The sequence below is a fragment of the Aotus nancymaae genome, unplaced genomic scaffold, assembly GCF_030222135.1.
Source record: "Aotus nancymaae isolate 86718 unplaced genomic scaffold, 86718_ANA_hifiasm-v0.15.2.pri h1tg000040l, whole genome shotgun sequence".
NCBI classification, from domain to species: domain Eukaryota; kingdom Metazoa; phylum Chordata; class Mammalia; order Primates; family Aotidae; genus Aotus; species Aotus nancymaae.
In genome coordinates, this window is record NW_026988454.1 from 91,129,636 (window position 1) to 91,417,993 (window position 288,358).

The 288,358-nt window shown below is 37.2% G+C and overlaps 2 protein-coding genes across 3 annotated transcripts; both read left to right on the plus strand.

Moving 5' to 3' along the window:
* Nucleotides 1-11,113: 11,113 nt before the first annotated feature.
* On the plus strand, nucleotides 11,114-15,843 carry LOC105730541 (cytochrome c oxidase subunit 7A2, mitochondrial). The gene is given in 5 exon segments (XM_012471818.3): nucleotides 11,114-11,218; nucleotides 11,221-11,244; nucleotides 12,687-12,776; nucleotides 13,566-13,650; nucleotides 15,642-15,843. Coding segments are annotated over 5 exon segments (348 nt in total). The 5' UTR covers nucleotides 11,114-11,128; the 3' UTR covers nucleotides 15,701-15,843.
* Nucleotides 15,844-45,409: 29,566 nt separating this feature from the next.
* COL12A1 (collagen type XII alpha 1 chain) lies at nucleotides 45,410-167,374 on the plus strand. Of its 2 annotated transcripts, none has more exons than XM_064360915.1 (66): nucleotides 45,410-45,686; nucleotides 48,595-48,702; nucleotides 56,755-56,871; nucleotides 58,575-58,718; nucleotides 59,171-59,230; nucleotides 61,109-61,372; nucleotides 61,544-61,708; nucleotides 62,387-62,560; nucleotides 66,995-67,285; nucleotides 67,495-68,097; nucleotides 69,623-69,895; nucleotides 72,840-73,112; nucleotides 75,318-75,590; nucleotides 85,123-85,395; nucleotides 92,058-92,324; nucleotides 93,036-93,228; nucleotides 94,349-94,470; nucleotides 96,413-96,562; nucleotides 96,645-96,764; nucleotides 96,864-97,028; nucleotides 97,599-97,745; nucleotides 100,343-100,482; nucleotides 101,099-101,228; nucleotides 103,133-103,275; nucleotides 103,908-104,037; nucleotides 106,427-106,563; nucleotides 108,372-108,501; nucleotides 111,599-111,738; nucleotides 111,981-112,113; nucleotides 112,221-112,241; nucleotides 112,967-113,109; nucleotides 115,672-115,801; nucleotides 116,508-116,647; nucleotides 117,083-117,212; nucleotides 118,943-119,085; nucleotides 120,048-120,177; nucleotides 120,785-120,927; nucleotides 122,586-122,715; nucleotides 124,541-124,660; nucleotides 125,752-125,898; nucleotides 126,654-126,770; nucleotides 126,931-127,077; nucleotides 127,614-127,688; nucleotides 129,310-129,449; nucleotides 131,925-132,048; nucleotides 132,212-132,355; nucleotides 133,848-134,012; nucleotides 135,591-135,629; nucleotides 135,726-135,864; nucleotides 137,870-138,012; nucleotides 138,608-138,717; nucleotides 142,799-142,948; nucleotides 145,609-145,686; nucleotides 146,816-146,902; nucleotides 148,303-148,356; nucleotides 149,413-149,508; nucleotides 150,053-150,106; nucleotides 150,454-150,507; nucleotides 154,681-154,734; nucleotides 156,474-156,545; nucleotides 160,444-160,479; nucleotides 160,580-160,646; nucleotides 161,665-161,853; nucleotides 162,792-162,860; nucleotides 163,959-164,129; nucleotides 165,147-167,374. In XM_064360915.1, exons 2-66 carry the CDS (start codon nucleotides 48,630-48,632, stop codon nucleotides 165,155-165,157), a joined length of 9,192 nt encoding a protein of 3,063 aa, XP_064216985.1. In that variant the 5' UTR covers nucleotides 45,410-45,686; nucleotides 48,595-48,629; the 3' UTR covers nucleotides 165,158-167,374. The 2 variants fall into 2 exon arrangements, with proteins under 2 accessions (XP_064216985.1, XP_064216983.1); XM_064360913.1 differs by having other exon boundaries at nucleotides 166,339-167,374.
* The last annotated feature ends 120,984 nt before the right edge of the window (nucleotides 167,375-288,358 follow it).

Here is a 288,358-nt window from a genome sequence, read left to right on the forward strand (position 1 = left end):
AATTGCCTCATTTTAAACATTTATGAAACTTTCTACAAATGTACCTTAAAAATTTTCCAACTTCTCTGTCAGGTCTGCCATGTTCCCATCACTAGTTCGAAGGGTTTTTGTACCCCAGTCAGATAGTGTCCCTGTTTTTACTAGAGATGTCTCTGCTGCAGTTGTCCTTCTATGCCCTGTATGGTTGCTCTCTTGGCCTATTATACAGTGATGATTCCATGACCTCCCTTTGTCATCCTCCTGTGTTGGACTTCCCATTTCCTAGTTTACTTGGTTTACTAGAGCACTTCCTAAAACACTTAGAGCTTCATAAAAAGTTAAATTTTCCGAGTTCTTAAATGTCTGAAACACCCTTTTCAAACCTCACATTTCATTGATAGTTTGACTACACATAAAATTTTAAGTTAAAAATAAGCTTCTCTCAGCATCTTGAAGGCATTGCTCCACTCTTGTCTAGCTTCCATTGTTAATTTTGAGAAATTTGAACTTAGTCAGATGTTGAACTTCTAGATTGGTGCTTAATTTTCTTCTCTTTTTCTCCAGTTGTTTTGATGGTGTTATCTCCTTTCTAGAAAAATTACTTAATTTGATCTTGCAACATTTATCTTCCTTATATTGAATTTGTAGCATATTTCTAAAAATATTTTAATATCCAGAACTTCTTTTATTTCTATTGTGTTTCCAAAATATCCTTAGTTCACAGATAACATACCATATTTTTCTGAGGACATATATATATATATGAATATGTATTATTACTTTTGTTTACTGCTCTATTAACACCATGGTTTTTTTGTTGCTATTTGTAATTTATTTTTTCTCTTGTTTATATAGGTGAATTTCCTCTTAATTCTGGCTAGTCTTGGCAACATATGAGTAGATCCCAAAGCACTATTCGAAAACTCCTTGTTTGTGGGCAATGCTTGACAAATGATGGGCTTCACTAGCAAAGTGCAATTCAGTGAATTATGTGTTACTCTATTCATGATTTTTTAAAAAATTAGAAAAATAAAGTTTTAGGTCAGCATCCATAAGTAGACCATTTTTTTTTTTTTGAGATGGGGTTTCGCTTTGTTGCTAGGCTGGAGTGCAGTGGTCTGATGCTCACTGCAACCTCCGCCTCCCAGGTTCAAGCAATTCACCTGCCTTGGCCTCCCAAGTAGCTGGGGCTACAGGTGTGCATCACCATGCCCAGCTAATTTTTGCACTTTTAATAGAGACAGCGTTTTGCCATATTGGCCAGGCTGGTCTCACTCTCTTAACCTCGTGATCCACCCTCCACGGCCTTCCAAAGTGCTGGGATTACAGGCGTGAGCCACCGCACCTGGCCAAGTAGACCATATTTTGAGAGGCAGTGTTACAGAGTCACTGGTAGGGAGCCAGTCTTTTCCTTTGGCTAGAGGTCTTTTCTCTGGATATAGTCATTCTCTCTAGGGAAGAATTTTTTAGTCTTCTGCAGAAGGAAGGGGACTTCCTTGTCCTCCATCTCATCTTCTGATTTCCACTTCACACATATTTTCTTTTATCTGTTCCTCCCTGTATTTCTTCCGTGTAATTCTCTCCCATTTATTCCTACAGATAAAAATTCTGTGGTCTTCTACTTGTGGGAGACAGTGATGGAAGTGAGAGATCATATTTTTGTGGCTAAGAGGTGTAAGGCAGAGGACTTTGGGGATCAGGCCATTCTATGGTATATGATTTCAACTAGTCATTTTTAGGCCTAGATTCTCTGCTGTAACTTTTACCTCCAAATCTGAGCTCAGGGGTTGTGGAATCAGTCCGAATGCTTCTCACTGGTATCCACCTTGTATTCCCTCTAAATTGCAGCTTTCTCTGTTCAGCTCAGTCATATTTCATCTGCCTTCAGTTTTCCAGAAATTTGTTGAAATCATTTGTCTGTTGCTGCCTCCTCTCTATTCAAATTTTGGGCTCATATCTTTTAAAATTGTTTTTCAGATTATCATATGGTAAATTTTACTTTTATTTTAGTAGCATAGAGTTGAGTTTTTACACCAGAGTTAAACAGAAGTACCATCACTCCCCAAAAAACTCCTTATACTACCCGTTTATAGTCATTCACCCTTTCCCCACTCATAACCCCCAATTTGTTTTCTATCCCTGTGATTTTATCTTCTAGAAAGTTGTAAATAGAATCATTACTTATGTAACCTTTGAAACAGGCTTCTTTTCTTCAGTGTAATGCCTCTGAGATTCATCCAGTATGATGTGTCTTATTGAGAATTTTTCTCATACCTTTTTAATTTCTTTAGTTTTACTGTAGTGGGAAGGAGGAGAGAGAAACTTGTGGGGCCAATCTACTATCTTAAATCAGAAACACCTTGAAGCAAATATACCCTTCATCTTTTGGTGGTTTTATAATGTTTTAAAAAGTCTTAAAAGATAAACTTGTTATGTACTTTAAATGGTATTAATAGGAACTTGTCTGTTTGTATATCACAGGCTTTTCTACCTAGGGCAGGGTAGAAAAAGATTGAACTCCCCTTATATGCTTTTCAAGCTTGTTATGTCACTTTATTTCAAGCTCAGAATTGCAGACGATAGTTTTACAAATATTTATCAAATTGCACTTAACTCCCCCTCCCCACACCCCAGTATCAGTGGTGTAAAATAACCCCAGGGTGTGTTGTCTTTCCTTTTCACAACAAAGCTTGTGAAACAGTATGTGGTTTTTATTTTCTTGTCATCTTCAACTTCAGTCAGGGTCAGACTTTCACCTCAAGATTACACTATTGTACTCTGTTGACTGTCACGTGTGTCTGAAAGATTCAGTAGAAAAAGTATGGGTTTCAGAAGTAGGCTGATACAGCTCCTCTACTTATACAATCTACCTTGCAATTGTTTAATCTTCTAAGCCATTTACTATTTCCTTGTCTGTAAAATAGAGACTTCAGTACCCATATGACAGATTTTGTTTTGAGCAGCAAAGAAAGTGACAGATAAAAAGCATTTAGCACAAAGCATAGAAAAATAGACATTTAGCGAATAGTTCTCATTCTTTTCTGTCACATCAAGTGAACTCTTAAATTGATCTTTTTGCTCCATTTGATAGATATTTTCCTTCCCTCTCTATCTTTAAGCATGCAGCTTCTGTGAATGACTCTCCTGATTTTTTCCCCCTTATCTGTTCCTTAGTCTCCTTTGTATGTTCCTTAATTATGCTAACCATATAAAATGTTGGGTGTCCTTTGAGATTGTGTTCTGTGCCTTTAAGTTACAGTTCTCCCCAAACAATCTTAAGTGCTTTATTGTTAGACATAGTTAACTTCAAGTTGCTTTTCAAAGAATTAGTATGTCAGTATGTTCAGCTCTCTTATTTTTTAATTCTTCATTTTAAAGTTTAACTTCCTGGTTCTCTGTGCCCCCTTGCCTCTAGTTTTGGTAAACAACATTCCCACCAGTTCTAATCAGTAGTTACATCTGTTTCCCCGGTGACCTGCTTTGACCTGTGTCACTCCTGGTCACCTGCTCTGACCGTCCTTGCCAAACTACCCACTCACCACTCAGGCTCGTACCCCTGCTCTCTTTAAAATAGGCAGTTGGAATTAGCTTAGACTCTGCAGTCTAACCCTAGTCAATAGGGGAACGACACAGCAGTAGGGGCTACCTGCATCAGGAATAAGAACCCCTTCCCCTCCCTTGTCCAGGTGTGCGCTCACCATTGCTCCATTTGTGAGATGTACCCTTCTATAGAAGTAAATTGCCTTGCTGAGGAAATTTATATTTGAGTGCTACTTCTTTTGGAGAGAGAAAGACTAACAGGGAACAGAGGAAGTTGGAAAGAGCGAGACAGAGTCAGAGAAAGAGAAAGGGAGAGATAAAAAGCTATAAAAATTCAAGATAGCAGTGGGGGCATGCCTCTTCACAAGAGAGAACCAGAGACCACCCCCGCAAGAGGAATGGGTCCCCATACAAGCCACCAATTGTTATATGTAAATTTTCAATGCCACAAAAGAAGTTGGCCATCCCTTTTACCCTAGCTTTCCATCAACACAATAAAAAAGAAAAAGAAAAATTGAAAAAAAAGAAGTGCCTCACATGGGTCCTTTAACCCCCATGTTTATATAAACACTATTGTAGTTACCAAATAAATTTAAAGCCTGAGATCAAATAGCTGCAGAATTTAAGTCAATATTTTCATAGGTGACAATTAATAAAAATGTAAATTAAATAAATTTCATCTATTATGATCAGCAGTGGTTTTTTAATTACACCAGGAATGTTGTCAGAGGGAGAGTAGAACAACTAAGTCAAGACATATTAAGGAAGTTTGAAGATAAAAAAAACTATAAAAATTAAAGATGGGGGATTGTTAGATATAGTGAACTCCAAGTTTCTCTTTAAAGAATCAGCATGTCAGTATGTTCAGCTCTCTTACTCTTTAATTCTCCATTTTAAAGTTTAACATCCTGGTACTCTGTGCCCCCTTGCTTCTAGTTTCGGTAAACAACTTTCTCACCAGTTCTAATCAGTAGTTCACATCTGTTTCCCTGGTCATCTGCCTTCACCTGAGTCACCCCTGGTCACCTGTTCTGACCTGTCTCGTAACTGTCCTTGCTGCCAAACTACCCACCCCACCACTCCAGCTCATCTTCTGCTCTCTTTAAAATAGTCAATCAGAATTAGCTTAGACTATGTGGTCTAACCCGAGCCAATAGGGGAACGACACAGCAGTAGGGGCTACCTGCATCAGGAATAAGAAACCCTTCCCCTCCCTTGTCCAGGTATGTGCTCACCATTGCTCCATCTGTGAGATGCACCCTTCTGTAGAAGTAAATTGCCTTGCTGGGGAAACTTATATTCAAATGCTACTTCTTTTGCTGCACCAAAAATTTACATATAGCCTTATTATTTCTATTGCCTTTACACTGACTTCTCTATCTTTTCTTGTGCCTTGACATCTCTCTTGAGCTCTAGATTTTTCATTATTAATCTCTTGAGAAATGGAGGTTAACAATGAATTAACCTAAGTTTACAAGGCCCAAACAGCAATCATTCCACACAAACCTGGGTTAAATAAGACCAAAACAAGAACAATCTCACGCCAACCTGAGATTTCCCTTACATTCCTTGTTATTGTAAATAGTATGGCCAACTACCTTGAGGTAAGCCAGAAGCCCTAGCTCTCTTCTCCAGCTGTCCAATTCAATAAATGACTGTATTCTGTTGATTTTTTGAATGTTCTTCCTTTTAGTTGGGTATCTCATCCCTCCCCTTATCTAAATCTCTCTTGATGATTTAGTTTAGGTTTTCCTTCCTCCTTTGATTACTGTGAGAGCTTTCTGACAGACTCTCTGACCTTAATAACTCATGTTCAGTACCACCTTTTCATTACTAGAATGATCTTGAAATAGAGCTCTAATTTTAACAGTTTGCTACTTGAAACTCTAAGTACCCCTTCAAGATATTTAAATTCATCACTGAAATCAGCCTTCCACTATTACCTCAATTCTTCGTTTGTTCTGCAAAACCAAACCATTTGCAATTCCCCAAGACATTTATGTTATAGCTTCTGTGCAGATTTTTCTTCTTACCCAAACTTTCCTCCCGTAATAGTAAACATTTATTGAGTTATTTCATTTTAACAGCCACCCGATGATGATGAATACTATTATCTCCGTTTTAAAGATAAGAGAAACTGAGGTATAAATAGATTATGTACCTTGCCTTCAGTCATGTCACTACCACTAAGTGGCAGATTCAGTATCTGTCTGACTTCCAAATTCTTAACAACAACAGTATTTTTTTCTCTTTTCACTCCATCTAGGCCTCTGTTTTTACAATTCCTGCAGCACATCAATGTTTGATTCCAAATTCTGATTGTTAATCATATTCTTGTCCTAAGTCTGGAATGACTTTTAATTTCTGCTTCATTTATTCTACCAGACTCTGCCAAAATTCTATCTTTTTACAAATTTGGCCCACTACTTTCTTTGAATTCCCCATACAACTTTTGTTGTACAGTTACCTGGAGAGTTATTTATGTCTGCATCAAGTTTACTGTTATGTATGTATCATATTCTTAATTAGATTATATTCTCCAGAAGATCACAGACTTTAAAACAATATTCCCGGCCGGGTGTGGTGGGTCACGCCTGTAATCCCAGCACTTTGGAAGGCTGAGGTGGGCGGATCATGAGGTCAGGACATTGAGACTATCCTGGCCAATATGGTGAACCTCGTTTCTACTAAAATACAAAAAATTAGCCGGGTGTGGAGGTGTGCACCTCTAGTCCCAGCTATACAGGAGGCTGAGGCAGGGGAATCACTTGAACCAGGGAGGTGGAGGTTGCACTGAGCTGAGATCACACCACTGCACTCCAGCCTGGGCTACAGAGTAAGACTCCATCTCAACAACAACAACAACAAAAAATTCCCCTAAGTATATTACAAAGTGTTAAATTTATTGTGGGTAGCGAGTAAATTACTGTTCAACAGAAAGTGACTCATGCTCATGTTGATGACAAGAATCAAACTCTGAAATATTTTAGGAGATTTATTCTGAGCCAAATATGAGTGACCATGGCCCGTGACACAGCCCTCAGGAGATCCTGAGAACATGTGCCCAAGGTGGTCAAGGTTCACCTTAGTTTTATATATTTTTGGGAGGCATGAGACATCAAATACATTGGTTTGGTTTAGAAAGGTGGGACAACTCAAAGCAGGGGCTTCTGGGCTACAGGTAAATTTAAACATTTTCTGATTGACAATTGGTTGAGTTTATCTGAAGATCTGGGATCAATAGAAAAGAAATGTTTAGGTTAAGATAAAGGATTGTGGAGAGTTAAGTTTTATTGTGCAGAGGAAGTTCAGCAGACTGCAGAGAGAGCAGGTTGTAAAATGTTTCTTACTGGAATTAAAAGGGTTCCTGGCTCTTAGTTGATTATCTCCTGGATCTGGAAAAGAAGGAAGGAAAACAAAGTGGGAAAAGGGATTCTCTGTAGAATGCAGACTTTTTCCCACAAGAGACTTTGCAGGGTAATTTCAAGATATGGCAGAGAAACATGTTTTGGGGTAAAACGTTTTGACTTTCTTCTTATGTCAGACTCAGATTTGAAAGTAAGTCCTGATATACAGGGTTAAATAAAACCCATCTGATGAGAATTTGTGGTTTGTAGGGCATGACTCCCAAGACGTCTCAGATAGGAATTTGGGCAAGATAAAAAGGAAATCAGAGCTTAGTCCTCATTCATATGAAATTGCTTATCATAAGGACTTTAGAGTCAGAGTTAAAGATCATTGGGAGTTAGTCCAACTCTTTAACTTTAATGATGAAAAGTCTGAGGCTTGCAATTAAAGTATTTAATAATAAACCAATACAACAACTAAGACAGGAACTGTTTCCTGATTATCAAAGATGACTCAGAATGTGATAAAATATGAAATTATATTGAAATGTTATATTTTACCTAACCAGTAGTTTGAAACATTAAAGTTCACATGAAATTGTTCTATATTTTTATAAAATTGAAAGTGGATCAAGCATGGTTCTAGAATTAACAGATGTGTGTGTGCACACACACACATCCAAATCTCACAAAACTATTCTGACTTCCCTCTGTTTTTGTTATTTATAGATTCTACAGGCAGGATAAAGTCAGGGTTATCTTGTTTGCTTTTTATTTATTTATTTTTTTTATTGCATTTTAGGTTTTGGGGTACAAGTGAAGAACATGCAAGATCGTTGCATAAGTACAGTCTTGTTTGCTTTTTAAAGGAGAAAAAGATTGGGTAACTGTGCTTTGTTAACTTTGCATCAGTAATTGTGAAATATTTTTACTTAGTGCTTTCACATCTGATGTCCATCTTACTGACAAGACTTAAATTAACCATGACCTACCTTAGGTTTCTCACATATTTCCCACATATTCCCCCTGCCAATTCTGTTATACTGTTACAAAACCCTCTGGAGTAAGTATTTTCCAAAAAACCATTTTCTAATTTTCTAACATTAGAAAAGGGCAAGGATAAGAGAACCCCAAATTGATGTTTTGGAAAGGAATCTATTTTGAAAGTAACTTCTGATTTAGAGGATGAATTTTAAAATATGGCATGTTTCTAGTGCGCCTAGGAAGATCCAATCAAGTTAAGTATGCAGGGAAACTTCAGTCATTTGTATGTAAGAATAATCACCAACTTACAGAAAAGGAGCAAGGAGATAATGAATGAGGAACCCTGGGATTGAAAACATTTGGAGGCAGTACAAATATTAAGACAGGTGTTTTGAATTTTTATACTCAATAATCCATTCTTTTGTGCAGTATACAGTTCATTTATTTAACTGATGTATATTGAGCATTTTCTATGTGCCAATTACTATTCTAGATGTCAGGGATACATGAGTAAACAACGGAGTTTAGAGAAGATTCATATGATCCAACCTAAGTTCTTAAAAGAATCATTGCTGCCGGTCACAGTGGCTCATGCCTGTAATCCCAGCACTTTGGGAGGCCGAGGTGGGTGGATCACCTGAGGTCAGAAGTTCGAGACCAGCCTGGCCAACATGGTGAAACCCTGTCTCTACTAAAAATACAAAAAATTAGCCTGGCGTGGTGGCAGGTGCCTGCAATCCCAGCTACTTGGGAGGCTGAGGCAGGGGAATCACTTGAACCTGGGAAGTGGAGGTTGCAGTGAGCTGAGATCTCACCATTGCACTCCAGCCTGGGCAACAAGAGGGAAACTCTCTCTCAGGGGAGAAAAAAAAAAAAAAAGGAATCATTGCTGTGTGGAAGATAGTGGAAGAGTGGAAACAGGGAAATCTGTTAAAAAGGCTTTTGACATAATCTGAGCAACAGATGATGATGGCTTGGCCCATCGTAATAGTAGTGTTGGAGATAATAAGAAGTGGTCCAATTCAGATTATACTGTGAAGGTGCCACTAATAGAAATTTTTAATAAATTGGTTATAGAGTATGATAGAAAATAGTCAAAGTTTAGTGCTTGAAATAAGGAAAATTGTAGAAGAGGAAGTTTGGGAATAGAAGTGGAAAGTAGAATTCAGTTTTGTGCGTAAGTTTGAGATGCTCATTACTTTTCAGTTTTGTGTGTAAGTTTGAGATGCTTGTCACATATTGTCAGCATGTGAATAGTATTTTTTTAAAAAATTCTTTTTCTTCATGCAATCTACAAAAGTGGGAGTAGTAATTCACTGCTAGATGAAATCACAAAAGGGATGAATGTATAAAAAGGGTGAGAAACTGAAATTTTAGAGGTTAAGACGATAAGGATCCAGTAAGGACTACAAGGGAGCAGTTGCTAAAATAGGAGAACCACTGAAAAAGTACTATGGAAGCCACTTCAAAGCCATGCTTCAAAGTACCATAGTCTTTCTTACATGTATGGGCTTACCTCCAAATTAAAAAGTTAAAGTATATGGTGAGGGACTGATCAACTATGTTAAATGCTGCTAATAAATAAATGGAGAAGGTGGAGATGGAGAAGGTGAAAATTGAGTTTGACAGTTTATTTAGCAACCTGGAAGTTACTGGTGATTCTAAACAAGAGCAGTAAAAGCCTGCTCAAAATGGGATCAAAAAAGATTCGGAGGAGAGGAAGGAGAGAGAAATATAAAGAAGTCTATAGGATGGTAACTGAAATCAAAGGAGGGTTTCTTTGTTTTTATTAAATTTGGGCATGTGTTAGTAGATGGAATGATCTAGTAAAGGGGGAAATTGTACTGAATAACATGCATATAAGAATCTATGTCTACATTAATTTTGATTTAATGTGAATCCATGGCTCTTTTTGAACAGGGTCGTAAGCTTCCTAGATCTGTCACCCAGTATACCTAATTCATGTATTGGTTAGTGAATACCCCCTTTAGCAATGCTAGGGCATTGGTAAGAAATTCACATAATCTCTGCGCTTGAGAAATTTACAATCTAGAGTAGGCTAAGTGGCGAAAACATAAGAGAGCACATTCAACTAACAAATTGAGATTATGGACACTCTACTTAAAAAAAAAAAACCCATGCCCTACCTATTGGCACGCGGTAATTTTGCCCAAAATTTTGGTTACGTGCATAATTTAGAGGGGGGTAGAAAACCAAGTCCTTTCGGTCCCAATACAGGGAAGACATGAACTGCGGTGTTTATAAACTTTGGTGAGGAAGAGAATTTTAACTAGGACTGGTAACTTTTGTGGGCCCATTGACATACAGTAGATTGTGAAGAAGAAAACTCCAGGGATTACAAGGAATAGTTTTAATATTACTTTTATCCTTTGCTGAACCTGGGTTTCTTATTTGGAATGGCAATCAAATAATTTGTAAGAGTTTGTAGAAAGATGGAAAGATGGTTGTAATACAGGGGAGATATTTGCATTTGTACACACTTGAGGGTACGCACAAGAAATAAAGACACTTGTAATGGGGATTACTTAAGCAAAATGGATGACAGCAACAGCCTTTCAGTACAATAAATAATTGCTGTTTTTCTCAACTCTAGTCATGGAGTGTAGTGCCCTGCTGGATTTGGGACAGCAAGACTTTTGAGTTCAGATTCGCCATCCCATTTCTTGTCTTCCAACTTTTCCTCAGCCTCAGAAGCGAGAGAGCCCCTTCCACAATTTGGGGACACTGTGAAAGAGCTTCTTGCGTGGGGAGTTCTGCAGCGGCCGAAGGTACAAGATAAAAATTGGTATCTCGACACAGCTCTTACAGCATATTCTCGACACAAAGAATACTAATGCGCCGCAGCAATTTCTTAGGTGGAAAAAACTGATTGTATCCGGAGTAATTCTTTTTGTTCTCTATGTTATGAGGCTTCACAGCTGCATTTCGGCCAACTCAGTCTTTGTTCAGTTTCTAGCGGCTTAAAGGTTGCCCAGTTTTACGCCTTCTCGCTCAAAACAGACAGTAATTTTCTCTGATAGCCTGGGTTTCACATTGACTTCATCTAAGCTTATTACATTCGCCTCACAAATCGTTTGCCTTTTCCCCAGCCTTAGCTCCGGGAGCATCCCACTAAATCTCAAAAAAGGTCTGGAAAGACACGGGACAGAGACGGCGAGTCGGCTAGAGCGTCTAGACCGTACTGTCACTCTAGTTTTTCTTTTGCTCTCGATGGTTAGAAGTGCAAGCCTCTCTTCCGCCCGGATTTAGGTTCCTGAATGCTTACGCAAGACTGGGAGGTAGTTCCGGTTCCGGCCGGGGCGATTTCGTTCCTGGTGTTCGGTTGTCGCGGTTGGTGGTCAGTAACTGAACCAAGATGCTGCGGAATTTGCTGGTGAGCAGCTTCTCGACTTGCATTCGTGATGGGGGCGAGGGAGTGGTGAGGAGGTTAAGGCACCACGGCAGAAAACGCTCACCTGGGAGGGATGCAAAAGGCGGCTAATGAAGTCACCTTGGATTCGTGTCCTTTTCCCCTGACCTTACTTTCCCTTCTGTCTATTCTTCTCGCCCCAGGCCGTTGATGGGTAGATGTAAACAGTGGAGAGACTGGGGAAGTGTCCAGAGACTCGTGGGTTAGATCCGTCTTGGGTTCTTAGTCACCTCCTCTGACGCTGTGGGCCATTGATGAGATTAGCTCTGATCTGAGTAAAACCTAGGACCAGGTGGGGAGTGTCTGATACCCGGAAGCATCAAGCAGAAAGGTGTTCTGGTACTGAAAGGTTTTAAGTTTCAATAGTTTTGAGTTTTGCGAACTTCAGAAGGCAGTTTAAAAACCAAGCCATTCAATTTTGGGTGGAACTTTAGGACTAGTCATGGCTGAAGTGCAGCGTTGCTTCCGTCAGGTGATTCTGCATTGCCCTTCACCCCTCCACGGACTTTGAGCATGTGAAATATTTCCCCAAATTTGGAAAAAGAAAAGGAAAATGCAACAATTATTATTTTATCTTTTAAATTGTTTAATGAAGTTTTGCTTCATTAAAATTCTCAATGTAATTTATTTTAGAAAATCGAGAGCACATTTGTTTCATTATTTAATTCAACTGATGTGTAATGCAAGTCTTTTTTTTTTTTTTGAGATGTAGTCTCGCTCTGTCTCCCAGGCTGGAGTGCAGTGGCACCATCTTGACTCACTGCAGCCTCTGCCTTTACCTCCCGGGTTCAAGCGATTCTCCTGCCTCAGCCTCTCAAGTAGCTGGGATTACAGGCGCCCGCCACCACACTCGGCTAATATTTGTATTTTCAGTAGAGATGGGTTTCGCCATGTTGGCCAGTCTGGTCTGGAACTCCTGACTTCAGGTGATCTGCCCGCCTCAGCGTCCCAAATTGCTGGGATTATAGGCGTGAGCCATGGCGCCCGGCCAAGTAGTAGATTTTTAATAATATGGATAATATTATGAAGATAATATGAAAATATTTGAGCTTAGTGTACTTTGGTTAGCCACTATTTTTGTAATATGTGTATGTCAATATGTTTTGATCAAGGATTACAAAATGCTACTGGTTCTGTTGAGGTAAATATCATAGTTTTATTTTTTAGTTAGAATCTGTATGAACTGCTTCTTGAATATGGTATTTGGAGACTACAAAATGTAATTGGAAGAGCAGAGGATGGATGACAAAATGAAAAACCTGGCTGCTCTTTGGTGACTTTGCTTCTGACAAATCAGATATGTTTAAAGTCTCAATTTACCTTTTCTATAATATGAAGGACTGAAGATAGTTAGATTTGAAGGTTTCTTTAGGTTCTAAATCTGTTGAATAATATTTTCATTTTAGGCTCTTCGTCAGATTGGGCAGAGGACCATAAGCACTACTTCCCGCACGCATTTTAAAAATAGAGTTGCAGAGAAACAAAAGCTGTTCCAGGTACTGGAGTATTTTATAGGAGATTGTTACTTGTAATAATTAGATTACCAAAAGGTAGAGTTAGGGTAAACAAGTATGTGTATAAATTAGATCATATGACAATATAAACATTAAAAAATCGTCAAGGACATGTACCATACTGTTAATAGTGGTTGACTCTTGGGGAAAGACTTGGTGGAGCAGAGAAATTTACCTTTATAAGTAGTTCGATTATGAGTGATTTTTTTTTTTATTACAGTTTCTAACTTTTCCCATATAAAGCTTCAAGTGATTAAAAAAAGTTGTATCATATATACATAAAAATAAAATACTTTATTGGACAGATAATACTAAATAGCTACTGTATGTGGACTAGATGCTAGGGATATAATTTAGGGTTATTAACCAGAATCCCTTCCCCACTTTTTTAAGGGAAAAAAAATTTCCTGTGATTAAATCTAGTGTGTGGCAATTATTGATTATTTCATATTTAAGTTATATTAAAGTTGTTGAGATAAATGTGTATATCTTGTAGCTTTAATGTTTATATATTCCTTGGAAAGATCATCAGTAATGGATTTCAAATTAACATTGAAAGAAGACTGCTGACTTTTAGGAATTCGTATTTTAAAAGTAGTAGGAGTAGAGAAAGAATCAAGAAAATTGCAGGTCTTTTAAATTTTTAAAATATTTTAATTCTAGGGTTTAAGGAGCTATATCATGTTATGTGACTGTTCTTCTGAAACTTAGTTGGAAATGAGTGAGACATCTATTGTCTTATTATTTTTATTTTTATTTTTTTTTATCTAGGAGGAAGATGGAATTCCAGTGTATCTAAAGGGTGGGATAGTTGATGTCATCCTGTATAGAGCCACTATGATTCTTACAGTTGGTGGTAAGGCGTTTGGAATGTTTGAAGGTTTATAGAAAAGTAATAGTAATGATAACTAATAACTGTATTGCTTTTGCTATGCCAGTATTTTAATGCAGGCAGTCTGTTTCCAGAATTTGATATCATTTAAGGATTCAAGAGGATGATTGATACATGCTGCATAAGAGCATTTTGATGTCTTCTTTTTTTGAGACGGAGTTTCGCTTTTGTTGCCCAGGCTGGAGTGCAATGATCTCAGCTCACCACAACCTCCACCTCCCAGGTTCAAGTGATTCTCCTGCCTCAGCCTCCTGAATAGCTGGGATTACAGGCATGCACCACCATGCCTGGCTGATTTTGTAGTTTTAGTAGAGACGGAGTTTCTCCATGTTGGTCAGGCTGGTCTCAAACTCCTGACCTCAGGTGATCTGCCCACCCCGGCCTCCCAAAGTGCTGGGATTATAGGCATGAGCCGCTGTGCCTGGCCTTGATGTCTTAGTAAAACAGTAACACTAATAAGATTTGATGATTATTTTGTGATAGAGGTGGCTTTCTGAGTACCATTGGTGGCCTTGAAGGCTATATTTCAGTCAAAAACATCCATTATATCCCACGTCTTCAATCAAGGGCTTTAAAACATTTTGACTGTGATGCAAAATAAAAGCACACTTTACATCTAAACTCTGTACAGACATATTTATAACCGAAACGAAATTTGTATGTAACAATGCTTTTACTGGAAGAGAAAGAGGAGGGAAGCTATATTTGAGTGACTATTTTGTGCCCATCATATTCAGAGGAATGCTACATACTTGGATTTCTGTAAATCTTGCATTGTCCTAATTTTAAAGATGAGGATATTTTTAATTATGTCCTAATTTTAAAGATGAGGATATTATGTTAATTACCTGTTAGGAAACACTCTGCTCTCACCACAGCAATCAACATGGGATACTTCTGTGGCCAAATGTGTTAGGGCTTTTCCCCACACACCAAGCAGTGGATACCAGCTTCCTCCAATTCAGTTTCCACACCATCTACTGGGAGATAGCATCAGATTCCACAGGTTGAGGGCAAGAAGATTGTCCCCTCCTTCCCACCAGTTGCGAGTTTGGATCTCTGGAACTTCTGACTGACTGGCTTTAAGTTCGGGGTCCCACAATCCCCTCATTGGGAAAACACATTTGCTTGCCAGTTAAGGTAGTATAGGCTGGGCGAGGTGGCTCACACCTGTGAGTAATCGCAGCACTTTGTGAGGCTGAGGCTGGCAGAACTCCTGAGGTCAGGAGTTCAAGACTAGCCTGGCCAACATGGTGAAACCCTGTCTCTACTAAAAACACAAAAAGGAGCTGGGCGTGGTGGCATACATTTGTAATCCCAGCTACTGCAGGTGAGGCAAGAAGATTGCTTGAACTGGTAGGCGGAGGTTACAGTGAGATGAGATCTGGCCACTACACCCCAGCATGGGTGACAGAGGGAAATTCTGTCTCAAAAAAAAAAAAAAAGATAAAGTTCTAAATAAGTTCTAAATTCCTTTTGATCAATGTGACCATTTCTTAGCCATTCTGGTAAATAGTTTTTAAAATGAAATTCCAGTTATCAGCTATTTTTTACATTAAATTTGATTAAAATTATCACTGTTCCTTTTTTCACATTCACTGTAGGGAAGGCTTACATATTTTGAATTCTTTTTTTCTTTGGCATTTGAATCATCCTTAGCATTTCTCAGGCAATCTTGGTTAATATGGAAATAACCTTTGTACATGTTCTTAATCTTATTTTTAAAACTTTTTGCATATTATGTTGACATATATTATTGTGCCACAGTATATTAAAAGTAGATTAAATATATTTTACATTTATTTAAAATTTAACCAGCACCTATCAAAATACTTTTTGGTGTTCCAATTAAGGTAGTCTTAATGCAAACTTACGACTTTTGAACTGGAATATTAAATTTATACACTTAGATCTCAGAATTTCTGGTTAAGTTCTTTTTTGTTTTTTATTTTTAGGAGCAGCATATGCCATATATCACCTGGCTGTGGCTTCATTTCCCAAGAAGCAGGATTGACTTCAGTCATCACAGCAATCATTTGGTTCAGTTTCATTCCGCTCTTTATGGACCAGTAATCTGATAAATAACTGAGCTGTTCTTTGGGGATCAATATTTATTGACTTGTACTAACTGCTGCCAATAAAGCAGTCTTTACCATGCTTTGTCTGATTTTATCACTTTTATGCCAATAATTTCAACTTTTGGTCAGCCCTGTAAATATTAGATAAGGATCAAAGAAATGATTCTTTTGCCACTAAACTTGTATCAAGCATCATTATTGTGATAATACTTCAGTTAAATTTTACTTTTACCAGCTCAGAATTATAGTCTCAACTTTAGTTGAACTTGACACTTGAATGCATATTGTTTTCTCCCCCTACCTATTCCAGTATATCTTGGAATATGCTAGAACCCGGGGTATATTGGAAGCAGGTCATCTTGGCTCCTGGGGTCTACGTTTCTTTTTTTTTTTCAGCTATGTGAGAGTATGCTTAAATACTGGATATATCTCACAGCTTAGAATTAGGCTTTAATTGACTTTGTAAATATATATTTTTTGAGACAGAGTCTCACTCTGTCACCAGGCTGGAGTGCAGTGGTGTGATCTTGGCTTACTGCAACCTCCACCTCCCGGGTTCAGGTGATTCTCCTACCTCAGCCTCCTCAGTAGCTGGGATTACAGGCACATACCACCACGCCCAGCTAATTTTTGTGTTTTTAGTATAGATGGGGTTTTACCATGTTGGCCAGGATGGCCTCTATCTCTTGACCTCGTGATCTACCTACCTTGGCCTTCCAAAGTGCTCAGATTATAGGCGTGAGCCACTGAGCCCGGCCTGTAAAATATTTCAGTATTTGTTTTTTCCACACTTACAGTGGGTTCGGGTAGGTTTCTCTTATCAGGAACTGACCAAGGCAGGATAGTTCTGGGTTACCCAGCTATCATACTATCTAATGGACTCACAACTCTCATCATTTACCCTAAACAGTAGTTAGGTGCTTAATAAATGGTAGCTATTACTGGCTTCTTATAAAGGAATGTTTCAAAAAGGTCTACTTAGGGAACACAAAATGCAGGTAGATGCAGAGAATATAAGAATCACAAAAACAGGAATTACGATGCTGATACAGGCAGTTTGCTTCAGGGTTCGCAGAACCCTTCCTGCTTTGAGAGAACTACGCATGAAGCTGGAAATTGCATAGGCTTCAAGTTTGGGATTCCCTTTTGCCGGGTCCTGGTGTGCATTCACATGGAGAGCTGATCTTGTGAACCACCTCAGGACTTTACTTCTATATATATTGAGAGTGATGAGTGCTACTGTGTACCATTTACAGTTTTAGGTGCCTGGGAATCATTGGTGAACAAAAGCAGATTCCTCCCCTTGTGGAGTTTATGTTGTAGAAAGGGGTGGTAGGAAAGATAGCATAAAAATAAGTTGTACAATAGGTTAAAAGAAGTTTTATGGAAAAAGACCGAAGGGGAGAGCTGGCATGGCTGTGGGTGGTTGGTTGCAGTATTAAAGTTGTCAGGGTAGGTTTCGACAGGGAGGTCAGATTATTTCGAGACATCTGAAAGTAAACTGGTCAGATACAGTCATCCCTCTGTGTTAGAAATTGGTTCTGGGACCTCCCACGGATACCAAAATCTGACTGCCCAAGCCTTTCATATAAAATGGTGTAGTATTTGCATATAACCTATGTATATCCTTCTGTATACTTTAAATCATCTCTAGGTTTGTTATAATACCTAATGTGAACACACTGTATTGTTTTGGGGATAAGGACCAATGAGAAAATCTGTACATGTTCAGAACAGATGCAGCCATTTATTTTTTCCCAACTATTTCCAAGCTGTTGGTTGAATCCACAGATTCCTTAGGAACCCACGGATATGGAGATCCAAGTGTATATGGGCAAAAGGCACTAGGTAAAGGAAACAGCCTAGAGCAAATGTCCTAAGGTACCTAGCATGTTCAAAGGACAGAAAGGCAAGAGGAGATACCGTTCAATGTGTGACAGAAAGGAAGTTAGTAGGGGGTAAGCCACATCAAGTAGGGCCTTGTGGGTTATTTTAAGGACTTGGGCTTTTGAGTGACATGGGGAGCCATCATAGGATTTATCAATGAAGAGTGACTTAAATGTTTTAGAGAGGATTAGCCTGGCTGTTGTGTTAAGATAGACCATAGCGGGACAATGGTAGAAACAGGTAGATCCCTTAAGATGCTTACTGTAGCAACCTAGATAAGAAGAGGTGATGAAGGCTAAGAGCAGCTGTTAGCCATAAAAGTGATGGAAAGTGTTCAGATTATGAACAGAGGAGGATCGTTATCATTCATTTAAACCTTACCCTTCCTCATCCATCCATCCCACAATTTCTTATTGAGTATGAGAGTCTACTTTGTATGAGGCACTGTTGTAGGCTCAGAGAATACAGCTGTGAAATAGATGAGCAAGCTCCTTCATGGGGCTTACATTCTAGTCTGTGGAGACAGACAACAAATAATTCATACGCCTGATACAGTCCTGTAGTGGGAACTGCAGATCAACAGGGTGATCTATTAGGAAGAATAGGGCATTGGAAGCTAGAAAAGGGCTGAGTAAAATGACATTTGAACTGAGACCAGAAAAAAAGAAGGAACCAGCTAAGACTGAGAAAACAAGCATTCCAAGGAATGGGAAAGGGAAATTGCTTTGCATGGATGAATTACAGAAAGGACAAGTGTTGTGGAACAGGGGGAGCTAGAGAAGGCAGCAATGGTTCTTTCTTCCACAGTGACTAACAAGACAAATAGTCATGCCACTACACACAGGGTCTAGATAGATTTTTGGTCTGGTTTCATAATATGCAACACAATCTGATAATCATATTGATTTAGCAAGAATCCCAAATACAAACTAATGTGGACAATCTATCTCAGGCAGTTATTGTTACTATTATTAGGAAGAACTAGAAGCTGAGAATGTACGGAGATCAAATATATAACAATCACATTTGAACTAGAACTCAGACCTAGATATGTCTTACTCTGAAGCCCGTTGTTTATGTTATGTACCATGTTAATTCCTAAATGCAGAAAACATAAAAGTACTCAGGAAAATTTTACTGATTGTTCTCCCTACAAACTTTATTCTTTTGAATATTGTTATATTCGTGGTTATGTTTGATGAATTAGCATCATAAGAATTGGCAATTTTTTATTTTGCTGTTCACCAAATGAAGGGTAACACTGTTGGCACAGTTTGTTTTAGGGCTCACTCCTTGCCAATCGATGGCTTCTATTTAAGGAATTAGTGCTCCCAAGATTTTCTTACCAATTAAACCTCCTTTTATTTTTTATTTATTTTTTATTTTCTTGAGACAGAGTCTTGCTCTGTTGTCCAGGCTGGAATGCAGTGGCACAATCTTGGCTTATAGCAACCTCGCCTTCCAAGTTCAAGTAATTCTCCTGCCTCAGCCTCCCAAGTAGCTGAGACTACAGGAACGTGCTGCCATACCCAGCTAATTTTTGTATTTTTAGTAGAGATGGCAGTTTCACCATTTTGGCCAGGCTGGACTCAAACTCCTGACCTCAAGCAATCCACCTCCCTCGGCCTCCCAAAGTGCCGAAATTACAGGCATGTGCCACTGTGCCTGGTCTATTTCTTGATTTTTTTTAATGGGGCACTATTGGGGGTAGGAGAAAATATGATTGTAGAAATTCAGAAAATTTAGGCAGTAATATGTAAGATGGACCAGAGTGGAGATAAAATGGCTAATGAGGAGGCTATTATAATAAACTAAGCAAGATTTCAGACTACTGAGCAAAGTGAGTTGTCAGCTCCGATGAAAGTAAGGGTGGCAGGAGATGCTAGTGTGTTAACAGTAACATAACGTCTTCTAAGTTATGTTTTATGTGAGAAGCAAATAACTGTCACAAAGAAAGCAAAATAAATAGAAAGTTAATAGGAAAATGGGTAAATTTGTAAAGAGGGAAAGTTACATTTTTCTTAGATTTCTACCTTCTATAATCAGAGGAAAACAGGAAAGATGGCAGTGGGGATGATCTAGGCACTGCAGTTATAATTTTACAGTTGCAGCATCTTCCTTACAAAGGAACACAACCTGCAAGACACTTGAATGTAAGAATATGAGAATGATAGCACTCAGCAAGCACTGCTCAGGAGACGTGCGGTGGTTAATGCTGTGTTATGCTGGAGCCACGCCAGCTTGGGAGTCAGTTGAGGTTACATCTACACTAGTTCCCAAATAGCAATTATTCTGAGCCCCCACCTGTCCATACAGGAACGTGGCTACCTTTCAAGTTAATTTTTGTGAGTCATTGACATATCACATGCCAGGAACATGATTTTCCATATCCCTGCCCACCCCTTCTTGTCAACTGCTTTACTAATGCCAGGAGAAGTCAACCCATCCAGGTGCTGCTCTGCCCAAAGCTCTGTCTTCACACATTCCCAAACCTACCCTTCCTTGTGTCCTGGGGCAGAACTGGTTTGTATGGAGAAATGTGCACTTTTCCTTCATGTATTCATTCAACAAATACTGAAAAGTCTACTCTGAACCTGGCAAGGTTCTAGGCCTGGAATGTACACCCATGAATAAGACAGAAAAAGTCCCTGCTCTTAGGGAGTTACATACTGAGCCATGCTTCTTCAGTGAGGCCCTGAAGCAGAAATTCTGCAGGCCAGAGTACAGCCAGTTCTCCATATCTGCAGGTTCAGCATCCAGGGATTCAAACAATCCCTGTTTAAAAATGCAGTATTTAAGGAATGAGGAACCCAAGGATATGAGGGCCTGCTTTTTGTAGCCATGTGTTCCACAGGGCCAACTGCGGGACTTGAGCATCTGCAGATTTTGGTATCCCTGAGGGTGCTGGAACCGATCCCCTGCAGATACAGAAAGAAAGACAACTGTATTGCAAAGTTTCCGGTAAAGATGACTGTTTCAGCTTTGGGCTTTTATCAGCACCTCTCTAATAAAACTCTCATGTGCCACAGAAAGAAGAAAGCATTTTTAGGCACACAGTGCCTCAACCCATACTTAGAGAACAATCCACATTTTTCTTTTGTTGATGGAACAAAAGTATTCAAAGATGTAATTGCCTGTTGCATTGACAACCTTTCACAGGATTCTAGAGGCTGAGCTTTTATCTGGGAACAGGGAAATTGGCTTTTTCATGAAAGTAATGGAAGATCTATTTTTTCTTTTGATATCTTGTTTTTCAGGGGTTACTGCTTTTTCCCAGTGCATCTTATGGTGAAAGCCTGGGCCATTGTAACACGATAATTTTATGGTAGAACACTTTTTCTGGCTGAGGACAACAGTTCTCTCTAAGAGGAACAAGGACTTCATTTGAAATAGCTCAACTCGAAACTACTGTTCAGAAATCAATTCAGATTTGTTAGTGATTTGTTGATTTAATGAAATTTCCCACCCCCTCCTTTCTGTTATCCGCTAGGGAGTGGGGCTGTGTTGTAAAGGAGCCATGGCGCCACTAGGGGGAAGTATTGGATAGGGAGGAAAAGAAAACTTCACGTTCCTTCTGTTACCGTGGAATTACATAATATTTCAGGAAATCTAAATTTAAAATATCAAGATCTTGCCAGTCAGAAGTCATTTGCTTCTCTGAACTCCGATAACACTGCTTATACATACCAGTAATAGTAGGCATGCTTTGCATTCATTATTTCGCCCATTCAATTTTAAGTTCCTTGAAGTGAAAAGGAATGTTAGAATTCCTTAGTCTACTACATAATAGCTGTTGAAGAACTGAATATTTTATGAGTATCCTCTGCAAACATGCTGATTCTTAATATTTGAAAATATTTTTATGAAAATGCAATTTTCAATATTTTAAAAAATTTTTAATTGACAAAACTATATATATGGTGTACATGTTTGATATACATATATGTGTGTGTATATATACATATATATACAATCTGCTCTCTTAGTATTTTTCAAGTATACAACATACTATTATTAACTATAATCACTATGATGTACAATAGATATCCTGAGTTATTTACTGTCTAACTGAAATTTTGTGCGTCCTTTGACCAACATCGACCTGCTCTCTCAAACCCCAGCTTTTGTTAATCACCATTTTACTCTCTGTTCCTATGAGTTTGACTTTTTAACACTCCACATAAAAGTGAGATTGTGTGGTATTTTTCTTTCTGTGCCTGTCTTATTTCACTTAATATAATATCCTCCAGTTTCACTCATGTTGTCGCAAATGACAGAATTTCCTTATTTTGAAAGGCTGACTAGTATTCCATTATGTGTACATACTTTATTTTCTTCGTTCATTCATCTGTTGATAGACACTTAGGCCGATTCCATATCTTGGCAATTGTGAATAATGCTGCAATGCACATGAAAGTGTAGATATCTCTTTGGCTGACTGACTTTATTTCCTCTGGATATATACCCACTAGTGGGATTGCTGGATCATATAGTAGTTCTATTTTTAGTTTTTTGAGGAACCTTCCTATTGTTTTCCATAAAATGGCTGTACTAATTTACATTCCCATTAACAATGTGTGGGAGTTTTCTTTTCCCCATATTCTCACCTACACTAGTTATTTTTCATCTTTTTGATAATAGTCATTCTAGCTGATAAGAGATGATATCTCATTGTGGTCTTAATTTGCATTTCCCTAAGGATTAGTGATTTGAACGTTTTTTTTGAGACAGGCTCTCACTCTGTTTCCCAGGCTGGAGTGCAATAGTGTGATCTTGGCGCACTGCAACCTTTGCCTCCTGGCTCAAGCCATCCTCCCATCTCAGCTTCTCGAGTAGCTGGGAATATAGGCACATGCCACCATGCCTGACTAATTTTGGTATATTTTGTAGAGATAGAGTTTCATCATGTTATCCAGGCTGGTCTTCAACTCCTGGGTTCAAGTGATCCACCTGCCTCGGCCTCCCCAGAATGCTGAGATTACAGGTGTGAGCTACTGCGCCTGGCCAAGTCTTCTTTTGAGAAATGTTTATTCAGGTCCTTTGCCCCCCTTTTTTTTTCAGTGTTACATAACTTTATTAGAAAGTTTGACAAGTTAATCAGATAAACAAACTGATAGCATTCATGGCACATAAACAGAGCATATACATTATTTTCAAATACCAGAGAAAAGTATTTAAAAGGACAAGTTTTAGGACAAAAAATTACATTAGCTTCATGAAAGCAGAAATCCAATATGTCACATTTTAAAAACACTGAAATATCAATGAAAGTGAAATCAACAAGTAATATTTAGCCACATACAAATTTTATTTAAGATCATTATAAATATTGGATCAATTAACAAGTTCAAACTAAGAATATTTTACAAAATCAAGGAAGTACTTAAGGGGAAGTCTTGTGACTGGAGTCAAAGGACTTGAATTCATCTAACTACTTCTATCAATACTAGTAAGTTTAAGATGTTACAGAAAAACATAAATTCTGGCCTTGTCTACTGCTATTCACCAAAGTAGAAGTTAGTATTTCAGAAATGTGTTCAAAACATAAAAATGCTTTCCGGTATTAATAGAATGATTATATTCTGAAAATAATTGTACCATATATTGTACTGGAGAAGGTGGTAGAGTCTGAAATTAAGAAAAAATTCCAGGATTTCTCATAGATGCTGTTGTATGATAGAAATTAAGTAAACTATTTCACTCATGTGTCCTTGGCCCATTTTTAAATTGAGTTATTTTTCTTCAATTGAGTTGTTTGAATTCTTTATTATATTTTGGATATTAACTTGTCAGAGGTATGGCTTCCAAATATATTCTCCCATTTCATGGGTTGTCTCTTCACTCTATCGATTGTTTGTTTCCATTGCTGGGCAGATGCTTCTTAGTTTGATGTAATCCCATTTGTCTGGTTTTGTTTTTGTTGCCTGTGCCTTTGGAGTCATATTAAAAAAATCTTTGCCCAGACCAATGTCATGGAAATTTCCGCTCTGTTTTCTTCTAGTAGTTTTATAGTTTCAGGTCTGAATATTTAAGTTTTTGATTCATTTCGAGTTGATTTTTTAATGTGGTATGAGATAAGGGTTTAATTTTATTCTCGTGCAGATGGATATCCAGTGTTCTCTTACCCATAGTGTGTGTTCATGGCATCTTTGTTGAAGATCAACTTATTGAAAATGTGTGGATTTACTTCTGGGCTCTCTATTCTGTTCTGTTGGTCTATGTGACTGTTTTTATGCTAGTACCATGCTATTTTGATTACATTAGCTTTGTAGGAGATTTAAAAATCAGGTAATGTTGATGCCTCCAGCTTTGTTCTTCTTGTTTAAGATTGTTTTGGCTATTCACGATCTTTTGTGGTTCCACATGAATTTTAGGATTATTTTTCTATCTCTGTGGAAAATGTCATTGGAATTCTGATAGGGATTACATTGAATCTATAGATTGCTTTGGGTAGTATAAACATGTTTACAATACTAATTCTTCTAACCCATGAAAATGAGCTATCTTTCCATTTCTTTGTGTCTTCCTCAACTTCTTTCATCAATGTTTTATAGTCTTCAGTGTACAGATTTTTCACCTGCTTGGTTTACTCTGAATTATTTTATTCCTATTATTTTTAGCTATTCTAATTGGGTTTGTTTGACTGATTTCTTTTTTGCATAGTTCATTGTGAGTGTATAGAAATGCGATTGAGTTTTGTATGTTGATTTAGTTTCCTGCAACTTCCCTGAATTAGTTTACTAGTTCCACTTGTCTTTTTTTGTGTGAAATCTTTAGGGTTTTCTAAGTATAAGATCATGTGTGGTCGGGCATGGTGGCTCACGCCTGTAATCCCAGCACTGTAGGAGGCTGAGGCAGGTGGATCACCTGAGGTCAGGAGTTCGAGACCAGCCTGGCTAACATGGCGAAACCCTAGTTCTACTAAAAATACAAAAGTTAGGCAGATGTAGTGGTGGGTGCTTATAATCCCAGCTACTTGGGCAGCTGAAGCATGAGAATTGCTTCAACCTAGCAGGCGGAGGTTGCAGTGAGTCAAGATCGTGCCACTTCACTCCAGCCTGGATGAAAGAGCAAAACTCTGTCTCAAAAAAAAAGAAAGAAACCAATTTTAACTTTTCACCATTGAGTATTTTAGCTATGAGGTTTCCAAAACAAATATTTATAATATCAAGATTAAAAATAGAAATCCTTAAAGCTAGTAAGACAGACTTCTGAAGTTTAGACGAAAACTCTAAACTTAGTCACAGAATTAGACAGAAACTCAATTTTGTGATGACAAAATGCAGAATAAGTATAGATTTCATTTATATTTTGTAGCTAGCATGTATAAATTCTCAGGTCTATTGTATTGAAACAAAGTAGCTGTAAATTTTCTGCTTTGCATTCTCAAAAGAACAACTTCCTGTTTCTCTCAACATTCCTGCTTAAAACAAAACAAACCAAATGAACAAACAAAGGAATGTTAACATAACTTAAGGCTGAATCAAAGATACTCAGGGTTCGAATGATTTGTTTACACATAGTGCATTATATGTCTTTGATTAAACTACGTTGAGGGCCTTTTCTTTCCTCCTCCTAATATGTGTACTTTTCATCTTTCTAAATGGTTAAGCCATCCCTAAGAATTTTTCTTTAATTTTTCTCTGTGAAATTGTCTTGAGGAATACTCGTATCTCCAGGCTCTCACTCCAATCTTTCATTCAAGAAAAGATCAGTCTGCTTGACTGATACTAAGCAGAAAAACATTGAGGAATAAATGAGATAAGATTGCAGATACTCACTGGGTTTTGTTTGTTTTATGTTTTGTTTTGTTTTGAGACAGGTTCTTGTTCTGTCACCCAGGCTGGAGTGTAGTGGCACAATCATGGCTCACTGTAGCCCCAACCTCCTAGGCTCAAGTGATCCTTCCACTTCAGCCTCCCAAGTAGCTGGAACTATTATTTATATTTAATTAGTATTTATATTTAAATAATTTTAAAATTTATTTTATGTAGAGATGGGGTCTTTCTATGTTGCCCAGGCTGGTCATTGTTTTTAATAGATAGACAAAGCAGCATAAAACCAATCCTTCACCTTCAGAGGGGCAGGAGCATAGGTGGGCTCAGAATGGCCTACCACAGAAAAATTTCTCCACATTGGCCTTCCTGCTTTTTGCTTTTCTGCTCATGTCCATTCAAGGGATGGACAAACCCGTAGCCAGGTAGTCTTGGGCCTTGTTGGTGTAGGACAACCTTCCACATTGCTATTTGGATATTTTTGGGCTTTACTTCTCCTTTGGAGACCAACAGGTATGAGAGAAAATAAGACCTATAACTTTACTAGTTGGAAACACTGATTTTGAAAGTCTTTGTCTTAGTAGGGTTGATTCTGGCTTTATTGAAATGACTAGGGATTAACTAGAAGTCCTGCTCTCTTTTCACAAAGACCATGATCTCTGCCTTCAAACAGTCCATCATTGTAGATCTGTGAACTGAATGTGAAGATTATCCACAGGGAGAACACTGAGAGATGAGGGACTAGAGGTCCAGGTGGCCATGGAAAGCAGGTTCAGTGGAGTCACAAGTGAATTAAGGGGTGGTCCAATGAAATAGTTGACAGTGGGGGCAATCTTTAAGGAGTATGTGGTGGTATTAAAATGTCCACTAATTCTTTGAAACTTCTCTTATCAAGAGGTGGAGTTGATGTTCCATTCTCTTGAACCTGAGTGGTCTTGTAGCTGTCTTGACACTTAAGTGTAGCAAAAGTGTAAGTGTAGCAAAAGTGATGCTGTGTGACTTCCAAGGCTAGGTTAGACAAGGGCAGGCAGCTTCTGACAGTTTTTCATGGGACACCTGCTAAGGCAGCCTCAGTCACCATGTGAAAAGTCCATCTACCCTGAAGTCAGCATGAGGAAAGTTCTCTTAGAAAGAAAATGTCCAAGGACCCCCAGCTGTTCTAGCCTGAAGCTATTGGACTCTTTCCAGCCTGGGTGAGGTGTCAGACATGTGAGGGAAGAAGCCTTCAAGATGACCCCAGCCCCAGCCACTGCCTGATTGCAACTGGGTAGAGACCCCACACGGGAACTGCCTAGCAGAGTCCATTCGGCCAAGATCAATGAGAAAAATAAATGATTAACTGCCTTAAGCTATGTTTGGGACCAACATTTTATGGAGCAACAGATCACTGGAACAAGGCGTGGAAACACTGCAGAATACACTGGAAAGACGATGCTGATAATCTCAGTTTCTCTCATGAAAATTCTGGTGAAATGTAAATTGAGTGCATTCCAGCTGAAGAGGATGGTGCCTTTGTGAGGAAGTTAGTTAAAAAGCACTTCTCTATAGCATGTGTCAAGCTTGTCTGTCTATGTGTGTGAAAAGCAATGAAATAAATTTCTCTTGACCAGAAATGGCCTAGGAGAGAACAGGGCTGTGAAGGGGTGGTCTTTGGGAAGTTTTCCTCCTTGATATTAAAAAAAAAAAAAGACTTGAGAGGACAGAGGCTTCCTTTCCAGCCCCTGGGGGCACTTGTGTGAGAGCAGAATACCTGATTTCCACCTTTTAACCATAAGGTGATAGAAACCAATGCCTGACATGACAGAAGGGAGAAATGGGAAATCACTAGATCCATTTCATCGTCCTTCAGCGTTAACCAACTTGCATCTGCCGCCACTGGGCTTCTTGTTATCTAATAAATGTCCTTATTGTTTAAATCCCTGTTAGTAAAATCTCCTATTATTTGTAGCCCAAAATACAATGGATACCCTTGATGCAATGTTGTTTCCAAGGAACGAGTGATTTTTTAAAAATTAATTTTCTCAATTTAAAATCATTCAGTGCATTTTCCATGAGTTTGTCTGGTTCACAAAAGAAAACTCAAGAGAGAACTAGCAATTAAAGGCAGGGACTAATTTGCTGGGTGTTTTGTTTGTTTTGGCCTCTTGGGCCACTGACTCTACCTTAGCAAGGAGATGTTAATTAGTAAATGAATTGGCTTTTGTTTCTTCTGTTGTTGCAAATTTTCTTGTGCAGAAAATGATTCAGAGTCCAAAAATGAAGTATGAAACGCCACGGTGGACAGTATGTCTGATAGCTTTTGTAATCAAAAGCTGTCAGAGGTTCAAACAAGGTCCTCCCTTGTCTAATTTTAATATTCTATGTGGCCAGCTGTTAGTGGGTGAATTGTGTCCCTCCAAAATTCCTATGTGGAAAATCCTAACCCCTAGTACCTCAGGATTTGACTATTTGGAGATAGGACCTAAAAGAAGCAATTATGTTAAAATGGAATTGTTAGGTCATTAGACCCTAATCCAGTATGACTGGTGTTTTATTAACAAGAGAAAATTAGGACACAGAGAAAGACACCAGACATGTGCACTCTCAGAGGGATGGCCACTGAGGGCGACTGAGAAAGAACCATCTACAAGCCAAGGAGAGAGGCCCCAGAAGAAACCAAACCTACTGACACTTCGCCCTTGGACTTCAAGTCTCCGGAATTATGAGAAAGTAAATTTTTGTTGTTTCTGGCAGTTTTGTTAGGCAGCGCTTGAAAACTAACACAGGAGGTATATGACATTTTAAGTTACATCCCACAACGGGATGAGCAAACTGTACTTGAGAGATGTCCAGATAAGTTAAAATGCTATGTTATATCCAGTGCCACTTTTTGTTTTTTGAAAGAGTATACCTTTTAAAACATTTATTCAGCATACGATGCTGGTGAATAATTAATTTCATTCCATCAGCATTATGTGCTGAACAAATGTTTGAAGATCATAGTGGCATTACATTATTGTCCTGCCAAACTTGCCCACAATTCTCAATGTAATCTTGGAAAGAATAAGGGTCTTGGAAAAGTAGAGATTGTGTTGAGAGAAGGTTATATCGTGGAAGGAGATCTTGGAGCCCTTCTTGTGTGATAATGGGATCTGTGTGAAGGAGAGGGAACACAATTTGAGAGTCATTGATTTTTGAATGTTCATAACTGTGAGACAAAGATGTTGGAAACATTGCTAACACTTGAACCTTCTTAGTGGGTAAGGTAACACTTGAAAGATTTCAGTTTTGCTCAGAGTCCCCTAAACAGTAAATGGTTTCCTAAACAATGTGATTCACAATCTGTTGGATTAACTATTTCTTTTTTTTTTGAGACGGAGTCTTGGTCTGTTGCCCAGGCTGGAGTGCAGTGGCTCACTCTTGGCTCACCACAACCTCTGCCTCCTGGGTTCAAGTGATTCTCCTACCTCAGCCTCTCAAGTAGCTGGGACTACAGGTGCGCACCACCGTGCCTGACTAATTTTTTTATTTTTAGTAGCGATGGGTTTCACTGTGTTGGCCAGGCTGGGCTCAAACTCCTGACTTCATGGATCAACTATTTTTAAGGTTGTTTGGAGGCAAATTTGTTCCCTTTGTGTAATAATTCATGACATGATTAGTCTTTTGGCCTAATTCTAAATTCATTTCTCAAAACAGTTTGTCCCTAAGTAAACTGTAATGCTGTTTTCTGTTTAGTTTCCTAAAACAAGAAAATCCACTGGGCTGTTTTCTATTTAATTTCCTAAAAGAAAACCCACTGGAAATGTCCCTGCTAGTGTTTATTTATTATTACATTTTAGTTAATGGAAATATGTAGTTATTCATCTTTTACCAGGGATCATTCTGATACTATGGAAATTACCCAGGATACTGTCTAATAAAATAAAAATAATAGATCAACAATTTTATCTAAGTTTTCTCAGGTCTGCCTTTCAATATTAGCCATCAGGAAATATCTACCAAAATAGAACACTAGTATCTACAACGAAATGGCATTTCTTAAACTGTAGTTCACACTAAAAGATATAGAGAAAGCAGACTGTTTTTAGTGTTTTCTTGCTCAGGTTTCAGTGACATTCTTGGAAATAAGATTGATGTTATAAAAGAAAGCCGATTGCCTTTGACATAATGATATGCGAACTTGAGAAAAGTAGTCAATGGCTGCTGTTGAAAACTGGAAAAGGCAAGTGTAGTTTTGTTTTGTTACCAAGAATACAGGCAATTTGTTAGAAAACTTGCCCGATTATAATGAATTGATTGAAGATTTGAAAAATCAGCATTTAAACATGGAAGTTCCTCTTTGGAAAGTTTGGGAACCATCATTTATATGAACACCAATTTTTATCTTGGCAAATGAGAAAAAATTTACATAAAATGTTGCGGTATTTAGAGACAGAACTAACTAAGCAAATTAAGAAGCTATTTGCCACAGAAACTTTAAGCCTAAAAAGATAGAATTTGGTGGAATAAAAAATATTTTTAAAAGAAAACAAAAACCCATGAAAATATTTTCTTATTTTTAATCATTTTATGAAATGCTATTTGCTTTCGTATGTCACTATTCTATAAAATTCACTTTTTTTTCCCACTAGGTTACCAGTACTGTAAATGAATGTGTGAGGGAGGTGGAAGATGGGGGAGAAGATTAGATTAAATTATATCCTTTGCAGATAAAAGATTCAATGGATTCATTTCAAATAGATCATAACCTTAACAGCTAATTTTTACCTAACATTTAGTATCAGGCACTGTCCTTAGTGCTTTGTAATCTGTGTGGCTCCAGAGTTGTACTGAATGATACAAGAGTTAGGGGCAGGGGCACAGACTTGTAATCCCAGCAATTTGGGAGGCCCAAGTGGGAGGATTGCTTGAGGCCAGGAGTTCAGGACCAGCCTTGGTAACATAGCGAGACCTTGTCTTTAAAAAACTTAAATAAATTAACTAGGTATGGTGGCTTATGCCTGTAGTTCCAGCTACTCTTCAGGCTGAGGTGGGAAGAACCTTTGAGCTGAGGAGCTGAAGGCTGCAGTTGGCTATGAGCCTGCCACTGCACTCTAGCCTGGGCAACAGAGTCAGAACCTGTCTCTAAAAAAACAAAAATAAATTAAAAAAAAAAAAAAAGAAAAAGCTTCAAATCAGGGGAAATTTTGACAATTAAATTCTCGGTTTACATTTTACTAGAAAATGCGTTATCTCTATGACCCCAGTATTCTGAGAAATAAGAGACATCTCATCTTTAACTCGGGGACTCTTGGTTATCCTACATACCCATTCTTTCCTTTTCTGACAGCTGGGCACAGGATGGCTTGGAATAAAGGCTACGTTTCCCATCCTCCCTTGCAGCTAGGTATAACCATGTAACTAAGTTCTGGTCAGTAGAATAGAAGCAGGAGTGTTGTGGGATAACTTAAAAGAATTTTCCCTCTCAGACTCTGTGTATGCTTCAGCTAGATAATCAGATTCTGCTGTTTTTGTTACCTCTTTGGGAATGGACTTTTGTACCAGGAAGTAACATATTCTGCTCAGTGATTCTGTATGTGCCGGGATGATACATACAACATGGCAGACAACCAAGTTTTTAGGTTTTTGTGTGCTGTTTTTTTTAAACATTGAAAACAATGGAAAGAAGACAGTTTGAATTAAGCCATGTAATCAACAACTTGAAGTAAACAGGACATGAAGTAGCAAAGTAGTAGATATTAGAAATGGAACAGATTAGTGAAGTCTGTGTTCATCCTTGAGTCATTGAAGAATAGGTCATCATGCTAAAGCAAGAAATGCTTACTCTTAATCTGTAATGGTCCTGTTCATTTATAAACTTGGTTTTCAGGATTCTCAAGCTCCTCAGCCACTTCTGTGGAAAGAGAAGCTCACATTTTAATATGCCTCACTGCCATAAAATGTAATTTCTGTCATGTTGTGTATATTTTCTCATTTAAATTCATTACATTATTCATTTTGGCAATTTTCAAAACTAGAGCTGATCCATGAATTCTATCTTTATCTCTGTTGTAATTTTTATTTCCTTAGCTAAGGATGTCTTTCTCTTATCTGGATGTGATTCCTACAGAACCATGGCTCAGCTGAAGCTCCTTCATTTCGGGAGTCTGTCAGTTTCAGAAATCTGACTTAGATACCCCACTGTGTGCCCACAGCCTGCTGTGTACAGCTCTACATGCACTTATTACTCAAGATTGTAGCTTTGGTGGCTCCTCTCTCTTCTCCCCTGGATTATAAACTCCTTAAAGCCATGAATTATGTCTCTCATTTCTGTATTCCTAGGTTCCAAAAAAGTGTCTGTTTTACAGCAAATATGCAATAAATTCTTTTTCTTTTTTAAACATATTTTTTCTCAGAACTGAGATTAAAAATTCCCAAACATTTTTTTCTTAATATACTTTTAAAGTTACAGTTTGAGGGACAATTCATATACAATAAAATCAGCCCTTTCAAATTGTACAACTCAAAGACTTGGCAAATGTATATAGTTCTGTAACTACACCACATTTATCATATGGAACATTTTCATCACTGCCAACAGTTGCATTTACTCCTTTGCAGTCAATCTCCTACCCCATCTCCAGCCCCTAAAACTCACTGCTCTGATTTCTGTCTCTATAGTTTTGCCAATACTATGCTGTCATAAATGAAATCATATGTAGCATGCATTCTTTCGTGTCTGACTTTTTCACATGGCATAATGTGTTTGAAATCTATCCATATTCCTTTTCATATTCTTGTTCATGTCTGGGTGGTATCCATCGTTTTCACTGTCTAAATGTATTCGTACATTGGTGGACATTATAGTTGCTTTTAGTTTGTGGCTATTATGGATAATGCTGCTATAAACATTCACATACAGGTCTTTATTATTTATTTAGAGACAGGATCTTGCTCTGTTCCCCAGGCTGGAGTGCAGTGGCATGACCATAGCTCACTGCAGCCTCTAACTCCTGGGCTCAAGAGAGCCTCCCACCTCAGCCTCCTGAATAGCTAGGATTACAGGCACATAATACCACTATGTCCATCTAATCATTTTTTTTTTTTGACAGGGTTTTGCTACATTGCCCAGGAGTTTCTAACTCCTGGCCTCAAGTGATTTTCCTGCCTTGGCTTCCCAAAGTGCTGGGATTATAGGCGTGGCCACCATACATGGCTCCACATATAGGTCTTTATATATGCATATATTTTCATTTCTCTTGGGTAAATATATAAGATTGGAATTTCTGAGTTATATAGTATGTGTTTAACTTTATAGTAAGATGCTAAACTTTTCCAAAGGGATCGTACTAATTTACAGATCTATACACAGTGTCTGTGGTTTCCAGTTCATAAGCATTTTAAAAATGAATATAAATATAATCATACTTGATTTTTGGTTTTATATTTGTCAGATATAATTGTTTTTTAAATATATAAAAATAAATGGATAGATATGCTGAGGCCTAGCTTTTTCTGGTTGTTGGAGTAGAAAGATGTTGAATAGGATTTATTCCTTTCCAAACAACTCCTCTGCTTTTTAGTTAGTGATACTTCAGATTCCTTCATGACAGTGTCTTTCTTTTTTCAGAAAATGTTTTCTTAAAATACTCGTTAGAATTCGAAGTCCCCACGAAGCTGCTCTGGTAGGAGTACTTCATCAGAGTTTATCGGGACCTTTTTCAAAGGCCTTGGTAAGAGTCATGTGAAAAGAGCCATTCAGAGTATGGGGAGTCTGAGTCCAGGCTGGAGGGGTCCCTGAGTGGGAGCCAAAGATGGGAAGAGCAGAGTGACACAGTGAGGGAGGAATATGGCAAAGGACCAACACCAGTCTAGGAAGACACCAGAACCAGAAGCATGCCTTGCTCTTCTGCCAGCTGTGGCAGTAGATTTGGGCTTGAGAGCTAGCTGTGCCACTTTCTAGTTATGTAGCTTTAAGCAAATCCTGTAACCTCCACTTGAAACATTAGATTTAAAAAATTCAGAATGCTTAGGAAAAAACATTAGTTCCATCTGCATTAAAGGACTATTGTGGGCATTGCCTTAAGAATTACTTAAGTGAAATATATATTATTTCATGAGTGTCTTCTTCTATTTGGTCAATGAAAAAAATGCTTTCCCTCCCTTGAATTCTCTTCTGTTTAACCCCCTTCTGACTGTATATATCTAACACATCAATGGCCTTCCTCTCTCAGATTCTAATCTCCTTTTCTGCCCTCTGAAAGCATCCTATACACTTTGGAGTAGGTAATCCGTGGCACCTTCATAAATTCCTTTCTATGGCCTTTCATCTCAGACCCAGAGAACAAAACTGTGAAGCTTTAAATGTGACTAGGATGTGTCCTTCAGTTTCAGATTCTGTGATATGTCAAAGAATACTGACATTTCAATGAACTTGAAGTGCTAGAAGGAGCCTTCTAAATTTTTGAGATGATATGGGAGTCCTTCTGTGATTTATTCATTGTCTACAAGATAAGCACAAGTATCTTTTCATGAGAGCAGTTTAATCATAGTCATTTATAAGATGGCTGCATTTTCCTGGAAGCCTATATTCCCTTTCTATTTATAGCTGTATTTGTTTTGCCTTCTTTGCCTTCCAGGATAATGCTTGTTTATAAAAAAGATACCGTGTAATCTATTCAACACCCTGTATGATAGGAAAGATGAAATGAAGTTTGTTATGAATTTTTTAATGGAGTAAATGACTCACTAGGGAAAACACACGTCTGTGCAGTGATGTCATCAAAGACGATTCCATCACCCCATTGTCCTCTGGGACCTGCTCTTTTCATAGGCCATCCAGGATGGTTTTTCTTTTAAATAAAGTTAATCTCCAAATTATGCTAAGTGCGAGGACCAGGAGTTAAAGAATTTCTGAAGATAATAGTGTAAAGGAGATTCCCCTGTGCTTGGCAGCGGGTTCTTCAGACTCAGTGGAACGAGTCTAAATTCCAATTAAAGTCTTATTAAATCTGATGTCAGTCAGCAGGAGTATTCAGTACCTTGAATAGGGCATGGGTTGGCTTGCTTTTTAGCCACCAGTTGCCCAGTACAGCAGTCCACAAAAGGTGACCAATCACTATTTGCTGAAGAAAGGGATCCGTGAAAAAAAAGTCCCAATCAATCAAACTGGTAGTATAAACACAACACATTTACTTTCTTAAAGGGAGCACGTTCCTGCTCTGTGTTGAATGTTTGTGTCCCCAACCTCCCAAATTCATATGTTGAATTCCCCAATGTGATATTTCGAGATGGGTCTTTGGGAGATAATTAGGTTATGAGAGTGGGGCCCTCATGAATGGGATTAGTGCATTTAAGAGATTGATGGCTGTTGTGCACTACGATCATGGCTCTGAACAGCCACCACACTTCAGCCTGGGCAACACAGCAAGATTCCATCTCTAGCAACTAAAAAGATGAAAAAAATAAAAGTAAAAAATATGACAGAACTTGCTTCCTTTCTCTCTCTCTGTCTCTGCCATGTGAGGATATAAGAAGACAACCATCTGCAAATAAGGAAGAATCCCCTCACCTAAACCTGCCAGCACCGTGACCTTGGATGCCACCAGTCTATGGTGTTTTTGTTACAGCAGTCTGAACTGACTAGACAGTTTCTAGGTGCTTTATAATGTATCAGTAATGTAAGCTGAGCTAGTATTCTCTATATGCATCGGGAGTAATTCTTTACGTCGGTGCCTCTACTACACAACGTTTGTTAGGATCATTTTGAATTCTGGTTTGCGTTTAAAATGAATAAAGTGGCACTCCTTTCATTATATTGCATAATTCACATTTAATCTGTCAGAATATCTTTTCGCCAATCACTCTGAATTAGTATCATTTTATCTGTCCCCTGCCCTGGCACTTTGAACATTTTGCTTTGTGCAGGACACTACAGTTGTTTGCCATTGGATTTCTATCTATTAGTAGTAGAGTCATTATTCTTTTCTCCTTCTTCCATAGTAACAGTACCTCAGAGTTTTAGATGGACACATGGGTGGCCAGAAATTTCCAAACCTCTCCCTAGCAGACTGTGAGAACCTTCCTCAAATGACAGCAAAGACCACCATTTGTAACTCTCCCCTTACCTTTTTTTGTCCTTTGCTTCTTCTGGCTGAAATTCACACATCACGTCTGAAGCAGGTGCAGCCATTTTGGACCACGTGGTACCTTGAAATAGAGGCCTCGTGTGGAATAATAGGATAGAAGGAACCTGGGTGTCTGAGGACTTCATAAACCTAGATCAGCTTTGAACTGCCTACCTGTTGATTCTCATGAGTATTTTAGTCCCTGTTATTTCTGTTTTGTGTTACTAGTAGCAGAAACCTCTGATGAAGGAGAGTGCCAACTGTGGGCAATCTTAGGAGAGGGGCAATTAAAAGTGAGTGAGGGACTCTGTTCTCTTATCTGCAAAGGTGGGCTTGGGAAGTGAGCAGATATTGCCTGTGACAGGACACCAGTCCACTGCGCTGGGTCTGCCCTTTCACCTGCACTCACTGCCCTGTGGACACAGGTCTGATGCTGCCAAGTAATAGGCACAGTTGCAGCCTCCCCCTCTTCCTCCCGCTGAAGCAGGAACTAATGATGTTGAGGCATCTGGTCTTCTTAGCAGCTCTGTCAGCTGTACTGGGAGTGCTGGGTGGGCCAGACACATGTAGTGGCATATGTCATCACATATTGTGGCAAGTTTTGTTTTGCTTTAACTTTGAAAGACTGCAGATGCAGATATGTTGTGATAGGTGGCAGACTTCCATGGCTCATTCTAAGCTCAGTCTTGAGACAGGGAGGTAATGAGTTCTAACATGTTTTACACAATTCATGACATGCCCAGGAACAGGGTGTCTGGAATAGTGGAAGGAAGAGCAGCCAGGCAGCTGGCATCTAGATTGTACTCCTGTCACTACTCAGGTTTTGCAAATGTGAAACGAGGGAGTGGGTTGCAGGATGTCTAAGATCCTTTTCAGTTCTGTCACTGTGGTTTCTATCATCATTAGATCAGGTGTATCACAGTTTCATTGCTTTCTTATAAGTATACAACTGATCTGTTGGGTATAAATACAGTAAGAAAAAATTACCTATATTTTCTGAGAAGAAATAAAGCAAAATGTTCTCATCTTTGGATATATATTTTAGCATCAATTTTGGTAAGAACAAGAAAGTAATAGCATCTTGAGTGTCCTTTGGCAAGTGAAACTGTACCATGTTTCTATCTGATTTAAACTTTAAAGTCAGGCCAGTTGTGGTGGCTCACAGCCTGTAATCCCAGCACTTTTGGAGGCCAAGGAGGGCGGCTCAGTTGAGGTTAGGAATTCAAGACCAGCCTGGTTAACATGGCAAAATCCCGTCTCTACTAAAAATACAAAAATTAGCTGGGCTTGGTGATGCACACCTGTAATCCAAGCTACTTGGGAAGCTGAGGCAAGAGAATCATTTAAACTGGGGAGGCGGAGGTTTCAGTGAGCTAAGATGGCGCTACTGCACTCCAGCCTGGGTGACAGAGCCAGAGTCCATCTCAAGTAAATAAATAAACTTTAAAGTCAATGACAACAATGACTAGATTCCTCCCAGGTGTGACATGGCAGTGTGGAGGGTGGAGGTTTGGGAGGGAGACGGGCCTTGGTTTCACACTGGCTCTATGACCCTGGCCTGTCAACTTTTTCTCTCAGTTTGCAGGTTTCCTTAGAATAATTTTCCTAACTACTGTTGGCTAGCCTAAACCCATAAACACTCACTTGAACCATTGATCTGGGGACCTGTATGTCCTACAAGTGACTGATTAGTCCTTCTTCTCTGCCAGTTCTGTTAATAGAGGAATCCTCTGGCTCTTCTGGGTGACAAGGCTTAGACTAATGTGTGTCCGAGCGCTGCCCTCACACGTTAGTTCAGATGTTCTGTCTCCTCTAGTGATTTTTGTTTGTGCAGTCTGGCTTGAGACCTGTCAGTGCCACCCCAAGCCACACAGTGGCCTCACAGTGGGTGCGGCAGAGGTGGAAGGAATATTACGGAGGCACTGCAGGGCCCACACAACAGCCATGTGGGGAAAACCCATTATTTGTCTGTCAAGACCCTCACTTTAGCTCCAGGGTGAAAATCAGAATGAGTATTAGCCACTGCTAGAAAGTACAAGATGAGTCATTTCAACTTCACTTTGATAAGTGGTAATAAAGGCAGCAGAGTTCATTTCAAAAAAGTGTTAATGAAAACAAACTCGATCCTCAATACTTGGTTTTCTCAATATATTTCTTTTTATTTATTTTTTTTAAGATGGGGTTTCACCATGATGGCCAGGCTGGTCTTGAACTCCTGACCTCATTTGATCCACCCACCTTGGCCTCCCAAAGTGCTAGGATTACAGGCGTGAGCCACCGCGCCCGGCTTTTTTTTTTTTTTTCAATATATTTCTTTTAATACTTGGTTTTCGAACTCAACTTCCCTGATGTGAACATGGCCTTTTATGTTCCTAAATCAGAGATCAGGAACTTGTATTTTGGGGGCAGTTAGTGGTTTTGTTTTAAAGCTCTTGCTATCAAGAAAAAAAACAAAAATAGAAGAAAAGAAGCTATTCAATAAGTAAAACTACCAACTACTTTTTTATTTAAAGTAGACCTTGTATAAGAGTTTGAAACAATTTTCTCAGTTTAAACAATGAGTGGCGACTTTATGCCTCATAGTCTTGATGAGTCTAACATTTGAGCAGCAGATAGAGGGAGGCTGGAGAAAATTGTTTAAGCATTTCCCAGATGCTTTTTATATCACATGCAGTGTTATGCATTCAGCCACCCATGACAAGCTTGCTGGAGAGCCAAGAAATAACATACCATGGTTTTCCCTTTGAATAACTCTGCCCGTTGCACAGAGTGCAAATATGTCTTTTTAGTAGTGTTTCACTGTTTGCAATTTCCTAAAAAAAGAGTATATCCCTCAAAAAAAATCTGTATTAGAAACAGAGGTACTATTCAAATTGTATTAATATAGCAGAGAGCCACCAATAAACTTTACTAGGAAAAAAATTCAAGGATTTTGATCATATATAAGGCACATCTAAAGCCATTTTGTCATGTCCCCCTACAACTGGCTCATCTGCCTCAGTTCTCTAATTTTCCCCACGGCACCATCATCATTCATTCAGTCACTTGGCTTTGCTCCATCATCTTAAAATATTGTCTCATCTTTACTTCCTAACGCCAGCCAGCTTTCTCTTTGCATGCTGCTGCTGTGAGCACATACAGAGACTCTCAGTGTCTCTTCCTTGGATTCTGGTACTCCCTGTCCCAGTCTCCTTGCTTGCCTGTTCTTCCCAGCAACTTACCCTGAGCCCTGTTGCCAGATTGGACTCACCTCATGAGATTCTTTATCTGTAGTACAGAGATAAAAATTAAATTTCATGGACTGACATATATAAAATGCTTTGTGTAGTATCTGAAATACAGTGGGTGGTCTGTAAATTATAGTTATTTCTATACTGAGAGGAATAAATTCCAGGTTCTCAGCCACTTTTAAGCCCCATTACTATTCTAGTTTTATTCAAAAACGTTCTGCTAAAACTTCTCTACTTTATTTATTGCCCAACACATTTCCTGCTCTTTGCTAATTTTTCAAGTTCTCATTTTGAACTTTGTGCTTAGAATGCTCACTCCTAGCCCCTGAAAGTCTTCCTTCTCCAGCAATTCTTCAGGGGTCACTTCAACATACAGTGCTTTCTCCCTCTCACGAACTTTTAACAATTCTTATTGTTGGGAGAGATTTCTCCACGAGTCTCTCATGTTATTGCATGTCTGCTGGGCAGAGGCGCCAGCTGCCAGTACTCTAGATGGTCTCTTCAAGGGTGTTTGTGTACTAAATGGCTTTGGAAGACAGTGATCATTTCGGTCTCCAGAGCAAAGGGCAAGTTTGTTTACCGTCCAGAGTAACAAAAATAATGCGTCCCTCTCGGGCAAAGGCCCCGCAGCCTTATTACCCTCATAAAAGATCCCAAGCTCAGATTCCATTCCTATAATGCAACCCACTGCATGTGCAAGGGTCGCCTGGCTCTTCTGTAGGAACTGGGGCTTGAGGAACTGCTGTGAATGATGACACTGGCTACCGGCTGTTATTATTGTGAGCAATACAGTCCTTCGTTTTTGACTCCTTGTGTGTTCTGTCAGCACCATGACACTACAACAGCTTAACTTATTAGCTTGCAATTTGGATAAAATCTCTGATCCTTCATACTTATTGACAACTATTATTATTATTACTTGGTTGTTTTAGCTCCTAATTGTTTTCATTACAATCTAATTTTTTCTCCTCATTTTTCTTGTCATTGATTTGTAGAGGAATTGGTTCAGGATAAATCTTGTAGATTATCACTCGGAATTTTGCACATTCTGCGTTGAACTGATTGCTTCCTGTGATGTCATTTATCTTGTTCCTCTGTCTATTTCTCCCAAAATCATTTTTCACACTAATCTTTCAGCTTTCAGTTACACACTGTCCCCAAACTTCTCTTGAGTCATATTTGGCTTTCACATATGTTTATTTCTGGTCTTCATTACTATATTTAAGTTTTGTATGGGCGGGACTTCCTTTGGTTTGCCTTTACAAAAAAAAAAAAAAAAAAAATGATTCAATGAGTCTGATCAGGTAACATTCATCCTTTTGCTCTTCTCCACCAGAGGGCGCATCCACACTAGCTTTACGAGCATTCCAAAATCTTGGTTCTTGTCTGCTTTAAAAATCTGGATGTCAGTAATCTATACATGTAGCTGAATGAATTACTAAATATATAAAAATGAGTTATCAGGCTGGGTGTGGCGGCTCATGCCTGTAATCCCAGCACTTTGAAAGGCCGAGGTGGACGGATCACTTGAGATTGGGAGTTCAACACCAGCCTGGCAAACATGGTGAAACCCCCTCTCTACTAAAAATACAAAAATTAGCCAGCCATGGTAGCGTGCACCTGTAATCCCAGATACTCAGGAGGCTGAGGCACAAGAATCTCTTGAACCCGGGAGGCAGAGGTTGCAGTGAGCCGAGATCAAGCCACTGCACTCCAGCCTGAGCAACAGAATAAGACTCCGTCTCACAAAACAAAACAAAACAAAGCAAAAGAAAAATGAGTTCTCAAATTGCGACCTGGTCAGGTTACACGTCACCCTACACAGGAGCTCCTACTGACAGCAATGAAACATCTTTTGACTATGATTTCATTATTATTGCATTTCAGTGTATTAGATACTTAGCTTGAAAACGAGACCAAATCTTGAAAAATGAATTCCTGTGATTCTTCACATTTTCCATCAACCTGAAAGTGTATTTAAGTATACACATACTGACTGCTGACACACAGAACAGTGGCCTGACTAGAAATTCTGCACCTTATGCTACTTTGATAGTTCCAAAGCAAATAGATTCCAAGATGCCTGTGGTGGTGTGATTTAAGCAGTATTGGATTTTACAGAAACAAAGGAAAAAGTGGTAGTGGTTTGTTTTCTTAGCTCTTAAGTGAATTTATTTCCTTTTATCTTCTACTTTTTGCTCAAGGAGGTCAGAACTAACTGAAAAATCAACTCCCAGTAGTACTTGACTCTTAGTAAATTTAAATGATTTATCCCGACAAGTTATTTTTTGTGGATATGGTGTTTTTTGAAATGTCATAGTTTCCTGTGCAACCACAACTTTTTTTTTTTTTTCAATTAGCTTTTTTTAGGTTGAAGCAATTATAATTTTTTGAGGTCATATGAGGTTTGAGCTACCAATTTGCATAGTAGGAGAAATTCGATGCAGTTTCTGCTTTCTGCTCCAAAGTTGCTTGTTCACTGGTAGGGGAGGTTATTTTGGTACAGGTGAGGTGGTGTGGGTGAATTAACGTGCAAAGTCCTTTGTAAAGAAGCCGAACCTGTCAAGGCAAGAATGCAGCATGTCCCCTTCCTTCCTTTCAGGTTGGTTTGGTCTCAGGATTCCTAAGCTTTGCTAGTGCAGAGAGGGTGGTTGTCTGTGGTTTTTCATTTTTAATGTTAAAACATTCTGAGGGCACAATCTTGGGAGATTTAAATAAGCCACACATGTGAAGTTGCTTCAGGTGTCCCAGGTGTTACTTGATAGAGTTTTGAGAGCAAGGCCTTGTCTTACTTATCTTTATATCAGCTACTCTGAGCTTGGCATTGTACATAGACGGTCCTCATTAAATGTATGTTGACTTGAATTGCAACAGGGATGGAAAGAAGAGGATTCAGACACACTATTTTTGACTCTTGCTGATCAGGCTGTCTCTCTATCTTTGAGAATCAGAGCAGCTGGTGCACTGTCTCCTCTCCTCACCCTTTTATCCCAAGCGGCTTGTGAGAGCTTTCTTCACCCAAGACCCTCACAGCTCACACTGGGGCCAGCCTTAAGAGACAGGGAAATAGTACACGTTCAGATGAAGTTTTCCCCTCCCTCTGCACAAATCAGCCAGAACCTACAATGGAAATGTTCTAGAAACTGTCTCACCTGTTGCCAGGAATGCCAGCTAAGTTGACCTCAAACAAATCAGTGAAGAGGTCCCTACTGCCTTTGAAGAAGTTAAGATTACAGATGTTAGGGGGGTTGTAATCTTCTTCCTGAAATCATATCTCTTCCCTTGTAAACTCACCCTTTCTTTGAAGAAACTTGAGCAGAACCTGGAAGCCTTGGGGCAAGAATTTCTGTAGGCAGCTAATTAAACGGCATGAAGAAAGTTGATGCCCCTCTCCCTACTCGTTCTCCCATCCTGCCGCCTCTCAGTTCTGAGAATCAAATACATGAATGAAACTTTTTTTTTAAAACTCACCCCAAGACTTGTAAACCTGTCAACAACTTCCCGGCTCTACGTTTTATGTTTGTAACTTTGACCTCCGACGCCAGGGTTAGCGCTGACCACTAGATCGCGCTGTCGGACAAGAAATCTGAAGGCTCGGAACCGCCGGGAGCCCAGGACTCAGAGGGTGAAGAGGTGGGAGCCCAACAGAGGAAGAGCGTAGGAAGCAGATCCCGTGATATCGCCCGAGGAATAAAAACCACAGGGAGCAACCAAACGGAATGAATCCAGCCGGCTCTTCCTCAGTCAATGAATATCACCAACTTATTGCAAATGTTAACGGATTCCAAAGGGTGTTAGGAACTGGATGCACCATTGAAAGGGGCAGGATGGAAGAGGGTTACGCGTTCGTTACCGTTTACCACACTAGGAGTCTAGAGTAAAGGCTCCAGGGGCAAAATGCCAACGTCATGCTAGGAGGCCTCCGGAGCGCCTCTCTGTACGCATTTGAATTGCACTCGCGTCCCCGGGGAGTAAGTGTACTTGAATTAGCTTCTGGAGGAATCTGCGTAGTCTCCAACCCGGGAGTCCTCTCTTTCCTCTTCCTCTCAGCCTACTCTGGAAGTTTTGCCTAAGGATCCTTTTTGTTGAGCTAGAGAGGACGTTTGCAGGTGGTGGTTTGTGTTAACTACATTCCTTTGCAGCAGCTGTTTTCAGATACATTAAATCTGTGAGCGAGAATGCCTCAAGCAAGAGAAGATGCCCAGGCGGGTCCCCAGCACGCTGCTCCTGGCTGGAGAGTGCTGTGTGCGTGCCCTCGGGGACAGATGCCTCTTCCACTCAGTCTGCGGCCTCCAGCAGCAGGAAAAGGAAGTCCGTGACTGTCATTGGATCCCCGGAGGGTATCTGCTTAATTCTGGGGTTGATAGATGTATTTGCAGCTGGGAGCCATATCAACAAGAGTTCTCTTTTTTAAACAAATAAACAAACAAAAATCAACATTCAGAGTTACATGCTCCTCAGTCAACAATACCGCCATCACACACACACACAAATTCAAGTACAGAAAGAAAAGTGCGCGCATATGCGTGTGTACGCGCGCGCACACACACACGCACACACACACACACGAGAGAGAGAGAGAGAGAGAGAGAGAGAGAGAACATCTGGGCCGAAATGCAAACACCAGCCAGCTTGGACTGGCGTGCAGAGTAGCAGTTTTTCTTTGCTTTTCCCTTTCTGGACGGGGTGTGGTTGTCCCGGGGGCTTCCCTGGCGTTTCAGGCCAAGGACGCAGCCCTACTGGGTACCTGCACTGCGGCCTGAGGTACTTCTCTGCTCTCAGGCTCTATCTTTGCGGCTGCCACCAGTCCACGCGCGGTCTGTAAGCCTGGTTGGACTGGGCTCCCTGCGCTTTGCGTGTTGGCGGGGTTGGGGGGTGCGGTGGTGGGGGGAAGGCGAGTGAAGGGTTGGCTTGGGTGCAGGCATCTGCTGTAGATAGCTTCGGGGCTCATTGGTATCAGGGCAATGTGGCTGCAAGCCTGATTGGGTGCAGCGTTGAGAAGGTCGGCTGTTCCATCCCCGGGACGCGCTCACGCACTAGGGGTTTGTCAGACACCCGGGTTGTGAGGATTTGGAGGGGGGAAAGCTTGTGCATTGTGTAGGCTCTTTGTGCGAGCTGCCCAGCTGGACTTCGAGTGGGCTGTGTGCTTAGGGAATGTGCAGAGGCGGTGATTCCCACTTGCCTTCATTCTCTCCCTCTTCTCTTCTCTCTGGCTTCCGCCGGCTCCTGCTGGAGACAGCGTGTCTGTGGGGAGAGGTGCAGAAAGGGAAGCGCCCCACAAGTTCTTGTCATTCTAAAGGCAAGTTTGGAGGCTATCACGCCTAGTGGAGAGGGAAGGCCAAATTCGCAGACGTCAGAGCCAATAGGGAAGAGAAGTTTACACTGGGGCCATGCCCTCCGATTCTACTGTGGCGGGCGTCAGATCCAGAGATCGTTGGCCCTGCGCCCCACCCCGATCCTTTGTTGTTCAACGCTCCTCCCCACTCCCCACAGGAGTAACCCCTGGGCTTCAAGAGGCCAAAACAGTGCAAGGCCTATACTGACTGAGGACAGACATTATAATCAGAACCTCTCCAGTAGCATTTTTCTGATTTCTTGGTGTGAGTGCTCGTAGCTTCCTCTCGTGCGCCTTGTACAATTAGGCAACCCTGAGTACCAGAGTCCCAGCCGAGGAACAAGGGGTAGGATGCCAGGATGGAGGGGACTGTCAGAAGAGGCGACAGTGCTGGCCGAATATCAGCCCCCAATTTGGCTTCTCCAGTAGTGTGTGTAGAGGGGTGCTTTGGGGTTTCAAACTTACTCCTCCTCGCCCCTTTGACCCGCAAGGTTTTAAGGGCAGAGCTTTCAGTCCGAAGCCTCCGCCCGGTGCCAGGTTTTGCTCCGATCCGGGTGAGAAGTTTCTACCGTGGATAGAACTTGTTCCTGAGCGACTGCCTATTCTGAGGACTTCTGAGTCTCATAGCTTTCCTCTCCCTCTCTCTTGGCTCAAATTAAGCTTCCCAGTTCCGTCCAGAAGCACCAGGGGAGCGAGAGAGGACTGGGAAAGCCATCCCATCACTGAGCCCCGCGCGGGCGGCTGTCCGGGTTTCCAATCGCTGCTCGGAGATTGAAAAAGACAGAAGGCGCGCCGCGTGCACAGACAGTTAGTTAATGGAAATCCTGTAAATCGGTTTTAAGTGCACCCAGGACAGAGGGGGAGGAAGGTGGAGGTGGTGATGATGAAGGCCGGAGAGTGGCAGGACTGGGGGTGAATGGGTTACGTATCCTTGTATTTCTGAAAGTGGGAATCGCTCCCCTCCCCATTGTTCTTAATTTAGAAAAATTCATTAAAGAAATCGTACGGATAGAGAAACCTGAGCTTCCCGGCCCGCCCCAAGTGGCGGAGTACGCGGCTTCCCTTGGCAGCGAACGCGGCTGCGGCGGTCCCCCTCTCCGCTCCCTCCCTCCTCCCCGCCCCCCGGCGGGGCGCTGCTACTACGGCGATCGCCACCTCACGCCGAAGGAATGCTCGAAGTATGCACACGTTCCCAAAAGTGGACCTCCTTCACCGCCGGAGGAGCATACATCACCCCGTGGCAGCCGTCCACCTTCTCAGGCGTTTCGTAACCGAGTAAACTGAGAGCTGGGAACAGCCCTCTATTAAGTAGCCCGCGGCGCGGAGTCTCTTCCCACTTGGCGAGGGCGAACCGCCCCAGACGCGTCCGCGCGCCGGCAGCTGCAGGCTCAGGCGGTCTCCACTCGTCCTGCCGCGCCCGCCGCTCTTCCCGCGATCCTCCGCCTCCGCCCGGACTTCCCCGCCGCTGCCCACGCCCCGGCGGCCGCCAGGTACTCCCGGAGCGCAGCGCCTATCGCCGGGGCGTGCGGGGGCCACGCGGAGCGCCAGCTGCTCCGAAGCCGGGAAGCCGCTGTCGCCGCCGCTACCTCTCCCTGTCGCCGCCGCCTCAGGTCAGTCTGGTTTCTGTCCCCTTTCCCCCAACCCATCCTTAAAACAGCATCATAAGGAAACGGAGTCCAGCTTGCACCTTGCTGGGAGCGGTGAAGAATCCTGGGCAAGGACGCTTTGGACTTGTAATAGTATAGATGGGCTTGAGCTTTGCCTTGTATGCTGGGATTTTGTGATTCTTTGGGTTTTCGAGAGAGAGGAGAATGCTGCTTTTCTTAAGAGGTGAGCAAGGTTGTGTGCGCGGAAAGCATCCTGTTCAGTATTTTCTTTCCTAGAGGAGTTTCATCCATAGATACCGTCGATTTCAATGGAGGGCGCGCCGGGTTCTGGGGCTGCGGGGTCCTGGTGATCTCGCGGCGGTGGATTTGTCAGGGAGGGCAGGCGTGCGGCGGGGGCGCTCGGAAGGTATTCTGGTGACGCACGGTGCGGAATTCTTTGGAGAGCCTGCTGAGTGCTCTGCAGCTCGTCGAGGCTGCGAGGGTGTGTGTGGCATCTCGAGGCAGATTCCTGGTCGAGTGTTCTGGCTCCTTCCTCCCCTGCCTTTCAGAGCATCCGAGATGGTGGGTTAGGCCAGCACTAGGGGACTCGTTCTTGGCGGACTTTCCCCAGCTTTTGGCGAAAGCCCCCTCTCCGACTCCCTCCCGGGTGCTTTGGTGGAGGCCCTATTCGGGGTCTGAGAGATCTCCGCGGAGGTTTTCCACTCAAGTCCTAGACTTGTGGGGATCAGAAAGCGTGAGGCGCCCGACTGTTCACTGAGCGGAGCAGGTACCCCCAAGCGGGCGTCCTCGGGAGCCCTCCAGTGATCAGTTCAGGGCTCTCCGGGACTCTGGGCCGGGGAGACTCTGGACCCGGACTCCGTAGGCTTCTAATGAATGCTGGGGAGGGATGGGGCAGGAAAGGAAATAAACGTTAAGCTCTCCTTCGGCTAATGCCAAGGTCGTGGTGGGTAGGAGAAGTAGGCGACGAGCACGCGGGGTGTATGTGTGTGATTTTCTTTTTAACTTGACGCGGGAGTTAAGGAATTGGCTTCTTCCAGCGGGGGATTGGGAGGGGGCGAGTTGGCAGAAGGGGACGAGTCCCCTTTTTATTCATGGAGGTGAAGTGAGGGAATCCTCGCTGCCACGTGGGGGCGGCCGCTTTCAGATATTTATGTCTGAGAATGCTCAATGAAGTGTTGCTAAGCATTCAAATGAATGTTCTGGCTAAAAAGAAGAGAAAGCGTTTTCTTTTTTTAAACATATGGGGACGGGATGCTTGGCTGGCTAGCTGAGCTAACTGCGTTCCGATATCCTGGTGCGAGATGATTCATTTTTTGCCGCTGAGCCGGGGAAACCGATAGGTGGCGATCGAGACCCAGCAAAAGTGTTTCCACTCAGGTTTTTGTTGAGTTCAGCTGTTAAAAGAAAAAAAAAATCTGCACACAGCTTTTCGGTGGGTCGATTGTCCGCCTTTAACTTTTTGCGAGCACGACTGCCAACTGAGTTGGAAATTATAGCAAAGTTAAGGCCAGATGACTGAAACAATGGGCCAGTGTCACCTCTTGCTTTTCACGGATGTAGAAGAGGCTTAGAAATATCAAACAATTGTTAATTAGGAAGAAAGAAATTGCTAGACCCCTTAGATACCCAGAGCAGTGCCAAAATTTTAATCTTGGCTTCATAAAAAGGAGCTCCAGGCAATTTGGCACGCCTGCTCATCAGACATTTAAAATGCAATTTACACTCAGGCTGAGGAAAGCTGCCCTCATGCTTTGTGCCAATAATTTGGAAAGTCATCGTTGGAGATTGTCCGTTTCTTTTCTCAAAGAGCCCTCAACCTTTGGCTCAGTTTTGTATTCCCAAGCAGGACAGTCTCCTACCCCCTCCATTTTTACTGAGGCCTAGGCTGTTGCCTTACAATAATTTATGTACCCCAGGGTCAACTCTTTTTATGTTTTGCCACTGGCAGCTTCCCAGTTCAGTTCCTTGCTAGTAGCTTTTGTCTTTGGGTTGAACCTTAGACTATTTTAGGAGATTCCATTCTGTAGACATGGCTTAAGCACCTACTGCGTGCTGGGAAACCAGAAAGATGAATAAGATTCTTTGTCTTTAAGGAATTTAATTACAGAATCAGGAAAAATCAGAACAGAACATATTCTCCTCTGGGGCATATATACTTAAAATCTCCCAGCTTAAATAGTTAAATATAAAGATTATTATTGATAACTTTTATTTTAAAACACCTGGGAAAAACAGACAAGGGTGCCTTGCTTCTTCCATTTTGCTTTTTTTTTGTTATTATGTATTTTGGAGATGCTTTCCCCTCATCTCAGGTAAAGGATTTATCAGATGTGAAAAGAACACAGCAGGAGGGTCAGGTTTCAGCTGGTCCTTACATATTTCTGTGTAATCCATTTCAGATCTTAAAGAGCTGCATATTTGAAAGCAGAACAAAATGAAGAAAAAAGAGAATTAAAAAGGTTTATTATACTTTTCCAAACTACCCTGAGACCACTGAAGTACAGTTACCTAAAGAGTTCAGCAGCTAGGAAAAAGCAGCCAAATAAAATCCCCAGCTGGAAGAGATATTTAGTTGAGTCAGGGATAAAGTGACCTCTGAATTAGCCATTACCCAGGCAGGATGAAGTCATGTGGGGGCTGGTAAGGCCTTCACCCGGGATGCTAAGCAGGACCAGTCTCTAGGAGAACAGGACCCTTTTTAAACGTGCACTTCCTCCTAGGGCTATGATGAAACTTCTGTAGACAACTTGACTTCCACTGCTCCACAATAGGCCCATTATGTACTGGGGTAGGCCCTGTGGTTATTAAGGCAGATCTGGTCGGGTTCTGGACTAGGTCCAGGCTCCAGTTCTAACCTGGTTCAAGGCCTGCCCAGACCCAGTTCTGATGCGATCACTGCTTCCTCCTGCAGATCTCTTCATGCCACTGTGAGCTCGGAGGCTGAGGATGCGGACCAGGCTTCCCCCAGTGCTTGCCGCTCTGGGCGCGGCCCTGCTCCTGTCTTGCATTGAGGCAGAAGGTAAAAGGCTCCCTTTCCCCTCACCGAGTGACAATGCAAAATTCGAGAAAGGAAAAAACACATCTTTCTTGCTTCTGTTGCTTGCACTGTTTTCCCTGCGCTTCGTGCGTTCTCTGGTGGTTTCTCTCCTCCAGAGAAACGCCCCTTTCTCCTGTGGTCTGTCCATTTCCCAGCTCTCAGGTCCAGCTCTTTCATATTCTGCTTAATGCATTCCGTGCAGTGCTGTGTGGTCTCCTTGAGCTTGTCTCTGCGGTGTGCTGTCCACACTGCCACCTTCACTGCCGCCTTCTGAGAAGACCAGCCGCTCAGGAGGGGGTGACGGCTCTACCCAGCTCTACCCACAGGACACCTCCGGGTGGCACCCAGGAGCCCCGGAGAAGCGGGCGCGCTCGCACGCTTGGCTGGTAACCAACCACCTGGCTCGGGGCTGCGACCTCGGTGACAGAACACAATAAAAGACTCCAACAGCGCTGGCTCTGCGCCTCTGTGTGCTTTGTTTGGGCGCTCAGTCGGCGGGGCGGACGGTGCGGGCAGATGAGCCAGCAGCCAAGCCGCTCGGGATGATGGCAGGCAAGCGGAGATCCGGTACCCCGGGTGTTCTCGTGACCTAGGGTCGAGGCTGTCCCTGTTTGATTCTCAGGGCTCCAAGGCGCGTGGCCTGGACTGGCCCAGCTCAGACGGATTGAGCCTGGGCCAAGGTTTCCAGCCCGGGAAGCGAGCGCGCCAGAGTTGCTGGGCACCATCTCCAGCATCCTGCCCAGGCTCCCCCTCCTGCCTCCCTCCGGGAGAGCCTGGTGCGTCTGACCTTCCCGTGGCAGCGGGTGGGGGCCTCTGAGATGGGTCTCCAAAACGGCGTCGTGTGGTCCCTCCTACATAAAATGGAGAGCTTTTGTTAGATGTCCCATCCAATTTTATTTGTTGTGTGCACTTGATGTTTTAATTTCTCAGTGTTCATTAAACAAGCCATTTCCGGATGTCAACCCCATGGCGGCTTCTGTGGTCCCTCAGTTGTCATTGGAGACCTGACAAATTAGTTTTCTGAGTCTGCAAGGTAAATGGGGTACTGTCATAAAAGATATCTTTTTTTTTTTTCAATAAAGAACCCCTGATGAAGTTAAGGGAGGGGAAAAGAACACTTCTGCGAGTGACAGCTATGGAAGTTCTAGGTTGAGTTGTGCTTTTTTAGGTGCTATGAGAAAGCATGGTTGTTTGCATGATGATACTGATGTTTTCAAGGTTTCCATAGTGTTTGATTTTCTGCTTCAATACTACAGGTTAAAAAAAAAAAAAAAAAAAAAAAAAATAGGGAAAGCAGAATGTTTCCAAAATGTATGGCATGTTTAGAAAAGTGACAGAAACTTGCTGACTCTTCTGAGATGATTAATATTTTATGAAGGTAGAGGCTTTTCAGAGTGGCCTCTGTGAAGTAATATTCAGATGAGTTTGCTTTTAATGTTCCTTTCTATGTCGTTGTTAGGAAGGAATTTTATTCGAGGAACTACTGGAGGGCCTACTACAGATATTTTTAGATAATTCACTGAAGTGGCCCATTTATTGCTCATTAAGAAATAGTTATTTGAAAATCAGAAAGAGTTGAGAATTCTTAGAGAAAGAATTAGGCTGGAAATGATGTAAGTGGAAAAAATTGATTCTGAATTAGATATTGGCTGGTTAGCAAAGTGCAGTTAAAAAGAACAGTTTACCGGCCAGGCAGGGTGGCTCATGCCTGTAATCCCAGCACTCTGGGAGTCCAAGGCATGTGGATCACCTGAGATCGGGAGTTCAAGACCGACCTGACCAACATAGCCCTGTCTCTACTAAAAATACAAAAAATTAGCTGGGTGTGGTGGCGCATGCCTGTGATCCCAGCTACTCAGGAGGCTGAGGCAGGAGAATTGCTTCAACTTGGGAGGCGGAGGTTGTGGTGCGATCTCCATTGCACTCCAGCCTGGGCAACAAGAGAGAAACTGTAAAAAAAAAAAAAAAAAAAAAAGAACAGTTTACTCTCTACATTTCTGATTATTTCCATGTTATATTTATCTTTTAAATTTGTATTTATTTCCATATGGTACAGCTCTTTCTTTTTTTTGCTTTCTTTTTTTTTTTCTTTTTTTTTTGAGACGGAGTTTCGCTCTTGTTACCCAGGCTGGAGTGCAATGGCGCGATCTCGGCTCACCGCAAGCTCCGCCTCCTGGGTTCAGGCAATTCTCCTGCCTCAGCCTCCTGAGTAGCTGGGATTACAGGCATGCGCCACCATGCCCAGCTAATTTTTTGTATTTTTAGGTAGAGACGGGGTTTCACCAGGTTGACCAGGATGGTCTCGATCTCTTGACCTCGTGATCCCCCCCTTTTTTTTGCTTTCTTAAACTGTGTCTTTTTTTGAACCCAATCTCCTTAAGTTAGTATTTAATAATTATATTTTAATAGGATGTTTTTTGGCCTTATTCTCTAGTTTGGCATTGTCAAATAGAAATAATGGTATGAGCCACAAATGTAAGCCACATATACAACCTAAATTTTTTTTTTTCTGGTAGCCACATTCAAAATGGAAAAAGAAGCAGGAGGAATTAACTTTTGTAATGTATTTTATTTAACCTAATATTATTTCATCATGGAGCCAATATAAAAATTATTAGTGAGCTATTTGGCATTTTTTTGTACTAAGTCTTTGACATTGGGTGTATATTTTGTACTTGCATCACAGTTCATTTTAAAAATTATTTTTATTTTTTCTGAGACAGAGTCTTGATCTGTTGCCCTGGCTGGAGTGTAGTGGCTCCTTCTTGGCTCACTGCAGCCTCTGCTTCCTGGATTCAAGTGATTCCCACGCCTTAGCCTCCTAAGTAGCTGGTACTACAGGGGTTTGCCTCCATACCCGGCTAATGTTTGTGTTTTTAGTAGAGATGGGGTTTCACCATGCTAATTAGCCAGGCTTGTCTCGAACCCCTGGTCTCAAGTGATCCACCTGCCTCGGCCTCCCAAAGTGCTGGGATTACAGGCAGCATAGTTTAGTTTAGACTGGCCACATTTCAAATGCTTGATAGCCACACATGTCTGGTTGCTCCTGTTTTGGACCGCTCAGCTCTGGTGTTGACTACTAAGTCGAGCCAGGAGCCTTCAAAGGGCTAACCAAATTTGTGACCAAAGCCTTTCTGGGGACAGTGGGTTGGAAACAGAATTTCTTTGAAATATTTCTGTTGGGGGGATTTCAAAATGTCAACTTGGGACTCTATTTGGTGCCATGCTATTTTAATCTCTGTCCTAAAGTAGCCACAGTTACATTTCTTTTCCTTTTGTGACTCATACTTGTACTCTTACATCTGTACTATTTTATCACTATTTTCTGTGAACTTAATGTTTTGTATATTAAAAACTCAATACCTTTTTGAAAATATTAATTGAAAGATTTTGGTATTCACTTTTTGCATTTCTTCTTTTTTATAGTGGTAATATTTTTGTCTTGATTTTCTTCTGCCTATTTGTATGAGGAGCTATATTTTTCATGCTATGTTATCTTATCCTATAGAAATGAGTGGAAATGATTGTTTTTTTCACTTTAGTATTTATAATTTTTAGCCACTGCATAGACTTTATCAACCATATCACTTGGCCAGTGCTCCGAGTGACCTAGAATGTATGAATTATTTTTGTTTCATGTATCATACAGTATATTAATTATTCTGTAGAAAATTTAACACTTTGCATTTGAAGGTTAATGGCCAGTATTCCATGAGAATTGGTCACTTTCCTAATAATCTAGAATTTGAGATGAACACAAGTTTTGTGAAAAACAGAGTTTTCATTTTGGTTAGTCTGATTTACAGTTTGTAATATATAATGAAAATTGAATATTATCAATTCCTCAGTGGGTTGAGGCCATAGCTTTTTCTTGTGTCTGGGTTAAGAGGCTAATTTATATATATATCTATAATCCTATGTCTAACTTGTGTTATAACAGAAATTTCAAACTAGAGGCTAACATAGAGATAATCTATTCTACTTCTCTCATTTTCCAAATGAGAAAATGAGGCCCAGAGAGGCTCAATCACTTGGTCAACTAATGTAGTTACTTAGATATAAAAAAAAGACAGGACCCCAGTCTTCTAGTCCTGGTTTAATGCTGGTTTGGTCACACTGTGCTTTCTTTGTGCTTGACCACTGGTTGAGCCAGGAAGTTTAATGAGAGGACACATTTTGTAATGTGTACAAAATGATCTGTAGCTTATTCTAAAATATTATCTTTTAAACTGGTTATTTATGATACCTTGAAAACACAAATGAAATGAATTTCTATGTCATGGCCTAGGTCATTAAATTTATGCTAATTTTGCATGGCAAACATAAATTAATGTCTATAGAATATAGTTAACTCATCATGTTGCATACTTGTAAAGTTTTCTATTATTAAGACAGTATCCTTTCCAGTGTTGTTATCACAGATATCAAACTCAAGATTTTACTAGTTCATCAAGATATTTTAGTTGTGTATTCTTAGCTTTGATTTATCTATAGTACATTATATATACTTATAAAAACTTATTGACTCCTTTGCTCCCTCTCATCCATTTTCCCACCTGTCTATCCATCCTTCCGTTCATTCATCTCTGCAGTGAGTGGCAATTTCTTGGACATAGCCCCTTTTTGGGTGCCCTATTAAAAAATGTTTTAAAAAGTTATATATCAAATCAGACACTTTAGTTTTAAATTGCTTGAACAAGTGTATAAAGTTAATATATGAAATTTCATCTATATCTGAATTGGAGATGCCGGAATATCACATATTTATGTATATATGTATAATAATATGTAATATGTAATAATAACATTACATATATATTACACATGTAATATGTATAATACACACATAATTATACATGTATACATATATACAAATAAACTATATATAAATGTTTATTTTTACAAACATATGGGTATATTAAAATATATATATATTATACCTATTTATGCCTAGTGTTCCATTATTGGAATGCTAAGCCTGTGGAAGTTCTTTATGTTTTAATGTTCAAGGTCATTGTCAAGGTCTGATTGCAAAAATTCAAAAAATTGCAGCCTCAGGCTTAAATGGTTTAAAAGCTACTACATATAAATATTGTTTTCTAAAGTTAATTTTTGATGGAAATATTTCTTCTACTTTGCATTTAATCTAGTACAGTAGAAAACTGTGTGTTTTATAGTCAGACCATGGAATCCAAGTGTTGTTGCCTATTGCCTGTGTTAATCTCTCTGAATTTCACTTGTTTATCCATAAAGCAGCGATCATACGGTCCATCATTGGGTTCTTATAAGGAAAAAAAGCGACAACACAGTGACCAGCTCTCTGCCTGTTATAGAGGACACTCAGCAAATGTCAGCTATTATTATCATTCCTAAAATATCCCAAATCCTGCCAGTTTATGTAACAAAAATCTCATCAGAATGAGCCTTTCATAGCATAGTGTTTTGATAACAAAAAACATTATTCATACATATGAACTTAAACTATGAGAGTAAAAATCCTTAAAATTTTAATCTCTTCGCTGTCAGCATTCAGGTTTTGTGAATATATGTAAGATTGCTATTAATTTATAATTTTCATTCTGTTTCTCTTGGTTCAGATTCTCATCCTATGCAACTATGGCTCTTTGCAATTATAATCAATATGCAGCTAGTGCATAACTGAAACTTTCTAGCATCTGCATTGTTTTAGGGAACACCTAGACTCCGTTTGTGATTATGTGATGGTGTTTATGAATTATTTTTATTTTTAAAGAAAATATTTTCAAAATTAATAAAGTATATTTTTTAGCATTGAGTTATGTTGACACGGGTCATACACTCACATCTGCTTTATTATTATTTTTTCATGAAACAAACGAACAAATGTATAAATAGAATGGCAAGCCTGAAAAGCTGTACATGTGATAAAATTGGCAGGAAGAAAAGTGAAGTGGGCTCTCTGGTGTACCCCGGCGGGTTGGCCACTCATTCCTACTTTGATTCCCACATACCACAGTTTCTATGAACACCTCAAGATCCTCTGAAATGTTAAAGACTTTTTCCCACAGTCAATTTTTCAGTTTATCTGGAATCCTGGTCATTTGGATATCAACAAGGGGGGCCGCTGCTGTCCTTCAGCAGTTTTAACCTAATGTCCGCTGCTTCAGGTCATTTTCCTTCTAAGGTTGGTGGTACTGTTTTTCCATGTACTGATTTTTTTTTTAAAGCATGCTCAGGCCGGTTGTGTCTGCCTTTGCATTAAATTTGTCCTGAGCCATTGCTATTGGAACAATATTTTATAATGATATTCTTAATACCCATTGTCCCATTAACATCTGTTGCATGCATGTTATACTAAGTGATGAGTACAGCTAAACCTCAAAATATGATTCCAGACAGAAGAATGTTGAGTAATTAAATTATGCATGTAGATTAATAGTCTAATCTCACTGCCTGTGTATGGATAGTAAGAATATAACATTTATTCCAATACTAGTGTATCCAATAAAAATAAAAAACCGTCTCCTATAGTTGGAGGCAGCGGTCCATTAAAGCAAATGTTTGCTTAATTATTTCCATTAAAATGTGTTATTAATATTATATAAATCTTTAACCCCAGTTAAATTCTGTGACTCATGTCTCAAAGCTACTGCTGTATTTTAATTGAGCTTCGTAAAAACCTAAAAGGAGATTATAATCTCTCAAAACAGATGCAAAAATTCTGACTCACAAGGAATACTTTTGGACTAAAACATTTTAAGAAGAATGTGGCTGAAAGTCATCTTAATTTGTTGACCTGTTTCAAGAGTAATAATTTTTAATTCATCGACCATGCACTGACAGTGAGTCAGTACAATGCTGCATGAGGAGGCATGAACATTGTAGAGAGAATATCATTATAAAATATTTAGGAAATGTCTTTGTGTAATGACTACTGTACATGGAGGCTTTTGTTCATTGTGGGAAACTAAAAACAAGTCAACATTTCATTGACACATGCATGATGCTGTACAGTTTTGTATGTAAACTCTTTCTGTACTTTTCAGTTATTCCTGTCATTGACTTTTCCAAATTTTTATGCGCAGTCATGTCTTCAGATCACTGATCCTTCTTCGCTGTTTTCTTTAAGTTCTGTAAATAAATGTCCATAAATATACATTGATGTTGTCTTTTCATAATTAACCATTGTTTTGTAAAGGACCATACTGGCATTTTAATCTAAAATGCCCTTTCTAGTATGGACTATACCTGCTGCAAAGGAAATAATACTGTTGGTTTACACCCTGGAACATTCAGCAAGTTGGTGTAAACAGGCAGAATATTAGTTTTATAAACTTCTGAATATCACTATTTATATACTTATAAATTATTAGCATCACTTATTATTTTTGAATACTTTCCTATGAATGTGAATATACATTTAAATGTATATTTCCTTGTCATATATAACTGTTTCCCATGATTCCTCAATTTCATTAAAACATATTTTTCATCTCTGCCACATATTTAGATTTATCAAATAACAATGAATAATTACAAGACAAAAAATGCAGAGAATGAACCAAAACCACTGCTGATTCTTGTCCATATTATGGGAAAAATGTATTATGTCAATGTTTTGAATTAACTTCTCTGGTTGTTAGCAGGTTGTGATTTGGCATGCTTGTTCAAAATGCACTCAGCATGTATTGAAATTCCTTTAATTGTTATGTGAATTGTTTGCATATGTGGTTATTATCTGTGATTTCATTGTACTTGTATGTACTTGTATCCAAATATGTTTCTATTATGCTTGATTTTGCTGGCCATTCTTGAATGACCTAGCAACTCAAGAATCAAAAGTGTTTTGTGCTGTCTTCTGTAATATGTATATTCTCTGATGTTTTGTCAGCTTTTAGTTTTATTCTTATCCAACAACATATCTTTTATATTTGTTGGAAACAAATTTATGCAAAGACAATTTTAGAAAGCTTTGCTCAACACAATTCTATATTAATTAAATTGACCATTTTGTGACATTGAAACTTTAGCTAATATAAACTCTCTCTTTTGCAGTTGACCCACCTTCAGACTTGAATTTTAAAATTATAGATGAAAATACTGTTCATATGTCATGGGCAAAACCAGTTGATCCAATTGTGGGTTACAGAATAACGGTGGACCCTACGACAGGTAAGTTTTGAGACTGTGGGGTTTTAAGACAGAAGCATCAAGATGCTATGATTCAATCTCCATCCCTTCTCCCATTTCATCATGAAGAAGCTGAGCTTTAGGAAGCCTGAGGGATTTGATCCATGTCACCAGACATTTGCTGAACTCAGGTTTCAGATTTCCAGCCTAGTATCCACAATTATATTTCAATGTTATTGAGTTTAACATGGTTTGCCTTGCTAAGCTGTTATAATTAAAAGTGTACTCTATCTTTACCTGATCAGAATATTGTTAGCAATCTTTGATCTTATAAAATCGAATTCTCATTCCTTGGCATTCTTCTTGAATCACTTAATCTTTTCAACATTTAAAGTGTCAGGTGATGAAGTAAGTTGTTACATCTTATCCAGTGTCCTACACATTTCAGTATCCAGAAAACATCATTCTGTGATAATGGTAAACAACCATGATGAAAGATAAGAATTTACTTTGGCTAGATGGATTCTATAGATAATAGGCTGGATCCTTGGAAAGCAAAACAAGACAAAACTCATTTGGGCTGTTCTCAAACATTGTCTTTAATGTTAATAATGTTGCCAAAATGTGGAGAACCAATCTCTGTTGATTAATTTTTAGTTCCAAAATAAAATGGGAAAATAACCATTTCCACGAACATTGGCTAAATGGTAAGAAGTCTTGACTGGCTGACAATAGAGATGGATGATGTCAACATAACTTAGCACTAGAATTGTGCTTATTTTTCTTTCCGCCTTTAAAAATACCAAGGATTTTACATATTGATTTACCAAGAAACGTAACTTTTTTTAAAAGATGATTTAAAAACTTAAAAGAGGGTGAAAAATTTACTTTTCCCTCTTTGAATCTTTTCTCCCCAAATATATTTGCAGTTAACTCATTCATTCCAAAGCAGAAAATCAGTTCAAACAGGGTCCATCTAGTTTCCAGATGTTGGGCATTACTGACTCCCAGCACTTCCAAAACTGGCACTGAGGCTACTCAACCTGGCAGAGTCCAAGTGTCTTGATGTCCTCTAGAGGTCCTGGTTGGTTTTGATGTTCCACCTGTAAACCAAGAGCATTTTTTCAGCAGTCTGTTGCACCTGTCTATCTTTCCTAATTATTTATATTTTGATGAAAACAATTTAATTAAAAATATCATCAGGCATGTTATTCCCAGGAATCACCATGTTTCCTGATTGAATAGAGAATTAACAGAATCTAGAAGGGAGTACATAATTGCCAAAATATGAGTAAACACCTACTATACTGGACCTTGAAATATTTGATACCTACTTAAGGCAATGCAGGGGTCAAAGTTACCCATTAAGGCATGTACCCATTTGAGTATGGAAGATGCACTGCTTCCACAAAGATTGTTTCCCGCTAGGGGCTGGTCTTAATCTACGGGGTTTGTTTTCCTTGAGTTTATTTTCATCTCTTATTTCTCTCTCTCTGTTCTCCTCCAATGCATAATTTAAAAGATTCTTTTTTTTCTGCTTTGTGTCTCATTTATAACACTGTTATCTACTATTAGTCTCCAAAAACAATGAAACATTTTTTGTTTGATATTCTGCTATACCTTTAATCTAGAAAAATCTTGAATTTTCAAACAAGTATTAAATATAATTGTAACAAGTAAAGGCAGTATCAGTCCATTTATTAAATATTTTGTTCCATTCATATTTTTCCTTTTTGTATTTCCAGATGGGCCTACTAAAGAATTTACCCTTGCAGCTAGTACCACTGAGACTTTATTGTCAGAGCTTGTACCTGAAACAGAGTATGTGGTGACAATAACTTCATATGATGAAGTAGAAGAAAGTGTGCCAGTTATAGGACAACTAACAAGTAAGCACACATATAAATTAAAATACTTGTATGCTTTTTATTTTACAGAAGCTTTTTCCAACTTCAAATTTAATCTCTTATGATACAGAGTTAATTTATATCAGTATTAACAGTTTTTTTTTCTGTTATCCTAGTTATTAGTGGATATGAATAATTCATTCCTGTTTATAACTCTGGTCTCTGGAAACAGCAGGAATGTTACGAATGAAGGCCATTGAAAACGTTAAACTTTGCTGGACAACAATGTGAATGTCTTTTTGAAATATCTCAAAAATCTTACTAAAATAACTTATCTGCAAGAGAGTGATTATTTGGCAGTATTCTCTGACCAGCTGGGCAGAGCCATACATTTAAGAGACAACAGCAGAAACTAATATGATATATTTATTCTGTTTTAAAGAGAATATTTGCTTGTGTTCGTTTCCTTTTATAATAATAAAATTTTAACTTAGTTCAAACAGGTAGTTCGACAAAGCCAGGGGAGAAGAAACCTGGAAAAACAGAGATACAAAGTGAGCATTTCTCTTACTATTTTTGCTTGGATTCATAGAAGTTGTAAATGTAGGATAGAGCAGATGTTACAATTATATACATAGATTGATCTTATTCCTGTACTAATTTCTATAAGCTTTATCTAGAGGGAGCACAGACAATCTAAGAAAAATGTATAACTAAGCCATTATAATACCTAAGTTCTGACATTCTAAGCCAGTTTTTTCTTCTATTTACTAGATATTCTTTTGAAATTGTGTATATCCAAACTTTCCTGCAGGATTTTGGCAATAGGTGAAAACAAAGCACATCTCAGGACTCAACTCATTTCTCAACAACAAACTGATAGCAGTAGGTGGTACTTAGGAACATATGAGAAATACAAGGCTGGAACATGAGAGAGATGCCCTCAGCTAGTGTTCCAAGCAATACAATTGCCATGAAAATACTTTTCTAAGTCTATGTGTACGTTATATTCCTCTCTAGGTTATTTACATGGCCTTAGTTGATGGCATGTGTAACCTTTTTCAGAGTCTATGTAACACACGTCTGATAAATTGGTGCATTTGTAATCAGATGAAAGCAATTTTATTTAGTATAGATCTTGCAGTTATTAGCCTCCTTTTGTCTTATATTTCTTTGTCTGACTTATGGAGATGGATGATTACAGGGTTTCTTGGACTTCTAATTTTGTCACCTTGTAAAAGTTGGATTTATGACCCAGAATGACAATAAAAATATTATAAACACAAAAGTCTCTTTATCTGGAAATATTCCCTCCAGATCACTGTTTATAATTATTTCCAATGTCTAATAATCTGAAATGATGTTTATAGTATGCATTTATAATGCTAATGTTTTCAATAATTAGTATTTATTTTAAATCGGACTATCATACCAAGTATTGATTTTTAATAGGCTTAAATTGACCTATCGAATAATGTGCAAAACTTATTTAAGCATACAACTTGTATTTGGCTTGCAAAATTTTCCAGGACCCTCTCCTTCTCTTCCTAGCCAAATACTTCTTTTATTACCTACCAGCTGACTGCAAGGACAAAATCATCTTCAGAAAATTCACTTGGAATTGCATTACAAATACAGATTTTCATAAACCAACTTGACCTCTACCATAGAGAGAAGGAAAGATAACATATTCAGTTATGAAAACTGATCACTGGATTCTGATAATTTCAGGATACCATATGGACTTTTAACTTTTGAATAAAAATAATTGTCTACCTTGTTAGTTCACTAGAAGTAGGTTTTAACTGTCAAGTTCAAATACATTGATAATTAGGACTATTTTAGCTATTTTGCATAATTTTATAGTTGTTTTTGCTTCTGTTAGGCTCCCTTAGTCCTCTAGACTAACCCTAATGCAAATTTTAGACAATTATATTGAAAAGTGCAAGAGAATATTAACAAATTAGGTCTTCAAATCAACTGCACTTCCTCGAATGGTACAGCAATTATTTTGTATTTATTTGTTGATAAATACCAAGGAATAAAAACCCTTTGCTTATATTTCTTTTACATGACTTCTAAATTTTTATGAAATTTGTACTTGTAAAGGAAAGTGAGGGTATACTTTATAAAAATAGATAGGTTGATAGCATGAGTACTTGGAGTCTATGCCCCTGGAGAGCAGGTTGTAAACCTATTTATCCCTTTTTGTATAATGTCTTATACAGCAGTTTAAAGAGATCTAGTTTCATGAATTCATCTTGATGAAGGCATTGAAAATGCTTCTATGTCTTATTAGTAAAATTGTACATTCGTTTGTGCATGTGGGTGAAGAATAATCAGTGAATATGTTCTAATTTTTGCAATGTTAGCTTGTATTGATGAACTGATTTAGTAAAGCATCATTTAAAAATATATCAAATGTATTTCAGAATGCTCTGTCAGTGCCTGGACTGATTTGGTTTTCCTTGTGGATGGCTCTTGGAGTGTGGGAAGAAATAATTTCAAGTACATTTTAGACTTTATTGCTGCTCTTGTGTCTGCTTTTGACATTGGGGAAGAGAAGACAAGAGTTGGAGTTGTTCAGTACAGCTCTGACACCAGGACTGAATTTAACTTAAATCAGTACTACCAAAGGGAGGAGCTTCTTGCTGCAATTAAAAAAATTCCATATAAAGGTGGCAACACAATGACAGGTATGTTCTACAGATTTTTTTTAAAGTTAAAAATGAATGAAATGTCTGTTTCAGAAAGAAATTACACATTGCCTATTACGTATGAAATATTTTTGACATTATTCATGTAGTTTTTGACTTTGGAAAAATTGTGTAGTACAGGGTAAATGAACACGTTTCTTTTCCCTTTAGGGGATGCCATTGATTATTTAGTTAAAAATACTTTCACGGAATCTGCTGGGGCAAGAGTTGGCTTTCCTAAAGTGGCAATTATTATTACGGATGGAAAATCCCAGGATGAAGTGGAAATTCCAGCAAGAGAGCTTCGTAATGTTGGAGTTGAAGTTTTCTCCTTGGGTAGGTTAAGTTCAGTTAATTATTTCCATTTTACAACTCCTTTCAGTATACTAAATGTTTAGGAAGATGAAAGATTGATTCCTCAAGGAAGGATGCTATTAGAAGTGTTGACTGCATTTTTGTAGTATAATAGTAAAGACTTAAATTGTCTTTAAGTAAGAATTCTACTTATCCGTTTCCCTCATATAACTCCCTTAGCATATGTATTTAGGAAGGTGGTGTTCACATTCTTTGCCAGCTCTCTACTTTTCAAAGAATTCTGGGCCAATGATTCTAATAAAGATCCTCCTTGTATTATCATTAAGTGTTTTTTATGTGTTTCCTATATTATGTAATACTTGAAGAATTCAGAGGGCTCCAGCTTATTCAGGACTCTGGAAGAAAAAAGTATTATCTTTACAGATGGCAAAGACATATGATGGTATGGTTGGGATGAAAGCCCACTCTGTTTAACTAACCATTTGCTTTCCTCTGTGGCTGGCCACTATATGTCAAATTATAAAATGTTTTTGGCATCTGTACAGTTGCACATTTGTTATGAAGCAAAGCAATTCTGGCTTAAGACTTAATAACGATTTGAAAATATCTTCAGTTGTGAAAGATGGAAAAAATGAAGAACTTTTCCAAGTCAATGGCACATTTCCCGTTTCAATATGTCCCTATCCTTTTGTTTTGAAGGCATTAAAGCTGCAGATGCAAAAGAACTCAAACAAATTGCCTCCACACCTTCCCTGAACCATGTTTTCAATGTGGCCAACTTTGATGCAATTGTGGATATTCAGAATGAGATCATCTCCCAGGTGTGCTCAGGTGTTGATGAACAACTTGGTGAATTGGTTAGTGGAGAAGAAGGTGAGTAGGCTGCATAGCATTCCCCATGTGTTAGTCCTTTCCATTGTTTGACTATTTATAGTTTTACAGTTATCTTAGAAGTAGACATATTTATTTAAATATTTCTTCTAGTGATTCTCTAATTGTATACTCCATTTGCAACTCATCTTGTTGATACCATTTGTATTGTTTTTCTTTCCAGTGGAACGTTCAGTAGAATATATTATTGCAAAGTTCTTAAAATTTTTGGGGGAGACAAATTGATTTACTCTTTAAGACTTTTCTATACATTGAACGTCTATCTAATTATGCTATTCTGGTACTTGCTTTAATTATCTTACACTCTGATTTAAACATTTAGGCTGGATAGATATTTGCAATGTAAAATAATAGCAATGTTTCTATTAACTGGCTAAGCACAAAGATTTTCCCTGATTATACTCTGCATAACGTTTTGAAAGCTTTTAAGAATATTTCAAAGATCAGTCAATGTAATCCTTCCATTAGAAAAATTTCCCATTTCTATTGGTTATTACTTCTAAATACATGGAAGAAAGAAAAGACACTTCAAAAGCATCCTTTCGAACATTAAAAGTGTTAATCCAAAGCCTTTATCTTTTTCCATGATCTCCTCTCAGCCTGAGAATAGATAAGTGATTAAACATAAATTCTAAATAGTGACATCTTCCATTATACAAACTCTTTAATCTTCAATCCCTGAGCATTTTGTCAATGTTCATTTGTCCTAATTATGTCTCAGAACTTCTCATTACTTCGTGGGCAGTAAATCTTTTCCGTTGTTTTACTGTCTAATGTCTAACCTTTTTGCTCTGTATTATTATAGAATCCATCTCATTTACCTCCACTTTTCCCTGATTAGTGATTAACAAGAATCTTTTAAACACTTTAATCTTTTAAAAAGTTTAGTTCTCCCTGGGGTGCAATGGCATATATGCAAGGGTAGGCCCAACTCTTTTTCTGCTGCTGTTGGAACTTTCCCTGTGTAGGAGGCTGGGGCTGCATCACAGGTGTTCACATTTCTCTGTACTGTCTTCTCTCTTCTGCTGGACTAGCCTGTACTACCTCTGTATCCCTCAGGTTTGGTCAGATTTCCATGTGGCATATCTGTGCTTTCCCTTCTACTACTTCCTACTTAAACAGCATTTTAAATATATATATTTTTTATACTTTTAAGTTCAGGGGTACATGTGCAGGTTTGTTACATAGATAAACTTGTTTCATGGGGGTTTGTTGTACAGATTATTTCATCACCCAGGTATTAAGCCTAGTGCCCATTAGTTATTTTTCCTGATCCTCTCCTTCCTCTTGCCTTCAACCCTCCAATAGGCCCCTTATATCCATGTGTTCTCATTGTTTAGCTCCCATTTATAAGCAAGAACATGTGGTATTTGGTTTTCTGTTCCTGTGTTAGTTTGCTAAGGATAATGGCCTCTAGCTCCATCCATGTCCCTGCAAACGACATGATCTTGTTCTTTTTCATGGCTGTATAGTATTCCATGGTGTATATGTACCATATTTTCCTTATCCAATCTATCATTGATGGGGTTTTAGGTTGATTCCAAGTCTTTGCTATTGTGAATAGTGCTGCAGTGAATATATGTGTGCATATATCTTTATAATAGGATGACTTACATTTCTTTGGGTGTATACCCAGTAATGGGATTGTTGGGTCAAATGGTATTTCTGTTTTGGGGTCTTTGAGGAATTGCTGCACTGTCTTCCACAATGACTGTACTGATTTCCACTCCCACCAACAGTGTATAAGCTTTCCTCTTTCTCTACTACCTCACCAGCTTTTGTTATTTTTGACTTTTTAATAATAGACATTCTGACTGGTGTGAGATAGAATCTCATTGTCATTTTCATTTGCAGTTTCCTAATGATCAGTGCTGTTTAGCTTTTTTCTTTTTTGTATAATTGTTGACCACTTGGATGTCTTTTTTTTGAAAAGTGTCTGTTTATGCTCATTGCCCACTTTTTAATGGGGTTGTTTGTTGTTTTCTTGTAAATTTGTTTACATTCCTTATAGATGCTGGATATTAGACCTTTGTTGGATGCATAGTTTGCAAAAATTTTCTCCCATTTTGTATGTTGTCTGTTTACTCTGTTAGTAATTTCTTTTGCTGTGCAGAAACTCTTTAGTTTAATTAGATCCCATTTGTCAAGTTTTGCTTTTGTTGCATTTGCTTTTGGCATCTTTGTCATGAAATCTTTGCCAGGGCTTGTGTCCTGAATGGTATTGCCTAGGTTGTCTTCCAGGATTTTTACAGTTTTGGGTCTTACATTTAATCCATCTTGAGTTAATTTTTGTATATGATCTAAGGAAGAGGTCCAGATTCAATCTTCTGCATATGGCTCGCCAGTTATCCGAGCACCATTTATTGAATAGGGAGTACTTTCCCCATTGCTTGTTCTTGTCAGGTTTGTTGAAGATCAGATGGTTGTAGGTGTTCAGTCCTATTTCTGGATTCTTTATTCTGTACCATTGGTCTATGTGTCTGTTTTTGTACCAGTACTATGCTGTTTGGGTTACTGCAGTCCTGGAGGATAGTTTGAAGTCAGATAGCGTGACGTCTCCAGCTTTGTTCCTTTTGCTTAGGAGTGCCTTGGATATTCAGACTTTTTTTTGTTCCATATGAAATTTAAAATAGTCATTTCTAGTTCTGTGAAAAATCTCAATGGTAGTTTAATAGGAATAGTGGTCAGTCTATAAATTGCTTTTGGCACTATGACCATTCTAATGATATTTATTCTTTCTATCCATGAGCATAGAATGTTTTTCAATTGTCATCTCTGATTTCTTTGAGCAGTGGTTTGTAGTTCTCTTTGTAGAGCTATTTCGCCTATCTATTTAGCTGTATTCCTAGGTATTTTATTCTTTCATTCACAACTCCCATTCTGAATGGGAATTCATTCCTGATTTGGCTCTCACCTTGACTGTTGTGTATAGGAATGCTAGCAATTTTTGCACATTGATTTTGTATCCTGAGACTTTGCTAAAGTTGTTTATTAACTTAAGAAACTTTGGGCTGAGACTATGCAGTTTTCTAGATATAGGATTATGTCATCTGCAAACAGGGATAGTTTGACTTTCTTTCTTCATATTTGGTGGCTTTTATTTCTTTTTCTTGCTTGATTGCTCTGGCCAGAACTTCCAATACTATGTTGAATAGGAGTGGTGAGAAAGGGCAACCTTGTCTTATGCTGGTTTTCAAGAGAAATGCTCCCAGCTTTTGCCCATTCAGTATAAACACCATTTTCATGTGCTACATCTGATTGCCTCTTTGAAGAGGTGATGTGTAAATTTGTGCCTGTTTTTACACACACTTCTTGAAGGTTGACTTGTAATTAGAAACGTATCTTCTAGGAAGTTGATTCCATTGACAAATCCAGAATTTTGATATTGTCTGAAATATCTTAAAATACTTTATGTTAACTGTCAAATGCATAACTATGTTCTACACTGAGTAAGGATCACAATTTTTTAGAGGATTGATATGTATGTGTCAATATACATGTTAGAAGCCATCGTTTCTCCTCTGGTGGCCCTGTGAACATAGTTGAACTTTTCTTCTTACCCTGAAACTTGTTTAAAATTATAAGAACCTGTCATTTGGCCAGGTGCAGTGGCTCACACCTGTAATCCCAGCACTTTGGGAAGCCAAGGCAGGTGGATCATGAGGTCGGGAGATTGAAACCATCCTGGCCAACATGGTGAAATCCCGTTTCTACTAAAAAAAAAAAAAAAAATACAAAAACTAGCTGGGCATGGTAGTGCACGCCTGTAGTCCCAGCTACTTGGGAGGCTGAGACAGGAGAATCGCTTGAACCCGGGTGGTGGAGGTTGCAGTGAGCTGAGATCGCGCCACTGTACTCCAGCCTGGTGACAGAGCGAGACTCCATCTCAAAAACAAAACAAAAACAAAAGAACCCTGTCATTTAAAAACTGCTAAATGCTTTCTCTTTCTTAGCATATTATAAAGTATTTTTAAAGATTACACTTTTACTCTTATGATGTTATTAAGAGAGAAAAACTTCCTAAAGAATTGAATGAAGCACTGATTTAACAAATATTAATCAAGTGCCTACTTTGGTACTTGAGAAAGAAGATAATGAGTGAATGCCAAAACCAGAATGGAAATCTTGGTTTCAGAGAAGAAGGCATGAGGTGTCCCAACATTAATTTCTTCCAAATACATTTTTATTCCATTAACCCATTAACTTGTCAGCAGTTTGACTAAAAGCCAAGTAAGTGTTGACTCTCTTTTGGTTTGATAGGGACACATAAAATTGGGGACTGAGGAGGGTATTGGGCAACTCTTCTCTGCATTCAGGATTAATTTGAATAAGGAGATTTGAAGGTCCAAACCTAAAGACCAAATTAATAAGGTTACATCTCACTGTTATTAATCACTATCTGTTGTAACTTTTTAGTTGTTGAGCCTCCTTCAAATTTGATTGCCATGGAAGTCTCTTCAAAATACGTTAAGCTAAGTTGGAATCCATCTCCTAGTCCAGTGACTGGCTACAAAGTCATCCTCACGCCAATGACTGCAGGAAGTCGACAGCATGCTCTGAGTGTGGGTCCTCAGACAACCACGCTCAGTGTTCGTGACCTCTCAGCAGACACAGAATACCAGATCAGCGTTTCCGCCATGAAGGGAATGACATCCAGTGAACCCATTTCAATAATGGAGAAGACTCAGCCTATGAAAGTTCAAGTGGGTAAGTTAATGTGTGCATCATTGTGTTTGGATTATGTGAAGATCTGTTTGACAGAATGCTTTACTTGTTTGGACTTCGTTTTGAATGAAATATTTGCAATAGTTTTTTTTTTTTTTTAAGAAGTATGTTTTCTACGAAAGCTAGATATGTATATTTTAATGGTTAACTAATATGTTTTGAAGTTTAACGTACTTTTTTTCTCTTTACAGAATGCTCACGTGGCGTGGATATAAAAGCCGATATTGTATTTTTGGTTGATGGTTCCTATAGCATTGGGATTGCAAACTTTGTTAAAGTTAGAGCCTTTTTGGAAGTTCTCGTAAAAAGTTTTGAAATTTCGCCCAATAGGGTCCAGATTAGTCTTGTTCAGTACAGCCGGGATCCTCACACTGAGTTCACTTTGAAAAAATTCACCAAAGTTGAAGATATAATTGATGCAATAAACAACTTCCCTTACAGAGGAGGATCTACAAATACTGGCAAAGCAATGACTTATGTCAGAGAGAAAATATTTGTGCCTAGTAAGGGATCAAGAAGCAATGTACCAAAGGTCATGATTCTTATCACAGATGGGAAATCATCAGATGCTTTCAGAGATCCTGCGATAAAACTAAGGAATTCAGATGTTGAAATCTTTGCTGTTGGTGTGAAGGATGCTGTTCGCTCAGAATTGGAAGCTATAGCCTCTCCTCCTGCAGAGACCCATGTGTTCACAGTGGAAGATTTTGATGCTTTTCAGAGGATATCTTTTGAACTCACACAGTCTATCTGCCTTAGAATTGAGCAAGAATTGGCAGCTATAAAGAAGAAAGGTTAGTAGACTTTGAGAGTAAAAGTTATTTCCTCATGAACAAAGCATTTTTTGTTCTAAAATTGCGGATAATATGCTTCTTCAATTCTTTTTATAGACAAAAAAAGTAACTTTCCTATGTTATTGAAAACTATTAAACTTAGTTTACTTAGCTCTGAGATATGACTTTCTCCTGGGGATGGATCATATTTTAGTTGGTGAAAAAGCTGTTTACTCTTAAGAGTCATGAGATATTTCTGTCCCTAGATCCTCAAGCAGGTTTAGGAACAAGTTTTATCATACGTATGTGTCGTTTACAATCCACATCTCATGTATGGGGTGTTCACTGTGTGCTGGATACTGAGCTGGGTCCTTTTACTCAAAGGTGACAAGAATGCAGTCCTGCACCTTTGGATTCTTTTTATGCATTTCCTTTCCTGGATCATTTTGGGCATCATTTCTCACATCTGGAATTCCCTATCTTCTTTTCTTTATTTGTCTGAAATCTACTCTTCGATGTTTAGTTAAAAGTCCCATCCTTTTCATTAAGGCTTCCTAAACTGTAACTATCCTGGTTACTAACACACTATCATTTTCACTCAGTAGGCTTTCCTCCTATGTACTCCTTTTTGTTTTTAATTTACTGTTGAGACAGAGTCTCAGTCTCTCACTTAGGCTGCAGTGCAGTGTGCAATCTCAGCTTGCTGCAACGTCTTGCCTCCCCAGTTCAAGCAATTCTCTCACCTCAGCCTCCCTGGTAACTGGAACTACAGGTGTGTGCCACCAGGCCCAGCTAATTTTTGTATTTTTAATTTTTTTTTTTTTTTTGGTTAAAGACGGGGTTTCACCATGTTGGCCAGTCTGGTCTCGAACTCCTGACCTCAGATGATCCACCCGCCTCAGTCTCCCAAAGTGCTGAGATTATAGGTGTGAGCCCCCATGTCCTTCCTTTTGTTGTTGTTGTTGTTGTTGTTAATAATGTTACATCCTCTTGTCTCTCCAGTTTGATGTGTGTCCCCTAAGGATATACTGTATGTGTTAAATGTTGCCTCTTTCTATGATTTAGTTTAATAACTGCATAGTTTAAGAAATATTTTGTTGTTGGGAAAAATTCCTTAATTTTTACTTTGAAGTATTTGTCTACAAACCACCAAAGGTTAATATCCAAGTACCAGGGATGAATGGAAAAATGTGGATGGTGCATTTGAGGTCTGCTATGGTTTAAATATTCCTGCTGTGAACTAGGCCATTCTATTACTACCGCTTTAAGAATCCTAAAATTCACATTCAAATTTAATCACCTCTTTAAATAACAGAAGTTAGTATTATGGATAGTCAAGGTGAATAATCAAGATCTCTTGTTGGGTTGTAACTTGGGGGGCTTTCTCTCAATGGTCAAGTATAGATGAGCTACTCAGTACAGTGGGCTCAATGAATACCATTCTCCCAAATGAATATAAGCCATTTTATAAACATTAATTATTGGGTACATTTTTGTTTTATAGATTCAAAAAATTTTAACTGTCCTTTTTTTTTTTTTTAAATAGCTTACATCCCTCCAAAGGATCTTAGTTTTTCAGAAGTGACTTCTTACAGTTTCAAAACCAACTGGTCTCCAGCTGGAGAAAATGTTTTTTCATATCACATCACCTACAAGGAAGCGACTGGGGATGAGGAGGTCACTGTGGTGGAGCCAGCATCGAGTACTAGTGTTGTTCTCAGCAACCTGAAGCCAGAGACCCTGTATTTGGTCAATGTGACTGCGGAGTATGAGGATGGCTTCAGCGTTCCCTTAGCTGGAGAGGAGACCACCGCAGAAGGTGTGAGGGGGTTTCTGTCATTGTTTTTCAAAAACAAATAATTTATTGCAGTACAGAGTTACGGTTTGTAATAATCATCTGCTTTACAGTTCAGAATTGCCAATGCCTTTGTAAGATTGGCATCTTTAAAAGACAGCTTTTCATAAATGCTTTTAAAAAAAGAAAAAACTTTTAAGTAAAAAACCTTAGACTTTGTTTTTGATGAGTTTGAAGTTAAGAAACCTAGAGAGCTAGGTTTATTATTATTAATCCATAATAATCATGGATTAACTTTTGAAATACTGCTTGTCCATTTTTTGTGGTCCCACTTTTCAGGAATGCCATGTCTTAAATCTTTCTGAAATTGCTTACTGTACTTACGGAGTTACAGCAAATATATATATAGAGAGATAATAAGTATATTATCAATTACTTATTTTCTTTTTAAAAAGTTGTGGTAAAATATACATATTTACCATTTTAACCATTTTTGAGTGCACATTTTAGTAGCATTAAATACATTCATCTTGTTGTGCTACCATCACCACCATCCATCTTGAGAACTTGCAAAACTGAAATTTTGTACCCATTAAGCATTAACTCCCCATTCCCTCCTTACCCCTACTCCTGGAAACCACCATTCTATTTTCTGTCTCTAGGAATTTGATCATTCTAACTACCTCACTTGAGAGGAATCTTTCAGTACTTGTATTCTTGTGCCTGGATTATTTCACTTAGTAAATGTCCTCAAGGTCGATCCATGTTGTAACGTGTGTCAGAATGCCCTCTCTACTTATGGTTGAATAATATTCCACTGTATGTATACACCACAATCTTTTAAGATGGGGTTCTTAGTATGTTAACCAGGTTGGCCTCAAAATCCTAGGCTCAAATGATCCTCTTGCCTCAGCCTCCTGAGTAGCTGGGACTACAGGCATGTGTCATGGCGCCCTGCTTCACGTTTTGTTTACCTCCGTTCATCAGTGGACATTTGGGCTGCATCCACCTTTTGCAAATATTACTGCTGTGAACATGGTGTGCAAAATTTTGCCAAATGTTTTAAGCAGTATTTGTTTACATATGTACTCCTTACTGGATAGAGTTAAATATATTTGAACATACTTCGTGACATTTGACATTTAAGGTCACCAATTTAAGTTGCTTAGCGAAAAACTAAGGCAAGGCAATTATTCTTGAACTTAAGCATAGCAAAGTATCGCAATAGATGTCAATTGTTATTTCTTCTTTTCACTGGGAATAGGAGGTAAAGACCCTAAAAGAATAGTATGAGGAATTTAAGATAATTACAAATAAGTATTTGCTGACCGGGATGGTGCACATTGGAGTACTATACTGATAATAGCTAGAGAATCTTTTTTCTCTGAAACATTTTTCAGATAAGATTGCTATTTTTTTGGTATGGTTTAGGTATATTTCTTCCTGAAGGTCATCACATAAACTAAATGACCTAATATATCCTTTTATCTTATGACTTTTGTGGTCATATAAAGGAGAAGGCCATACTCAGATATTTCTGATTTTCTGATGCTTTTTCTGTAATGCCCACACTTCTGCTTGATGACCCTGACCCTTTCTCTTCAGCATTTTGGGAGGGGGATGGGAAATCTGTTTCAAGAGAGGACTTGTCTCAGGGTTTTTGAGTAGAAGCCACTCCATTCATACACGCTCTAGTTTTTGGTCATTGGGCTACTACAATAGAGTTTGGTCATGGTTCAGTTATATTGTCTGTAATGGAATCTGGGATTTAAATTTTCTTCAGTTGATAAGAAAGTTTCCAATTTAATGCTTTCATTAAACTAACAATTATAGAGCTCCTGCTATGTGTCAGGTGCTCTGCTAAACATTTTCCATAGATTATCTCATTTAACTACTTAAATAATCCTACAAATAGTCATGTTTTGCTGCTGGGTAATCTATTAAGCTTCAGAGCTAGGATTCCAACCCATCAGTCTATCTGCTGATTTATTCTGACTTGTTTAATCTTTTCCTTCCAATACAAAATGAATCATGGGTGTAAGTGGGCCAACTACTATTTCTTTCTTTCCTGGAGAGATATACTTCCTTCCTTTCTCTTCTAGAGAGATATACTTCCATTCTTTCTCCCTGGAGTGATCTATTGATGTGTTGAATTTTTAGGTAAACTTCTAAATGTCTGTGAGATACATGCCAGGCATGTTGTACTAGGCTTTCACCCCAGTGGACCGAGAAGACAACCTGTAGTTCATCTTTCCTGAATATGTTGTCCATATAGACAGTTGGCCCCATTGAACAAGAAGGTCATTTAAACATGTTTACTAAACACAAAACCAAATGATGTTCTCATCTAGGCTTAATGAAAAATGCATTTAAAATTATGAGTCTGTGAGTGTTACCCATAGTGCACCTTAGCTTCAAGCATTCAATAAGTACCTATTCTCTGCTTGTTCCATCCCATGTGTGGTCCAGTTATTCTCCAAGTCAAGTGACTATATAGATAAAAAGCTAGTGTGGGACTGACTGGATAAGACAGTTTGGTTGGGTGGGTAGATATGGTAGAGCTGGGTGTTAGGTGTCATTTTCCTAGTTTTGTGAGATAATGTAGTAAAAGTGAAAGTCTCAGCTGCTTATGTTCAAAGAAATGAATTATTTTTATTCTTGAAGTTTATAGCAGTATAAATTTAGCATTTGATAGAATATTATTTTAAAAGTTTACTATTATATACATCTTTATTTAATTAAAAAATTAACAGTACATAGTTTCTGGATATTGTAGAATACATATTTACTGCTTCAGAATTTAATCTCTGGCTAAATGAATACAGAAACCAGGATGTTTGCAAATCAATTGCTCATGGATTTCTTTAGAGAAATGGGATAATCAATAATAAAAAACTAGTTTTTGTATTTTTCCTATAAAGTCAGTCAATTTATGTTTTAACATCTGTTTTTTTTTTTTTTATTTCAGTAAAAGGAGCACCTCGAAACCTAAAGGTGACAGATGAGACTACAGATAGTTTTAAAATTACTTGGACTCAAGCTCCAGGGAGAGTTTTAAGATATCGAATTCTATATAGACCAGTTGCTGGTGGAGAAAGCAGAGAAGTTACTACCCCACCCAATCAGAGGAGAAGAACGCTGGAGAACTTGATTCCAGACACAAAATATGAAGTATCTGTAATTCCTGAATATTTCTCAGGACCTGGTTCTCCATTAACTGGAAATGCAGCCACTGAAGAAGGTAGAGGAAATATGCTTGTCATATTGTGACAACCAAACTCTTAGATTAGAGGAGAAAATTGGGACAACTATCCAGATAAAAAACTCATGAGGCACTTTGTTTCAATTATTTGAGTATGTTAGACCATAGTCCTTTTAGACTTAATTTTTTTTTACTTAATCATGATATTATATACTTGTGTCAAAAAATTTAATTAATTAATTAATTAATTATTTTTGAGTTGGAGTCTCCCTCTGTCACCCAGGCTGGAGTGCAGTGGATTGATCTCGGCTCACTGCAACCTCCGCCTCCCGGGTTCAAGAGATTCTCCTGCCTCAGCCTCCAAAGTAGCTGAGACTACAGGCACACGAAACCACATCCAGCTAATTTTTGTATTTTTAGTAGAGACAGTGTTTTGCCATGTTGGCCAGGCTGGTCTCAAACTCCTGACTTCAGGTGATCAACCCACCTTGGCCTCCCAAAGTGCTGGGATTACAGGTGTGAGCTACTGCACCCAACTTTGTGTCATCAGAGTTTAAATGCTATGATATAGACTCAATATTCTTTTAAAAATAATATTAAATGTTTTAGTGTAAATTGAAGGATGACTAGGAATTAAAAATCAAATTGCTATGTACCATTGAAATAGAAGATTTACTTCTTTAGAAAAAATTTTAAACATTAACTTGTTTTCCTTTAAATACATTGATTAGGATCCCAGGATACATTCTGATATTTGTTGAAATTATTAATGTTTAATATGTGATTTCATTGGTGAAAAATAAGGCATTCATAATTTTCCATTTTATTTCCTAGCTGTAATGTTTTAAAAATAGCAGTAATGATGCTAAGAACACTTTAGCAATAATGAAAAGTTACTGAGTACCTGTCTGGTGTCAGGTTATGTATAAAGGACTTTTCATATATATTATTTAATCCCTGCATAGACTTTATGTTATTATTATTATCATCTCAGCTTTATAAGAGAATTGAGGCTAAGGAAATTAAATAGTAACTCAAGACCACATAGCTAATAAATGAGTTTTTGGATTTTACTGCCCTACTGCAGACATTTACAAGGAGTATCCATTATAGCTTGGTCTGCATCACCCTTCTCCGTCCCACCAACCTCCCTCCCTCTGCATCACTCTCCCCACTCCCACTGCCTTCCTCTCCCTCCTTCCACTACATCTCTCTCCCTCCTCCCACTGCATGACTGTCCCTCCTCCCACTGTATCACTGTCCCTCCTCCCACTGCATCACTCTCCCTCCCTCCCACTGCATCAATGTCCCTCCCTCACTGCATCACTCTTCCTGCTCCCACTGCTTCACTCTCCTCTCTTCCCCCTGCAACCTAGCTCGTTAGCCTCTTCTGCTATAGAGGCTTTCTCTTTTCACCTGCTTTCTTCCTCCTCTCTTCCATTGGTGACGTGTGATTACTTCGTTGTCTTTCTCTCTTGCTGAGAGGCGAGGGCTGTTTGTTCTGGGCACCATGATGTAATCCAATAACTCTTTATCTTTCTATTTTCTGGAGTAAAACTGGCTGGCTTTTATGTGCTCGGTGGAGAGTAACATAGGGCTGGGTTCCTTAGGACCCTTCAAAGAGGACATGACCAATCTACAAGGAAAGTCATGAAATGGCATCACAACTGCAAAAGGACGGGTGGTCCCTGGGGATTTGTACCAAGGGCTGGGTCTCACTTAGGCTGTTTTTTCTCTTACTTTTTTTTTTTTTACCCCAGCGATAGCATTATGTTTATAATTATCATTTTTATTATATCAGAACTAGTTCCTGGGTGTTATCTTTAGATGTTCATAGCATCGTACTGATTAACTATTTTACTGAAGGTTTCTTAGAGGAATGAAAATCTACATTGTAATACTAATCAATGTCTATACATTTTGCAGTGCTTTCTTCCACGATTAGGGAAATACAAGAAACTATTTTATAGGAAATATTCTAACATGAAAGATTTTACATGGAAGATTTTAATCTTTGTAAACACAGAAAAGGGATTGGATGTCCTTCCCCTTGTTTCTATTAACACATAGGGTCTGATTTAGAGATGTCTAAGCTTTGTTGGCTAGCCAACAGTTAAAATTTCATTGTCTCACCCAGAATATAAATTTGATGTCATACACATGCATATATAAGGTAACAAAGTGTTTTTCAAGTCATTTTTATTAAATAATGGATTTTGATGATGTTGTCATTTTTTAATGAAGTTAGAGGGAATCCAAGAGACTTAAGAGTTTCTGACCCAACGACGTCTACTATGAAATTATCCTGGAGTGGGGCACCCGGAAAAGTGAAACAGTATCTCGTCACATATACCCCGGTGGCAGGGGGTGAAACTCAAGAAGTCACTGTGAGGGGAGATAAAACCAGTATGGTGCTGCAGGGATTGAAGGAGGGGACACAGTATGCCTTATCTGTGACAGCCTTGTATGCGTCTGGGGCTGGAGATGCCCTCTTTGGTGAAGGAACAACACTTGAAGGTAATTACTATCATATTTTCTGAAAATCTGGGAACTTGTTTGTGGCTCTGCCTCTAAGAAGCTTAAAATGTTTTCAGAGAATGAATCTAGAAGTGTGCAATCCTTTCTCTTAAAAAGAATGTATATTGAAAAATAACCATAAAGCTGTCTGTTATTCAGAGACGTAGAATGTAAGCAACTGAAGAATTAAATTTGATTAGGAAGAAGTGCCTTGGGGAGCTGAATCCACAATAGGCCAAAGAAATGTGTTTACAGTTCCGTGAATTGGTTAAAAGGAGAATAGGTGTATGACATTCAGAGTGGGAAGAGACCTTGGGAAACATCTATGAAGGAAGAAGGTTTGGATTGGCCAAGTTTATGCAGCTAGTTCTATCTTTCAGGTCCAGATAAGAGCCATTTTCTGACTTCCATTCAAGTGCTCTTTTCATTTGCTATGTGTAAAAGCTCAAGAAATGTCAGAACCCAAGTTTCTATTTGTTTTATAAGAGGTTTCTGAAATTCAGTTCTGTATTAGATGCTCAAAGTGACTGCGATAAAGTACTTGGTAAGAAACATCAACAAGACTGGAGCAGTTTCGTTGGTTCTCTAGAGTTAATGGTCAGAGGACTTTATATTTTTTAGGATCTTTTGAGATGTAACTGCAGCTTAGGTTTAACTCACCACAGCTGGTAAGTAAATAATGTAAGGAAGAGAAAATACACATTTATTTGAACTGCAGTGAGAATGGATTGTAATGCTAAAAATCCTGTGATGTGACTCAGTCTTATAGTTAGGGGCCTACATGGACGATCAGCAATAGCTTCCCTTCTCTTTATCATCATATTTTATATGACTTATTTTAAATGATTATAGGAAGAAAATGAATCTGAAGTATCTTGTAATATGAAATCACAGTGACTAAGCAAAGTATCCATCAAAGTTGATGGATCCAGGAGCTTGGAAGGTTGTAGATATTGTAATTAGCAAGACAAGGCATACAATAGGTAGTTCTTAGAAACTTTAAGACTTAAGAATGAAAAACAAATAAATTAAAAACCTGTAATCAAAATAATAGTGATTGCTGGCACGGTAGCTCATGCCTGTAATCCCAACACTTTGGGAGACTGAGGCGGGTGGATCACCTGAAGTCAGGAGTTTGAGACCAGTCTGGCCAACATGGTGAAATCCCATCTCTACTAAATACAAAAAATTAGCTGAGTGCGGTGGTGCATGCCTGTAATCCTAGATACTTGGGAAACTGAGGCAGGAGAATCACTTGAACTTGGGAGGCAGAGGTTGCAGTTAGCCGAGATTGTGCCATTGCACTGCAGCCTTGGCATCAGGAGTGAAAGTCTGTCTCAAAAAAAAAAAAAAAGTGATCAAGAGTTAAATTCCCATAGTCCATGAAATCTGTTTCTAGAAAAAGATTTAAATAAAAGATTAAATACCCGTATATAAAGTACCTACAATCAGAAGAGTCCTGGTTGTACTACTTAGCTGTGTGACCTGGAGTAAACCTTTAACCCCTCTGAGCCTTAGTTTATTCATCTATAAAGAGGGGATGATTATCCTCCCTCTTTCCTCTCAGAGTTATTGTTGAGATCAAATGGGAGAATGTAAGTGAAACTCATTGGAAACTGTAAAATACTACTATATATATAAAATTCATCAAGAGGAAATAGCTTATTAACTTTAAATCTGGTATCTAAAAGCACAATTATCTCTTGATATACTCAGGGTTGTGGTGGGATTGGTTCCAAGACTCCTGCATATACCAAAATCTCCTGAATATACCAAAGTCCTCTCAAACTCAAGTCCCACAGTTGGCCAGAGGAAACCCATGTATGTGAAAAGCTGGCCCCACTATGTAGGTGGGTTTCACATCCTGGGAATACTATATTTTTCATCTGCATTTGGTTGAAATAAATCTGCATATAAGTGGACCCTCACAGTGCAAACCCGTGTTGTCAACTGTATAGCTTTAGTATTTCAAATATAATTGGTGACATAAAAGTTTTGAAAGAAATAAGTAGAAACAGAAATTGCCTTAAGTACACAGACATAATCCAAACAACAAAAACATGTGATCTTTACAATCTGGGGCAACATCCAGAATTTTGGAGATATTTGTCCTTTTCTTTGGACATTTTGAAGTTCTGTTTCTCATATGCTTTCCACAAATTTTTAGCATCAGTTGATCATTTGATTTTTTTAGAGGACAAACTTTCACTCTTTATTTTTTAGAGGATAGATATAGAATGTATTTGTGAAATTTTCTTCTCTTTTTTTTTTCTTTTTTTGAGACAGAGTCTTGCACTGTTGCCCATGCTGGAGTGCACTCGCGCAATCTCAGCTCACTGCAACCTCCGTCTCCCAGGTTCAAGCGATTCTCCTGTCTCAGCTTCTCGAGTAGCTGGGACCTCAGGCACCCACCACCATGCCCGGATAATTTTTTAGTAGAGACAGGTTTTCACTATGTTGGCCAGGCTGGTCTCAAATGCCTGACCTCGTGATCCACCAAAAATTTCTTCTTTATAAGGAGTATCTTGGAAATAATTTAATAGTTTTTCTTCTGGTTGTGTCTTTTAACCTTCTGGTATTCATTTGTGCTTTCTTGCTTTTAAAAATATATTTATGCTCCATAAAAATCTTCTCAATTCTAAAAATTAAGGCATTTTTGCCAAGAATAATATATTAAAAACTTTATTTAACAAAATGTACTTTTTAATTTTACAGGAAGCACATTCTACTAGGCTGTGATTTTTGTAAGCCAGATGTGTTGCTATATTGTTTATAATATTATAGATCGGCACAAGTGGTATCGAAAATCTACCAACTTGTGTGCATGTGTGAGTATACACACACGTACGTGTCTTTGATCAGAAACAATTTCTAAGGAAAATACATAGTAAAATAAATTTTAAAAACTATTGTTTCCTATTTCCTGAGAAGAAGGAAAGCTAGATAATTTACAAGGTTGCTTAAAAAATACAGCTAATTTCTAACTAAATTCTAATAATTTACAATGGACATTTTGTTCATTTACACTAAAATGCTTTACTGCAATGAAGGATTACCAGAAGAGCTGCCAGACTGATTAACATATTTATCCCATTACATTATGTGTGGTAAACTTGACAAATATGTGAAAGCATAGTTGTGACTAAATGAAAATAATACAAGATTTTGCTCCTGGTTATTCCATTTCATTTTATTGTATTAACTTAGCCAAATCCACATACCATATACAGGAATAGGATATGATGGTAAATGCAGGGAGTGGAAAGCCCAGAAACAGAGCCAGGCAACTGCTTTTGAGGGCTGCTGTTTTTCTAATCTGTTTTTCTCTTGGGAGAGGAGGTGGTAAGAGCAGAACTTGAAGGAATGTTTCTTTTGTCCAGAGGCATGGTGTCAGCCGGCAAGAGCATTCTGTAGGTTGGACATCTTATAGATTACCTCATGTTCATTATGGCTTTCAATTCAATAGGAAAGAAAGTTGTTGTTTTTTTGTATTTTTAAAAAATATGTAGTGTGATCTACAGTCATCCCTAACTTGAATCTGTTTCCTAGTACTTTTTTTGAAATGCAGCCAATGATCAGAAAATTCCCCTGTTGCTGGAAGAGAGATTTATTAGCATTGGCGTTGGGGAAGTTCATGGTTGGCTGTAGTACTGTATGCAATAGAGTCACAAAGGCAGTGCTTATTCCTATTTCAGATCCAAACTTCAGAGGAATGTGAGCACAAGTCATTAGGTTTGATTTACATTGTTTCTTCCCCCTGTTGTTGTTGTTAGAGTAGTTAGACAATGTAATTACGAAAACACTACTGTATATGTCATTGCACTTTAAGTTCTGAAAAAAACTTTTAATTGTCACTGTTAGTACTTGGAGGAAAATCTGTTTTTGTACACCTCTCAGTAAATAATACCCATTTTAATTCAGAGATTTATCACAAATGAATGAGAATTTCAGTTTGAGAATAATGTGTTTTTTGTTAAATTTTTGAATGTTGTTTTTTGGCTATGGAAAATATGACTTTTTAGAATTTCTTTGTTTCAGTTGCTGTAGCAACCTGCCAGTGTCCTAGATATCAATGGCTTCCTACAGATCAAACTAAGTGTATTCAGTTGACATTTTGTTACAATGAGGTTTTTAGCACATCTCAGGAATTCTGCATGATGTTGAGTAACATGGGCCCTTTAAAGATGGACTAAACAAGGCCTCTGTGTTTTCCCTTATTTACTGCTGTCTCATAATTTGAAAAATCATACATTCTGGGTATAACAACTCAGATGTTGCCAGGGAACTTTAGCACAGTCACCAAACAGTAATTTGTATTTCCTTTTTCTGTGAATTAATTGCTTGTCAGATAAAAATTGAAGGCAATGTGGAAAGGCAATAATTATGGAAGAAATAGTTTTTTGCTCAAGCAGGCTTTGAAGTTGAATGGTAATTTAATTATTAAGATGTTTTAAAAAACTGTGTATAGCTTAAGGTAGCTGAGTTAACTTATCAATAGTGAACTTTGTCCTTTGGAATAGTGGCTCTAGTTCATTGGTTGTAAATCAAATGTATTTCCACATGAGCATTATCCAGAAGCAGGTCTTCTGTATTGCTGTGGAAAGTTGGATGACTTTTGAGTTGAGCTCTAACGGAAAAGACAAATTGATTTAGAAGAGAGTTTACATTACATTCTCAATTTAACTTCTATTTTTGAAAGTGGTATATGAAAGTCAATGAAAGCTGGCTGGAACAATCTGTAAGATGACATACAGTTTTATTTAATGATGATTAATTTTTCGTTTATCATCATTGGCTAATTTGTGTTATAATTATGTTTGAATTGGATGATAATTTGCTTTTCGGAAAGCAAATGGAAAAGGGGTAAGGAAACAGGAAAGATACTTAAATGAGGCATTAGTTTTTTGGCGTGGTATGTGGAAAAAAGCAGTGTAGGAATCAACCCCTTCAAGATGTTCAGATCATGAGAAGGAGACCTGTTTGAATTACTTCCCACAAAAGCAGCACAGAAACATAGGTGAGCACACACCAGAAAAATGGCTTTTGTATAGATGTAAATATGTTTTATAATAAGGACAAAAATGCTGAGTAGCCAAATTTCAAAACCTGATAGAGTTTTATACCTTTAAACTTATGACATTTATACCTATACTGATACTATACTAGGAATAATAAGGTGTAAGGGAAAACTCGAGATAGAATCAAAGAAATAAAAATAAAGAAATATCATCATTATAGATGATGACTTGTTTGAAATGATTTCCAGAATTTCTATTACCAGAGATAAAATTAATAAAGAGAGCACAGGCATATATCCAGAACAGAAGAAAGCAAGTGCTAAGATTAAATATTATTCAAAATGATGCCACATAGGTAAAGAACCTGAACAGACCCCAGAACCATAAGATACATATTTGTAAATCTTGGGACACAGAAGGAAGAGGAGGACCTCAGAAGGGAGGGAGCTGCTGCTAGAGCAGAAGTGGATCCAGGTTCAGGGAAAGGTAGTGACTACATGGCAAAAAGTCTACTCGAGTTGCTTTCTGTTCACTGCCACTGTTTCTATGCCTTCCCCTTTCGAAGAGCAGTAATCTCTCCTGGAGATGGCCTCTAGACTGGTCTTCTGACATCTTTACTCCTTCTCCCTCTCTCTTTCCTATTACCTCTTAGGTACTCTAAAAAGGGACTCTTGCCTAAACCCAATATAACCAAACTAAACCAAAACAAGTCAGATAATTTCTTCCTGTAGTTACTGATGTCTGGAGCGCCTTAGAGTCAGGACAAAAACAACAATGTATTGAACCCAGCAAATGCCTTGCCAGGTAACACTTAGAACTTCATTCATGTGAAAATGCGCTCAGCTCTTCAATAAGAAGCATATGTATGTTCAGAGCCATTTCCTGTTGAGACAAGATGCGGGGGAGAAGAGACTAGTGACTATCCCACATGTGTCCATGGATAGAAGATGTGATGCAAAGCTTAAATCATCTTCTCTGTTCTCTGAGGGTCAGCCTTGAGTTTATTTTGCGACCTAAAGGAGTGATTTTCTGTACATGGCAATATAACCACACACAATACAAACCATCCAGCTGTCCTACAGAGCATCATGTGTGTAATGATTCTGACTAGTTTACTTTTACCACACCTGTCTTTATTTTGAAGGAACACCATTTCTTTGTGAAAGCAGATACGAGGTTCCCTCCCATACTCACCCAGCACACCTCCCAAATAAATGCTTCTGTAGACCTCAGAGAGGAGAAGTAGAAAGAAAAGCAAAAAGGGGGAAGGAATAAAGAATTGTAGAGGTTTTAGAATCACAGGGCAGATTTGTTTAGAAAGCACCAGTACTTAGGTGCATCCCTAAATATTCCAATTTAATTGATTTGGGTAGGGTCCAGTCCTTGGCTTTTCAGGTCATTCTGTGTATTGGTTCGGGTCCAGTCAAGTTATTTTGCTGCTGAGGGCCCCAGGGTCCCAGGAGGTGGCACAGCACATTGGTGACCTGCTCAGATGGTTGCACACCTGGCCCCAAGACCAGCTCGGCCACTTGCCAGTTTCCATCCTGCCAACTGTACCACGGGGTGCAATCCACTTGCTTCATTTTTTGATAATCTGATGTTTAGCCAAACCAAGATCTTATGTTTTAAAAATTCAAGGGCTTTTACTTGCCATGAGTACATCTTATTCTCAAAATTCCTGGCTGTAATGTAACCGATAGAATACTCAGTCCTCCTCCCTAAAAAAATAAAAAAATTATCAATGTGTTTGAGAACAGTATAGATTTAATACTTAGGAATAGTCTTATCAAACTGATTGATAAACATGTAAGAAACTCATTTGAAGCAGTTTATCTTCTCTACTGTGGCATCTGGATTGAACTAGCTTTCTTATTTCTTTGGAGCCTATATTGCTTTGTCACTAACACTGAATATTGTAATGACAGTGCCTGCAAATAGTGCCTTTAAATACCACAGGCAGAAACTATAGTTTTTACTGGAATTTTCTCTGAGATTGAGAAGATTGAGAACTTACTCACTGTTCACTCAAAATAGTGCTGTCATGCCATTAGTTAGAACTTAAAAATATTTTTTAGTTGATTTTTAATTTGCATCTTAAAAAGTGCTTTTGTAGATTATTTTCAGAATATTGATAAACCTTGGCAAAGGTCTTTATTGCATTTTACTAGTATTTTGTTTTAGCTTTACAGGTCTTGAGAGTGTTAAAATAGTTTATTAAAATCCATGGGGAGACATGTCTTGTGATCTTAGATCCTTTTGTTTTAAGCCCAGAAATATCTTTGTGAATGTATTTTTGCTTCAACCACAATTATCTTCCTATTATTTTTCTCACAGTGAAATAATTAGCTTGTGTTTATGAGATTGATGTCTGTTGTCATGGAAATAAACACTGTCACAAATTTAGTGCTGTAGAAAGAAAAAGAGGTTGAGAAGCAAAACCTTTGGGAAAAATAAAGCTGAAATTGTTTTAAAATTACCCCAGCGTTAATTTAGAAGAAAATTCCCACATTCTAGTTAACCTTGTTGGTCTTAATACGTTTTTGAAACGTCATTAATACAGCTCATTTAAATTCAAAATTGCTTTCAAGCGCAAGTTATTTCACAACAGCTGTTCCTGACTACAATTTAGAAAATTTAGAGGAAAAGGCATATATTGAAAATGGTGTTTATCAAGCAAAGGAAAAATGTGCTGTACATTTAAAACTTAGAGACTAGTTGTTGGGATATAGATTATCAAAACAAATAAAAAACAAAACAGAAACCCAGAACCAAACTGAATAAAACAAACAGTTTTAAATTGTACTTTTATATTCTATGTAGAGAAAATATAAATGTGTATGACCATTTACCTAGCAAAGACAGCTAAAGAAGACTTTTAGATGGGAATTAGCCTTAAGAGCTGAGGGAAAACATTCAATGTGCTCTTAAAAATAAGTATTCTTGGTTGCAGTGAAATATGTAACTAATTTCCTTCCAGAGATGAGATGTGCTGTCAGCAGTTAAAGTTATTTATAGAATTTTCCATTTGGTCTTGGGGTCTGGTAGGCTGCGGAGCTTCTGTTTCATTTATTTTTTTTCTCTAAATCCAATCATATATGATTAGGTTTTTGTCCACTTAGATTTCTTTTTCATTCATTGTTACCTTTACTTTTTGTGCTGAAATATAAGTGCTAAATTATGAGTAGTTTTAAGATACTCATTTTTACTCTTCGAGTTAAGTGAAATAATAGTTTTCGAAATTCTTGTAAGAGCATTGTATATCATTTGCATGAATATACAACAATTACTTGTAAAATGTATGCTGGGAAGCAGATAGTTTTGTATTTATGTCATACTGTGGCATAAACCCTAGTAAAGGTAGCCAATATTAAGTGACCTGTATTTTTACCTTACATGCAAAACATGGAAAGTGAGGATTTTATTGAAAGACATCTGTGCCTCCTATTAAGTTGAGGTTTCCATGTTTTTCCACTTGGGTTGTATTTTTTGTTGTTGTTGTTTGAATGAAAGAACCAAAATTTAGTAGCAGACGTTTTTGGTCAACTAGAACAAGTGGGATGTTTTATTTTGGTGACTAATCACTTTTAAGTTTTCCAAAGGAATTGGTGGTTTTTAGTTTTGTTAGGGTTAAGCTATATTGAAAGTTTGCACTGCTCCTTTTTTTTTTTTTTTTTTTGAGACCGAGTTTTGCTCTGTTGCTGAGGCTGGAGTGTAGAAGCCGGATCTCGGCTTATCACAGCCTCCGCCTACCGGGTTCAAGCGATTCTCTTGCCTCAGCCTCCCAAGTAGCTGAGATTACAGGTGTGCACCACCACGCCCAACTAATTTTTGTATTTTTAGTAGAGACAGCGTTTCACCATCTTGGTCAGGCTGGTCTCTAACTCCTGACCTCGTGATCTGCCCGCCTAGGCCTCCCAAAGTGCTAGGATTACAGGCATGAGCCACCATGCCCAGCTGCACTGCTACTGTTTAAACTGCATGAGCAAATAAAAGTTTCACCAGGAAACAGTTGTTGGAATTAAGTGTTGTAAGTAATATAAGATTGTTGCAGTTGTTGTAGATCATGCATTGAAACTGAGTTTATTTAAAGTAGATCAGAGAGGAAAAGATCATGGTAGGGACGATCTTTGAGAACAATGGGCCATGTCACAAGGCAGACTGAAATGTGATAAAATTTTTGGGCTTAGATACATTTTTCCTTTGAAAATTTTTTTAAAAGACAAGTACTCCTTCAAATTTGTATGCCATTCTTGTCCTGAAGGACCTTCTAATCTTACTAGGCATATGGGGGCAAGGCTAAGAGGTAGGAGTCAAATATAATTCTAAAATTGTATTGCATCAATCTTTTCCACTAGTAGAATGGGATGGACAACTCAGAAAGAAGAAATTGGCAATTTTAGACAAATCGTGTTTGAGTCCAGCAAGTAAGAATCTCTACCAGGATCAATGAATATTAATATTTAAATACCTACCAGACATTTTAAAAACATATTCTCTTTTAATTTCTATTCTAGAACGTGGTTCTCCTCAAGATTTAGTTACTAAAGACATCACTGACACATCAATTGGGGCTTATTGGACATCTGCTCCAGGAATGGTTCGTGGTTACAGGGTCTCATGGAAATCACTTTATGATGATGTTGACACTGGAGAGAAAAATCTGCCTGAAGATGCCATTCATACTATGATAGAAAATCTGCAGCCAGAGACCAAATACAGAATTTCGGTATTTGCCACTTACAGCAGTGGAGAAGGAGAACCTTTGACTGGAGATGCCACAACTGAATGTAGGTAACATCATGGGTGTGTTTGGGTGTGTGCTGGTGCTACCCAATAGTTATCAGCTCAAGTGACATGCAGTTCAATCACTTAAATTTTTTTCTTTACATGATGAATGAAGACTGAGGAATTAGGACTTGTAAAGAATTTGGTTTAAATTCAGAGTAGGTTAGTATCTAAAAATATATCAAATTTTGAAATATTGAGTCTCTTTCAATTACCTATATTTGTCTTTTATTCTTTTTCTGGTGCGATGATCGACTAGATAGGATACTCAACTAGTAACAAGACCAGAAGCTATGAAGCAAAGAGAATTCAGGCACATTTGTATAGCTACACGATCTTTGTCAAGTTACTTAACCTTCTTTGAATCTGTTTCCTAATCTGTAGAATGCAGATAATAAATCTTGTCTCTTAGAGTTGTAAGGATTGTATAAAATAACAATATACGAAGCGTCAAGCATAGTGCCTAGCCACTTAGAGATGATTAATAAATGATGGGTGGCTATTGATACTATGATTATCATACAACCAAGACTTAGTTTCTATTTTTGTTACTTTATTTCTATTATATTTGGTAAGGTCAAATCAAAAGCCCACTCAATTTTCTGGTCGCTCAGATTTACCTCAATCTCACTAATATTCTTTTTTTTTGTAAATTATGAATGACCTATCATAATCACCTGGCTAGTGAAGGATGTGTCAGGATATCTTAATTCACTTTCCTACAGGGTTATTTGTTTGAGTGATGATGTGTCAGTGTAGGTTCAGCAGTTGTAACAACTGTACCACTTTGGTGAAGGACATTGATAATGGGGGAGGCTGTGCATGTGTGGAGGTGGGAAAGGGTACATGATAAATCTCTGTACCTTCTGCTCAATCTCTGTGCCAAAACTGCTCTAAAATAATATAAAATCTGTTAAAAACAAACAATTGAAACCAAGCCAGACCAAAACGTCATTTGTTAAGCATGGGCATTTCTAAGTATTTGTAGGAGAAAACTTTAATCTTTTTGTTTTGGGAAGGTTTTAGGAAAAGGAGAAAGAATGGGCATTCATGAATTTCCTTCTATAAGAAAGAAGTAGAGGAATTTGGTGATTTTTCTGGCAAAGGAAGAGAGAGGGAGAAGTACCATGAGCAATTTCAGTTAAGTCCTATATCCTGATTTTAAGTTGTCCTTGAACTAAAATTTTTGTGTCTAAGTTCATTTTCTTTTTTTATTATTTGCAAGCTCAGTTATATGTTCAAGTTTAAATTTCTATCTTAATTTACCAGATTTTAAAAAATTAATTTCTTTATAGGAAACTTAAATACGTGAGAAGGCATATTTCTCAGATAGCCACATGATTGATTTCTATGGTATTAAATAAAATCTTGTGTCTGGTATATATTGGCTGATGTAGTTTAAGAACCTGGTAGAAATTCGTTCTCCTTTTTTAAGGAAATTCACTTGTTATAAAGAAAAGCTGTATTGTAAACTTAGGCCATACATGACACATAGAACTAAAGTTATTTGTAGGAGTAAAGATACAATTCATGTGGCTGAGAAATTATAAAAGTATATATATTTAGAGGGAATATTTTTCTCTAAAAATTATTCTCCATTTTGTATTTTTCCAAAAAGTTGGAGACTTCAGATAATTATTTGGAATTTAAAATGTCTACATGAGCTTTGTTGTCGCTGAAAGCAAATATGGTGGCAGAAATGAAATAGACTTGTGTATCTCAGAAGATGAGCACCTAAGAAATTTACACTGTATTTCTTGGCTAATTGATTGATTTAAAGGTTAATGAACAGAAAACCTCTTTCGAACAAAGAGCAGACTTGGCAGGAATAAAACGTTCATTTTTAGGCCACAGTTGGTCCTCCATATTCTCAGGTTCCACATGCACAAAAGTAACCAACTGCTGATAGACAATGTTTTTAAAAAAGCAATAACAAATAACAATACTACAATAAATAGTAATACCAGTAAAATACAATATAATAATAATTTATATGACATTTACATTGTATTATAAGTAAATTAGAGATGATTTAAAGTTCAACAAGTTCTTGAATAATATAACATTGATGAGAAAACAGAATTGATTCCTGGTGGAGGTCACCATCTGTGTGGAGTTTGCAAATTCTCTCCATCTCTGTGTGGATTTCCTCCAGGTACTCTAGTTACTGCCCACATCTCAAAGATGTGCACGTTAGGTGAATTGGCACGTCCACATGGTCCCAGCCTCAATGAGTGTGGGTGCCCAGGATAGGGTCCTCCCTTTCACCCTGAGCTACTTAGACAGGCTCTGGCCACTGTGACCCTGAACTGGAATAAATGGGTGAATGATTATGTTACTTGTTTTTATTAATCTTTCTTAAATGTATATATAGTTCACATATATATCAGTGTTTCATATGAGAAGCATTTTATTTATTGAGAAGTTTGGTGATGTTTTCATGATCAGAAATATGGCATAGGAACTTAACTCTTCTTTATATCAGTTAACCTCTGGAAAATTGGTTTCCTTATGTCGGTCATTTAAAGTTGCAGTTTCCAAGAAATTATTTAACAATGTTAGTTCAGGACTTACTGTATTAGGGAGGATATGCATAAGTTATATGCAAATACTATGCCATTTTACATCAGAAACTTGAACATGAGAGAATTTTGGTATCTATGGAAGATCCTGAAACCAACCTCCCACGGATAGCAAAGGACAACTGTATATGAAAACTGCTCAAGTGTCTAAGTAAATAAGAAAGAAGTCATGGATGTTTCTTTGTTCTATCATCATTTTGTTGTTGTATAGAAAGTATTTTCAGAAATCTGAGTGAGATCTGCTATTTAGGTGGTAGATGAATCCTAAGGTGTGGATAACTCAGCAGGATCCCTAGGCCATGCTCCTAAAGTTTCACAACTGCTTCCAAGAGGGCATTTTGGAAATGTCTTTAGGATTGCTTTCACCTGAAACTCAGAGACATGGTATGCAGACAGTTGAAACAATGAAAACCATGAATTGGGTTTAGAAAACCAGCAGGAGGGACATTTTCTATTGATCTTCCAATTTATGGCAACTGGCTTAGCAGTGGTACAGTGGATGTTTAAAAGTGTCTTGTGATAGTTACTAAAGCATGAAAATAACTCACAATGTGAGAGGGTGTAACAGCATTTAATGGCATGTGGTAGTCTATCGATGGTGTAAAAATTCTTGCTCTTTGGTTATGGGAAACCAACAAGGATTTTTTTTTCTCCCTAAAATCCAGTTTCCCATTAAAACTAGGATGAGATATGCTGTACTGTATTTAAATTCAGTTTCTTTATTTTAAAGAGTTAATTAAAAGGCAAGAATATAAGCGAGATCATTACAGCATATCAAGGTATGAGGTATTAATTTGGCTGTTATTAACATGTTTAAATTTTGAAACATTTTAAAGCTTGGTATCCCTTTTTTTGAAACTTGCATTTCTTTTTAGATTAACATTCGTAAGATTTAAGTTTTTATTTTTCTAAATTCTGAGTCGTGTGAAATTGGTTAAAAAATTTTGTAAGAGAGAGGATGTCTTGTTCCACTGAGTAAACCTTTGAGAGATGAAACAAAAGATGAGAAAAACACATTATAGCACAACCCCTTCTAGAAGACTGTTAGCCACCCATCAACTTACTTGATATTCGTGACAATTGGTAATGCTAATAATCCAAATAGATTATTTTTTATATATTATTATTTCTTTAGATTTTTTTGTTTGGAAGTACATATATGTGTGTTTATATAATATATATTTTTATGTAATAATATATGTTATATATAAAGTTTTTTTCCTTTTAATAGTTCACTTACCTGGAGAATAATAATAGAGAATTGATGATTAATCTAAATATACTTTAATATTCCCAGAAAGTGATGGACTTTTCTGAGAGTTCTCTTAGTTTCTTTAAACCCAAAAATAAAAATTGCAGCCAATATAATCTTGGTTGAAATTATATTTTTTAATCTCACAGAAGTGAAATTCATAACCATCATAACCATATATTGAATTTACCTACTTTATCATTTTTTTCTTTGTCCTCTATACATATTATGTCTTTTAAAAAATATATGACTGCTTTAAAGATTTTGTTTTTATTACTGATTTTAAGCAATTTAATTATGATGTGTCTTGGTATAGTTTTCTTCATGTTTCTTGGGTTTCGGGTTCACTGAATTTCTTGGATCTGTGAGTTTATAATTTTTATAAAATTTGAACAAATGCATCCCATCATTTTTTCAAATATTTTATTTATTGCACCCTCACTTTATTCAGGTACTCCAATTAATTACACATACATTAGTCTGCTTGAAGTTATCACACAGCTCACTGATACACCGTTCATTAAACATTTTTTTTCTTTCCTTGTGTTTCATGTCCTATTATGCCATCAAGTTCACTAATCTTTTTCTTTACATTTTCTAATCTACTGTAAATACTATCCTGTGTAATTTTCATTTTAGATATTATTTTTATCTCTAGAAGTTTGATTTGAGTATTTTTTATACATTCCATATCTTTACATAAAATGCTTAATCTTTCTTCTACCAGTGTTACATATAAAATATAGTGTAATAACTGTTTTAACATCTTTTTTGTCTAATTCTGTAATATATGTCATTACTAGTTCTGTTTCTATTGATTGATTTCTCTTCTTCTTATGTGTTGTCTTACTCTGGACTGTGATAACAAAAGGTAATACTATTGGCTGAGTGGCTTTAACAACAGAAAGTTATTTTCTCACAGTTTAGGAGGATAGAAAATTCAAGATTAAGGTCTGGTAGGGTTTGATTTCTGATGAGGGCTCTCTTCCTGGCGTGTGGTCACCTTTCTTTATGTCCTCATATGGCCTTTCTTCAGGCTATGAATGTGGAAAGAGAGAGAGAGCTCTTTGGTGTCTACTATTTTTCTTATAAAGACACCAATACAGTCAGGGTAAGACCTTACTCTTATGACCTTATTAAACCCAAATTGCCTCCGCAAAGGCCTCATGTTTAAATATCACCACATTGAAGGTTAAGACTTCAACATCTGAATTTAGTGGTGGGAGACCTTCAATCCATGATTCAAATTATGATTTTTTTCTTTTTGGCATGGCTTGTAACTTTTATTAGATGTCAGATTTTGTGAATTTTATTTGCTTGGGTGCTAGATATTTTTATGTTATAAATATTCTCAAGTTTTATTCTGGAATACAATTAAGTTACTTGGAAATAGTTTGATCTGACATTTGCTTTTAAACTGTTTCAGTTTAGGACTAATTTTGCCTCATTCTTGAGACCTTCACCTACTAAATGTCCTATATGATGTCCCTAGAGTTGTGAGGTTTTCTCTTCTGGGTAGCAGGAACATTTGTAAGCCTATGTGAGCTCAGGAAATTGTTCCCTGGGCTCCTTTGGGCTGGTTCTTTCTCTGGCTTTGGATGGTTTTCTCACACATATGCATTGATTATCCTAGGTTGAAGACTCAAGTATTTTCTCTGTGGCACTCTCTCCTTCACGGTACTCTGTTCTTCAAGTTCTGGTTGCTCTGAGCTCTCCAGACTTGGAACAGCATCTTGTCAATTAAGGGAGGCCACCAGGCTCCAGCTGGATTCCCCTTTCTTTCCTGGAAATTCCAAGCAATAGCTGGGCAATGACAGAACCTATTTCCCTTTGTTCCTCATCCTTCATAGGGATCAGTGTCCTGAGCCAACTGATACCCAGTGTCTGAAAATTATTGTGTTTTATTTTTCTTAGTATCTTTCTTTTCAGGTTTCTTAGTTGTTTCAAATGGTTCTTGATCACTTGAACATGAAAAATTCTCTTAAAATCAGGAAAGATTCTTGGCTGATTTTGAATTTCATTTAGCTTAATCTTTTTCTATAGAACATGTTTATGGCCTTTTGAACACTGATTATTGAACTAAACAAAATGATCCTACTTATGAACTCTAATTATGTATAAAAATAGGATATCGTAGGTTATTTGTGGATGTTGATTACTTATTTCATATAGTTATTAATAATTGTGAAATATTAGTAAAAGGCAATTTAATAATTACATATTATTTATTACATATTAAGCAAACACGGTTTACAGATAGTGCTTTCTGAAATATTCAGCGTATACCAGTTTATCTTGAGAGCCCCTGAGATATTTTGAAGTGTTAGACATTCCTATTCTTTTGTGCTCATCATCTGAGACGTGCATGACAATCATAAGCCAGTCACTCTGGCTAGTCATTTATAGATTGCAACTTTTTCTGAAAAAGTCCAAGTAGAATGTGCAGCCCTGCATTCATAATTTTTTGTATTCTCCACAGCTTTATTACTGGATAAATTCTTTACAGATGGAAATATAATAAAAATTCTAAAACCTTATCTCTGGAAACGGATGTTTTCTTTACTCAAGTCTCTAGAAGGCAAATAGGAAATCTCTGTAATATGAACTTCCATTTTTTAGTATTAGCTAGATAAAACAAAAACATCTTACTGAGATCTCGATGAGACTAGGCTCACACGCCATCATGAATTTATGAGAGATTACAATACTAGGAAATAGAACAGCGTACATATTTAAGAAGCCACAAGGAGTTTCTTTTCACATTAATGAGGGGGTGGACATATATTTTTTTCAACAGGGTATACAGTTTAATCTTCCCTTTATCTCACAGTATCTCAAGATTCCAAAACCCTGAAAGTGGATGAAGAAACAGAAAACACAATGAGAGTTACGTGGAAACCAGCACCAGGGAAAGTCGTCAACTACCGTGTTGTCTATCGCCCCCGTGGGGGAGGGAGGCAAATGGTTGCTAAGGTGCCCCCCACAGTCACTTCAACAGTGTTAAAGCGACTTCAGCCCCAGACCACATATGACATCACAGTTCTTCCGATTTATAAGACAGGAGAAGGAAAGCTTAGGCAAGGATCAGGAACAACAGGTACAAAATAATAATTATGTTTTGTGACACAGGAACAGAAAACCAGACACCTCATGTTCTCACTCATAAGTGGGTGTTGAACAATGAAAACACATGGACACAAGGAGGGGAACATCACATACCGGGGCCTGCTGCGGGGTTGGGGGCTAGGGGAGGGATAGCAGGGGGCAGGGGTTTGGGGAGGGCTAACATTAGGAGAAATACCTAAAGTAGATAACGGGATGATGGATGCAGCAAACCACCATGGCACGTGTATACCTATGTAACAAACCTGCATGTTTTGCACATGTAACCCAGAACTTAAAGTATAATAATAAAAAAAAAATTATGTTTTGAGGGGGAGAGTAGGTAATGTTTTAAAAGATGACTTCAGTATGTCTACTTCATTTGTAAATGTTTAAAACTGATTCTGTAGTAAGTTAAATTATAATTATTAGACAATGTCTAATTAACATGTTATTTTTACCAATCTAGTTTCTGGTAAAATGATTCTACATATTAATATTCTTAGGCAAATAGAATCTGAATTGTGGGAGTTATTTATATGTCTGTTTAGGTAACACTGGGTTATCAGGACTTCTGTGGAACATGATATCGTCTGCTACCAGACTTAAACCCTTTTTATGGATATGCATTTTTGTGGGGCTAATAAAAAAAACCTCAAAGCCTAGTCTTATAGATAATATTTTAAAAATCTTTTTGTCTTTACAGCTTCCCGATTTAAGTCTCCCAGAAACCTGAAAACATCTGACCCAACCATGTCAAGCTTCCGAGTGACTTGGGAGCCTGCCCCTGGGGAAGTGAAGGGTTATAAAGTCACATTCCACCCTACAGGAGATGACAGAAGACTGGGGGAGTTAGTGGTTGGACCCTATGACAACACAGTTGTTTTGGAGGAACTTAGGTAGGAATTAACTATGTTTATATCAAAAGATGGAATTAATTTGTTTAAAAGATGGAATAACTTATGTAAATTAGTAGGCTTTACACAAACGTCACTTATATGTCTGTTTGCCAGCAGAGTATTTAAAATCAGCTAAAGCTGCTTTCTTATGCTTGGTGCTGCTAGAGTTGAAGTTAGGATTCAGGGGTCAGCAAGAGAATTTAGGCCTGAGCAGGATTTTTTGTAATGTTTTAATAATTTTTGTTTGTTATTAAATAATCAGAATTGGTGTTTTCAATATCACCCTGCTTTTAAAAAATTAACATTATTATTACATGATTTCACCAAAAATGTAGCCATGTGGAAGTGTGGGGGTTCCTGTACCTTGTGGAAAGTTTGAGGGACTCATGCTGAGATACTGAGTGTGAATCCCCCTCCAGTGTGCCATACGGGAGAAAGAAGGCAGGACCTCGTGGGTGCCAGCTGGCAGGAGAGGGCAAGGCTGGGCTCGTGAAAGGTCCAGTTTCTGGCTATGCAGTGAAAAACAAGGAAGTTTCAGTTTGAACAGCACCCTACATTCATTACAGTGAAAAGAATGAACCTCTGTGTGTAGCCTTTTGGAAAGTCTGTTTTTTCAGTCATTCATTCAAGACTATTGAAATCTGTAGAAATACTTGTGATTTACTTTTACCAGAGTAGGGATGATAAAATTTGTTGAGCTTATTATGTGTCAGGCATTGTGTGAGGCATTGCCTCTGTTACCTTGCAAGGTACAGCACTTCAATTATTTCTTAAAGCCCATTGCTTGAAAACAGTAAGAATAAAGAGCCTGACCCTTCCCTGACGTGTAGAAAGGCAGGGTAGAGACTCTGCATCTGCTAGAAAATCAAGATAGAAACCAGTGCTGTGAATTCCTAGTGTTCTCTGGAATGCTTGCTGTCTAATGTCTCTTGACACCTCCCAGGGTAAGCATAACTGACAAAGTGATGGAAATTATTTTTCTTCTCTTATAATGTTGTACACTATAAACTCTTCATAGTGAAAGCTTGTAAATCAAGATGAATGTCTTTAGCAAAGCAAAACGAAAGTGCTACCACTTGAGCCTATGGTTCTCACAGGCTATAATACTTCAACATTTCAGGGCTGGTACCACCTATAAAGTAAATGTTTTTGGAATGTTTGATGGAGGAGAAAGCTCACCACTTGTTGGACAAGAAATGACAACCCTTTCCGACACAACTGTAATGCCAATTTTATCTTCTGGTAAGAAATTGAGTTACATTCCGTGAGGAAAACAACATTAGGAAACTTTCAAATGTGAACTGTTGGGGTAGCATACAATGAAAAATGATGAAACAAATTATACACTAAAATTTATTTCAATAATTTACATACTTAGCAAAAAAACTTCTTCAAACATCCAGTCAAGCATGCTTTTTGGCAGTATTTTTTTATACTTCTTTTATCAGCATTGCATTATTTTATACTTAAATTATTATATAATCTATTATTTAAAGAGTAATGTAATATGTAATTACTAATGTATTAATGATATTAGTAATGAAATTACTAATATAATAATTTTAAATTATGTAATAATGCATAATTTAAAATTATGCATTAAATTGATTCATGCATTTGAATATTAAATTTTTAATTATGCATTATTGCATAATTAAGCTCTATTATTTAAATATTAGTTTTTATTAAACGTAGATATTGTACCTTTTTCTATTTTTAGTGACTAAGATGCAGTTCTTCTTTGTTAAAGTCATTGCAGAAATGATTTATTTGGGCTGGGTAAGCAGAGTTAGGTTACATAAATAGGTGAGCAACTATGACTTGAGAAGCAAAATGGTAACATAAGCCCCTTATATTTTTCTGTCCCTGCCACAACTACAGCCTTTGTGAACATAAAGCTAGTTTTTAACATTCTTAGAGATGGAACTGGTTGACGGAGTTTACTTCTGATATTTTTCATTATTGCTAAAAAAAGAGTAGATCTGGGCAAAACAGGAGCAAGCTTGCAAGGGCTTACATGCTTGGGATAGTATTTGGGAATCCTTAGTCCTGATATAATATATAATATATGAGTGACACATTTGTATTTTGTAGTGTGATGAGCATTTTTTCTTCCAATGATTTTTTTGAAATATAAAGATCAAATGCTAACCTTGTAATAAATTGGAAAATTTATAGCCGGTAATAGAAGCTCTTGGAAAAGAGAACATTAAAAAAAATGAATCTGGACAAAATCAAGTGTCAAGTCTTGCTGTTTTGCATTAATGTTCTATTGTTTCTCTTATGATGATATTAACTGACTTATATTTTTATTTTGTAGCTTGTACACTGAGGATGTTGGGATTATTTTCTCTTTCCAAAGCTTTTTCTTTGTATCAATGTTTGTGCTTGTCTCTACAGCTCTCAATTTGTATATTTGTTTGCATACTTTTCTAAAATGTCTTCTTTCTTTCTTGATTCTTTAAATGTGCAAACTTAACCATCTATTTTTACCTGATTTTTATTCATAGTAGATCATAAAGTTAAAAGATTAATAACTAAATAATAATATGTCAGGGTTTAAAAGTGTATCTTTACTTCAAAAAGGCATAATTTTAAAAGTGATGTGTCTGATCCTTCATATATTGCAGTAGTTACCTAACAGCTTAGCTATTTGAGAAGATAACTTTTAGCTCACAGAAACCTTTCTTCAGATTACATGTTTTATCAGTCCATCTCATTCTTGTCTGCTATGACCATTAAATATTGCAGAAGAATGTAACACCCAATAGGTTGATCACATTAAAATTTTATTAAAGTTGTTAGTACTTTATAGTTAAACAGCTATACATTCTCATTTATTTGCTTATTTCAGCCTTTGAGTTTGTGAACCCATCAAATTTTCAACAATGGCTTAATTCAAGCCTCCAAGTTCTATGAAAGAGGGTAGGAAATAGGGTCAAAGATAAAGGAAAGATTGGCCACTGAAATAATCTTTGGAGGAATTGATGATTCTTATGACTGTTAATTGAGGTTAATAAATCAGATGGACATATTTTCAGAGTCTCATTTTCCACATCACTAGCTAGACTATAGTATTGAGACAGGCAACACTAAGCATCCAGGGAGTGGAAGAGGTATGACAAGGAAGTACCCCTGCCAACAATTTGCTTCTTACTGTCTTGTCTCATGATTGCCGTGTCAGGGATGGAGTGTCTCACCAGAGCTGAGGCAGACATTGTGTTGCTGGTGGATGGATCGTGGAGCATTGGCCGGGCAAATTTCAGAACTGTGAGGAGTTTCATTTCTCGTATTGTGGAAGTCTTTGACATTGGCCCTAAAAGAGTACAAATTGGTAGGTTCTGATGACATTGAAGCCATTTAGACATTTTCATTTTGCTCTTTCACATGCACTAATGCCAGTGGTGTCATTTTAGCCCTTGCTCAGTATAGTGGGGATCCCAGAACAGAGTGGCAGTTAAATACTCACAGAGACAAGAAGAGCTTGTTGCAAGCTGTGGCAAACTTGCCATACAAAGGAGGCAATACTCTCACAGGTGAGTAAGGACTGCCTGATACTCTTTCAGCTCTTGCTTCTGGTCAAGGTTTGTGGCTGAATGGTGATGTGACTGATTCTCTTTTAAAAATCCCACTAGGCATGGCTTTGAATTTCATTCGCCAACAGAGCTTCAGGACCCAAGCTGGCATGAGACCTCGAGCTCGAAAAATTGGTGTGCTCATTACTGATGGAAAATCACAAGATGATGTTGAGGCACCTTCAAAGAAACTTAAGGATGAGGGAGTGGAGCTGTTTGCTATTGGTATGCGCTGAAAAGGACAGTGACACCCCTGGGGTTACAAATGTGCTGAGGATATTTTTCATAGTTAGAAGTTTTATCTGAAGCATGAAAAAATCATTTCCCCGATTAAATAATTTATCAAAATGATGTTCCAAGAAGTTGATTCATTTTATCTTTTCCCTTATAATGGGACAAAACTACATGGTTTCTTAAAAGAAAATTAATGGATCCAGAAGAAAAATGTACTATTAATAGGATTCAGAAAAACTCCTACTTGGTTTTCCACAGAACCATGTTTATTTTTGATATCCATTATTTTACATTCCAGAAAAAACACTGAAGAGACACTTTTTGTGGGAAATTGATGCTAGATATATTTAGAAGAAGCTAATTTAAAAGAGCCTTCAGTTTTTATTATCCTTTATTTGTTTCTGTTGAGAAAAATAATATGTTTGCTTTAGTTAATAAATTATTAAACCTTCATAGTTGGCCAAAAGCAGCCATGAATTAAGACAGCCATAAATCATTTGCTTCGCTCCATTAGTTTTTTTCTGAGAAGTACTTTAAATTTGTATATATCCATTTCTGAAGGTATTAAAAATGCTGATGAAGTTGAGTTAAAGATGATTGCAACTGATCCTGATGATACCCACGCATACAATGTGGCAGATTTTGAGTCACTCTCCAGGATAGTGGATGATTTCACCATTAATTTGTGTAACAGTGTCAAAGGTCCAGGTAAGGTTAGCCCAGAGTTTCTCACCCTCAGCACTGTTGATATTTTGGGCCAAATAACTATTTTTTAGGTGAGGGGGGGAATTATTTTGTGCATTGTAAGATGTTTAGCAGTGTAAAGGGCCTCTGCTGGTTGCATGTCAGTAGCATCCCCTAAATTGTAGCAACTTTAAAGATCTTCAGTTGTTGACAAATGTCTGCTGTGGAAAAAATCTCTCCCCAGTTGAGAATCAACTTTAGTCCTTGATTTTTTTTCTGAGTTGTTTCTTGTGATGGCACCTCTCCAGAAAATGACTTCTAGCTTATTTGAGGATACATTTAGTTTATATCCTGCATTCCTCCGCCCTCTCTCACACAACATACATATAAATGGGAAGGGGGTAGGAAGAGAGGGAAAGAGAGATGCTTTCTTTTCTGGCATATACCTTTTCTCTTGTAAAGCATCTTCAATCTATTTAGTTACTACACTGCTATTAGATGGTTGTTCCCAGACTCTTGTTTTCCTCAGTTTTGGTAGCTTTTTTTTTTTTTTATTTCTTAATGTGAGCAGGAATAAAAGAGGGGTCTTTATATCTGATCTGCCTCAACTGTAGATGATCTGATTTGGTACTTTACACTTATAATCCGTAAATATAAAGAGAAGCTACAGTTTTACAGTTTAGACACTTAGAAATTATATAATCTCTGTTTACCAGTGAAGAACTGAGATCTAGAGAACAATGACTTAGTCTGGGTCAAATGCTAATTATGTTTTCAGGGATGTTTAGAAAAGGTAGATATAGCTAAGGAATGAGGATGCTGAAATAAAATTATAGAACTGGATTTATACTAACCAGGGGTGGTGCATAATGACTACTCTCTGTGTAAATCATGGGATGAAACATGGTAATCACCAAATTTGAAGGTTTTGGAAAATTAATGATAAAAATTATGGTTCTTATTATGTGAGTACATGTAGCTTATGGTAAAATTGTCCTTCATTAATTTAATTTGGTTTTGGAAAACCTGGAATAAGTTTAATAAAGAATGTGGTAGAAATGGTTCACTTGCTCAGAGTACTAGGGATATGTTTATTTGAATGTTCCTTCTTGGGTTTCTTTCTCCTAACTTTTGCAGATTTTCTTTTTTGAATTTTGAACAACAGATTGACCTTTTCCCTGGAGAAATAGACCAGCCTGGCAGCCAGAATTTGTAGGCTTCTGGCTCTTGATTAACTGAGAGAGTAGTAGTTTTATTCCATTGCAGAGAACTTTGGGTGGGGATGAAAACATCTTTTATCTGTTTTGCTTTTTTTTCTTTTTAAATGGACTATGTAATAGTTGCATTCATTCTAGTTTCCAGACAGTAAAATTGCTTGATAATTTTGTAGGTTTGACTCTTACCCAAGTACAATAAAAGTTAAGATACTAAAAATGGAAAGGCTTTCCCCAGTTTTTGCTTGCACAAAAAGTAGAGTTTATATGAGAATGATTTGCCATGCTCATAGAGTTATTGGATTAATACCTTTCTCTTTAAATTATGATTTGGGCCATTTTCCCCTTAGGTATATTGAGCTTAATATTTCATTTTCATCAGCATTTATTCCAGATACTGTTATGTGTTAGTCATTTCACCTGCGTTCACCCACAGGGAGCAGTCACAGGCAGTGGGATGTTCCCAGATTGAAAACACTTGTTTGTTTGCACTCTCTCCAGTGATACAGTTGTCAGCTTTGTTTATTATACACCGATCCTGTTAGAAAATAGAATGAATGAAAAATCAATTCTATCCTCAGGAGCATAACCTTTAGTTAAGGAGATAAGACATGAGTATATAGAAACAAAATGATAATGAGGGTAGGGAGGTTGTGTGGTGCCAATAGTGATAGGGACAATGGAGAAGCTGAATTGTCAGTACATAAATTCTTATTTATTGATTATATGTACAAGGATAGAGAGAGGAGAAAGTATCAAAAGATGATTCAGAGGTCTTGTATTAATCTGTTCTCATGCTGCTAATAAAGACATACCCAAGACCGGGTAATTTATAAAGGAAAGAGGTTTAATTGACTCGCCGTTCCAAATGGCTGGGGAGGCCTCACAATCATGGCAGAAGAGCAAGGGAGGTCTTACATGGTGGCAGGCAAGAGAGAGAATGAGAGTCGAGTGAAAGAGGTAACCCCGTATAAAAGCATTAGATGTACCGTAGAACAGTATGGGGGAAACCACGCCCATGATTCCATTATCTCCCATGGGTTCCTTCCACAATAGTTGGGACTTGACAATTCAAGATGATATTCAGGTGGGGACACAGCCAAACCATATGGGATCTTGAGTCTCATGACTTGTAAATTGGTAAAGTTTTTAAGGAAGAGGAGGATCAGGTTTTAAGGAAAGATGAGCTGAAGTTTGAAACTTCTGAGGCTAAAAACCCTTTTGGTTACCTATTCATAGACATCTTAGGTGAGTCGCTAATACAAATTTATTGTAGCTACTTAGTATGTGAAAAGAAGTGCATAAAAGATTAGAATATGAAGCATGATATTGTTTCAATCTAATTTCAAATATTGTCACCTTTATACAATAATGAGAAAAGTGTATACACTTTATTTCCATGTGTAGGTGATTTGGAAGCACCTTCTAATTTAGTTATTTCTGAGCGAACTCATCGTTCTTTTAGAGTGAGCTGGACACCACCTTCTGACAGTGTGGATCGATATAAGGTGGAATACTATCCAGTTTCTGGAGGGAAACGTCAAGAAGTGAGTAGTAACAGCTACAACTTAACTTCTTCCTGATGTTGAGATTAGGTCCTCCTCATTAGTGCTTTGAGAGTAATGGTAGGTGAGGGGCAAGAGGAATGAAGAGGGGACAGAAGTGAGTCAAGAATAGTGCTTTCTATTCTTGACTTTCCTAGGGAGGCACTTCCATCTGGCTTTAAAGAAAGGGAAAGAGCTTTGCTTAAATTCTTGTTTTCTAAGAATTGCAGAATATCCCCAGAACCTAAAGTACAATTAAAAAATAATAATAATTAAAAAAAAGAATTGCAGAGTATCACTATGATTTTTTTCTTTAAAATTTAATTAGAAGATGCTTGATTTATTTGTGAATTTACAGTAGAATCAGAGAGTTGGCAAGGACCATTAAAGATGATCTATTTTTTACCCACTCGTTTTACAAACAAAGAACAGCTGGGAGAATAAATGACATGGATTATCCAAGATCTCATTGTATTCTGATAGTTTCCAAATACAAAAGACAATGGCCTAATTGAAATATAGTTTCTAAGCTCATTGCAGTTAACTACTTTGTAAGTACAGTAGGAAAAAGGGAACTGATTGTTCATATGTTGTTGTTATGTTTAATTTTTCTCCCTAGTTTTATGTGAGTCGAATGGAAACTAGCACAGTGCTGAAAGATCTGAAGCCTGAAACTGAGTATGTTGTCAACGTGTACTCTGTGGTCGAAGATGAATATAGTGAGCCTCTGAAGGGCACAGAAAAAACCTGTAAGTCAGAGTAAAAAATTTTTATCATTGCTTTCTTTTCCAAGATAAAGGGTGATGACCCATTTTTGCCTACCTTCCAAATAATTTCTTTATTCAACATTCATTCTATAAATATTTACTGAGTGCCTTCTTTCTGCAGGTGCCTAGAAAAAACTCAGTGATTTTCTACTCCTATGGGCTGCTCCTATCATGGAGCCCCACTGTGGAATAGGGGGTCACTGCCATAATAATCTAGAGGGAAAACAACGTTTAATGGAGTTATTCACTTCTTAGGGTCTTCAAACTTTCGCTTTTAAGAAAGTCTCTTAAAATGCAATATACCTTTCAGGGGGATAATTTTACATTTTACTCAGTTGTTAAATGATGACATTTTATTGAGAAATAAAGCACATCAGGAGTAAGATATGAGGAAGGGAACCATGTGGGGAGTGGGGCTAAGATCAGGAAGAAGAGTTGTACAGAGATACTGATTTCACTTTTGCTAATGGCCAGAACTCCCTGCTGCCAAGGAGATCTTCTCTTTTCTTTTTTCTTTTTTTTTTTTTTTTTCTTTTTTTTTTTTTTTTATTGCATTTTAGGTTTTGGGGTACATGTGAAAAACATGCAAGGTTGTTGCTTAGGTGCATACGTGGCAGTGTGATTTGCTGCCTTCCTCCCCTTCACCCATATCTGGCATTTCTCCCCATGCTATCCCTCCCCAATTCCCCACCCCCCCGCTGTCCCCCCCACTCCCCCACAACAGACCCCCATGTATAGTGCTCCCCTCCCTGTGTCCATGTGTTCTCCTTGTTCAACACCCGCCTATGAGTGAGAACATGTGGTGTTTGATTTTGTGTTCTTGTGTCAGTTTGCTGAGAATGATGGTTTCCAGGTTCATCCATGTCCCTACAAAGGACGCGAACTCCTCGTTTTTAATGGCTGCATAATATTCCATGGTGTATATGTGCCACATTTTTCCTGTCCAGTCTATCATCGATGGGCATTTGGGTTGGATCTTCTCTTTTCTTTCTGGCATCTGGTCTTTGCTAGAGAAGCTCTAAGGGCTTTGGTTTTAAGTAGCACTTTTTTAGGGGAGATGTTCCTTGTTCCTGTTCTGGTAATGTTTCCAGGGTCATATGAAAATTCTCTTTTCTTCTTCTTGCTTGTTGGTTGGGCTCCAGGGGGAAGAAGGAAAGCCACTTGTAAGAAGAAGGAGTGAGTATCATTCTCTAGAGCAAGAACCGACTTCATGTACTGCTCATGTTTTAGGTCTTTATCTCTTCTCTAATATCCCCTTTAGACTATAGGAGGTGGGAAATAATGTATTTTATAATTGGCAGGATTCATATGATAATTTCTTAAAACTTTGAACTCAGTCTTTGAATAAAAAATAATTGGAAGCAATATGAATGTTATAGGGAGATTGTAAACTTTTTCCTCCGCTGCATGGGCCTGTCTTCAAGAAGCCCCTAAATCTCCTGTGTTCCTGTTATTAATATAGAGTGTTCTTATTTTAAATTGATTTTTTGAAGAAAATATAAAATATAATGTCGATTACATATATATGAAGTTCTATGATTGAAGAATAGAAATAGTCAACTTAGTGATGTTCCAGAAAAAGAGAGTAACATCTCAGGAAGTTGGTATCTGTTGTAGACTCACTGGAATGTCATTTGAAACCTGAATTTTAACATTTTTACTTCTATAAAATAGTGGTAACATGCAGTGTTGAATATGAAGTGCAATGAGTAATGAAAATTGGATTTTTTTGGGTTATGGGAAGGATTATATTAACTCTTACTGATTTCTTACAGTAACTCACTATTTAGTATATACAAATATCAATAATTGAATAGGAAACAATGGTGACAAAATGAGTGGAATGAAAGGAATGAGACTGATGGTCTGCTTTTCTGTTTTGGAAGTGCCAGTCCCTGTAGTCAGCCTGAATATTTATGACGTTGGCCCTACCACCATGCATGTGCAGTGGCAGCCTGTGGGAGGAGCTACTGGCTACATCTTGTCATATGAACCTGTTAAGGACACAGAGACAACAAGACCCAAAGAGGTGAAAGATGTTTGTTTCTTTATTATTGGGTCTTCCCAAGACTTTGTAGCTTTACAGTGACTATTATACTGTAGTTACTTATAAGGTCATTTATAACTTTACATATGAAATGGAAAAATAGAAAAGTAGGTTTGTGGTCTGCAACACATTTTAGAAAACATTGGCATGGACTGACCACGGTGGCTCACACCTTTAATTTTCAGCACTTTGGGAGGCTGAGGTGAGTGGAACACCTGAAGTCTGGAGTTCGAGACCAGCCTGTCCAATATGAGGAAACCCCGTCTCTACTAAAAATACAAAAATTAGTTAGATGTGGTGGCATGCATGTGTAGTCCCAGCTACTCAGGAGGCTGAGACAGGAGAATTGCTTGAACTCGGAAGGTAGAAGTTGCAGTGAGCGGAGATCATGTCACTGAACTCCAGCCTGGGCAACAGAGTGAAACTCCATCTAAAAAAAAAAAAAAAAGGGAAAAGAAAAAAACATTGACATGGAAAAGGAAATGTAATCTTATAAATGAAAAATACAAGCTGTATTATAATCTAGTGCAAATAGATTTCAATTGACTATACCAAAGGTAAGTGGAGATGTTTGATTTGAGCATCTTATTTCTGCTTTGCATATCCATGTGTAGATGCGTTTGGGGCCAACAGTGAATGATGTGGAGCTGACTGACCTCGTTCCCAACACGGAGTATGCAGTCACAGTTCAGGCCGTCCTGCATGACCTCACTAGTGAACCTGTCACTGTTCGGGAAGTCACTTGTAAGCCACTGCTAGTTTTATTTCCCTTCTTATTGTTGTGAACATAATTAGAATTATTGCTGTGAACATAATTAGAATTCGTTAGAATTTCTTTCATGTGATGCCAAAAATAATCTGATAATTTATAAAGTTCCAAAGTTATTACTTTTGACAATCAAATTTGGAATAAGTATCTCAATTCTAGATTTTTGGAAGCATCTCAAATTGACTCTAGGATGGTCATTCATTTTTTCACATTTAACATGCCTGAAATTGAGGTGTCTTACAATCGATGGTGTCTTACTATTATTACTCTTGGCTAGGTGCCAATCAGGATGTATACCATCAGACAATGCTGCATCTTATGACTGATGTTGTCCTAGATCCATGAAATATGACATATAGCATTGATGAGAATGGGAATGTGGACTGAGTGTAATTTTGGAGGAAAACATTGGGTTTAAGATGAAGATGTTCCAAGTTCTTGTTGATGTAGAAACTCTATGGCACATATGAATAGGTCTGTTTCAGTTAAGTGAATTGATCAATTTACCCAATGCAAAAACATATTGATCCCCCATTATATGCCAGTCACTGGGCTGGATATTGGGAATACACTACGAAATAATACAAAGCAGTGTAGGCTATGTGGACTCTGTCATGGTTTGCTTTTCTCTTGTTTGTGTTGGTCAGCTTTTTGTGTACTTCTGACTTGTTTCACTAAACATTTAAGTGCTTTTTCTTGAAGAGTGACAATAATTGCACTTGGGCCTCTTGCCTTACCCAGCTGGTATTTTATTACATGCTTGGGGAGATTGACATGCTGGGATAGATGAGTTGGCTAAAATCTAATGAGTCTTGGCCCACACTTCTGAGAAAATGAAGAATTTTGAAGCAACTTCAAGGAGGAAAAGGGGACTAAGGAAACAGAGCATGATGGGGCAGAGAAGAGAAATATCCCCTATAGGATGGGTCAGTGTAAGTTAATTGACCACAAATAAATATTTATTAATCCTCTTTTGAATGTTAGACCCTGTCTTGGGCTGGTGGTTTTGTGAAAATGGGATAGTGGTAGATGAAAGGAGTGGGAAGTCAGCCAGGGATAGAGACTCATGTTCTGAGAGTGCTGAGAGAGGAGACCCAAAGTCACAGTGAGATAAGAAACAAATATGGCCAAAAACTTGGGTATGGTGCTGGACTGGAACAGTAGAGGAAGGGAGGGCAGAGAGAGATTCACAGAGACAGAAATGTTGAAGAGATGGAGGTGCAGAAATGTGGAAGTGGAGCTAGAGAGTCAGCAAGAGAAACGAACAGAGTCAGAATGAGAGACAAAGGAAAATAGTCAAACGGGTAGCTGGAAAGTGTGACACACATCTCATGTTATGTAGAGAGCCAGAGTAGCCCACCCGCTCTGGGGAAATCAGCAACAGGGCTACTGTGAACTTTAGGTAAACTTCAAAAAAGCAAAACCATAATAAGAAAATTATGTCTCAAAAAAAGAGCAAAGATGCCTAAAGAAAGATAACCAGTTCTCACTGACCTTGCTGCATGATAGTTGTTAATTGAAGCATGTTAACTAAAGTGTAAAAATTATAACCACAGACTGTTCTAAGTAACTACACACTCCCTCTCCTATGTACTTTGTAAACATATAAAATAAAGTACTTTAAAACAGGTTGGGGCCAAAGAGACTGACACCATCAGCTTTTCAGACCTCCTGGCCCAGCTTTATATACGTCTGTCTGTATGTCTGTCTTTATCCCCCGCTGTTCCCTCTTAGGTCTTTAAACCCTTGTACAGCGCGGGACGCAGCACACGCCAGAATATTACAGGAGAAAATCTCTTCATTTGTTGTCCTCCTTCCCCCCTTTTTAATGGAAAGTTATGTTAGACCTCATAAACATTTATCATTTGGATTTTCTTCTAATGATTTAGGTATCTGGGTTTTCTTATAAGCTTATTGGATTCTTAATGTGAGCTCATCTTCATTCTTCACTTTCATAACTTTTTGTTCTGTCACGTTCTTAAGGGCCATAATTCTATTGATTTTGTTTCCTGTTTTAATTGATTTAAATATCTGATAAAGACACATGAGCTGTACATTTATGATGAATTATGATTTATTATGGGGTTGAGCAGCAAGAGATTATTTAAATAGAGTGGAGTAATATATAAATGAGAAGTTAGCCTTGTGATAAAAAATTAAATATATTTTTGAAAAACATTCTTAAGAAAAATTCAGTTCTATCTGGTAGAATCATGGTACTTTTACCATCATAACCATTTTTTTCAGTTATTTTGTCATACATCTTTAAATTTCCTCCCAACAACTTCTTGAAAGCTTCTGTGGATGCTTTAGAGATTTGTGGTTGAGAAGCACATCTGGATCTAATATCTCATGCTTCTCCAGTGCCTCTACCCAGACCTCAAGATCTGAAACTCAGAGATGTGACTCACAGCACTATGAATGTCTTTTGGGAACCCGTGCCTGGAAAAGTGCGTAAATATATTGTTCGATACAAAACACCAGAAGAGGATGTCAAAGAGGTAAGTTAAAGATGATAGTAGATAGGAAAATACTTGTTTTCCTAGTAGGTTTAAAAAAAGAACCTTATCAAGTATGGATGATACCATGTTTGGAATACTTGTCACTTTGTTAACACAGTGTTGAAAACTTGTGATATTAATAAAGCAGTTTTTGAAAATCAATAATATATTGGACTATCTCATCAAAACAGAAATGTTTTGCTGTATGATATTAATCTCAAAAACATCATTCCTTGGTAGATAAAAAGTTATCAAATCTAAATGGTATTTCCTTCTCACCCAGTTGCCTTATATGGCTTTCCATTCTATGAGTTACTAGAAAATGTCATAATGTTTCTAAAAATAAAAGGTAGCAAGAGGATGTAGAAATGAAGAGGGGGCGTTTGTCAAATAACAGGAAGATAGGACACTAGAGAAGGACAGACACAGAGAAAGGAGGAGTATGTTGTTAGAGTGATGTCCTTTTGGGAGTGTTCTTTTGGGAGTTCCATGATGACCTGATTTAAAGTTAGAGCAAATTAGAAGGGCTTCACCAGCAAAACTTGTGTGTATTTGAGGGAGAATTAATGTCAAAATCTCAGAGGCATTTTTAGAACATCAGAGTCATTTCTCTAAGCACTCAGTTACTGATTCTGCTGGTTATTGGTGGATTATACAAAAGCTACTTTATACATGTACACACATTCATTTCATTCTGCATTTCCATTTAAAAGGGGTACAATGGCCAGTGGATCTCACAAGGTTCATCTCACACCAGTTAGAATGGCGATCGTTAAAAAATCTGGAGACAGATGCTGGAGAGGATGTGGAGAAATAGGAACACTTTTACACTGTTGGTGGTAGTGTAAATTAGTTCAACCACTGTGAAAGACAGTGTGGTGATTCCGCAAGGATCTAGAAATAGAACTACCATTTGACTCAGCAATCCCATTACTAGATATATTCCCAAAGGATTATAAATTGATCTGTTATAAAGACACATGCACACATATGTTCGTTGCAGCACTGTTTACAATAGCAAAGACATGGAACCAACCCAAATGCCCATCAATGATGGACTGGTTAAAGAAAATGTGGCACATATATACCATGGAATACTATGCATCCATAAAAAAGGATGAGTTCATGTCCTTTGCAGGGACGTGGATGAATCTGGAAACCACCATTCTCAGCAAACTGACACAAGAACAGAAAACCAAATACCGCATGTTCTCACTCATAAGTGAGTGTTGAACAATGAGAATACATGGACATAAGAAGGGGAACATCACACACTGGGGTCTGTTGGGGGGTGGGGGTCTAGGGGAGGGATAGCAGGGGGTGGGGAGATTGGGGAGGGATAACATCAGGAAAAATACCTAGTGTAGGTGACAGGGGAATGGAGGCAGCAAACCACCATGGCATGTGTATACCTATGTAACAATCCTGCAAGATCTGCACATGTACCCCAGAACTTATAGTAAAACAAAAAAAAAAAAAAAAAAAAAAGAGAGAGACCATTTCTGAAAGAAATACTGTGATAATATAAAGGGAAACAGCTGGAAAAATGGTTAGGTTGTTTAAATACATAGATAGTCATTATTTTCTAGACAATCATGGGTGAAGTGGTCTAGCATATACATTTTTTTTCCACTTTGGAAATATTTAAACTGTATCCAGTTTCTGGATTCTCATGTAAAATTGGAAAACACTCATCTTTTCTGATCATAGATTTTATATTCTTACTCTGAGAGGTACGGTAAACAACAGAGAGATGTCAAAAGTAAACCCTTTGTAAAAGTATTTCCACTGCTCTGTTACTGTTATAGGTAGAGGTGGACAGATCAGAGACCAGCACTTCCCTCAAAGACCTCTTCTCACAGACCCTATACACAGTCAGCGTTTCTGCAGTGCATGATGAGGGAGAGTCTCCTCCAGTGACTGCTCAAGAAACTACCCGTGAGTTGTGCTCCTGCTCCATTGATAATGGGAAACAACACTTTATATGCATATGTAACTCAGCTTACTGGATCGTTCATTTTCTTTTCTTTCTTTCTTCTTTTTTTTTTTTTTTTTTGAGACAGAATCTCTCTCTATTGCCAGGCTGAGTGCAGTGGTCTGATCTCAGCTCACTGCAACCTCCGCCTCCCGGGTTAAAGCAATTCCCCTGCCTCAGCCTCCTGAGTAGCTGGGACTACAAGTGCTCACCACCATGCCCAGCTAATTTTTTGTATTTTAGTAGAGACTAGGTTTCACCACATCGCCCAGGACGGTCTCCATCTCCTGAACTTGTGATCTGCCTGCCTCAGCCTCCCAAAGTGCTGGGATTACAGGAGTGAGACACCATGCTGGCTGCCATTTCATTTCTTAACACTATCTTTGCCAGTATTTAATAATGCTTGGATTCATAGATTGTTTTTCACTTATTTTCTTTGTAACAAGGTGTTCCATCTTCTATCTTCACATCCATTCCTTTTATGATACTTTCTATCAGCCACTGTTATTAATTTACATTCCAATTACAACTACTTGGTGTGCACCTGTGTGTGTGTGCCTGTATATGTAGTGGGGTAGGGAAGTTTTCTTGATGTATGTTGGACATTTGCTTTGGAAAAGATGCATTATGTATCAAATTTTGGGGGGCACTTTGCTATATGTGAAATGATGTCAAGGGTAACAAAATATAAGCACTTTACCCTCACCATTTCATGATTTAGTTGTGGAGTTAAGAAAAAATTAATTGAGAATACATAGGATCATATAAGGAAGGCATGTGGCACTGAGATTGTGTGCTGTCAGATTTCAGAGGAAGGGGAGAGCGCACTGTGAGTGGAGTGCTGGGGAAGACAGGGTCGCCTGTCTGGACCCTGCTTCCTGCTCCATCTGTTGCAGCTTCTGGAGATGTCAGTTCCTCTTTCTCTCATAGTGCTTCCATAGTATTTAACCCAATTATGATTGCTTGTTGGTCTTTTGGCATCTATGATACTTTTTCCTTGCTCCCTCCTGATGAAGGCAGAGACATTTTGCTCAACTTTGTATCTCCAGTGCCTGGCACATAATAATTTAATCCAGTGCTCAGCCCATTACATAATGCAAATAGTAGTAAAAATCCATTGAGGCCGAGAGCCAGCAGTGTTCCAGACAAAAATAATGGGAGTTACATTGTAGTTTAAAATTTTCTGGTGTCCACCTTAAGAAAAGCAAAAATGAACAGATAAAATTAATTTTGATAATGTTTTATTTAACCCAGTATCAAATATATCCATTATAATTCCAACAGCTATCAGTACAATAATTATTAACAAGATATTTTACCTTTCTTCTGTAACAATTCTTTAAAATCCAGTGTGTATTTCACACTTAGAGCACATCTCAATTTAGACTAGCCACACTTGAAGTGCTCAATAGGCAACCACATGTGGCTAGTGGTTCCCATAGTGGACAGTACAGGTCTAGAGAATTTAAGCAACTTGCCCAGCCACATCCAGTAATCTACTGCTGGGACTGATACTATAGTCTGGAACCTTTTCCTCCTTTCCAGAAAATTCCTCACTGAAGGCTCAATAGCATCTTCTTTAGTGCCCAGCTGCCCATACCTAACTAGGTACAGGCATCTTGTTAAATATTATAACCTACTTCTTAACTTCAGACATATCTACTCTCCCTTTTTGACTCTGCTATTTTCTTACCATATGAGATCTCTTAGCAATTTCATTTGTCTTCTTGGCATCAGTTCTTACCTGGTAAGGGTCATGGCTGGAGCTGAGAATTGATGCATATGCATCACTAGACTGACAGCTTTGCATAAAAATAACATAACAGATGTAGTGAACAGAAAAGGAAGGAAAGAAAAAAAGCTAATGAGACAGGTAATTTAGTATAGTAGATTAACATTTTTAATATATATTTTTATGTATTTTTCATACCTTAAGATTTCCAAATAATTTTCAGATACATTTAAAGTATTCTTAGTGGCTGATTTGTTTTGTAGTTGTGCTGATGGAAATAGTACCACTCCTCTTTATCACAATGGCCTTTTCATTATAATTATTAGAACAAATTTTTTATGGTTCTGGGTTTTGTGTAATTAGCTTTGGTAACCAGAAAATAGAGAAATAAGTGACAATGAAAGCTCAGGAATGGTGGCAGACATTAAAAAAATGCTTCTGCTGCAAAACAGCCAGAGGACATGGTCAATGGAGGGGCTGTGAAAGGGGATTTTTCAGCAGTTATCTGGGTCTCCAGGTGTTCAGTTCTCTGAACAGGGTCAGCGTGTTCTGCTTCATATCATGCTTAAGATTAGTGATCTGTAGGAAGAAGCTTATGTATTGGTTACCTGGATCATAACATGCTCGGAGTTCCTTTCCTGTGGTAATACGCCTAGGTTGGAATTCAGTGTATGTGTAGCAGTATGTATGTATGTTCTAATCAATTGTCAAAGTGCAATAGAGTTGTTTATGGCTAGGCAGACACTCTCATTTTTAAGCTGCAGTAGTATGTGTGTTTTTAAAAAAATAAAAATGAAACTATTTCCTTTGGGTATCAGAACAACAAATTATGAACAATAAATGAATAACTATTTCCTTGAGCATCATCTTTAATGCATAATATATTAGCATACTTGGTTTATGACTTTCTTGGTTAGGAAGGACTTCTTATTCTTAACCCGGAGTCTATGTATGTCTCTGGGGTTATTGATAGACTGGAGAAGGTCCATTAACTCTCTGATATGTGGCTGAGTTTGTGCTTTGTGTATTTCGTGTTGCTGTGTGAAAGAGTCCATGGTGTTCATTTGATTCTTAAAAAGTTGGAGAAAGGTACTAAATAGTGTCTTTAAAAAATCATCATTTAAATAGAATATCCATAAAAACCTATTATATCCACAGAATGCTTGCAGTTTCCAGAGCTCTTGAATTGGTGAAATATTTGGTTCGAAGCAATGTATTCAACCAGTTTTCAGATGTCCATTAACATGAAGCAAGGCAGTTTAAATATACTAAATTACATTTGTAGCTCACATTCAAAAACTTAGTCTGCTTGCCTTTTCTCATGATAGGACCTGTGCCAGCTCCAACAAACCTAAGAATTACTGAAGTAACACAAGAAAGTTTCAGAGGGACTTGGGATCATGGAGCTTCAGATGTGTCTCTCTATAGAATAACTTGGGCACCTCCTGGAAGCTCAGATAAGATGGAGGTAGTTAACTCTCTTTATCTTTCTGTCTGTCTTTCATGTCCCATTTAATTTGTAGAGAAACTTACTTTAAAGAAGTATTACTGTTGTCAATAAACATTCTTTCCTACTAATGACATTTGAGCTCATGACATGCATCAGAGCAAGAGGAACATCTGGCTAAATAATGTGAACAAACTGCCATTGAGTTGATATAAGTGGAGACTTACTTTTGTATGGGTATGTTTTTGTCCTCTTTCTCCAAGACCATCTTAAATGGAGATGAAAATACTTTGGTGTTTGAAAACCTGAACCCCAACACCGTCTATGAAGTTTCCATTACTGCCATCTATCCTGATGAGTCGGAAAGTGATGACCTGATTGGCAGTGAGCGCACATGTAGGTGTTTAGCTTTCATATAGGACATTGATATTTTAAGGTTAATTTTTTAAAAATAGGGCTACAGCCATATTAGTAACGTGTCCCCAAATTCTGTTTTCTTTTAGTGCGTATCTCAACAACACAAGGTAAGAATTTAATTTGCTGAATTGTTTGAATGAACAAATAATGAAGGTGTGAATGAAAAGTACCATAAGATATATTATAAATGTGTCATCTGCTTTTAAATCATATTTGTTGAGAACGCTTTTAAATAGACTTTTTTGGAAAAACTTTGCTTTGCTACTACTTGTTGAGGAGTGTATTGATCAGCTTGGGCTGCCATAACAAAAGATTAGACTGGTTGGCTTAAATAACAGAAATTTATATTCTCACAATTCTGGAGGCTGGGAAGTCCAAGACCAAAGTGTTATTCAGTTCATTTCCGGGTGAGGGCTTTCCTCCTGGCTTGTAGACAGCCAGCTCCTTTCTCAGTCTCTCTCACTTTCTCAGTCTCTCACATGGTAGAGAGAAAGAGAATAAGCTCTCTCATGTCTCCTCTTACAAAGGCTAATCCCATTATGGCAGCTCCACCCTCATGACCTTATCTAACCCTAACTACCATCCAAAGGCCCAATTTCTAAATACCATCATATTGGAAGTTGGGACTTCAGTACACCACTTTTGCGAGGACAAAACAAAATGAAAATCCATACTAAGAAGTCATTTAAGAATCAAAAACCATTTTTATTAAGGGGTCAAATTTAATTATAAACCCAGAGGCATAGAATTCTCTGATTGCCCTGGGAACTGTGTATATTTTAGGGGGAGACATTGTTCTGTCTGCTTACTCTGTTTTTCAACAATCTTTCAGCTCCCAAAAGTGGCCCACGAAACCTTCAAGTGTACAATGCAACATCTAACAGCTTGACTGTTAAGTGGGATCCTGCTACTGGTCGTGTGCAGAAATACAGGATCACTTATCAGCCTTCCACAGGGGAAGGCAATGAGCAAACGGTAATTTTTTAAAATAAAAATTATAACTTGGATGCATTCTATCCATTTCTCTTCAAACTCTTTTCCCCCTCAGCGTTTAGTTAGTCACACTTAATTTTTAAGGGATGCTAAGATTTACTGCATTGGATGGAATGATCTGACACTTTAGCTGGCACTTCACATGGAGTTCCATCATGGAGGCTCAATGGATGTTCTCATGAGAGATGATAGTTACTCTTCATCATAGCCCCAAAGCATGAGGCTTGTGCCTCAGTGCCTCCATAGTTCCTTTAAGAACTATTAGTGCTGGATTATCCATGAAGATGTCCAGATAGTTTTTGAGCTATATAGATCTTCCATTCCTCTCTCTAACTTAATAAAGTGCTGAAAGTTTGCTAACTTTACCTATAATGTTTATTTTCTATTTATTTCATTTTTTGCCTGTTTTATGCATGTCATAGGGTGCCTTCTAGATCTGGTGTTTCTAGATGTGGGAGCCTGTTATCCTAATTACACTGTTTTTTATTTTTCTATTATCCAAATGAGGTCCCCAAGAAAGATGGTAGGAGTGTAAACTCTGTCTTCATCCTCTTTCTTTTCCTAGATTTTTTTCCCTTATTTAATAGAGCCTTTGTTCATTTACCTCCCTTGTTTTAGTTGTGGGCTTTCTACAAGTTTGCCTTTTGTGAACTATGTAATTAGAACTGCATGTATTATCCTAGGTCAGGAAGCCCCATGACTTTTATATAGGTATGATTATGTTTTCTGATTCATTTCAAAATAAGTCCCCAATTTTGGTGAGGTACAGAATTTTATTGGCTTTTTTGACTACACTATTTTTTTTGTATAGCCTTAGAGACACATGTGTTATTAACCTTTAATCATCTGACTTGCCAAGCTTAAGCAAATGGGTCATATCTCTTATCAGTTTAGGGGTATTAGCCAGCGTAGAGGGTGGCATTAATCAAAGATGTGTGGTTAAAGATCTCTGATACTATCCAGTATGTAAGCTTGGTTGAAAAAGAAACTTTCCCATCTCTAATGTGACTTTGAGTTGGTCTTTTGAGGCTTTTATAGCCCTAGTCTTAGGTAGGATGATGCATTTGGACTGATAATTTGTCTGTTTTAGGTAAATAGATTATCATTAATAAACTTAATATCAACTGTAATCAACAGACTTTTATATGAAAATAAGATAAGACAAATTAGATAGACCGATATATGAATCTCAGAAATGGTCCTTTTTTTCTGCAGCAGGCCAGATTTTGGTAAAACTACAAATCAGGAGAAGCTTGTCCTTAGCATTTCCCGTCTTAAGGACATTGGTGTTCCAGCTGCTTCTCTTGAGTCTCTTTTACTGTCTTTCAGCTGTTTGTTATCATAAAGAGTCTCATAAACTCATCCTCAGGAAAGTATGAAATCCTTAAGCTTTGTTAGTCTTTGGGGTACTTGCATTTTAAGGCTAGTCTGTGAAATCATGAAAGTGATCAATCATTGATGCTAGAATTATTTTGGGGAACTAGATGAAAGAAGTAGGTAGATGCCCTTCTGCTTACTCACAAGGGCAATTGTCCTAAGTAGGCTTTCAGATTTGTTATGCATCAGGTTTTTATAAAAATGGCTTATACTGTTATTGAAACTTTTCTCTCATAACCTCAAATATGAAATTTATGAAAATTGGCCGTGTTAGTTCAATTTGCCCATGTTGAGGATGATGACAGTGATTCACTGGGTTTTTCTCTGGAATTCAGACTACTTGAGTGGATGGGTGCTAAGTTGGAAACATCTGTTTTTTTCTAGCACATTCAACCATCTACATGTGCACTCATTTTGGGCAGTGTGCCATTTTCATGCGATTTTAATTAGTATGACATAAACATCTGAATTCAGTAGACTGTTAACAAATTGTACAAATTTTCTTTCAACGAGATAGCTAGATGGCCTTAAGTAATGGATAAAAACTTTAAGCTCCATAATTGAAAAGCTGCATGCCACAGGGCTGGTATCGTGGAGACAACTGGAAACCCTTGCTTGAGTGTGGCCTGGCAAAAGCTCTGGTCATGTCGTTAACACAGCTAAGGCTGTTAGAGTGACAGTGTTCTTGGGGAAAATACCAAGAGCTTTATATCGTATGCTGAATCATTTTAATGTGCTTCTAAAGCAAATAAAAAACATCTGTTAAAAAGATAAGAGTAATGTTAAGTGGTGTGGAGCTGCTAAAATTATATACTTCTTTGGTATCTTTGTAGTCCCTTTGTAGCTCATTTATGATTAATGCCTTTATTTTTTTGAAGAGTTCTGTGAGATGTGTTTTGGATGAAATTTTGCGGTGCTGGTGGCTAGCAAGTTGAAATATCTTTTTGGGGTCACCAGTTTAAAGCTTGGAATCCTTTTTATGATTCGAGATGCATATTTTACATTTAAAGTTATTCCATAAGACGTATTTTAAACCTTTACTGTGGTACATAATTCCAGAACTTGACAAGGGTCTCAAACAGCTTCCCTGTAGAAAGAGCTTTTTCTAACAGATTAGTGAGATGGAGAGAGCAAGGCTAACACTTACCAAGACCCGTTTTACTCAAGACCACAATAGGAGGACGGCAGAACAGTGTGGTCCTGCAGAAACTGAAGCCAGACACTCCTTACACGATCACTGTATCCTCTCTGTATCCTGATGGCGAAGGAGGTCGGATGACAGGAAGAGGCAAGACCAGTAAGTGAAACCAGAGTTCCTATAGCTTCTTTAATACTATTAGAATGGAATCACCTCTTTATCTGGAAACACTGGGGTGACACAAAGGTTTACTAATATTTAAAAATTCATTTAAAAATAATATTAATAGTTTTTTTTTTTGAGTTGGAGTCTTGCTCTGTTGTCCAGGCTACAGCTTGTGATCTTGACACTGCAAGCTCTGCCTCCTGGGTTCAAGTGATTCTCCTGCCTCAGGCTCCCGAGTAGCTGGGATTACAGGTGCTCACCACCACACTCAGCTAATTTTTTATATTTTTGGTAGAGACTGGGTTTCACCATGTTGGCCAAACTGGTCTCGAACTCCTCACCTCAAGTGATCTGTCCACCTCAGCCTCCCAAAGTGCTGGGGTTACAGGCGTGAGCCACCACGCCTAACCATTTAAATAGTTTTTAACATCCTTGCTTAGAATTACTTGTCTCTATTTGTGGAGAAAGATATTACTTTCTAGGATAGAAAGGTACTTTCAGACCAAAATGTCTTGTGGATAGATGAGACATATGTATCAGACTGATGCAGACACAGTGTGTGTCGTTTATTCCCTACTTCAACAAATGTTTGCGTGGTGCCTGCTATGTTCCAGAGTGCCTGGGAGATATTAGTGAATCTGTGTTTCATGTGTGCTTGATTGTTAGTACTATACTGTGATGGGATTTCTGTGCATTTCAGAACCTCTAAACACTGTGAGGAACCTAAGAGTGTATGACCCTTCTACCAGCACCTTGAATGTCCGCTGGGACCATGCAGAGGGAAATCCTCGTCAGTACAAGCTCTTCTATGCGCCAGCAGCAGGTGGTCCAGAGGAACTGGTAATTATATCTTGTAGTAAAAAATGTTAGTTTGTTTAAACGGTAGCTGAGTGATTTAAAAGTGGAACTGAAGGAGTTAACCAGTTTGCTTTAAAGCTGAAGAATTCCATATTCATTTGATAAGACTTGATAGAGGGTAAATAGTTGATGCCTCAGAGCCTGGGTAACAGAGGGATTGTAGCCAGGATTCTTCCCCCTTGCCTGGGGAAGAAGCAGCCATTCCAGGAAGTTCTAAAGGGGGAGTATTGGGTGGGTGGAGGGGTATAGGGAAATATGTAACCTGTTGTAACGGGTTACATGGGGCATATTATTGCATCCTAATGTTACGGAACTTACTTCTTGACTTGGTCTTGAGTTGGTATTGTGTTATTTGAATTATTATTTTTTTTTACAAATTTTTCAAGTCAATGATTTACGTTTTATTAATATCTTTAGGTACCAATCCCTGGGAATACCAATTATGCCATTCTAAGGAATCTGCAGCCAGACACCCCGTACACTGTGACAGTAGTTCCTGTTTATACTGAAGGTGATGGGGGACGCACATCAGATACTGGAAGGACATGTAAGTAATAAAGCCAAAAAATTAATTTTTCATCATAAATGTTGCTTTTCATTCTAAAGGCCATAAAGGCCCATTTAAAGAGAATTAGGAAAGTTTGGTATGACAGAATTAAAAACATAAAAATTAGCCATAGTTTACCTTCCTAACACCAAATTTAACATTTTGTGAAATAACAAATTTATAATGGCATATTCTTTTGAAATGGTAATTTCAGTGTTTGTAAAGGTACATATATAATCATCAATATACTACTTTGGTTAATCTTTCTCACTGACAAAAGTTCACTGAGCTTTGCTTTGTGCTTTATAAATTGTTGTGACACACTGTTTATAATTGGCTTTCATAGTGTGAATTGTTGAAATCTGTTCAGCACATTACTTAATTGCACATGTCTTTGGTTTGTTGAAGTGCTTTTTTGATCCTAAAATCTGTATGCTTTTATTTAGAAAGCAGTTTGTAGTGGTCTTTTTTTTTTGTAGTATTGCTTAAAGGCTTTTGTGCAGATTTAGAAATATTTCTTTGGCTTTAAAAATATACTTGCTGATGGTTAAAAGGAATCGAGACTGGATGTCTTCTTTTGGCAAAAGATTAGTGGTCTAGGAAGATGATGTTATTGACTAAATTAGAGTTTGGGATTAGCACACGAATTTAATTGGTAGATTTTTCTAAGTTTCTACTGGGGCATTTAATTGAGAACTGGGTATATCTTATTCTTCTCTCCTTTTGCCTTTTCTATTAATCACAAACATATTAGTAGCAATTTGTTAAATGAAGAAGTAATGAATTGTTGAAACTGGCTGACTGAATTAGATGGGCACAATAGCTGTTGTCAGATTTTACTTAAGGATTATAAATTGTTCTGTTATAAAGACACATGCACACATATGTTCATTGCAGCACTGTTTACAATATCAAAGACCTGGAATCAACCCAAATGCCCATCGATGATAGACTGGACAAGGAAAATGTGGCACATATACACCATAGAATACTATGCAGCCATAAAAATGATGACTTCATGTCCTTTGTAGGGACATGGATGAATCTGGAAACCATCATTCTCAGCAAACTGAAACAAGAACAGAAAATCAAACACCGCATGTTCTCACTCATACATGGGTGCTGAACAGTGAGAACACATGGACACAGGGAGGGGAGCATCACACACTGGGGTTCTGTTGGGGGACTAGGGGAGGGACAATGGGGGGTGGGCAGACTGGGGAGGGATAACATGGGGAGAAATGCCAGATATAGGTGATGGGGTGATGGAGGCAGCAAACCACATTGTCATGTATGTACCTATGCAACAATCCTGCATGATCTGCACATGTATCCCAGAACCTGTAAGTACAATTAAAAAAATAATAATAATAAAAAAGAAGGCAGACTCTTAGAAATATCTCTTCTTCCTCTCTCCATTACCTATGTTAGAAAACTGAAACTAGTTTTTCTATTTCTTTTCCCTGTCCCATGACCCTTTATAGACAATACAGTTCCACCACTTTTACTAGCTTGTTTTTAATTGAATACAATGTTGCTTCCATATAGACAAAGGACATACTTGCTAACTTTAACTAAATTTGGATTTGGAGAGTTTTAATCTGCCTTTGTATGTGGGTAATTAGAAGCATAAAGAAGATAGTATTTTATCCTATTATAGAATGTAGGTTCTGGAAAAGTGATATATATAAACAGACTTAATAAATAGATGTTGGCCTTCATTTCCTTAGTGATGAGAGGAGTGGCAAGAAACGTCCAAGTATACAATCCTACACCCAACAGCCTCGATGTTCGCTGGGACCCTGCACCAGGACCTGTGCTGCAGTATCGCGTTGTGTATTCCCCTGCAGATGGCACAAGACCCTCAGAATCTGTGAGTAATTTTGTCATGGAAACTGCATTTCTTGATGAATGTAGTCCATGTTTGTGTCATGTTTGATAGCCTGGGAGACCAGAAACCACAAACATGCCAACGTATAGTACTTAAATTATTGTTTTTGATGACTTGAGGCAGGTTTATTAATTATAGGGCTAGTAAGAATAAAAGGAATTTTAGGGGAAATGTAAATTAGCTAGATGAGTTAAAACCCCTAGTAATAAATGTGAATTATTGCTAGAACTTGTTAATATGTCTTTGTTATGAAAATATTTTAAAGCTTGGCTTTACTGGTTTTTACAAATTGCTCAATCTATCTTTAATTCATAACATTATTCAGTTTTGTAAGTAGACTAACAATTTAGAAATCAAAAATTGCTAATTTGAATAAGCATAGTATCAGAATACCTAAGGGAAAGTAAATTTATAAACTAATTTAGTTTATAAATCTTTGCAAAACTAAACAATGTTAACAAAGATAAACAAATGATAAACAATACGTGCATTTACTAAGAATATTGATTTTCATGTCCTTGTGTGGTAGGACATATTAAGACGACTTTACCTGTATGCTTTGCATGGAGTCTCTATTTCAATAGAAAATTTTCCCCATCACAAATGAGAGTCTCTTTTCTTGTATGTATTTAACATGCAGGATGTTTCTTTGGTAAATATCATGAGCCTTGCATGTTATATTTGAGAATCTTTATAACAAACATAAATGGAAATAACTGAAGCTACTAAGGGTCAAGGATGAGATCACCTCTTTGGAAAGGGAATTTCTGAGGACAAATTTCGTCTAATGATATGGACTGGGTAGATCTCATGGAGAAGCACAGTTGACTTCTGATGTGTCTGGACCCAACGTTTTATTATAAACACGATTGTGATGACTAACTGAAGACTTGGTAAGCATTTAAGTTGTTGTAAGGCAGAATTTGGCATTTCCTTCCCTGCAGATAGTGGTGCCAGGAAACACACGCACTGTGCATCTGGAGCGGCTGATTCCGGACACACTCTATTCCGTGAACCTTGTGGCTCTCTACTCAGATGGAGAGGGAAATCCCAGCCCTGCCCAGGGCCGAACGCGTGAGGCAGAAATCCTTTCTCCATTCCATTCCCTTGTAGCTACCTTGGCAGGGCTTCTCTGATTGAGTGAGTGGGGGGATGGGCGTGGTGCGAGATGAGTGCTTTCTGCCTGGGATCCCCTGCATTCACATTCCGGGCGAAAACATCGGTCCGTGACTGTTGTTTGTGTGAAGTGAACTTCATCTGTTCATTTTCTCATTTGGGACATTAATTAAGGAGGGGTTCCTCCCCTTTTTCCCTTCTTCTGCCATATGTCTTTTTTCCCTCTTTCTATCCTGCAGTGAGTCTTCTTACCAAATGGGGACTTTGGAAATGTGAGGGTTTAGTCGCTATGTTTTACTGAATAGGCATAGTGGTTAAAATAATTTCCTTTTGTCCTAGTCTACCTTTCAAACCTAGCTCTAGGTTGCTGAAAGTTCAGCATGTAGCCATAGCTCTGGAATATACTGTTTACCATTTCACATTAAAACCATAAATGTGTATTTTATTATAAGGGAGTAAATATCTTAGCCAATGGTGAATGAAACACCTGCAAGCAACCCCCTTAATCTGACCTAGGTAATGCTCACAGGCAGGCAACAAACTCTATTGTATTTTATTTATTTAGTGCCACGGAGTGGACCAAGGAATCTGAGAGTTTTTGGTGAAACAACCAATAGCCTCTCGGTAGCCTGGGATCATGCTGATGGGCCAGTTCAGCAGTACAGAATCATCTATTCTCCCACTGTTGGTGATCCAATTGATGAATATGTAAGTCTGATACTGATTTATTGGCACATTTTATCATCTTAGCTGAATGGAGAGTGAAGTTAAACGTCTTTAGAAGTATGCTGTGATTATAGTTGAGTCCTTGATAGTCACACTTTATGATTTTCTCTGACATGACTTTGGGACCACCCAAATGTGCTTAGTATTTCTGACCTCCCACACCACAGAAAAGAAATGTCTTTGGGCTCATTTTTATTCAAAAGATAGATAGAAAAACGATCTTATCGCATGATTAACTGAACATTTTTAACCACCCGATTATACCACAGGAACCAAGTCTAGTGAAATATGATACCTATCATTCTGGAATGTCTAAGTTAATATTCAAATTATGTATTTATCCAGCTCTTAGCCTTTCCTCAAATCTAATTCCTCTGCAATGTCTTCCTTAAATATTCCAGTGTTAATAGATCTCTCTTTTCTTTAAACTTAACATTTTGCCGTACACTTTAGTTTTGGAATATACATACTCTCCTATTAGCTTCAAATTTTGTGAGTGTCACAGTTTGTCTTTCCAGAACCAGATTCAAGTTTCTGGCAGCTTCCTCATAGCCCTCACTATGCCCATCCATTTGTTATGAGTGAAAAAATGGAAAAACTAACTACTTTGTTTGACATTTAGTGATGAATTGCTGTGATATGCTTGGAGAATATTGCACAAGATGTTGATTGTAAATTAGGTCTGTGTTTTGCCATCTTTTTACCACATAGATCATCTTAGATAATCTTCCCTCCATGAGCCCATGTGTTGAAATACTTCATCTACTTGAACTTGATATAGTAACCTTTAATTCAAGTCCCTATTTTTATTAATAAGAAACACATGTAACTACTATTTATAGTTTCTGATCAAAATGAGATAAACGGTACTACTACAGTTAGTTTGCCAAAGCAGAGAAACTCACAGTTAGTGTTTGTTCAGCCTTGCCATGGACAAATATGCAATTTACCTTTACTTTCTGAAAACATTAAAAATGTAATCTATCATTTGTAGTTATAGGACTCCAGGCCAGGATTCACTGGGGTACCTTATCCGTGTTGTTTGTAGAAGCAAAGCATAGGTTTAGAAGAGAGATTGAGATGTCTGGTTTATTTCCTCTTCAAAGAGGTAGTTGAATATATTCCCATCCTTTTCAGCTAACTAGTATCAGTCAAACTGATATTTTTGAGGGCAGAAACTGAGTCAATTTTTGCTTACCAGTGGATTCCCAGTAGCTAATACCTGTCCCACTGTGCCTGGTCCACAGTGGGTACTGGGTACATATTGGTTCATGAAAATGGAACATGTAATGATGAGATCTGAAGAAGCAAACTTACTACCGAGGGCTGCAGTACTCAATAAGGTGTTCTAAAGTGTTGTACATGGCAATGTTTTAAATACAGTTTTCTTAAGAGATGTTAAGTCACATGACTGTTAAGTGGCAGATCTGGGATTTGAACCCAGATCTGTCTGACTCTAAAACCACTCTCCTGTGCTGGAGAGAAGCAGTGAAGATAGTTTGTTTTGTCATGAGCATTGTGCAACAAAAATAAAATATGAAAAAAACTATTACTGTTTATGGGAGTACGTAATACAATATTGTCTTTTGATCTGGAAGTCTTCCAGATGGTAATACATTTATAATTTAACTTCCATGTAGACTACAGTCCCAGGCAGAAGAAATAATGTAATGCTACAGCCCCTGCAATCTGATATGCCATATAAAATTACTGTTATTGCTGTTTATGAAGATGGAGATGGTGGCCATCTAACAGGAAATGGAAGAACTGGTAAGTGTTTTATGCCCCTCCCTGCTTTTTTTTGCTTTGAAATTGTTAAGATCTTAATGTTACTTTTATACCTTTTAAAACCTTACAATTTTATCTTCACCAATACATCTTAAATGCCACACTATTAAATTTTGTCAAAATGATGATATGTGAAAAGAATTTGTTTTTAACTTTTTAAAGGTTCACTAAGAGAAAAAAAAGAAAACAATCTACATAGTTTTATTTGCTTGAGATAGTTTTATTTCTTCTTTGGAAAACCATTGCATATTCTTTGAATAATATTTCAATTTTTTTGGTGTCAGTTAAGGCTATAACTGTTAAGTCAATGTAGTATCAGTAAGAAATATTCCATTGTGATTGAATCTTAAGTCATAAATAAAGAAGTGAGATGATCAGCAATCATTTTCTGTCTACAAATTTAGCTTTTTCTAAAAAAGAAAAATATATGTTTTTATTGTACTAAGCAATTTACAAAGAATTATCAATGTTCAGACCCCTTTTTATGCTATATTGGTGGTAATTTTTTAGGGTTTAAAAATTCTCTAATGTGGTTGCTTGCTACAGTCACCTGAGGAGCTTTAAAAATACTTATTCCTGGGTTCCACTCCCAGAGATACTGATGTAGCTGTGTGAGGCGTGGGCTGGACCTGCTGATGTCCTAATTAATGTGCAGCCATGGCTGAGAGCCATTAGTTTAGCATAAAGGTAGGATGAACTCTAGATCTGAGTTTTGTTACTGGTAAATATTGACATTGCTCTTTTATAGTTCATTCACCACAAGTCTACTTAAGTAACATGACTTCAAGGATTCTTCCTGCAGTTACTTGCCAAAAATCTCTTGGTGCTTAAATGATCTCGACACCATTACAAAATTCGAAGAGGTGACATTTGAAAGCTCCTAAGGGAAATGTATGACTAGAGTTGACTCAGCTCAGTCTCTCAAGGTCAAGAATCTGTGTTTATTGATATTGTTGTCTACAGGACTGAGTCAATGGAGACTCACGTGACTTAAGATGATTTAACAATCTTGCTTTTTGAATTTTCTCAGGTTTTAGACTGTATTTTGGGACTTTCCTGGGGAAAATGGCGTATTTCAGAATCTCATGGTTATCAAAATGGGCTTTTTTTTTTCTTTTTTACTAGATCTTGAATTTCCCAGGACGGGCCAAAGTCATATTTTGTTTCTCTTATGAAAAAGAAGTTTTTCAAGTTGGATTCGTTATTTCTGTAATGCTATGATTAGTAAACTCAGCAACTACTTAACATGCTACCTGAATGGCATTGATTTTACAAGTTATGGGCTTGGGGACAGTATCTCTGGAGGCTTAAGGATTTACTTTAGGTAGTACTGGTGGAGGATAGAGAGGTACAGGGAAAAAACATTATTTTAGTTAGTAGGTAGCTGTGTGGTTTTGGGCAAATCATATCTTAAGTATTTGATGAAGTGATTGGACTAGATTGTCTCTAAATTACTTTCTGGTTCTAACAACCTGTAATCTATGGCATTCTAAAAAGGATTTGAGATCTCTTTTGTTTTCTATAATTCTGAGTGATAGAACGTTCCGGCTCTGAATACTGCTTCCTGCTGAGAAGGCTCTTCTGAAAATCACTAGTTCTTGAGTCCATTTGAGTTGCTGTTTAAATTTGGAAAACTATTAAGCATTTTTTGAATATTTCAATGTCTTTTAATTGTTTTCTGGATAAAGATATTATGGAATATTATGAAATTGCTTCCACCGGGCTTTCCTGTCAATATTTTTAAAGTACTGTGTTCTCCCTGTGTGCCAATAAAAGGTCAGTAATGTGTGTCAATGTTTGCTTGCAGTTGGACTCCTTCCTCCTCAGAACATACACATCTCTGACGAATGGTATACAAGATTCAGGGTGTCCTGGGATCCTTCACCCTCTCCAGTTCTTGGATATAAAATTGTATATAAGCCAGAGGGTAAGGAAGTGCCTTTGTCATCATTGAAATGCTTTGTAAGGTTATTTGCATATGAGGATATTTTCTCTTTCATCCCCCACTATTGGATTTTCCTGAGAGTTCAGATGTCACATTAAGTTTCCTGTCACCAAAGGCAGTGTTTCCGGAAATAACATTTTAAGCCAATCTTCGAAAGTACCATTGTTATTATAGGTGTAGATGAGATTCTTATTAAATTTCATGATTAAAAATTTGACCTATTTTATAAAATTGCACAAATCAAAGATGCCTGTCTTCAGACATGCTATATGATCATGAAAGAATGCATGTTTCATCAATATTCCTCTGTATTGTTCCCAGTATGCCCAGGTATTATTTCATGTTGGGCATAGATTCCATGCAGTTTATTCATGTAACCTTGCTTTCAAATCCCCACTGAAAATTTACCTAAATTAATATCACCTTGATTAAATTATTTGTTATTTTTTTGTTTTGATATTTTATCTGTATGCGTAGTACAACTGGAAGAAAAATGCTCTTTGTACCAAATTTGTTAGGGTATCTCCCATATATCTAGGAAGAGTATGAACTAGAAAAAAAATGAAAGAGAGAAGGCAAGAGAAAGGAAATAAAATGTGAGTCTACATAAGAAATAGAAAGAGAACTTGAAAAAGAAAGTGGGCCTGGTAACTAAGGACTTTTAGCAGTCAAAATATGTGGAATGAGGTCCAAGATAGAAATTCTTAGATCGTCTCTACAATATAAATAAAAAAGTGTCAGTTGAACACCTACTGTATGCAAAACACTATGCTGGCAAAGTAGGGCTTGAGAAAGAAGTTTGAGAATTCATTCTCTAAAGAAACATTGGCTATATACCTACTATATTCCAGGTACTGTGCTATGCTTTGAGAATAGGAGGGTGAAGAATTCAGTCTCTGCTTACAGTTTTATATTTACTATATGATGTAGCATGTGCTTCAGTGAGTAAATGCATGAGGACTATGGAATTAATGGTGTTCATACTACCCTTTGACTATAAGATCTTTAATTTTAAGCAAAATTTCATGCTAGTGATGGCATATTTCCGTGTATTTTTGTGGTTGTTAATAAAGGTTCCAATGAGCCCATGGAAGCCTTTGTTGGAGAAGTAACATCATACACCTTACACAACCTCAATCCCAGCACCACCTACGATGTGAATGTTTATGCTCAATATGATTCTGGACTCAGTGTTCCCTTGACAGATCAAGGCACCACATGTGAGTCATGGATATTTTCATGGTTGTAAGAAAAAGTGTAGTAGGAATTATCAAGTCAGCCTGTTTTAATTTTACTGTTTCTGAACATATATGTGTTTCCTCAGCATTATATAGGCAGGCTATTTTGTGTCTGGTTAGACAAGATACTGATCCAAATACATAAATATTATAATTGAGTATATAAAAATGTATATGATGAGAAATTTATGTGTATTTCACATAAAATATTGTATTTTGAATTTTAAAAGATAAAAATTATAGAAATTGTCATTTAGTCCATGAATGACCTACAAAATGAGATCTGTGGTGCTACTTAGTTTTTCTGACATTTGATATTAAGACATATATTAACCTAAATCCATTGATTTAATTTGACTTAATTATTGAATCATTATTAATGATTCAGTCCACATATTTTAATGTCACCATTACCTTATAATTATTTAACGACTTAGCAGATAGCCTTTTAGAATTTTTTTTAAATTATTTTCCATAAGATGTTTTTGAAATTCTTAGTTTTGAGGGAGACTATATGGAATTTCCTGACTTTGAAAATCAGTGATGGAAAGGGGGTCTGTTCTGGCAGTACAACAGTTTTCAGATATGGTTCATGTATGTTTCTCATAAGGAAACATATTCAGATTCTGAACTTTTTTTCAGCCACAGTGAAAGTTTGAAAATTGTATTATGATTAAAAGTATACCTTTTTTTGCTCTAATTTACAAAATAAATCTCTTTCTTTCTTTATTTTGTAGTATATTTAAATGTAACAGATCTGAAAACTTACCAGATTGGGTGGGATACATTCTGTGTCAAATGGTCACCTCACCGGGCAGCCACATCCTACAGACTAAAACTAAGCCCTGCAGATGGTATGTGTGTACAAAAGAAAAAAATGAACTGGAGCATGTAGTGGAAACCTTTTAAATTTTAGTGAAGAAGATGCCATTTTGTTTATAACAGTGATATATAAAATTGCCTTTAAATACAATTGATGATGACACTGGCATTTTCCTTTGTTGTCATAATCAGGAACCAGAGGACAAGAAATTACAGTGCGTGGATCAGAAACCAGTCACTGCTTCACTGGCCTTTCACCAGACACTGATTATGGTGTCACTGTTTTTGTGCAGACACCAAATCTCGAGGGACCAGGAGTCTCTGTTAAAGAACATACCAGTAAGTTTTTGAGGAACCTGGAAAGTCTTCATAAGGCTTTAGAATAGAATGCTCTAGGTAAGGAAGACTTAAGTGAATTCTGTGCCGGTACCTCTCCCAGGGGTAGCAATAATGATGGGATGATGGTGGAGTCTAAAGCTGGCTCAGGACCTTTTTCTGTAGCAATTGTAAGTTGTCCCTGTTATAGAGTTGGGGCTACTTTGAGGAAGGGCTAAATAGGAGCAAGAGATGGCTCTTGCTGACAATGAGAAGGTGAATTCTTATTAGTGAACCTTACTCATTTGACCCTATCTGAAGGCCTTACATTTTCCTTTTTGATCTTTATTTTCTGTAGCTGTAGTGGATGTCAAATGACTACCAATGACATCAAATTTGGATGGAATAGAATTCCCAGTATGTCAGTACTGACGACAATGGTACCTTATTTTGTAAGACTTGATTTGGCATCCAGGATTTAAATTGCTCTTAAAATTTACTTTCTGGGATATCAAATGTGTACATGCCGTGTTTTTCTAATTATTATTTTTAAATTCTAGCTGTAAAACCAACAGAAGCCCCTACAGAGCCACCTACACCTCCTCCCCCTCCCACCATTCCACCAGCCCGGGATGGTAAGTACAACTAAGTAGGCAATACATTCAGCTGATAGGGAGTTATAGACTTCTTATTTATGCTGCATGTGCATCATTTACAATCAATGTGGAACATTTCTGATTTATTATTGCTGCCAAAGAGTTTTTAGAATCAAAGAAAAGATTACCACTAATTTGTTTCTTTTCATCTCTGGGCACATTTCGGTGTGAATAAAATCGGTCATAAATTATTCCAGCTCTTCAGTTGGAAGTCTCTTTCCTCAGTTTTACAGATTAAGGTCTTCCATGATCCATAGTTATATGGTGGACATTTCTTTCTGCTAGCTGCTGGCATTAGTAAGCACATTGAACCCTTTTGGCTACATTTGCAACCTAAGCCCTGAGGCTGTTGGCTTTAAAATTCCTGGCGTCCAACCTGAGAAGTTCCCTGGACTACACAAAACTAAAAAAATTTCCATTCACCACAGTTTGAAAGACAATTGTAACTTGCAGTGAACTGGTAAAATGACATACTGATCTATTAAGGTCGGTCTCTCAGCACTTGAGGGCAATTCTTTAGCACTTTATCAAATTAAATTTAAGTTAAATAACTACTGAATTATTCTTTTCTCATATGCTGTTTCCAGCATTTAACAGAAAGCATTTCAGATTTTAAATATATTTTTCTTTTATCTTAGAAGGATGTAGAATGTTACAACTTTATTAAACCTATTATGTAAGTAAAATGAAAAATTAAAAATGTATTATTGTAGGGTAAAATAATATGTTCCTTTAAATTAGATATCAAAAGAAATTCAGTAAATAATCCTGGTTTAAAAACAAGTTTGTTTTCTTTTTAAATAGGCTTTATTTTTTAGAGTAGTTTTCGTTTCACAGCAACATTGCAGGGATGATGCGGAGATTTTTCATCTCCCAGACGGACTGCCCTTCCCCACACATGCCCAGGCTCCTCCACTATTAACATCCCATATCCGGGTGGTACATTTGTTACAACTGATGAACCTACATCGACACATCATTCCCACCCAAAGTCCATAGTTTACATTATGGTTCACTCTTGGTGTTACACTTTTATTTGTTAAGTTTTTATAAACTACAATTTTGTTAATTTTTTTGGATTTTTTTTCTTAGCCTCCAAGTCTAGATATTGAAATAAAACTATTTCTTTATTGTCTCCTCTTTTTCCCTACATATGATTCTAGTGGCTTAATTTAAAATTTAAAAATGACTTATTTGCATAAAATCAATCTTTAATAATTATATTCCAAATCTCCAAACCCACTGATAGCTTTCTTTTAATTGTGGACATTGTATTTGATTTCTTCTCTCATTTATTGTTCAAAACTACTTGAAGAGTTCCATTGGGTAAGATCGTATCTTTGCATAATGGATCTAAACAAATGGCGTAATTCCAGAGCAGGTATTGAGGGTCAGTTAGACCAATGCTTCTCAAATTAATTGTGCATCTGAGTCATCTGGGCATCTCATTACTGTTGGTATTGATTCGGGAAGTCTGTGGTAGGACCCAAGATTCTGTAGCAAGATGTTATACTACAGTTAAAATTAAGTGATATCATTTAAATGAAAGAATTCATGAGATTTGGTGCTTCCTCTGTTTTCTTCTTTTTTTTTTTTGCAGTATGCAAAGGGGCCAAGGCAGATATTGTGTTCTTGACTGATGCCTCTTGGAGCATCGGGGATGATAATTTTAACAAAGTTGTAAAATTCATCTTCAATACTGTGGGAGGCTTTGATGAAATCAGTCCTGCTGGGATTCAGGTGAGTGTCATTCCACCAGTGGCTACTCATTTGTGATGTCTTGCCTTTCCTTTGAACTTTTTAAGTAAAAAGTCTTTTCAATATAAACTCGTTTTGACCTACTCTTATTTGCTGTCTCCTTTACTTATATATTTTTGGGAGGGAATTGGGTTTAACTGATAAATAAATAGAAAAATAAATGTTCCTTTAGTTTTTATCTTTGGCTAGATGAGATTCCTATTGGAGAACTTAGGGGATTCTGACTCTAACTTCCTGCTTGAAACTTCCAACCATGACATATTTCTATAGAAGTTCATCCAAAGTTCTGGATATTAAATTCATTGTGATTGTCATTCCCTGTGAAGTTAGAAGAATCAGTGACAAACAGTGACTGGAGTGGGTGTGTGGAACTTGCTGCCTCTGTCATTACTTTGCAGATAATTACCATGACCAGAAGAATGTCCATTGTTGAGCTAAAGGATATTTCATTTGTTTTTTTAAAATGATAACTACCAATTATCTTGCTCTGAAATCACTCCAAATATATTTGCTGTACGGAAGTACTTAGAGAAGTTTATATTTCCATGAGAGGCCTCAAAGGATAAATCATTGTGTAACCGTAACCTGCCTGTACAAAGCTGAGAATCTCCACACTGCACCCCCACCCTGCCCTCGCGCCTTCCCATGGACTTAGGAACACTCATGTCCAGTAGCTCTAAACTATTTTAGGTGGTGTTCACAGACCTTTCTGATAATTGGATTCAAGCTATTATTAACTATTTCTTGGATTCTGTAATTTTGAAGACCCAATTAAAATTCCGCCCCCTCTGGTGAGGCCTCATGTTGGCTTTACACATTCCATGCTTTTGAAGTACTTTGTCTATCTTGCTGCATTACAACAAATATCACTTCGTATTGTCACTATTCGTGTGACTCTCTTCTATTTAAATTATTGACTCTTTAAAGTAAGAGACTTTTTTTTTTTTTGATAGAGTCTCTGTCGCCAGGCTGGAGTGCAGTGGCATGATTTTGGCTCACTGCAACGTCTGCTTCCCGGGTTCAAGCGATTCTCCTGCCTCAGCCTCCCTAGTAGCTGTGAATACAGGCACGTGCCACTATGCCTGGCTAATTTTTTTGTATTTTAGTAGAGGTGGGGTTTCACCATGTTGGCCAGGATGGTCTTGATCTCCTGACCTTGTGATTCACCTGCCTTGGCCTCCCGAGACTATGTTCTTTTAAAAAACAATTCTCTTCTCCTTTTCTTTCCTATTTCTTTGGCGAATTTTTTTTCTTTATTTTGGCAGTTTGATCATCATTGTGGCATCATGAAAATAAGATATTTTGAAATAAGCCACAAACAATTTCGTCAACAAAACATGTCCTCTTTTATAGTACTATACTAAATTTCAAATCCTCAATCCTCTGGACATTGATCCAACCCAAGAAGTGTAAAAATTCACCCTAGTTATATTCTTTTTTTTTTTTTTTGAGACGGAGTTTTGCTCGTTACCCAGGCTGGAGTGCAATGGCGCGATCTCGGCTCACCGCAACCTCTGCCTCCTGGGTTCAGGCAATTCTCCTGCCTCAGCCTCCTGCGTAGCTGGGATTACAGGCACACGCCACCATGCCCAGCTAATTTTTTGTATTTTCAGTAGAGACGGGGTTTCGCCACGTTGACCAGGACGGTCTCAATCTATTGACCTCGTGATCCACCCGCCTCGGCCTCCCAAAGCACCCTAGTTATATTCTTAATTTAATGTGGTTGTATTCTTAATGTGTCAACAAGCAAGCTATTTCTTCATCCTGTTAGGAATTTGTATTTCTAACAAAAAAATAGCTACCATATTTTATTAGCTTCTATGCACTACTTTGTAGACAGGATTATTAGTCTTTAAAACAACCCTAGAAGGTAACTATAGTTATCCTCCTTTTACTGATAAAAAATCCATTGTCACACAGCTATTAATTGCCAGAGCTGGGATTTGAGCCCAGGGAATCCTGAGTCCGAAGCCTGTACTTTTTCCACTAAATCCCATTTTCAGTGAGTTTGTGATGAGGGATGATTATAATCACATGTGACATTTTTATATTGCTGTAAAGAACAGATATAGTCGGTGAGAAGTGGTAGTTGGCTGAGTCAACTGTTTAACCAACATTTGGATTTGAGATGGCGTGTTCTCATGTCTAATCCTGGGATCTCACTGCTCTCCAGCCTTATCCATCCCTTTCTATGTCCTAGAAAAAGACACAATATGAATATGGTGTATTTTCATTATTAATGTCAGGTATGACAATTTCATTGAAGATTTATAATTAGAGAATTTAATGAGACAATAGCAGTCAGTGTTGTAATATTAGCTATAAAGAGCTTACCATATTCTCTCAGGTCTGAGATACTTTTTACCCCCGCCTTATTCTGCAGCTAGAGAATCATTCGAAGATTGAAATATAAGATGAGATGACTTAGGCTCACTGCCAAACCCCATTTCTTTTCAGGTTTCATTTGTGCAATACAGTGATGAGGTCAAGTCTGAGTTCAAGCTGAACACGTACAATGACAAGGCCCTAGCCCTTGGGGCCCTCCAGAACATTAGGTACAGAGGAGGAAACACAAGAACAGGTACGTGTAAATGTAGGCCTTTACTCTCCAAGCGGTTGTAGTGGCAGAACTGAGTGTATTATCTCACGCTAATGTCCAGATTCTTATCAGTTGTGTGTGACTAATGGAATTTGGGTAGTTTTCGCTGAGGTGACACTAAAATGTTCCATGCCACATTCTGTAGGCAAGGCCCTCACGTTTATCAAGGAGAAAGTCTTGACTTGGGAGAGCGGCATGAGGAAGAATGTCCCTAAGGTGTTGGTTGTGGTCACGGACGGTCGGTCACAGGATGAGGTCAAGAAGGCGGCTTTGGTCATCCAGCAGTCAGGCAAGCACATACATGAATTTGATTGCACTTGCAAGTGTTAAAATTTTTAAATGTTCACGAATGATTGCAAAAAACTAAATTTGTTGATTTTACATTATTGTTCCTGTTTCACTCTGCACTGTATACCTTTGTAATGCATAATGCTAGTTTATATTTAATTATGGAATGGTTTGCAACTGCTCAAAAATGACGTGGTATATTCTTTGTGTAAGATGTGGTTCAGGATTGACAAGGGGCAAACCACATTTTCCTGTAGTGGCTGGAAGGCTACAGAAAGCAACAAGAATGGGATGATGCTAGAGCAGGCTTCCTGCCATAGCAGAAACGAATCTTGATACTGCTTCCTGTGCAAGGAGAGAAAAAGGGAAGCCTTTAACTTTAGCACATCTTTGTAGATGCGACTTAATGATTGCTAAAAGACATTGCAAAGAAGGAGTATTGAGGTCTCAGGGAGCCATCTCTGGGATAGATCTTGCCAATCAAATATACTGACAGCCTCCTGGACACACTGTCCTTTGAATTAGTTATTTATGATCATTAGAGATGAAAGTAGATCTTTTCAGTACTTGAATTAACAATCCCCTACCCCCTGCTGTCCCAAGCAGGGTCTAAAGTTTAGAGAGAATTTTATGCATAATTTATTGTAGTAAGTTATAAATTACTTAATTACGCGGAACTTGTCATCTCTACATGCATGATTCTTTGGCCAAAGTTGAGTTATGAATAGTGCTAAGTCATACTGTCTTTTTTCAGTAGAGGTTGTTCTTGCTGATCTTTTATAAAATGTATTGCCATTATGTTATACACCTTACACAGATTTCTGCATGTTTGTGACTCCTGGTAGATTTAAGTTTGGGCTTGTGAATATTTGCTTCTCACGTTACCTTATTTATATCTAAATATATTTCTAATTCCTTATATAGCTTTTTTCCCCCCTAATGTCGAGTTTAGCTTTTGGAGTGAAAAATGTGCTTACTTGTCATAGCCTAAATTTGCTTATTCGTCATAGCCTGTCTGTTGCCAGTGGGAGTTGTAGATTCCATTTTCAAGATGTCCAAAGTTCTGCCTTTGAGCCTGAGTTTCCAGAGATAATCAGTTTCAAAAGTCCAAATTTTAAAGTGAGCCCATTCTTGATGTCTGAGTCACATAAGCTTAAAATATTAATGGATGCAGAACTCATGTGTCTATCAGAACTGTGGATCTGTGGAAGGCAGTGTGCACCACGTGAAGTCTTTTTGCTATTAAAATCTTCATATTTGAATTGTTAGGATTTTATCTTAGGAAATCAAATTAAATGAGTTTTGTAAACTAGAAAATAGAAAGACCTGGAAAAAGTGTGTATTTATTAAAGAGAGTTTATGTCAAATAAAAGGACTTGCTGCATACATTAAGAAAATACAGCATCATTTCTGATAAGAATTTTTTTTTGCATTGTTGTAACAACAAGGACAGAAAAAGAGATGTGATTCATTCTATAAATGTGACTTTGCAGGGTTCAGTGTCTTTGTAGTTGGTGTGGCTGACGTTGAATACAATGAACTTGCCAACATTGCCAGCAAACCAAGTGAACGGCATGTGTTCATTGTGGACGACTTTGAATCTTTTGAGAAGATCGAGGACAATCTTATTACATTTGTTTGTGAAACTGCCACTTCAAGTAAGTCACAGTCAACACGGATCTATAACCTCACTTATTCTGAAAAATAATTATTTAGTAGATAATTCTGTATCCTTTGTGAGATCAAGTCTGTGCATAAATAGATCCTGGGAAATCACTTGAGAACCTACTGAATCATTGTTCCTATTGAGATCATGCTAAATGTATGCTGGTCAGAGTCCATTTTTAGCCTTGAATATGTAATTTCCTTATATGGAAAGTGTTTTAGTATGTCCTTTTCCCACCACCCCAATGTCTGTGACATTTGGTTAAATTAATCTCAGCTTAAAATTGCCTTCTGTGAGATGAAGGTTTTCCCCATTAGTAATCAATTGGTAGTCGTCTGTCAACATCTGTGCTTCAAAGAGCAATGAAAAAAATGGTTCCTCAGAAATTTAGTTGGCTCCAATTTGTTTGAGTTTAGATTTTCAAGTTCAGCTTTTTAACTACAGTGTAGAACCAGAGATTGATTATTTAAGTCAATTTATTCTTATCACCATCCATTAACACCATTTCCTGGGGTATAGATTATGGAGGCAATTAATCCTACAGATTAGGGGTCTGTGACTAGTCCAGATCCCTGATCCTAGACAGGGCTATGCTTTATAAATATAATATTCCCCCCATTAAACATTCGATTAAAAACAGAACTCTAGTTAGAGTAAGCAAACTTTCTTGGTTTACTATGAAAACTTATGCTGAAGTTCTGGAGTGGAGCTGCACTCGTGAAAGTGAGTAGTGGACTGGAATGGTTTTTCCTCTGCTCCAGGTAGTCCTGGATGTGGCGATGCAGCCATATGGTACCCTCAACACTGAGGGGTCCAGAGCAAAAACTACTGCACACTTGTTAGTGTTACATGGTGTTTGGTAGCCAGTGCGAGGTTTTGAGACTTGGCAGAGAAGAGGGTCGGGGATGGACAAGCTCCTCCTACCTTTGCAGAAATCTAAAATTCCCTGGGAGGGAAGTTCTTTAAATCTATTGAAAAACATGAAAAATTCCTCCTTTAATTCTATTTTATTATTTTTAAGGGTACTGTAAAATTCCATTTGGGCTGGGCATGGTGGCTCACGCCTGTAATCCCAGCACTTTGGGAGGCCGAGGCGGGCAGATCACAAGGTCAAGAGATCGAGACCATCTCGGCCAACATGGTGAAACCCCGTCTCTACTAAAAATACAAAAATTGGCTGGGCACGGTGGTGCACGCCTGTAATCCCAGCTACTCAGGAGGCTGAGACAGGAGAATTGCTTGAACCCAGAAGGCGGAGGTTGCAGTAAGCTGAGATTGCACCACTGCACTCCAGCCTGGGGGACAGAGTGAGACTTTGTCTCAAAAAAAAAAAAATCCAATTGGATTAGAGGATGTTAGGGAAATATTTGTTACGCTGGTTAATAGTATAATTTCTCCTACACATAGGAAGTGTACAAGAAATAATTCATAAAAGATTAAATTGAGAAATTATTTTAATAAATGAATGAGCAATGTCATTACTTTAAATATGTTCATTGCTACTTTCTGTGTGTATATAATTTGTACATCGTGTTGGTGAATCATACTTAAAGAACACTGTACATTGCAGGTTGTCCTCTCATTTATTTGGATGGCTACACCTCACCAGGTAAGCATTTATACTTTTGGGCTAATTAATTTCCAGATTTAAGCAATAAAATAATTAAAATATACTCCTTTTAATATTTTCGTTTCTGATGTAAAGGTTTTAAGATGCTTGAAGCATACAATCTGACAGAAAAGAATTTTGCTTCTGTACAAGGAGTATCTTTGGAGTCAGGGTCTTTCCCCAGCTACTCAGCTTACAGGATTCAGAAGAATGCGTTTGTGAATCAGCCTACAGCGTAAGTGTGACAACAGGAGATTCTCTTTTCCTTAAGACCTGCAAAAGGTTCTTGGAATCTTTGCTGACTTCCCAGAATCCTGGAACTTTAGAATTGTTGAAAGACTGCTTATGGATGACCCTGATTGGTTTTCTTAAATACAGTTGAGTTTTTCAGGTTACATAGTTGTTTGCACACAGGAGACTAAGGCTCAGGCCTCATTATTCCCAGATCCAAGAAACTCATGCTGGTAACAGATTACTGACCCTTTTGAATTTAAGGCTAGGAAAGCTGTTAAAACAGGAAGGCAACTTATTATTTTGAACATTTCTCCCTGTGGTGCAGAAGACGGGATGGAATAAGTGCAGAATGAGAGCAAACATTCTTTTTCATGTTTCAGACATCTAGAAAATGAAAGTCTTGTCCGTGATCAGTTGGCAGTTTTTACTGGCTGATGCTCTAGCAATCTGTTGTGTAGCTGTTGATATTATTTTACTTCATGAACGTTTGCACCTGGGTATGATAACTGAAATCTGTATTTCCGATTCATTAAAATGAAAACTTTTTATGTTGAAAAACATGTTTGCCAATTTATGGAGAGAAAAGAATAATGAGAAATAAAGCTATTGGAAGCTCAGGACAGGGTCAGAAATGATGTGTGAAATATGACATACTCTGAGAAAGCTGATGGAAAATTCAGACTAAAACCAAAGCTAATTTATTTTAAGAGGCACAGATCGTATTGTTGTAGTTTGACCGCATTGTAAGTCTCTAACTCTTATAATGGTTAACCATGTTGGCTTAGAGTTCTAGGTTTTTCAATGAACCTTAAAACCCAGTATTTAACTCCTCTAGTCAGCTCAACATATGATTTCTACATTTTAACTTAAGACACCCTATTGTTTTCTCAAGAGTCAGAACTTTTGACTGAAAGGAAAGAATCATAAATAGAATTACATAATTTTTCAAAAGCATTAATTAAGGAGGGAGAAAAATGGATTAGGTGAGAGATGAGAGTTGATGTGGAGAAAATATTATTTTTAATATAGAATATTATAAAGATGGTTCTTGAACATGTAAAAGATACCATGTTAACTTACCCAGAGCATATGTTTTAAAAGCAAGATGGCATTAGTGGTGTGGTATTAGAACATGGAAGCTCTGTGTCCTTTATCAAAATTCATGAAGGAATAGCTTCTTTTCTATGAGTTTATTATCTGGTTCTTTTTCTTACCTTCAGGAAGAGAGCGTTATTAAATGGCCTTAGATAGAAAACCATCAATTCCACTTCAAAGATTCCCCCAGAACAATGATGTACTAAATTCTGGAGGGACACATGGGACCAATTTTTTTTTTTTTGACTTACAGCTTAGAGCCAAGAAACATTTCCTTTTAATTGATTCACAACCTTTTATCATCACTAAATGTTTGCACATGTATATGGCCTTCACATTTAAAATGGATTTTGTTTTTGGGAACATATGAACTCTGGGGGTGATTTATTTGATTTCGGGGGGGAATTTGGAAGTGTAAAAACTATCACTGATAGGGAGGGAGAGAGAAATTAAAACCTTAAGCCATTTTATGATCTCATACACCTGACATTGGAAATTAAATATATTTATTTGGATTCATTCTCCTTAAATGATATCCATAGTCATAATGTTTATTATTCTAAAATTATCATATAATTTTATAATCCTCTGTGTGTCTAGAAAAAGTAGGTATTAATAGTAGGATAAACAACTATTTTGTAATTTCCCAGACTTTTTGACTTTATCAAATTAGAAATAATTGATTACAATTTACATAATGGATCTTTTGTGTTTGTCCTTTTGATGCATTTCCTATATTATTCTCTTTCTAAAGAGAAGTCAGAAGGAGCCAGATTGTTACAAATAGCCTCTAATACCACCCATATGAGATTCTGGTGCAAAGATCTAAAATAGTCTGTTCTTGATGTTAAAGCAATCAATCTTTCTTCTTTTCTTTCCTCTTTTTTTCTTTCTTTTGTTTTATCCAACAGAGACCTACACCCAAATGGACTTCCTCCTTCATACACCATTATATTATTATTCAGACTTCTCCCAGAAACTCCCAGTGACCCTTTTGCAATTTGGCAAATTACAGACAGAGACTACAAACCACAAGTTGGAGTGATTGCAGATCGTAAGAATTTTTATCTTAAGGCACATGCATACATAGTTTTGATTATGTTTTTCTTTTCTCTTTTTAAAAAATTTCTGAATATACATTATATATATATATATTTATTTGATACATACTTTTATGTTTGAACTTTTCCAAGTATAACACATCAGTAAATATTCTAATTGCATTTTATCACAACTCAAATTATTGTATTTTAAAATATATCTCCCTAAAAAGAATTATTTGGTAATACTTTAAATAAAAAGTATACAATTCAGGCCGGCACTCTGGCTCACGCCTGTAATCCCAACACTTTGGGAGGCTGTGGTGGGTGGATCAGGAGGTCAGGACTTCAAGACCAGCCTGGCCACTGTGGTGAAACCCCATCACTACTAAAAAAAATACAAAAATTAGCTGGGCGCAGTGGCAGGTGCCTGTAATCCCAGCTCCTTGGGAAGCTGAGGCAGATGAATTGCTTGAACCTGGGCAGCAGAGGTTGCAGTGAGCTGAGATCACGCCACTGCATTCCAGCATGGATGACAGAGTGAGACTCTGTCTAAAAAAAAAAGTATACAATGCTTATGATTTAATGACACTTTTATGTTGATTGCAGCTTCTAGCAAGACGTTATCATTCTTTAACAAGGATACAAGAGGCGAGGTGCAAACTGTTACATTTGACACAGATGAAGTAAAAGCATTATTTTATGGAAGTTTTCATAAGGTAAAAACATAAGATTATTTGAGTCTGCTATCTAGAAAAAGTATAAAGCAAATTTATTATTTATTAAAATTTCATGTTAAAATGACAGAATTATAACTATGTCTCTTAAAAATAAAATCTTATTTTAGAGAATTTGGTTAATTCAAAGAATATTTAAAATTAAACATATACTAATCAAGAGCTAACTAGTAACATTTTGATATATTTTTAATGCTTTTTTTTAACATTTGAATCATATAGTGTATATGATATTATTCACCTACTTTTCTGCTTACCATTTTGTTATCAATCTTTATGTCCTTTAGTTTGAAAAGCTTAATTTTAGTGGATTCTATTTTAATTGATAATATTTCTTCTGCTTGCTTTTTATTGAAAAGTACAAACCAGTGAAATGCAGAATAATCATTTTTATCAATCCAAAAGTGATCAATATATGCCAAAATAATTAAGATAAATGTTTATGAGATTAATTTTTATGTGAGCACACTTGCTCTTTAAAAACACGATTCTCTAGAAAATCTTATTAAAAGTTTTAAGTTGCGTTCTAGGGGATCCTGACATCCAGAGGATAGTAGAAACTTTTTTTTTCAGGTTTCTAAAGGACAGTTAGTTGAAAAATAAGAAGCACGTCTTACTTAGAAAATACTGAAGTTGGAAGCATTAGAAATAAAAAGAACGATCTAGGTTAGGTATGGAGGCTAGCAATGGACTTTTTAAAAAAACTTTTATTTTAAGTTCAGGGGTACGTGTGCAAGATGTGCACGTTTGTTACATCTTGTAACAAATACAAAAGTTTGTCACGGGGGTTTGTCGTATAGATTATTTCATCACCCAGGTATTAAACCTAGTATCCATTAGTTATTTTTTCTGATCCTCTCCCTCCTGCCACCTGCTACCCTCTGATAGGCCTCAGTGTGGGTTGTCCCCTCTATGTGTGGGAATGGACATTTTAATGGTATTTCTTCATCCATTGGATTATGTTAACAGGAATACCAGTTGTTGCACAAATGCTTAAAATTTCTCCAGTGTAGCATGCAGAAAGAATAGCCCTTATACATAAAAGACAGATGTTTCCAGTTCAAGCTGATTCTCAAGTGAAAATTGAAGAAATTTCTTCTACTTGAGTAGATTTAGCAGTATTTCTTACTGTTTCTACTCTGAGGAATCTTTTTTTCTTTCCAGAATATTGTTCTTATTCATTAATCAGATTTTTGATAAGGATGGTGAAGGACTTTCCTAATCAAACTCAAGGAGGCTTTCATGTACACATTAGTGATAACCAAAAGAAAAAAAAATAGAGAAAAAACAAAAATCTCTGAGTACAATGGTATATCTACTTAAAGGTTTACAGACCTCCATAGTGCAGTGCAGTAAAATAAATTCCTCATTGGCAAAGCAAATTCTAGTTTGGCAAGTGTTACTGGCTTCAACTGATCCTTATCTGATATTAGATGTTGAATCTGGCAAAGTTCTTGTGAACTTTTTTGGCTCAGTGAAACTTACATTTGAGTAACTTGCTAAAAAGGACTATTTTTATTTTTATAACCAGTGAAGATATTGAGAATCTGCTCATCTATTAAACCACTGATAATCATTTGGTAACTGTTATTTTAAAATTTCCAACTGTCATGGAATGTTTCATTTTATCTGAATTTTTAAAAGGCATATTTTTTAGAGGTCTGTAGTTATAGTCATTAATTATTGCAAATCAAGATACTTTTTTTTTGCATTCTCTTCTTTATACCATTTATCTCCCCAGAAAGATATTTGCATTGTTGGGTTTTATATAATGCCTATTTTTTTCTCCTTACAAGCTCTGTCTTTTCTTTCCAAATCTCTACCTTCTTTTTTTTTTTTTTTAAAATCTGTCCTTCTTTTAGTTTCTCCTTTTTTTCCCCACTGTGCTCTTATTTCTCCTCTTTTTCTTAACCCCATTCTTTCTTTTTGAACAGCGTTATTGAGATGCCATATAGAAAAATTGTACATACTTAAGGCATATAATGAGGTGTTCTGATATACATATACATTGTGAAATGATCTCCACGATCGAGCTAATTAACCTATTACCGCTAGTTACCATTGTATGTGTGTGTGTGTGTGTGTGTGTGTGTATGTGTTGAACCAGTTTAATCTAAGCTAGCATCTTGTAAATTGCAAGTATAAAGTAATACCCCACCCCTTTCCTTCAGCCCACTCTCATTTATCCCATCCATTTACCACCTTCGCTATCAGCTGTTCACATTTTTTACTGAGCTAGGGATTCAAGCAATCTTCTTTCACTTGCCATCTACTTCCTGAATTGAAGTTTTTCAAACTTGGGATGAGAATGAGCAATATTTCAAGAGCAGGAAATTAGTGACAGTGACAGGGAGAGGGATCTTTGGGGAGAGGGGATTAACTAAAATAGTTTAAGGAATGATAGACAGTATTGCTTCTTGGAGTTTCTCTTGAAAAGCTTTTTTTGCATCTTCCTTCTGTTGTTAAAAGATGACATGGATTCATGTGAGACATTTATAATAAGAAAGAGAACTAGAATGGCAGAGTCTGGGAAGGCAAGTGGCAAGAGGGTCCCTATTGTTTTCTCCTGGTCTGGGACCAACAACACATCATTTAGGAAATAGATTGGTTACCCTACATACTTGGCACAGTGATCTACAGATGAAGAGCCCAATCTAAAATGTAATTATGCATGTGTTTAAAATGCAGTAAAACACACTGAATAAATTATAGCAAAATGTATTTATAGACGGTGCTTCTCTATGGTTAGCATTCAATGACAAGTGTTCGTGGAATAATTTTGTCATGAGTTAAAACAGTTTTGAAATAATTTTTCTGGATATTATGGTTTTTCACAGCTTTGTCAATGTTTGCTTCTATGGTTGTCCATATATGAACCAAAAAGTTTTAGTTCTTATTAGATAATAAGTATCCTAGTATGGTATTCTTCTGGAACTCAGTATTAGTTGATTGTCCTAAGGGCATTTAAACTTTATTTTTAGTGAGCTATGTATTATTTTTATAAAAAAGCAATATGTAATTTATATTCATCACAGATGCAGTAAACTTATGTTTTGGTGGTGATTCCATGTGGGAAAAATACTTAGTTTAAAAAATACTTTAGAAATTATTCTTACACTTATTGACTGTGAGCATTTAAGGGAATTTCTGTTCCTTTTAATTTGCTGTGAAACTTTTCAAAGTCATCATCAAGGGCCTACTTGAGTATTTGTGTGTATGATAAGTAGAAACCCTGAACATAGCTATAAAGTCAAGGATTACCTAGGACCATTCTTTTCGTTGTTGAAATACAAACATTTTATTAATTATCTATACTAATAGAGTTGTGAACATTCTGTGTGTCTTTAGTAGCTAACAAAAAATAAATCAATATGAACTTCTTTCCTTAAAAGGAATTTGAATCCTGAATTCTATTTATTTCCAGAGTTGAATGTGCTAGTTCTTCACTGTATGAGATATATATATGTATATATATCTCCATATATATATACATATATATGGTGTGCAGATTATTTCTGCCTGAGACTGGGGAACGACAAACTGAAAGTTGAATTTAGCAAAATTAGTGGAAGACATCTGAAGTTTCTTTTAGTGATTATAATAATATATACATGATTTATTAACCTCTATTTGGATAGCTTTTTATAGTTTACAAAGTCATTTTACCTGCTACATCCTCTCTGGTCATCTCAGTAAGAGTAGACAGTAGGAAAATAAGAAATTACGCATGTGTATGTGTATGTAGGTTAAATGGCTTGTCTAATTTCATATTATTAGCAAATGATATCATTGACGTTGCCAACTGTTCTTGTATTTTCAGTACAAGACTCTTGATTTAGGATGAGAATAGTTTGAAAAACTTAAAAGCGATGTGCTAAACAAACCTTTGGAGGTTAATTAGCAGTATGACTAATTTAGTCATTGCTGCCAGTCACCTTCAAACAAACAGAGAAAGAAAAAAAAATATTGAAATTAAAAAAACTTAAAAAAATCTGAATTGAACTATGCAGAGTCAGCTAATTTTTTAGTGTAGAAATTTTATAATGGAAATTTATCTTTTTAGGTTCATATTGTAGTGACTTCAAAAAGTGTTAAGATTTACATTGACTGCTATGAAATCATAGAAAAAGACATCCAGGAAGCTGGAAATATAACAACTGATGGTTATGAAATTCTTGGAAAACTCCTTAAAGGGGAAAGAAAATCAGCTGCAGTGAGTAACGCATTTTTATTTTTTCTTGGTACCTTGTGTTAAGATTGCAATGGCATTTTCTAAACAACTCAGTGAGTTTTATTTTATTCTATTTTTTCTCAGTGAGTTTTAAATTGTCAAATTTCTTGGTCAAATCAAAACATTGAAAGAAGTACATTGAGAAAATATATTATCTACTGAGCATAATAACGTAGTTTACCTACTAGAAACAAAATAAGCTATCAAGGCACCAGGGAACACCATGTAGTCATCTTGAAATAGGATCAGATTGGAGAACACCACACAAATAGTTGCCAGCACACCCAGTGAAAGAGAAGATAGTTCCTATTTTGTTCTTCAGTGATAATTGTTAATACAGATTTGTGCAATCAGAATATTAAGCATTTGGGGACACTAATTGTGACCCTCACCAGAGCCCGCCCTTGTTCACAGAGGAGCTATTCGGCTGCCTGTCTCAGAAGGATTAGTGGAGTAGGGCAGCCAGCTGACCCTATTACTCACAACTTTCACCATCTCAGGTTTGAGGCAGGAATGTGCCAACCCCATTTACAATGCTATCTAGTAGGGAAAATTTAAATCTAAAGTTGTCATTATACCAAGGTAATTAAGTTCACATTAAATGCCAATCAAAGCCAGGCACCGTTGCTCATGCCTATAATTCCAGCATTTTCAGAGCTCAAGGCAGGAGGATCACTTAAGGCCATGAGTTCAAGATTAGCCTAGGCAACGTACTGAGACTCTGTCTCTATAAAAAAGAAAGAAGAAAAAATCAGCTGGGTGTGGTGGCATGTGCCTATATTCCTAGCTACTTGAGAGGCTGAGGTGGGAAGATTCATAGATCCCAGGTATTTGCAGCTGCAGAGAGCTATGATGGCATCACTGCACTCTAGCCTGGGTGACCAACCGAGACCCTGTCTCAATAAATAAATGTATGTATGTATGTATGTATGTCAATCAATAGACCTATTGCCCTAAAAGCAAAGCTAGCCTGTTCGGCTTCTATTATTATTATTTTAAAAATGACTTTATTTACTTAATTTAGCTTTTATCCATGGACAGGATTTTCTTCTAAATTCAAAAGGAAAATTTTTATTCTACACCATAGAACCAATTAATTCAAATGTTATATAATTTTGGTTGAAATTCAAACCTTCTGTTGAATATTGAATCTGATATTTAAGTATAAAAATTACATCAGGGCTTGGTGTGGTGGCTCACATCTGTAATCCTAGCACTTTGGAAGGCTGAGGCAGGCAGATCACGAGGTCAGGAGTTCAAGACCAGACTGGCCAACATGGTGAAACCCTGTCTCTAGTAAAAAATACAAAAATTAGCTGGGCATGGTGGCTCGTGCCTGTAATACCAGCTACTTGGGAGGCTGAGGTAGGAGAATTGCTTAAACTGTGACCTGGGAGGTGGAGGTTGCAGTGAGCCAAGATCGCGCCTCTGCACTCCAGCCTGGGCTACAGAGGGAGACTCCATCTCAAAAAAAAAAAAAAAAAAAAAAAAAAAAAAAAATTACATCAGGTTTTTAAAAGAATAACATTTTCTAAACAACTTTTTACTTTTTATCAAAAGAGGTTTTTTTTTAAACTGTAGAAAGATATAAGGTATATGCTATCTTGAAATAGTTGATATCAGAAAAGTTATTGGTCAACTCCTTGGTAATAATTTCTAAAAAGAAGAGTATCAGTTGTAGAATAAGTGAAGAATTGTTTCTTTAATTTGCTTTAATGTTACCTTTCTATAAGGATGGGCTCTTAAAACTTGATTTAGGCTGGGTACGGTGGTTCATGCTTGTAATCCCAGCACTTTGGGAGTCCGAGGCAGGTGAGTCATTTGAGGTCAGGAGTTTGAGACCAGCTTGGCCAACATGGAGAGAACCCGTCTCTACTAAAAATACAAAAATTAGCTGGGTGTGGTGGTGGGTGCCTGTAATCCCAGCTAATTGAGGCATGAGAATCTCTTGAACCCAGAAGGCAGAGGTTGCAGTGAGCCAAGATGTGCCACTGCACTCTAGCCTGGGCAACAGTGAGACTCCATCTCAAAACAAAATAAAACCAAAACCAAACTTGATTTAAATGTGTGTAGGCTTCAAATTTATTTAATTATAGAGATTAGTATTCTCTTAAAAAATAAAACAAGGCTGGGCACCGTGGCTCATGCCTGGCCAACACAGTGAAACCCCATCTCTATTAAAAAATACATAAAAAATTAGCTGGGCATGGTGGCACTCGCCTGTACTCCTGGCTACTCAGGAGGTTGAGGCACGAAAAGCATTTGAACCTGGGAGGCAGATGTTGCAGTAAGCCGAGATCCCATCACTGTACTCCGGTCTGGACAACAGAACAGGACTCTGTCTCAAAAAAAAAAAAAGCACACAACAAACAAACGAAATAAAACTCACTCACGCATTGCATTTCAACCAAAGAAGTGAATCAGGAGTGGGAATCTCACATCCACATTTCACTTTTCTATCTCTTTCTCATAGGTATGTTTTTATGTTCTTTCCTGATGGAGTAAAGATCATGTTGCTTTCAGTGGCTTGTACCCTTGGGAGAGTCTGTGTGAGAAGCTGGCAGTGGTTAAAGTGTGGAAATGTCAGTATAAAATGTTTTTTCATGCATCTTTAGCTGATGTTGCTTGTTGGTTATTTGCAGTTCCAAATCCAGAGTTTTGACATTGTCTGCAGCCCAGTGTGGACCAGTAGAGACAGATGCTGCGATATTCCCTCTAGGGTAAGGAAAACAAAATTGAATCCTGTCATGGCTTTAACAGTCCCCCAGGAATAAACCCTTGTGCCTGGGAGAGGAGGAAGCACTCCACAGTTGCATTTCCAGGATGAAGCTAAAAGACACGCAACGTGTGGGTGCTCACCAGCTGCTACAGAGAAGGCCAGTGCCTGTGTGATCCCTCCCTCACAAGCTAGGAATGCACAGACTGTATCTGGAAATTCTCCCTAACAGAAGAGTCCTGCTAAGTTAATGTGTTTGATAAGCCCACTTACTATAAAGCCCTCTTATTGCTTGTAAAATATCAGTATTTTACAGAACAAACCGGCACCATTCTGGATAACTAAGGTTTCTAAAATGGTAGGAATAACCATAGTATTTCTATGTGAGATGATGGCTTTTCTTTAATAGTGTCTGTGTAGGTGGGTAATGGTTACAAAGTTGAATGTTGGTGATAGATTTGAAGCTTTTGGCCAGCAAAGACTCACATGCATACACAGGAAGAGTGTGCATTATTTATTCAGCAAAAATTTATTGAGCACCTATTATAAGCTAAGCAGCAATCGGTGTGCTTGTGGTAAGCCAGTAAAAAGTGAGTAATCCAGAGAAAGGCAGTGGAAGAGAAAGAATTAACAATGAAATATACACTATGTTATTGAGTGAAAGTCCTAGGATGCAAAACAAATCAGGGCAAAGGGATAGACAGTGATGGTAGGAAGAAGCAGCCCTCAGTGATAAGGGGAGATTTAAGCAGAGACCTGAATGATAATGGATATGAATAATGAATATGGATAATGGAGGAAGAGGAAAGAATTTTGGATCTTTTTCTGAATGGGAATTGATATTTGAGAGATACACAACGAGTCTCTAAGACCAGATTAGAGGAAATTGGATTAAATTACCAGTGGTCTCAGTGGTCTTGTAAACATTTGTAAGTGAGGTTTTCTAACATAATGCATAAAATAAAGACATAAAAGAGCACAGCAAGTTTCAACTTAAGACTATTCATAATGATAATTAAAATTATTTCTTTAAGTTGGGAAACAGACTTCCTTATACATGTAAGTGGGGGTGGGGATGGGAAGTCTTTTTTTTCCTCTAAATTTAAAGGTAAATATTCTTTGCAACATTTCAGAGGGATGAGGCAAAATGCCCTGCTTTTCCAAATTCTTGCACCTGTACACTGGACAGCGTTGGACCTCCAGGACCTCCAGGCCCTGCGGTAAGGAAACTGAAATAGTTACTCTGGTTTTTCTTTTGAAATCTTTAGAGTGATCATCCATTTGCCGGTATGGAGTCAATAATGCTTCAATTCATCCAGGTTTTCTAGGATAGAGTAAGCTAAATTGCAGACCATCTTTTTATTATGTTTAGACATCTGAAATGGAGTAAATTGGGAAGAATGTTTGATTCTGGCATTTAACATATTTCTTCAGCTATGCAAGAATGATAATATTGGCTAGGCTTCAGAAGCTTTTCTCTTAAATATATGAACCTGGGTTTCCCTCTGTAACTACATGACTGAAAATTCCTTACATCTCCTGAAAGCTTCTTATGTGTTTGGTATAAAGCCATAGTTGAGAGGCTGACCCAAGAACAACTTGTTGAGAACCTAAAACGCGTGCACCTTATGTAGCAGACATATTGTGAGAATAACATATAGAGAGGATAATTTACATATGTGATGATATTATAAACTCTGGGTTTGGAATAACTTGAGTGAGAAGACATGACCAGATTTATTCATTGGTTGGGAGGGGAGACCAAGAAAGCGACTGGGAAAACATGAAGATTGCAGTGATAGAGTTCATTGGTCAATGCGAAACCCCTTGACTTAGTCAATCCAGTATCTGATCTGGGCCAGTTTTGAGGATAGCTCTAATCTCTGTTGGCTTCTTTTAAGAAAATATGTAATTAACGTAGGAAGAGTTCAGTGATTCACAGAACACCAAAATTTACTATTCTTGGGTCATAGCAAATAATGTAGACTGATTTTAGGTTAATTACAAACCCGCTCCTCATATAAAGAATCAAAATGTCACTGGAATTACCATTCTTTATTTTTCTAGTAATAGTGATTTATATTTATAATCATGAAATTATATCCTGGATGTGACTTAGATGTTTTTGAGATGTTGAGATTTCTTTCCCCTGTAGTTGTGAGGTGACATTCTTGGATGCCACTGTCATATTTATTTCCTCTTTGTTCAGTTGTTTCTGAATTCCTGTTAAGTATATATTCTAACATTCTGAGAGATTTAAGATATTCTTCTTTTTGCCCATCATTTTCCCTGAGAAATGTAATTCACATAAATGCAAAGCTAATTTTTCTCTTTATTGTATACAAGTAGTATAATGTTTACTTTTCCCTGTAAACCTCTGATTTTCAAGTTAAAATTTGAAATTTGAAATATAATTTAAAAAAATAAGACACTCAGAATATACAAAGTTTTGAAATTCTCTTTCCTCACATATTTGTATGACATGAAATATTTGCTTCAATATTTTGCAAGCAGCTGTATTGATTGTCTGGAGAGTGCACTTTTTCCCAAAGCACTTTTTATATATCAACTTCTTCCTACTTTCCTATGTTCACACTAACATGTGCTCTATGTATTTTAGGGAGGGCCTGGTGCTAAAGGTCCCAGAGGTGAAAGAGGTATCAGTGGAGCAATTGTAAGTATATTTTAGAGTGCATTTAAATTTTCATCTATATGTTGAAGTCTGGTTGTTCAGATTTCCACAGAGGGGTTATGTGACCTTGAGCGAGTCAGCTCAGGTTTAGTGTGCCTCAGGTAACTCTGATGTCATAATGATGGATTAGACTACCCAGAGGAAGAAATGCATAGGATGCTTGTTATAGCTGTAACAATTACACATGGGGAAGGTGGAGAAGATCTTTAAGGGCTTGGCCAGAACATGGGGAAGCAGACGGGGTACCCCCATCCCACATGGAGCAGAGACCTGCTAGAGAGCTGGAGCCTGTTGGGAGCACTTCTGCTGCTCCTTTTGTCACCAGTCTCAGAAAAAAACACTGAGTGACTGCATATGTGCTCACAAGGGGTCATCTGCCCCTTCTGCCAGCTCCACACTGGTTTTCTGTAAGACAACTCAAGCTTCTCAGGGGACTATTTTATGAAGATAATGTGTAGTTTTTGGTCAGAATGTAATTAATGATAAAATAACCCCATCAGGAAAGGGCGAGATTGGGATGCTAACCCGGGCCTGTCTGATGCCAAGGCTGTGCCTTTTCCATCTAGACAGATTGCAGAAGAGCTCCAGCATAGGGCACCTCATCCATGGATGTCTGTTCTTGCCCTGCTTAATTTATATATACTTTAGTCCCAGAAATAAGCCCAAATCTAGGAGAAATGAGGACTTAAAATAGCTTAAAATAAATAAAATCTAGTGAATCTTGAGCTTTTAATCTCATATAAATCTATGAAAATAAATATATGTGTATTATATGCAATGTATTTTATTTTAAAAAATCTATTTCTTATAGGACTTTTATGGAAATTTAAGTGCTCTTGTGAATTTGTTGCACTTTTTAATAGTAAAGGGAAGAAACAAAATATATTAATAAATATATTCATAGATGTAGATTTCTAAAATATTTGCAAATATTATACGATTGATGTCTTAGGGTTATGATGACAAATGTCTGACTAAATGTCAGCACTGAAAAGATATTACATTACTTTGTGGTTGTCTCTCTCTTGTGTATTTTAGGGGCCCCCTGGTCCTCGTGGAGACATAGGTCCTCCAGGCCCCCAGGGTCCTCCAGGCCCTCAAGGACCCAATGGACTCTCTATTCCGGGAGAGCAAGTAAGCACAAAGGCTTTCTGTATTAAATGAGAATGGTGGATAAACATTGAGTTTAAAGAACCTTTTCTACATTTTGCCAAATTAAATGTTTTCTCAGATAATTCAGTGAGGTTAGTCATTGAGATAGCATTCCATGATGACTGTTATTTCAGATATGTAAATAGAATATGTAATAATATAAAACTGTGTAGAAAAAAATTACTGCTACTTATTTGACTTTATTAAAAATTTTCTTATAAGTAATATAGATACCACTTATGTTAAACTATATTCTTTTAAGGTAGGTATAATGTTCCATAATTATATAAAATTATCCCACAGCATCGTAAGTGGAAACTATAACACAGCATTTGTAGTTTAAAAAGTGAGGATTAATCCAAAAAAGGTTTATTCATCTCCTTTCAAAAAATACCCTTCTGTGCTCATTCTGAACCCTTACACTGGATTTATGAAGTGATGAAGATTTCATAAGTGACTCATGTCTTCCTTTTTCACTTAATCTCTGTGAAACGCCTGAGAACTGTTTTCCCATTGCTCACTCTAGGGTCGCCAAGGGATGAAAGGTGATGCTGGAGAGCCAGGACTTCCAGGCCGAACAGTGAGTTGGTCTCGAAGTTGCCTTTTCTCCCCCTGCCATGTGTTATTTGAAAATTTCCCTTTGTAGTGCCTCAAAAGGTGAGCCCAGGTTAAGTAGCAAAGCAGAAGCCTGGATATGTGTTTTACCTTGTTTCTGTTCATATCCTGGTCTTATCCTTCAAGTTGGTGCTGTTCAATTCAGGTATTGACTGAGCATCTACTGTATGCTTGGCAATGTGCTTGGCTCTGTTCTCCTGTGTCTTTCAGAGTCTCTGGAATTAAAAAAAAACATTTTGGAAAATAACAAGGATTCCCTTCCACACAGGAAGTATGTTGTAGTGTTTCACTGGTTTGTTTCCTTCTATGCAGGGAACCCCAGGGTTACCTGGCCCACCAGGACCAATGGGACCTCCAGGAGATAGAGTAAGTTTTCTTCGGCAGGCTATAATGATGTAGGAAATGATGTCACATGGTTGCCTATTAATTAAGAACCCTTCAAAATCCAGTTTTCAAGGCTGGTAATGAAGAGTTCGGGTATCTTGTGGAATGCTGCAAAGCTAATGTCAGTGGGCCATCCAACATCAGATCAATCTCAAGGTCTTTGAAACAGAACGGTGGGACTCTAGGGGAGTCTTTGAAATTTTAACTTTCAGAAAATTTCTTACTGTATCATATTCATAAAAAGAAGTCTAGAAAAGGAGTTCTAGCTGATTAAAAAGATTCAATAATCCCAGCAAATTGTTTTAAATCTTAAAATGAAAATCTTAGTTATGAGGCAGCTTTTCTGTAACCATGAGGATAGCCTTGACTCCCATGGCACTTTCTACAAACTCAAGGCATCCTGTCTACACTTTTAGAATTCAAATACCACTTCTAGGCATGGTGAACATGACCTCTAGGCTCTGTTCATCAACGATATGAAACATTTGGTTCCACAGGAAACCACGGATGCTTTAATAAAAAGAACCCAGAAATTTTTAAGAGTTTCTCAAAGCAAAGGAACTAAGGACTTTTCAGCGTCTTATGGTTCCAATAATAGTCTGAGAGTAGTCTGTGTTTTGATTAATCAATCAAGTTAAAATATACGACTAGCATCAGGATCTGAGGAAGCCAGTGCTATATAACAGCTGTCACTAAACATAGGTCTATAACCTTAATACCTCCAAGATACCATGGGCACAGAGGCAGGCCATTTAGAGGGAGCAAAGATTTGCCCTAAGATAATACAAAATGGTAGGTGATATGCCAGTGAACTTTATTTCCTCCCATGCCTTCTTTTGAATTTAGGGGAGAGATAAGAGAGAGGTCAAAGAGAAAAATGTATTTTCTGGGATATGGGATGCGGAGGTGGTTCTGACATATCCATTCTTCTGATTCCTGAGATTGGCACTTTAGGTTTTTTTTTTTTTGAATTTTTATTTTACAATAAAGGACAACAGTGACAGTACAAGGGTGACAAGTCAGTCTTCTTTATTAGAAAACAAACTCCAGAATATTGCAGTTGAGAAGTGGCCATGGACTGACTTGCTTGCTGCTGCTATGACTGAAGCCTTGTGCCCATCACATCCACACCAATGTGGGCTCCATGCAGACACATGGCGGGTCCCTAGCACACTTCCCAGCAGCACTCTATTTCTGGACTGGCGCTCAGGCAACCATCACCATCAGGCAGTGCCAATGCATACTTGAAAAGTAAGGGACTGGGAGGGACTGTGCTCTTCCATTCTCAAACTCTATTTGGTATACAGCTTTGTGGTGAGGCTACCCTGGGATGAGGGCAAGGGAACTTTTCAGGAAAGTGTTCTCCTTTTTCCTTCACAGCCTGTGTACCTACCTACTGCTTAGTAAACTACCACTAATGCAAACAGGAGGGTGCATAGCTGGTGGGTCATCAACAATTTTAGAGAGACTTTGAGTATGGGGATCTCAGCTGAAACAAAACAAAATTGAACTCATTACTGGAAGTGAAGAGAAGGAAGCACAAGATCAAGGCTAAGAGTTGTGGTGAGGAATGAAGACTTGTTAGCAGGATCAAGTGGGGAGAAACAAGATACAGAGATCGTCTTCAGCACAGATGATTTTCAAAATGAGACAAAGTGCTGGGGGCTATTAGAAAGTAGAAAAAGAACTACGTATATAGGTATCTGTACATGTGTATCTATGAAAATGGTCAGTGGTCTTCTCAGCCACCCTCACATGGGTAGCAGTGGAAATTACTGCTATAGCTTTGCAGCAGAAAGCGAGGAATAAAATAAAACTGTGGCACGAAGTTCTGTAGATGGCATAGTGAGTAGCCTTTTTGAGTACTTCACAGTAAATCTTCTTTATCTCAACTTAGGAATATGTTTCCTCTAAAAGGAAATGGTTGATCAGAAAGTTCTTAGGCTGACTAAAGGAGGATTAATTACTTAGAAATATGATACTTACCTTTAGAAAATGAGAAAGAGCATCCTATATAGTAGTTGGAGAAACTTGGGTGGAAGAAATTTTATTCAAATGGTCCAAGCAATATTTTAGGGAATTTTTTTCTTAAGTGGCCCTCAGAAGTGATGCTGATGTTACATCGGGTAGGCTTAGGATCTGTTTTTTGTTAACCAGGCTTAGATCTTCCAGAAAGCAGTCTGAACACTTATTCCTAAAACTTTCTGAAAAAAGTTTTTTTTTTTTTTTTTTTTTTTGTGGGGGAGAGTGGAATATTTCCAACAAATTTTAAATAAATAATTTAAACTTTTTCTATTGTAAAGTCAATGTACTAATAAAAAGTGTGGATACTTAATTCAGGAAGAGATCCAAATGGTCAACTTTTGTGAGAATCCAAGAATATGGATGAAATAACTTTTATTCTCTGCAGAAAATGAGACAAAAATCTCTGACAGAGGAATGCAACAACTTTAAAAAATGACCTGACTCAGAAATCCTCGGCTGGATTTCAGAGATCTGCTGTTGAGAATGAATACTAACTGGGTAGCAGGATGACTCATTCCAGGCAGAGGTCATTTGGCACTGTACAGAGAGAGAAAAAATAAAATAAAACATAAACGTGGGTGCACGAGCCAGAGATCAAGCCTGTGGGGAGATGTGCTCTGTTCCTGCCTAGGGAACTGATGCTGAGGCAGCTTTGGCCTTTGTGTGTGATGAAGAGAGACAGACCACTACAAAAATTAACTGTTTATTATCAGGATTGAGGATTTCCTCTCTTTTGAGTGGAGGGCAGTTAAGACAGCTTTGCCTCTGGTTTTTTTTTTGAAACAGGGTCCCATTCTGTCACCCAGGCTGGAGTGCAGTGGTGCGATCACGGCTCACTGCAGCTCCGACCTCTCGGGCTCAAGTGATCCTTCCACCTCAGCCTCCCAAGTAGCTGGGACCACAGGTGTGTGCGACCATGCTTGGCTATTTTTTCTTTCTTTTTTTTTTTTTTTTTTTTTTTTTTTTTTTTTTTTTTTTTTTTAGTGACAGGGTCTCCTTACATTGCCCAGGCTGGTCTCGAGCTCCTGGGCTTAAGCAATCCTCCTGCTTTGGCCTCTCAAAGTGCTGGGGTTGCAGACATGAGCCATTGCACCCAGCCAAGCTTTGCCTCTTTTGGGAGAGGAAGAGAGAAATTCACTAGGAGTGGAGACATAAATAGTCCTGCTCTAGCTGTCTGACAGTTTCTCAGGAAATGAGGAAGAGAGTTTTCTAATTAGGTGGTCAGCTTTCTCCATACAGACTTCTCCATGTCTGTATGGCAGGGTATTAAGACTTGAGAGCATATGTTAAAATAATTTTATTATTTATGTTTAATATATATTGTTACATAAGGGGGAGTTTAAATGTGTAATAAACTTTCATATTAAGTATTTACTACAGAGCTTAACATTTGCATATTTGATAAAGGAATGTTTTATAAAACTTGATAATTCCATCTTAAGGAAAGTTTAGGCTTTAGAACAGGATGTATTGACTAGTACGTATTATAAATATTCTACTAAATATATGGCTAAAATATCTGGAATCTGTGATAAAAGCAACAAGGAGAAATTCTTACAGTTTTGTTGGGGTTAAGGGTGCTGATATGATGGATGTGGAGAATGCCCCAAAGGGAAAAATGAATTTCTAAGCTGAGAATACAGTTCTCAGCAGACAAAGGAAGACTCTGCCACCATAGTATCTTCTTTTATGATATCACTTGCTTTTCTCAGCAACATTCCTTTCCTCTCACTTCCATCCTTCCTGGGCCAGCCTGTGGATATGGACTTTTCCATAGAAAGGGTCAATCTTCCTTTAGACTTCTTTATGCTATTACTAAAGCAAAAACTAATATCTTCATGAAGGGACTCTGCCTTCCTGGGAGAAGATTAGTTTGGCTCTTAAAATTGTTTTATTGATAGCTATACAATGAATGAGCATAGAAATTAATTATTCAGTGAAAGATGTAAGTTAAATTTTTTTTTTTTTTTTTTTGCTATGTTTGTCTTCATATTGAAAGCTTACCTGCCAAACAGCATGTTGGGCTAAATCTTTCTCTTCGCCCTTCAGCTTTAGCAACCTGTTTAGTATCTTTTCTTTTCACTTGCTCATGATCTCCCTAATCTGTAATTACTTTCATTTTTACAATAGGGCTTCACTGGAAAAGATGGTGCAATGGGACCCAGGGGCCCACCTGGGCCGCCGGTAAGAACTAAATGGGTTACATTTTTGTGCCCTCCACCTCCACCCTCTCACCCCATTTTGCTAGAGAAGAGCCAGGTAACCTGCCTTTGAAGCACATTCCATGTGTGCTGTGGAGTATATCATTGATGAATCTGTATTTTTATTTACCTACATCAAAATGTGCTAGAGAAAACAGATGTGTTAAAATATGGCATCTTTCTGTTTAATCAAGTTACACTTGAGAAAAAGAAAAAAAAATCCCTAACTAGCTGGCCACTAGTTGGTTGGTGCCTCAGTTTCTTTATCCCTACATTCCCTACATTGAATGGTTAGGTTTTATAAGCTCAGTGGTTGCATTATTTCCTGTTATAGAATTTTAATAATCTGTGGCTATAGCGTTTAAATTTCAAGAACATTTACTACTGAACAACCATCAGTTGTTCTGAGGAAGTTTTAGTTTGTTTGTTTTTTGAGACGGAGTCTTACTCTGTCACCAAGCTGTAGTGCAGTGGCATGATCTCGGCTCATTGCAACCTCCGCCTCCCAGGTTCAAGCAATTCTCCTGCCTCAGGCTGCTGAGTAGCTGGGACTACAGGTGCATGCCACCACACCCAGCTAATTTTTCGGTTTCACCATGTTGGCCAGGATGGTCTCGATCTCTTGACCTCGTGATCCACCCGCCTTGGCCTCCCAAAGTGCTGGGATTACAGGCGTGAGCCACTACACCCAGCTGGAAGTCAATTTTATCTACAACTAAAACAAAAGGTCTTCAACTTAAGATTTTTGGGAAAAATACTGAAACTAATGATTTTGAAACTAGCATCTGTAGACTTGCAGCCAGGTGAGATCCCAGTAAAATTGTTGGAGGTGATAGATAATATCTCCATGTCTGTGTGACAGGATATGAAGACTAAAGAGCATATGTTAAAATAGTTTTATTATTTATGGTTAAAATGTAGATCTTTGGGTAATGGGGGGTTTTAAATGCACAGCAAACTTTCATGTTAAGTATTTACTGTAGAGATTAACATTTGCATAATCGATGGAGTAAAGGATTGACAAAATCTGATCATTCAATTTTAGGAAAGTTTTAGGCTTTAGAACATGATGTATTGGCCAGTACATATTATAAATTAAATATAGGGCTAAAATGTCTGGAAGCTGTGGTAAAAGCAACAGGGAGAATTCTTATGATTTTGGTGGGGTTAAGGATGCTGACATGATGGAAGGGAATGAAAGTGTGGAGAATGCTCCAAAAGGAAAAATGAATTTCTAAGCTGAGAGTACAGTTCCCAGCAGACAAGGGGAAACTCTGCCACCATTGTGCCCAACTTAGCACAAAACTGGCCACCCTCTTAATTCTTCTCCAGCCCAAATTTTCAACATCTGTCTTTTGAAGGGTTGTCTGGCCTTCAATAGGACACTAAAAAAAAAAAGAGGGGAATTGCTTTTTGCAAATCCACTTTGTAACCAATGTACTAGGATCATAGTCTTAAATTGTGAAACTGATTGTAAACATAGGCATGTACTTTTCAAGTGGTCTCAAAATATATTTTAAAATTATGTAGTTTATAAGGATTGCACTGTAATTGTCAAGAGTTTTTTTATTTCATGTTATCTTAAAATTTGGTTTTATTCTTCCTGAATGTGTAATTATGAGCTGTTTCATGAAAAAGCTTTTAAAACAGGCTGTATTCATTTAGTTTAGATGGGATTTTCCCTTTGTCATAACAGTCCCCTTCTCTCTCCATTTGTTGTAGGGAAGCCCAGGCTCCCCGGGAGTCACAGGACCAAGTGGGAAGCCAGGAAAACCTGGAGATCATGGCAGACCAGTAAGCAGACAGCTTGCATGTCTACTGACAGTCATTTCACTGTGGAAATAAATAATGAGAACTGCAAGGCTTTGTCATATTTAGGTTATCTCTGCTTTAATGTGTTCGAAGCATTTGTTGAAACCATGCTAAACTCATGGATTTGACTTGGTACCAGTTCTAAATATTTCTCTCTGGGTTGTTATAATATTCTGGGATGAAAATTTTGGTTACTGGGTTTCTTTAAAAGGAGAATGGGATTATGAGCCAAGACACATATTTCTGCACTGTATAAACACTCAGAGCTGGGTCAGCAAAATGATTCTTTTTACTTAGAAGTGGTATGCTGCTTAAGATGGAAAAATACATGATGATGGTGCACAGTGCCTCCATCCCTAGCCTGCTAATGTTAACCCTTTTGTGGCATTTTCCAGTTTTCCATTTGTTCTTTTTATTTAGTTGAGGATGCTAGAACATCAGAACCAGAAATAAAAGTATTTATGGACTTTAATGGGTCATTTTACTTTTTAAAATACTGTCCTGCCCTGATTTACACATCATTTAACTTTCTCTTATGCAGATATTTTGGTTGAAATAATAGTTGAGATAGTAGTACACATATTTGGTATTTCCAAATTGGTATCTCCGAAACTGAATTTGAAGTTTCTAAAATATCCACAAGTATTTGTAATGACTATTGGGCTTCATTTTTTTTTTTTTTTTACAAGCTTTATGTTGTTTGTATTTATGAAGTGTGAATTTATTTAAGGAGTTTTTTTTTGTATGAATAGCATCCTGAAATATAAAAATATATCTTAAAAACAATTAAGTCTAACTATTAGCAGTGACAAAAATTTATCAGAGCTCTTCTCTGGACAGAATGTTTCCTTTTTAAAGTATTGTTCAAATTACACAAACCCAACCTTTAAAAAAAGTAATGTCAGACAGACTTAGGATTGGACATTTATGTGATATGGCTTGCCTTGTGTGGTTCATAAAATTAAGCAAGCAGCATAAAGATAGAAGGACTCCTGATATATTAGGTTAAAAGTAATGACAAAAACCACAATTATGTTTCCAACAACCTAAATACTTTAAAATCTGTGTGTACCCTAGCATGTGACTTTTTTATATTATTATTTTTATTTTTTTAATTATACTTTAAGTCTGCGATACATGTACAGAACGTACAGTTACACACGTATACATGTGCCATGGTGGTTTACTGCACCCATCAACCTGTCATGTACATTAGGTATTTCTCCTAATGCTATCCCTCCCCTAGTCCCACCCCACAACAGGCGCCAGTGTGTAATGTTCCCCTCCCTGCATTCACATGTTTTTATTGTTCAACTCCCACTTATGAGTGAGAACATAGCATGTGACTTTACTACTCTCTTTTCCTCAAAGGATCATGGTACGAACTTTGCAAGAGCAATTATAAGTATATGAAACCTTTTTTTTTTTTTTTTGAGATGGAGTCTCACTCTGTTGCCCAGGCTGGAGTGCAGTGGCATGATCTCAGCTCACTGCAACTTCCGCCTCCAGGTTCAAGCAATTCTCCTGACCCAGCCTCCCAAGTAGTTGGGATTACAGGCGTGCACCACCACATCCAGATAATTTTTGTATTTTTAGTAAAGATGGGGTTTCACTATGTCTTCCAGGCTGGTCTCGAACTCCTGACCTCAGGTGATCCACCCACCTCAGCCTCCCAAAGTGCTGGGATTACAGGCATGAGCCACCGTGCCCAGCCAAGTATATGAAACTTTTCTACCCATTCAGCATTCCATTTTGTTTTACTATGACCTCAGTTGTGTCTTATATAAGAATATTAGTCATATAATTGATGGCTGTAGCTAGAAGCCTGAAAGAAATGTCTACTGCTATTACTTGAAATATGATCTCCAAATATCAGCAATAAAGATGATTTCCACAAATCATGCACAATAGGACAATCTCAGAGTGCCAGTAAATTAAAAAAACACATAGCAGAAATGTGAAAAATAGCAGTAAATGTAAAAAATCCTGCATTTGCAAAATGCTCCAAATACAATATTAGTGTTTCCACAAAAATCTAATAATTTTGGCAAAGAAATAGACAACTCCAGCTTTTCTTATGATAATTATAATTTTGTATACATTTATTTAGACCCCAACACTTCCCCTTTTCTCCTTCATTTTCCTTGTCCTTCGAAATTTCACAAGTTTCATAGCAAATTTCCTCTCCTTTTTTTCTCTATTTTATCTTATCTTCCTCTAATTTATGAAACCAAACATAACAGATGGGTATATATAGGTCTTAGCAGAGAGCTTGGCTTAGTCATTGTTAGCTTATGTCATTAGCTATTATAATCAGTTGGTATCTTCTTGCTTCCATAGGGGATGTTTCCATGAGATGTTCATAGAATACATCATTAAGTATTTAGTGCCTAAACTATGCTAGTCAGTGTTCTACAGTCAGGTGATATAACAGCAAACAAGACAGAGTTCTTGCCTTTATAAACATTCTCTCAGGGGATACAGACAAAACCATGTAAATATAGTTTCCTGTGATAATGAGTGATATGAAGAAGCGAAAAACAGAGTAAGGGGATTAGAGAAAGATTGTGCTGGTGGGAAGGCAGCTATTTTGGATACAGTCATCCAAAAACCTCTCTGAGGAGGTGATATTGGGATGAAATGAGGGAGCAAGCTGTGTGATCTATGGAAAGCGGGTTCCAAGCAGGGGAAACAGCATGAATGAAAGTCCTGGCTGAGGACTGAGTCTGACATGTGAAAGGAATATCAAACAGGTCTGGGTACCAAAGTGAAGAGAGTTAAACAGAAAGGGATAAAATATGAGGTCAGAGAGCTAGGCATATATAATCATGTGGACCATGTAGCCCATGGTAAGGAATTATTATTTTCCTCTAAGTGTGATGGGAAGCTCTTGGAGTCAAAGGAATGACATGATAATTTTTCTTTAAAAAATATCATTCTGGTTTTTATGTGGAGAATAGACTAAAAAGGAGCAAAATGGGGAGCAGGGAGAGCAGTTAAGAGGGTATTGGAGTAGTTCAGGCAAGAGTGTTGGTTTGGACTGCAGTGGTTTCCATGGAGATGGTAAGAAGTGGTTTGGTATGGGATGTTACGTGATTTGTCAATGATTTAGATGTTCCATCAGTGATAGCAGTTGGCATCCTGGAAATATATTACTGAAAGACAAAAACTTGCCGCACTCTAGGGAAACCTTTCCCAACATCTCTTATGGTCAGTGAGAGGCTTATGACAGTGTAGGGACAAATATTCTATGCCTGTGTTTTGATGTAGGATCATTCAGATTGAGTTATTTAATAAGAGAGAAACCCAGTTTCTTTTATCTCAGATGCACAAAGAATCACTGGAAGAAGTTAAGGGATATATACTGAACTAAGGAGCTGACAAAAGCCTGCTGGTTCTTAGTGAGACTGAATGGAGATTAACCTCATGGATGTTCCACAATAACCAGCTGAGCTAACCAACCGTGATGACATAAAGCAAAGTATGGCAGCACAAGGGCACTCTTCATATATATATTAGTTCCATATGTATCATGAATTGCATTGTAAAAAGTGTGTATGGTCCATAACTTTTACAATTGTGACCACAAAATTCACATCTGTATACTGTTTTGGAGGACATGTGCTTCAGAGAGATGGAGGGGGAGGAGGGAGGAGAGAGAGAGAGAGAGAGAGAGAGAGAGAGAGAGAGAGAGAGAGAAAATTAGATTAGATTCCTTTTTATAGAAAAGCCAAATGTAAGTAAATGGATATAAATGTGATGTATCATTTTGCTAATGCTTTAGAAAACAGACCTTGTTCTCTTTCATCATGATGTCCATTCATGCATCATTTTAGAATATGTTTGTCAGTTTCTAATGTATACAATTCATATTTTTCAGGGTCCATCTGGGTTGAAAGGAGAAAAAGGTGATAGGGTATGTATTTTTAAAAAGTCTGACATTTATTTTGTTTGTTAAACATTGAAGTCTAAAACTATAGAACTAATATGCTAATCATTTTCATTAATTCAACAAGGGAGACATCGCTTCCCAGAACATGATGCGAGCAGTTGCAAGACAAGTCTGTGAACAATTGATAAGTGGTAAAATTTCTTTTCTTTTTATTGTATGAATGGTTTTAAAATTAATTGCAGGAAAAGGCAGAGTTTGAGTCATTAAGTTTCTAAGAGAGAGATTTCTCTTTCATTTCAAGAAGCTCTTGTTTTTATACATTGTCAGTTTTGCCTCTGATTAGATAATGATATTTTAAAGATTGTCAGTAAGATAAAATAATAACCCAAGGCAAAACAATAGCAGCAACGTTAAATACTAAGACATTGGATATTTTAAGTTATGACCTTTAAGTCATTTTGTGACCTTAAGGAAGGGGGCCCACCAAGATGAATTTGATCAGTGAAAGTTGATTTTGGTAGGAAATTTTCTTTTGCCTTTCTGTTTTTCGCAGGCTCTTCTTATTCCTTAAGGCCTGTTAAGTAAGAAAGCTCAGTACCTGAAGACTGATGTGGGCCTTAAACCCGGAGCTCGTTCTTGAGAAGTCTTAATCAATGTTTTCCAAAGTGTGATACTTAGGAACACCTGCTTAGAATCCCCTATGTTGCTTGTTAGAAGTGAGAGTTCCTGCTTCATGCCCTAAGATTAGTGAATCATTGTCTTTGGAGATGAGGCCCAGAAATCTGAATTTTTCAAGGTGTCCCACAGGCAATTCCAGTTTGCACTGACACCTGATTATCATTGCTTTAGGTACATGAAATATTGTAGAATTACCTAATTATAAGAACGGCTTTCTTTCGAATGATGTCATCTGGCAAACCTCAAGACTTTATTTCAGAGCCACATTAAACTTTAACAACTCTTTTATATTTGTAGTAATGTTTGTGGCTTATAGGTCAGGATTTTATGGAAACAATTATTTATCAGGGCCCATTTCGTCCTGGATGACTTAGACGGTCTTAATTTTATTTTTAGGATTCTAATTAGATTGTTTCCTGGAGGGGGTGCAGAATGGAGACGGGTTTCACTAGACACTAAGAGAAAACAGTTTCACTCTCTCATCGCTCCTTTACTGCATTTCTTACCAACAAGCCTTATTTCTACTTGTAGGTCAGATGAACAGATTCAATCAGATGCTGAATCAGATTCCAAATGATTACCACTCCAGTCGCAACCAACCAGGTCCGCCAGGTCCACCGGGACCTCCTGGCAGTGCAGGAGCCAGAGGAGAACCTGGACCCGGGGGGCGGCCAGGCTTCCCGGGCACACCAGGGATGCAGGGACCTGCTGGAGAACGAGGTGGGCATTTCTGGCTGCTATATTGGAATAAAGGAAGGAATCTGCAAATGTAGGAGTTGGGATAGGTTGAAAGCATCTGGAAGGTGACCCAGGCAAACTGCTTTCCCTGGTCTTGTTTGGACAGCCTCAGAAGAGCTGTTAGGCAACTCACAGGCCATAGAGATCCATGACTTAGAAAAATGGCGTGTTTTTATCAGATCTTAGTAAAGATAATGCTATTCTTTTCACTTTTGTTGTTGTTAATGGGAAAAATTGTATCTTGGCAAATTAAATCAGCTACTAAAATCTTACTACTCTCTGTGACTGCGGCAAGAGTTGAGCAGCAGCTGAATGTTCTTAGGCAGCCCTCGAGTTTTAGATCCAACTTAATTTGGTTCCTTTATTCAGGGCCTGGCACTGGTCTTATATATTTGTTTGACTCTAATTTCATGGTATTGATAAGTGCAGTTGAAGGAAAAGGAGAAAAATAGGACTATTTGATTTCAGGTATTTCAGGACTCTGAGTACCCACTTTTGTCAAAGGAGTACTTAATATTCTAGAGAAAACCTAGATATTTCTATAATTCTGCTAGTTTGGCTGCTGTACTAATAGGGCTACTAAAGATAAAATGCCTTTAATATGTTTTTCAATGTGATATTATAACTGTTTCTTCAGGATTACTGTTCCTAATTGCTATTTAAAAAATATATTAGACATGTTTGTTTGCTTCAAATAATTTTTCCCCTGCCTCGTAGCCAATTTTTTTTCTTGGCCATGAGTCTAGAATTACACAAATGTCTAGAAAGAACTTGGCCTAAAGAGTGAACTTCTGTGAAAAATTAGGTTCTGCTTTCACTAAGGAAATGAATTACTTGAATGAAATATTATCAGCTAAGACAAAAATTACATGTTTCCAGGTAATTTTACCCCTTTGCTTTCTTTTTTTCTCCTTCCTTAGGTTTGCCAGGAGAGAAAGGTGAAAGGGGTACTGGATCTCCAGGGCCTCGGGGGCTGCCTGGGCCCCCAGGTAGGTTTGCTAGTAAATTAAACAGGCAAATAGTATAAATACTGAGAGAGCACACCGTCCTGAAGAGATTCACGCTTCATCCTGTTATAGCTTCAAGCACACTTATTACCATGGCATATGTTTCAGCAAGAAGTTCAACCTCCATACTTCATTTTTATGTTCCCTTTGTTCAAAAAATGAATAGGTTCTATTACGTCTTAACTATAACATTAATATATGACGGAATGAGTTTTAGTGACACAAGGTTTGCTATTTCCCTCCCTTTCTTCCTTTTTTCCTTCCTTCCTTCCTTCCTTCCTCCCTCCCTTCCTTCCTTTTCTTTCTCTCTATTTCTCTCTCTCTCTCTTTGTTGAATTCTTGAATTCTTACTCATTTTGTTTGGTCTCATAGTCTTTAAAGATGGTTACATTTCTTGTTTTTTTCCAGTAGTCTTCACTATGGGGCTATTAGACTGAGAAAACAGCCTCATTGAAAGGTCTGACATGTTGCTAAATTTCATTCACTGTTCTCCCAAACCATTTTGATATTTTGGAAAGGACTACTACTTATCTGATGCATTTTGTTTACTAGGTTGTAAAATGATTTTTTTTCATTATAAGGCACATGATACCCTTGCAGACAAGGACAGCCCTATGGTTAAATCTTTCCATTTATGTTAACCATAACTATGATTTGATCCAGAAATAACATTGCTTTGCTAAGTCTGGAGTTGTGGAGCAGACACTGCCCTGTTTTGATGGCAGCTCAATGTGGCTGCCTAACAGAGCTGTTTCCTTCAGGTCCTCTTTTCCCTGTGGAGTGGGAGCAAACCAAACGACTCACTGCTATCTCTGGTTTGGCTGAATTCGCTAAATCAGGTTTTCTGGAACAAAATAGTTAAAGCAGTAGATTTATGGCATTAACTCTGATGAGTCACTGGTAAGAAAGTTCCATCACACCTTAGTTCATATTGGGTATTTCTTAAGGTAACATTTCCTTACCATACAATAGTAAATTGTCTAATCTTGAGATAGTGGAGGTGGCACTTAAAGTACTGTGGCTACCTCAGGAGTTGTATTTGACAAGAGGGGAAATATATTTGTTTTAATTCCACACTAGGTCCACAAGGAGAATCCAGAACAGGTCCACCAGGGTCCACAGGTTCAAGAGGTCCTCCTGGTCCCCCTGGCCGTCCTGGAAACTCAGGTATCCGAGGACCCCCAGGTCCTCCTGGATACTGTGATTCGTCTCAGTGTGCCAGCATCCCATACAATGGGCAAGGCTATCCAGGTATGTTGTTGCCATTGTAGGAACCCCAATTCACCTGAAGTAAAGAACTTTATGGAAATGAAGTTCCTTAGGATTGAAGGAAGGTTGATTTGAGATGTCTTGAAGATATCAACTCTTTCAATTCTGTTTTGATTATATAATAGTAGTGTTCACTACCATAGCATAAAACATTATTTCACTGTTAGGATTGAATTAATTATTTTGTTTTTTTTCTCCATATTTCTGCATTTACCACATCACATCAGAAAACTTTCCTTATTTCTCTTGGGACTTCAAAGAATGCTAGCAATTGACTTTTTTTTCCCCCCCAAAGATTGGGAACAGGGATTTGTTAAATACAACTGTAGAATGCCAAGAGTATGTATTTAAAAATTGTTTTGGGAATCTAATTTGTAGGTAAACTGTGATAATCTGGTGCAGATGACTGAACATAATTAACTGTCCCATGCTAGCCGTGGAATTAATATTTATAAAATCTGGGGCTTAATAATTGTTTTTAGAGAATTGTTAATGAACTTCTAGTGTTTGACAATTATAGAGGGCAGAAGTCTCCTATACCTGATTTTGTGAGACGTGAGGACTGGAGAGATATGCCAATCTGGAAATAAGATAGTCATGCTGTGATCAACGGTGACCATTTCTTTAGTGCACCCTCAAGCATCTTGCAAATTTAAAAAATGATACTGCTGTTTGATATGATTTGCTACTTGCAAATAGTGCATGAGTAGTTGAATATCTGAATATCTATATATCTATATATTTATATGCATAATTACATATGACCAAAAGTAATAAATCTTAATGTATGTTCTCATGCAACCCATTCACAAAATTGCAATTTGATTCTTTATAAAATAAATATAAATTACCACCTCCTTATGGCATGTGTGGATAACTAAAAATATATGGATATATATATATGTATACTTTAACCATTACATACATAGATGGATGTGTATTTATATTTTTTACTTAGTCATTCAACTTTTAAAAACTATCATCTTTGACCTGTTTCAGGTTCCGGCTAACACATTTTCTAAGTCGCCAGTGCTGCTTACAGTTTGAATACATGAAAATCCTGTTTCTGAGATGTTTGCGCACGTGCTTATTAGGAAATGATTCTGTACGGAAATCTCACCACAGATATGGTTAATGAACCGGGTTGACATCACAAAGGAGGGTGGAGACTCTTTTTACTAACTTGAATGAGACAAAAGCAGTGGTGTCAGTTTATAAGCCTGAAGCATTTCAGTAATAATGTAGAAAAAACATTATTTTAAAAAAGTTCCAACACACAGCCATGAGGAGCCTCAGTCGTGAAAGAGGTGCATAATAAAACTACTAACCAGCGGAGACTATGCCATTTTAAGAAAAACAATTAACCTGTTTAAAGAGAAATGTCTTATGTAAATAATAAACTAATTGTGGCTTGTAAATGATTTGTATGTGATCCTGTCGACTAAAATCACTTAACAATTCTACAGTAAGCTTCTGCATCAAAGCCTGCCGCTTGCTCTATGCCGGAATAACACCAAATGGAATCTCTTCATCTCTTGCTTGTTAGCGATGTGTCTGATTCAGGGCATTTGTCTTTTTGTTACTTTTTTGTCCGTGTCCTCTCATTTGGGTTTTGTAACTGCAATTTTCGAACCAAAGTTTAAAATCACCTTTTCTTCCTGTTGTGCTGTAGTCACTGGTGTTCCTCACCTACCAGCTGTAACTCAGTCTGTGTGAGGTACAGCCACAGAAGATGTCATGTACTGTATATTACCTGGTGATAGTTGCTTTTCACCCCCTGAGTTCAGTTTCTAGGAGCCAATAAAACTTTCCCTCACCTCCTCATCTTTCCAAGTTGTTCTTTGAATTGAGGAGTTTGAAGGCATGAACAGTTACTTGGGGATTTGCGAAAAATCCTACTTAGGTACTGCGTTTACAGTTCTTTGGCCCAGTTTCTGACCCTTCCCAGGTATTTGTGCAATGATTGTATTTACTGCTGGATCTTTGAAGGTTTTTTTTTTTTTTAAGAAAGTGCCATTTCATTATTTGATTATCACCAAATTCTCTGGAAGTAATCGGGACATTGTAATTTATCTATTTATAATTGTGAGATTAAGACTGGAGTGCCATCACCGCGGGTGATGATTTAGTTTTTGTTGTGTATGTGTGTGCCTTCCATATCATGCCATAACTGTAATGTTGAATCGGACAGAGCCTTATGTGCCCGAGGGCGGGGCCTACCTGCCTGAGCGCGAGCCCTTCATCGTGCCGGTGGAGCCCGAGCGGACGGCGGAATACGAGGACTACGGCGGCGACGAGCCTGCAGAGGAGCCTCCTCCCCACGGGCGCTGGCGGCGCCCCCTGCCCCACGGACCCGGGCAGTGAACCAGAGACCAGGCGCAGCGCCGCGAGGCTGGGGAAGTTGTTGAAATTCTCATTTACAGGTCAAATAGAGCAGTGTACGTCTTTTCTGCGGTGTTTCTTCCAGCGTTGCTTCATCCAGGAGTAGCCTTTCTGATTGTAGAGAAACTTGTTTCTACGGGAAGCCTAGCTCCCAGCACGCAGTCTGTAGACATTTTTGCCTTTGCCCTTGAAATGCTTGCAAAATACTTTGTTCACAAAATCTGCGAGGAGAGAACATGCCGAGTGCCTTTAGTTAGCACAGCGGGCAGCCTCAGTGAAACTCTTAGGTTAAGCAGTAAGTCCTGGAACCCAGAGCTACTGTGTGTTTCGAAAGGGCAGTTTATCTTTTGCTATACTTATTTGCAATTCAATTACACCACGATTCAAATAATTCCCCTCCTAAAACCAAAAAGGAGGGAAACGTCAACTCCGTTGCAATTATTTATCTTCATCTTCTATCTGTTATACACCGGGGCATAGAATGCTCGTAATACATCTCTTTTAACGACCACAAACCTTAAGCCATGTAGGTGAAGTTAGTGCATCAACGGGAAACAGTTCCATATTGCCTTAAACCTCCTTGTTTTAGACACACTAACATTTATGCCAAATTGCAGATTATTCTGCAGAGATGGAATTGCATGTTTGTGTTGTATATTTAGTATGAACATTTTTCAAAATATAATATTTCTTAGTTATCAAAAGCAGTCGGAAAACATTTGCAAGACTATGAACATAGAATTGCTGCTTTTATATTTTAACAGCAAATTGTGAATTTCACTGCCTTATATTATTTATTTCTGAAACAAAAGAGGCATTTTTCAATAAAACTACTGAAAATTTGACATGGCACGTTTCTTTCTTTGAAGGGCCCTTTGGACTGCCTCAAGTGGTTGTTACAACAAACAAGTTCATATCCTTGGATACGGTTACAAATCTTGCTAATACTATTAAATTATGCTAAATAACTTTAGATTTTTAATGATATGGTGAAGTCACAGAAAGAAAGTGGTGAGAGCTTTAAAAAGCCCAGCAGATTCCAAAGGCTTTATTAGGAATATAGGGGATGTGTGGGTTGGTGGAAAAACAACTACGTATCCTAGGAGACCCCAAACAACCAAATAATCTCTAACAACCCCACATGATTTCATATGCATTTAATCACTTTTCTATACCATACTTAACCCAAAAGCATGTTTAATTGCTAGAAGGAAAATTCCTTAATGGAAATTTTTAGATTTAGCTATGACTTCTTTTCTAAACCATTCTAAATAGCAACGAAAACAATGTAAATATTGGTTTGAAAGAACCAATATCAGTTGAAGAGAGAAGGGTAGTGATAGGAAGTTTTCCACAGAGCAAAACATCTGAGTTAAATACCTCCTGGAGAGTAGGATCAAAAGGAACAGATGATACAGGAATGCATTACATTTAGGAGGCATCAAGCATAGCATTCACCTGTAAACCCCAACCCGTGCACTTTTAAAGCTAGAAGATCCGCTGAGATTATCCCAGTCCAACTCAATTCTTTTGCTTTATGGAGAAGAAACAGACTGCTAATTAATATCAGAACATGACTGAGACTCTGGGTCTTGTGATTCTTAACCTAGTTTATCACTAGATTGCTCCCCTGACTCCCATCTTCTTACTCTCTGGGCAGGAGCTTTCAAACCTCAAAGTTCTATCAATTTATTTTGATTAGTTTCTGATTCATTTGGGTTTCTGATGCTCCCTGATGAATAACATGTGTATCAAGAGTCTGAAGATGGATGGGTCCTCATGCTACTAACCCAGTGGAGTCCCAGAGCCACGTGGATAGAGGCATAAAGAAATTGTACTTTCTGTCACTGGCTAGATGTGAGTTTGACTCTTGATATTGGCAATGCACTGATTAACCAGTTTCTATTCTGTTCTGGGAACTTGGGGCCAAGGCAATCCAAACCAGGGGCTAAGCACAAAATTAATACTAGCTGAGATTCTTGTTGTGATTTTTGTTTTCATAGTATTTACTTTTTAATTGTGTTGGCTGGACTTTGTGTTAAAATCATTTTTATAATCCTTGATTGAGCACATATGGGCTAAACAATGGGGCGAAGAGAACAGATAGACTGGCTTTAAAAACTCATGATAAAAGTACAAAAAATCAAACATGTAGGTGCTGGTTTACTTATCCAAACTTTTTTTGAGGAGAATGCAAAACAACTTGAAACACTTTTTCTAACCGTTTCCATTTGGAAGTATTATAAGAAATTCCTTATGTGTAATTTATATTTGGAGCTAGGGCTCTCATTTTTAAGAAAATAGCCTGAAATAAATATGGGCAGAGGCTTTAGCTTCTAATGAAGTCTACAGTGGGAAAGCTTTCAAAATTTACAAATAGCGGGCCGGGCGCGGTGGCTCAAGCCTGTAATCCCAGCACTTTGGGAGGCCGAGGCGGGTGGATCACGAGGTCAAGAGATCGAGACCATCCTGGTCAACATGGTGAAACCCCGTCTCTACTAATACAAAAAATTAGCTGGGCACGGTGGTGCGTGCCTGTAATCCCAGCTACTCAGGAGGCTGAGACAGGAGAATTGCCTGAACCCAGGAGGCGGAGGTTGCGGTGAGCCGAGATCGCGCCATTGCACTCCAGCCTGGGTAACAAGAGCGAAACTCCGTCTCAAAAAAAAAAAAAAAAAAAAAATTTACAAATAGCTTTTCTAAGGATCCTAATTTCTGAGTATTTGTATAGACTATTTGTACAATGACAAGTATATTTTCTTAAATATATGAGCATTCATTTTTGAGTCTATACGGAATTCAGCTACCTGGGCAGTTGCTCAAATGTAGATTTTATTTTTTTTGTGCAAATAAGGTCAATATAATTGTTCCTAAATATTTGTTATTCATTGTATCTATTGCACAGCATTTGGCACGTACAATTCTTCCTCATTTGGTTTTAATCATAATTTCTCCATAATAAAAAAGGGTTTGTGATTATACTGTCCTCATGTGGTCTGCCTCATAAACACTAGCCAGTTATATAAAAAATTGCTGTAGTGACTCTTTATTTTCAAAGGCAATCTTTTAAATACAAAGTAGTATTGATCCTTAAGTTCTTTTACACCTGTGGTCAGAAAATGGATTTAGATCTGAATATCTATTTAAGTAAACGTTTATTAGCTTTTTCACTGTTAGATCAGGCTGCTGCAGGCAATTGGAAAAAAAGCCCACATGTACTAGCTTTTAGAGAATGACCCTATGTTTCCTGTCTCTAACCCTGATCTCTTGTCTAGTTCTATATCGGTATGTTGAGCTGTACTGCATACCCCTCCATGAGTTCCACAGACACCTCAAACAACACATCTGGTATTTATTAGGATTAAGTTCAGCTGTGAGTAACAGACAGCTACAAAATTACAGTGGCTTAAAGAAGTAGAAATTTCTTTATTTCTCATGTTTGAGAAGTTAAGGAACCAGGCTCCTTCTATCTCGCTGCTCTGCGTTTTGTAATTTCTATGGCCAAGTTAGGCTTATGGTCTAAGGTGGTTAATAGAACTGTAGCTATTATGCCCATATTCCCCAGCAGGAAAGAGAAGGAGGTGAAGAAAACACCTCGTCTTTTAAAGGCACCTCCTGGAAGTTGCAAACACAATTTATATTACATACCATTCGCCATAACTTAATCATTTGGCTACGTTTAGCTATAAGGGAAACGGGAAATGTTATCTTTATTCTAGATGGCCATGTGCTCCATGAAAATCGGCTACTTTGTTACTATGTAAGAAAAATGACAGGTGGAGGTAAACTCAAGGTTTTTGTCTTTCATGCAATGTCCAGATCTGAACAAATATATATACTATATATATAAATATATAGTATATATATTTATAACATTATAAATTATAAATATATAATTTATAACAAATTATATATTTAAATATAATTTTACTTCATTGTCCCCACCAACCACCAAGTTACTCAGGCTAGAAGTTTGAGAGTCCTTGGAAACTTCCTTCTGTCACTTCTCACATCCAATCAAGTCTAGCAGATTCAGCTCCTACATATATCTTAATCATCGGGTTACTACTCAATTTCAGACCCTTGGGATTTCTTGTCATGACTGTAATTCATAGTTTCTTGAACGGTTCCCTTCCCATAGCTTTGAATCCCCTTAAATGTCTTCTACACAGTTGTCAGAGTGACTTATCTAAAATGCAAGCCTGACCATGTCATGTCTCCTAGTCAACATTCTTCAGGTGGCATATAGATTTCTCTGCAAATCTTGACTCTGCCAGTTTCCTATTCCTCCTCTCTCACCAACTTTTCCACTGGACTACCTAGAGTTCCTATTCTATTATTAACAAACATCTCCGAATCCTCAGCCTCTATAGTGAACAATCCCAGCACCTCCTGGATTTACTCTGAAACTACTGCAGCGACTTTTTATGCCTCCCAGAGTGGGTAGGTGGGGACATGTCCTCCTCATTTCTCAGTGCTGTTCCGAATAGAAACCAGTAAGTCTTCCTTCTGCTACAAAAAGCATTTATCATTGGAAGCTCACAGCTAACTTCACATCATTATAACCTGTTTACTTTGTAACATAGTAGCTGATTTTCATGGGTCAGATGGCCATCCAGAATAAAGCCTCCAGTAGCAGCTATAGTATGTGGCTCTCAGTGCTTTTCTCCCTCCTCATATCTGCCATCTTCTGGGGACACTTCGGCATCCACCAACGTCCTCAATTATTTGAACTTCTTATTTTCAAGCAATTATTATTATTTTTAACTCAGACTCAGCTACTCATATCTCCAAGATCTTAACTTGGATTTGAATTCATTACAAACTGCCACAACTTTGAAATCACTAAGTTAGACGCTGAGCTCTCCTGGGGCTTCTAGCTCATCTGCTCAAGTATTCCCACTGTAGCTGTTCCTCAGCTCCACCATGACACCCAGTGCAGTGAATCTTCTACATTCTTCCATGCATTAGTCCCTCCTTGTCTTCACTTCCTTTCTTATCCAGCTTGGATTCCATGTCCTCGTAAAACTGTTTATCGAACAGGCTTAACTCTAAGGGGGTATAAAACCAGCTCTGTGGCTGGGCGAGGTTGCTCATCCCTGTTTCAGCACTTTGGGAGGCCGAGGCAGGTAGATCACCTGAGTTTGCAAGTTCGAGACCAGCCTGATCAACATGGAGAAACCTCGTCTCTACTAAAAATACAAAAAATTAGCAAAACGCGATGTTTCAAAAAACAAAACAAGAACAACTCAGCTTTTTTGTTTGTTTGTTTGTTTTTATTTAGTCACTGCCTTCAGTGAGGTTCTATGAATATTATTTTTCTATCCTTTATCATATCTCAGACAGATCCATTTTTTTTGGATAATTTTAAGCATGAAAACTTCAATCTAGTCCAACTTACTCCAGTTGAAACCTTTTATCTAAAACCTGGCTTAGTATTTATTTTTCTTTCTACCTTAAAGCCAGATCTTAGACGTAGGACTTGGGCTGCAGAGATGGGCATGTCAGCTCTTTCACTTGAGCTTCTCCAGGGTCCACATAGGAGAAGCATACTGAATGAAGAGGAGTTGAGGTTTCTTCCATGTAACCTGTGCCATGAGAACCCTCTTTTGGAGGTGGCAGGTGCCCAAATGCTGCTGCTCTCACGGGGTTTCTCAGGGGGCTTGTAGGACCCATTTATTTTCAAAGTGACCCTCTTAGTGTACACTCAGCTTTTGCTTCCGTGAAACACCTAACAGCTACTTACTGCTAAGGTCCAGTCCCCTGCCTAAAGTTCTCTCTGGAAGTATTCCAGCAGGATGGCTCATATCTGGCTACTTTCCAAGTGTCCATTTGACCACAGAAGACTAAAACATCCTTGTTAAGCACCACAACGCTGCTTCTCTTTGCATGCCATGTACCATTCATGTTTTCCCCTTCAAGCACATAAGCCTGTAGGCTAGGTCTTCAAGTCTGCTGTGTAATAGATATCCACTTACAGAATAACATGCTCTAATAGGCACTCCTCAATCTCTACGAGTGATTCCCTTAGAACCTCCTTCACACAGGTCACTTGGGTGAGAGTTTGAAGCACTCTTTCTACAATGGAGGGTAAAAGCCACAACTTGGTCATATAACAATGATTACCTGCTTCAGTGGAATCATCTTGATTCTCAATCTTTTGCAAATATAGATTGCTTGGGTGTGATGGAGTGATAGTTTAGATGGCAGAGCCAGTTCTGCTAATTCTTAGAAATCCTGTGGGAATATGCTTTATGTCCTTCTTTAGAATGTGAGTGGTACATAACAGTTGTTTTCATCTTTATAGCTATTTGCCCAGTTCTGAGTCAAAAGGAAGAATACTGTTTAGCATCTTGGTACCCCAATAAGCCAAATTCCCTTGCTCTGTTATCCTGTCACAGGTGTGTATTAAAATCCTAACTCTAGATTATCCCAGCTGCTTGTAATCTCCATGACTGTACCCTGATACTGAGCACAGTTGAAGAAAATCACTGCTGGGACAGATTGTTATGTCTAGAAAAAAAAAAATCCATGTGACCAACCTCAAGTTGCCTGTCAACACTGCTTAATAATTTGACATGCCTTGTTCTCAACTATTGCGAAAAAAATTTAAACTTGAACTCTATATCCCGTTCTGATCAGGAGAGTTCAAGTTACTTCTCATAGAAGTGATTATTTCATATAGGGATACAAAGCTAAATTGGAACATTACCTTTCTACAACAGGCTACAAAACCACCTTCATCTGCACATATCCTTTCCTTCTGCTTCATCAAAACAGCATCCCTATTCTTTGAATTCTGGATCCCTTTTTATTCCTTCCTTCCACAAATACTGAATTAAGTATTTCTTAAGTGAGAGGTGCATTTCAGATGGTGCTAGGGTTCTATAGAAAAACCAAGACAAAGTCTCTTTTCTTATGGGGATCTCATTTTTATAGTAGGAAAAAGACAATAAATACATAGGCCAAGCATATAGTCAGAAAGTAATAAGTGCTATGAAGGAAATTAAAAGAGGCAGGAGGATGGAGAATGTTGGGTGTCCATGGCGTGTGTGCTACTTCAGGTAGGCTGATCAGGAAATGCTTATTTGAGTAGAGACCTGAGGAGTGGCTGAAAGCATGAGGCTCAGTTCTGTGTGATCATTTTTAAACTGGATGCTTTCACAGTTATATGGATAGATTACCAACCATATCCTTAAAGTGATAGTTCTCAACCTTACCTCCAGCCAGGACGGGAAACTTTTTCCACTTCTCCCTGTAGCTTCGGGTATCATCTTTAAGCTGACTACTATATTTCTAGCTCAGTCTTCTCTTTGAGGCATGTATATCCAACTGCCTTGGGACATCTCCGGTTGGGTGTCTTACAGGTATTTCAGATTTGATGTGAACAAGGTAAAATCCTGCAATCTCCCCACACTAGTCTTTCTGCAAGGTTTTTTTTTTTTTGTCTTTGTGAGTGGTATAACTATCCTTTCAATTGTTTAACCCAGAGACCTAAGAATTAATATGACTTCTCTTTATCCCTCACCTCCCCCATCCTCCAGTCATGAGCTCCTTTTAATCCTATCTCCTATCTAGACAGTTTACCCCCCCCCCGTATCCTCCCTGCCGCCATTCTCTCCCTCTAGGCTCCATTGTTTTGTCTGGATTATGGAGGAGTCTGTATTTGATCCCTTCCATCCACTTTTACCTCGAGCCAATCCATTTTTCTCACAGCATAGCAGTCAAAATGATTATTAAGAATGCAGTTCTGGTCACATCGTCGCATTCCTTAAACTCTTTAAGTGGTGTCTAGACCAGAAACTTTACTGAGACTCAAATACCAGTGGGGATTTGGGCTCTTCCTATTTTTTAACATCATCATGCCTCACTTATCTCTTCAGTTGGCTTTCTTCAACCATATTGAACTTCCTGCCTGATCCTTTCTTAATCCCGAGCCTTCACTGTTTCCTTTACCTGGAACATTCTATATCTTCATTTGGTCAAGCCCTACTGTTACATTCTTTAAATTGCTCCTGTAATACTACTTTCTTTGGGACACCTTTTCTGTTGCTTCCAAAGTTCAAGATTCCTGCAATGTTTATTAATACCATGTACTTTCCCTTTGATACCTTTCATCATATTAGTATTTCTTTATTCAATGTTTGCCTCTCATGCTGGATGGCAAGTTTCAGTGAGGGCAGGCTTTGTGTGTGCAGCAGCCCCCACAACGCTGTTACGTAGGTAGTGTGCAATAAATATCTGTAGAATGATTTCAGGTGAAACAAACTCTTTTTTCCTGATATACAAGGGTCTATTTAAAACTCATCAGAATGCTGTATAAAAGTTGGGTAATTCAAGTGTCACTGGACTTAATGTCCGCTTTGTTGCAGTGCAGGGGAGGATGCCTCTGGGAGTGTTTTACCCTGTATGGGAGCCATTAATGGCAGATGACTTAATTATCCCTCACTTTGGGCTGTTATATAATTGGGCTTATTTTAATGATATTCTTCTATACTTGTAAATCCAAGGTAACCTGAGTGGGGGTAATTGGATAGACTATAGGAAAAATTTTACCTGCTGTTCTTCCAGGTACATAACTGGAAATAAAGTATAAAGGTTGCTCCAAAGCCTCATCGAACTGTTAATTAAAAGCCTCAGGTGTTCAGGAAATGCCACAAAGAAGAAAGGATGTTTCATCTTGTTTCATCAAAAATAGGTTTTTGTTTTTGTTTTTATTTTTTCTCCAAGCCACTTCTTGAAGAGTGAACAGCTGGCAGGATGGTTAGACAATACAATAGTTATAAAACTGGTGTTTTGTTGAGAGAGGCACTGTTGCAGACTATTGTCATTCATTGAAGCTTTTGATTATAACTAGAGTTACTCCAAATATCATAAAACAACATGTCAGACGGATAGTACCTTTAATCACAACATTTTCTAGGGTTGTCAGTTTAAATTTCTGTTGCTTAGATTAGTCAAAGCAAATGCCACTGGAGCGTGTTAATTAAGGTCAATTTATTAAATGGAGTCCAACTAACAAAGATAATTTACACATGTTTTTCTTCTACATATACTTTCTAGATTTAGATCTTTTAATAAAATAAAATGTACTTTGTTTATTTTCAACCTCATTTCTTAGTTTCTTGATTATTATATTTAGAACAAGGCAAAATGTAATTGTTGCAAGAACATATAAATATTAAGAGAACTTCAAATGGAGTTATAAACTATTTTCCATTTATACTTTCAAGGCAGGAAATAAAATAGATTTCTAACCTATTTTGTGCCTGGGATGGTCCTAAGTGCCTTTATGACCACCAGGTGGGAAGGGGTTCGCAGAGAAGCTCCAGCTGGCCTGTGTACTGGGAGGAGTGGGCACTGGGGTGGAGCCACAGAAGTTCGTGCCTTTTGCAGTGGGGAGGAGCCTGGCCCCTCCTCTTCCTGCGTGGCACCTGGAATTCAATCTGCGAGGTGGGAAGCGTGTACCAGCAGGACTCTCTTGCTTTGCCGAGAGTCCCTGTTTCCCCTTCTTTCCCTTTTTGCCCAATAAATCCCATTTTTCTCCCTAATTTTTCATGGTTGTGTGACAAGGACTCCGTCGTTAGCTGAACTATGGAGCGAGGCTTGCAACACCGTCACACAGATATTCTTGTAAGTATTATTGTCCTCATTATACAGATGAGATTAAATTACATATAAAGAAAATTAAACTGTTACCAAGGTCATGCAGTTAGAAAAGAGGAGGATTCCAACTTGTACTTTCTTACTATACTGCACTATCTTCCCTGTTTATCTGTGGTGATGTAGGCATAATCCTGTTACTAATACAAATAATAATGTAGTCAAGAGTGCACACTTGGCTCTCACACCTGAGTTGGAACCTTGGTGCGATGCTTTCTGACTGTGATCTTCAAAAGTTTCTTAACATGTCAATTCTCAAGTCCTAAAAACTTGGGCCTCATGCTTACTTCTAGAGTTATGGGGAGATTAATGCCAATTACTATTTTTTTACCATGTTAAAAATTAATTTAGATACAAATCTTGTGAAAAGGTATTAGAGACTCTCTGGTAGTGGTTATTCTAGTTCATAAGGGTTGTAGTTTACTCATTGATAGGGAGTTTTCTTTTCAGTTTTTACTCCATTATAAATTTTAGCACCTGTTTCTCCTTTAATACTTAGTAGCTTATAGTCTTTTTCACTCTTATCAACAGAGTTAGAGGAGTTAATTATTTGAACATGTCTAGTGTACTGGTCACTAAATAAATGCTGTCTTCTCTCCCCGTCTGTCGCTATCCAATAGTTCCTTAAATTGGTCTCAATATAGCAATTGGGTTTCTCAATGCTTCTTGGGGATCATGGTGAAGGCTTTTGTGTAGAATCTGACACCAGAGGCATCTAATGCTGTTTTTCTTGATTTAACCGGTTGGAAGAACGTGGAGGAAGAAAATGCAAGGGATATAGAAACAGGAAAACTCTGGGGATAGTTTTATTTTCTTGACCTCTGTCAGAAGTTGTTAATGAGGATAGTTCCACAGTTTTAAAATCCATTGAAATTATGTATTTCTTAAATAACATTGTGTACTTAGGTTGCAAAGTCAAGGGTTATAAGAATAAAATGCTAAGAGAGCAGTCCACCTGAGGATTGGCAGTGCAGTAACAAGGCTCTGGAGCCAGGAAGACCTGGCTATGAGTCCAGACTCTGCCGCGTTTTAGCTGCTTTGGGAGAATAACTCAACTTCTCTTTACTTTCCTAATTCGTAAAATGGGTAAAATACCCATTTATTATACCTGCTCACACAAAATGAAGTTGTGTTGGTGTGAGAAATCACTCCCTTGCCCTATTGTATTTGAGATAATACATTTATAAACATGTATACATGTGTAGTCATATACAGTAATTGATGTCATTTTTAATTTAATAGAAATTCCTAAATAGAATTTTTTTTTTCTGTATTTGACATAGGGACGATTTCCATGCAGATTTTTTTTTTATTGATTATAATGAGTAGGATATTGGCAAACTGTTATGCAAGAGAGAATGTACCAGAAACAAACGTACATCTCAAATTTCTCTGAGAAATGTTTCTTTTCTCAGAAACATTCTATATACTATGTCTAAATTATGGCTCATTAGAAATTCCTCCTCAGTCCTCAAGTTATTCAGCTGTTTAGCAGAATTATTTTTGTCATGGCATATTTCTTAGTAGAGATATATCTCAAGTCTAGAGGACGTCTAATGAAGCTGATCTGTAGGTAAGAATTAGGTGCCATCATGTTAGTAAAGGCATATGTTCAAGAAATGGTTAGTATTGTTACTAGAGGAAATGCCTTATAAGACTATTGATTCAGATAATGGCATCAAGGTATTGATTATATTTACTATCCAAACTGGATGCAATTCAGTTGTTTACTGTAGCTTTATCTTGGGTATTTAGAATGCTGTCTCAAATTGGGCTGGCTATTAAATGGTTATTGACTGTATCATTCCTTAGATTTCCATGTGCAAATATTTTGTTTTACAGATAAATAAAATATGTATCTAGAAAGTCACTTCAACAAATTTAGAGCTTAATAACCTACTTATGAACAAAGTGAATGCATCTTGGCTAAGTCTCTAGTCACTGAAAACACTCTCCTTAGCTGTCCTGGGACACATGAACTTAAAATGGACTTTGTTTGCAGTTTTAATTCTTGTGGGCAGGCAGCCCACTGAGTACTTTCCATGTGAAATCCAAAGTCTCTTTCTAGAACTTGTGGGCAGGGAGGAACTTCCTTAAAAATATGGTCCAACTTCTCATTACATTTTTGGTCACCAGTGCACTGAAAATGGCCATTCATATATGAATTCTGCCGTGAAATCTTATTAAAGAGATTATCAAAATTGAGTGCAACAATATGAAAAGAACCATTATAGATGATATCAGAGTAACTGAACCAAGTTGGCAGGGTGAGTGAAGGACAGTGAAAGATTGGGTAGAGAGAATCTTCTTGGAGAAGATTATATCTAAGCTAAGACAAAAAGAAGAAAAAGATTTCCATTTTATCAGTGTTAAAGATGGTACTAATTTGAATCTGTTTTGTAAAATATGGTCTCATTATTCTTGCAACAAACTGAAAACAAATATGTAGGAAGATTATATCCTATAAAGATCAAGCTAGTCTTTCTTGTGATAGAAAGTGATGATACTTATTTCTGATTGTTAATGGGTGGCTACATTTAATTTAATTCACAATAACAAACATTTATTAAATGCTGTATTATGTGTCATGGTGCAAAACACAAAATGTGCATTAAATGACAATATATGGAAAACACTTATTACTTACTGTCACATAATAGATGGTCAAAAACATTTTTAGCAATTATTACAAATCTACTGTCTTATACAATCTATCATATAATGGATGAAGGGACAGACGTTTATAGATATTTATTTGCTTAAGGTCACAGAGCTAATAAATCACAAATTTGGGATTAGAATTCAAATATTTCTAACACAGACTTCAAACTTTGAAACATTATGATGTACTCCCCAGTTTATTAAAATTATTCTCAAGAACATGGAAGCTAAATTCAGATTAATAGTGAGAAAAACATGAACTTAGGCACATTACTTCAATCTAGACTATTGTTAAGCAGTTTGAGTTTTGATAATGTAGATGTTGTAAAGAACAAAAATTTATTCGTCAGTGAAATTTAAAACCTCAAGATGAAGCAGACTGGCATATACAGGGACTGAAGATGTACCAGGAGCCTGATGCTACTTGTTAAAAAAAAAAGTCTTACTGGACATGATAAATGAAATTGTGTTGGTGTAAGAAATCACAGAGTGGGGAGCAGACAGGCCAACGTAGGCGTCAGTAACAGCAGGTGCAGTCCCTAAGAGAGCCAAGAAGCAAACCTGTTGCTCCCTAGATTATACGGTTTTTGACTTCTACCATAGAGCTGCAAAACCTTGAAGCAATTCCCCAATCAGCCACATTTATCAAACTCGAGCGAAGCAGGTGTCCTGGGTTTTGTTTGCTTATTATTTAGTCTCCCTACTTTCTTTCAATTGCTTTTCCCCCGCTTTATTTCTTTCCCTTTGATGCGTTAATGAAATCTTAGAAAAGCGACTCCATTCGAAAGTAAAAAAAAAAAAAAAAAAAAAAAACATATAATCTTTTCTTGAAAACCTCAGCCTTCACTTTCCTGGCAACTGAAGGTGCTCTGAGCTGGAACCATGGGCCAGATCTATATTTTGAAAAGGTGGAATATGTCTCTTCAGACATTCTTCTAGGCTGAGGTTGGCTTATTTCTGGGGCTCTAAGAAAGTACTTCTGAGATCTACCACCAAATCTGCTCCCATCAGACTGAAATTCCAGCGTTAGCATTCTGCTTCTCTCATAGCTTCTGTAGCATAGAGGGAGAGGGTTTCCAGCAAAGGTAAAAATGAAGCAGAGTAAAAAAAAAAAATCCACTTCTTTAGTAGTTGTATGAGGAATTCCTTGGATATTCTCCCCAGTAAAATAACCATAAGCAGTGATTTGGAAGTCTTTAAAAATTGTCCTAAGGGCATACAGCAAATGAAGCAACACTTATTCAAGAAAATTTACTGTATTGTAAGAATAGTAAGAGTCTGTTGTTGAGCCATGAGTTGCTCCTTCACTTCCTCTCCTCCCTGCTACCTGAGTTCAGCTCAATCTGATGGCATTTCAGGTGGGTGTGACCAACTGGGTGCTTTCCTCCCCCGCCACTCAGACAAGGACTAAGGTATTTCCCTAAGAGGATTAGGCAGCCAAAATTTCTTATCTTCTCCAGCCTCGAATTGCAGAGGCTAAATTCTAGGCAAATAAAGCTAAGAGATAAGAGAATCTCTTTCTCTGTCAAGGACACACTCACCAGATGGAAACCATAATCCTGACATAGCAAGCTATCAAGACCAGGGGCCCTGAATACTCTCACCTGAGCTTTCCTGCAAGGTTGAGGTTTGCGTTCTAGGAGAGGAAAGCTGCGAAGACCAGAGCCTATCACCTCAACCAGGCCCTAAAGCAGAGGTTTTGCCTGGGATGTAGGTAGGAGGGTAGAGATGATCCACTGGAAGATAGAGCTCCCAAGTTATCCCTAAAGTAATTGACTTTATTTAGAACAAAGTGTAGGGATGTTCAAGCCTAACGATGTTCTTGGAAACAGTGGAAATTTTAGTGATATGCAATTTATGAGAGACAACTAGCTCTATTAGAACAAGATAAGCCCTAGGTCAGATAGATTACCAGAGAGAACAGCTGAAAAAAGCCTGCCTAGAGTCAGAATAAACCTCAAAGACTTGGCTCAAAAAATACCTCTGCAATGGGGCCAGACATGAATTAGACTGTGGAGCAAATTATGCCCCAAGACATTGTGGAATACAAAAGAATAATCATCTGGCAATTACTGGAGCTTAATGGCTGGGTGTAATACCAACAGAAGAAGACTGGTTAATTGAGGAAAGAAAGTCAAAAAGATCTCTGTTAAAAAACTTATTTTAGGTTGACTATGTACACCCCTTGAGGAGAAACATCAGAGGCTTCACCCTGCAAGATAAATAGATTTCACTAGAATATTCTAGCTAAGTCATTAAACCAATAACAAGAAGTTTTGGGGAGAAGAGGAAATCAGTATTCAGAGTTACCACAATATATTACTTAAAATATACTTTTCAACAAAATATTATAAGACATGCAAAGAACTAGGAAAGTTTGACCCATATGTAAGAAAATGCAGGCAAGAGAAACTGTGAGAGGTCCCAGATACCTATGAGGGTCAGACATAACAAAAATTTTAAAACAGCTATTATAAATATATTTAAAAAACTAAGTGGAACCATGAATGAAGAAATAAAGGGAGATGGCTGGGTGTGGTGGCTCACATCTGTAATCCCAGCACTTTGGGAGTCCGAGGCGGGCATATCATGAGATCAGTAGATTGAGACCATCCTGACCAACATGGTGAAACCCTGTTTCTGTTAAAAACACAAAAATTAGCTGGGCATGGTGGTTCATGCCTGCAGTCCCAGCTATTCAGGAGGCTGAGGCAGGAGAATTGCTTGAACCCAGAGGCAGAGGTTGTAGTAAGCCAAGATTGTGGCACTGCACTCTAGCCTGGCAACAGAGCAAGACTCTGTCTCAAAAAAAAAAAAAAAAAGGGGTGGGAGATGTGATGACAATTCCCCTTTAAATGGAGAATATCAATAAGAAAATAAAAATTATGAAAAAGAATCCACTGGAAATCCTGGAGTTAAAAAGCACAATAGCTAAAGGTAAACATCTACTAGAGGGACTCAACAGTAGACTTGAACTAGGAGAAGAAAGAGTTAATGAATTTGAAAAAAGATTGATGGAGGTTATACCCACTACATGACCACAAATTACATGATTTAAACAAAATAAATAATTTCTAGAAGGACACAAACTATCAAAACTGACTCAAGAAGGAACAGGCAATCTGAATAGACCTATAGCAAGTGAAGATATTGAATGAATAATCAAAAACTATCTAAAAAGAAAGTCCCAGGCACAAATGGTTTCACTGATGATGTCTACCAAACATTTAAAGAAGCATTATTATTTAGAAATTATTCAAAAAACAGGAAATAACATTCTCAATTTTTATGAGTCTAGTATACTCCAATACCAAACCAGACAAAGATATCATAAGAAAAAAATCAAATGAACTGTCTTCGTTCATTTGATCTGCTTTAAGAAAATATCTGCCACTGAGTAATCTATTAACAGAAACTTCTCACAGTTCTGGAGGTGGGAATTCCAACATCAAGGAACTGGCAGATATCATGACTAGTGAGGGCCCTGTTCTCTGCTTCCAAGATGATGCCTTGTTGCTGCACCTTTTAGAAGGAACAGATGCTGTGTCCTCACATGGTAGAAGATGGAAGCACAAAAGGGGCCTAACCTAGTTCCCTCTAGTCCTTTTATAAGGCACTTAGCAATTTATAAGAGTGAAGCCCTCATGACTTAATTACTTCCCCAAAGACCTTGCCTCTTAATACCATTACAATGGGAACTGGATTTCAATGTGAATTTTGGAGGAGATACATTTAAATCATAGCACAAACAAAACCACAGATCAGTATCTTTTATGAACATAGATGTGAATATCCTCACAAAATACTAGCAAACAAAATTAAGTAGCATATAAAAGAATTTATATACTGTGACTACGTGAGATTTATCCCAGAAATTCAAGGAATGTCTAACATGAAAACTAATGAAATACACTATATCAATAGAATAAAGAACAAAAAATACAATCATCTTCATATACTCAGAAAAAGCATTTAACAAAATGTTACCTCACTTCAGGATAAAAACACACAACAACCCTGGAATAGAAAGAAACTTCCTCAACTTTATCAAAGGAATCTATAAAATTCCCATAGTTAAAATCAAACTTAATGGTGAAAGAGCAGATGCTTTCTTTGTAAGATCAGGTATAAAGATGTTTGCTCTTGCCACTTTTATTTAACATTATACTGGAGGTTGTAGGCAGGGCAATTAGGTAAGATAAAACGTAGAGGTCTTCCAGATTGAGAAAAAAGAAACAAAACTATATCTATCCTATAGAATCCACTAAAAATACCGTGAGAATAAATGGCTTGAACAAAATTGCAGGATTTGGGGTTAATATACAAAAATCAGTAGAGTTTCTATACACTAGCAATGAGCAATCAAAGTTAAATTGAGAAAGCAATTTCATTTGTAACAGCATCAAAAAGAACTCAACAGTTATAAATAAATTTAACAAAATAAGTACAAAACTTACATTCTGAAAGTTAAAAAAAAGTTGACAATTTAAAGACACTCTAGAGATCCCATATTCATGGATCTGAAGACTTAACATTGTTAAGGTAGCAGTACTCTTCAGAGTGATTTACAAATTAAACATAAGATTTATTAAAATCCCAAATGGTTTCTTTACAAATATTGAGAGGTTTCTCCTGAAATTTATATGGAAGTTCAAGGAACCTAGAATAGCCAAAATAACCCTGAAAAATTACAAAACTGAAGGACCCATATATTCCAACTTCAAAACTTACTACAGAGCGTCAGTAATCAAAAAAGTGTGGTGTTGGCAAAGGGTAGCCATATAGAACAATGAAATAGAGTTGAGAGTCCACAGGTAAACCTGTATGTTTATGTTGAATTAATTTGGAAAAAGAGTGTGCAGACAATTCATTGGAGAAAGAAATAGGCTTCCATGAATGGTGCTGGGATTCCTGGACATCTACATGCAAAAGAATGAAATTGGATTCCTTCCTTATACTATACACATAAAGTAACTCAAATTAATCCTATAGCTAAATGTAACATAAGTTTATAACCCTCTTATAAGTAAATATAGGTATAGATCTCTGTGACTTTGCTTTAGATTAAGTCTTCTTAGATTTGAGTACAAGCAACAAAATAAAAACTAGACAACTTGAAATTTTATCAAAATTAAAAATTGTTGTGCTTCAAAGGATACTATCAAGGTGAAGAGATAACCTACAATATTAGAGAAAATATTTGCAAATCATATATCTAAGAGACTAATATCTAAAATATGTAAAGATGTACAGTTCAATAATAAAAAGACATGACCCATTTAAAATGAGCATCACATCTTAATAAACATTTTTCCAAAAATATAAAAATGACCAACAACCACATGTAATGACGCTCAACATCATTACCCATCGGGGATATGCAAGTCAAAACCACAGTGGAATACCATTTCACACCCAGTAGATGGCTATAATCAAAGAGAGAATAAGTTGTTGGCAGGAATCTGGAGAAATTAGAGTCATCATACAATGATGATGAGAATGTAAAATGGTGCAATTGCTTTGGAAATATACTGAGTAATTGTGTTAGTCTGTTCTCGTGCTGCTAATAAAAATATACCTGAGACTGGGTAATTAATAAAGAGAGGAGGTTTAATGGACTCAGAGTACCATATGGCTGGGGATGCCCCACAATCATGGTGGAATGTGAAGGAGGAGCAAAGCCACATCTTACATGGTAAGAGAGTGTGTGTAGTGGAACTCCAATTTAAAAAAACAGCAGATCTAGTGAGACTTATTCACTACCACCCCCATAACCTTATTAATGCTTACATTCGAATCCTATTGTAGGTGGGGTGGGTTGTATTACACGTTAAATTGTTATTACTGATCTATACTCCAGGGCAAATGAATTTTGAAAAACAGTTTAATTAAAAAAATGGGGAAGAATCTATAAGGCATCAGATATTGTATAAAGGAGAAGGTGAATGAGATTGCAAAGGGTCAAGAAAAGGAGTTAGAGGAAGCAGGAGCCTTCCCAGCTAAGATCATGACTCGGCCTAGTGCTGTCCATGAGTTGCCATATTTTTATAGACGTGAATTCTGTAGATAAAGGTTTCACATCATATGGGCAGGCTGGCCAAGAAAGTCTGGGTTCTACTTTTAATGGGGACTCTTGGGGCCAACAGCTGTATCAATTTTACATGTGTGACAGGTCCAGTCTAGACCAAATCATGAAAAGCCAGGGCAAAGTCCTTTGTTTGGGTTGCTGGCAATGCTTGCTGGAGAATATGGGGCTATCAAATATAGTCTAGATATTTTCAGTCTGAATGGTTTCCACTTATGTGGTTCAAAGACTCTAGGTTAGTGATTCTCAATTATTGGAAAGAGCAATTTTTCCTGGAAAGGGATGAAGATCATATTAGAATTTGAGGGATGGCAGTGAATGGATATTTGATGATGCAAGTTCAATATACTTATTCCATTAGTAACACAAATTACAAACAATAAGTGGTTGGTGGAAATATGCAGGAGATAGAATGAGAAAGCACTGTTAGAAACAGGACAGAAAGTGTCGATAAATAGTGCTATAGACCAATAGGATATACAAGGAGATCTGGGAACAAAGGATATTCCTCTTTGGTGAGTCACAAGGGTCCTTTGAGTGTGTGGAGTAGAGAAGCTGAGACACCATAGGACTCAGTGACTATGACCACTGAGGAAAAGTGTGAGTTTGCAATTGAAATAGCTGTGTTGATTTCATGTTTGGGCCTCTTTCCAGCTTTTCCCTTTTCAAGAGAAGGACCATTGAAAATTCTCACTTGGTCTATGTGGATTCTCTTTGGGCAACTCATACTACACGTCATAAAGTACCTGGCTTAGTAACATGCATTTCTTGATACTAGATGATTGGTTGGCCAGATAAAAATGTCATATAGTTTTAGGAATATTGGAGGTCATGTGCTCTTTTTATGAGTAAGATTACACAAGGATAAAATTTCAAGTAAAGTATTAAGCTGACTCTTTTAAATTGGAATGATTCAGACTTTTATTCTCATGAAATATACCTTCAAAAATACAACCATTAATTCACAAATATGCCTAAATAAAGCATGTTGGTTATTCTCTTTTTCCCCACCTTTCAGCCCTACTCCCTTTAGATCTGTTCTCCATTCTTGGACTCTGGAAGCTGACTTCCTAGGAATAAATCACTTGGGATCTTTCACTGACTGGCTTTGGGTTGGGTTCAGGCAGAGAGAAGCACCAGCAGGAGATCAGAGGGAGGAGGAGACAGCCATTCTTTGATGTCCAGTCTCTGGCTAGCTGTGTCCTACTGCACTGTACCTCCTGCTGGGCATCTTCCTCTCCTCAGCTCCAGCTCTCACTGAGCTCCCACAAAGATATCTTCTCATTGCGTTTCTTCAGCACTGGGGGTGGTAATGCCTTCCCACTAGCAAGTTCCTGTTTCTAGTTTCTGGATGCTTCACTATTCCTTGATATCTTATCTTACTCACACTGCTGTAAATCATCTATTAAAGTGTTAACATGTATGCTCTCTGGAAGAAATTTCTTCTGGGACTCTGAATAATACACAAAGAGTCATGATTTAAGAAAATTACACAGGATTAGAATTAGAAGTGGATTGCCCACTAACTAGTTCAGTGATCTTTGTGAAAATGCTTTATCTTTTCTGTGTCTTTATTTCACCTCATGTAAAAAGGGCAGGAAATTATCTTCTGACTTGAAGTCAACTATGGCACAAATGGCTGAAAGAGAAAGTGGCAGTTTGGGCTGGATGACAAGCCTTTCCATTTTTAGATAGTGGAGACAGATACAAGCAGGGAAATTTGGAAATTATCTCAAGTGTTTGAGGGTAATTTTATCTAACTTTCTTTCAAGCGGATATAACCTAAGGCTGGATTTCCTCTTGATAAGGAAAACTGATGCAATGGCCCAGGGAAGTTGGGGAGAACTGGAATTGTAAGGAGTTTATGTGGGAGAAGGCAGTCTTCTCCTTGATTCTCAAATGCTGTAATCAAAGAGAAGTAAGTCACTGACTAGACAGTGGGTTGCCATCATTGCTAAACTGCATGTGCTGAGACTTGTAGCTTTGAAGATCTAGAGTCCACTCCAAGCCCCAGTGCCTTGGTTCATGTAGTCCTGAGGCTCTGATAGTTTCCACTCCTAATGAACTGTTTTTTTTTATGTTACATTTTTGACCTCAGTTTTCAGAAAGCACAAAAATGGATTGTTTAAAAACTACCATTACTCTGTGTTTTATTTTAAAAACCAGATAAATTTTCAATTAAACCAGATTTATTCATTATAGAGGGCTCTAATTTGCTATTAAAAGTTTCTGAAAAGGCTAGCTACTAAAATGTCAAGTGTGGGGATGAATGAGAGAGTGTGGATGGAAAGTAAGCAGAGATAAACAATGCTGAAATTGGTGGAGAGAAGAAATGTATTTGGAAAGACAGACAGAGAGAGAGAGATTGATTGATTGATTGATTCTGCTTAGCAATGGGAAAAGTAATCATGGCCGCAATATGTTAGTTTGTTGAGTAAATCTGGAAGAAAGAAAAACTATCTCAGTGATATTTTGAGAACTTTTCATTGAGCATTGAATTTGGAAGTAAAACCTCCTAAAGAAATGCTGATGTTTTTGATTCACCAAAATATGATAATTTAATAAATATTGGATGAAAACACAAGAAGACTCATGGGTAGTTATCTAATACAATTTAATAGTTTTTGAACAGTGGATTAATACCTACCATTTGACTTTCTTCATTATTTCTCATTCATCATAAGAAAGGAAAGAGGGTTAACTGAGATCAGCATAGGCATTCTCGATAAAAATGAGAACAATCATTTAATTGACATCTGTTCTTGGAATAGCTTCTCCAGGTGTAAGAATCCTTCAGCTGCCAAAGCCAAGGAATGCTCTATAGCACCAATGTTATTCAGTTTGCATTTTGAAGCTCTTCCAGCTTTTATCAATTATGTTTGGTTTCTTCCAGGGTACTTTTTTTTTCCAACTAACATCATCTGGACGTTAAGGTTCCAAGAGAGTCTCATTTCAAGAGCAGCTTGAGTCAATTTAGCTGTGAATCAATTCAATTCTGATAAGCTTTGGCATATCAGAACAAGACCCAAATGTCTCATCCTATTAGTATGCTATTTTTTGGTATGCATGATGTCGTTATTCACAGCACTTTGTTCTGTTGTCGTATTCATTTTCCTTGTTGCCTTATCCATAGCTCATGTTTTCCCTCTGCAAAAGTACCAAAAAATTATCTTAGGAAAATCGATAGAAGGCTTGATTTTTAGTATAGAAGCTATCAAAACCTGGAGATGAAGGGAAGAAAATTATGTAAGAGAAACACAAAACAGGGATTGGTGGACCAATTCTCTAACTTCTGATGAGTATAATTAAGATACTATTTTCTGATAGTTATCACAGATGATAAGGAACTTCTATTTCTTTAAAACCAGAATAATTAGCTCTATGGAATTGTAGAATATAAACATCATCTGATTATTATGGTGCTTTGTCTTTACAGAAATAATATGTGAAAGACATGAGAGTTGACCTGAAATGAATTTCTTGAGTCCCCAAGTGCCTCAGAAGCTTTAGTTATAGTTTCTAAGGACCTTTTGAATGATGAGCTTAAATTACAATTTTTGAGTGGCTTTTTACTTAAAAAGTATAATAATACCCATAGATACTGATAAACCCTTCAATATTTCGGCTGTAAGTACGCAAAGTAAGTTAGCAATAGTAGCTTCAAAATAATACATAATATAACCCAACATATAGTTAAACTGAAAGTCAAATTGTGCCCATCATATATATAATGTTGGGTATTTCTCCTGATGTTTCATTGGTGGTGGTGTTTCCATTAGGATTCTAAGAATTTATCAGGTTCCACCAAAGATGATAGAGATTAGGTAGATTATCAAAGATTAGGTTTCTCTAAAAAATAGATCAAAAGTGAAACTTTAAACTGAAAGAAACTTAGGCTCATTTTGCAATTTGCAAAACATACCGATGAGGCAATATTTCCTCTGGGATTTTACTATATTTTCAGATAAACACATTGCATCAGAACTAGGAGATTTTAGTTTCCTACAGGAAAGGTATGGCTGGCAGAAGGAACTATTTGTAAAGGTTTGAAGAAGCACAGAGTGGGGGAAGGGGAGACTAGACAGGCACAGGGCGAGTTGGGAGAGGGAAACAGGAACCAGATGGCAGAAAAAGGGTCTTGAGTGGAGGTGATGGGGACAAGGTGGGAGTTACATTTGCCCCAAGTGTGATCAGGTCAGAGGTGTCCGTTTATTTAATTTAGGCTTTCCCCTGGCACACCTGGGTCTCATTGCTGCCCTGGAATTTTCCCCTCCAGCCACAGGCTAGGTAACAGAGAAGGAACAATGAATCAGGGGAGAGAATGAGAGTGGGGGTACCAGGTTAGAATGTCTTTCCCGAGTTCAAAGGGAAAGCTAAATTTGTATATAAAATGTCTGTTAGATGCCCTGTGAACATCTTTGTTCGTATGGAATCCTAGACCAGAAAAGCAGCAGCTCTTTCTCATTATGCATCTGTTTTTGTGCCCTTTGCAGCATTTGAGACATATTTACATTTTCTAGCCAATACTGACTAAACGAAAACTCAAACCCCACACATTTTGGTGGAGGTGTTATATTCTTACTAAGGAAATTTTCTTCACTTGTTTCTCACTTTTATTTTTCATTAGAATTTTGTAGATGGAGATTTTGAAGGGCTCGCTTGAGATGCAGCTATGCTCACTGTTCGAATGGGCAATCCTTCTTCTAAACCAGTCTTACCCTCAAGGTAATGACAGCAGAAAAAGCAGGCAGTTCCTGTTCCATGCACAGTGTGTTCTCATTTAAAACTGTATCAAGATTCCAACTGAGACTGTTGTCCTGGTGATTAATTTTTTTGATATTACTGAAAAAACTATCAAAAAATCTCCTAAATCTACACTAAAGGGAACCTACATTATAGACGTGTTATTAAAACATATAGTGGGCACTAGGATATTTAATAAATAAATGAATGAGAAAATACCCTCCTGGGAATTGAATGACTTACCTTGTACATAGGATGTTTCAGTACAAAGACAAAATTGCTTGGACATGTCTCTGTGGGATTCTCACAGCTTTGGTTAGATTGCTTTTGTTTTTGTTTTTGTCAGCTCCTCTTTGTCTGATAGTGAAGATTTGAAATCTAAGGCTTTTCAAGTGCAATTTGTCGATTTGAGCCCTCTGTTTCAACAGAGCATACCTATTTTTTTTATTGCTAATTTATTTAGAGGCATTGGGTCAGCCTCTTTTGGTAAACTGATGAGTAAGACACTCCCTCCAAGCTCTCAGCTTACAGTATAGGGTAATTACTTAGGAAATGCAAAATAACATCATTTGGAACACAGCTCAGATAGTAGTCTATTAGCTATCTAATCCCTTTATCTGAATAAATTTTCAGAGAGTTCTTAAAATGCGGCACAATTTATTAGTTTTTTTCTGGTCTGCCTGTAGACATATCACATTTCCTCTTTTAAAAAAATCATGCCTTTTTCACATGTTGTCTCACTCCTTCCTGTCGATGCCACACTTCGTGGAAAATGAAAAGTCTTTGCCTGTTGCTTCCATCTCCTCTCTGTCAACTCAAGTCCATGACTCCATGGATTATGACCTGCATCCTCATGACTCTGCTCTAGGGGCCCTGCAAGGTCACTAGGGATTGCAATATACAAAGGTCTTTCTTTCTGTATATTCTCTTGATGTTTGTTTCATAAAACACGATTAACCTCCTCCTCTTGAAACTCTCTTCCTGATTTCTCATGACATTAGCATGTGGCCGTTCTGCTACCTGAATGGCTGTTGTTGCTTGTCTCTTTTGATGGATCCTCACTATGTAGATCTAGCTGCAGGGTTGTCTTGCTTGCTTTGTTTACATTCTTCTTTGTTCTGGTTCTAGCATCTCAGTGATTTTCCTTTGGAGAAGCAACTTCCATCTCATCCTCAGCCATTAACATAGCTCCCAGATTCTGGGGCTCAGCACCTGGCCCTGGCCTGTGTAATCAGCATATTACATCCAATCCTTCCCGCCCCAAATCCCACACAGTGATTCGTTGGGACATTGTTGTATGACCTGAATTGAGCCAATCAGTGTCAGCCCTGGAACGTTTGCTGGAACTATTGGGAAAGAAAGCTTTTTGTTTCTGGCAATGTTGACTTTTTAAAATATAAGTCTAAAGCTGCACATGACAGTTTTACCTCTGCAGAGGAAATGAGATAGGCGTCTACCTAGGGGGAAGAAAGGAAAGAGGTGGTACAGGGTAAAGAGGGCATCTGTGAAGAGTGACAGGGCCACAGCAAAAAGTGAATGTCTTCTCAGGGGTGTAGTAGCCTGAAGTAGAGGGTTTGAGCCCAAATGATGAGCTTTGAGTACTTGTTACCTCAGTTTCAAATAGAATTTATTTAATTGCACATTCATATCATTTAAATGTTAATAATTTTAACAATTGCTTCACAAAATTCCTAAAGATTTAGCAGTGGACTCCAGCCCACTCATGCCTCTAGTTCAAATATCTGTTGCTGTTTCTTGGCTGAATGAAATATTACTAGCATGTGCACTGATATTGCTTGGCTCCGTGTCCCCTCCCAAATCTCCTCTCAAACGTAATCCCCACGTGTTGAGGGAGGGACCTAGTGGGAGGTAATTGGATCATGGGGGATGGTTCCCCCCATGCTGTTCTTGTGGTAGTGAGTGAGTTCTCATTATAACTGATGGTTTTAAAGTGTGGTACTTCATCTCTCTCTCTCTCTTTCCTGCTGCCATGTTAAGATGTGCCTTGCTTCCCTGTGCCTTCTGCCATAATTGTAATTTTCTTGAGGCCTCCTCAGCATGTAGAAATGTGAGTCAATTAAACCTTTACAGTGCTCTGTTTCTCAGGCTGGAGTGCAGTGGTGTGATCTTGGCTCACTGCAACCTCCTCCTTCCAGGTTCATATGATTCACCCTGCCTCAGTCTCCCAAGTAGCTGGGATTACGAGTGTGCACCACCATTACTAGCTAATTTTTTTTTGTATTTTTAGTAGAGAAGGGGTTTCATCATGTTGACCAGACTGGCCTGGAACTCCTGACCTCGTGCTCCACGCACCTCAGCCCCCTAAAGTGCTGGGATTACAGGTATGAACCACCTTTCCAGGCCACCTTTTTTTTTTTTAAATAAATTATGCAGTCTCAGGTAGTATCTTCATAGCAGTGTGATAACAGAGTAATACAGGAAATTGGCACCAGCAGAGTGGGATACTGCCTTAAAGATAAGCTGAAAATGTGAAAATGACTTTGGAACTGGGTAACAGGCAGAGGTTGAAACAGTTTAGAAGGCTCAGAAGAAGACAGGAAGATATAGGAGAGTTTGGAACTTCTTAGAGACTTGTTGAATGGTTTTGACCAAAATGCTGATGGTAATATGGACAATAAAGTCCAGACTGAGGTAGTCTCAGATGGAGATGAAGAACTTCTTTGGGAAGTGAAGCAAAGTTCACTCTTGCTCTGCTTTTGCAAGGAGACTGGTGGCATTTTGCTTCTGCCCTAGAGATCTGTAGAACTTTGAACTTGACAGAGATAATTTAGGATATCTTGCAGGAGAAATTCTAAGCAGCAAAGTGTTCATGATGTGACCTGGCTTTTTCTTAAAGTGTTCAGTCATATGTGTTCACAAATGGATGGTTTGAAATTAGAACTTATTTTTAAAAAGGAAAGCAGAACATAAAGATTTGGAAAATTTTCAACCCATTTTCTGGGGAGACATTCAAGCTGGCTGCAGAAATTTGCATATGTAATGAGGAGTTGAATGTTAATAGCCAAGATAGTGGAGAAAATGTCTTCAGGGCATGTCAGAAATCTTGACAGCAGCCCCTCACATCACAGACTTGGAGACCTAGGAGGGAAAAATGGTTTTGTGGCTTGGGCCCAGGACCCTGTTGCTCTGTGCAGTCTTCGGACTTGGTGCCCTGCATTCCACCTACTCCAGCTCTAGCTGTGGCTAAAAGGGGCCAAGGTACAGCTCCAGCCATTGCTTCAGCATGTGCAAGCCCCAAGCCTTGGTGACTTCCACATGGTATTGGGCCTGCAGCTGCACAGAAGACAAGAGTTGAGGTTTGGAAACCTCAGGGTAGATTTCTGAGGATGTATGGAAATGCCTGGATGTCCAGAGAAGTCTGCTGCTGGGGTGGATCCCTCATGGAGAATCTCTGCTAGGGCAGTGCAGAAAGAAAATGGGTTGGTGCCCCACACAGAGTTCTCACTGGGCACTGCCTAGTGGATATGTGAGAAGAGGGCCACTGTCCTCCACACTCCAGAAAGGTAAATCCATCAAGAGCTTGCACTGTGCACCTGGAAAAGCCCTAGACACTTAATGCCAGCCCATGAAAGCAGCCATGGGGACTGTACCCTGCAGAGCCACAGAGGCAGAGCTGACCAAGGGAGCCCACCTCTTCCATCAGCATGACCTGGATGTGAGACATGGATCAAAGGAGATTTTGGAGCTTTAACATTTAATGACTGCCTGGCCAGGTTTTGAGCTTGCATGGGGCCTGTGACCCCTTTGTTTTGGCCAATTTCTCCCATTTGGAATGGAAACATTTACTCAATCCTTGTACCCCCATTGCATCTTGGAAGTAACTAACTCATTTTTGATTGTACAGGCTCATAGGTGGAAGAGACTTGCCTTGTCTCAGATGAAACTCTGGACTTGGACTTTTGAGTGAATGCAGGAATGAGTTAAGACTGGAATGAGTTAAGACTGGGTACTGTTGGAAAGGCATGATTGATTTTGAAAGGTGAAAAGGACATGAGATTTGGGAGGGACCAGGTGAAGAATGACATGGTTTGGCTCTGTGTCTCCACCCAAATCTCATCCCAAATTGTAATCCCCATATGTTGAGGGAGGGACCTGGTGGGAGGTGACTGGATCATGGGGCAGTTTCCCCATGCTATTATTATGATAGTGAGTTCTTACTAGAGCTGATGATTTTAAAATATGGCACTTCCTCACTCTCTCTCATGCTGCCATGTAGGATGTGCCTTGCTTCCTCTTTACCTTCCACCATGATTGTAAGTTTCTTGAAGTCTCTCCAGCCATATGAAATGGTAGTCAATGGAACTTCTTTTGTTTATAAATTACCCAGTCTCAGGTAGTATTTTTATAGCAGTGTGAAAACAAACTAATATAGCTACCAAATGATAATTTTTATAATTCAATGTTACTTCTCACTTGTTAGTATCTGACTCTAAATGCCAGCTTTCTTTTTTTCTTATTTATATATGTGTTTATTTATATTAGTCTGGTCTCATCAAGACTTATAGGTTATACTTCATTAATATCATTTATTTTGATGCTCAAGTTGTTCACAGTTTGGTAAGTGGTAGGCCTGTCAAGGTGGTGCCTGTTACGTTTTGACCTATCCTAATAATTCCTTTAGGAATTTTTTTCAAGATTTTACGATTTTTAAAAATGACTTTTTGTTACTTTCTGGTCCAAGAAGACTTTTCTCTGTATATTTACCTATTGTCTCAGTCCCCCATGTATGTAACCATTATCTCATTGCCATTGCCTCCTGGAACATGAGTACCCTCCTTGTTTTATATGGATCACTGCAGCCCACTCCAGGCCTCCCTGGAGGCCACTGCAGCCCTGCACAGACATTCTGTTTATCTGTTTGGGCCCTGAACACTGCATGGTGGTGTTGCTGATCTTGTCCTCATGCATAGATGCCCTCCTTGCCTTGTTTGGGCTCTGACACCCACCCCTTCCTCACTTTCCCAATGTGTGGAGTTGGTCAGTTTGTATTTTATGCTTTCATATGTTTTAGACTCAACTTGTTACTACTTGACGAATTTTGCACTGATGGTCTAGAGTTGGCAAACTCCTTAAAGGATCATATAGTAAATATTGCGGACTTTTAGAACACATGTTTTCTATCTCATCTGTAACTGCTTGACTCTACCAAGCAAGCAAAGGAATATGGCTGTGTTCCAATAAAACTTTATTTATAGATGGCCAGCCCCCAGACTATAGTTTGCTGACACTTGGTTTATGTTTAGGAGGTCTGCAGTTTTGGTCTGTAGTTTTACTTTTCTTAAATGTCTTTGTCTATTTTGGTATCAGGGCATTACTGGCTTGATAAAGTGAGTTGGGAAGTGTTTCCTCTTATTTCCTGGAAGAGATTGTGCAGAATTAGTATTATTTCTTCCCTGTATGTTTGTTAGAATTTGCCAGTGAAACAACCTGGGCCTAAAGCTCTCCATTACCTTTGACATCTTTTTTCAAATCTGGGTTCTTGAGACCAGGAGCTAATCTTATAGCAATCAGGAGGGGAGCTTGGTAAGACTATAATAGTGAAGCTTTCTCATTTTCTCTGACCAACCTTTTTTTTTTTTTTTTCTGTAAAATCAAGCAACTGATTCTTGAAAGAAGAGTTTTTTTTTTTTTTAATTTGTTTGTTTTTTTCTTTTGGTACAGTGTGACCTTTTCTCTGAAATTCCTAGATGGAAATTTAATTACTTTACTATAAAAAAAAGCCAAATTGTATTTTTTTAAATTTAAAAAAGCGTGAGAAAGGAGTTAAGATTATGTGTGTGTGTGTGTGTGTGTGTGTGTGTGTGTATATGTCTATTTTTTCTCTATATAAAATCTTTCATATATATGAGAGAAAAATAGATCAATATGATATATATATAATACTAATATAGCATTACTTATAATATATATAGATAGTTATAAATCTATCTGTATATAGATATCTAGATCTTGTTACTTTCTGGTCCAAGAGATATATCTAAATATGTATCTCTCATATATACATGAGAGAAAGAGAGAGAGACGGAGGGAGAAGAGAGAGCGAGTGAGGGGGAGACAGAGCTGAAGAAAGAGATGTTGCAAACCCTAGCAAGCAGGTAATATAAAAGATATTCTGACATACATTTTATTAATATATAATGTACTCCTGGTCTTAGGTTAATATTCTGGACTTGCCTTATGTTAAAAAATCTTATAGTGACATATCATTTCACAGTCACAAATCCTGGATTTCAGATGAGATTACTCAAGATATTCTAATGAGAGGAAAGGAATTCCAGGCCCTTCATACAAGGCTGATAGTTTATCAGGAATGGGATACACATGAGAAATGATCCTTCCTGGATGTATAAAATGATTATTGGCCCAACTAAAGAATATCAAAATACTGTCACTTACATGTAATTAGCAATACCCTTGAGCTGCTGGAAATGAGTAATGTTTAAAATATATGCGTGTGACCTGTAATAATCTTAAGGGCATTCATCTTCCTTGCTTTCTGTCACTTCCCAGTTAAACTTCTCTGTCAGGTGCTGTAATGAAAATGGCTGAGAAAATGAGGTTACAGGTTTATGTTCGCCCTGCAGATGTGTCTGATTGAAGTGCATTTTGTTAATACAAACAGATAAGGAGAAACAAAGTCCAAAATTAATGATCTTTTTGTTCTTGGGAATAATACATTCCCTAGCAGTGTAGGAATCCATGCCCTTTGACTTTACTGTCAAGGATATGTTTGTGCAGCCCAGTTTGTGATCTGAATTATATATTTCTGTTCGAAAGACTATGCCACAAGACACTGCATACTTTCTTAGTTTTAAGCCATCCTCAGCCCAGCCTGCTCCAGGTGTGCCTTGTAACACAAATGCTGTACTGGGTTTCTTATATTTGTTTCTTCAAAGTCACTTTCTCTCACTCTCAGCCCTACTCTATACCAAGCAGCGTGACCTTTTGGGATTACATCAATAGCCTCCTTTGCTTTCTGGTTATGAGTTGGGTTTGGCCAATAGGGAGGCCTTAATAAATAATCACAGTTGGGAAAGATCCCTCAGTCTTCTCCTTCTGGGTTCTTAACTGACTGATTATGTCCCTCAACTGAGGGTCACAGTTTCTTTAAGATGGCTTTCTCCACACAGCTCTCTCAGTAACCACTGCCTCCCTTTTCTTCTTTCAGCTTACGAGTGGTAACTAGAAATCCTATCCTGGGGACTCTTGTAGTTTCCCTATACCCTGCCCTCACTTCTGTAAACTCATTTTATTACATGCTCCGCATATTTTCTTTATTTGGCTGTGCCATTTGTTTCCTGCCAGGACTAGACTGATACAAAGGATCATTACAGTGAATCTCTTTACAATCTCTTTTATCTCTCTGATGCCATGCCATAACTCGTCTTAGCTTAGTTTCCCTGGATTGAAATCAGTTTATCAGAAAATCCCTGAGGACAACAAAAAAGCTGAAAGGTCAGACTTGTATTTCCATTAGGTACTTAGTTTTGTGTATCTGCAAAGTTGATTGAGTATAAGCTAGTTAAAGCATTTCCCCCAAGATTCTGCTCTGTAAGTTTTTGGTGTTCACTTTATTTGTGGCTACGTATTAATCTAAAGCACCTTAGTGCCATGTTTGACCCTCACATTCTAAATAGAACAAACTTTTCTCCTTAAAGACCTCCCTGAAGAAGAATTAAGAGGTGAGAAAAGGTCCTCCGGAGTCCTTTGTGTGGGAAAATCTGGGTGAGATCTAGGGAAACTTCAGAAAGGGCAATGCTTATTTTAAAAACAGACATTTAAAAACAAAGTTGTGTTTATTGCAGCACTATTAATAATAATCAAGATAAATAATTAACCTAAATGTGTCTTCATGGATGAATTGATCAAGAAAATGTGCTACATTATAGATAATGCAGTACTATTTGGCCATGAAAATGAATGAAATCCTGTCATTTGTGATAGCATAGGTAAAACCGGAGGGCATGTGTTAAGTGACATAAGCCAGGCTCAGAAAGACATACTAGATGATCTTACTAGATGATTTCTCTTCTATTTTGTTAACTACTCACAGGGAAAAATAAAATGACATTGTCACTTTAATAATATAAAATTTCCCATTTGGAGATATAGGATGTCTTTCTCTGTTAATCATTCAGATCTTGTTTCGAAACCTTCAGATAATCCCTATGCAGTTATTGCTGATTATTGTTATGACCTGGAAATATACATAAATTTTTTTTGTTAATTAAAAAATGTTAGAAGTGCTGATACCATTTTTCCAGGATGTTGTGGCTTGTACATTGTCAGATAATGTTGTACCTGCAGTGCCATATATTAACTAAGTTGTGACCCTTTTCAAAATAATAGACCAGAAATAGAACTTATTTATCTGGAAAAATACTTGTCTCTCTGATTCTTCATGAAATGATAGCTTTTCTGAAGGCTTGTATAGTGTTAACTTTTGATGTGTGTTTGTTGGAAGAAGGCTGAATTTATTTCACATTAATTCCCCTTCAGTAAGATTTTTTCTGTCCAGTTGAAATAATTTTTTGGATACATTGATTAAAAAACAGCATATTCCATTTATTTATTAGTTAATATTAAGTATAAAGAATTTGCCCTGCAACTATTTATAGTATTTTTTTTGACGTTTGGATTTAAAAATCAAAAGTGATATAAATTACTTCATGTAACTCTTATCCTTAGGATCACATTTATTTCTTCATCAGATTCATAACAGGCAACAGTGGTTGCGATGTATAAAGGTGACAGGAGTTCTTATAACCAGGAAAGGAAATTCTCCTGAGAGAGGCATCACTGTGCTTAGATTAGTTCTTTCTTTTCCTTCCTTTTATCTTTTCTTTTCAAAAAATGTAAGATGGGGAGAGATTTTTGAGCACTTAGGTTTGTAAAGAGGCATACATGACATTTCCTTTTATCTCAAATTATGAATCTTGAACTGTGCATTTCCCAGCTATTGCAAAAGATTCTGGAGAGAGCTCTCTTTACTATTAGAGACATATGGACTTACATTGCCTTCGCAGTCACATTTTTTCAGGGTGTGTGGGGAACAAACTGCACATGTAGAGTTTTATGGATTAATTTAAACATCATAAGGAAAATGCCCAGGCCTTTCTAATTATAGGACCTCATTTATTATAATAGCAACAGTAACCATCACTTTCATTGAAAACTCATTTTCTGCTATCCATGGTCATGAGTTTCTCAGCGTCTTTATTAATGCCATTTTAATGACTTTTCTTAAAGTCTTAAATAATTGAGGGCTGAAGTTGGTGGAGATTCTCTGTATTTAATTAAAATAGTTGTTTTATGAGACTGAGAACTTAAAGTTAGGCTGTTTTCTGGAGTTCTTAAGGAATTCTTTTTAGATTTGTGCAAGGCAAAGACACAGCTTTTTATTTGGGGCAGTGGGCATGCATGGGGAGGGAAGGGGGTTCTTCCCAGCCTCAGGTCCCAGCTGTCTCATGTTGTTTATTCCACGTCCCCTTCTCCAATAAAACAAGACAGTTGGGTGTGGTTAAAAAAAAAGGCATTTGTTTTTTCTTGGGAAGAATATTCACTTTGTCTTCTTAAAATTAATGACATCCTTGAATTGATACTCCAAGCCTCTTTTTTATAGAAAAGATCCTTTATGAAAAGTGTTTTTAAAATATTTGTATTATTTATCAAATAATATTTAAGAAAGTATTATGGTCTGATTATAGCCAGGACATGCACAGATTTCACAGGCTCAAGTCATCAACAATCTGAACAAAAACCAGATTAAAAACCACTAAAATAAGTTAAAAACCTGGTACCAGTGAATTCAGGTTTCCATTGTGACATAAAATTGATGAAATACTGGTGGTCTTAATCCAGCAAATAGAGATGGTGCTGTGATTTAAGCGCTTTTCACCAATGCCTATCCATCTCTGTTAGGAATTTATGTAAGTTTCATGGGATAATTCCAAGCCACTTCACCAAGAGACAAGATAATTTCTCCCTTTTTGAAGCTGTCAGGCTTAGTCAGTGGCTACTCTGAAACCAAATAATATATGACATAAGATTATTTCCCAAGATGATTGGCTTGTTTTATTGTCTGAAGTTAAACTCTTTCATATGCCCCCTGAGATGCAGACTGGCTCAGAAGCAAATGAAATAAATACATACAACAAATCCCTTATTTTGAACATGGGGAGAGAACATACCATTTTTATTAGTAGAAAACTATGATTCTCTTTGACCAAACGAAGGTTCAAAAGAGTTTTACTTATTTGTGGCTTGATGAGGTACTCAGTGTTTAATCTTCTCTGGGCAGCCTCAGGTCTCTGGATGGTCCTGAAGATCAGACTATCCACCAGTTTCCAGTTTTTGACCCAGGCTGGTCTTACAAGGCTGTGGTGAATCAGCCCTACTCAGTCTTTCAGCATTCAAATGCTGGGTTTCATACCTGGGTTCAAGGTCTGGTACTCTTGCTAACAGAGTGGCCTCCTGAGTAACTTTAAACCTCTGGGTCACAATTTGTTTATCTTCAAAATGAGATGAGACTGTGGGAAGAAAATTGATTTGCATTGTCTGGGAATTCCCCTGAGTTTTAACATTCTTAAAATTTACTAATTTTGTTAAATTTCAACTGTTTATTTTGGTAAGACATGATTATTTTATTTTTGGTCAAATATGAAAATAATCTTTAAAGAAGACTTGGTCTCCATATCTGAAAGAGAAAAATGAGTTAAGTAAAAATTATCCCAGGCATAAAAGTCAATATCCATCAAATATCCACATTATATTCATCCCAGTCATGTAAGTTATATCCATCTTTCCCCCATACCTCAACCCATCACCCACCAAGCAGGGGAAGATTTTATTTGGATATAGCCACTGATAGAACCAAAACTGAACATCTGACTAATTTGTGTTCCTAGAGCAAAGAGCTGTGTCCCCATATAGCTTATTGTCTGTTCAGATTTCATTTCACCAAAATTTTTAATTTGAGAAGCAGCTGGTTGGAGTTGAGGAAATCATAATGGCGTGTTGGAGCTGGTGACCCTATTGTACTGTATGCTCGACTAGAGGATGACTAATTTAAGAAAGCAGATGTGGGGACAGTTTAGAGGGAATCAGAGGTGAGGGACCACTAGCCCTGTGAGGGACAGGAGGGCTTTCAGGTCTACACCTCCAGGTTTCCATGATGTCCTGCAGTGCCTGCTGTTTCTTGGATCCATGAGACCCCCTTATCTTTTCCACTTGACTATGGGCAATTTCTGTTTCTTGTAGCCAAAAGAACTGTGAATGAAAGATAAAGACATTATTATATAATCCAAATGAATTGGAATGAAGTGTGAATAAAAGCATCATGCTTTCTGAAGAACCCTGGTCCCATACCTGGGATTCAAGGTATGTACTCTCACTAACAGAGTGGCTTCCTGAGAGAAATTTAGACTTCTTGGTCACAATTTGTTTATCTGCAAAATGGGATGAGGCTGTGGGAAGAGGTTTGACTTGCATCGTCTGTGAATCCCCTGAATTTTGACATTCTGGAAATTTATCAATTTTGTTAAATTTCAACTGTTTGTTTTGGCAGGATTTAATTATTTGATTTTGGGGAGTTTTAGAGAGTAGAAAGAGGAAGGCAAAGATGAGAGCGTGATGGAAACTCAGGAGTACTGCTTTCTGGATTGAAGATCTAAGGACCTCAGTCAACATGGAGTATGGCATCTGAAAGACATGGTTATCTGATAGAGCTTAAGAGTGTCCCTTTCCACTGACAGGTCAAAAAAAAGAAAGGTTGAATAGGAAATGAAAATTCCTATATGCTTTAATTACCCACAGTAGGAACCTGTTCTCTGGGATTTCAAAATTTCCATTCTGACTTTAATGGCTAATAGACAGTAAATTGTTTTCCTGCTTGTCAAGAAGCAGGAAGCAAATGTAGACCTTCTTTGATCATCTCTGGCTAAATGGCCTTACGGAGCTAGAGTGGGATGTAAGAATACTTAGAGGGAAGTTTTAGGGTTCTCGTGTGCCTCCTCCCCCCCATCCACTCAAACCATCCCCAGGTTTTTTAAAAAAAATCATTAAAAAATCGACAAAAGTCATACATATTTATGGCATAAAACATGTTTTGAAATATGTATACATGAAGAAAATATAATACATATACACTGGAGAATAGGATGTTCAATCTTAAAATAGAAAGAAAGGCCAGCTTTTATACCAAAAATTTCATCAGTGATAGTAAACACTGGCCTCTAGATGCTGGAGTCTCAAGATTTCAATTTAAAGTTAAAATTGTTTCTTTTTTGGAGTATTAGCAAATTTGTCCATTTTCCCTCCCTCCCGTTCTTCTTCTTCTCTTTTCGTTTTTCCTTCCTTCCAAATAATTGTAGCAAGATAATTACCCGGATTCCAGAGGTTAGGGGCTGGGGAAACAGTGAGAAATAGGCATGGGGATGGGTGAAGGAAAGAAAGTAAGGAAGACTGAAAAAAAATGCTTCTGTCTGCATTATTGTACCAAGGGCCTGCGTGGTAGGCAGAGCAGTGGTTCCCAAAGATGTTTGTGCCCAGAATGTTATCTTACATTGCAAAAGAGATCTTGAAGATGTGATTAAGGGCGTGGACCTTAAGATGGAAAAGATTATTTTAAGTTAACCATATGGGTTTAATCTAATCACAGGAATCCTTAAAAGCAGAGAACTATTCTATGATGTAGTCAAAATAAGAGCGAGATATTACTGTGGACAAAGAATTGTTAGAGAGATGTACAGTTGATGTTGTGGGCACTTAAAATAGAGGAAGGGGACCATCAGCCAAGGAATGCAGGTAGTAACTAGGAGCGGGAAAAGACAAGGAAACAGACATCCCCCTATAGACTCCAGAAAGTAACGGAAGCCCTCCAACACCTTGGTTTTTAGCCAATGAGACCTGTGCTGGGCTTCTAACATGCAGGAGTAAAAGATAACACATTTGTGGTTTTTTAAGCTCCTGAGCTTGTGGTAATGTCTTACGGCAGCAATAGAAAACTAACATAGCATGTATGGTTATGAGTACTGCTATGTCTGCCTTCTCTCTAGAATCATGATCTTCATTCCTGATGATCAATACAAGGCTGGCAACCATTCATGATTTGTAGCCTGGAACCCTTTTCACTGAACAGGAACTCAGAAAGTCATAGTGGAAAGAAGATCAGAAGTTAAGATACGTGGGTTTAAGTTCAGGCTCTAGGCTCTGCCACTTGGTAATTGTGTAACATGACACACAAACTCACTGGCTCCAGTTTTTCTCAACTCAACAATAGGAAGTTTAGATTAAGGTAACCTCTAATTCCTTTTAGTGTGGGCCCTTGATGATTTTTCTGGGTGCCTGCCTCACTTAGGCACTCAGAGTCAATGTCAATAGCAGACTGTCTAACGTAGCACCATCTACCAAGAAGTGGCATTTTAAAGAAGGTTCCATGAGTAAAAGTTTTATGCATGATACTTAATTTTTTGAACATAGCTTTGCTTATTTGGTGAATGATTGGTGTTTAAATGTATTTGTCAAAAGGAAATGTGTTACCTTAATTTTTTTTTTCTCAACAAGGAATGAGATTTGAGGACTACTTAGGATGTGAGAGGATTTAGATTAAATCTGGGACCAGAAACTACCAGTTTAATTTTCAGCGGAATATTAATTACCTATTTTACATGATTGGAGGATAGAATTTATTGTTCCACAATTCTTTTTTCAATATGAAATACAGATTCCTTGATATTATTTATTTTCTTCTTATTTTTACCCCAGTTGGAGGTTTTGCCTTTCTTGTTTGTGTAGTATTAGGTTGTCTTTTCCCTTAGAATATTCTCATATATATATGTGTGTATATATATATATTTTTTATATTTGAGACAGAGTCTCGCCCAGGCTGGAGTACAATTGTACGGCCTCTACTCACTGCAACCCCCACCTCCTGGGTTCAAGCAATTCTCAGCTTCCAGAGTAGTTGGGATTATACCATGCCCAGCTAATTTTTGTGTTTTTAGTAGAGATGAGGTTTCACCATGTTGGCCAGGCTCATCTCGAACTCCTGACCTCAGTTGATCTGCCCCCCTCGTCCTTCCAAAGTGCTGGGATTACAGGTGAGCCACCATGCCTGGCCTCATTTACTATATTTTTGACATAATATTTATTCTGCCTCAGTGTATTTATTTACATTTTTTACTCAATTAATTTCAATAACTTTTTTTAATCCATGGATTTTTAAAAACCTATTAACAAAACCTAAACTTTCATTAAGTTCTTTTTAGTTATTTTGCCAAAATATTGGCAAAATATTTTGTTAAATGGTTTATTTGTTTTATGCTGGATAGCTTTGGCTGCTGAGATGGAGAAAATTATCTGTTTTAGTTTTGGAGTAATTTTGCATGTCAATTATAAAACCTTTACTTTGGAAATTTTTATTCTTTATTGTCAGACAACTGAACATCAAGAGACTGGACACATTAGCGAAGAACCTCCCTTTTTAATTTTTTCTCTCTGAAAATTAGGTATTTGTATGAAATACACAAAACATACCTTAGAGTCACAGTGCGATTCATGTAAACTGATATTTAACATTAAGGAACATAAAATTACGGACTGTCAGAGTTGAAGGAACCCTAAATTGTTATTATCATTATTACTTTTCCAATATTCTTTTACTGTGGTAAGAACAATTAACATGAGACCCTCTTAACAGATTTTTAAGTATTGTTAATTGTAGGGACAATGTTGTACAGCAGACCATTAAAACATATTTATCTTGCATAATTGATACTTTATGTTCTTTTGTTAGCAGTTCCACATTTCCTCCTCCTTGTACCCTTGAAAACCCATTTTGCCCTCTGATGATGAGTTTGAGTATTTTAGATACCTTATATAAGTGAAATTATACAGTATTTGGCTTTCTGTAATTGGCTTATTTCACTTAGCCTTGTAATGTCCTAAAGGCTTCACATATTGCATTATTTCCTTCCTTTTTTTTAAGACTGAGTAATATTCCAGTATATGTTTATACCACATTTTCTTTCTTCATTCATCTGTCAATGGACATTTAGGTTATTTCCATATCTTGACAATTGTATTGAATAGTAATGCACATTGCAGTACTAATATATGTATTTGAGATCCTAATTTCATTTTTTTTTGATAAATACCCAGAAGTGGGATTACTGAATCATATGGTAGTTTTATTTTTAATTTTTTGAGAAATATTAATACTTTTTTCATAGTGGCCGTACTAGTACGCATTCTCAGCAATAGGGTATTAGGGTTCCAATTTCTTCACATTCTTACCAGCACTTGTCTTAAATAATAGCCATTCTTTCTTACCAGATGTGGGGTGATATCTTATTGTGGTTGTGCTTTGTATTTTTCTGGTTAGTGATGCTGAGCATGTTTTTATGTAATTGTTGGCCATATCTTATTTGGATAAATGTCTATTCAGGACTTTAGCTCATTTTAAAATCAGATTATTCATTTTTTTGCTATTGAATTCTATATATATTTTAGAAATTAACTCATTCGATATAGGGTTTGCAAATTTTTTTTCATTCCTAAGGCTATCTTGTCATTCTGTTGACTGTTCCCTTTGCTGTGCAGAAGTTTTTGATGTAGTCCCTCTTATCTATTTTTGCTTTTGTTGTCTGTACTTTTGTTGTTACTTTTATAAAGTCGTTGCTAAGACCAATATTTGTCTGATATTCATTAGGAATATTTAGTTTTCTTGTCTTATGATATCTTGTCTGGTATCAGGGTAATGCTGATCCCTAAAATGAGTTTGAAAGTGTTTCCTCTTCTTCAAGTTTTTGAAGAGTTTGAGAAGGACTTCAGATGAATTTTCATAGAATTCATCCATGAAGTCACCTGGTCCCGGGCTTTTCTTCCTTGGGAGGTTCTGATTACTAATTCAATCTCCTTACTAATTTTAGGTCTATTCAGACTTTCTATTTCTTCATGATTGAATCTTAGTAGGTTGTATATTTCTAAAAACTTATCTATTTCTTCTAGGTTACTCATTTTGTTGGTGTAAAATTATTTAGTCTCTTATAATCTTTTTAAAAAATCTCTGTTGCATCAGTTGTAATATATTTTCTTTAATTTGTGATTTTTAAAAATTTGAGTCTTCTCTCTTTTTTTCTTAGTCTAGTGAAAGACTTGTTGATTTTTTTTTGGTCTCTTAAACCCAACTTTCAGTTGCATTAATATTTTTTGCTATTAGTTTTCTATTTTATCTATTTCTGCTCTAATCTTTAGTATGTCCTTACTTCTGGCAACTTTGGACTTCCTTGAGGTATAAAAAGTTAGGTTTATTTGAGATATTTCTTTGCTTTTAGCATAGGCATTTATACTATAATTTTCCCTTTTGGTATTACTTTTGCTGAATTCCATAAATTTTGATATGTTGTTTTCATTTTTATTTGTCTCAAAATATTTTCTAGTTTCTCTTTTGATTTTTTATTTGACACAATGGTTAAGAATATGTTGTTTAATTTCCACAGATTTGTGAATTTTCCAGTTTTCCTTCTGTTATGGATTTCTGGTTTTATTCCATTGTGGTTGGAAAAGATGCTTGGTATGATTACAATCTTAAATTTTTAAAGACTTGTTTTGGGGCCTAGCATGTGATCTATCCTCAGGATTCATTGCGTGCTTGAGAAGAACGTGTACTCTACTGCCATTGGGTAGAATGCTCTTTATATATGTCTTCAGGTCAGTTTGGTCCATGATATTGTTATGTTTACTATTTCCTAGTGAATTTTCTGCCTGGATGTTCTGTCTTTTATTGAAAGTTGGAGTTTTAAAGTCTCCTATTATTATTTTATTCCTATTTCTCCCTTCAGATCTGTAAATGTTTGCTTTACATTTTTAAGTGTTCTTGTGTTGGGTGCATATATATTTATAATTGTTATATCTTCCTGGTGAATTGACCTTTTTAATCATTATATAGTGTCTTTTTGTGGTGTCTCATGACTTTTTTTTTTTTTTAACTACAGAGTCTATTTTCCCCAAGTATGGCCACCTCTGCTTTCTCTTTTTGCTGTTAGCATGGAATACTTTTTCTGAACTTTCACTTTCAGCCTATGTTTGCTCTTAAATCTAAAGTGATTTTCTTATAAAGGACATGCAATTATAATAGATCTTTTTTTAAAAAATCCATTCAACTGGTTTATGTTTTTTGATTGGACATTTCAGTCTATTTACATTTAAGGTAATTATTGATAGAGAAGCATTTACAGTTGCCATTTTGTTAACTATTTTCCTTTAAATATCTTGTTTTTTGTATAGATGTGCTTTGATTCCTTTTTCTTTCTTGTCAATGTAACTTTTATAGGTATTTTTTTTTTATGGTACCATGGGACTTGCAAGAAATATTTTATAGTTATAATAGTCTACTTTAAGTTGATAATAATTTCAAACACATACAAAAACTCTATACTTTTAATACTCCTCTCCCACTTTATGTTTTTGATGTCATAATTTATATCCAGTTGTATCTTGGCATATATTTTTAGTTGTAGTTGCTTTTGATAATTTTAATTGTCATTGCTTTTGACTTTTAAACTGGAATTTAAAGTGATTTTGCCCCACTACTACAATAACATAGTGTGCTATATTTGTCTCTGCCAATGAGTTCTTATACTTTTTAAATACGATTGTGTTGCTTTTCAGCATTCTTTCGTTTTAACTTGAATAACTTCTTATAGCATTACTTGTAAGGTAGATCTAGTGGTGATGAACTCCTTCAGCTTTTGTGTGGAATAACTGTCTCTCTCTTTTGTTTTTGAAAGATAGTTTTGCTGCATTTAGTATTCTTATTTATTCGTTGTTTTGTTTGTAAGACTTTCAATATATTTTTCCACTCCCTTCTGAAATGCAATGTTTCTTCTGAAAAAATCAGCTCATAGTCTTAGGAGGCTCCCTTATATGTGACAGGTGGCTTTTCTCTTGCTGCTTTCAAAATTCTCTCTTTTTTTTTTTTGAAATGGAGTTTCCCTCTCTCCCAGGCTGGAGTGCAGTGGTGCGATCTCGGCTCACTGCGACCCCTACCTCCTGTGTTTAAGTGATTCTTCTGCCTCAGCCTCCAGAGCAGCTGGGATTGCAGGCACACACCACCACACCTGGCTAATTTTGTAATTTTAGTAGAGACGAGGTTTCACCATGTTTGTCTCGAACTCCTGACTTCAGGTGATCTGCCCGTCTTGCCTCTCAAAGTGCTGGGATTATAAGCATGAGCCTCTGGGCCCAGCCCTCAAAATTCTCTCATTGTATTTGACTTTTGACAATTGAACAATAATGTATCTTATTGTAGATTTCTTTGAGTTTATATTATTGGGGCTCCTTAAGCTTACTGGATCTCGTGTGCTTTTCCTTCCTCAGATTTGGAAAGGTTTGGACCATTAGTTCTTTGGTTATGCTTTCTGGTCTTTTCTTTTCTCATCCTTGAACTCCCTAATGCATATGTTAGCCTTTTGTATGGTGTCCCATACATTCCTTAAGCTTTCTTCACCATTTTTATTCGGTTTCAGCCTGAATAATTTCCAATAACCTTTATTTGAGTTTGCTAATCATTTCTTCTGCTTGATGTAGTCTGACATTGAATCCCTGTAGCACATTTTTTAGTTCAGTTATTATATTCTTCATCTCCTTGATTTGTATTTGGTACTTTAAAGTATTTCCAATCTCTTTGTTGAAGTTCTCACTTTGTTCTTCTGATCTCAGTGAGTATAGCAAATGGTGGCTATTTTGAATTCTCTATCAGGTAAATAAAATAACTTGTTTCATTAGAGTTGGTTTCTGGAGATTTATCTTGTTCTTTTGTTAGAATGTATTTCCCTGTTTTTCTTTTTCATTTTCCTTGACTCTCAGTATTGTTGTCTGTTCATTAGGCCAAACAGTCATCTCTTCCAGTCTTCACAGACTGGCCTCATACAGGGGAAGATCAGCCCAGTCAGAGATTCTGGAGAACTCTCCAACCTTTGTGCTGGTTCAGCTTGCTTTCTTTGTTCTTAGAGACCCCCTAGGCAGTTATGATACACTGTATCCTGTCAGTGCTCCAAGACAAGCAAGACTGAAACCCATTCCTTAGGAAGCTTCCCCAAAAGTTGGCTCATGGATGCTCTGTCATGCAACACCTCCCTTACAAAAGGAGAAGCTGAAGCTGAGACCTGGCACAGTGTGGATCTGTTTGTGGGGCAGGTGGAAGGCTGGGACAGAGGGTGGATGAAGGTGGTGATTAGTTGTGTGATAAATGAAACCTCTGTTTCTGCTCTTACTGGCCCCAAGGTGGCTAGATTATGCTGGGTTTTATGAATGCTCTAAGTTATACAGAAGCCAGTCCTCTGAATAATGCCAAAAAGTTGGGGCATTTGATGCATAATCCTTTTTTCTTCCCCAGGGAGAGACTGAGAGATGGGGCTTTTTGTCCATTCCCTCTGTGCTGAGCCAGGCTGAAGGGCTATAGGGCTTTGGTGACATGTCAGCCCTCACTGCCATCTCTGTTTTCACTGACTCCAGGTGGAGTCAGTGATTTTTCTGGGTCTTGTCAGTATTCTAAGACAGGCTAGACAGATACCTGTCCTCTGGGTAATCCTCAGAAAAGTTGTGGCATTGGACATGTAATCTACTTCTTTCTCCTCCCAAAGGTGAAGTTGAGAGCTGAGGTTTTTCATCCGCTCATGGTGTTCAAACAGAGGAAAAGCTATGGGTCTATGGCAGTGCTAGCCCACACTGTTGTCTTTTTTCTCACTGCCTATACATGGCCAGATTAGGTCAGATCTCACATTCATGACAGGCTAGACAGAAGGCAGTCCTTTGGGTAGTTCCCAGGGAGGAACTGGGATCTGAAAACTTTTGTCATCTCACTCTGCTTATCCAGTGGAAGGGGCTATGGACGATGGCAGTTGCTAGCCCAAATCAGTATTTCAGTTTTCACTGGCCCCAGGTGGTATAATAAGACAGCTACTGTCAGCATTCCAAGACATGCTAGACAGAAACTGCTCCTTAGGGTAACCTCTAGAAAAGTTGGGGCATTGGACATGTTGTTCACCTCTTTCCTTCCCTGGGAAGAAGTGGGGAGCTGAGCTTTCTCCAATCGTACGGCACCCTCCTGGAGGTCTCAAATTTTTTGACAGTTTTGATGTGAGTAGTTTCATCCACACCTGGGGTGCAGAAAACTCTCAAACTGGTTTCTAGGTTTTGGAATTTGTCCATCAACTGTTGTTAAATTGTTGTGTTTGTGGGGGAAGAAGGGTCTAGGGCTTCCTATTTTGCTATCTTGCTGGTGTCACTCTATCATTACTATTATAGAAATGTTTGCTAAACCTACTAAAATTATTAAAAAGTTAAATCTCAAGTATAAAATAAACTTAGAATGGATAATCCAGTTTGTATAAGTAATAAAAGCAACTATAAGGAAGTTTGTATATATTTTATAGTTCTTTTGGAACTTATATTTTGGATTGCTAGTACTTCATGGTGATATCAAGTCTAAAACCAGCCATTGGTTACTTAGGGACTGACATATAGCAATGGCAACGCTGGCATTAGCCTCAAAGGTTGGGATATGTGCCCCAGTGCTGGCTCTTCCTAGCTGTGCAATCTTGTGTAAGTTCTTTTATTTCTCTGATCTTTAGTTTTCTTGTACACCAAATAAGGCTATTGATAAGAATCTTAATGGATTGTTAGTAATAAATGATTTTGATACAAAGGGCCTGGAATATAGCCGGCATTCAATAAATTCTTATGTTTTTGTGTGTAAATCCATTTAGTTCTTAAAGCATGATGTTTCTATGACACTTTCCAAGAAAAGTCTGAAGTTTGTTTATGGCAAACATTATAGTCTGTGAGGCTTAATGCTTTATATCCCAAGATGACCTGTAAGTTAGAATATATATATTTGAGTAGTAGATTATCTCACTCAGGTTGCAGGCAGTACAATAGGGACATAATCTACATGAAAGTACTACAGATATGAGGCCACACTGCATTGTTTTCTAGAAATATTAGACCTACATTTGTCGTCCACTGGTACCAAGTGCATTGGAATTTGTGACACCAATTTTTATATTTGCTTCATTTCTATTTTTTCTTTTTTCTTTCTCATTTATTTTCAATTTATGCTATCTTGCTGTATTTTATATAACTTTGTTTAATGCCATCTGTCCATTCCAGAACAAAGTAGGATACTAACAAATGTGTATGTACATTTGTGTGCAGTTATGTACACACATTAGATATTACTATTTAAAAAAATTATATACCACTCAGGAAGAAGTAGGTAAGCTTTTGAATCCCATCTTATTTCTACATGGTATACCTCAGATTGTCCTGACCAGTTGGATATAAGTTTCAAGATGCGGAAGAATTAAATTTGGGCATCATACTGAAAAATTTTCTCCTTATAAATATCACCTGAGTAATTTGTGAAAGAGTGAACCAATATTACCTAATTTGTTTATGGCCATTTATGACAAAATGTGTGATACATGCTGCTCTTTAGATTAAACAAATTAGCATTTAATTATCTCTATGATGATTCTCAATTTTCTGAATTACAAAACTGGGGGAACTTGACCCAACAGTCCTACTGGCGATCTTTCCAGCTTTCCCAGCAAAGCATACTTCTCGAGTTTGTTGCTCATTTGCATCTGGAATACATTGCTACAGAAGAACAGAGGAGTCTTTCTGTGTCCTGGGTTTCTTCAGGGCAACTGTTTGAGGAATAAGATGCTTGGGCAAATAATATTTCAGTTTCAGTTTTATATGGACTTGTTTATGGATTTGGTCTCAGTGATACTGTTTATATGTCTGTTAGACCCAAGGTCTTATTCTGAGTGGCTTTTCTTTTTCTGATAATCTTTCCTGTATGTACTCAGTTTGTGATAGCATGATGCTTGCAGAGATTGTTTACCTAAATCAGAGCTATTATTTAAGAGCTTTCATGCTCATACTATACTACAGTCTCAGTTCTTAGAAATGGAAGGATCACTGAATAAACACAGAAAAGACCCTGGGGTGTAAGGACAGAGACGGGTCCTTGCATATCTGGTATCATCATATGCCAGGCGTAGGGATTCTAACTGTCATTAGTTTGTAAAAAATCAATTTAATTATTGACTTTTCCATATGTGGAATACTGAATACTTTGGGTTCTAATCACTGAAGAATGTAAACCAAATTAAGCAATATCCAGTAGATAAAATACAGAAAAAATGTCTGTTTAAATATTTGCCTGTTTTCCTATATATCCCTAACATGCTAAAAAACTCTGTGATCAGCAAAATATTAATATAGGAAGAGAAAAATAAATAGAAGGAATAAAATACATAGAGCAAAAATATTTTCCATTGTGTATAAAAAGTTAATGTATCATAAAATTGATATTTCAGTTCAGTAGGAAATAAGTATTTAGCTATTAAATGATGTCATTTCATAATTGGCTAGCCATGTGGAAAAATAAAATTAAATCTTCATTTTATGGCATACACAGATATAAACTCTAAATAGATTAGCAAGTAAAAAATGGAAAAAAAATTTTGGAGGAAAATCTTTGAGAGTTTATGTATTATCTAGAGATGGGGAAATCTTCTCTACCAAAACTAGAACAAAGAAAATATACAATATAGAGATATGTGACTATATAGAAATTAACAGCTGCTGTAGAATTATGTGCTGTTCTTAATTTCTACTCTTGAATTTCATCCACAGTCATTTGTTTGGGATCCTTGGAAAACACACTACATTTGAAATTTAGTCCCCAACAGAGCAAAATTGGTGGCTAGATGTCCAAGAAAAATGTTCCAAAATAATGACACTCAGTAAGGGACATACTTTAATCACTTTAACTAGGTTGAAAGAACAAGTCATTTCTTAATGATGGTCATACTCCAAGATCCTCTCTATGAAAGAAAGCATCAAATGTTCAAGAAGTAACAGAAACGGGGAGTCTGAAGGGCTGCAAATCTCAGAAATTGTCCCAAAACAAAGCCAGGTAAAGGATGGAAAGTGAATTTTAATCCTTTATAATCGGAGGTGGTACAACTTTTCCAGCCAGGTCAGACTTGCCAAATCTTCAGGGAACAGACAATGAGGACAGAAGCATTGGTGATTTAATGCTTTTTCTACTGATAGAGCTTTACATTAGATTTTCTTGAATTTCAGTAAAGGAGGCCTCAAAAATGAGTAATTTATTTTAAGCAATATTATTTTCAAAATGAGTCCATTTACTTATAAATATTTAAACACTACAAAAAATGTATTAGATATAAAGTAAGATTTATGTTTCATTTTCCTGCCCTTCCCAATGGTGAACACTCCTACGAGTTTTCCTTGTGATACCTGCACACTTGCATGCATATGAGTGCATATATTTGTATTTAAAAGTATACATACATTATATGCACTTAAGATCCAAATGAGAACATGTTAGAATCTATTGTTATGTAACTTGAGTTTTTACTTAGCAATATGTCTTTTGTGGAATGTCTGTTGTAAATACATGTAAATGGATATATCTGATTCCTTTCAATAGCTGTCTAGTATTTCTTGGAATGGGTATGGTGAGGAAAAGCAGAATCAATGCTCAGGGATTCTTGAGCAACACCTCTGCCTCCAAAGTCCAGTTACCCACAATACAGATTTTTTTTTTTTTTGTAGACTCTCTATTATGTTGCATTAATTTATGTTTTCCTTTTAAAAATTCTGGCAGAGATCATATATTTTAAAACATAACTCGATAGTGTATTTTTATATATAGTTGTATAATTTGAGAGTTGACATTTTATAAAATTAATTATTTCTGTCAAAAAACATACTGTCTTTGAATTTATACATGTATTTTTTAAAGTGCTGTTTAGTCAGATTTTATACTTTGTTCCACATATTTTTTGCAATTACTGGCTAAATGCACTTTATTTCTTTATTAAATTTTCTGGTAAGTTATTGTCCAAGTTTAAGAAAATGTTGAAGTGTTGTGCTCTGCCTCTAGCCATTATACAAGTTTTCATTTGTTGGATTTTCCAAATAGGTAATGAAATTACTTGAAAATAAGGACATCTTGTCTTTTCCCTTCCAATAATATATTTGTTATAAGGGCTAGGACCTTCTTTACATTCTTGAATAAAAGAGGTGAGTGTGAACAGTCTGCATTTTCCCAGGCTTTATGGAATTGTTCTTTATGTTTCATCATAGAGGATAGTATTTGCTATGAGTTTCTTGTAGCTAATTTTTGAAGTTAAAAATATTTATTTTAGTATTGACCTCAGTTTGTTAAAATTTTGAAATCAGGATTGCTTAATAATGCTCATCAGTTCATTTTAAAATTTGTTAAAATGATCAGGTATTTAGATTTTTTCTCCTTCATTTCCATTTATTGGCATACTCTATATAATTGTATATATACAATTGCTGGATTTAATCTTCAAGTATTCTACATAGTAATTTTTGTAGTATGTTCACAGCAAGCAAGGACGATAGTTGTCTTTTTCAGTGGGATATTTGTTTTCATCTAATTTTGGTGTAATAGTTATGCTACATTTTATAATTATTTGGGCTACTTTACCTTTTGTTAACATGATAAATGGTTTTAAGTACATGCCAATAACTGATTTTATAAAGATCTATCAAAAATTTCCTATAAGACTACCTAGGACTATTGTGTTTTTTAAAAAGGAAAGATCCTTGACTATTTCTTTATTTCTTATATGATAGATTTTCTACCTAATTGAGCCAGCTTTGCGAATTTTTACTTTCAGAATGAATCAGCCATTTCATTAACATGTTCAATACATTGATATAAATAGATTGGTACATTTGCATTTTCTTACAAATTAAAAGATCTGTTTCTGTAACTATATTGAATGTACTGTTTTTTCCCTCTGTCTCTCTCTTCCTCTCTCTCTGTCTCGTGGCCCTGCAGATTTTTATCTACTCATTTTCTAAAAGCATTTGATTTTAAGGGAAGCATCCTTTCTCTTTTTCTTTTAATTTAATTTCTTAAATTCTTTATTGCTTCCTTTTCCTTTTTTATTTTTAGACTTTATAATAAAGGACACAGGTCTACAAAATTTTTTCTGAGTGTTGCTTTAGTCTTGATAGTTTTGGAGAGCAATGTATTTAATTGTGGGTAGTCTGCCTTTTTTTCTGGGTAGTTTTCAGTATTTTCTTTTTGTGTTTAATGTTCTCTACATTATGCCTGACTGTGTATCTTTTATTCTCGTTTAGCTCCTTCATTCTAAGGAGTCATGTCTTTTTTAATTGTGGAAAATTCTCAACCAGCATTCTGCTGCTTTTCCAGTCTAGTTGGCAGAAATTTTCTAGTCCTCATTTTATGGACAGATGAATACTTCCTGGATTCCAAGTTTAACTCCAGCTCCTGTGTTGGCATGTGCTTGTGGTGTCATCGCCTCTCTCAGGCTTGTATACTTCTGAGACTTCCAGGAATTTCTATAGGTGGCTCCAGTTTTGAGTTTTCTTTTCATTTCTGACATCTGTAGTTTTTTTTTCCTTTGGTTTTGAACATCTTTTTTTCCCAGTAATTTATACATGTTTCCAGTGGAGGGATGGATTTTTTGGCATCTTCCTACTCTACTATAGTGGCCAAAAGTTCTTGACTTTATTAGTCTTTGTTTCAAGCCACTTCAAATTTTTTCCTGTATATAGAGCAAACCAGCTAAATAAAAATAAATCCTTAACATATATTCTCGATTAATCTGCCTCTGAAACAAGTACATCTCTCTTTAGAGGTTTCTAAAAGCATTAATCACAATCATGCATGATGGAAAATCCATGGATTTTGGTCTCAGAAACCCATGAAGTTGCTTATTGGATTTTCATTGGTTTTGTTTCTTTTGAGCATAATTGCTTTACTTTCTAAGAGGAATAAAACTACTTCCCTGCCAAATAGTTGTGAGGATTGATAGTAATATAAATGAAATACAGAGACTAATAAATAATGTGTACTAAATAACTGATAGCTACTATTTTCCTTTCTGCCAGCGACTATCAGGAAATAGGTATTACAACTTCCTTGTGTCCTCAGATCTTGTGTTGGTACAAAGGGGGTGCACATAAGGATAATGGTATATCTTTGGGCCCAAAAGTGTTTAGCAAGATTCACTTATGCTGTATTTAAAGAAACACCAAGATTCATTGTGTCACACAGAATCTTGGGCAGTTTCCATGAGCTGCATTGGCTATCGGGGAATAACATTTGTGGGAGTAGCATCGTGGGAATTGTAGAAGCATTTGTGGGAATAATAGAAAATGAGATTCAAAGATCAGCTCAGAGAATTTCCCATTGTTCATCCTTTACTCTTTTTCACTGTTGTGTGAAATTCTTCACTTTCCTTAACCACTCCTTTCACTGCAACAACTCCTTCCCTGAGCTCACCTTCATCTCCATCCAGCTGGGGCATCAGTTTCTGGACACACACACACACAGACACACACACACACAGACACACACACACAGAGTATTTAAGTAAGGATACATACAGTGTAAATTATTTTAATCTTTTAAACTCCTAAAAATATTTTATTAAAAAAAAGACAAGATTTTGTTTTGTTTCCCCTGAACTAAGCCACTTAAAAAACAGAACATACCTAATATTATGTCTTGTAAGAGTACATATTATTTATTTTATTTTATAAGAAAAATATGTGTAATTGTAAGCACATTTCTGTTGACAATCTTTTAAAGTCTACCCCTTTTGTTTTTTTCTTTCGCTTTTCCTAGTTTTCATGCCACCCATTACATTGTCAGAAGGGGGAAGAATTCATAAAATTTATTTTCTTTAAAGTCTCTGATAGACTGATTCTTTGATTTGCTATGGCAAGTTTTAAGTATAAATTTATCAAATTACCCCCTTCCAAAGCAATGAGCTGCCCATCACTATAATTATTCAAGCAGGGAACAGATAGTGATACCAGAAATACACTGTTATATGTGTGTGAAAGTATTTTGAATTTGTCAGACATTAAGTGAAAAAGTTTTTAAGGATAGGAACATAATCTCACTGTACTAGTTCATCTACCATGGTCCTTCCCAAGTCTCAGATTCAATTACGACATTAGTCATTTTTTTTGCCCTTCATACGGGTAGCCAAAAGTGCTTTCTATCTATAACATCAGCCAACCTATTTCCAAATGAGCCTGCAGGCCTCACATATTAAAATATCAAAATATGTGTACCAAGACCCAATAAAAATACATGAAATTTTAGAAAAGAGATGGTGGAAGTCTTTTAGTATATATGAATTAACAATATGACTAAGTTCGTTTTGTAACTTCCAATTTGGTTAATGTCTGAACAAATTTAACTCCAAGTATGTAGAAAATGATAGTTTGGGAGACCATTGTCCTCTTACAGTTGCAATTATTTACAAAATTTCCAAATTTTTTTGAATATTGGGAAAACTAAGACATATTTTCATAAAAGTAGAGCTAATGAATAATAAAAGTTAATATGTAGTAAGGGTTTCTATTTGCAAAGCATTGCAAAGCATGCTTAAAGACTTTTCAGGTCTTCATTTAATTTCTGCACTGCCCCTGTGAGATTATTAATTTGATTGTTTCCATTTTATTGATTAGAAAACTAAAGCAGAGAAGCAAAACAACTTACCTAAGACCATTTATAAAGGATGCAATCAAGATTCAAACACAGGTAATCTTGATTTAGAATCTATGCTTTGTTATCACTATGCTATGCTAACTCTCACATAATTCAAACAAAAAATGACTTGGGTTCAAATACTATGTTCTATATTCACCAAGCAACCCTGGAAACTGGGTCTCAGTTTTGTCACCTGTGAAACGGGGACAATAATACCTATTTTACTGGATTGCTGTGAAGGCTGAGTAAGATAGTTTGTATAAAGGGACATATCAAAGTTCTGGTACAAAGTGGATAGTAAACAAATTCCAGATCCTCCTTCTTCTGTTACATTAGTGTTAAAAAATTCTATGGAAAAAAAACCTATTTTCCTCAAATGTGGCCTTTATAAAACCTACTTAAAATGTTTGGTAGAGGATGTCTTACTCATTCTTTGCGTCTTTTAAGATTATTGTAAAGAAAAATGAAATTAGTTATCTGTGAGCATAGAAAATTAATCATTCTGTCCTTTCCTTCACTTGCACTTTGCTTGCCACTGCTCAATGGTGAATTTTTAAAATAATAGGACAGTAGAGCAGACAATGAAACAGATGTATTTGTGGCTCTTTTTGGAATTTTAAGTCCAAGCATGTTCCTTTGATTATATATTGTTCTAAATTTTCTTGAAAAGATCTTTGTTTGCTGACTCTTGAATGAAGAATTACACAACACAGATCCCACATCTTGTAATAAGCTAAACCTTCGGTGAGAATTACTTTAACAAGATAACCATATATCAAGAATTTTGTGGTGAAACGCATATAAAGGAGGGATCCACTTCTCAGACATCACTTAGATATGCTCCTCCAGCAATAACGGCGTTGTTTATTTAGATTGAGGGTTCAGGCATCTCTGATGTCTAAATCTGAGGGCTGTGAGTAGAGGAAAGTACAATTAACTCAGTGAACTTAAAACCACATTCCTCCATCTGTTGGGTCCCTCAGCGTCAGGCTGTGAGGAACCAGTGCTGTGGGAAGGCGGCAGTAACAGATGGTTGAGAAATGTGCCCTTCTCCTTCCACCACTGTCCTTTAGAACAGCTTAGCTTGAAAATCTTTAGCATATCATACATTTATCTGGTATTGGATACATGGAAAAAAGTCAGCATTGTGCTCTGTGGGTCACAGGCTGTGGGTTTGGCAGGACATGTGCATGTGTTCCCAGGCCACGTAAACCTACGTGAGGAAGGGTAACCGAACCCCTTTTCCATTTCCAACCCGTACACATGTCTGCAGAAGAAAAAGACTAAACAAAATGTTCTTTTTTTATCCAAAATGAAAACAAATAAAAGGATGAGTGGGAGGAAGATCTGGTCAAATTTACTTTAAATGCCTCCAGAAAAAGGCCCTAGCACAGTAAGTGAGAAATTCTTTGTTCCAGTTTTTGAAGTGTCAGTACACTCTCAGCGAATGTTTAACTCATAAAGTCTTCTCAGTACAAATAAAGTTCTTACTTAGTAACTCTTATCTGCCCCTTGTTGCAATAGGTGCTATAGGTCAACTGGGTGTAAAGTCTGTCCTTAAAGAGCTTGCAGTTTTCTTTTTTGTTATTTTATATTTGTCTTCTGGATAAACATAGCAGAGGTAATACAAGTGTTTATATCTGCTTCCTTTCAAAACTCTACTAAAATAATGATAAGGGAACAAAACAAGTATAAATTTGAAAGGATAAAGAGACAGAATGAAGAGATAACCACAGGCAAGGGATGGCAATGAGTTTGTGGAAGCTAGAAATTAAATAGAGAAGTAGAAACTGATTTAAAAGAAAGGTACAGCTGAAAGGTACCCCAGGAGGGATATCACAGGAAAGCAAGCTGAGTTTTCTCTTCAAAACAGAGCAAAGGCTCCAAAGATGGGGTGACAAGTGCAGCAAAGATCATGGTTAAAAACGAGAGGGGTTAACTGACAGTTTATATAGGAAGCAAACTCTCAGGTGTTTACTTTCTCCTGGAGCATTGTGAGTACTCCTCTAGGAGTGCAGAAACCTGCACTATTTCTTTACAGACATTAAAACCAGATTGGCTCTTCATTTAGGGAGGGAGGGGGGAGGAGAGGAGTTAACTGCTTCACTGAAAAAGGGAATCAAGTGGTCTCTATGCTTAATGGTAAGCAACACTGCTCCCAACTCTCTGCTGCCTACCAGAATGCTGGTTCTCAGGCATGCATTTCTCAGGCAGGAGATTGGAGAATCCTTCTCTGGAGAAACTGAAAGGATGAAGATAATCTGATATAGAAGGAGCCTCAGTAGGAAATCTATCTTGTTATCAACTAATCTGGTGAATCCTACCAATTGACAATTCCCTGTCCCCCTCCACTCCTCAGCTTCCCTCCTCATCACCTCTTCCTGCACAGAGTGTTCCAATTATCCTTTTGAGCCTTATTCTTAAACATGAGCTGATACCCAAGGATGACCAAAAATTAGTAAAAGCCTCCTTCACTGAATAGAAACTATAACAAGTAAACAGAAAAAAGGAAATAAATATAATGAAGGGATAGAAGAAACCTTTAAAAAAACCTTGAGTTAATATCCTAAGAGAGATGAGAAAACACTGCATCCATAGCATTAGAATAGGATGCTATAATGAATCATACTGAGCAGCAGAAAAGACTCATAGGTATTAAATATACCATAACTCAAATTAAAATTAAAGTACTGAATAGCGATATTGAAGAAATGTCTAAGAAACAGAATGGGGTACAAAAATGTAAGAGAAGATCAAACAGAAAATTGAGGCTCAATCTAGGTTCCAAGAGGCTTGTGGAGGCAACATTCACTTAAAAGAAATTATAGAAGACCAAAAAATTAAAAGAAATTTCAAATAATCAATATAAGAACATACATTTCTATATTAAAGGGCCTGTCAAATGTCCAGTATAAAAAAGACTCACATCAAGATTTTTTAGAAGATAGAGAGAAAATCCTGAAAGCATCCAGATTGATTAATACATCATAGTTTCAATTTAGAGCGAAGAATGGCATAGATTGATCCAAGAAGCTTTGTGAGCTAGAAAACAATGGAGAAGTACTTTCAAAATTAGGATGAAAAATTATTTCCTCCCTAAAAACTATAGTTCTCAAAAAATTATCTGCCCTGTATTTTTTTCTTAACCACAGGAGAATGTAAGAAATAGAAATACAGAAACTAGGAAACATAAAAGGTAAAAGGATTCTCAGCATTTTGGCCAAGAAAAGTTCAAGGGTGATAAATGATTAATTAAATACTCATAATTATGTAATATTAGTTGATTATTTTAACTAAAAATTTGATATATTAGAAGGATGGGGGAAGTAAAGTCAGGTTATTGTTGGCAATGTTGGGAATGGTGATTTTGCTATTAAAGAGTAAAATCTTGAGATACCATAATAGGAAGTGGTGTTTAAACTTGGTAAATTAAGAAATAGCAGTATAAGCACATCTTTTGGTGTCATAGAGTTGAGTGCCATAAAATTTGCTAAAAGCATGAAATTAGTTACTTCTAAGGAATATAACTCTTTTTAGTAACAGTGAGGCGGTATTGATTTTTTATAGTTTTTCAGTGCTATTAAATTTTTAATCTTGTGCCTGGATAAAATAAAAAATTCATGTAAAACTATTTTATGCTATCTGTATTATATCTGTTACAGTAGATTGGTTATGCCATAGTAACAAACAACTCCAGGCTTTCAGTAGCACAATGCAAGAAAAGTTTATTTCCTGCCCATGTCTTAAGGTGAGTCAGCAGAGGTCTCTGATTTCTGTCCTGTAGTCTCTCAGGAACCCAGGGATGAAAGCTTTGTGGGCACATCACTTCCACAGTCATTGCAGCAGTGGGAAAGAAACTCTGGAAGTTTCTATCTGGCAATTAAGTGCTCTGGCCATACTTCACTTCTGCTCACAACTCATTGGTCAGAATTAGTCACAAGGTATCATCCCACCACGAGAATGCCAGAAAAGTTCACGGTTCCATCTACACAGAAGGTGAGGAGAATCAAAAACATTAGGAAGCAGTATGACTGTCACATGTGTTTTTCCATTTTGCTTCAGTTTTTTTTCCACATCACTCCTCTTTCAGTTTTCTTTTTTTAAAAAATTTATTTATTTTCCTTGAGGTGTATACTATATCTGGCATTTCTCCCCATGGTATCCCTTCCCACCCTTCCCTCCCTCCCCACCCCCCATTATCTCTCCCCTACCCCCGCCAACTGTCCCCTGTGTGTGATGCTCCTCTCCGTGAGTCCACGTGTTCTCGTTATTCAACACCCACCTATGAGTGAGAACATACGGTGCTTGGCTTTCTGTTCTTGGGTCAGTTTGCTGAGAATGATGGTTTCCAGATTCATCCAAGTCCCTACAAAGGACATGAACTCATCGTTTTTTATGGCTGCATAGTATTCCATGGTGTATTATGTACCACATTTTCTTTGTCCAGTCTATCATTGATGGGCGTTTGGGTTGGTTCCAGGTCTTTGCTATTATATACAGGGCTGCAATGAACATACGTGTGCATGTCTTTGTAGTAGAACGATTTATAGTTCTTTGGGTACATATCCAGTAATGGGATTTCTGGGTCAAATGGAATTTCTATTTCTAGATCCTTGAGAAATCGCCACACTGTCTTCCACAATGGTTGAACTAATTTACACTCCCACCAACTGTGTAAGAGTGTTCCTATTTCTCCACATCCTCTCTAGCATCTGTTGTCTACCGATTTTTTAATGATCGCCATTCTAACTGGCGTGAGATGATATCTCATGTGGTTTTGATTTGCATTTCTCTAATGACCAGTGATGATGAACATTTTTTCATATGTTTGCTGGCCTCATATATGTCCTCTTTTGAAAAGTGTCTGTTCATATCCTTCACCCACTTTTGAATGGGGTTGTTTTTTTCTTGTATATCTGTTTTAGTTCTTTGTAGATTCTGGATATTAGCCCTTTGTCAGATGGGTAGATTGCAAAAAATTTTTCCCATTCTGTTGGTTGCCAATTCACTGTAATGATGGTTTCTTTTGCTGTGCAGAAGCTCTGGAGTTTAATTAGATCCCATTTGTCTATCCTGGCTTTTATTGCCATTGCTTTTGGTGTTTTAGTCATGAAGTCCTTGCCTATGCCTATGTTCTGGATGGTTTTGCCTACATTTTCTTCTAGTGTATTTATGGTGTTAGGTTTTATGTTTAAATCTTTGATCTATCTGGAGTTAATTTTAGTGTAAGGTGACAGGTAGGGGTCCAGTTTCTGCTTTCTGCACATTGCTAGCCAGTTTTCCTAACACCATTTATTAAACATGGAGTCCTTTCCCCATTGCTTGTTTTTGCTGGGTTTGTCAAAGATCAGATGGTTGTAGATGTGTGGTGTTTCTTCTGGGGTCTCTGTTCTGTTCCATTGGTCTATGTCTCTGTTTTGGTACCAGTACCATGCTGTTTTGATTACTGTGCCTTGTAGTATAGTTTGAAGTCTGGCAGTGTGATGCCTCCAGCTTTGTTCTTTTTGCTTAGGATTGTGTTGGCTGTTCGGGGTCTCTTGTGACTTCATATGAAGTTTAAAGTGGTTTCTCCGTAACTCATTTTATGAGACCAACATCATCCTGATACCAAAACCAGGCAGAGACTCAACTAAAAAAGAAAACTTCAGGCCAATATCCATGATGAACATCAAAGCAAAAATCTTCAATAAAATACTGGCAAACAGATTGCAACAGTACATCAAGAAGCTTATCCATCACGACCAAGTAGGCTTCAGCCTGGGGATGCAAGGCTGGTTCAACATACGCAAATCCATAAATGTAATCCATCACATAAATGGAACCGAAGACAAAAACCACATGATTATCTCAATAGATGCAGAGAAGGCCTTTGATAAAATTCAACAGCCCTTCATACTAAAAACTCTTAATAAACTAGGTATTGATGGATGTATCATAAAATGATAAAAGCTATATATGACAAACCTACAGCCAATATTGTACTGAACGGGCAAAAGCTGGAAGAATTCCCTTTGAAATCAGGCACTAGACAAGGATGCCCTCTCTCACCACTCCTATTCAACATAGTATTGGAAATTCTAGCCAGAGCAATCAGGCAAGAAAAAGAAATAAAGCATATTCGATTAGGAAAAGAGGAAGTCCTTTTTCCATTTTCTACTCCCAATCCTAGTAGTTGGCGTTAATTCAGTGACTGTCTTTCTATTCTTTGCGTTTTTATAAAAATGCAGCCATTGTATATACATGTTGCTCTGCACCTTGCTATCCCTACTTAGCAATATGGCATGAGTATTCTCTAAGGTCAAAATATTTTGATCTAACGAATTGCTGTATAATATGGCACAAATGTGCTGCAATTTAATCAATCTATGGATGGACATTTAGAATATTTCTGGACTTTTGTCACAGCAGATAGAATGACAATAAACAGTCTTATACTTACATCTTTCCATAATAGAACTTTATTCTGTAATGATGATTCATAGACTTTGGGAATCTGTGTAATCTTTTATGTTCCTTTTGGTAAATCGATGGGTTATCAATTTAATTAAGGAGATATGGCAAATGTCCTTGAAAAGACTGGTAATTAAGAGCATATGTAAGCAAGAGAAAAATTAAATGCTATGGCAATAAGAGAAAATTTCAAGGGGAAGGCAGCTCTTGAATTATAAGTAAGTCAAAGAACATTCCAGAGGTGGAGACAGCACAAACAGTCTCCCAGAGGCAGGGATGCTGCTGCCAAGTTTGTTGAACAGCAAGATATGCTTACTTAAAGTGGAAAACACATGCAGGACCATGGGGAAAAAATAGTTTTGGACTGATGGGGTGGGAGAGAATTGTACTGAGTATTATGATAGAGGAGACAAATTTAGACCTGGAATAGGAGGCAATTGTCAGCTAGTATAGATTTCCTCACAGAAAAGAGACTTAATAGGAAGAAGTTCTTAAAAGGAGAGCATTTTGACAGAAGTTTACAGTAACATTGAGTGGAGAAGAGCTAAAATGTTGTTGTATTATAATGATACAGGCATGATGGGGTTTTATATGTCCAATTAACATTTCCTTGTATTTAACAAATATTGTTTTGCTAAAAGAAAGGATACAGTAACATAGGGTTAAACTGTATTTTTATTTGTTTAAAAATCCTTGAACACTTATCAGAATGGTAGAAAATGAAAGAACATAATTTAGGAAAAGAAAGGCTGTAAGTAGAAGCAAAGAAATGAATAACATTAAATTAAAACATGGGATTCTGAATTAAGAAGAAAGCAACTTTAGGCAGCAAAAGGCAACAAATAATTTGGCAAGGTCATTCTCTGTATAAACACAGCTGTGAGCATGTAGGGGAACTCAAAGTAAAGCTACTTCCTAAAATGAGTAATATAATGCACAGCTACGAAATGAAGGAAAACTTAATGTAGGTTAAACTTTTGGTATATTTTTGACCTATGAATTCAGTGCTACACAATTTCTTCATAATTTGGGTTATTTCCATTTCAAACATTTTATATCTTTGAGGCCTTTGTTTTAGACAGTGAGGAAAACAGAAGTACTAATTTTAGAATGTAAAGTCAAGAAAAAATAGTAAATAATCATTATATAGGCTAATGGGAAACAATAGAAAAGCAGATGATACACAGAATTTTTAGAGATGTGTATTACATGTGAATAGATGCAAACCCTTTATATGGCAATAAAATAGCCAAATCACTCACAGGACAATAAAAATTGAGCAAATTTTAAAACCAACCCCCAAAATAGTATTATTTTTTAAATAAAAAAATTAAATTTATCTTTTTCAGGTTTTATTTTTTTGATGCTAAAATGTACCTAATGACTCTCTGGAATTTCTTACCAGTTTTCTGCACCTTTCTGTGACAGTATGGAAGGAACCATTTTGGCCCTCAATTTTTTCATTCTTAAGTGGCACTGAATTCTCAATAAAAAATTTCTCAGAATGCACAGCAGTTTTAATGGGTAATTCTGAAGGGATTTCTTTGAATATTTTATTGCTTTTTTTTTTTCTGGGAAAGGGTAATGTAATGTTTGTGACAACTACTTCTGGTTTTCCTTTCTCGAGACTAGTTTTGACTACCTGCACTGACTTACGGTTTTTTTTTTTACACAGGCTGTTGGATATTAGGTATGTGTATGTTATGTCATGATTTATCATTTTTTTCCCTCTGACCCCCTCAACATGTAGCATAGCCCCTCTCAACATGTAGCATTCACACTCGTGCCCTAGTCATTCATTCTGCATGTAAGCTATGAAAAACTTAGACGTCATACCAGTGAATTCTGTCATCCAATCGACTTAAAAGCCTATTTCTGACAGCAGCATCAAAGGGAATTCTGTGGAAAGTCATGGTTTCCTCCATGGCACCATCATCAAAATATTAGATATTTAACCTTCAGAGCATTTTTTCCCAAATATCTTAGTTTTAAACATTAGTCCCTATAAATATTCATTGCTTTATATAAATTATATCGGTAAACTCCTGAAACTACAAAGAGAAAAAGGACAAGTTAGAGAGGAATTTAATTTCCTTTCACATCCCGTTTTCTGTTCAGCGTTCCAGAGTTAAAGTACATACATTTTTTGTATAGTTAATTTCAGATAGGAACTTAGGCATTTTAAGATAATATTATACTGTAGTGAGATGACTGGGATGGGCAAAAATTTCTTTTCTAAAGTAACTTCCTGCCTCCTAGATTGGTGCTTCTTTTTTTTTTTTTTTTTTTTGAAAGAAAGAAAGAAAGAAAGAAAAATGAAGAAGAGGAAGAAAAAGGAAGAGAAAGAGAGAGAGAATGGGAGTATTGCTTTTTTGCCCAGGCTAGAATGCAGTTTAGTAATGGGTATTGAAAACCTCTTTTATACCATTAATTATACTTGATGTAGACAGGAAGGAATAAGGGAAGAAAATAACAAACAAGCAGCCAACCAGTATATTTCATTTAAACCTATGAAATGCTATGCGATTACTGAGGAGTGATTTACTTCCAATTATGTAGTCACTTATGGAATAGGTGTGAGGTGGTAATGTATGTTTTGTGTATTTGAAGTGGAGAGTTCTATAAATGTTTATTAAGTTTACTTGTTCCGGGTCTGAGTTCAAGTCCTGAATGTCCTTGTTAATTTTCTGTCTCGTTGATCTATAAAATCGTTAGCTCTTCTTGTTACATTGATCCTTTTGCCATTATATAATGTCCTTCTTTGCCTCTTTTCCTCTTTGTTGCTTTAAAGTCTACTTTATCAGAGGCGAGAATTGCATCTCCTGCTTTTTATTTGTTTATTTTTACTCTCTGATTGGTTGATAAATCTTCCTCCTTCTCTTTGTTTTGAGTCTTTATGTATTGTTGCATGTGAGATGGGTCTGGATACAGCATACCGATGGGTTTTGGCTTTTTATCCAATTAGAATATATATATAGGTTTAATACTGGCATTTGATGCTAGCTGGCTGTTTTGCCCATTAGTTAGTGTAAATTTTTCATTGTGTTAATGCTCTTTGCTTTTTGATATATTTTTGGAAAGGCTGATATTGGTTGTTCCTTTATATGTATAGTGCTTCTTTCAGAAGCTCTTGTAAAGCAGGCCTGGTGGTGGTGAAGTCTCTAAGTACTTGTTTGTTCGCAAAAGATTTAATTTTTCCTTCACTTATAAAACTTAGTTTGGCTGGATAGGAAATTCTGGGTTGAAAATTCTTTTCTTTAAGGATGTTAAATATTGGTCCCCACTCTTTTCTGGCTTGTAGGGTTTCTGCTGAGAGATCTGCTGTAAGTCTGATAGGTTTCCCTTTATGGGTAACCTGACCTTTCTCTCTGGCTGCCCTTAGTATTTTCTCCTTTATTTCAACCCTAATAAATCTGGCAATTATGTGCCTTGGGGTTGGTCTTCTTGAAGAATATCTTTGTGGTGTTCTCTGTATTACCTGGAGTTGAATATTACCCTGCCTTGCCAGGCTGGGAAAGTTTTCCTGAATGATATCCTGAAGAATATTTTCCAACTTGGATTCATTCTCTTCATCACATTCAGGTACACCTATCAAACGTAAATTAGGTCTTTTCACATAGTCCCATATTTCCTGGAGACTTTGCTCATTCCTTTTCATCCTTTTTGCTCCATTCTTGTCTTCTCGTTTCATTTCACTGAGCTGGTCCTCGACTTCTGATGTCCTTTCTTCTGCTTGATCAATTCGACTGTTTAAACTTGTGCATGCTTCATGAAGTTCTCGTGTTGTGTTTTTCAGCTCCATCAATTCACTTATATTCTTCTCAATTGTCCATTCTCGTTAACATTTCGTCAAACATTTTTTCAAGGTTCTTAGTTTCTTTGCATTGGGTTAGAACAAGTTCTTTTAATTCACAGAAATTTCTTATCACCCACGTTTTGAAACCTGCTTCTGTTATTGGAACACACTCATAATCTATTAAGCCTTGTTCCGTTACTGATGAGGAATTGCGATCCCCTGTAGAGGGAGAGGCATTCTGATTTTGAGTATTCGCTGCCTTTTTACGCTGGTTTCTTCCCTTCATTATATATTTATCCGTCTGTCGTCTTTGTAATTACCGACTTTCTAACTAGGTCTCTGAGCTGACGTCCAACTTGTTGATTCCCAGCGCTGAAATCTGAGCAATCCACTGCGCCAGCCAAAATAGCGGTGTTAAGATTGATGGTGCTTTTCTGCCCGGGAATCTCTGGACTCTGCACCAAGAACTGGCACGCTAAGGCACCAGCAAAACCGCCACGCTGGCCACAAGAGTCACCCTGGTGACCCGTGGGGCTCCTCTGCTGGGAATCTCCTAGTCCGTGAGCAACAAATATTCGTCTGAAAGTGTGGCGTCCTCTCATTCTCTGCACTTTCAATGGGAGCCACGGGCCTGAGCTGCTAGTGATCAGCCATCTTGGATCTCTCTAGATTGGTGCTTCTTAAACTTTTCCACCTTGTGTCTGCAGACATATCTTTGTAAAGTATAATGAAAAGTAATGACAAAAATGAAAACAAAAACATGCAAATTACAACACCCCCAATTTAATGATAGATTTAATAAATATAAAATTACTTTAAGTTGCTATAAACTTTTAAAATGTTCATATCAAATTCTGTACTTAATCTTAGATAGAAGCAAAGAACTCAGGAACTAGCACCAGACAGTGATGGGCCACACTTTGAGGAAAACTGACATTGACCTTATTGCCAGTCAGTACTTTTAGTTTCCCAGGATAGAGATCTTCCATGTTGTGGAGCAGAACGTGATCAAAGAAAATTAACAAAAAATAAAAGAAAGAAACAATGTCTTAGTCTGTTTTCTGTTGCTTATAATAGAATACCTGAACCTGGGTAATTTGTAAAGAAAATAAACTTATTTTTTTATAACTCTTGAGGCTGGGAAATCCCAGGGCATGGCTCAGCATCTGGTGAAGGCCTTCTTTCTAGTGGAAACTCTGCAGGCTGGAAGTGGCACAGAGCCTCACGTGGTGAGAGAGCCAAGTGTGCTAACATGTTTGCTTAGTTTTTCTTCTCTTATAAAAGCCACCAGTTCCATTCCCATGATAACTCATGATAGCCCTCATGGTCCAGTGACCTCTGAAAGGCCCCAACTTTCAATATTGCCACATTGGGGAGTAAGTTTCCAGAACATAAAATTTGGAGGCCACATCAAGCCAGAGTAAATGGCATATATTAGGCTCTGAAATGTACGAATAACCTCTCAAAGCACCAAGATTGCCCTAGTAACTGAGCCCTGTGATAGCTAACATGACTCATGTGATGTGTGAAGGCTGAGCAAAAGCCCCCTGCAAACTCAGCAAAACTACAATATGTGGTTTGGAATGTGATTTCAAAAGTGCTTTATTTCTGTAAAAAGCTGAATAAAATTATAGCCCCCACAAAATACTTTCTGTATTTTTCAGAAGAAAGTTTCTGATAAGCCAATTTGGGGTAGAAAGTAAGGCAATAAGACACCAAACCAGGACAGACTATTCTGTGTAGTATCATGTAATCATCAGTTAAGTCTATAAACTTTGAGTATGAATCCAAGCTCTGCCACTTACTTTATATGATCCTTCAAATATAACTTCTCTAAGAACTGCTTTCTGTATATAGAAAAAAGGGAGATAATATTAGTGTCTACCTTATAGGGTTGCTGCTAGGAGGACTAAAATATGATACTATTAGTTATTATTGATAATAATAAATTATTTCATATGTCAACAGTATCACTACAAACTCTAGGTTGTGTAACAGATGTACTTTTAAACATACTTGCCTTGTATTACATATAACAGCATTTCTTAAAATCTTACACAGAAAATGTACTGTGTTCAAACAAAACAGCTGGTTATATTTGGGATACTCGGAATGTTTTGAGATTTATAAGACACGTTATTATATCAAGGTTTCTGAGAAATCATGTGCCAATAATCCTGTGCAATTTTACGTTATACATTTCTTCCTAAAACTATTTAATCACACATTTTTTAAAAAAGAAAAACATAATAGCTAAAAAGAATTAACATAGAATACATGCTTATTGTGTATCAGGTCCTAATAGAATAGTTAGCTTATTTAATATTCACTCTGAAATAGGTATTCGCATTTTACAAGGGAGATTAAGTAACTTGTTCAAGTCCACACAATTCAGAGGTGGAAAGTTAGGATTCAGAACCAAACATTTAATCTCTGGTGACCTCATGCTTAACCATTTAACTTGGGGTTGCAGGTCATGCATTTATTCTCTTCCTGGGATCTAGCATTGTACAGAAGATACTTTAGGAAATGCTGATTTTGACTAATCTTTTGTTCAGGATGGTGTACTCAGGTGATTTGTACACACCACATTGTTCACACACCTGTTTTTTTTTCCCTTATGCTATGCCATTCCTTTTTTTTCCCCCTCTCAAAATTCTATACTTTATTGACAACCCTGGTTACATCTTTTCCATATATTGTAGTCTTTCTTGTAGTTCTAGCCCTGGTGATCTCACTATCTCTGAATTCCTAGACACTTAGCATCTGTTTCACCAAATTCATGCTTCCTTATTGGACAGATGTTCTGTTGAACTCCGGATATGCCATTAATGTGAATCTTATCTTCTTAACTACCATGTAGATCTTTGAAAATGGGAACCATTTTATGCTGAAAATTCTAAGAATATAATAAATGCATGTTTATTTGAATGTTTTTTACTTAATATCTAAAGCTGTTTCAAGTTTTCTTGGATGTGTCCCAAGTTGCTAGCAGGAAGAAAAAACAATTCTATCTGTGGTCCTAACAATGACCATGCAAAACAGAAAGGATCACCTTAGTTCTTTCATGTAAGTGAATGATTCATAAGTTCAATTAAAAATCACATTTTCTGTATTTGTAAATTACAGCAAATGACTAAGCATATGGTCTTGAAATTGACAATAAATATTATAAATATATTCATAGGGAATAGAACTTACCTGTTAAAGTTGTATTTCATTTACTTTCTAATTTGGTTACTAGAGTGACCTATTTCCCAGATGGAGTGGGAAAGATCTGGTGACAAAACTATTTCAAAACAGAATTATTGGAAAATCGTTAAAAGGTCATTTTATTTTCTTCTCCTTCCACTGAGATGTATGCCACTTATAAACTGCAGAGCAATTAGATTTTATGCTGGTGTAGGATTGAACATGGCCCAAAGACATGTAACTTTTTAAAAATAGAAAACATTCATAACATCCAGGAGGAGGGAATTCTTCCAAACTCATTCTATGAGGCCAGTATTACCCTGATACCAAAACCAAAGACACATCGAAAAAAGGAAACTGTATGTAAATATCTCTGATAAATACTGATGCAAAAATTCTCAACAAATATTAGCAAATCAAATTCAACAGTACATTAAAAAGATCATTTATCATGACTAAGTGGGGTTTATCCCTGGGATGCAAAGACAGTTCAATATATGCAAATCAATTAATGTGATACATCATATCAACAGAATGAAGGATAAAAACCATATGACCACTTCAATTAATGCTGAAAAAGCATTTGATAAAGTTCAATATCCCTACTAAACCCTAAAAAATGACATGTAAGTAACATACGTCAACATAATAAATGCCATACATGACAGACCCACAGCTAATATCATTTTAAATGGGGAGAAACTGAAAGCCTTTCCTGTAAGAACTGGAACACAATAAGGATACCTACTTTCACTGCTGTTATTCAGCATAGTACCGAAAGTCCTAGCTGGAGCAACTAGAAAAGAGAACTAAGGAGCATTCAAATTGGAAAGGAAGAAGTCAAATTATCCTTGTTTGCAGATTATATGATCTTATGTTTGGATTTTATCAACATACAAAAAATCAGTAACATTTCTATGTGTCAACAGTGAACAATCTGAAAAAGACATAAAGTAATCCCATCTACAATAGCCACAAATAAAATTAAGTACCTAAGAATTAACCAAATAAGTGAAAGATCTCTGTAATGAAAACTATTAAACATTGATAAAAGAAATGGAAAAGGTTACTAACAAATGGAAAGATTTTCCAGGTTTATGGATTGGAAGAATCCATATTGTCAAAATGTTTATACTACCCCAAACAATCTAAAGATTCAATGTAATTCTTATCAATACCAATGACATTCTTCACAGATATAGAAAAAAACAATGCTAAAATGTATATGGAACTATGAAAGGCCTAGAATAGCCAAAGCTATTCTAAGCAAAAGAACAAAACTGGAGGAATCACAATACTTGGGGTCAAACTATACTACAGAGATAGAGTAATCAAAACAGCAAGGTACTGGCATAAAAACAGACACATAGACCAATGAGACAAAATAGAGAACCCAGAAACAAATTCATACACCTACTGTGAACTCATTTTTGACAAAAGCACCAAGAACATACACTGGGGAGAAGATAGTCTCTTTAATAAATGGCGTTGGGAAAACTGGATAACCATGTGCAGAAGAATGAAACTGGATCCCTGTCTTTCACCATATAAAAAAATCAAATCAAAATGAATTAAAGACTTAAATCTAAGTACTCTCATGATTATTGTAGCACTATTCCCGATAGCCAAAATTGGAAAGCAACCTAAGTGTTCATCAACAGATGAATGGATAAAGAATGTATGGTACAGGTACACAGTGGAGTACTGTTCAGCCATAAAAAAGAGTGAGATCCTGTCACTGGCAACAACATGGATAGAACTGGAGATCATTACGTTAAGTGAAATAAGGCAGGCATAGTTAGACAAACTCTGATGTTCTCACCTAGTTATGGGATCTAAATATTTAAATAGTTGAACTCAAGGACATAGAATGTAGAAAGACGGTTACCAGAGGCTGGGAAGTGTGGTGTGGGAGTGAGGGGCAGGGATGGTTAATGGGTCCAAAAAAAGAATAAAGAAGATCTAGTATTTGATAGCACAAAAGGGTGACTATAGTCAATAATAATTTAATTTTACATTTTAAAGTAACTGAAAAAGTATAATTGGATAGTCTGTAGCACTAGAATAAATGCTTGAGGGGATTGATGCCCCATTCTCCAAAATGTGATTATTATGCAGTGCATTCTGGTATTAAAACACCTCATGTAACTCATGCTTGTCCACACCTACTATATACCTATAAAAATTAAAAAGTAAAAAATTAAAAAAATTAAAAAACTACTCATGCCTTTCTGTATGTCTTAATTTGATCTCAAAATATTTGTTTACTGTTGTTTAGACATTTTCTGGAAGTGTTAGTATATGCCAGTGGAATTTTTAAAAAACAATCTAAAGCATGCTATGAAATAAAAATGACTACAAAATCAAAATTTTAAAGCAATGAAAACTATTCTAAAATACAGAATATAGAAGTGTTTAGTAAAAGTTATTCTATAAATAAGTGGAACTAGGACAAGCTGGGAAATCCAACTAGTGAATTGTTCTGTTCTTGAAAATGGGATTTACCATATACTATAAAATGAGTGTTTGTGTTCCCTCAGATTGATATATTGAAATCCTAACCCTCGAAGTGATGATATTAGGATATGAGGGCTTGCGGGTGGATAGATCATGAGAGTAGGGTCCTGATGAATGAAATTTGCAGCTTGTTCTCTACTATGTGAGAATACTGCAAGAAAGTGCCATCTGCAAATCAGGAAGGTGCCCTTACCAGACATCAGATTTGCTAGCATCTTGATCTTGGACTTCCCAACCTTCAAAACTATAAGAAATAAATGTTTGTTGTTTAAGCTGTCCAGTTTGTGGTGATTTGTTATAGCAGACTGAACTGAAACATAAAAATTCACTGTGGAGTCAATTTGCCATGATCTGATGCATGCTTCCAAGGCAAAACCCCTCACTGGTTTTGAGAAGCATGTGCTTATGCATGGAGCAGAAGGCCATGCATGCCTTTTGTCTCATAGTCCAGCAAAGTGTTCTCTGTACTTCCCAGTCATTGTATGACCTGCTCAGCTTCAACTTCCATTTGGTAGAGCTGGCTGAAATATTTAACTTAGTTGCAGTCTGAACAAACTGTTTCCCATTGCTCTAAGTTTGACTGTGATGCTTGCAGGGTTTGTATGTATACCTCCAGGGCCAGACGCTATCAAGGTAGAGATAGACTGAGGCTAGTGCCTCATGAACCACATAGTCAGTCAGCAAAGAGTTGTAAAATACATAAAGGTAGCAATACGGTAGGGGAAAGGTCAGAAAATACTGCAAAAAGAGTCAGCATTAGAAGAGTAGGTAGAGATGGGCAGGACAATCTGGGGAGTGGAAACAGGCACTAGAACATGAAGTGTGAGCTTGAGGGAAGAGCAAAGTAAAAACGAGAGAGTAGATGGCTGGTGGTGCTAATCAGAATATAAAGTTGTAAATGTAGGTCAGATCCTAGTTTGTTTTACCCTTTGTCTTCCTTTGTGTTTTCATTGGTATTTGCTGTGTGTCTGCCATCAATTAATGCAGTGCCTAGTAGAGACAGAGATTTCTATTTCCTTTATTTTTTCCTGTCAGTCAGACAAATATTTGTTGGATCCTGATGAGGTGCACAGAATCATGTTAAACTGAAATGATTTGATAAGAAGTTCCACACATTGTGTAAGCAAACGTCTATGTAACTCTTTGATCCCAACAATAAATTTTAAAATATGAAGATCCCATTACTATTTAAATAATTTATGCATTAAAAAAATGTTGTTGTGTATGTTTAAACTATACAACATGATGTTCTGGGGTACACATAAATAGTAATAAGACTACTGAAGTGAAGCAAATTCACGTATATCCATGGCCTCACATAGTTTCCCATTTTGTGTGTGTGTTACAAGAGCCACAAAATCTACTGGTTTAGTATGAATCCCAAATATGGTACAATTTAATGATAGTTTTCATATTGTCCATTGTTTTGATAGACTTGTTCATCCTGTGTCATCTACTTTGTATCTTCTGACTTGCATCTCCATACTTCCTTCCCCAACCCTGTTTGTTTCATTCTCTATATCTGTATATATTTTTAAATAAAAGCAGTTACAAATATTTTGCTGATAGCATAATAGCATGTAAATATTTTTGTAATTCTAAATTTTGAAGCCTCTTGATTTTTCAGGGCAGAGAATATTTATAATTTTTTTAGAGTATCTTTTGTTACCCAACTCCATCATCACAGAACCTGTTATAAAATTTATCACAGTTTAGACTCAATAAATAAATGCTTTTCTTTGGCAAGTTAATTATGATGGCATAAAAAGACACAGCATAATATATATATTCATATATATATATTTTTCAGGAAAAGGTAGTAGGTAAATCACATTTCAATAAATGGCATAATGGGAACAAAATATTTAACGTGTCCCTAGTTTGACTGCTTTTGTAATGTACCTCTCTTTACTTGGCTTTTTTTTTTTTTTTTTGGTAAATTTAGATTCTTTATGTATCAATTACAATTGATGGATGGTGTGTCTCCTCTTTAAAAATAGTCCAAAAGATTGCTTATGACCAAATGTGTATTATTCTATAACTTTTGAAAAATAATCAAAGTATTTTTAAACTAAGATTGTCAATGAAATGTAAATTAATTTCACGTTATTTAAAATGAATGCAGTGGAAATTATTGCTCAGATGCAGTTTTATTGATTTTCTATAAAAGAATTACAATTCACAAAAGACCTAAGTATGCCAACTCTAATGGAAGGATTTAAGTAAGTGAATTTATAGAAGTGTAGTGAATAGTATTTTAGCTGAAGGATTGGAAATATTAAAAATTTTAAGAATTAAAGGACAAGAGAATCTGATTTATCCAGATACAAATTCTCAGCATGTCAGAGTTAGTGGTTCTTATTTAATTCAGAGTTACTGTTTTTAATATAAATGAGGTTTCCAGCAGTTCTAGTGGGGAGTGTGTAATAGCCAATGTAAACTCATGCCCACTGTTGAGGCCAGGAGCCAGGCAGGATGAAAGAATTGCGAAGAAGTGTGAACTCCTGCAACTCAGACTAATGGCCAGCTAAATCTGAGGCTTAATTAACCCATGTATTTATACTATATTATTACAAAATGGTAGTTGGAAATCTGAGGGTAAAAGTGGAACTACTTTTTGCAAATCCATCTGGAGATTGTTAAATATAACTTACTGATTTTTTAACATGAACATTTTTTCTTGTTCTCCTGCCTCCTTGGAAATATAAACTTTTATGCATGATTGCTGGTACTCTTGTTGACATCAACTTCTATCCTTCTGCAACTGGTGTCCTATTATAGTGTTTTTTAAAAAATCTCACAAAATATAAAAAAAAAATCAGCTAACACAATATATTTGCTAGCAAAGGAAAAAAATGTTATGCGCTAGATGGGTAGTAGAAAAGATTTTATTATTATTATTATTATTATTATTATTTAGAGACAGAACCTTGCTCTGTCATGCAGGCTGAAGTACAATTACATTATCATAGCTCAATGCAGCCTTGAGCTTCTGGGCTCAAGCAATCCTCCCATCTCAGCCTCCTAAGTAGCGAGGACTACAGTTGTGTATCATCACACTTGGCTAATATTTAAATTTTTGTAGAGAGTATGTTTCCCAGGCTGTCCTTGAATGCCTCACCTCAAGCAATTCTCCTGTCTTGGCCTCTGAAAGTACGAGGGGATTTTAAGCTTTTTTTTTTCCCTTTCTGTACTGAGTCTAAAGGAAAAATGTTTCATGAATATATTGATAATCATATTCAAAATGCAATTTTATTTTTGTCTGTTTCCTTTTTCTTTTAATGTACATATTATTATCAAACTTAATTCCTGAGTCCTTCTGGCAATGTTGGAGAATATTTGCTTAAGAGATCTAATTGGTTCCTGACTGTCACTGAGTGTTTTGGGAGAGCTGGAGTCTTTCTTGTGGAAAAGTTTTTAATTATGAATTTAATTTCTGTGATACATACATGATTATTCAGATTTTCTACTTCTTGTATAAATTTTAGTAGCTACTTTCCTATTTCTCTATTTCATCTAAGTGGTCAAATTTATTGGCATGAAGTCGTTCATAGTATTACTTATTATCTTCTTAATGTTTGTAAGATATGTAGTGATGGTTCTTCTTTTTATTAATGATATTGACAATTGTATCTTCTCTTCTTTTTTTTCTGAGCAGACTGGTTAGTGGCTTATCGATTTTAGGAGTCTGTAGAAAAACCAGTATTTGTTTTTGTTGATTTTTTCTTTGTTGTATTGTGTTTGCTGTTTTATTAATTTCTGCTCTTATTTTCTTCCTTTTACTTTCTTTGGGTTTTTTTTTTTCTTATAACTTCTTGAGATGAGTAGTAGGTAAGTTTGTTTTTTGCCTTTTCTCCTTTTCAAATATATTAATTTTCTTTTAAGCAAGGCTTTAGGTACAGACCACAAGTTTTGTTATGATGTATTTCCAGTATCATTTAGTTCTAAGTGTTTTGTAATTTACTGTGATTTCTTCATTGACCCATGTTTTATTTAGTGCTTATTGAATCAAAATTTATTTGAAATTTCGTGTCTCTCCTTTTTAGTTATGTGTATTTAGTAATATATTCTTTTCATATTTAACCCTAATTTAAAACATGTTTTCAATTAATTTCTAGACATTATTATTGCTTTCTACTGACATACTGACTTATTTCTTCCTTAATAACCATACTTGTGGTGCAAATTATTTTCCTTTTGCCTGAGGAGCTCTTTTTTGCTTTTTTTTGTTTTGTTTTGTCATAATATTTGAAGGGCATATTTTCAAATGTTTAGAATTTAAAATTGATAACAATTTTCTTTCAGCCCTTGTAAGTTATGATTACCTTATTTTCTGGCTTCCATCCTTTTGTTTAGGAGTTAATTTTAAATCTTGTTGTTTTTTGGAGGCAATCCTTTTTATTTGTTTTGCAAAAAATATATGGCTACTTTTAAGATTTCCTTTTTGGCAGTTTTGCTCTGAGGCGCCTGAATATTGTTTCCTTTGTGTTCTGTTTTGAGTTTGTGGAGCATTTCATGTGTGCTGTTACTTGGTGACTGTCATCAGGTTTCGGAAAATTAGCTATTGTTTCTTTAAATATTACTTCTGCCCTATTTATTTTGTCCTCTCCTTCTAAAATTCCATTTACACATATGTTAGGTCTTTTCACCATGTACAAAATATATCTGTATTTTCTACCCTCTTTTCCTCTCCATATGCCAATTCACATGGTTTCTATGGAATTTTTCTCTCTCCTGTTTCTTCACAGCTTAATCCAGTCTGTGTTTAAACCCATCAGTTAATTTTGTTATTAATTTGTCATTGAATTGAAGAATTTCCATTAGATTTTTTTAATAGTTCCTATTTTATGGCAAAATTCTCTGCCTTGTTATTTATTTTCCAATGAATTAATGTGAGTTATTTTCAAATATCTCTGATAATCTAATATACAATTCGTTTTTGGTCCTATTTCTATTGCACATTTTCTTACTTGGCCTCTTGGCCACAATTTTAGGTATTTCTGGTAATTTTTTATTGAACACCTAATTGTGTGTGTGTGTGTGTGTTTGTGTATGAAAAAATTAAGAAGTTTTGGAGACCATTACCTCATTCCTGAGACGATTAATTTCAGCTCTGCCAGATAGAATAATGAAAGGTCATCCTTGCACAAAGATAGAGCTAATTCAAGTCTGGGTTTAAGCTTTTGTATAGCCTCATGCATTTACAGTTAGGATGTAGTCTTAAAATGTAGCCCTTAACAAATTTTAACAAAAATCGTGGAGATCACAGAGGAATTGACAAGATCTTGCCCATCACTTAGGAATTGACAAATGCTGCAGAAGAGGCACAAAATATCAGGGACTGTTATTCCCGTCTTGCTGAAACCTTATATTTCAAATTCTCCTGCATTGGCAGCTTCGAGCTCCAATTTTTGTGTCCTCAGCATTATATACTGTGGGAAGCTCTATTTCCCATTTCAGTTTTTTGGTCATTTTACTTAGCAGAAAATATGGGAAAAACAGTTTAGAATTTTAGTCACTTCAGTGTGTTGCCCATTTCTGTAGGATCTTGGCCCCTCATGTCCTGGTGGCCTTGGTATCTCCGTGATGCCTCCAAACATGTATATTTTATACTTTGGCATCTTCTCAGTTGTTTTCATGTGAGTTGCTTAGTCTGCCACAAGCTATCGTATCATAGACAGGTCTTCTCTGAAATGGATTTTAAGTTAAATCTTCTCTTGACAGTCCCTCTTGCATCCCACAGGCTGTGGAAGTGCTTCACGGGGCTTCTACCCTTGCTTCTCCTTTCCTAGTTTGTTAACGACCATCAAAAGGATGGGGGGAGGGAGAGAGAGGACATATGTTAGTCCCTACTTGACTGTCAATGTAATGAGATGATTTTATTCTGAGTCTAGCAGGAGTTTAAAATGGACTCTTTCTCTTGGGAGAACTTAGGCAAGTTCTTCTGAGGGCCCACTGAAAACATTTACCTGCTCTTCTTGGGTCTTAGCTAGTACATTTGCTTCAGTGGGTCACTCTATTCTCATCCTTTGTCTTTCTGGTGATCTCTTGGATGGTCCCTTTCATTTGGATTCCTTTGCCTTTCCAGGTATTCATCTTTGGCAGAACTCAAAATGGCTCCATATTGGTTCTTTCTCTTTCATATCCCACATTTTGTTCATAAGATACTCAGTATCCTTGCCTCTGCTGTAATTGAAAATTTAACTGGTTTTAAATATATTCCACTCTTTTTGACTTACTTCCTTGGCTGTTAGTAGTCATCTGCTTTCAAATTCTGTGTTTTTATGTACCATACAGCAATCCATTGCAACTCCCCCAGATGCCAGGAAATGCATACCAAGCCCTCTGATTGGTCTCTATGAAGTCTCTCCACCTGTGGGGAAAAGCACATCCCACATCTCTCATTGACTTATGGTACACTGTCAGTGCTTTTAAAAGATATCTCTATCTCAAAAGTTAAAAATAATAAAAAAAAAAACTCTCCTAGACTCTCTTTACCTTTTTACCCTTACATTCCTTTTCTAGAGCTGCCGTAACAAAGTACCACAAAGTGGTTGACTTAAAACGATGGACATTTATTATCTTATAGTTATGGTGGCTAAAAGCCCAAAATCAAGATGTTGGCAAGGCCCTGCTCTCTCAGAAACCTGTAGAGGAGTTGCTGTTTCCCAGATCCTGGTTGTTTGCTGGCAATCATTTGTCATTTCTTGGCCTGTAGAGGCATCCCTCCAGTCCTCTCTCTTCACATGGCATTCTCCCTGTATGCCTTTGTCTTCACATGAGCATCATATAAAAACACCAACCAGATTGAATTAGTGTCTCATCCTGCTCCTGTATAACCTCACTTTAACTATATTTGCAATGGCCCTATGCTCAAACAAGGTCATATTCTCAGGTACTGGGGGTTAGAACTTTTCCATGAATATATGTACGTTTGGCAGGGGAGACACAGTTCACCTACTTTTAATTTCTCCAAATTAGTTTACTTCATAACTCATTTTGGTATCTATTATTTATTGACCATGCCTCAGTTGAAACTTCCAATTGAGCACTTTGTTAGAGCTGAATATAAATTGTGTTATGTCTTTCATTGTAAAAATATTACTATTAAATAGTATTGGTTAGTATGTGTTTAGGCAAGGTGTGAACAATCAAAGGATTATAAAAAATTCAAGTGGTACCTAGATGAGTTTTAAAAATAACTTTATACTTAAAAATTTTTAGAAGCAGATAATTTCAGTTATGTTGTGTGAATTAGTAATTGTAAGGATAAGATGGCCTCAAGCTGAGACAACTGTGGAAATTTTGGCTAGTTAGAACTAGAAAACCAAACAAAAGCAAAACAAAACCCCAGCTCCCTAAATGTAGAATTTTCATAGTTAATGAAGGTTGACTACACCTCAAATAATCTTGCTCTTGATGCATTAGTGCTCAATATAATTATACAACTTCTTCAATGGAGCATTCCTTGTAACTTCAAATATGGTAATTGTCACACAGTGAAAGTTTAAACATAATTTTTATAATCTTTATTATTTCAAGATAAATTGATAAAAGACCAGAAAACATATTGGGCAAAAACTCTGAAAAGCACTTAGGAAAAGTTCTGAATTTGCAAACTGCACTTTTGTGGCCAGTGAGAAAGGCTGGACCCTTCAGTGTTCATTTGGTAAAAGTTGGAAAGAAAATTAAGACATTATTAACGAATATGGTTTCTACTGTTTGAAGGGAGAATAACTTGCCATACTGCCATTTGCAGAACAGTTCAAAAACAAGACATAAAATAAAGATAATTTAAATATTTAAATCATGCTAGAAAACTTATAATAAAAAGTATATTCCTAAATTATTTTTTCATTCTATTCCATTTTCAAGAAACAGCTATTCTTTCAGCTGCTGCTTCAAGAAATTACCTCCATAATTATAAATAAAATGACATATAGTCATGCATTGCTTAACAATGGGGATATATTCTGAGAAATGCGTTGTTAGGTGATTTCTTCTTTGTGGGAACACTATAGAGTGTACTTACACAAACCTAGATGGTATAGCCTACTATAGACCTAGGCTATATGATATAAGGCTATTGCTCCAAGGCTACAAAGAAGCATTTACTGTACTGAATACTGTAGGGAGCTGTAACACAATGGTAAGTGTTTGTGTGTTTAAACATATCTAAACATAAAAAAGGTAGAGTAAAAATACAGTATTATTATCTTATGGGGCTAGCGTTATATATGTGGTCCATTGTTGACTGAGACATTGTTTTGCAGTGTGTGACTGTATATATATAGTGTTTTTTACTGATTGAGCATTTTTAGATGTTGTCTATTTACTTCCTACGTGGTATATAAGGATTTTTACTCTGTTGCACCTCACTTTATTTTCATTATTATTATAATGGTAAATATTGTTCACTAATCAGCCAAGTAATATACATGATAGTGTTCTCTTTCACTGTTGTTTATGTTTCCTAGAGTTAATAATTATCTCAGTTCTTTCATGTGCTTAATTTTCCTGAGTCTAAGACTAAGTCTCATCACATCGTTCAATTGTTTTGCAGATTACTTATGTTAAAAATTTCCTGTATTTTAAAATAAACTGTTCAAGTAATCTTTAATTTCTGTGTTTCTTTTTTTTTTTTTTCTTCACCCTGAAGACATTCCTTCTGCTGCCCTTTAATTCCTTGTCCCATGTAGGCTTGCTATGCAGGGTATAGCTCTCATTCTGGGGCTCTCCTCTGTAGAAGTTTCAAGAAGTCTCTATGCCTTACTCCTGTGTTAGGTTCTCATTTCCCATTCCATGTCTCTTCTTTTTTTCTTCCCCACTCATTGTGGTGAAGCACATTCTCCAATAAATTCCTGAAAAATAGTGCAAAGAGTATATGGGAAATAAATAATTAGAAACCATGAATGTCTAAAATTGTTTCCATTCTATCCACATGCTATATTGATAACTTGATGAGATATAAACTTCTAAGTCAAAAGTATTTTTCCTAAGATTTTTGAAGCTGTCACTCTATTTTTTCTAATTAGCATTGCTGTTAAGAAGTCCAGTTATATTCTTATTCTCAATTCTTTGCATGTGACCTTTTGTTTTCTGACAACTTTTAAAATTGTATCTTCTCCTCTAAATATTTATGGTGAGAGATATTTGAATGGATATTTAACAATCTTCATTGTCCTGAATGTTTTCAGTTGGGAACCTTATGCTTTACAATTTTGCAAAATTCTCTTTTATTATTTTTTCCATCAGTTCTGACATTCTAATAGGTCCTCACATCCTAGATTCTTCAATATTATTTCTTTTTGCTCTTTGTCTATCCTTTTGTTTTATTTTTAGAAATATATTTATCTTTCATTTTATGTTTAAATTTTTATTTTTGCTATTATATTTGTAATTTCTAAAAGCACTAATTTCCTAATATCTCTTAAATATAACATCCTGTTCTTTATTTCGTAAATAGTATACACTTTCTTATCCCTGAGGGTGAATGATACAGTTTTATTTTTTTAAATTCATTTTACCATGACATATGTTGAATTTGGATATGATTTCTTCTGGCAGGATATGAAATCTCTCTACTTGAAAAGTACTCCAGTCTTTTTAATCTCCCATTGAAGCTATAAACTTTTCAATAGACACTTCATGCATAGTTGGCAGCTCTGATTTTAAAAAGTGGAATGGATAGCAAAAATAGGAATTTGGAGTAATGGGGGTTCTGGGTAATCCTAAAATAACACACATAGAGAAAATATTTAAGACAATGGGGGTAAATCATATTTCTAAGAAGTGGGAAACATGCCTTTCTTTCACAGATCTACCGGTGGATTCTCATCTAAGCTATCTTAATATAAACCATAATCATGTAAATCCAAATCACTACTAAATATATGAAGTGTTTCTGTGAAGTCAAACCGATTAATCCTGCTGTTTCCAAATCAACTTCTTCTGAGCCTTTCTGTTTAACGCACCTCCATTTTGACCATGCGGGTTCAAAACCTGCCTTCTTTCTCACCTCTTCCACTTCTGCAACGGTACCATCCTCTCTCTGCAAATCTTACAAGCAGGACTTTGGTTCAACTTTTATTTAATTAATTAGCCTCTGAAATAATCTTTACACTTTTAGTATTCTTAAACACATCCTGAAACCCTTTTGCCAAATTTACCAAATTTAGCTTCATCAAGTGTAATTCTGACCATACACTCTTTTGCAAAGAAAAAAAGTTCCTTTGTAGGCTACTCATTGTCTACACAATTAAGTGCAAATTCTTAAACTGGCCATTGAAGGATATCTACATATCCTTTCTATTTGTTCTCTGCTATTTTCCTCATATATTCTGTAATCTATTAGATAGAATAATAGCACTCTTCTCTTGCAAATTCATATGATTACAGGACTTGGCAGAGAGGGTTTTTAATGAAGTAGGTCTACACCTTTTGTTTAAACAACTTTATTGAGGTATAATTGACATATAGTAAACTGTACATATTCAAAGTGTACAATTTGGAAAGTTTTGACATATATGCAAACTTGTGAAAGCATCACTACAATCAAGATAATGAATATATCTATCACTCCCAAAAGTTTTCTTGTACACAGAAAGACGGGCCTGGGATTGGCCCAGAGAAGCAGAAGATATTCGGGGCGTGAATCCCCCAACTGTGTGGCAGGTTTATCGGCCTCTGATTCTGCCTATACAGTTTAGGCCATAAGATGGAGCCCTAGCCAGAAAATTTCAAATAGTTGCAGGCAAGTGTCTGGCTCTCCTCTGAAACTGGAAAAAGGAAGACTGTTTTTTTCTTTCACTTACTTACTTTCCTGCAAGAGTGTGAACTTGTTTTCTGCAGCCAAAACAAATAAGCTTGAAGATGATGATATGTATCTTACCCAACCACGAAAGCAAGGGGATTATCTGAGGCATAGCAAATGGCTTTGACAGCTTTCCTGGTTTCTGCCTGTGCAACACACCTGATTAAAAAAATAGTCCTATAAGCCATAGAATTCTCTTTCTCCTCCTTTCCTCCCTGCTTTTCTTCCCTCCAGTATGAATTTGGGTGTGGACAAAGTAATTCCAAATGGAAGATCCAGTAATGGGTCTCTATGATGGAAGATTATAGGGGCCTGCACTTACATGCAAAACCCTGGGTGTGAGGAACCACTTTGTCTATAACACAAATCCTGAAGACAATGAGTAATAACTTATTTTGGCATGAATATTAGCCACATCCATGTGCAGTCGATGTTAGTCATTCTCAGTGACACCCAACTTCCTTCTAAAGACAATATACATAAACATATAGCCACATTTCACTTTTCTTTTTGTTTTGAGAGAGTTTCTGCTCTTTTGTCCAAGATGAAGTGCAGTAGTGTGAACATAGTTCATTACAGCCTCAAACTCCTGGGCTCAAGCAATCCTCCCATCTCAGCCTCCTGAGTAGCTAAGACTACAGGTGCACACAATCACATCCAACTAATTTTTTTTTTTTTGTAGAGGCATGCTCTTGCTGTGTTATCCAGGCTGGTCTCAAACTTCTGGTCTCAGGTAATTCCCCCTCCTTGACCTCCCAGAGTGCTGGAATTATAGGCATAAGCCACTGGGCCTGGCCCCTATTTCACAATTTTAATAGGAAAGATCATTATTTCTTGTTCCTGACGATACAGTGCAATGAAGATTTTTACATTAGATATTTGAGAAAAATTATCTTTTAGATATTTTTGAAATGTGAATACCTTGAGCAGGGCTGAATGCTATTCCTGAAGACATTACTGGGCCTTGAATCTCAAATAAGCATTTGAAGTAGGGATCAAGATTTAATAGTCTCAGACCGTTTAAGGGTCACTTGCAAGGGGATCTACCAAGGGGATAACATAAAGCCATCACTTAAGGGCTTGCAAGAACCATTGGAAACCTTCTATTTGTAAAATCATGAAGTGAATAATATATAATCGCAAATAACCACTATGCAGTACTTTTACAGTAAACTTTTTGTTGAAGATAACAAAGTGCACAGTTGAAAAATGTATGGCAGGATGAGTTTTCACAAAGTGCATATACCTATATAATCACTCCTTGAACCAAGAAGCTGATCGTTGCAATTCTTTCTTGCCCTCTTTCTATAAGGTAACCACTATTCTGGTATGTAACACCATTGATTAGTTTCACTTGTTTTGGAGTATGTAATTTATATATATATATATATATATATTTTTTTTTTTTTTTTAAATTGCATTTTAGGTTTTGGTGTACATGTGAAAAACATGCAAGGTTGTTGCATAGGTGAATACGTGGCAGTATGATTTGCTGCCTCCCTCCCCTTCACCTATATCTGGCATTTCTCCCCATGCTATCCCTTCCCAACTCCCCACCCTCCCGCTGTCCCCCCTCCCCCCCAACAGACCCCGTGTATAGTGCTCCCCTCCCTGTGTCCATGTGTTCTCCTTGTTCAACACCCACCTATGAGTGAGAACATGTGGTGTTTGATTTTGTGTTCTTGTGTCAGTTTGCTGAGAATGATGGTTTCCAGGTTCATCCATGTCTCTACGAAGGATGTGAACTCCTCATTTTTAATGGCTGCATAATATTCCATGGTGTACATGTGCCACATTTTTCCTGTCCAGTCTATCATCGATGGGCATTTGGGCTGGTTCCAGGTCTTTGCTTTTGTAAACTGTGCTGCAATGAACATTCGTGTGCATGTGTCCTTATAGTAGAACGATTTATAATCCTTTGGATATATGCCCAGTAATGGGATAGCTGGGTCAAATGGAATTTCTATTTCTAGGTCCTTGAGGAATCGCCACACTGTTTTCCACAGTGGTTGAACTAATTTACACTCCCACCAACAGTGAAAAAGTGTTCCTATTTCTCCACATCCTCTCCAGCATCTGTTTTCTCCAGATTTTTTAATGATCGCCATTCTAACTGGCGTGAGATGGTATCTCAATGTAGTTTTGATTTGCATTTCTCTAATGACCAGTGATGATGAGCATTTTTTCATATGTTTGTTGGCCTCATGTACATCTTCTTTTGTAAAGTATCTGTTCATATCCTTCGCCCATTTTTGAATGGGCTTGTTTGTTTTTTTCTTGTAAATCTTTTTTAGCTCGTTGTAAATTCTGGATATCAGCCCTTTGTCAGACGGGTAGGCTGCAAAAATTTTTTCCCATTCTGTTGGTTGCCGATTCACTCTATTGACTGTTTCTTTTGCCGTGCAGAAGCTGTGGAGTTTGATTAGGTCCCATTTGTCTATTTTGGCTTTTGTTGCCAATGCTTTTGGTGTTTTGGTCATAAAGTCCTTGCCTACGCCTATGTCCTGAATGGTTTTGCCTAGGTTTCCTTCTAGTGTTTTTATGGTGTTACGTCTTATGTTTAAGTCTTTAATCCATCTGGAGTCAATTTTAGTGGTGATATCCCCTTTATCATTTTTTATTGCATCTATTTGGTTATTCTCTCTTTTCTTTTTTATTAGTCTGCCTAGTGGTCTATTTTGTTGATCTTTTCAAAAAACCAGCTCCTGGATTTATTGATTTTTGGTAGGGTTTTTCGTGTCTCTATCTCCTTCAATTCTGCTTTGATCTTAGTTATTTCTTGTCTTCTGCTAGGTTTTGAGTTTTTTTGATCTTGCTCCTCTAGCTCTTTCAATTTTGATGATAGGGTGTCAATTTTAGTTCTCTCCTTTCTTCTCATGTGGGCACTTATTGCTATATATTTTCCTCTAGAGACTGCTTTAAATGTGTCCCAGAGATTCTGGTATGTGGTGTCTTCGTTCTCGTTGGTTTCGAAGAACATCTTTATTTCTGCCTTCATTTCAGTGTTTATCCAGTCAACATTCAGGAGAAAGTTGTTCAATTTCCATGAGGCTGTGCGGTTCTGGGTTGGCTTCTGAATTCTGAGTTCTAACTTGATTGCATTGTGGTCTGAGAGACTGTTTGTTATGGTTTCCGTTCTTTTGCATTTGCTGAGGAGTGATTTACTTCCAATTATGTGGTCAATTTTAGAGTAGGTGTGATGTGGTGCTGAGAAGAATGTATATTCTGTGGATTTGGGCTGGAGAGTTCTGTAAATGTCTATTAGGTTTGCTTGTTCCAGGTCTGAGTTCAAGTCCTGGATATCCTTATTAATTTTCTGTCTCGTTGATCTGTCTAATATTGACAATGGTGTGTTGAAGTCTCCCACTATTAATGTGTGGGAGTCTAAGTCTCTTTGTAAGTCATTAAGAACTTGCCTTATGTATCTGGGTGCTCCTGTATTAGGTGCATATATATTTAGGATCGTTAGCTCTTCTTGTTGCATTGATCCTTTTACCATTATGTAATGTCCTTCTTTGTCTCTTTTGAACTTTGTTGGTTTAAAGTCTATTTTATCAGAGATGAGAATTGCAACTCCTGCTTTTTTTTGCTCTCCATTTGCTTGGTAAATCTTCCTCCATCCCTTTATTTTGAGCCTTTGTGTATCCTTGCATGTGAGGTGGGTTTCCTGGATACAGCACACTGATGGGTTTTGGCTTTTTATCCAATTTGCCAGTCTGTGTCTTTTGATTGGAGCATTTAGTCTATTTACATTTAGGGTTAATATTGTTATGTGTGAGTTTGATCCTGTCATTTTGATGCTAGCTGGTTGTTTTGCCCATTGGTTGATGCAGATTCTTCATTGTGTTGATGCTCTTTACCATTTCGTGCGTTTTTGGAGTGGCTGGTGCTGGTTGTTTTTTTCTATGTGTAGTGTCTCCTTCAGGAGCTCTTGTAAAGCTGGTCTGGTGGTGATGAAATCTGTGAGTACTTGGTTGTTCACAAAGGATTTTATTTTTCCTTCACTTATGAAGCTTAGTTTGGCTGGATATGAAATTCTGGGTTGAAAGTTCTTTTCTTTAAGGATGTTGAATATCGGCCCCCACTCTCTTCTGGCTTGTAGGGTTTCTGCTGAGAGATCTGCTGTGAGTCTGATGGGTTTCCCTTTGTGGGTAACCCGACCTTTCTCTCTGGCTGCCCTTAGTATTTTCTCCTTCATTTCAACCATGGTGAATCTGATGATTATGTGCCTTGGGGTTGGTCTTCTTGAGGAATATCTTTGTGGTGTTCTCTGTATTTCCTGGACTTGAACATTGGCCTGCCTTGCTAGGTTGGGGAAGTTTTCCTGGATAATATCCTGAAGAGTATTTTCCAGCTTGGATGCATTCTCTTCGTCACATTCAGGTACACCTATCAAATGTAGATTAGGTCTTTTCACATAGTCCCATATTTCTTGTTGACTCTGTTCATTCCTTTTTACCTTGTTTTCTCTAATCTTCCCTTCTCGTTTTATTTCATTGAGTTGATCTTCGACTTCTGATATCCTTTCTTCTGCTTGGTCAATTCTGCTGTTGAAACTTGTGCATGCTTCACGAAGTTCTCATGTTGTGTTTTTCAGCTCCATCAATTCGCTCATATTCCTCTCTAAGTTGTCCATTCTCGTTAGCATTTCATCAAGTCTTTTTTCAAGGTTCTTAGTTTCTTTGCATTGGGTTAGAACATGTTCTTTTAGCTCACAGAAGTTTCTTATTATCCATTTTCTGAAAGCTGATTCTGTCATTTCATCACACTCATTCTCCGTCCAGTCTTGTTCCTGTGCTGGTTAGGAGTTATGCTGCCTTGTAGGAGGAGAGGTGTTCTGGTTTTGGGTGTTTTCATCCTTTTTGCGCTGGTTTCTTCCCATCTTTGTGGATTTATCCACCTATTGACTTTGTAGTTGCTGTCTTTCTGATTTTGGTAATTTTAAGTCTACAGCAGCTAAACTCATAAACCCCCTTTTCTTCCCCCCAGGTGTTCTGGCCCAGGGGATTAGGGTTTTATGCTTTTCAGCTGTGTTGCTACCGTTTTCCCTGCCCACAAGGTGGCAGTCTAGTCACACTCAGCCTGCAGAGGCTTTGCTGAGCTGCTGTGGCCTCCGCCCGGCTTCCGTGTGAGCTTCCCTGCAGTCCTGTTTATATGGGTGTAGTTAGAACTGCTTCTGCTATGCTGGCTTCCCCTGTAGTGACGGAGTCTCTGTAGTGGCGGGTTGTCTTGGTTACAGCAAATTGCCCCGGGAACTGCAGGGTGTTTCCCGATGGAGGACGCCCCTCCCCCACAGAGCTGGACCGTCCCGAGTTCAGCCGTGTTTCCAGTGGGGCCCTCTTTGCCTGGGAATCTCTTGGCTTGCCTCCTTGCCTCAGCTCCCCTTGCTGGCCCAGAGGGGACACAGTCTCATTCACTTTGCTCAAGGAGCCGCTGCTCCCTGCCCCCGGTGCAGGCCGAGCGGCTGCTCTGGTCCAACCAGCGGCGCTGGGAACCCGTGGAGCTTCTCCGTCTGTGAATCTCCTGGTCTGTGGGCAGTTAAAATCCGCTGCCCTGTGTTCCGCTGTGTCAGCCGAAGCAGCGGCTCTGAGATTCATGGCGCGTCCTAGCCCGGGGGTCTCCTGGCTTGACTCCCTGCTTCAGCTCCCCTTGCTGGCTCAGAGGGAACTCTGTCTCTCTCGCTCTGCATAAGAAGCCACTGCCCCCCACCCCAGGGTGTAGGCTGAGCGGCCATGCCGCTCAAACCAGCGGCGCTGGCGACCCATGGGGCTTCTCCTCCTGTGAATCTCCTGGTCTGTGGGCAGTAAAAATCCATCTGGAAATGAGGTGTCCACTCACCCTCTGTGCCTTCTCTCAGAGCTGCAATCCCGACTTCCTCCTAAGCGGCCATCCGTAATTTTTATATTTTAAGAATTTATCCATATTACTGTGTGTAGGAATTGCTTATTTTTCTCATTGCTGTATAGTATTCCGTTGTATAAATATTTGCAATGTATTTATTCTTCTGTTGATAGACATTTGATTTTTTCAGTATTTGCCTGTTTTTGATCATGTTACTCTTTATTTTTTATATGTGAATTTTGGTGCATATTAGAATGCATTTTGAGGGTCATTTTATTTAAGAGTGGAATTACTGGTTCATAGAATTACCTTTTTGGTAAGTACATATTCACACTTTCCATTATTTTTCATTCCATACTGAATTTACATGTTCCATATAATATCATTTTCCTTTTGCTTGAGAATTTCATTTATGATTTTTTTCTTTAGACCTTCTAGTAAATAGTTCCTTCAGTTTTTGTTTGTCTGGAAACACCTTTATTTCACATTCATTTAAAAAGCTATCTTTGCAGGGTATAGAGTTCTAGACAGTTTTTTTCTTTCACATTTTAAGTCTATGATTGCATTTTATTATAGGTTTCATCCTTTCTACTCAGAAGTGGAATGTCAGTCTTAATGCTGCTCCTTCAAATATAAAGTGTCTTTTTTATATAGTTTATTAAGTATATTTTTCTGTCTTTGGTTTTTAGCTGTTTCATACTGAAAAAACATTGCCTAGCTATAGTTTATGTTATATTTATCTTGCTTTGGGTTTCTTTCACTTCTTCAATCTATTGCTTATATCTGTCATTAGCTTTGGAAAATTCTCAATTTTCATCACTTAATGAATTAGTTGGGATTTTATTTATATAGCTTCATCCTCTGTGATTAAAAATAGTTCTATTCCAGTTTGGAAATCTGGAAATAAATTTTACCTTTTATTTTTCTGTCTGGCTAAATTATCCTGATTATAATGGCTATGATAATGTTGAACAGGAGTGGTGAGAACAAATATCCCTGTTTTATTCTTTATCCTAGAGGGAAAGCACTCAGTCTTTTACCGTTAAGTATGATGTTAGCTGTAGTTTTTTGCAGATGCCCTTTATCAGATTGAGGAAGTTGCCTTTTGTTCTTAGTTTGTTGATTTTTTTTTTTTTTAATCAGGAAAGTGTGTTGGATTTTGCTGAATGCTTTTTCTGTGCCTGATCACATAGTTTTTGTATCTTATTCTAACATGGTGAATTATATTAATTTTGAGTATTAAATCGACTTTGCACTCATGGAATAAATTTCACTTGAAATGGTATATAAATCATTTTATTGTTAGCTAAATTCAGTTTGCCAGAAGTTTTCCATACATATTCATAAGGGTGAATGGTCTGCAGTTTTTTTTTCCTGTTATATTTTTGTCTGCTTTTGGCAACAGGGTGATATACTGGTCTTCTACAAGGGGTTTGGAATTGTTCCCTCCCCTTCTATTTTATGGAAGTATTTATAAAAAATTGTTATTCATTCTTTGTAAAATGTTTGATAGGATTTACCAAGGAAGCTATTAGGGTCTGAGATTTTCTTCCTGAGAAGTTTTAAAATTAATAATTAAATTTTTCTACTTGTTATGGATCTATTCAGATTTTCTACTTCTTCAGTTAGTTTTGGAAATTTATGTGTTTCTAAGAATTCATCCATTTCATCTATCTAATTTGTCAGCATACAATTCTTTGTAATATTCCCATGTAATCCTTTTTTTCCCCTGAAGGTCTATAGTAATATCCTTCTTTCATTCCTGATTTTCGTAATTTGATTCTTCTCTCTTTTTGTCTTGGTCAGTCTAGATAAGGATAATTGCTCTTTGCTTGATTTTAGCCAAAAGGCCCAGAAGTATTGATAGATACTTACTCTTTAAATATTATTTCTGGTCAATTTTATCTCTTGTTTCCCTCAAGGACTAAATTATACATATGTAGACATATTCTCTCTAACCTATGCATTTCATATTCTATTTTCCTTGTTCTTTTTTTTTTTTAATGTTTAAGTTTGGAAATTTTTTACTGATAATGTCTTCCAGCTCACTAATTCTTGCTTCAGTGACAGCCATTCTATAAGTTAAACTTATTTACTGTATTACTAGTTATTTTTATGTTTGAGAATTTCTATTTTATTTTTTCTTATAGCTCAATTTTCTGATTAAAGTTCCAATTTGTCATCCATTTTCTTAACAATATTAATCACTTATTTTAAAGTCTACATATGAGAACTCTAAAATTTGGATCACCTTTTTAGTCTATTTATTTCTGGATCTTATTTCTTCGGAGACTTGGCGTATTAATTCATTCTCACACTGCTGTAAAGAAATACTGAAGACTGGGTAATTTATAAAGGAAAGAGGTTTAATTGGCTCAGAATTCTGCAGATGTTAGCATCTGCTTGGCTTCTAGAGAGGCCTCAGGAGCCTTACAAACATGGTAAAAGGCAAAGGGGGAGTGAGCATTTCACATCACTGGAGCAGGAAAAAGAGAGAGGAAAGGTTCTACACATTTTCAAACAACTAGTTCATTAGAACTCACTCACTGTTGTGACACAGTAGCAAGGGGAAAATCTGCCCCCAAGATCCAGTCACCTTCCACCAGGCCCCATCTCCAACATTGAGGATTACAGTTTGACATGAGCTTTGGATGGGGGCACAGATCCAAAACATATCATTCTGCCCCTGGCCTTTCCCAAATATCATGTCCTTCTCATATTTCAGAACACAATCTGCTTTCTTAATATTCCCCAAAGTCTTAACTCATTCCACCATTAACTCACAGTTCAAAGTCTCATATTAGACAAGGCAAGTCCCTTCTGCCTATGAGCCTGTAAAATAAAAAACAAGTTAATTCCTTCCAAGATACAATGAGGATATAGACATTGGGTATTTATTTCCATTTCAAAAATTAGAAATAGGTCAAGAAAAAGGGGCTACAGGTCCCATTCAGGTCTGAAACTCAGCAGGACAGTCATTAAATCTTAAAGCTCCAAAATAATCTTCTTTGACTTCATGTCTCACATCCAGGGTACACTGGAGCAGGGGGTGGGCTCCCAATGCCTTGAGCGGCTTCATCTCTGATGGTTCACAAGGGACTGAACTCAATGGCTGCTTTCACAGGCTGGCCCTGAATGCATATTGAAGATGGGGCCCAGTGGAAGGTTACTGGATTATGGGGTTGGATTTTCCCCTGCTATTGTTTTATGACAGTGAGTTCTCATGAACTTGTTGTTTAAAAGTGTGTAGAATCTTTCCTTTTTTTCTCTCTTTTTCCATGCTTTTCCAGATGCATGGTACAAGCTGTCAAATCTACCATTCTAGGGTGTGGAGGACTGTGGCCCTCTTTTCACAGTTCCACCAGGCAGTACCCCAGTGGGGACTCTATGTGGGGTCTCCAACCCCCTATATCCCCCCTGCACTGCCCTAGTGAAGGTTGTCCATGAGGGCCCTGCCCCTGTAGCAGACTTCTACCTGGACATCCAGGCTTTTCTATACATCTTCTGAGATCTAGGCAGAGGCTCCCAATTCTCAGATCTTATACTCTGCACACCCACTGGCTTAATACTATGTGAAAACTGCCAAGGCTTATGGCTTGTACCCTCTGATGCAGTGTCCTGAGCGATATCTGGGGCCCCTTTAGCAACTGCAGGAGCTGGAGCAACTGGGATGCAGAGAGTAGTGTCCCAAGGCTGCATAGGGCGGCAGGGCCCTGGACCTACGTCTCCCCAAAGCCATTCTTCCCTCCTAGGCCTCTGGGCCTGTGATTGGAGACCTACTGTGAACGTCTCTGAAATGCTTTTGAGGTCCCTTCCCTATTGTCTTTGCTATTAGCATTTGTGTTCCTTTTAGTTGTTCAAATTTCTGCCATCTGCTTGAATTATTCCCCTGCAAATTAGCTTTTCTTTTTTACCACATGGCCAGGCTGCAAATTTTTTAAACTTTTATGCTTTACTTCCCCTTTAAATAGAAGTTCCAGTTTTAGGTCATTTCTTTGCTTACACATATGAGCATAGGACGTTAGAAGCAGCCAGGCCATATCTTGAATGCTTTGCTGCTTAGAAATTTCTTTTGCTAGATACCCTAAATCATCGCTCTCAAGTTCAAAGTCCCACAGATTACTAGAGCAGGGGCACAGTGCAGCCAACCTCTTTACTAGGGCATAACAGAAATGACCTTTGCTTTAGTTGCCAAAAAGTTTCTCATTTCCATCTGAGATCTCCTCAACCTGTACTTTATTGTCCATATTACTATCAACAGTTCAGGCACAACCATTTGACCAATATCTAGGGAGTTCCAATTTTTTTTCCTTATCTTCCTCTCTTCTTCCAGGTCCTCCAACTCTTCCAACCTCTGCCTGTTACCCAGTTCCAAAGCTGCTTCCACATTTTCAGGTATCTTTATTTCAATACCCCATTCCTGGTACCAATTTTATATTAGTGTTATTACATTGTAACAAAGAAATACTGGAAACTGGGTACTTTATAAAGATAAGAGGTTTAATTGGCTCGTGGTCCCACAGACTATACAGGAAGCATGATACTGACATCTGCATTGCTTCTGGAGAGGCCTCAGGAAACTTACAAACATAGCAGACGGCAAAGGGAGAGTGAGCACTTCACATGCCCACAGCAGGATGAAGAGAGAGGGGAGAGTAAGTGACACACACTTGTAAACAACCAGATCTTATTAGAAATCACTCACTATTATAACACAATGCCAAGGGGAAAATCTGCCTCCATGATTCGGTCACCTTCCAGCAGGCCCCATCTCCAACACTGGAGATTACAATTTGACAACAGATTTGGGCAGAACCACAGATCCAAACCATATCATTTGGAAATTTCTGACTGCATACCAGCCAGTGTAAATATCATAGAAGTTGTGGGAGATACTGTCTTACACCTCATGAGAAGACTTATTCTATCCTTTGATGGGAATTCAGAGTAAGGACAGACCACCTCAATCCATGAGTGTTCTTTCTTGATTTTGGGTCATTAAGTGTAACGTAAGACATTTTAGAAACACAACAACTTTATTTTAAAGACAGTAGTTTTTTTTTATTTTAAGATAAAATCTAGGAAATTAATCTTTGAAGGTTTTACTTCAACATTGGTGGCTCTAGAAAAGTCAACACAATGTTTGCTTAGAAAGCGTTGATGTAAAAGATTACTGTGCTCATTTTCAGCCATGAGGTGCTTAATACTGGAATACTGCAGAGTGTTTTGCTCACTGTCCTTCAGAGAGGTGGTAATTGGCAGGAAGCTTCTCATAGGTATTAAATAATGCTTGATCATTAAATTGAACACCAGGGCTGATTACTTTGAGGACAATAGTGTCTAGGATTGTTTTAAGGACTAACTGTGGGACCAAAAAAGCAGTGAATACCCTACAAAATATACATTTAATATGTATTTATGAGTATCTGTCAATCATTGATAAAAATGATTTGTTAACATACTCTTCCCTCCTTGCTCTTGTCTCCCCAGTACTATACACATCTGCTGTTGCCTGTTCACATGTTACCCTGGGCATCAGATCTCCCTTTAGCTAGTGTCTTTATGCTACTCTTTCTAATAACTGGTTATTCAACATTTTAGCTGGCCTATCCTCTGTAATACTTACATTTTTTAGGTTACCATACCTTATAGATGCTTATGTCAACCTCTTGCCTCAATGTCACTTGAGAAGAAACTAAAGTTTAAGTAAAGTCAAAGTCAATTCAAATTCCAAATCACTCTTGACTTCCCAGAAGATTTGGATCAGTGACATAAGCTTTAAAATTGTGAACTGATTATCCTAAGGCATTAAACATGGAGACAAAAAAATGTTGAATATGGCTTCAAGGTCTCTCATGTTACAAATGTAAGAATTGAAAATTTGAAGATAGAGGGAACTTAAGTTTCTATAGCATATTATTTTAGGATAAAGTAAACCAATTTTCCTCTAATTCTTTTGCAAACAAAATAGAGAACCTCCTTCAGTTCAATTAAGCGCTATGATGTTTTTATTTTATAATTTATAGGATTCAAGATTGTTTATTGGAGTGACTTCAAATAAAAAGGCCCCAAACCTCTCAAATAAGCCAAAATTTTGGTATTCCCCTATCTAACAGAGTTATTTTCAGGCTTAAGTGGTGTTAATGTTTTTAGATGGAAACAACCTCAATGGAATATGGAATCCTAAGTTTTCCTTATAAGAAAGCACTTTTTACTGAGTTGGTGAGAATGCTGACATTTGAAAGGCATAGGCATGGTTAGCTGATGATATGTTTAGACTGGATTAATTTAAGGGGAGAGAAATTTTAAAGGTTGTACATGAGCCAATGAAGTTGAGGAAGTGACTTGGCAAGGTTTAAGTATGGAGCTTTCTGATATCCAGAAGAGCATTTGTTAGTGCTGAGTCATAATGAAAGAATATATCTTCAACAAATTGGCTATAAATATTGTTGCTCTCCTCCCTTTAAGAAGCCGATGAAGCCTGTCCTTTGGATCATCACAAAACTAAGAGAGCTATGCATTTTTAGTAAATAACCATTGTGTTCCTACTTCTTTCCAGGAAGAAGCATCTTCTAACTACAATTCTCCCTGCCAAAGAAAGATTTCATTTGTGAGAATGCCAAAGAAAGATTTTATTTGTGAGAATCAATTTGAAAATTGAGTAGGCATTGGTATTTTGTACTCTTTATACTACAGAAGGAAACTTAGTAAATCAAGTTAAAAAATAATAGTGTAGTGTGATGCCTCCAGCTTTGTTCTTTCTGCTTAGGATTGTTTTGGCTATTTTTGGCTCTTTTTTAGTTTCATATCAATTTTAGAATAGTTTCTTCTAGTTCTGTGAAAAATGTCATTGGTAATTTCATAGGAATAGCAAGAATCTGTAAATTGCTTTGGATGGTATGGTTGTTTTAACAATATTGATACTTTGTATCCATGAGTATGGAATATTTTTCCATTCATTTGTGACATCTCTGATTCCTTTCACCAGTTTTGTAGTTTTCATTCTAGAGATCTTTCACCTCCCTGGTTAGCTGTATTCTTAGGTATTGTTTTCTCTTTGTGGCCATTGTGAATTAGATTGTGTTCTTGCTTTGGATCTCAGTTTGGATGTTGTTGGTATAGAGAAATACTACTAATTTTTGTGCATTAACTTTGTATCCTGAAACTTTGCTGAAGTGGTTTACCAGAACTGGGAGTCTCTCTTGACAGAGACTGTTGGTTTTCTAGATATATAATCATATCATCTGTAAAGAGAGATAGTTTGACTTCATCTCTTCTCATTTGGATGACTTTTATTTCTTCCTCTTGCCTTATTGCTCTGCAAGGACTTCTAGCATAGGACAACAAACAGACATTTCTCAGAAGAACAATACACATAGCCAACAAACATATGATCAAAGGCATAAAATCACTAATCATTAGAGAAACGGAATCAAAACCACAATGAGATACCATCTCATACCAATCAGAATGGCTATTAATAAAAAGTCAAAAAATAACAGATTCTGGCAAAGTTGTGGAAAAAAGGGAATACTTATACATTGCTGGTGGGATTGTAAATTAGTTCAGTCCCTGTGGAAAGCAGTTTTGAGATTTCTCTAATAACTTAAAACTGGACTACCATTTGACCCAGCAATCCCATTACTGGGTATATACACAAAGGAATTTAAATAATTCTGTGAAAAAGACAAACACACACATTTGTTGATTGCAGCACTATCACAATAGCAGAGACATGGAATCAACCCAGGTGCCTATCAATGGTGGGTTGGATAAGGAAAAGTCAGTACATATACATCATGGAATACTATGCAGCCATAAAGAAGAATGAAATCATGTCCTTTTGCAGCAACATGGATGTTGTTGGAGACCATTATCCTGAGCAAGTTAACACAAGAACTGAAAACCAAATAATATTTGTTCTCACTTTATAAGTGGGAGCTAAACGTTTAGTACATATGCTGATTACCTGGATAATTAAATAATCTATATACCAAACCTCCATGATACACAATTTACCCATGTAACAAACCTGCACATATACCACCTGAACCTAAAATAAAATTTGGAAAGAAAAAGTAATAATAGTGCAAACACAGTTAACTTATTTTATATGCCCAATTAGCAAACTGAATATATTTTGTTAGACACTTTGATGAAGAAAAATAAATAGTTTTCTTATTCAATTAAGTTTTATAATTGAAGAGCTGAAAACCTAAGAAGAAACTCCTTTGGTTTACTTTACTGAAGACCCTGCTTTTGAAAATTAGTCATTCTCATCTTTCCAATACGTAGCTTGGGAATCAATGTGCTCAGCAGGATATGTGGCTACTTCAGGGAGATATGTTCTTCAGTTACCTCTACAAGGAAAATATTTGGGCTCATCACCAGAGAAAGAATGTTTTCCAGGAGTCCAGGGGTAACTTGGAAAAGTTGAATGGGACCATTCGAGATAAAAAAAAATTAGTTATTTCCTACATATGTCTTGGGAATTCAATGTGGAAACAAATTATTTCTCTGGGGAAGTAAAAGCACAGGAAGCCAGACATAATATAATAAAATGCTATTAGTACCCTACTAGGTGCCAAAACATACTCTAAAGTTAGTCATTGAATGTTACGTTATTAGTATCCAAATCAATGCAACTGAATAGAAAATACAGAAGTAGACCTTAGTATACAGAAGAATTAGTATATTATCCATAAAGGTTGCCCTACAAATTAGTAGTAGAGGGGATAATTGGGTCATAATTTAACAAAATTATGCTGTAATGATTGGATGATATTTGGAACATATAAAGTTAATATGTTACCTCATTTTATATGCCAAAGTAAACTCCAGATGGGTTAAAGAGTTACATAAAAAATCATCATTTGAAAGAAAAATATGGATAAAATTCATCTAATTTAGACTAAAAATCCTTCTAAGAATAAAAGCCGTGAGGAAATGCCAAGTATTTAAACTTCATTAACATTCTAATGTACAAAGTTTAACAATATCACATTTTAGCTATGGGAGAAAGCAAAAAAGCATCACAATGAAAAGATAAATGTGGCAGAGGGTTAATATTTTTCTCAAAACAATATCTGTAAAAATCATTAAGTAAAACAAAGTAGTGCTCAGACAGAATAAAAAGAAGAAATACAAATGGACTATAATGGATACTAAAAAATTCAAATTCATCAGTAAGTGAAAATGCAAATAAAAATGGGTTTCATATTTCAGATCATATGGAAAATGATACTAGAAATGCAGGCAAGGATGAGTGCAGGGAGCTTAGTACCATCCCATATTGGTGGTAGGAGTGTCAATTGTTATTAATGTCTGGAAAATAATACAGTTATGTGTGCTTTCTAATAAGAAGTACTTTATTATTGTCATTATATAAATCAATTCTTTTGTAAAAATTTTTTGAAAAATTTTTACTTTAGATTCAGGGGGTACATGTGCAGGCTTGTTACAAGGATACATTGTGTGATATTGTAGTTTGGGATTTAATGATCCTGTCACCCAAGAAACAAACATAATACCTGACAGGTAGTTTTTCAGCCCTTCCCCTCCTACCTGTCTCCCCTACTGGAACCCTCAGTGTCTACTGTTCCCATCTTCATGCTCATGTGTACCCATTGTTTAGCTCTTACTTATAAGTGAGAACACATGGTATTTGGTTTTCTGTTCCTGTGTTAACTTGCTTAGGATAATGGCCTCCGGCTGCATCCATGTTGCTGAAAAGCACATGATTTCATTCTTTTTGTATAATTTCATTGTATTCCATGATGTATATATAAAACATTTTCTTTATCCAGTCCACCATTGATGGGCTCCTGGGTTGATTCCATATCTCTGCTGTTGTGAATAGTGATGCAATCAACATATGCATGTGTGTGTCTTTTTGGTAGAATGATTGATTTAAATTTCTTCAGATATATACCCAGTAATGGGATTGTTGGGTGAAATGGTAGTCCAGTTTTATTAGAGGAATCTCCAAGCTGCTTTCCACAAGAGCTGAACTAATTTGCATTCCCACCAACAGTGTATAAATGATCCCTTTTCTCTGCAATCTCACCAATGTCTGTTATTTTTTGACTTTTTATTGTTAGTCATTGGTGTAAGATTGGTGTAAGATGGTATCTTATTGTGGTTTTGATTTACATCTCTTTGATGATTTGTGATGTTGGACATTTTTTCATGTTTGTTGGCCACCTCTACATCTCTTTTGAGAAGTGTCTGTTCATGTTCTTTGCCCACTTTTTAGTGGGGTTGTTTTTTCTTGTTTATTTGTTTGTGTGTCTTATAGATTTGGGGGCCTCTCTATGTTTCCCAAGCTGGAGTGCAGTGGCTGTTTACAGGTGCAATTATAACGTACTGCAGCCTTGAACTCCTGGCCTCAAGCGATCTTCCTGCCTCAGCCTTCTGAGTAGCTGGGACTAAAGGCATGTACCACCATGCCTGGCTAGGAATGATTTTTAAGAAATTATCAGACTTAGAGTCAAATGCTACTGGACAAGTTTTTTATTTTTTTTTCCACATTATTTATAGTGAAAAATAAGATGAAAATGGAAAAGGAAAACCTTGCTGTGTGTTCAATAAAAATAAAAGTATCAAATAAAATAAATGAAACATTATATAACTATTGTAAGTTTTGTTTTCAATAAATGCTTAAGAACATGGAAAAGTACCTATGGTTTGATATGAAGTGATACAAGGCAGAGTAGAAAGTTTATAAGTATTCTGTTAATTTTGTAAAACTTTGTGCATGTATGTCCATATGTAAATGTATAGAAAAAACTGGTTGAAAATACATTAAACTGTTAGCAGTACTTTCTTGTGGGTGACAGGATTGCATATTTTAATTTTTGTTGTTTATAATTTATGATTTTTACTATTTGTACATGAAGTTTAATTTGTTTTTAATAACAAAAAATGGTACAATTTTAAATTTAACATTCAGTAGTTACCTTAGTAAAGAAATCAGTTTACCTGAAATTTTTAAACTTACAGTGTATCATAATGAGCTATGTAAAAGTGACTAATGTCTTGATGGGTATCTGTGACTCAAACATTTAATACATTCCTTACATGTTTTAGCAAGTGAGGGACATTCTTGTTCTTCTCCCTCCATGTCTGTCTCTTCACCTTAAAATGTGGCAAGAATAGTGAAACAATGAATTTCTTCAAGTAAATGGTGTAATGAAAAATAAAATTCTGACATTCCCCATAGATGTTATCATGCATTTTACTCTTGGCAAGACACTGATGGTTAACAAATAGAGAAGTTGTCCCCAAGATGACAGGCATTTATTTCCTCTGGTAAAGGCAACATTTATTCCCTCAAAAGGGAAAACTGGCAAAGCAGTGCGATTAGGAAATGAAACCCATGAGCATTCTATTTCTCCCCTTCACCTCTGCTGTGCTTTAACTCTCCTCTTAGCTGTCAAGTCTCTTGAAGAGCTGGTCTGCATCCATGTCCTGGTTTCCTCAGCACTTCTTCCACCTTTTCACTTCCAGCAGTGCGACTCCTGTCCTTTCCATCCCTCTAGAAGTGCACTCTTCTTTGAAGACTGTCCGGTACCCAGATCCAAATGACCTTGCCTTAATTTTCTATCCTCTCGACCTCTCTAAAACATGTAAAACTAATCACCAGTTCTTTTTATTTTGAAATAGTCTGTTCCCTCGCCCTTGGACACTGTATCACCCTTGTTAATGGAGGGTACTCATCAAAAGTTCATTGGCTCTATGTATTTCTGTCTTTGTAGTCTTGGGGAAGGGGAAGGGAAAACTTATATTCTCTTATATTAGTTACTACTGTCTTGAGATTGCTATTAGTAGTTTATTCATTTCTTCTATTATGATCATGATGATATTGATGAAGAAGAATACCAATCTTCAGAGTATCTTAGATGAATTACTAATTTCAATTTTCCAATAATGTGATGAGATAGATACTATTATTTTCCATATTTTGCTAATGAGGAAACTGACACACAGAGTTTAAAAACTTGCCCAGATTATGGAGATAGTAAAAGGCAAAGCCAAGATTCAAACCTTGGAAACTGTACTCTTAATATTCTGTTATAATACTGTTTATGCCCTTGTATAAATTCACACTTCAGTATGGGGAGGCACACAACTAAGCAAAATCACAACACATGGTGATTGTCATTATAAGGAATACTATTAGAAGGAAAACTATTAGAAGCATAAAGTAAAGGCCTCTAAGACATTCAGAGAGTCAAATGAGGCCTCCTGGAGTTTAATTTGCAACATGAAGATGAATAAAAGGCAAAGATGAATACACCAAGCAGAAAGAACTGCATGTGCACAGATAAGAACACAATGTGAGAAGCAAGCATTTGATTTTTGAGGAATTACACTTCATCTGGTTTTCTTTATGAGGTAGATTCTCCAGAGTGGCAGAATATAAGATGAAAGAGATAGGCAGTGGCCATATCACACAAAACATAGAAATCATGTTTAAAATGCTGTTTTTCTAAAAGTGATTGGGTACCCCTGATGGATTTTAAACTGGGTAGATACATGATGAGACTTTCATTTTATGAACATTCATTTTATGAAAATAACCCTGGAGGCAATACAGAGGATGAAGAAAACAAACTGCAGGCAGGAAAGAAATGAGAAGTCCACAACTGAGGCACGCGCATTTGGAAAGGAAGTAAGGGTCAGACAGAATCTTTAGAAGGTGGAATCTGCAGAAGTAGTATTTGATTATATGTGGGGAAAGATTAAAGGGAGGAGTAAGAGTTAAGGATGACTTTTATGTGGCAGACTGGGGTGGAAAATGATCTCAATTCCTAAAATAAGGAATCAAGTAAGGAAAGCAGGTTTATGGATGAAGATGAGGAATTCAGTTCTTAAAATGGTGAATTACAGTAGGTGACTGAGTAGAAGATTAAAAAGGAAGCTGCAAATGTCTTGGAATAAGATGAGTAGTCAGAAAATAAAGATTTGGGAGTCTTGGATATGCGAAGAATGGTAAATAAGACTATTTGGGGGAAATAAGAGGAGGAGTCAGGCAATAGTTTCCCCAGAAAATATGGATATTTAAGGGACAAAGGTAAGCAGAGAAAACAGCAAGAAAGTCAGAAGTTCCAGAGAAGTTTCTGTGCAGTTTTAAAAAATTCTTTTCAAATTCATAAAGGGCTGGCCAGTGTCCTGCTGATTTAGAATATAAGTCTAAATTCCATGAAGCCCTCCCTGGTGGGAAAGTGGGTCAGGAAAAGAAGAGGTAGAGATGAGGAGTCTGGCCTTCTTGCTTTCTTTTGTTTTCTAAGTGTCAAAGAATAGGCTGTCCTCAAAGGATAAACAGAAGGATCTACAATGAGGTGTGCAGTAGTTCTGCTGGGCTGACCATCTGTGCGAGAAGAACTGAAAACATAAATAATGGTCTTTCCTGAAATGATATGACAGTTTAGGACAGGAATTTGGCTACTTTTTATTTTTTGATTTAATATTTCCAAAATAGCTTTTCTTTGATCACTTTTCAATTTAGATTTTGCTTTTAGAATCACAGAATCATATGACACAGCAATTCCACCAAATTCTACCCAAGAGAAATGAAAATAAATATACGTCTATACAAGGGCTCAGAAAATGAATGTTCACAGCGATGTTATTCCCAATAGCCAAAACTGGAAACAATCTAACTGTCCATCAACTAGTGAATGGATAAACAAAATGTGATATAGCCATACAAGGGAATACTTTTCAGCAATAAATAAGAACAAACTGTTTGATATATGCTGTACCTGAATGGATCTCAAAAACTTATGTTCAGAGAAAGACTAAAATCAAACCTCTTTCTTATTACTTACTTCTTGAGTTTTCCTAGGGAGGGCCTGGTAGTCTCTTATGTGGACTTCACTAGGGTTTTCTGTAGGCTTCCCATATGGGACTATCCCTTTGTGAAAAGCACAGCGGGTGGAAGTGCGAGCTGTTGTTGGTAGCTGATGCTGCAGAATTTGCGGTAGTCAGCCTTCCCAACTAGGTCATACAAATAGAAAACGTGCTCTCATGCTCTTAAAGATAGAGAATGACTTCAGGCTCCAGAATTTAATGAGACAATTTAGGTGCCAGGCTAGTCACAGCTTTTGGAAGGAGAGTATACATGGACTAGATCTTCCACGCCACAGATTACTTGATAATTACAATGTGTAACTGGTTGTATTCTACACTACAGAGCAAGGAGATCTCCTTTTGCCAAATGTCCAGAAGGTTCACCCAAAGTCATGACAGGTGTTTTTATTTCACTTGCAGACTTCTTTGAAAAGCTCTTGGCATGAATAAGTAGTTGGCATGGAAGTTCAACCTGAAGGGAGTTCCAAGTTGCAGAAAGCCTTTTTTTTGACTAATAAAATTCCTCCACCTCTTTCATGACCAATCTCTGCCTTCTGCTTCCAGGAATTTCTTTTTTTGAGAGGTCTCAAACTGGCTTACACCAACATCTGCATACCGAAAGCTTGATTCTGTACTTTTGAAGATTTTTAGGGGTAGATAACATATATCCTCTCTTGCTACTTCCATGTTAAGTATGTGCCTTATCTTAGATTCTGGGGCCTCATTACCCTTGGTTGGCCCACAGCCACATTTCTGTAGAATAGACACACTGATAAAATTTGCTTATCACATGAGCTTTTGTGGGTTAATGTTTTTGGTGGGTTAACGTTTTTGGTGGGTTAATTTTTAACTGTTTTGTACAAATCTCTTCCTTAGCCATTCGGTCACTGTTCCTTTCCTGACCAATTACTTCCTTTGTTTTTAGCTTTTTTTCCATTTTTTCCCTTCTGCATCATTGCCATTCTTCAGGGTAGTGGGAAGGAAATGGATTCATGTTGTCCTCTGTTTTGATTATGATTTTAGCAGTTCTATTAAATACAAGCACAAATACAAGATCCTTCATAGAAGTGTTCATGGCCATGGGTAGCACAATTCATTCATGTCTACTTGCATCCGATGAGAGTTCACTATTTGGTCATGAAGTTTCTCAGGGTGGAGAGGACTTTTTGAGGGGCATTCCCTGCCTCAAGGCAGACTTTAACCTACTTCATTCCACAAAGATTCTTTGCCAATGGGAATTTTACAACCTCCTCTAGTGTCTGATGATGTCTCATGAATTTCTGCCTTCTGTTCAGACATGTATATAGATGATATACGCTGAAAAGGTGTCAACTCCTGTTGTCTTTTCATTTCAAAGGATAGTTTGATGCTGAGATAGACTGGGAATTTCAGATTTAGCTCCAGGTCAGACTGCAGAAATTGGGTTGTTAAGAAATCCTCAGGCTTACTTTCAGCAAATTGTTCTGAACCTTAATATTGTCAAGATGGCTTAGAACTGGCCAGCTTACAGAGGCTTTTTATGCTGGCTGTACAAAGACCAGAATTTTACTTGTGGAACTTGGCCTCAGTGAATATCCTGAAGGCCAGGATAGAATTTGCATAATTTCTGGGGGTAGAAACAATACCTTCCTTTCCTCAAAATCACTTTGGTATTAGATTTTCATGAACATACATTTTCCCCCTATAGTCAGGGAAAGGAGAGCAACTAACTAAATTAAATGGAGTGCTATTCTCCATTTAATAGCTATTGATGAGCGTAGTTAATGGAATCAAACTGTGAATATAACTGACTTGTAACTCTTACTGGGCATGAGCTGAAAAGCCATTTCATGTAGGGCCAAATCCAGGCAAATTCTGAGATAACAAAATATGAATTTTTATTTTTTAATCTCTTTATCTGGGACCTCTCCTATCTTCATTAATATTCTCTAATACTAATTCACATACCCTACATGCACCCAGCACTCATATGTGTCCTTCCTACTCTTCCTTTTAAAGACTTTCACTCAAGGAACGATACAAATGCATTCACACTATTCAGCACTACCAGCAATAATCACACCAAGCATAGCTGAATACAATCAATTATAAAACTTTCTGTGGAATTTTAATGAATTTATAGTATGAGAGATGTAGTTCTGTATGGTGAATTTTACTTCATGGAAACTATACCACGGAGAAAACTGGACCATAATTTTTGACCTGAAGTTAACCTAAGTATTTTGAATAGTTCTTATGGAATGACAAGACAAAACATTTGGTGTAAAGGTTGTCCTGGAAAAATTAAGACACAAGGTCTTTGCACACTGGTGAGATCCCATCATATCTTCATAAATTCTGTTTTACTGTAGTAATTTTAGGTCTCAATCAGGCCTAACATGACCTTTTCATTTTTTTTATTAGCTATTAGTTAATAGTATACCTAGACTGTTAATATAAACTCTGGAAACTGGTCAACCATAAGTTATGTTGATGGGAAAATAACACACATTAAGAATTCTTAGAAGTCACTTTCACTTGAGTAATATACATAATATAGACCTTGTGTAGCTGGATTTCAGGATATGATTATTGAATTTATTTGAAAATAATTTCCAACAAATATAAAAACCTCCATTTCACTATAATTGTTTAATGAGGCTGCCTTCCACCACAGAGGAGTCAGGTTAGTATTCACTTCTAGCCTGGAGCAAATTTCAAGTTTTCTCAAGTATTTATAGGAAATGACTGTTTACCACACTATTCAAGAAAAACATAATGAAATAAGCCTTTTCATTATGTTTGAAATGCAGCCTTTTCAAAATTCTAAATTTGAGGCAAGAACTCTTGATCCTGGTATAAATAATTTGTATATAATTTACATACCCTTTGTTCCTCACTAACATTTAATCCCACTTTAAATTTGGAATACTTTTTTTCTTCTTCTCAGGGAGAAAAATCTACGTTCATGTAAGGAATAGATATATAAAAGTTATCACTGAATAGACTAGCATATTATCCCTGAAGGTAAAGAATAAAAATCTTCCATGCCTCTCACAATTGTTGGCCCAGGGTAGATAGACAGTAAATATCGGTTTAATAAACAGAAGGGGAAAAAAAATGAATGACCAATTTGAATGGTAGTCGTAAATACTTTGCTTTGAAAAGGGTCACACATTTTTGGTTTAAAATGACATCTGCCTAGAAGTCCTTCGTGGATTATCTTCTAACATCTTCTAAAATAGCTAAACTGAAACTGTTGTGACAATGAAAACAGTCTAAATGTAATTCTTGTAGACAACCTACTGTAGAGTCCTGGAGAAACTCCAAAGACCAAGATTACCAATATCTGGATTGATAACAATACAACTATTATCCTAACCTAGCTGTGTTTTGTCATATCACACCTCATCTATATGAAGTAATGGAAGGCATCTACCTCAATTACTAATTTCTGATTTGGACCTCGGGGCAAATTGCTAGAGAACTAGACAAGTGAGTCTTCTACTCATGCTCATGGAGGAGGTCTATATACTGTTATTCTTCTCCAACTCTTTCTCTATATTAAAATCAAGTGAGCTCATTAAGATGGTATATATGCCTAGGAGATGTCGTCAACTCTTCAGAAGACTATCAGAAAACCTGTTGACCAATCAGAACTAAATTTATTAAACCTAATGCAATAAATCAGAATGATACCTTGATCATCTTAGAAGTGTCATAGAAGAGAGAGGTCACAGGATTTTTATAAAGGTTATCATCCAGACTTAAGTGGCGTAAGGCTGGTATTTCAAGGTGGAAACATGCTAGGATAGAGTAAAGTTCATAACATAATAGTTTAGGATTGACAGTTACAATGGTCTTAAGATCTTATCTAATTTCTAATAAGTAAAATATTTCCTGGGCAAGCTGCTTAGATTTTTTTTTTGATAAACTTGTTTGTAGGAATTTACTGAAGGAATCAATAAAATTAGGTATTTATTGAAATCCTTGTCTTCCTTTAATAACGTCCTAGTATTAATAGTTAAGTCACATTGACATAGGTGGCCTGACTTCTCCATTCAGATAGTGAAGCTTTGTGGATGCAAGTATTCTCAACTCTCATCAGTTAAGAAGTAGGGAGATAGCCCAGGCGTGGTGGCTCACGCCTGTAATCCAAGCACTTTGGAGGCCAAGGCAGGCGGATCACCTGAGATTGGGAGTTCAAGACCAGCCTGACCAACATGGTGAAACCCCATCTTAAAAAAAAAAAAAAAGAAAGAAAGAAAAAAAAGAAGTAGGGAGAGACTGGAGGTGATCATTGCATCCTGGAACGTTTAAAGCAGAGGTAAGTAGCTGGAAATAGGAAGAGTTCTGGTTTCAGGGAATGCTGTGGATTTTAATTGTGCACAGTCTCTTAGGATTATCAGCCATCTAGGAGGTGGAATTTGAAGCTCATCTCACCTAAATTTAGCTGAACCACATGAAGACCTGGAAGACACTGGGAATTAAATTAGAAACTGCACATGTTAACCTGCAATAAGCCTGAAATGGAATTTTGACTGGCATCCAACCGAAGAACGAACAGGGCCAATGATCAGCTATTTCCCTAGGTTTTTGGAAATGCCACATCTTTATAGGGATCTTCTTATTTGAAGATAAGTACGCAAAACTTATCTTCAAATAAGATAGAAATACAATTGAAGAGTGGAAAAAACCCATCATTTATATGCTCATGGAAGGGCATACTGCTCAAAATGATTTACCTTTGAAGTCACAGAAAAGTTTATATTGTATTTGGCATTCTTGGTAGAGTGCAAAATGACCTGACCACCATGAAAAAGGAGCAGAAAATTATAGGTATTAAAGAACTCAGATAAAAGGAAAAGGGCGTAAAGAGATGAGGAGGTAAGATACAGGGGAGCAAGGAGAAAATAATTAAGATTAACAGTCCAATAGCACGTTCTTTCTACAGGTTCCTTGTTAAAGGATAAACAGTTTTGAATTGTGTTGCAGGATTTTTGACTTTAGAAGCAATTTTTCTTTTAAACATGTCACAGCAGAGACAAAGAGCTGCTGTTCAAACACGAACTAACGCTTTTTTGAAAACAATTTTTTGGTACTGTTGGAAATGAGAATACAGCTTTGCGGAGGAAAATTAAAAAGTCAAAAATTACATTTGGTTTATGAATTACCACAATAACATTAAAAATATACTTCATAATTCTTGACTTTTGTAAAAGCATTTAGAAGTCTACAGTGCAGATGGCTAAAAACAGGCATTTATATTAAATGAATTTAATAGTAGTATAGTCTTTATTTCTTTATATTGAATAGTGGAAAAACAAAAATAATTTCATTATATCAGAAAATAGTTATAAAATAGACCTTAGTTTAGCTCATCAGGTCACAAGTACTCTGTATCCTCTAACCTCTCTTACCATCAAAGAGAAGATATATAGAACACAGTACTGGAATTAAAAGTTTCCTTATAAATAGGCGAGTGGGTTTGTGATTTTCTTTTAGTCAAAGCTGACTTTCTTTTGAAAGGAGAATCACACTTGAGGTTACAGATTTTTTTTTCTTAAAATGAGAATGCTGTAGCCTTCAATTTAGATACATGTAAGAGATTCTACAACTAGATTTCAGCAGAGTAACTGAATTGGAAAGAACTAGTTAACATAAAGTTAGATATGAATAACTTCATAAAGCTGGTTACAAAATTTAATAGAAATTTCCTGGATAAAAGTGAAATGAAGCTGCTCTATAGAATATCCCTACGCCAATTCATAATGAACTGAAAGACAATACGAAAGTACAAATCAGCACCCCTACGTCTTTCCCTCCAACAAATAAAAAAAAATCCACAGCAGCAATTCAAACCAGAAAGGGACAAAACCCAGTGCTTCAAAGAATTATAGCCAAGGAAAGAAACATGACTGTGAAATGGTGAGCCTCTTAAACCCAACTCACTCCCCAGGAGCCCTACTGACAAGTATGAAAAATCCTGGGGATTTTGTCTTATACTCTCCAATCTGGAGAGAAGCAATCTGAGTCAGTGACTTTATATTTGCCCTGACTGGAGTTAGGGGAAGTCACCATTTATGAAATTTATGATTCAGGTACAATGAACAAGGGCAGGCCGTCCCTGAGAGAAGTAAAAATTTCAGAACTAACAATGAATTTGGGGCCTGATCCAAAATCTGAAAGCATGTCTCAGAGAATGACACTTCACCATATGAAGTGAAACTTGATGTAAGAACTGCAAAGCCCAGGTCTTTTTAGCAAAGATTACTCACCGTTGTAACTGAAGTCTCTTCCCCCTTCTACTGTCCTGCTCTCAAGTTACTGGGGAAGAGAATGAAATATCCTGTGTGAAGCCAGAAGAAAAATCCTCAACTGATACATGCCACATTTGCGGACATTGGAAAAAAAAAATCAGTGCTTTTATTGTGTTCAAGGTTTAAACACAAGCTAATAAAAGATCATCTTCTAGGAACTTAGAGTTGTAAGAGAATAGAGCACATTAAACAATTTTTGTTATTGCTTAAAAAGCATCGCAGACTCTATATATTTCTGAAAATACAAAAAAGAATCTTAATAATGCCATTCTCCATTTAAATGATTTTGTGACAGCATGTACTTTCCCAATGAATAAGGCTTAAAAATTTAAGTGTTAACAAGGCCCAGAGTAGTGTTTTGTAAACCAAGGGTCGTATACAATTAAATAATTACTTGATCCTAGTGGATCAACAGTATTTTTAAAAATTATAAAATGAAACAGAACAGAATAAAAATATAGTTTACCCTTAAACAACTTGCCAGTAAGGGATGCTGACCTCCCTGAGAAGCTGAAAATCCCTGTGTAATTTCTGACTCACCAAAGGCTTAACTACAAATAGCCTACTGTTGACCAGAAGCCTTACTGGTAACGTAGAAAGGTGATTAATGTATGTTTTGTATGTTATATATATTATATACTGTATTGATACAATAAGCTAGAGAAAAAATATTATTTAGAAAATCATAAGGAAGAGAACAACTCATGTTTAAGGCTCAACTTTATATCAGTGCATTTTGTAAAGTAAGACTGTTATTTAATTTGTGTATGTGTATGTGTTCACAGAGTTGTGATGTAAAATGCATTTCTTTCTGGGGATTATGCAAAAGAATTTTTAAGGTCACCAGCCTACAAGTTAAAAATTACATTTCAGATGCATAAAGGCCATCTTATATTTTACATTAGAGGAAGTAAAACACAGTAGAGAAAATATTTTACATTTAATAGCAGAGCATACCAAAATCTAATCTTCACTAGTCAGTGAATTAAGTCTGTTTAGGTAGTTAGAATATAAAAATTCAGTTTTTAAAAAATCTTAACGTAAGTCTCCCTTCAACCTTTCTTTTAATTAAAAAAAAGTATCATTAAAACCTAGAGACCACTTATGTTCTTGTCCTAATTCCCACTGTTCCAAAATATTACTTTTTTTTAAAACTCAAAATTTATGAATTTTACTCTATAATTTTCTTACTAAAGACTTGCAATTTCTAATTCTAAAATGATTATATAGACAATATTAAATGTGAAAAGGCTATTCATTAAAATTTCACAGATACAGCCATCTCTGTACACAAAAGCAAATTCATAGTTTTAAATCATATACTGAATATAGGATAGGAGAAACAAAAGGCAGATAGGAGATAGGACTAACATGCAGCTCTCACTTAGATAAAAAGAACAGCATCTGAAGACTCACATTGTGATTATTTACTTCAAGAACCACTGCAAGAACATACCAGGAAAATAGAAAGAAGTCACAGACCCTTCAAAAGAAGCAGCTTGGTGCTGCAAATGCAGTGATACCACCAAAAATCTGTGAGTTTCCAAAGTGTGAGAGGGGAAATAGCCTCCAAACACACATTCCCACTGGAGAACCTGAAAATCCAGGTCACCAGAGAAGGATTTAACCTTACCTAGAGCTGAAATGGATTTAGGGAGCTTTAGGGTTGTTACCTATATAAGTAGAGGAAGCAATGGGAAGAGCCCTGTAGACACTCCAGTCCTTCAGCTCAAGTCCAGGGAAGCCATTATTGGCCTTATCTCACAGAAGTCACTGGGGAAGGGAAGGCAGCCAGAGGAATTTGGGAGGGTCCACAGGGTGAAGGAAGCTCCTAGATGAACTTTGTAACAATTTCAACTGAGCATGAACTTTCCTGAGAAGAATCCAGTGTTGGGGGTGGGATGAATGGGAAATACAGATATGAGTGCAGAAGCCACAGCCGAATATGTGGGCATGTGGGGAGGAGCAAGGTCTGAAAGCACTGCTTGCTTTCTCAGCCGGGAAGCTTGTAGTCTGGGGCAAGATCTCAACCTTGCTTGAAGGCTACCTGGATATAAACTCAGCATGATTAGGGAGGCAAGGCGGGAGTGAGATTGGTCTTGCTGGTTGTGTGTGAGCTGGGTGAGCCTGTCACTGCTTGCTTTCCATCACTTCCCTATGACACAGCAGAGGCATCCATAACCTCCCTGGGAACATAATTCCATTGGCCTGAGAATCACCCCCAGGCTCCTATAGTGGTTATAGTAAGTCCTGCCCAAGGATAGTGTGAGCTCAGGCCCACCTACTCCTGCCTCTACCTGATGGATTTTCTCTACCCACCCTTCTTAGTTGAAGACAAAAGGCATAATGCCTGGGGAGCTCTGGCCCTACCCATCACCTGAGAAACTGGAGTACTCATCCTGGCCAATGTAGGACTAGGTTATATCCCCCTTCTACTACTACAGCTGGAACTCTTTTGAAAATGCCGCCTCCTGGCTGGAGGCCAACCAATTCAAGCCATTACAGCAACTTAGAATAGAACAACACTGCTCCAATGAAGGAGAAAACAATAGTTAATTCCACTGCCTGCAAAACCCTGGCTAACCAGAGGTGTTCGTCTACATGACAACTTAACTGTGAGCATAACCAGCATTTGAGAAAACCAGTGTACTAAACAAAAGTACAACCAAAGACTCCCACAGAATCCACTTCACTCCCTTGCCACCTCCCATGAAGCAGGTGCTGATATCCATGACTGGGAGACCTGAAGATGGATCACATCACAGGACTCTTTGCAAATGTTCCCCAGCACCAACCTGGAGCTCAGTAGCCCCATTGGGTAGCTAGACCCAGAAGGACAATAGCAGCCACTGCAGTCTGGCTCTCAGGAGGCCCTATCCCTAGAAAAAGAGAGAGAACACCACATCAAGGGATCACTCTGTGGGACAAAAAAATCTGAACAGCAGCCCTTGAGTTTCAGATCTTTCCAGTGAAGCAGGCTACTCAAATGAGAAGGAAACAGAAAAGTAATTCTGGTAATATGACAAAACAAGGTTCTATAACACCCCTAAAAAATCACGCTAGCTCTCCAGCAATGAATCCAAACCAAAAAGAAATATCTGAATTCCCAGAAAATGAATTCAGAAGGTTATTAAACTACGTAAGTCACTAGAGAAAGATGAAAACCAACTTAAATAATTTAAAAAACAGTAACAGAATATGGATGAAAAAGTCTTCAGATTAGTAGATATCATAAATAAAACCACAAGTTTTGTAAATGAGAGACACACTTAGAGAAACGCAAAATACAATGGAAAGTTTCAGTAGAATTGAACAAGTAGAAGAAAGAAAGTCAGAGCTTGAGGATAAGTCTTTTGACTTAACCCAATCTGACAAAGACAAAGAAAAAACATTTTAAGAATGAACAAAGGCTCCAAGAAATTTGGGATCATGTTAAATGACCAAACATAAGAATGGTTGGTGTTTCTGAGGAAAATGAGAAATCTAAAAGTTTGGAAAACTTACTTGAGAGAATAATCAAGGAAAACTTCCTTGGTCTTGCTAGAGATCTAGACATTCAAATACAAGAAACTCAAAGAACACCTGGAAATTCATTGCATAAATATCATACCCTAGGCACATAGTCATCAGGTTATCTAAAGTCAAGATGAAGGAAAGAATCTTAAGAGCTGTGAGACAAAAGCATCAGGTAACCTATAAAGAAAAACTTATTAGATGAACAGCGGATTTCTCAGCAGAAACCCTGCAAGCCAGAAGGGACTGGGGCCCTATCTTGGCCTCCTTAAACAAAATAATTATTAGACCAAAATTTTGTATGTAGCAAAACTAAGTTTCACAATGAAGGAGAGATAAAGTCTTTTTCAGACAAGCATATGCTGAGAAAATTTGCCACTACGAAGCCAGCACAACAAGAAATGCTAAAAGGAGTCCCGAGTCTTGAAATAAAACCTCAAAATACACTGAAATAGAAGCTCCTTAAAGCATAAATCTCACAGGACTTATAAAACAGTAACACAATGAAAAATACCCAAGGTATTCAGGCAACAACTAGCATGATGAATAGAATAGTACCTCACATCTCAATATTAATGTTGAATATAAATGGCCTGAATGTTCACTTAAAAGATATAGAATGATAGAATGGATAAAAATCCATCAACCAAGTATCTACTGTCTTCAAGAGACTCACCTAACATACAAGGACTTACATAAACTTATGGTAAAGGAGTGGAAAAGATATTTCTTGCAAATCAAAACTAAAAGTGAGCCAGAGTAGTTATTTTGTCAGACAAAACAGACTTTAAAGGAACAGTTGAAAAAGATAAAGAGGGGCATTGTATAACAATCAAAGGATTAGTTCAACAGGAAAATACCACAATCCTAAATATATATGTGCCTAACACTGGAGCTCCCAAATTTATAAAACCGTTACTGTTAGATATCAGAAATGGGATAGATGGCAACACAATAGTAGTGGGGGATTCAATACTCCACTGACAGCACTAGACAAGTCATCAAGAAAGAAAGTCAACAAACAATTGACTTAAACTATATTCTAGAACAAATGGACTTAACAGATGTTTATAGAACTTTCTACCCAACAAATGCAGAAGTTATGTTCTTTTCATCAGCACGTGGAACATTCTTCAAGATAGACCATGTGATAGGCCACAAAACAAATCTAAATAAATTTTTAAAAATCAAAATTATATCAAGTACTCTCTCAGACCACAGTGGAATAAAATTAGAAATCAACTCCAAAAGGAACGTAAAAATTACACAAATACATGGAAATTAACCTGCTACTGAAAGATCTCTAGGTTAACAATGAAATCAAGATGAAAAATAATTAGTTGAAATGAAAGATGATAGTGACACAACCTATGAAAACCTTTGGGATACAGCAAAAATGGTGCTAAAAGGAAAGTTTATAGCATTAAATGCCTGCATTGAAAATCTGAAAGAGTACAAATAGACATCTAAGGTCATACCTCAAGGAACTAGAGAAACAACAACAAACACAAACCCAGCAGAGGAAAAGAAATAACAAAGATCAGAGCAGAACTAAGTGAAATTGAAACAAGAAAAACAATATAGAAGATAAACAAAAAGCTGATTCTTAGAAAAGATAAACAATATTGACAGATTATTAGTGAGATTAACAAAGAAGAGAGAAGACCCAAATAAACTTAACTAGAAATGAAATGGGAGGTATAACAACTGCTATCACAGAAATACAAAAGATTATTCAAGACTGCTATGAACAGCTTTACACACACAAACTAGAAAACCTAGAAGAGATGGATTAAATTCCTGGAAATATACAACCCTCCTATATTAAACCAGAAGGACAAGTAGATAATCCACCATGATCTAGTGGGTTTCATGTCAGGGATGCAGGGTTGGTTTGACATATGCAAATTAGTATCACAACTCAATAAATTTGATACACCACATAAAGAGACGTAAAAACAAAAATAATATGATTATCTCAATAGACACAGAAAAGGCATTTAACAAAATCCAGCATCCCTTTATGATTAAAACTTTCAGCAAAATCAGCATAGAAGGGACATACCTTAAAATAATAAAAGCCACCTATGATAAAACCACGGCCAACTTTATACTGAATGAGGAAAAGTTGAAAACATTTCCCTCGAGAACCGGAACAAGACAAGGATGCCCACTTTTGCCACTTCTATTCAAAATAGTACCGGAAGTCCTCTCCAGAGCAGTCAGACAGGAGAAAGAAATAAAAGGCATCTAAAGTGGTAAAGAAGTCAAACTGTCCCTCTTTGCTGATGATATGATCATATACCTAGAAAACCCTAAAGACTCGTCCAAAATGCTCCTAGAACTGATAAATGAATTCAGCAAAGTTTCAGGATACATGATTATTATACACAAATCAGTAGTTCTACTATATACCAACAACTACCAAGCTGAGAAGTAAATCAAGAACTTAGCCCCTTTTACAATAGCTGTAAAAAAATAAAATACTTAGGAATATACCTAACCAAGGATATAAAAGGCCTCTGCAAGGACAGCTACAAAACACTGCTGAAAGAATCCATAAACAACACAAACAAATGGAAACACATCCCATGCTCATGGATGGGTAGTATCAGTATTATGAAAATGACCATACTGACAAAAGCAGTCTATAAATTCAGTGCATTTCCACCAAAATACCACCATCATTCTTCACAGAACCAGAAAAGACAATCCTGAAATCCATATGGAATCAAAAAAGAGCCCACAGAGCCAAAGCAAGACTAAGCAAAAAGAATAAATCTGGAGGCATCACATTACCCAACTTCAAACTATACTATAAGGCCATAGTCACCAAAACAGCATGGCCCTGCTGGTATAAAAATAGGCATACAGATCAATATAACAGAAGAAAAACCAGAAATAAAGGCAAATACTTAGCAGCCAACTGATCTTTGACAAAACAAACAAAAATGTAAAGTGAGGAAAGGACACCCTATTCAACAAATGGTTCTGCAGATGATTGGTTAGCCAGATGTAGAAGAATGAAACTGGATCTCCATCTTTCACCCTATATAAAAATCACCTCAAGATAGATCAAAGACTTAAATCTATGACCTGAAACCATAAAGATTCTCAATAACATTGGAAAAACCTTTCTAGACATTGGCTTTGGCAAAGACTTCATGACCAGGAACCCAAAAGCAGACACAAAAGACAGAGATTATATAGATGGGATTCCATTAAACTAAAGAGCTTTCTCACAGCAACAGAGTAATCAGCAAAATAAACAGACAACCTGCAGATTGGGAGAAAAATATTCACAAACTATGTATCGACAAAGGACTAATATCCAGAGTTTACAAGGAACTCAAATCGGCAAGAAAAAAATCAATCTCATCAAAAAGTGGGCTAAGGACATGAATAAACAATTCTCAAAAGAAGATATACAAATGTCCAACAGGCATATGAAAAAATGCTCAACATCAGTAATTATCAGGGAAATGCAATCAGAACCATAATGAAATACCACATTATTAGAAAGAGGGTGATATAAAATAATACATATTTCAAATTTATATACATATAAAACAAATGTAGCTAATTCAATTATTATCTTTGGATATGGGATTAAAAGCCTTTTAAAAATATTTCCCATATCTAGAAATGTTATGTTTAATACAGGCATATATAACTTTAAAAAATGACACTTAATTACTCTGAAAAGTACACCAAGGCAGATAAGAAAACAAACAAAAATTTTAAAATATAGTGTAGTCTATAATAATTATTACAAGCAGACTGCATCTGACAGCAATTATATAAAACACATATAAAATCTATTTCACCATTTATATTTATATACATTATATTTATATATAGACATAAATATATATAACAAAGATGAAATATTATTCATGAAATCATCGATTTTAATGAAATTTAGGTAGCAGTAATTTCACAGTCCTGACATATGAATCACAAAACTGAATGGGATTTTAAAGTATAATTTTTAAATGATCATCTTTTAAGTGAACAATAGCAACCCAATTTTACTATATATTTTACTGCAGATTTCTTTCCTTTGTGACTATATATTACCTAGAAAAAAGCATTTTGGTATATTTTCCAATATAAGACACTGTAATATACAGATTATTATGTAGATCTTTCAATCTATAAGGTCAAGGATTTATGTTTTGAATAATAAAGAGCAAAGTAGCTAATATTTCTTTTTCTTTTTTTCCCAAATGCTCTCTCAGTAGAATAAAAAAATTCACCTTTTTTAGCCCCTTAGCCAGTTCAGGTCTTAAGATTTTGTTTTTGTTTTTTTTTCAGACAAGTTCTTGCTCTGTCACTCAGGCTGGAATGCAGTGGAATGATTATGGCTCACCTCCAGAGTAGCTGGGACCACAGTGTGCGCTATCACGCCTTGCTAGTTTTTAAATTTTTTGTAGAGACAGGGTTTCTCTGTGTTGCCCAGGCTGGTGGTCTTCAACTCCTGGGCTCAAGTGGTTCTCCTGCCTGGGTTTCTGAAAGTGCTGGGATTATAGGTGCAAGCTACTGAGCCCAGCTCTTACATATCAGTTGAAGAAGATTGGTTTACTCTGGGTTCTACAGGACTCTTGTCTTTCTCTAGCTGTTAATTTCCAACTAGGAGTATATCACTTCTTGATTTTTAAAAAAGTACAATATCCTTTACTTCCTCCTTCTACCCTATACCAAACTGGGGTTGGGAGCCACATATATATACATATGTATACATACACATGTATATTTTAATTACACAAATGATTCTTTTTTTATTTTATTTAATTAAATTAATTAATTAATTATTTTTTTTTATTGCATTTTAGGTTTTGGGGTACATGTGAAAAACATGCAAAGTTGTTGCATAGGTGCATTCATGGCAGTGTGATTTGCTGCCTCCCTCCCCCTTACCCATATCTGGCATTTCTCCCCATGCTATCCCTCCCCAACTCCCCCCCCCCCAACTGTCCCCCCCACTCCCCCGCAACAGACCCCCGTGTATAGTGCTCCCCTCCCTGTGTCCATGTGTTCTCCTTGTTCAACACCCTCCTATGAGTGAGAACATGTGGTGTTTGGTTTTGTGTTCTTGTGTCAGTTTGCTGAGAATGATGGTTTCCAGGTTCATCCATGTCCCTACAATGTGGCACATATACACCATGGAATATTATACACAAATGATTCTAATATTTGTAACCTGTTAAACACATTTTAAAATTTTTAAATATTTTAAATAATATTTGTTTTATGAAAAAGTATATTAAAAAGTAAAATAATTGTTCTGTGGCTAAATAAATTTGGATTAAACAAGGTGAAGCCAGGATTTTCCCACAAGTATAAACAGATTTGAATATACTAATGTACTAGGGTTCTCTAGAGGGACAGAACTAATAGGATAGATATCTATATAAAGGGGAGTTTAGTAAGTATTAACTCACACAATCACAAGGTCCCATAATAGTCTGTCTGTAAGCTGAGGAGCAAGGAAAGCTAGTCCAAGTCCCAAAACTGAAGAACTTGGAGTCCAATGTTGGAAGGCAGGAAGGGTGCAGCACCAGAGAAACATGCAGGCTGGGAGCCTAAGCCAGTCTAGTCTTTTCACATTTTTCTGCCTGCTTTATATTCTAGCTGTGCTGGCAGCTAGTTAGATGGTGCCCACCTAGGTTAAGAGTGGGTCTGCCTTTACAGCCCACTGACTCCAATGTTAATCTCCTTTGTCAATACCCTCACGGACACACCCAGGATCAATACTTTGCATCTTTCAATCCAATCAAGTTGATACTCAGAATTAGCCATCACAACAAATGTGGTTGTGAAATTTTAAACAGTGCTATTTTATAAGTAAAGACTAGAAACAATAGACAAAACGCCATGCTGGATTCTTCATAATGCCTATTTTAATGCAGTCCAAACATTTTATCCTCAGGTTCAGCAGGAAGATTTTAATCTATTAAGTCTGGTTGCAATATGCCAAATCACATTACATCAGAAATAGCAAGTGGTTAGTCACTTTGTGACTGTGTTAAAGAAAAGCCGAGAGGATATATACATTGCTATTTTTAGTGGACATTTGTTCTTTGGTTCCCCAATATTCTTCTCTTATTGCATGAGAACTCACATTTCCTTACTATGGTATGCAGTCTTGATGTGAAGTGGTTTCCAGTTTTTCCCTGTAACTACAATAGTTAAGGGGTGCCAGATTCTCTTACTTTCCCTGGATACATTCAGTGTACAGGTGTGTGACCTACACTGTGCCAATCAGACACAGAGCCCCAGGACTTTAGAATATGTCATAAGAGGTAGGGGATGACTAGAGTTCAGATGATCTCTGGGATATCATTTTACTCTTCAAAGTTTCTAGAGAACTTGTTGATTAACAATTACTTTGTGAGAAATTTGGACAAAAGTATTATTAGTATTATTCACGGCAGTATTTTTTGAGATGAAGGGCGCTTACTGATTGGGAAAGTTGAGTGGTTGGGAAAGCTGAGTGGTTGCTGTCAGCACTTTGTATCCTTTCTGGTGTGCAGAGAGATGCCCTAGCTGGAAAACCGAGCCAACATAACTAATGTTTGAAAGACAGCAAATTCAGTTATGTGTAACAAAGAATATTAAATACCGAATGTCTTGCTAAAAGTATATTTTGTGCAACAAACATTTGTCCAGCAACTATATTCTGGCTTAGGCACTCTGTCATACACATTTTTTAAAACTGAAGAGAGTTTTTCATTTTATCAAAGCAATCTATGTGATCCATTTATTTTCCAGGTAAGAAATTAGACCACAGGAGATGAAATCTTTCTGCTAAATTCACAAAGCTTGTTGGTGGAGAGCCAGGACTGAAGCTAGACACACTGATGCCTCAGTCAGGTGCTGTTCACTGCTCCCATGAGGCTCTCTGGGAAGGGCGGCTCTGAAGAGGGCAGCTGTCACCATGTGCAGTGAAGACAAATGGAGGAGTAGTGACCAGGTGAGTTGAAAACAAAGACTTGCCAGTGAGGGCTGTCATATATGCCTGTGAATTATTAAATCTTCTTCTTTGGGAGGCAGGTAAGTAAATATCATGATCCCTGTCTTGGAATTTGCAGGTAGTTAGTTGGGCTCTACACAAATTTAGAAAACAGGAGGCTTGACCTTTGGCTTAGGAGTATAGCCCCTCCTTTCTGGCTTTAGGGAGTCAGAAACTTGTCTGAATCTTTTGGAAAATCAACAGTCTGGCCAAGATAGAGAAAGATGCCCTGAGGGTACAGGCATGGTACCAACCCAAGTTCAAATCCTGGGTCTGTCACTACGTGGTTATGTAACTGTGTATAAACACGTTACTCAGCTCTTTGTGCTTTGGTTTTTTTGTTTCTCGATAGTACTACTAATAATACTTGTCTGTATAATTTTTGGGACGATTACATGAGTAATAACTACAAAGCCATGAGTAAAATGTGCCAGTTCGCTTTCATTGTTATTTGATGCTTACTAAAGTTTCTTCAAGTTAGCAATGTGTATCTGTAATTCATTACTATACAAAGCTATTAGAATTATTGGCTCTAATTTAAGAAAAAGAACAAATATACCTACAAGTAAGAGTCAATTTAGTTGTGTTTAAGGCCTCTTTCCTGAGTATCCATTATGTGCCTAGGATGACTCTGAATATGTTGAGTGACTTTTTGCCTAGCGTTGGGTAGAACAACTTAAGTAACATAATATTTTGGTTTATACCACTCATTGTTTCCTTTTTTCCACCATAAAAAACTGTACAGAAATAGATATAAAAATTAGATCCGTGCTCTCAAATCCAAACAGAAATACAAAGCAAGTGTCAGGGTCAGAGGAGGAATAGATAATCCCTAGGGTTTATCATGGGAAGTTGGAAATGTCTTTATCTGAATTACCTTCTCATGCCCATGGAAAAAAGTCAGATACACATATGTGGCTTTAAGACATGTAAGTTGTAAGTATTGTCAAGTGAATGTAAATTCTGCCTAAATTCCAGCTCCTTATCTAGGTTGGAAACCAGCAAATATTGAATAATAAGGCTTTCTCAGGTCCATGCTGACCTCTGTTACTGAGCTGGCACACTTAGCCATTTTGATGAAAATCTGTTATTGTACCCACTGAGAACTTTCTTCATTGTGCCAGAGATGTGGAGTGGTTTACCGTGATTATTGCTGACAGTTTTGTTTTTGAGTGACGAGCTCCTGATTTATTGGATTTGCTTAAGTGGAAGCTTACTTTTGTCTTCATTTTTAGCTCCAATATTTTCTTTCTCCAGGACCAGTTGTTCCTTCCTGAGATGTTTAGATACTTTAACCTTGAAAGACTCCCACATAACACCTTGACTAAGCTTGAGTCACGAGATTGTGGTGCCACCTTGCTGTGCTTTTCATGCTCCTGAGGCCTTTGGCAGCATTCTCTATGATACGAATACCATTTGTAGTTTGCCTACACTTTAAGTAAAACCTTTTTGCTGGAATAAGGATTGTTCCTTCCAAGTTGTTGCTTGCCCAAGAAGGTAATGCCCATAAGTGCCACCATATGAGCAAATCTCTTGCAAAACTTGTGTCTTTGGTTTTGTGCACAGTTGCTGATGAAGAGATGTTCTTCCTAAGGAATCAGGTTATTCAGGCTTAGCAGCATATTTTTCCTAGTTGAAGCTTGTTTTAGAAATTGTTTTAAAGTTTCTTTTAGCATATATAGAGAAATAAGTAAATCAAATAGTGAGATACATTCAAAAAAGTCAAAGAGTATCTTACTTGAATATTTTTTTTACTTTCCTCTTGTCTTGAAACAATGCCACTAGTATGGAAAGGTTACACAAACAGTCTTTAAGGAAACTGACACATGCTGAACATCAACTGCGGGGGTGGGGATGAGGGATGTGGAGCTTAAGCTGGTCTATTTTCTATTACAATTCCAACTTGCCCAGTTGTCTGTCAATCTATTCTCTCCTCATCTCCTTATCTCCTTTCTCCCCTTGCTTAATGGAGCAGCTTCTCGTTGCTGGAGATCTGGCTGAGTGTATCAGTACAAAAATGTATACTCTCCAGTGTCTGAGAAGGACAGAATCAGCCCAATTCCACCCATGTGACTGAATAAACAATTCCAGATGATGTTGATAACACGTTTGTTTATAAAACAAATGTTACTAATGTTCTCATGACAAATGCGTTAAACTGTTTAAAATCCCTACATTTGGTTTGCGTAGTAAATTTTCCTATTTTCAAAATGAAAATTATTATATTATTTATTGTAATTGCAAAATAATAATGTTTTTGTAAAATGTTCAGATATAAAGGAAAAATATTAAACATTATCTACATTTCAGTATCTAGAGATAACCACTCCTATCATTCTGATGAATGTCTTTCCAGATGGTTTTCCATGCAAGCTTTCTCAAAATGTTCTCTGTAGAATGCTGTTTCAGATTATTTGTTATTATTTTTTAAAGTAGAAGACTTTAATGAAAAGTTTGAGAAATGGTGGGTTAAACAATGTTAAGCAAGCTTATTGCAGGCCACAGAATTTTTAATCCTGATTGTGCTATGAGAACCTAAAAAAGACTTAATTTGCAGTACTTCCCAAAAGTATGAGACTAGAATACTCTTTTTGGAGAACAAAACAAAATAAAAAAATCTGGAAAATGCTGTCCTTTGAGCATTTACTCATAATTAATACATATCATACAAATGAGATAAAAAACTCAACCTAGTTATTATCCTGTTTCCATATAAACCCAACAATGTGTAAACATTTGCACATATTCATAAATATTTACATCATTCTTAATGGCTGTGTAATATTCCATTGTATAAATGTATTATCTTCTAAATAACCAAATTCTGTTAGTGGACATTGGACACAAAGAAACAATGGGCAAAAAGGCAAAAAAAAAAGAAACATGCACTGAATTCACAAAAATATTTGCAAAAACTAAAATGAAATCATTAAACAAACAGGTGAGTATATCTTTAAGAATACGTAGAAAGAACACAGAGAATTCACAGAAAACAATAGATCATTATAAACATAAAATCATGTTCAGCATTACATCTATGCCATGCAAATAAGAATATCCAGTTATAATGTTTAACTAATTAAAATAGCAAAAAACAAAGACTAACAAAATGCAGCATTGTTGAGGATTTGGGAAAGGGCACACTTTTACCCTGTTAGTGAAAAATTGGTAAATTGGTACCACCTTTTTGAGGGTAGGCTATCTATACCCATCAAAATTTTCAATAGGCATATCCTTGGAAACAGCAAGTCCAGTTCAGATTACTTTTTTGGCTGTAAGACTAGATCTCTTTTTTATAAACAATTCCTTATTGAGATCTTGCCCTGGGCTGCACACTGTGCTAGATTTGTGGACAAGACAATTTTCTCAAGGAGCCTATCATATGTACAATTTGAGCAAATCAGGCTCACACAGAAACCACTAGACTTTCTCCAAAAACTTTGGAATCTCCAGCAGTAATAATTGATTTGAATAAAATGATTAGAACACTGAAATTAATCAAACTTTCCCTAAACATAATGTTTCTAGTTTCAATAGTGATTAGAAGAAAGTTTATATTCCTTTAATTTCCTGGCAGAGCTAGCATTTGTTACAACTGGAAATCCTGCTAGTGAGTATAAGCTAATAAACAGGAGGTTTCAAAAACCAGGATTTTATATTCTGAGACTGCTTTTCTGTCTTTTCCTTCTTGCACGTAATTACACTTCTATTTCCATCATGTTTTCCTAGCTCAGTCACTGAGTGGTAGCTTTCTTCATCAGAAATATAAATTATGATATAAAGGAAGAAGTCAGCTGGATGCATATAATAAATCCATTCAGCTGGAAGCTCCATGAGGGAATGTATTGTTTTACCCTCCACAGTATCCCCAGTACCCAGTGCCTATTGCCAAGCCCACTGGGTAGACTCAATATTTGTTGACTATAGTTTCAGTGAACCTCTCATAAGGTGATGTTAATGAACTTAGAGATTTGAAGGTGAGTTGTAGATGGAAAGCTTAGCCATAATATCTGCTCCACATCCAAGTACTTTTTAAACGTAATTGCCTAGATAGAGACATAAAATCATTGGATAGAAAGAGTAGAAAATTCCTGGCCAAATGCAAATTTAGCTTAATGAAAGTTATAAGAAGTAAGTATTTGGAAATTCTGCTTTGTCTAAATAAGACTGGATCATTAAGACAGAGTATAAAGAAATAAGTGATTTGAGATATATGAAAATAAAATGGAAGGAAGAGGAAAGGAGATCAGAAAAAGTGTGTATTAAGGACAAAGTACAGCTTATACCTTTACGTATATACTACCTTTAATCCTTCCTATCCCCACAATGCTGCAAGATTATTGTTACTGTGCTTATTTTACAAATGAGGACAGAGTGGGTCTAACAGTTAAATAATTTACTGAAGACCACCCACCCTGCTAGTACCTGGAATACATTGGAAATTAGCTCTGCCATTTACAGGGAAAGATTGCCAAACACAGTGAAGATAGCAAATCAAAGGAACAGCAAAAGAATTCTCCATTTGATAAATTATGGAGGTAGTTCTCACACTTTAGTGTATCAGAATCACCAAAGAGCTTGTCAAAACTGGGTTTCTGGGCCCCACCTCTAGAGTTCCTGAATCAGTCCGTCTGGCATGGGGTCAGAGAACCTGCATTTCCAACCAGTTCCCCAGTGCTGTTGTTGCTGCTGCCAGTCCAGGAAACACACCTTGAGAATCACTGGAATAGAAGAATTTCATTATTATCATCTGTCTTGATTTTAGAAGGAGATTTGCAAAGTCTTTTTATAATATCCATTTGGTTGAGATTTTTTTAGTATTAATCCATAATTAACTAATTCAACAAATCAGTCATTCAGCAAATAGAACAGTGATGGAGGCAAAGCATAGAATTATAGTCAAAACCTGTTCCTAATATATAAGAAGTGACTTAATAGATATTTAAAAAGTTTAGATCAAAAAAATCAATATATGGTAAAAAGAAAAAAGGCTTTAAAATTACTAAGGCTTCTTCTGATTATATGGATATGGGCAGTCTATCTATTTTATTATTTTTTTGAGAAACCATCTCCTGGATTCATTGATCCTTTTATTTTTTCACTGATCCTTTGAATGATTTTTGTGGCTCAGTTTCCTTCAGTTTAGTTCTGATTTTGGTTATTTCTTGTTTTCTTTTAGCTTTGGGATTTGTTTGCTTTTGGTTCTCTAGTTCTTTTAATTGAGATTTTAGATTGTTAACTTGAGCTCTTTCTAGCTTTTTGATGTGGGCATTTAGTGCCATAAATTTCCCTCTTAGCACTGTCTTAGCTTGTGTCCCAGATATTCTGGTACATTGTATCTTTGTTCTCATTGGTTTTAAAGATCTTGATTTCCACCTTAATTTCATTATTTACTCAAAAGTCATTCAGGAGCAGGTTATTCAATCTCCTTGTAATTATATGGTTTTCAGTGAATTTCTTAGTTTTGAGTTCTAATACGATTGCACTGTAGTCCAAGAGACTGTTATGATTTCAGTTATTTTGCATTTGCTGAGGAGTGTTTTACTTGATTATGTGATTGATTTTAGAGTAAATGCCATGTGGTGATGAGAAGAATGTGTGTTCTGTGTGTGTGTGTGTGTGTGTGTGTGTGTTTCTTTTTCTTTTGTGGAGAGTTCTGTAGGTATCTTAGCAGATCTAAGTGATCCAGTGCTGAGTTCAGGTCCTAAATATCTTTGTTAATTTTCTGTCTCAGTGATCTGTCTAATATTGTCAGGGGGGTGTTTAAGTCTCCCACTTTTACTGTGTGTGGGTTTAAGCCACTTTGAAGGTGTCTAAGAACTTGCTTTATAAATCTGGGTGCTCTTGTGTTGGGCACATATATGTTTAGGATAGTTAGCTCTTCTTGTTGAATTGAACCCTTTATCATTATGTAATACCCTTCTTTGCCTTTTTAAATCTTTGTTGTTTTAAAGACCGTTTTGTCTGAAACTAGAATTGTAACATCTGCTTTTTTCTGTTTTCCATTTGCTTGGTAAATTTTCCTTCATCCCTTTATTTTGAGTGTCTTTGCACGTGAGATGCATCTCTTGAAGACAGTGTACCAGTGGGTCTTGGCTTTTTACCCAGCTTACTCTGTGTCTTATAATTAAGGCATTTAGCCTGTTTACATTCTAGTATTAGAATAGCAATCATTAAAAAATCAGGAGATAACAGATGCTGGAGAGGATGTGGAGAAAAAGGAACGCTTTTACACTGTTGGTGAGAGTGTAAATTAATTCAACCATTGTGGAAGACATTGTGGTGATTCCTCAAGGATCTAGAAATAGAAATATCATTGACCCAGCAATCCCATTACTGGGTATATACCCAAAGGATTATAAATCATTCTGTTATAAAGACGAGATGCACACGTATGTTTATGGCAGCACTGTTCACAGCAGCAAAGACTTGGAATCAACCCAAATGCCCATCAGTGATAGACTAGATAAAGAAAATGTGGCATACATACACCATGGAATACCATGTAGCCATAAAAAAATGAGTTCATATCCTTTGCAGGGACATGGACGAAACTGGAAAACATCATTCTCAGCAAACTGATACAAGAACAAAAAACCAAACACCACATTCTCACTCATAAGTGGGTGTTGAACAATGAGAACACACGAACGCAGGGAGGGGAACATCACACACTGGGGCCTGGGGGGTTGGGGGCTAGAGGAGGAATAGCGGGGGGTTGGGGGCTAGAGGAGGAATAGCAGGGGGTGGGGGGATTGGGGAGGGATAACATTAGAAAAAATACCTAATGTAGATGACGGGGCAATGGATGCAGCAAACCACTACCATGGCACGTGTATACCTATGTAACAGACCTGCACGATCTGCTTATGTACCCTAGAACTTAAAATATAATAAATAAAAAAAAATAAAGTTAGTATTGTTATACATGGATTTCATCCTGTCGTCATGATGCTAGCTGGTTATTTTGCCAACGTGTTTATGTGGTTGCTTTATAGTGTTACTGGTCTGTGTACTTGACTGTGTATTTTTAGTGGCTGGTAGTGGTTTTTCCTTTCCATATTTTGTGCTTCCTTCAGGAGCTCTTGTAAGGCAGGTCTGGTGGTAGGCATAATATGACAATTATGGGAAGGAATTCTGTGCCCTGGGTGAAAGAGAATACGTAGATTAATAAACTTAATTCCAGGTGCCTCTTTAAAAAAGTAGAAGAGATTCCAGAGTAGCGAAAGGACTAGAACTGGTACACGACATGCGAGGGAAGATTAAATGGCTCAACTTATTTGGGTTGTGGAGTAGCAGCTCCTACACTGGTGAGGAATTGTACGAAATAAACTCTATCTACCTCTGACCTAAGATTTAGTTCAAATTGTAGGGGAAAGACACATAAACAACTATTATACTGCAACAAAGAGGGAACCAATTGCCACAGTAGGGCTTAAGAAAAATGTGCCAGGAGAGAATAGGAAAGAGGGATAGATAGGGCCATCGTGATCCAGCAGGGTTCACAGGAATGCTGCATCCAAGGTGAGTCCTGAGAAACTAGTAGAATTTCAAAATGTGGAATTTAAATTTATTCAATTCAGCCAACACTTGTGGGACATTTATTGCATGTGGGGCTAGGCATTGGATACAAAGATAAATAAAATGTGGTCTCTGCCCTCCAGAGTGCTGACCAAGGCAGATGTTGTGCTAGCTGCTGTGTATAGAGTGGTGGGAAGAAAACAGAAGTGAGTTCTAAGTCTCATGAAGTATATAT

Bases quoted from the DNA above. Each gene is read 5' to 3' on its own strand.
- COL12A1 (XM_064360913.1), top strand. From the start codon at position 48,630: ATGCGGACCAGGCTTCCCCCAGTGCTTGCCGCTCTGGGCGCGGCCCTG. The intron at 85,396-92,057 runs GTAGGTAACATC...TTTATCTCACAG, and splicing joins TGGAGATGCCACAACTGAAT to TATCTCAAGATTCCAAAACC. The intron at 113,110-115,671 runs GTAATTTTTTAA...GTTTTACTCAAG, and splicing joins GGGAAGGCAATGAGCAAACG to ACCACAATAGGAGGACGGCA.